Source organism: Hyperoodon ampullatus (assembly GCF_949752795.1).
Source record: "Hyperoodon ampullatus genome assembly, chromosome: 9".
Lineage (NCBI taxonomy): Eukaryota > Metazoa > Chordata > Mammalia > Artiodactyla > Ziphiidae > Hyperoodon > Hyperoodon ampullatus.
Window position 1 is genome coordinate 94076326 of NC_136922.1, and position 287348 is coordinate 94363673.

A 287348-nucleotide genomic window follows, 5' to 3' on the forward strand; every position below is an offset into this window, starting at 1 on the left:
TCCCCTGGCTGTCCTACCCATTCTCCCTGCTGGCACCCTAGTTCTAGCCTTCACTACACCGTCTGACCATCATGTCAGGAATATTTCATTTCATTCTCTCTGCCTTCAGGATCTGCACCCCCAGCTTGTCACGCCCTTCATCCCAATGTCTTCCACTTCTCTGCTGTCATTCCCTCTTCTAGGGTGGCTACTTCCACCTCCACCTCCAGAATGAAGGCCATTCCTCCAAGTCCAGCTCTAATGCTTGCTCTGCCTGCAGCCTTCTCTGCTCGTCTTTGGGAGACCAGAAGCTGGTGGTCTTAGGGCATTTCTGTGCTGCCCTGAGCACAGCCATTGTGAATAGGCCTCTTCACACTCTGGGGCATAATGTTTTCCAGTGAACGGATGAATAAGCCAATGAATAAGTTCTTGCCCTAGATGAATTTATGATCATCACTCTGCATTCAGAACCACTGTTTTTCTATAGATGGTTGACACAACTGACCTCTGGAGGAGCTACTTGGTTCCTGCTCGCTCAGGGAATCCCTCAGGACCTGGGTGTCCCCCATCACTGTGTGCTCTTCCAGTGGGGGTCAGGAGGAAAGGAGGGTGGGTTCATGAGAAGGAAGAAAGGACAGTGACTCTTTCTTTATGAAAACATGTCTGCCCTTTGAGAGCAAATATGTGTTTTGAATGGATAAACTCTAAATAATCATAATACAGAAAAAAAAAAAAAAAGTCAGAGGCCTCTGAAATAGGAAGAAATATTTTCTAGAGGTGGCAAATGACCCAAAGCCGACCGATTGCTCTTTCAGGAAGTCTGAATAAATTTCCCTGACAATGGGAACTAAAGAATTGCCTGGCACATTTTGCTATCTTCTGAAGAGCCAGATGGTTTCAGAATCTCAGTTGTTTAATCAGTGAAACGGGATGGATTTATTGTTCCTAAGGGTTAATCATGTGGATACAAGTGTCTATGTAAGCCCCGAGCGATGTCATGGACACACACGTGGATGTGTGTTCCACTTTTTTAGAAATTGAAGGAAAGCGTTTCCACAATATGTGAATGGTTTAATTCCTTCGAGATGAAAAGATTCAGCGTGGAGCTCACTTGAATTTAATATCTGTGAACATTTTTGAAATAAATCAGTGTGCAATAGTGATAAGAGCACGGGCTCACAAAAGCAAAAAAAAAAAAAGAAGGGAAATTAAGATTTATTTCTAATGAATGTGAATAGAATTGACTCATGTTGCCTTGCTGAGCTTCAATTTTCTAAGTGGAAAATGTAAGAACTGGACCGAATACATGGTTGCAAACTAGGTTCCAAAAGCTCAGGGACCTATTCAAGGGGCTTCATGAAAGCGGGTGTGCATGAGGCCCTTCCTTGCAACCAGAGCAGCAGGGCTCTAACCTGTTTTACACGTTTATGGACCTCTGTGGCAAGATTGCATTTGCTGCCTTAAAGAACGGACAGTCAGAGCACCAGTTGGCGCCTGGGACAACGTGTAGATTCTTTGACTACACTGAAATGAATTGTGTGTAGTTGCTGCCACTGTCACAATAAAATTTAGGCATTTTGTGAATTGCGTTTCTTTCACAATAGGAAGGATAGATCAAATCCAAACAATCACTTTTTTCTTTGAGACTGGAAAGAAAGATGGTGATATAATTTGATGGTTATGCTACCCAGATGCTGTCTCTCGGATCCACCCTCAACATGGAATCTCTTTATTCTAGCAAAGCAAAGGTTTGTCAGGAAATTAAAAAGGAAAACCTGAGGGGGAAAACTGAGGATCAACATCCATCTAAGAGCTTCCTGGGATAAGGCAGCAGGACCTGCCTAACAGTAGATGTACTTTTCATTTAAAAACTTTGCCCTCAGTAACCAACGCTGTCCTCAGCACCATTACAGACTGTGTGACACAGGGCACATCGAGTTTGGGGCATTTCTAAATATCTCAAAATGCCCTACACAGAAATAGAATATTTAAACATTAAGGTGTGACACAATTATCTGGCTTTTTAAGTCATCTTCTTTAAATCTATTCATTTTCAGATGCATGATACCCAAGGACAAATAAACCAAATATATACTTTTCTTTTATGTATAGAAACGTTATGCCATGTAAAATTAATTAAAAACAAGTCTTAGGGTAACTTGGGCCTCTTTTCCACAAAAATATATATAGGCATATATTTAAACTTAGAGAAAGAACAATCTAGAAACTTTTTTGATGAAGAACATTTCTTTCTGTTGGAGGCCTGGCTTCTATTTTGAAGTCACATATACAGACAGTGACATTCCACGGGTCTTCATCGGTGTGTGGTAGGAGTGCCTTGTAGACAACCTCTACCCGACGTCTACAACCAGCCTTACCTGGCTCAGCCCATCCTCCACACTTCCTTCCAGAGTGATCTTTCTAATCCATAAATAAGGGATCGAATCACTCTCCCCTGCCTAAAATCCCCCAGTGACTCCTCACATCTGACAGAGGAACCTCCATACTCTTACCTGACCCATAAGACCCTCTCTAGCTTTACCTGTTCTATATTCTTCACACACACCCAGTTCTGAATTGTTTCAGCTCTCTCACTATCCTCCAAGCCTTCATTCTTGCTGTTCACACAGCCTGGAACATATGCTCCCCAAGAGGCAGATTTGCCATGAACCAAGAGAAGCTAAAATTTCTGGTCCCCTTTCTTGCATGCCCCCCAACCCAAGGTCCTCTACCTAACTTTGTATTCTAAATCTTGTATGTTTTCATTTTTTTTAAAGCGGGAACTCTAATTGCATACGTTTTAGGTCGTAAAACCGGACCTGCCCTTGCTCTTCCCTCCCCTCTCCCTCTCCTGACTGGATTCATTTGGTTTACTGGGATTGGTCCTCCAAGTCAAGTTATCCCTCCTCCCTGGATGGACACACACACACACACACACGTGCAAGCACGCACGCATGCACACCCTACCTCAATGGCCTGTGCTCACCTCCAGGGCAGCACTGTGAAAAAGACTCTCTCCTTAAGGGAGTGGAGAAAAAAGAAACCCTCCTACACTGCTGGTGGGAATGTAAATTGGTGCAGTCACTATGGAGAACAGTATGGAGGTTCCTTAAAAAATTAAAAATAGAGCTGCCATATGATCCTGCAATCCCACTCCTAGGCATATATCTGCAGAAAACCATACTGTGAAAAGATACTTGCACCCCAATGTTCATAGCACCACTATTTACAATAGCCAAGACATGGATTCAACCTAAATGTCCATCAACAGATGACTGGATAAAGAAGATGTGGTACATGTATACAATGGAATACTACTCAGCCATAAAAAAGAATGAAATAATGCCACTGCAGCAACATAGATGGACATAGAGATTATCATACTAAGTGAAATAAGTCAGAAAGAGAAAGACAAATATCATATGATATTGCTTATATATAGACTCTAAAAAATAATACAAATGAACTTATTTACAAAACAGAAACAGACTCACATAGAAAACAAACTTATGATTATCAAAGGGGGAAGGGGGAGGAGGGATAAATTAGGAGTTTGGGATGAACAGATACACACTACTGTATATAAAATAGATAAACAAGGACCTACTGTATAGCACAGGGAATTATATTCAGTATCTTATAAGAGCATATACTGGAAAAGAATTTTTAAAAAGAATATATATATATATATATGTATATGAATCACTTTGCTGTATGTCTTTAACACAATATTGTAAATCAACTACACTTCAATCTTTAAAAAAAAACACACAAAGACTCTCTCCTTGACCAAACTCCTTTGTGCCTTCTTGTCAACTAGACCTCATCCTAGCCTATAAAAACCACAGACTCTCAACACAAATGATTTCATCCCCCCACATTAAAGGCTTGAACAAACACTAACATATTTTCTAACAGCTCAAGGCTGCATCCCTAGGATGACCCTAGCCTCTCTTTTCTCAAGGCTGCCAAAAGAATTTGCTGTTTGTTCTAACCAATGCCTGACAATAGGTCCCTGAGCATATTTTCTTAGAACATTTACTAAAAAGGGCTTAGTTGTGAGTCCTTCCACTGTCCCTTCGGGATATCTCTCTCTCCATCTATCTACCTATCCATCCATCCATCCATATCTCCTACAACTCAGGACCTGAAACCTGTTCCTTTAAAATTTATTCATCAAGGATAGGTCCTTGGGCTTCCCTGGTGGCGCAGTGGTGGAGAGTCCGCCTGGCAATGCAGGGGACACAGGTTCGTGCCCCGGTTCGGGAAGATCCCACATGCCGCGGAGCGGTTGGGCCCGTGAGCCATGGCCGCTGACCCTGCGCGTCCGGAGCCTGTGCTCCGCAACGGGAGAGGTCACAGCAGTGAGAGGCCTGCGTACCACAAAAAAATTTAAAAAAAAAGAAGGGTAGGCCCTCTGTCCTCCGGTCTCTGTGGGAGGAAAGAATCCTAGCTTCAGTGTCTTCCAGGTAGCAGGTAGAGCTGGCCTGATCAGCATTTACTCTGACCAACTCTGTAATTTCCCAATTCCCTGACTCTCCTGAGCCCCACTCACCTCTCCCTTCTCCCTCATCCTCCCTGTAAAATGCCCAGCCACCTCTGTACAGTTGAGTTCAGTTCGTCGTGGCCTCTCTTATCTATGGCAATAGTTATAGTTCTTATTCAGATCCGTCCTCACCACCTTAGTGTCCAGCTTTGTTTATCTTTGACGACTGAGCACTTTGGACTATAGTATCTACATGCTTGCCTTTCCCACTGGTCCCTCTGAAGGCAGAGACTGTGTCTTTCACCTCTGATTCCTTCCGCCTAACCGGTGTGCAGCAAAAACTCAATAAACATCTGATGAGTTAGTGAATCAGAGGAGACCCACGAATGTGGCCTCTGCAAACCACAGTGAAGCAGAAGAGCTGTGAGGACAAAGAAAGAGGCTCTTGGGAAAAGTTGAGGTTTCAAGGTTGGGAAACATTTAAATTATTGTGTTCATAAGTTCATAAGTAGACATAATTAAGTCACTTGTGGAAACAAGTATCTGGCAGACCTCCGCAGAAAGTTGATTCCATGATAAGAGACTAAATATACAAATGGACAAGGGCCAGACCATATATAAGAATAGAACTTTAACCCAGAGTCTGCAGCAACCAGTCCAGGAAGCCAACCCACTACCCTCAGCAACTAGTCCAGGAAGTCAAACAACCTCCATAGCGATCGGCCCAGACAGCCGATTTGGTTAATAATGGACAGCTTCAGACAGTTTAATTAATCAATTCTTGCCCCAACTTCCAACTTGGGACCAACCACAGAAAGCCAAATAAGTACCCCTGACCAATCACATAGGATGCTCTGCTCCTACTTAGCCCATCTACAGCCATCCCATGCCAACAGCCTCTGATGGGGCACACCTGAAGACCTGAAGTCTTCCCCCTTTCACCATCAAGCTCTCCCACCCCACTGCCTGCCTTCGAGTCTCTGCCAAAGGTAAATGATGGTGGCTGACTCCCCGAATGAATAAATAGCATTTGCTTGTTTTCAGTTGGGTGGTCTTTTTTATTTCCACAGTGACTATTTGTTGAACTCTTTGTTGAAACATTTGTCCTGTTCTTTGTACCCTGCAGGAGATCCTTTTACCTCAGAGATTCCTGTTACCAGGTCAAAATGTGAGAAGCTATTGAGAGGGAGTGTTAGGCTGAGTTGCGTGACCCCCAAAATTCATATGTTGGAATCCTAACCCCCTGTACCTCGGAATGTGACCTTATTTGGAAATAGGGTCATCGCAATTATAATTAATTAAGATGAGGTTACCCTGGAACAGACCTCTATTGGGGCTTTAATCTGATCTGTCCTTATATAAAAAAGTTTTTTTGACACAGACACAGACACACACACACACACACACACAGGGAGGACAACGTGTGATGAAGGCAGAGATCAGGATGATGCATCCACAAGCCAAGGAATCCCAAAGGTCGTCAGCAACCACCAGAAGTTGGGGGGACGGAGCTAGGCCTGGAACAGATGCTCCCCACGGCCCTCAGAGGGAACCAACCCTGCCGACACCTTGATCTCAGGCTTCCAGCCTCCAGAACAGTGAGACAGTACATTTCTATTGGTCTTAGCCACCCAGTTTGTGGTATTTTATCAGAGCAACCATAGCAAACTAATACAAGGAGTATGGTTTTTTTTAAAAAAGAGCAGTTTCAACTTGAAACCAAGGGGAGTCTTGTGCCCAGGGTTTGCAATGCCTGGACCACAGACATGAAGTGATTGAACGTGAACAGATAGGCAGGATGGTTTCCCATGGAGCTTCAAGCTGTGGTCATGTGGAGTGAGTGAGTGAGTCACACTTGGGGACCAGAGACCCAGGCTGTCTTCCCGCACCTCCCCATGGCCCAGGATGGCTCTCCTCTCCCACACCACACACTACCTATTCAAGAACAGGTCAGGAGGGTGGAGATGCTGCCTTGGAAGACGGGACGACTAGAGGTGGCAGATGCCAGCCCCAGGGTCACACACATCCTGTGCATGGCACAAAAGCGCCATTCCATCCAGACTTACCTGCGTGAGGGCTGGGAGTGGCCAGGGGTGGAGAATGCAGGACTTGAGGGCTCTCATGTAAGTCCTGGGGTAGCAGGAAGCCCCCTTCTAGAAAACCCTATAATAAACCCACACTGCACCCATGGCTATGCACACTGTCGCCTTGTTCTGGCCACACCTGGGACCCCTGAGCTCGCTTCCCTCACCGGCCCACTCCCTACTTACCACCTGACACTGCCACGCTTCGTCCCCTCCTGCCCCACTGCCCCCGTCTGACTCTGAATGGTCCTGGGCAGAGGAACACGGAGTGTTTGAGAAGCCAACGCAGGGCGCCTTGGGAGCACATGAGCGGGAGAGCGAGTATGGGGCTGAGGCTGCTGCCAGCTGGGATCTGGAAAGCTCTTCTAGAGTAGCTCCGGTTGATCATACACACTTACTCAGGTTTCCTTGAGGAATGGGCACCTTTTAAAAGTTGCATAGAGGTGGCCTAAGGGCTGCCAAAACCTAAGAAAAAAGAAATGACACATAAGATGTAACATTTGGCTTCAATTACAGGCTTGTCTGGTACAAAACACACTTGCTATATAGCATATTTGTAAATGCATTGTTTAAACTGTACTGAAATGGGAATTCCCTGGCAGTCTAGTGGTTGGGACTCTGCACTTCCACTGCAGGGGGCATGGGTTCAATCCCTGGTTGGGGAACTAAGATCCCACATGCCGCATGGCACGGCCAAAAACAACAACAAAAACAAAAACAAACTGTACTGAAAAGGCTAAAGTTAAAAAAAAAAAAAAAACTTGATCACAAACAATACTCCATAATGGCCAGGCTGATAAAGCACCATTGATAAAAAAGGCCACAACACAGATGCGACACTGTTGGTAGACTACAAACGTGCAGTTATGCAATTTCCACGGGCAAAGAAGCCATTCCTATTCCTCACTAAAGCAGCCAGGCCCACAAATGCAATTATATTTCTTCTGTGACATGTTCGTTTCTCTCGAGAAGGAATAAGAGCTAAACTGATTCTATAAAGGTAAGCAACTATTTCTCTGTTTTCACTGGTTGAGCAAGTAGCTTATTTCTCAAATTTTGTATTGTTATAAGCAGTATATGAAATACAGAGAAAAATTATACTTTGAAGATGCTGAGATCAAATATTCTTTTTAAAAACTGAATTATAAGTTATCAAGCTATGCAAAGACATAGAGGAACCTTAAATGTATATTACCAAGTGAAGGAATCCAATCTGAAATGGCTGCTTATTAAATGATTCCAGCTATATGACATTCTGGAAAAGGCAAAACTATGGAGACAGTAAAAAAGATCAGTGATTGGGGGTGAGAAGGGATGAATAGGCTGGCTGGTCACAGAGGATTTTTAGGGCAGTAAAACTATTCTGCATGATGCAATAATGTAGGATACATGTCATTACACATTTGTCCAAAACCATAGAATGTACGCCAAGAGTGAAGAATTATGTAAACCATGGACTTCGGGTAATAATGATGTGTCAGTGTAGGTTCATCCATCGTAACAAATGTACTGCTCTGGTGGGAGATGCTGAGGGCCGGGGAGGCTATGCATGTGTGGGCAGGGGGTATGTGGGAAATCTCTGCATCTTCTGCTCAATTTTGCTGTGAACCTAAAGACCTAACCTAAAGAATAAAGTCTCTTTTTAAAAGTGGATTTACAAGTATCTGGGAGAATCTTAGTACTCACTCCAGAGAAGGGTGGTTATTTTATGCATCAAATTAAATATCCTTGAGTTTAAAATCTTGAACAAAGGACTACTTATACAAGGATAACTTCCGTACCATATGCACTAGCACCAAACTTTAATGCCTAACTTATTTTATCAAGTCCATTCTTAGGATCACTGAATAAATCAAAATTGTAAGTACTTGTTTACTCTTAAGATAACTGTACTCATTTATTTACTTATTTATTTGGGGGAAAATGTCTGATAGCCAATGGTCAACCCAGCTTTTCTTCATTTTACTCTTTATTCACTTTTACCCCCATTTCTCTCTCTCTCATTCTCCTGCGCCCACCCTCTAAGGCAACCATATTGGTCCCTATATGGACTCCTATAAAATATGAAGTATTATTATAAGTTTAGGTACTTTGAATTCACATAAGCTAGATTTCATCCTGCCTCTTACTTTGTTCACTTGCTAGTAATGTTTTGAAGATCTGTTTCTACTTCTATGTCCATAAGTCCAGAGCTTCTAGCTGCTACACAGGATTCTACTATGTGAGCAACCACGGCTCACATCACCATTTCCGGGGAGATGGACACCCAGGTTGGCTCCAAGCCCACCTCCACATCATACTGCCACGAAAATCCTCAGAGGCTCCCATTATGGGCTTGGGAATGTATTCCCCAGGGCAATACTGCCAGCTGCAGTAACACACGGTCACAGGAGAAACACATTCTTAATTAAACTAAGTGTTACAGGATAACTTGCTTTTTAAATCAACATACAGATATTTCATTTTGTCCCAGAAACTGAAACTGACTTTTCATTGATTCTTTCTATCTCCCTGTTCCAGGATAGACATCAATCGTATCCACGCCTCATCCAAGAATAATACACATAACATTCCCACTGTTAGATATTGAATTTGACTTATTGAATTCAATTTTATCTTGAATATGAAGACAGCACTGCTAATCGATTTGTACCAGAGTTAGCATTTTCTTTTAAATGTGATTTTTTAAAAGGTTAGCTATAACAGAAATTCTATGCAAGTGTGCATTTTAGCTGAATTGAAAAATAAAATTTACTGCCCTGTTACTCTATTCCTGGCTCTGGAGCAGATTTCTCACCTTCAGATATACCAGGCTTGTGCCAGGATTGGGGAAATGTGGAGAAGCTGTTTTGTTCAAGAAAGCAATTCTGATGGACCTTTTTAGAACTATGATGAGACCTCAGTGTGTTTTTCCCAGAAATGAACCAAAACGTAGCTTCGACTGGTCAGTTCTGAAAGTCTGTCCCAGAAGTGAGAACAAACAGCAGAGTGGGCTATGAATCTGGATGACACCTGTGTTCCATACTAAGATGGTGAGGAAACCTCAGACATCGTGACTTACAAGGCTTATACTGAGGGTATTTCAGATTCTATAAAACACTAGAATGTAAATGTCAGAGAGGCAGGGGTTTTAATAATTTTAAATCATTTTTTAAAACATCTTTATTGGAATATAATTGCTTTACAATGTTGTGTTAGTTTCTGCTGTATAACAAAATGAATCAGCATATGCATACGCATATCCCCATATCCCCTCCCTCTTGCATCTCCTTCCCACCCTCCTTATCCCACCCCTCTAGGTGGTCACAAAGCACCGAGCTGATCTCCCTGTGCTATGCGGTGGCTTCCCACTAGCTATCTATTTTACATTTGGTAGTGTATATATGTCAATGTTACTCTCTCACTTTGTCCCAGCTTACCCTTCCCCCTTCCCGTGTCCTAAAGTCCATTCTCTACGTCTGTGTCTTTATTCCTGTCCTGCCCCTAGGTTCATCAGAACCACAGTTTTTTTTAGATTCCATATATATGTGTTAGCATACAGTATTTGTTTTTCTCTTTCTGACTTACTTCACTCTGTATGACAGACTCTAGGTCCATCCACCTCACAAATAGTTCAATTTCGTTTCGTTTTATGGCTAATACTCCATTGTATATATGTGCCACATTTTCTTTATCCATTCATCTGTTGATGGACACTTAGGTTGCTTCCATGTCCTGGCTATTGTAAATAGAGCTGCAATGAACATTGTGGTACATGTCTCTTTTTGAATTATAGTTTTCTCAGGGTATATGCCCAGCAGTGGGACTGCTGGGTCATATGGTAGTCCTATTTTTAGTTTTTTAAGGAACCTCCATACTGTTCTCCATAGTGGCTGTATCAATTTACATTCCCACCAACAGTGCAAGAGGGTTCCCTTTTCTCCACACCCTCTCCAGCATTTATTGTTTTTAGATTTTTTAATGATGGCCATTCTGACTGGTGTGATAACTCATTGTAGTTTTGATTTGCATTTCTCTAATGATTACGGATGTTGAGCATCCTTTCATGTGTTTGTTGGCAATCTGTGTATCTTCTTTGGAGAAATGTTGATTTAGGTCTTCTGCCCATTTTTGGGTTGGGTTGTTTGTTTTTTTGATATTGAGCTTCATGAGCTGCTTGTATATTTTGGAGATTAATCCTTTGATTGTTGTTTCATTTGCAAATATCTTCTCCATTCTGAGGACTGTCTTTTCATCTTGTTTATGGTTTCCTTTGCTGTGCAAAAGCTTTTAAGTTTCATTAGATCTCATTTGTTTATTTTTATTTTTATTTCCATTTCTCTAGGAGGAGGGTCAAAAAGGATCTTGCTGTGATTTATGGCATAGAGTGTTCTGCCTATGTTTTCCCCTAAGAGTTTTATAAGCTGGTTTGGTGGTGCTGAATTCTCTTACCTTTCACTTGTCTGTAAAGGTTTTAATTTCTCCATTGAATCTGAGTGAGATCCTTGCTGGGTAGAATAATCTTTGTTGTAGGTTTTTCCATTTCATCACTTTAAATATGTCCTGCCACTCCCTTCTGGCTTGCAGAGTTTCTGCTGAAAGATCAGCTGTTAACCTTATGGGGATTCCCTTGTATGTTATTTGTTGCTTTTCCCTTGCTGCTTTTAATATTTTTTCTTTGTATTTAATTTTTGATAGTTTGATTACTATGTGTCTCGGTGTATTTCTCTTTGGGTTTATCCTGTATGGGACTCTCTGTGCTTCCTGGACTTAATTGACTATTTCCTTTCCCGTATTAGGGCAGTTTTCGATTATAATCTCTTCAGATATTTTCTCACACCTTTTTCTCTTCTTCTTCTGGGACCCCTATAATTCGAATGTTGGTGCATTTAATGTTGTCCCAGAGGTCTCTGAGACTGTCCTCAATTCTTTTCATTCTTTTTTCTTTATTCTGCTCCCTGGCCATTACTTCCACAATTTTATTTTCCAGCTCACTTATCTGTTCTTCTGCCTCAGTTATTCTGCTATTGATTCCTTCTAGAGTAATGTTAATTTCAGTAATTGTGTTGTTCATCACTGTTTGCTCTTTAGTTCTTCTAGATCCTTGTTAAAGGTTTCTTGTATTTTCTCCATGCTGTTTCCAAGATTTTGGATCATCTTTACTATCATTACTCTGAATTCTTTTTCAGGTAGGTTGCCTATGTCGTCTTGATTTATTTGGTCTTTTTACCTTGCTACTTTGTCTGCAACATATTTTTTTGTCGTTTCTTTTTTTTTCTTTTCTTTTTTTTTTTTTTTTTGATGGGTGGTGCTGTATTCCTATCTTACTGGTTGTCTGGCCTGAGAAGTCCAGCACTGGAGTTTGCAGGCAGTTGGATAGAGCTGGGTCTTGGTGCTGAGATGAGGACCTCTGGGAGGCCTCACTCTGATTAATATTCCCTAGGATCTGAGGTTCTCTGTTAGTCCAGCAGTTTGGACTCAGAGCTCCCACCACAGGAGCTCAGGCCCGACTTCCAGGCAGGGGACCAAGATCCCACAAGCTTCGTGGCATGGAAAAAAAAAAAAAAAAGAAAGAAAGAAAGAAAAAAGGAGCAGTACAATATCAAAGAATAAGAAAGAAAATAAAATTAGAAAGATAAAAAATATATTAGGAAAATGAAACTATAGAAACAACTGCAACAAGGTAAAATAAAAACACAACAGAAAAAAGAAAAAAAAAGGTAGGGGGGAACAAGCCAAAAGGAGAGAGAACTAACAAAGTATAAAGAATAAAATAAAATTAGAAAAATAAAAGATTTATCAGGAAAAAAATATAAAAGAATCAACAACAATGAATCAACAAGTTAAAACAGAACCCCAATCTAAAAGAGGAAAAAAGAAAGAAAAAAAAAGTGCCTTGGCTATGGGGGTGGAGTTTAGGCAGGGGTGGAACTTAGGCAGGGGCAGGGTTTAGGGTGGGGTGGGACCTAGGCTCAGGACCCACGTGGCTGTAAAAGGCCCTGGGTGGGGTGACGTTCAAGCATGGGGTGGGGCCTAGGCTCAGGACCTGTGCAGAAGGGGAGAGGCAGCAGGTGGAAAGGAGGGCCTCTGCAGTGTGGAGTTATGCAGTTTGGAGGTAGGGCCCTGAGTGAGGGTGTGTGGGTGGGGTTTAGGCCCAGCAGGTTGGAGGGGGTCTCAGAGGGGGTCTCCGAGTGTAGAGGTAGTGCCCTAGGTGGGGTGTAGGGGCGGGGCTTGGGCTCTATGTGGCAGGAGGGAGCTCCGAGGGCAGAGGAGTAGGCCCCAGAGCCCAATAGGCTTCCCCAGTGCCTAAGTGGACAGGGAAAGGCTGGCCCCGTTCCCTTCTGTTCCTTTGGACCCCTCCCCCACCATCTCCCCCAGGGTCTCCCCTTAACCCTGGGTGGGTCCCGCTGGGTGTAGGAACTCCTCCCCTCCCCCAGCCGCCCCTCAGGGGTGCTGTCCTAGAGGTCCAGCCTTTACTTTTGCTCCCCCTTCCCTTTCTCCCACTCCCTCAGGACCCACACGGCTGGAGAGGGCCTTGGTGGGCAGAGGATCAGGCCCAGGATCTCAGCAGGTTCCTGGGGGCCCCAGTGGGCAGGGGAAACTTGGCTATGCTCCCTTTTGATCCTCTGCCCTCCCAGTGGTTCCCCAATTTCCTACTTTGGGATCCCTTCTCCTCCCCCAGCCACCCCTCAGGGGCGCCAGTCCCGTCCCACCTCCACTTCTCCTCCCCCTTCACTCCCCCCATACCCCACATCTTACCTGGTTGCTGGGGGTTCCTCCCATCCCCTTAGGTGTCCGTGGTCTCCCACTGGTGCCTGCTAGGTGCCCTAATTGTGAGGAGACGTGAATTCTGGGTCCTCCTAGTACACCATCTTGACTCTGCCCCTTAAGAATCATTTTTAATATATTAAAATAATTTCCACAGACTTGATATACCACTGCAAGAGTTAAATTTTCCAGGGGACAGACAGAACCTCGAGGGTACCCCAACATCTCCAATTTGCATTCAGAGTTGTCAGCCTTCCAGCCCATCTCTGGATAAAGCCATGTGGAAGGCAGCCAGCTCAATAGGAGCAAACAAACCTCTCACTTTCAGCTTCCCAAGGGCAATTCCCTTTGAAGAACCCTGGGGGTGAGAGGTTAGGGTGGGGTTGGCAGGGAGCCAGGTGGATAAGATCTGTGCGATGGGAGGAATTTGCATGTAAGGCAAATCAGACCTCCATGACGGTCTGAGGACGGTAACATTTTTTTCAGCTTCCTTGAGGTATAATTGACAAAATTTGTATATATTTAAGGTGTACAATGTGACAATATTTTAAAATTTTTTGCCCAGAGATGTTTAGCTCACCATTTAATGTTATCTACATAAATTATTTTTACGGGGATCTGTGGGTTTCGGTGAAACTCAAGGAGGTAATGTAAGCTGACCAAAGTCACATCACTCTAAGTAGCTCAGCTTGGATTAAAAATATTAATAATAATAAATCTGATCTTCTCCAGGCTTGGAATTCTCTGCTTTAAGTCCTCATCAGCAAGACTGCCTGGGATACTGGGACAATGTAATGAGTCGCAGAATCGGAGTCGGAAGGGACCTTAGAGGCCAACAGATTTTACCTCCTCTTTCTCTCTCACACACACACATGCATTTAACCATACCTCAAGAAAGATGACCTCTCTGCTTGGTGACCTCCAGGAAATGATGTTCATTGCATTATGAAAGAGCCCCTTAGGACTACCCTGGTGGCACAGTGGTTAAGAATTGCCTGCCAATGCAGGGGACACGTGTTCAATCCCTGGCCTGGGAAGATCCCACATGTCACAAAGCAACTAAGCCTGTGCGCCACAACTACTGAGCCTGTGCTCTAGAGCCCACGAGCCACAACTACTGAGCCCTGTGCTGCAACTACTGAAGCCCACGCCCCTAAAGCCCGTGCTCCCCAACAAGAGAAGGCACTATGAGAAGCCCACGCACCGAAACGAAGAGTAGCCCCTGCTTGCCACAACTAGAGAAAGCCCACAAACTGCAATACCCAACGCAGCCAAAAATAAATAAATTTTTTTAAAAAAAGAAAGAGCCCCTTAAAATCCATGTATATTGAAAACATAATAATTCAAAGGAAAAAAAAGCTTAGGAAATAATCTGGGAAAGTAGTAGTTGTGTAATGGAACCTACTGAGAAAAGAATACTAAATATCAAAGAACAAGGTCAAGGAAAGATAATATGACTATGGAATATTATATAGATGTAAAATGATAACTATGAAAAGTATGTGGAAATTTTTTATTGGTCAAATTATAAAATATTAAGTATATATAAAAATACTCTATTACTCAATGCTGGTGAGGGTACAATGAAATGTATTCTCAAAGTGGACCTTGGGGATATAAATTGGTCCAGGATTTCTGAAAAATAATTGATAATATGGAATAAGACCCTTCAAATCTGTTCAGACCATTCACCTCAGTGATTTCACCTCTAGGAATTTATTCTAAGGAAAGGATCTGAAAATTAGACAGTTTATACACAAAGATATTTAGCACACCATTATGTACAAGAGAGAAACATTAGAAATAACCAAATGTTAAACACTGGGGGAATGGTTAAATTATGGTAGATGCAAAGAGAGGAATATTATGTAAATAAATAAATACGTGTGTGTGTGTGTGTGTGTGTGTGTGTATATATATCCCTTTTTGTCATGTGAGGATACAATGAGAAATCTGCAACCGAGAAGGGGTGCCTCACCCCAGTAGGCTGACACACTGATCTCTATGAGTTCCACCTCCATAACTAATTACACTTTTCATATTTAAGCAAGAATGGTGAAGGAGCCAGGAATTCTTCTGTTGAAGAGTTAAAGGGAATGCAAGTGCCAACCACAAAACTTTACAAAGGAACAAATACAATCAAGTTGCTAAAGGAAAAAATGTTTTTAGTAAAGAAATTAACTCAGATACATGGAAGCTATAAGACAATGAATTATACAAGAATTTGGGGGAAAATGTCTACTTAGACATAAAATGATGGGTAAAAATAGGTCTTCAGTGACATGGGAAAATGTTTATGACAATGCTTAAGAAAGAAAACAGAATAAAAAATTGTATATAGAGTATATCCCTCAACTAGGTAAAATAGGAGGCATATGGAAAAGTCTGGAAGGAATCTCACCCAAACGTTGAGAGTTGCTTGAATAAGCTGCATAGTAACCTCAGGCAACAAAATACAGGGGAATATGTATGTCTGGGTAGCACGTGTATATGTGTTTAATTGTGAATTAAATACCACCATGTCTTCCAGCTTCAGTAAAACTTGTAAAGAGCTGAAACTCTGTTATAAGGTACTTGTTTCACCTGTGAAGCAGTATAGCGTCATTTACAAGTGGACTTGGATGAGTCATAAATATGTATTGCAAACTCTAAGGCAATTGCTTAAAAGAATAAAAATAGAAGAAAAATTGAAATGTTAAGAGAGGAGAGAAATGGAATGATATAAAATGTTCATAAAACTAGAGAAGGCAGAAAAAAAAAAAAAAACAGAAACAACACAATCAATGAATGAAAACAGTAACAAATATGGCAAACATGTCCACAATCACTTTAAATGTGAATGGCCTTGACATGTATATACTGATGTGTATAAAATTGATGACTAATAAGAACCTGCTGTATAAAAAAATAAATAAAATAAAATTCAAAAAAAATGTGAATGGCCTAAATAAACCAATTAAAAGAATATCAAAATAGATAGAAAAAAAACAAGACCCAACTATACATTGTCTACAAGAAACCCACTTTAAATATAAAGACATACATAGATTAATGTAAAGGGATGGAGAAAGATATACCACGCTAGCACTAATCAAAAGAAAGTTGGCATAGTTGTTTATTTTAGAGCAGAATTCAGAGAAGGAAATTTATCAGGGATAAAGAGAAGCATTATAAAATGATAAAGGGGCCAATTTTCCAAGAAGATATAACAACCCTTAATGTGTATACTCCTAACAACAGAGCAACAAAATATGTGAGGCAAAAACTGATAGAACAGCAGGGAGAAACAGATGAATCTACTATTATAGCTGGAGACTTCAACATCCCTCTATCAGTAACTGACAAACCCATCAGGCAGAAAATCAGTAAGGACATAGTTAAACAGAACAGCCCCATCAATCAACTGAATTTAATTGACATTTATAGACTACTCCATCCAACCACAGCAGATTACACATTCTTCTCAAACTCACATGGAATATTCACCAAGATAGACTATATTCTGGGCCGTAACAAAGAGAAGAAATAGCTCCATGTCGCTCAGTCATTATGTTACCCCAAAAACCAGACACTATTAATTTGAATGTATCTTTCTAGCCATGGAAAATGAAGCAGAGTTCGTCTTTTAAAAAGCACAAAATTATACAATCTACCATGAAATAATATTTTTGCTGCCTATTAAAAAAACCCCTAAGCTAATAAGTCTAAAGAAATGGTAACATATTAACTTGAAATCAATTTTTCTCAGAAAAAGAAAGGTTGTCAGTTTTCGCATCTCTACAGACTGACATGAATCTGGGCTGTGTTGTTTTCCCTCCTTGCACAATGGGAAACCTCCCTGCTCCTCCGAACACCAATTCCCCCATTATGCTCTGAATCCCAGCCCTTCTCACTCTCCTCTCTGTCTTCACTCCATGGGCCACCCCCATCAGTGCACAACATGTCTGGTATCCATGATTTTAAGGTTGCCATATTTAGCAAATAAAAATACAGACACGTAGGTAAATTTAGTAGGAATAAATGAAACTTTGTTGATGTTCTTTGCCTGTGTTTTAGCTTATCAATATCATTTGTAATTCTGACTGCCACCCATCACAATACCTTCCTTCTACATTTTGAGGCATATCAAATTCAGTAAGTCACTCTGAACTCATTGATGTGAAGAGCATACAAACCCTAACTTCTGAGGTCCAGGGGACAGTAACCTCAGAAGACAGAAACCTTAATTATCCAGAAAGGGGTTGAGACACAGAGGACTTTGTCATAGGCCAAAGCAGACTTTTGACCCTGCAGAAATACTTGAGATATTACTCCTGGTGGGGGAGAAAGAGGTAGGCAGCCTGGGCAGGAAATGCGTTATGGAAAGTTGATGTATGTGCCAGTGAAGGGAAAGACATCAAAGCAAACACTTTTCACAACGGTCCCCCCAAGGCAGTGTGCAGAAGCTTTTAAGTTACCTGCATTAAAGCCGAGGCTAGAAATGGAATATGGCTTTCTGGACCCAGCCTCCCTGTCCATGAACTCCTCTATCTCAGCTACAAGCACTGGGAAGTCCCTGCAAAATGCCATGAAATATGTCAGGAGGTCAATCAGCCAGTGCCCCCCAGTGGAGCACAGAATTAGCCACAAAGGGGTGGGGTTCTCAAGGTCATGGTGCCACTTCCCTCCAGCAGCTGAAGAACCCCAGACACATTCCCCCATCCTTCTTCCCAGATTACATCCTGCACCAGTTCTAATCCTTTTGCCCTCTTCCTGACCTAATCTATTTAATTATAAGATCAATTAGAAAGCAAATCATCATGATCAGTCCCAATCAACAAACAAGATTAAATTAGCTGTCTGGATGGGAGGGGAGTTTGAGGGAGAATGGATACCTGTATATGTATGGCTGAGTCCCTTTGCTGTGCACATGAAACTATCACAACATTGTTAATCAGCTATACTTCTATATAAAATAAAAAGTTTTTTAAAAAAAGATTAAATTGGCTGAGATTAAAATTTTTTTATTAAAATTTTGATTGCAATATCTCTGATGCTGGAGTTATAGTGGTTTTTATTTCCTTTTTTACTAATCTGAATTCTTCCAGAAAGGGTAAAATTAAATAGATTAGGTTTAGTGGGCTACCTATAGTATTGGGTTGACCAAAAGGTTCATTCGTTTTTTTCCATAAGATGGCTCTAGTAGCACTTAGTTGTCTTTTTCATTCAAAACAATTTTGTTAGAGTGTATGTGACAGCTGTCATATGAACGTGCATTTAAAAAAAGACTTATCAAAATTGGTGAATATTGAAGATGAAAGAAAAAAGCAACATTTTTGACATATTATGCTTTATCATTTCAAGAAAGGTAAAAATGCAACTGAAACACACAAAAAGATTTGTGCAGTGTATGGAGAAGGTGCTGTGACTGATCGAACATGTCAAAAGTGGTTTGCAAAGTTTCGTGCTGGAGATTTCTCACTGGACGATGTACCAAGGTCGGGCAGACCAGCTGAAGTTGAGAGCCATCAAATCAAGACATTAACTGAGAACGTTATACCACATGGGAGTTAGCCGACAGACTCAGAATATCCAAATCAAGCGTTGAAAATCATTTGCGCCAGCTTGGTTATGTTAATCACTTTGATGTTTGGGTTCCACGTAAGTTAAGCGAAAAATACCTTCTTGACTGTATTTCCACATGTGATTCTCCTTAAATGTAACGAAAACTTTCCATTTTTAAAATAAACTGTGACAGATGATGAAAAGTGGATACTGTACAACAATGTGGAATGGAAGAGATTGTGGGGCAAGTGAAATGAACTACCACCAACCACACCAAAGGCCGGTCTTCATCCAAAGAAAGTGATATTGTGTATACGGTGGGATTGGAACGGAGTCCTCTATTACGAGCTTCTTCCAGAAAACCAAATGATTAATTCCAACAAGTACTACTCCCAATCAGACCAACTGAAAGCGGCACTCGACGAAAAGCATCCAGAATTAGTCAACAGAAAACGCATAATCTTCCATCAGAATAACACAAGACTGCATGTTTCTTTGATGACCAGGCAAAAACTGTTACAGCTTGGCTGGGAAGTTCTGATTCATCTGCTGTATTCACCAGACATTTCACCTTCAGATTTCCGTTTATTTAGGTCTTTACAAAATTATCTTAATGGAAAAAATTTCAATTCCCTGGAAGACTGTAAAGGCACCTGGAACAGTTCTCTGCTCAAAAAGATAAAAAGTTTTGAGAAGATGGAATTATGAAGTTGCCTGAAAAATGGCAGAAGGTAGTGGAACAAAAGGGTGAATACGTTGTTCAATAAAATTGTTCAATAAAATACGTTGTTCAATAAAATTTTCTTGGTGAAAATGAAAAATGTGTTTTATTTTTACTTAAAAACCGAAGGCACTTTTTGGCCAACCCAAAAATATGATGTTCTGATTTAAATTTGGTTAATTACAGTTTTCAAGAACTTTACTCCTAAACTTGTCTTGCAAGGAATCCAGAAAGAACAGTAGCAGGGAAATGTAAAACAGCATTCTAAACACATACCGGTTCTTGGACCTCAAATCCAGGCAGTGATTACTCTCTCTCTCTCTCTCACTTAAGCTTTAGGAATTTCTAAAGGGAATAGCTACTTCTGAATTCTGCTACAAATAGAACATCCCGGCCTTTCTTCAAAAGCAGCCACAACGCCGAATTACTCTGGGGGAAAAAGACCAACATTCATTTGTACTAAAATGCAGCAACTCCATTTTAGCTTTTAAGCCATTATTTAAAAAACAAAAACAAAACCCCCCAACTCTTTGTACTGTTTTCTTTAGAACAATCTCAGAATTGTAAAATGATGAATGAAAGACACTACTGATTTGAGGCATATCATCACATCACAGAATCAAAGTCTAAATACTTACACTAATGCGTATTTTCAGGGTACTGATGTAACCACCTAAGAACCAGTCACTCTAACTAAAACAACTTTACAACAGCTTTCCAGATATGTTCTGTCTCATGCTTCTGTAATGCTATCCTTTGGCACAAATATGACACATAGTAGTTTAACTACACGAATATGGGCTACCTAAAATTGTGACTACAATTTTACAGTCTCCCAACACCAGAGACATCAAACACACACCATCTCTAATTGTTCCCCCAGGTGGGTGTAGCAAGGAAGGTGTGGGAGATGTTTAGAGGAAGAAAGTTACTGGATAAATAGTGCACGGTCCAACAACAATAAAAACATTTCATTAATTATCTAACCCAGGCACTGGACCAAAGGATCTCTCTTATTTGTTATTGTTTCTTGTTTGCTTTTTACCTTAAACCGTGCTTGGCAGGTGCAATGTGGAAGAGGAGAAAGAGGGACAAGAAATGCCAACTATGGTTTAGTTCACATTCACGTCAACCCAGTGGTCAGGCTCTGGGTGTGGGACCAGCCTGACCTTCCTCCTAAGCCTTAGCTGCTCCTCCTAACTTCTTGTTCTTCCACCATTCTGAACCTTTTTACATTCTGAGCATGTAAAATCTGTTAGGGAAACGAGGTGTACCAAGTAGCCCACACTGTGTTTTTGTTTTAATCTGAAGTAAAGTTATTAAAACATAATATAAAGATATATTAAAACTATATTTCTTCAGCTATGTCTAAAATATTGGAGTATCTGACACCATTGTGTGAATATATGTATGTTTTTAAATCCCTTTTTCTTTCAAGGATTAATTTTTGGTTTTCTCAAATGTGCTTAAACTTTCCTGATATCCTGTCCTTCTGTTTTGTTAGTTGTTTTTTTTTTAACCTCTGTAAACAGCTGAAACACACATTAGTTTCTTCATAGTGGTGGGAAGTTCTGATTCATCTGTTGTATTCACCAGACATTTCACCTTCAGATTCCATTTAGGTCTTCACAAAATTCTCTTGATGGAAAAAGTTTCAATTCCCTGGAAGACTATAAAGGCACCTGGAACAGTTCTCTGCTCAAAAAGATAAAAAGTGGAATTTTTAGGTTCAAATTCTCCTTTTGGTTGATCCTGTGAACTCTCCTTCATGAAGGCTTATTTTCTGCCAAGACTTGCAACTGTTAACTGTGGTTTCCACTTCAGCAGGAGCTGACTGCCTTGAGAAGCAAGGCAAGTTCTGGGTCATGGATGCCTACAGCAGGCTCTTATTAGCCTCTGCAGGGGCCTATGGGCTTTATCTGTACCAGATTAGTTTTTAAATTTTCAATTAATTTTAGATTTAGAGAAAAATTGCAAAAACAGTGTTTCTGTATACCTTTTACATAGCTTCCCCTAATATTAAAGTTAGCAGAATCAATAAATGAACCTCTGTACAATACTGCTAACTACACTATAGACTGTATTCGGATTTCACCATTTCTTCCACTGATAACTTTTGTTGTTCTAGAATCCTATCCAGGTTTCCACATTTCACTCCTTTGTTGTGTTCCACTGTGTTTTGTAGTTCCTCTTGTTCTCAGTTTCAAGGGGTTTTTATTTTCTTTTCGTAAACAACTCCAGGTTTACCCTATTACGTTTCAAGATTATACAAACTTCGATCTTCTCAGTTATCTTTCTAGACTGTAGTCCTAATCTTTTAATTCCAAAATGAATCTGCTCTTAATGGAAGCATCAATTTGATTAGCGGGGAGCCGTAAAGCAAAACAGTTGAGTAGAAAGGAGAGGCACTGACCAATGTGACAATTCTGCAAATTCCACACACTGAATAGACTGCTTTCAACTTAATTCTTTGGAAAATGAAAGTACTAGGTGTTCTCATGAGGGACACGAAAATTAGAGAAAAACATCTCACGCAACTTTCACACTTTGCAAATGAATTATCATGTTGCAAAGGAAATAAACAGAAAATATCACTTGACACCAATTCATAGCATTTATTGACATTTCCATTTAAAATGCTAGGAAAGCTGTATAAATTGTAAACATGGAAACCAAACACTTGCATAAATTATCTCAAAAACTCTACAGCACATTAGAAAACAGTGCAGCTAATTGAAGGGTAGAAACATAACCAGCAAAGGGAGGGTTCGATGACTAAATCATATACCCATACTGAAATTTAAGGGCCCGTTTGAGACCAGCAAACCATGATTGTCAAGTTCAAACTGCAGTATTGAGCCCACGAGTGTCCTCAACTTACTCTGCATATTTTCGTACATTAATATTCATAATCTAGGAATGAGGGTGCAGGAAAAGTCATAAGAACATGGACCTTGACAACGTCGGAGGAGACAAGTAGGCATCTCAGAGAGGCTCGGCTAAGCAGCCCTTCCCCTAAGGGCGAGGCTCGCCTGATCCCCAGACTGTGCCCCGGAGGAGGGCAAAGTGGAGAGTTTCTACTCCCCTTTTCTGAAATTAACCCTCTGTTGCTTAGAGCAACCGAGCCCATTGGTGGAGCCTCTGTTCCCCCTAGTGCCCCCTCCTCCTTCCCCACATCTGCAGGAGGAACAGTACAGGGAGCCTGGCTAGAAGCTGGCCCTGTACTATTCCAACCTTGCACACTTAGGGAGTCAAGCTATGGATGCTGGAAATCTGCTGGACATGAGAAGGGGCTATTCATGATGTTCCAAATTGTCCAGAAAGATTCCGTGGAATCACGGACCTCGAGACCCAAATCACTTCAATTTTCGCTGTCCCTTCTACTTAATCCACTCTTTCTTTAAATGTGAAGTGGCCCCAGAGCAGAAAAACAGAGGAAGAAGGAAAAGCAAAGAGCCTGCATGATTATCTACCCTGTGGGAAAGGAATTTGGACAGAGTGCCTCAGAGGGAGACATTCCTTCCTTCTTTCACTTGCTCACTGGTTCCCAACTTTGTTTCATGTTTCCAAGGCATCTGATATTCTTTTCCTAAATGTCGATGCTGCTGCGTGTTAAGATAAATTGTCAAGTGTTCTGTTACACACACAGCGTGGAATGAGGATCGTACCGTGAGGTTTCGGTTTTCAAGTCTTTTTCTTAAAATTAGAGAAAGGAGTCCTAGTTTAAACACTGAACATCACCAAGGATATCAAAAGAAACCTGAAATGCACACACTCCTTGTACACTAGGTAACAAGTGTAAGCCTAATACAGTTTATGAGTGTGCTATAGCAGTTGCTCAGAGAAACCCCTCTCACCTGTTACGAGAATATCCATGACGGTGCTGGATGAAACGTAAAAATGAAGTTCAAGTTACCATCCCATAAAAACGTGCTTTGAAAAAAAAAACCCCAAAAACGTGGTTTGTGTTCAAATGGTCTACATGCAGGTGCAGAAGTATACTTCTTCACGCTCCTGCCTGAAACAAAGGTGGGTAAGTGGGCTCTGGAGACTGGCTTTGGGGACTTGCTCTGGAGGTAGAAATGAAATGGCTAAAACATCTACAGTGAAAGCGGGCATGGTACTTAACACTGGAGCCCCCCTGCCCACCCACCCAGAACCTTAACCAGCTCTCCTTCCAACAGATTCATTCATGTCTAGGAATCTCGTATGAAGGGGATAGAGAAGTGTATTTAATGATTAACTCCTGAAGTACTGCAAATGCAAATCAGTGTCCAAGTGACTGGTTTGGTCACTGGAGCACTAAGTTGTGCAAACACAGTAAACACTGACCCTGTACACAGTTCAACAGGAGGCTCATAAAGCACAGAATTACCTGTTTCAGCCCGAAGCCTCCAGGTGTCCCTTCACCTGTGCCCTGCATCACAGGCCTCATGCCCTGAAAAATCTGGTTGGCAAAAAAACAGCTTAGTCTGCTGCTCAAAAGCCACGTACCACCAAAATGAAAACACACTCTGAAATTAAGTATAATCTGGAGGAAAATATGTAGGCAGCTGTAAAGAAGTCAAATATATTTATTTATAACCCACTATGCTCCACAAAGGATTAAATGTGGCCGAATGGCTGACCCTTGAGATCTGCTCTAAGCAGTAGACCTCGGTGGAAGTCTATTTTCACACTTGACATTGGTCATCCAGCAGTTCCTGGGACTCTCCCCTCCCCTTCAGAACGGATCTCTTCCTCCGCCGACCTTCTTCCCAAGCCTGGTCATTTTCTCGCTGTATTCCTGCAAGTGTATCCTCATAGCATCACTTCCTCCTCTTATAAAACTCCCTCGACCGTGCAGTTAGGGAGTTTGTCCCCATATTGGAGCAGATCAGGATCAAGGTTATTTTCAGTGGCAGCTTCACCCACTTTGTCCATCCGGCTCTTCCCACACCACCTCACCATGTGCCTGGGAAGCTCCTGTCTTCCTTAAAGTAGCTTCTGACACTGAGTTCTCCCCAAGATCCCACTGTTTCCCTATGTGCAACTTCCATTCCTCCTTCTGAGTGCCTAATGCACTTGTGTACTTTCAGTGAATCTTACTGATGTTTAAACCACGTTATTTTTCCTTTTCTTCCATCTTTTATAGCCATGGGTATTGTTTGATTCAGATTCTAACATCTCAGAAGGCAGGGCTCCTATTGACTTATTTGGTGCCAGCAACAGCAGAAAATAAGGAGCAGAAAGATGCATGATAATTGAAAGTTAACGGTGAAGGAAGTGAATTTAAAGCAAAGCAGGAGAGAGGAAGCGGAGTCACACGGGGCCTCTAGTTTTGCTTTGGTTCCCTCCACGGGAACTCGCTCGCTGGGAGGCCACAGCAGATCAGATCACCCATCCCACCGCAATCACACAGATAGTCTACATTCTCAGTGCTTTGTGCTCCCTCCTCAAGGGACGTTTGCACATGTGACCACATCTGATTCTCTCAATGAGAAATTTCCTGGGAGGAGGGCAGGGGAGGCCTGTTCTCGTTTGGCTGATGGGGAAAATGAGGCTCAGAGACCTGACACAGCCAGTTAGTGACTGTGTAGATTCTGAAAATGACCATTTCTCCAAACAATCTTCTCTAAAATTCTGACTCACAATTTATAACTCTTGTTATTACCACTAGAACTTTTCAAAGAGGAAAAAAGAACAGACGTAAAGTTTAACTTTTCATTTTGTGGTGTTTCAATAAATGGAACTCCAGAGCCACGCATGACTGCCACGAGGACCTTTCGTTACGTAGATCCCATTCACTGAGCGGTGCTCCCCACGACGGCTAGTCTGTTCTGAGTCTCACGATGGTAAAACTGAGTGCAAACTGAGTATGCCTTACGGCCAACACAAAAGTGCCAGGGATCCCACCGGCCTGCGCACACCCACCACACATCACCGGTTGTTTATTCCACGTCATCTTTGGTCTTGACGTCGGTTTAAAAGTGTATCGGTTCTAAGAAGAAAAATATAGGTAGAATCCCCTTATGCTAGTTTGAAAGGCATCAAAACTGCTACTGCAGCCCCGTTTAAAAGAGGCCCATTCCTGCCATGTTCTAAGGAGGTAATCATGTTCGTACAATCTGCGTGTGAACACTTAGGACGATGAGCAGAATGGGAGGAGAGGGGCCAGCACTTACCCCATCAGCTGGCACTCAATCTGAATTCACCGTAAGGTGTCCGTAATAAAATGTTTCTTGGATCTCTGAAATTCTTAATTACACATTCAAGAAACCTGATATTTTTGAATGACATGCAAGGAGAATCTCCGCTCTGGGCAAGTCTGGTATTAAACCAAGACCAAGAGGTAAGAAATCAAGCCCAGATCAGGGTCTTCTCTCCCCGGCTCTTTGGAGCCTGTGGGGGTCGCCTAAAAAGGAGTTCCCATTCCTTTATTTAGCATCCTCAAGAGACTTGTCCTCCTGTACTCCCCCTTTTTCAGAGGTGCAAAGATGAAAATGGCTACATTTTAATTTCCCAGAACCAACTTTCCCTGGATTGTGAGACTCTGAGTCTATACAACAGGCTTAATTAAGGAAGGGCTGAAACATGACTCTGAAACCCAATGATTACACTTTAGGAACCTATTTTAGCTGCTTCAGGGTTCTTAAAACTTGACACAGATACACAGATATTGACCAGTCAGAACCCCGTGTTCTGCCCGTTTATCTGTTATTTAATTATAGATATTAGTTGATCTACTAAAAAAGGATTCATGGAAATTTGTCATCTTTCTTCTTCATTTCACTCAGGTCCCAGAAAACAGAACAGCCCCTGTTACTTTATTCCTTACTCCACTTTGGGAAGGGGAGAAATGTTTCCTTCAGGGGTCAATCTCAAGTGGGAGGACCCCTCTGTTGGGCCCAAAGACGGTTTTAACAGTCACTAGACGGAGTCAGGGACAATAAAATCAGAAATTAGAAGCAACATTTTTTCTCCCTCGTGGTCTCAAAGCTCTTCTTTCCTTTCTTGACTCATTACGAAGAGGCTGAACAAAACTCAGTTTCATTTCCAGGTCTTGAACACAGGAAATGTGATTACCATGAATGCATCCATGGATAACCAACCATTCAGTGGTCCTAGGAATTTTGACAGATCATTTTTGCTTATGTAAGATTTCTCATTCAAACATAATTTGGGAGCAACTCATCAGCAAAGTGCAAGGATTCATGAGGACCTCCTGAAAGCCTCATTCTTTAGGCTTGGCCTGGATGAAGACATGTACTCAAATGAGATGCAATGGGCAGTTACATGTGTCCGATTCACAAACCACAAATACAATTAAGAATGTAAATCTAAACTTTGATATGTATTTTGAATAACCAAATAAATATTAAGCTTCTTCCATTTTGGGAGGCTTTTTTTCTTCCCCTTTCTAGAACAAAATGAAACCTTCCACATGTCCTTCCACTGAGAAAGCCAAAGTTGCATTTCACAGACGAGGTGAAGGGCTCTTGGAGCTGTAGCACCAGAAGTAGAAGGAAAATGCAGTTGATGGCTTCGTTTGGAATCATGAGGCTCTACAATCTATCATTTGGTTTCTCACTAGTAGCTTTTTAAATTCCCAAACAGTCTTAGTATTCATGTTGTTAATATTACTATTAAAATAAGTTCCTATGGAGGAAAAGAGGGAAATTAAGTTGTTAATGTCTTCAAATCTCTGTTCTCAGAAAACAAAGCAGCAGGTTCATTGTACAAACCAGTCTGAATCACATCTTCCCACGGAAATACTAGATTCCTTTAATCCCTACACCATCTACACGTTTTCATCTTTCACCTTTAAAAAAGAGACTTAGTCATTTCATTAGCTTAGAATTGTGGTTTGTCTTTCGCGAAGTGCTGCTGGCTTTTGGCCAAAAGTACATAAATTTCAACTGAACCTAGGTGGTCACAAAATTGCCAACGTATTAAAAGCATCATGAGCTGTCACGCGACTTATGGCATCTTTTACGATTGCAACTTGTTCCCTTACTTGGGCCTTTAGCCCAGGAGATGCTTGTCCTCTTCCAAACACCTGCTCAGTTGATCTCCTTTTAGTCTTGCTTCCATGGGAAGCGGATACTTGGCAAATCTGCAAGGTGAGGCCAATCAGCTGTGGAAGTTCTGCACGGTGGTCTGCTTCTGGGAGAGCCGGAGCAGTTCCTCGCGGATAGCTTTGATGAGAGAGGCTGAGGAGTGGCTGGGCTGGAGGTCTTCCGTGGAGCTGGCAGGGTAGGCCAGCCCAGCGCCCGGCAGCCCCCTGTGTGGGAGGTTCCCAGGAGGAGCCGAGGGCTCCCGACCTGAAGTCCTTGGCACCTGGAACAGCGGTGACGAATACTCCTGATGTCCGAGCACGTGTGTCTGAAAAACATGGCAAACGTTACTATACTTCCCACGTGAAAACAGGAGGGAAGATCAGATGCAAACTGGCACTGGACATGCTCCCACCATCTCCCACCCGACAACTCAGCCTCCCAGGACAGGAATGGAGAGAAGTAACTGCAGACAAATTGCTCGAGGGAGAGCAGTACAATAAAGAAGCCCATGAACTTAACAAGGGCCTAGGGATTTCCTTGGTGGTCCAGTGGGTAAGACTCCGTGCTCCCAATGCAGGGGGCCCTGGTTCGATCCCTGGCTGGGGAACAAGATCCCACATGCATGCTGCAACTAAGAGTTCACATGCCACAACTAAGAAGTCCACATGCCACAACTAAGAGTCTGCATGCCGCAACTAAGACCCGGCCCAGCCTAAATAAATAAATAATTTTTTTAAAAATAAAAGAAAACAAGGGCCTATAAGCACTTGCTTAAAGACAGACAGAAAGAATGAATGTGCAGTTGGCCCCACTGGCTAATCCCTACGCTGCCGTGTGTGGAAGTGAGTGGGCTGCTGGGGAAACAGGAAGGGCCCTAAAGAGCTGGAAAGAGAGGGAGGCCAGAGCAGCCCATGGATGGGAAGGTCGGATGAAGATGTCTGCTCAAAGCGATAAGCACATACTGGCAGACAGACCGACGGGAACAGCAACTGCCTTTGCTCAGAGTCCAGAGCCCAAGGAAGGTATGATGAGAACACAGATTGGGCCCATGGGACAGCAACGAGATCACAAAGTCATCTTCCATCCTATCTGTCCATGTGTCTGTATATCAGTGCTCCATAGAGCCTTTTCTTTAAAAAGCTATCTGTGCTAATACATACAATAGTTTTGCTGACGTTGGCAAAATTTAGACTGAGCATTCCTTTGACAAGAATTATACTTTTCAGTGATTTTTTTCCGTATTTTTTCAGTGAAAAATCTGTTTACATACACACACACACACACACACATACTACATCTGTGGTTTCACTTGTGCAAAGAGCAACCTGATAGCCTGGTAAACATGACAGTCAAGCCCTAGGAAAACTTCTACATTTCCCTTCTCCAAATCATGACCAAGAGGCTCTCTAAAAGTGCCTGTCAGATTTGACGGGAAAACCCAGAACACCTCATGAAACTAAGCTGGGCACAGAAAGAGCAAAATGTCAGCAAATGTAAAGCAGAGACCTGAGGCTATAAGGATAGCCATGTATCTTTCAGGGGAACATTATATTCTAAAGTTAATTTCTTTCCACTGAGTAAAAGCATCCAGTCACAAAGGGAATTTAGTGTATCTGCTGGAAAAGCATGTGAGTGCAACGAAAGTTGAGGCAGAGTGATAAGGATCAAACAAAAAATATTATTTTGGTGTTTTCAAATTCATTAATTTAATCCCCTTCAGTATAAAATTCTTGAGAAAAATGAAAGCATTTGTAGAAATTACCGGTGCCCATATTGATTCCACTCCTATCAAGGAGTGACCACAGTGATAAGAAGCCTCCAAAAGATGACTTATGTATTGCGATGTCCCATACAGTTTGCTTATGGCAAAGGCACCTACTCACGGTGGTTATAATGGAAATGACATTAACAAACCCACAATAAAGCTCAAATGGAGAGCAAGGAGGTATGTGAGATCATGAATATTTATATAGTGATCACACCAAAGATCAAGTCCAGATTTTATAGGTTCAAACACACTCCTTAAAGGTCAAAATTATAGAGACAGAAAGTAGGATGGTGGTTGCCTGGAGTTGGGGGGAGCGGCGAATGGGGAGTTTGGGTTTAATGGGTATAGAGTTTGTTTTTCAGATGAAATGAGCTATGGAGATGGATGGTGGGATTGTTGCATAATATTACGAACGTATTTAAAACCACTGAGGTGTACACTTAAAAATGGTTCAAACGGTAAATTTTATGTTCTGTGTATTTTACCATAATTGAAGAAAATGGTAGGAAAAGTAACTGTTTCTTAGGCCTCTTGCAGATTTTCCATAATGAATATTGCTTTTATTATTTTTAAGTTTTTTTAATGGATCTTTATTGGAATATAATTGCTTCACAACACAGTTTCTGTTGTACAACAAAGTGAATCAGCCATACACATACATATATCCCCATATCCCCTCTCTCTTGAGCCTCCCTTCCATCCTACCTCTCTCACCCCTCTAGGTCATCGCAAAGCACCGAGCTGATCTCCCTGTGCTATGCTGCTGCTTCTCACTAGCTAACTATTTTACATTCGGTAGTGTATATATGTCAATGCCACTCTCACTTTGCCCCAGCTTTGCCCTCCCACCCCGTGTCCTCAAGTCCATCCTCGATGTCTACATCTTCATTCCTGCCCTGCGACTAGGTTCATCAGCTTCATTTTTTTTTGATTCTATATATGTGCGTTAGCATACAGTATTTGTTTTTCTCTTTTTGACATGCTTCACTCTGTATGACAGACTCTAGGGCCATCCACCTCACTACAAATAACTCAATTTCGTTTCTTTTTATGGCTGAGTAATATCCCATTGTATATATGTGCCACATCTTCTTTATCCATTCATCTGTTGATGGACACTTAGGTTGCTTCCATGTCCTGGCTATTGTAAATAGTGTCGCAATAAACACTGTGGTACATGTCTCTTTTTGAATTATGGTTTTCTCAGGGTATATGCCTAGTAGTGGGATTGCTGGGTCATATAGTAGTTCTATTTTTAGTTTTTTAAGGAACCTCCATACTGTTCTCCATAGTGGCTGTATCAATTTACATTCCCACCAACAATGCAAGTGGGTTCCCTTTTCTCCATACCCTCTCCAGCATTTATCGTTGGTAGATTTTTTGATGATGGCCATTCTGACTGGTGTGAAGTGATACTTCATTGCAGTTTTTTTTTTTTTTTTTTTTTTTTGTGGTACGCGGGCCTCTCACTGCTGCGGCCTCTCCCGTTGCGGAGCACAGGCTCCGGATGCGCAGGCTCAGCAGCCATGGCTCACGGGCCCAGCCGCTCCGCGGCATATGGGATCCTCCCAGACCGGGGCACGAACCCGTATCCCCTGCATCGGCAGGCGGACTCTCAACCACTGCGCCACCAGGGAGGCCCTCATTGCAGTTTTGATTTGCATTTCTCTAATGATTAGTGATGTTGAGCATCTTTTCACATGCCTCTTGGCCATCTGTATGTCTTCCTTGGTGAAATGTCTATTTAGGTCTTCCACCCATTTTTTAAATTGGATTGTTTGTATTTTGATATTGAGCTCCATGAACTATTTGTATATTTTGGAAATTAATCCTTGGTCTGTTGTTTCATTTGCAAATATTTTCTCCCATTCTGAGGGTTGTCTTTTCATCTTGTTTATGGTTTCCTTTGCTGTGCAAAAGTTTTTACGTTTAATTAAGTCTCATTTGTTTATTTCTGGGGTATTTTTTTGCGGTACACGGGCCTCTCACTGTTGTGGCCTCTCCCGTTGCGGAGCACAGGCTCCAGACGCGCAGGCTCAGCAGCCATGGCTCACGGGACCAGCCGCTCCACGGCATGTGGGATCTTCCCGGACCGGGGCACGAACCTGTGTCCCCTGCATCGGCAGGCAGACTCTCAACCACTGTGCCACCACGGAAGCCCCATTTCTGTTTTTATTTCCATTTCTCTAAGAGGTGGGTCAAAAAAGATCTTGCTGTGGTTTATGTCAAAGAGTGTTTTTACTATGTTTTCTTCTAAGAGTTTTATAGTGTCTGGTCTTACATTTAGGTCTTTAATCCATTTGGAGTTTATTTTTGTGTATGGTGTCAGGTGATGTTCTAATTTCATTCTTTTACATGTAGCTGTCCAGTTTTCCCAGCACCACTTATTGAAGAGGCTGTACTTTCTCCACTGTTATGTTCTTGCCTCCCTTGTCATAAATTAGGTGGCCATATGTGCATGGGTTTAACTCTGGGCATTCTATCCTGTACCGTTGATCTATATTTCTGTTTTTGTGCGAGTACCACACTGTCTTGATTACTGTATCTTTGTGGTATTGTTTGAAGTCAAGGAGCCTGATTTCTCCAACTCCATTTTTCTTTCTCAAGATTGCTTTGGCTACTCGGGGTCTTTTATGTTTCCATACAAATTGTCACATTTTTTGTTCTAATTCTGTGAAGAATGCCATTGGTAGTTTGATAGGGACTGAACTGAACCTGTAGATTGGTTTGGGTAGTATAGTCGTTTTCACAATATTAATTCTTCCAATGCAAGAACATGGTATATTTCTCCATCTGTTTATGTCGTTTTTGATTTCTTTCATCAGTGTTTTATAGTTTTATGAGTACAAGTCTTTCACCTCCTTAGGGAGGTTTATTCCTAGGTATTTTTTTTGTTGCGATGGTAAATGGGATTGTTTCCTTAATTTCTCTTTAGGATTTTTCATTGTTGGTGTATAGGAATGCCAGAGATTTCTATGCATTAATTTTGTATCCTGCAACCTTACCAAATTCATTGATTAGTTCTAGTAGTCTTCTGGTGGCATCTTTAGGATTTTCTATGTATAGTATCATGTCATCGGCAAATAGTGACAGTTTTACTTCTTCTTTTCCAATTTGTATTCCTTTTTCCTTCTCTGATGGCTGTGGCTAGGACTTCCAAAACTATGTTGAATAAGAGTGGCGAGAGTGGTCATCCTTATCTTGTTCCAGATCTTAGTGGAAATGCTTTCAGTTTTTCACCACTGAGTATGATGCTTGTTGTGGGTTTGTCGTATATGGCCTTTATTATGTTGAGGTAGGTTCCCTCTACACCCATTTTCTGGAGAGTTTTTTTTATCATAAATGAATTTTGAACTGAATTTTGTCAAAAGCTTTTTCTGCATCTATTGAGAGGATCATATGGTTTTTATTCCTTAATTTGTTAATGTGGTGTATCACATTGATTGATCTGCATATACTGAAGAATCCTTGCATCCCTGGGATAAATCCTACTTGATCATGGTGCAAGATCCTTTTAATGTGTTGTTGCATTCTGTTTGCTAGTATTTTGTTCAGGATTTTTGCATCTGTGTTCATCACTGATACTGGTCTATAATTTTTTTGTGTGATATCTTTTTCTGGTTTTGGTATCAGGGTGATGGTGGCTTCATAGGATGAATTTGGGAGTGTTTCTCCCTCTGCAATTTTTTGGAAGAGTTTGAGAAGGATCAGTGTTAGCTCTTCTCTAAACGTTTGATAGCATTTGCCTGTGAAGCCATCTGGTCCTGGACCTTTGTTTGTTGGAAGATTTTTAATTAGTTTCAATTTCATTATTTGTGATAGGTCTGTTTATATTTTCTAATTCTTCCTGGTTCAGTCTTGGAAAATTGTATCTTTCCAAGAATTTGTCCATTTCCTCATGGTTGTCCATTTTACTGGCTTATAGTTGTTTGTAGTAGTCTCTTATAATCCTTTGTATTTCTACAGTGTCAGTTGTGATTTCTCCTTTTTTGTTTCTAAGTTTATTGATTTGCGTCCTCTCCCTTTTTTCTTGATAAGTATCTTCTCAAAGAACCAGATTTTAGTTTTATTGATCTTTGCTGCTATTTTCTTTGTTTCTATTTATTTCTGCTCTGATTTTTATGATTCCTTTCCTTCTACTGACTTTGGGTTTTCTTTGTTCTTTCTCTAGTTGTTTTAAGTGTAGGGGTGGATTGTTTGAGATTTTTCTTGTTTCTTGAGGTGAGACTGAATTGCTATAAACTTCCCTCTTAGAACTGCTTTTGCTACATCCCATAGGTTTTAGGTCATCATGTTTTTGTTGTCATTTGTTTCTATGTATTTTTTTATTTCTTCTTTGATTTCTTCAGTGATCTCTTGGTTACTTAGTAGAGCACTGTTTAGCCTCCATGTATTTTGTGCTTTTTACAGATTTTTCCCTGTAATTGATTTCCAATCCCATAGCATTGTGGTCAGACAAGATGCCTGATATGATTTCAGTTTTCTTAAATTTTCCGATGCTTGATTTGTGACCCAAGGTGTGATCTATCCTGAGAATGTTCCATGTGCACTTGAGAAGAAAGTGTATTCTGCCACTCTGGGGTGGAATGTTCTATAAATATCAATTAAATCTATCTGGTCTATTGTGTCATTTAAAGCTTGTGTTTCCTTATTTTCTGTTTGGATGATCTGTCCATTGGTGTTAAGTGGAATGTTAAAGTCCCCTACTATTATTGTGCTACTGTTGGTTTCTCCTTTCATGGTTGTTAGCATTTGCCTTATGTATTGAGGTGCTCCTATATTGGGTGCATAAACATTTATAATTGTTATATCTTCTTCTTGGATTGATCCTACGATCATTATGTAGTGTCCTTCTCTGTCTTGTAATAGTCTTTATTTTAAAGTCTATTTTATCAGATACGAGTATTGTTACTCTAGCTTTCTTTTGATTTCCATTTGCATGGAATATCTTTTTCCATCCCTTCACCTTCAGTCTGTATGTGTCCCGAAGTCTGAAGTGGATGTCTTGTAGACAGCAAATATATAGGTCTTCTTTTTGTATCCATTCAGACCCACTTTATATGGGTCTTATTTTTGTATCTGTGTCTTTTGGTTGGGGCATTTAATCCATTTACTTTCAAGGTTATTATTGATATGTATATTCTTATTACCATTTTCTTGTTTTGGGTTTGGTTTTGTAGGTCCTTTTCTTGTGTTTCCCACCTAGAGAAGTTTCTTTAGCATCTGTTGTAAAGCTGGTTTGGTGGTGCTGAATTCTCTTAGCTTTTGCTTGTCTGAAAAGCTTTTGCTTCATCGAATCTGAATGAGATCCTTGCTGGGTAGAGTAATCTTGATTGTAGGTTTTTCTCTTTCATCACTTTAAGTATATCCTGCCACTCCCTTCTGGCCTGCATAGTTTCTGCTGAAAAATCAGCTGATAACCTTATGGGGGTTCCTTCATATGTTATTTTTTGTTTTTCCCTTGCTGCTTTTAATATTTTTTCTTTGAATTTAATTTTTGTTACTTTGATTAATATGTGTCTTGGTACGTTTTCCCTAGGGTTTATCCTGTATGGGACTCTGTGCTTCCTGGACTTGGGTGACTGACTGTTTCCTTCCCCATGTTAGGGAAGTTTTCGACCATAATCTCTTCAAATATTTTCTGGTGACCCTTTCTTTTTCTCTTCTTCTTCTGGGACCCCTATAATTCAAATCTTGGTGCATTTAGTGTTGTTCCAGAGGTCTCTGAGAATGTCTTCTTTCCATTCTTTTTTCCTTATTCTGCTCCTCAGCAGTTATTTCCACCATTTTGTCTTCCAGCTCACTTACCGTTCTTCTGCCTCAGTTATTCTGTTATGGATTCCTTCTAATGTATTTTTCATTTCAGTTATTGTGTTGCTCATCTGTTTGTTCGTTCTTTAGTTCTTCCAGATCTTTAACATTTCTTCTATTTTCTCAATCCGTGCCTCCATTCTATTTCCGAGATTCTGGATCATCTTTACTATCATTACTGTGAATTCTTTTTCAGGTAGATTGTCTATTTCCTCTTCATTTATTTGGTCTTGTAGGTTTTTACGTTGCTCCTTCATCTGTGACATATTTTTTTGCTGTCTTTTTTTTTTTTTTTTAATGAGTGGGATTGTGATCCTGTCTTACTGGTTGTTTAGCCTGAGCCTTCCAACACTGGAGTTTGTAGGCTATTGGGTAGAGCTGGGTCTTGGTGCTGAGATGAGGAACTCTGTGAGACCTCACTCCAATGAATATTCCCTGGGGTCTGAGGTTATTTGTTAGTCCAGTGGTTCTGACATGGAGCGCCCACCGCAGGAGCTTCGGCCCAGTCCCTGGCTCATAAACCAAGATCCCGCAAGCCACGTGGGGTGGCAAAAAAAAAAAAAAAGAGAGAGAGAACAATAACAAAGTAAAAATAAAATTAGACTAGGAAACTAACAGATATGTTAGAAAGAATATAAAAATAAAAATAGATGAATCATCAACCAGAAGGTACAATGGAACCACAATAGTAAAAAAGAGGAGGAGAGAGAAGAGAAAAAAAAAAAAGAAAGAAAAAATGGGGAAAAGGCCTTGGCTGTGGAGGGCAGGGCCTAAGCAAGGGCTTGGTTTGGGCAGTGGGCAGGGCCTATGCTGAGGACCCACAGGGCTGGAAAAGGCCCTGGGGGTTGTGGGGGGCAGGGCTTAGGCTCAAGGAACAAAAGGGGCCCAGGCGTGCCCCCCAACCCTGTTCTCAGAGGGCAGGGGACCTCACCTGGGATCCCAGCAGGCTCCCCATGCCCGAGTGGGCGGGGCAATCATCCTCCGCTCCTCTCCCGCACCTCCTAGAGGGCCCCTCCCGCCTGCCCCTCCTGATCTCCCCAGCCTCAGGGGCACCAATCCTGCCTGGCCTCCACTTCTCCTCCCCTCTCTGTCCCTCCACATCCTACCGGTTCACTTGGGGGTTCCTCCCGTCTCCTTGGACGTCAGGGTCCCCACCAGCAGCCAGCAGGTGCCCTAGTTGTGGGGAGATGCTAACTTGGTGTCTTCCCACACCACCATGTTGACTCCGCCCTCTTAAGTTATTTTTTAAAACTCACTACTTCAAGCCTAAAAGCTACCTCAAGAAAAATTATATAATTTCCCAAATTTCAATGCCAATACTCTCCCACTCTGGTCAGAGGGAATTTACCATCTAAAAACTGCAAGAAAAAAACACATTCAAGGGGGAAAAAAGTGAGGGGAGTTAAAACTTTATGTAGGTTTTAAAAAGAGATCCCCCGAGCAGAAGCAGCAGCAGGTACACTAAGTGATCATGTCTGAATTCTCAACAATGATCCCAACACAAGGTACTCACAGCCTCTCTCCGGCCGGCTTCATCCTCCCCGTACGAAGGCCAGCCTGGTCCCCCATACTGGCTGCCTCTGCCTGGTTGGATTTCCACTGGCTGAGCTCCAATTCTGCTGGCAATTCCCACCTGTGTCAGGTGCTGGATCTGGGAGCCTGGAGGAACACAATGAGTGGCCCAGTGAACACTGGTAGGGGGGTGAGGCTGCCCAGTAAGACACTTCGGTTCTGACCACAGCACGCCCTGGGGATATGAGCATTGCTCAAACGTGGCACCAATTCTACCTCCAGAGAAGACATTTCCTAAGAAAAACAGACCATGAGTTTCTGGGTTTGCAGGCTTTTACTTCCTTTCAATACACTGGCTAATAGTGATGTTCATATTTTCTCGGACAGACATCAAAGGACTGGGAATAAAGGGCATAACAGAGGGCCCTTCCATTCATTTCTGTAGCGGCTACAAATAAGGATGACCTTATCTATTAGGAGTGAAAGGTTTTGGAGCCACAAAGAAGCTGAAACCTGGTTCTTGCTTATGGCTTTGAGACTCACAAGGAGCTGAAAACACAATATGCTTTTGTTTCCTTAACAGGCAGAGTGTGAATTCAGAATGTTAAAGTACATTTTTGTTATACTCACATTGTTTTCATAACTTAGTCATATCATAATTAAAAATTTAACGCCACCCACACAGCCTTCTCATTGAGGTATACTGATAGCAAAGACAGATGACCTCTAGCACTCATTCTACACTCAGACTCGCTATGGCCTTGTGTGGCTGTGAAAACCAGGCTTTCAACAACATATTTTTCTCCCCCATCAACTTCGGCATACGGAAATATCTCTTTTCAACAGATGGAGGGAGGAAAAACAGATCTTTAAACACTGTGAAATAAAATACCAATTTCCAAATGCTCCTAGGATCATCTAATTCATCTGTGATGCTCAGACTGGTCCCACAAAGGTTGAGGGTTTTCACAGAGATAAGGGAGGCGGCCCCCTCTGTCTTCAAGTCTACTCCTACTCTAGTTGCCTAATTAACAGCCTCCGTTAATCAAATACATTTTTAAAAACGTACTCTGCAGGAGTGCTTGTCAGTTACTGAAGATTCATAACAGTATTAAAATTATTAGAACTATCAGTACTGTTTGCCCAACAGACATTGTTTGAGCAAATCTTGCAAAGAACAGAAATGCAGCACAGTGTTCCCCACCACTTATAAAGGTTCAGACAGCTGCACAGGGAGAAAAGCATACCTTTGTGTTGAAATTGTAACAGTAGTTGAGGTCATAGTTCAGACAGGATTCTGTATCTTGCTTTGTTCACTTAACGAGACAGCACAAGCTCCCCCATGATTCAAGTGGCCCATCACCCCGAGCAAGCCTGGGTTTGCATTGCCGCTCAGCCACTGACAAGTCCCATGACCTTGGACACCCAGTAATCACTCCAACTGAGCCTCAATGCCTCACTTTTCAAATGAAGTTAAAAAGTCTACCTCACAGTGTTATTTCAAGGATTAAAAGAGATAAAATAGGTCAAGTACCAAATGCATAGGAGGCAACCAGGAAATCTTAAATTCCCTTCTTCTGGCTCTATCTGAGCTCTTCATTTTAAATAGCTGTACAGTTTACAACTGATGCCCTTATAACTGGGTATTGAGGGAGCTCACAGTTGTTTGCTATTCTGAATAATGCTCCAATAAACATCTTTGTACATGTAGTTTTTCTCCAGTATTTTGCATTTCTTCAGTGAGGGGAGCCTATATTCCCAAATTTACCAAATCAAAGGCTCATGAAGTTACATTGCCAAGCTGCTTTCCAAAAGTTTAACGATTTACACCATCACCGGAAATAATAGTAATAATAATGGCAGCTAATATTTATTAAAATTTGTTATATGCCACGCACTATTTTAAGCACTTTACATTTGTTATCTTCTTCAATCATCAAATAACCATAAGAGGTAAGTACTAATGTTATCCCCATTGTACAGATAAAGAAACTGAATGCTAATTTTACCACATCATATTATTATAAAAACAATTTCATGATTGAAATGGTGGCTCATCATGGTTTTAATTTGCATTTCTTTAATCATTTTCAAAACTGGACATTTTTCATGTTTACTTTCATATGATATATACCCATTTCTTTTGTGCATTCCTTCTTTCTGTCCTTTGCCTGTTTATCTTTTGCAGTTTGCTCATTTATCAATTTATGAGCCATTCTCTATAATAAGACTACCTCTTGGTCATATCTGCTGTAAATCTTCCTAGGTACTACTTTCCTTTTGCTTTTGGTAATTTTTAGACATATACATATTTGATAATTTTACATAGTCAGAAAAGTAACTTTTCTAGTATATCTTAGTATTTTTTCCATTTCAAATTTTTACACAATTTAATCTCTTATGGCAAATTATTAGAAAATAACTTCTTCAAATATTTCATACATATAATTTCTATATTCCTCCAGATTAAAAATGAATATGTCTGAATATTCTGTTTGGTATGAGTGCTATACAACAAGGTTCAAATACAAAACAATTAATAAGGGAAACAAGACCCACTGCAAAGCACAGCACCTGCAAGGTATGGGAAATCATATAGGCTATCAGGATACATTCTTTGTTTTGCTGATTGACTGACAGACAATGCAAAATACAAGGAAAGACCACACTGGATAATTATCCATCAATTATCACAAATATGGAATTGGCCTAAACTAGTTACTTGATGACATTATAAAACTGTATATTCTCCAGAAAATGAGAAAATAAATTATTTAACATGTAATGGCTCCTCTTATTAAAGCATCAGCCTCCAAAAGGAAGGAAATGAACTAGGAAAATAAAAGATGGGCTCTGAGCCCTGGTAAGAAAATGCAGTACGACAGAATAATAATGAACTTTGAGGACTTTTTAGAGTAGCTGTACAAGAAACAGAAAGAAAAAAAAAAAAAAGAAAGAAATGGAAAGAGTTCGGGGAACACTGAGTGATATGCACAAATCAGTGTTCATAGTATCAACTATTCATGAGATGAAGTTGCATGACATGCAACAGTGATTTGTAATCTGGGGCACAAGACTGGGTCTCAGGCAACCTGGTGGAGGCTAACCAGCCAACTGCCTTGTCAGGATATCAGCTCAGCCATGCTCGGTGCTGTGTGTCAACGACCAGCAGTGTCTCTCATTATGGGTCTGGAAAGGGTCTCTTAGCTGGTCCACTTACGGTTCTGTTGGACTGATTAGGGAAATCAACTATGAGGTCTAGCAGTGTTTGAAAATTTGGGGATTTACAAAGATCTCAGAATGAATCCCTCATAAACGTCAAGCATCTACTGAACTTGATGAGGATTTGTTGTGGGTTCAACTATTATCACAAAATTCCCAGGAGACTCTGAGACAAATGTATTTTTTTCTTTTCTTCTCATTTTCTGAAAATAAATTTATTCCTAATCTGGATATAATTATTGAGGATACTCAATTCAGAAACCATTATACCTTTTCTGCTTTACCAAAATTCTAAGGGCTCTTCCTTTCCTCAAATCTCTACATGCATCTCAAAAACTGTCAAAAAAGACTGTTAAAATACTGGTATTTATAGCTTTTTTTCTAAAAAAGCAAAACTGAATATATGAAAAAATTTTAATCCCTAAATTTTAATTTTGGTCTGAAAAAAAATTCCCTGTATCTTTACACTGAATATACTAAATATTGTAGTTTTACAAGTAAACCACATTATGTGTAATATTTCTCAAACAACTAATTAAAATATATTTTAGAATCCTTTAAAAATAAAACATGTTTTCTCTCCGGCTTCAAGAGCTCCAGAAATTGGGCACTTTATGTTCTTTCAAGAACATAAACTGAGAACTTTTATTTCCTATGTGGAGATAATCTGGTATAGATTTTTATTTGAATTCCAACAGATAATTAAAGCAAACCCAAATACTATGAAAAGCACTGTGCAAAGACTTAAAAGTTTAGTAATGAATTAGAAGACAACTTCAGAAAATGTGACCTCTCACTGTTGAATTCCCAAGTAAAGGACTGCACTGGTTACTCACAAATGACACTAAGATTGTTCTTTTAATGATGACTTGAAAGAGGAGGTGGAAAAAAACCTAGAACAGTTCCATGTGGCCACCAGCTTCCCCAGGCCCTCCACTGCCGACTCTGCTCATGTGTGACAGCAGGGAAGGGACAGGCATAGAGGAATGGGAAAATGACAAGGACGTTTTAGAACGAGAAAAAGATGATTATTAATAAAGGTAGAAGGGAAAAAATGAGGGAGGTAAGGCTCAAGGAGAAAACAGTGGTTATACCCTCCCAGAAATGACCAAATAAAACACAAATCTCCCTCTGGTCACTTTCCATCAACTTTTAGGGTGCTTATTACAAACTGCAAAAGTGCCTTCTTTAAAATAAACGCTTGTTTTCGTGACATTGCAAGCACTCAGAAATACGTCTTTCAGTTCACTGTAAGACTTCAGAAATGTTTTCCCTGGAAGAGGTGTGGGTGTGAATTCCATGTGAAGGGACTGTTTTCGAGACACTTACTCAGGAATAAATCAGAGGCCATCAGTCCTGGGATCTCAGCCACTCTCTCCTTTCCTACCTCCCCAACCCTACATCTTTACCGGGATCCGAGAGCATGCGGCTCTTACTGGCGGAAGAGGCCAGTAACGGGATGCTGATACTCTGGGAAGTCGAAAATGATCTCTGCAGAAGTTAGCTAAAAAGAAATGCAAGTTAAATAGCCACATGTACCTGTGGTGCCCCCGACAGGCCGAGGCCGGGCCACCGATGGCACCTCCTCAGAGTAGATCCCTCGGGCAGCACACGAGGTGGCTTCAGACGAGGCCTGGGCCTGCTGGGGCTCAGCAGGCAGCAGCTCCGCAGACTGCAGCAAACTGGGGCCAAAACCTGGTCTGAAAACGAAGCGCACCCAAGCGTCAGAACCACACTTGCCTGACTCTGGCACTTTATTAGGTCCACCCTCAGCCCTTAAGGAAAAATAAGATCTATTTGTCTGTTGGCTTATTATCCATCTCCTCTCCCAGAACACAGGCTCCCTGAGGGCAGGGACTCTATTTGCTCACTGACAAATCTCCAGTGCTATGAAAAGTATATATACCATCCAGTATACATGCTGGAACACAGCTGATGCTTGTCCAATCTGCTGGATGACTGAAGAAGAAATGCTCTAGTTTACAGACCCAAAGAGGGTGTGGCTCAAGCTCCAGGGCCCGTTCACCTCCAGCGCCCAACTAAAGGGGTGGTTCTCAACCTTGGCTGCATGGTAGCGTTAACTGGGAAGCCCATGCTGCCCCCGAGACCTATGAAAACAGACTCTTTAGACGTGAGACCCAGACACTGGTAGTTTTTAAAGCTCCATTGATGATCCTGAGCTTCATCAAGGCTAAAAACCAGTGCTCTAAAGCAGTGGTTCTCAAACTATTTACTTCTAGGACCCGTTTGCACTCAAAAATGAGGACTCCCAAGAGCTTTTGTTTATGTGGATTGTATCTATAGATAGTTTTCATGTTCAAAATTAAAACTGAAAAAATTAAAAATTCATTTAAAAATAACAATACTAAACCTATTACATGTCAACGTTTTTCATAAAATTAACTATATTTTCCACTCCCCCCCAAAAAAATTAAATGAGAAGAATTCTACATTTAAAAAAAATGTCCTTGGGCTTCCCTGGTGGCGCAGTGGTTGAGAGTCCGCCTGCCGATGCAGGGGACACGGGTTCATGCCCCGGTCCGGGAAGATCCCACGTGCCGCGGAGCAGCTAGGCCCGTGAGCCATGGCCAATGAGCCTGTGCGTCCAGAGCCTGTGCTCTGCAACGGGAGAGGCCACAACAGTGAGAGACCCACATACCGCCAAAAAAAAAAAAAAAAAAAAAAAAAAAAAATGTCCTTGGGCTTCCCTGGTGGCGCAATGGTTGGGAGTCTGCCTACCGATGCAGGGGACACGGGTTCATGCCCCAGGCCGGGAGGATCCCACATGCCGTGGAGCAGCTGGGCCCATGAGCCATGGCCGCTAAGCCTGCGCGTCCGGAGCCTGTGCTCCGCAGTGGGAGAGGCCGCAGCAGTGAGAGGCCCGTGTACCACACACACACACACCAAAAAAAGTCCTTAAGAGAAGACATCTGGATTCTCATAAACTTTGTATTCAATCAGTTGCCATCAGTTATTTTAAGAAGAAAAGTTCATCTCACATAAATATGTAGTTGGGAAAAGGAGGAAGATTTTAACAGCCTTTCCAGATAATATTCAAATAGTATTTTGGTTAAATATTCTTCTTTGAAACCACATCAGAACTCAACAATATTTCCTTAAGGGTGAGTGGCAATACAGACCCTGAAACAGTATCAATGAACTTTTCATCTCTGTTACATTAAAACCACTGGTCTTTCTTGCACTTTGAATAGAACTATGCATGGTTTTATGACATTGGTCATTTGGAAAATATTGGTTCAATGAGTTATGCAGACTTTTATTTTATTGACACATTTTATTTTACAGTAACCCCAAATCACATTCATTAATATCACCACTGAGCTCATCAGAGAAGGCTTTAAGTACTAGAAAGCTGTCAATTGCACGGTGGCAGACAAGTTTCCAAAATTCTAATTTTCACCTGAAAGCTCAATTTTATTATTGGCAACAAATGCTGTCAGTTGTTTTCCTTGAAGTAACAGGTTCATTTTCGAGGTCAAACACCCAAGTCCGCTGGCTGTTTGTTCAAGCAAAAACATGGCACCAGTTAGTTCAATTCTCAACTCAAACAACTGAACAAGTGCTTTTCTTCAAAAGGCCATATTCAGCAGAAGTGCTTTACATGCATCTCTTCTTTTGTCACCCAGACTGTTAGAGACTCAAGGGTCTAGGTTTAATAAAATTAATTTTTACTACTTCATCAATGATATACTAACATAAAACTGGCATTTAAATAAAGCTGTGGGGCTTCCCTGGTGGCGCAGTGGTTGAGAGTCCGCCTGCCAATGCAGGGGACACGGGTTCGTGCCCCAGTCCGGGAAGATCCCACATGCCACGGAGCGGCTGGGCCCGTGAGCCATGGCCGCTGAGCCTGCGTGTCCGGAGCCTGTGCTCCGCAACAGAAGAGACCACAGCAGTGAGAGGCCCGCGTACCGCAAAAAAAAAAAAAAAAAAAAAAAAAAGCTGTGATTGCCCAGCAGTGAAGAACACTGGAGCGAGTCCTTCAACAGCTGGGTGCCACCGTCTGGATTCATGCTAAGGCACCACAGTTTCACCCACCATTGCTTTCGCACCTTGGTGCAAGGGTCAACAGAATGAGAGAAGTCAGATAACAATATTATTATAAAAATAGTTTTGACCTGACAGACCTCCCTGAAGGGTTCTCAAGGACCTTCTAGGGATCTAAGAATCTCACCCTGAGAACCACTCTTCTAAAGAAATTTAAGAATAAAAAAAAGATGATAATTTAATTACAGTTTCTTGCAAATGACAGTTAACTAGTAATTAATAGATTATACCTGTTCGATGAGAAAGTACACTAACTTGCCCTTATTCTATACTGTGATTTCTGGAGTACAGCTCATAAACTGAAACTCAGGCTACCTATATTAATCTCTTTTTTTTTTTTTTTGCGGTACGTGGGCCTCTCACTGTTGTGGCCTCTCCCATTGCGGAGCACAGGCTCCGGACGCGCAGGCTCAGCGGCCATGACTCACGGGCCTAGCTGCTCCGCGGCATGTGGGATCTTCCCGGACCGGGGCACAAACCCGTGTTCCCTGCATCGGCAGGCGGACTCTCAACCACTGCGCCACCAGGGAAGCCCTAATCTCTTTAAATAACTGCTGCTGTTTTAGATTGACCTCAGAAACAGATGTCTGACCTCTCTGGCCTTACATATCTAAGAGCTTAGCCAATGCACAATGCACACTCCTTCTTCCAGATCTGTAAACTGGAGCTCACCTAACCTAATCATAATCTCTGTACCATCCACCCAGGAACTAACTATCTCTTGTCCTTTACTTATTTCTGCTTTACCCAGTCAATTAGCACCCTCCTGCCTACATTTGCATCCTTTTAATCCTAAATTGTGTGCTCAGATAGTTCAGTGCACTCCAAATACTCTAGTATCTTTTATCTTGGGTGACCATAAAATTTATCATCCAAACCAGAACACTTTTGAGAGTGAAATTTATTAATAATTATGCTGAACAACAGCTGTAAATTAGGACTGAACTGGGCAAATCAGATCACCTGGTCCCCCTATCATTAGCTTCTGCCCAGGATCACCTAATCTCCACCTGTTCCCTTTACTTTGTTGCCTTTGGACCACAAAGCACTGCCTTGGTGGGGGAGGAGAGTTGGGGAAAAATAAGAGAAACCCTGCTGAAAATGAGGGCAAATAAAGAAAAAGTGGGTTTCCCTGGTGGCGCAGTGGTTAAGAACCCGCCTGCCAATGCAGGGGATACAGGTTTGAGCCCTGGTCCGGGAAGATCCCACATGCCACGGAGCAGCTAAGCCCGTGCGCCACAACTACTGAGCCTGTGCTCTAGAGTCCGCGAGCCACAACTACAGAGCCCGCGTGCCACAACTACTGAAGCCCGGGCACCTAGAGCTTGTGCTCCCCAACAAGAGAAGCCACCGCAGTGAGAAGCCGCACACCGCAACGAAGAGTAGCCCCCGCTCGCCACAACTAGAGAGAGCCCGCACACAGCAACAAAGACCCAATGCAACCAAAAATAAATAAATAATAAATAAATTTTTTAAAAAAGAAAAAGTAAGGAGGAAGCAGATAACATTCCTACTTCTGTGTGACTTCCGATCATTAAAGGGATAGTTGAATATGATTTCTGAGACTAACTGTTTATCTACAATTCCTTCATTGAAATAAATCAACTGTCTATTCACATGTGGGTCTGAATTACTAACCCTCTCTTCTGTTCTAATGGTCTATTTGTCTTGCTTTATAACAATACCACACTCTTAATTCCTTGACAGTAATTTATAACATTTAGAACAATCCTAGCATCTTATTCTTCTTTCTCAAAGTGTCTTGGCTGTTCTTGGCCCTTTGCATTTCCACATACATTTCAGAGTGAGTTTGTCAATTTCCATGTATTAAAAAACTCAACAAACTACTGGGATTGTGAATGGGACTGCAATAAATCTATAGATCACTTGGGGAGAATTGACATTTAAAAAATACTGAGCTGCACAATCCATGAATATCTTTCTTTAGAAGGCTTGAATATCTTCAGTTAGATTTATCCTGAGGTATTTTATATTTTTGAACGCTATTTTATATAGTATCTTTAAAATTTTTTATTTTCTGTAACTGCTCATAAACAGAACAGATTTTTGTATACCGGTCTTATAATGCTGTATACTGATCTTTGTAATCTTCGTATCCAGCTACCTTGTAATTTAACTATCTTGCTATTTAGCCATCTTGCTAAAGTCGCTTACTTCTAACAATTCATGTGTTGACATTTTAGTTTTTTCTGCTACAAAATTATATCATCTGTGAATAATAACAGTATTATTTCTCTCTTTGAATTCCTTAATCCTTTTGTTTGTTTTTCTTGCCTTATTATACTGGCTAGGACCCCACAGGGCAATGCCGAATAGAAGTAATGCAAGCAGGCATCTTTGTCTTGCTCTTGCTCTCAAGAGGAAAGCTTTTAACATTTCACCATTAAGCAATATTTGCCAAGATACCTTTTTATCAGATTACTATCAGTCTGCTTCTATCCTGAGTTTGCTAAGATTTTTACCATGTATGGATGTTGAACTTTATCAAATGTTGTATCTATTGAAATGAGAACATTTTCCTCCTTTATTCACTGCAAACTGGAGAATTACAATGATTTTTTAAAATTTTAAATTACTCTTGCACTGCTGGAAAAAAATCCAATTTGATTATGATATGATAGATATCCTATTGATTATATTGCTGGATATACTTGCTAATATATAGTTTCAAATTTTTGGCATCTATGTTCAGGAGTGTAACTGGCCCTTAATGTTTCCTTTCTTGAAATGTCCTTGTCCTTCCTGTCTTTGCTATGCTGGTCTCATAAAACGAGTTGAGGAGTGTTTTCTCTTTTTTCTGTTCTTTAGAAGAGTTTGTATGACATTGGTATCTTTTATTCCTTCAGTGTTTGGTAGAATTCCCTGTTGAAGCCACCTGGCCCTGAAGTTTCCTTTGTGGGAAGAATTTTAATAATGACTTCAATCTCAATAGTTATAGGACTATTCGGCTTTTCTCTTTCTAGGAATTTTTCAAAGAACTAACTTTCAGCTTTGTTGGTCTCTAGTATGGTATTTGTTTTCTACTTCCCTAGGTTTATTAGGTCTTTTTTAAACATTGAGACAGACACTTAGATTATTGATTTTCAGCCATTTTTCTTTTCAAATATATTTTGAGTCTTTCAAGGCATCAAAGTGCCCCAATAGGGCTTCCCTGGTGGCGCAGTGGCTGAGAGTCCGCCTGCCGATGCAGGGGACGTGGGTTCGTGCCCCGGTCTGGGAGGATCCCACATGCTGCGGAGCGGCTGGGCCCGTGAACCATGGCCGCTGAGCCTGCACGTCCGGAGCCTGTGCTCCGCAACGGGAGAGGCCACAACAGTGAGAGGCCCACATACTGCAAAAAAAAAAAAAAAAAAAAAAAAAAAGTGCCCCAATAACATGGCTTTAGATGTAACACACAACTTTTGATACGGTGCATTTTCAAGACTCCAAGCCTCATGAGTCTGTCAAAAGTTTTGCTCAGCTTCTCAGTCACCTCCTCTGGAATCAGCAGGTATCCATGGGAGAAAGGCAGGGCTCATCTCTCTGAATTTGCTGGATCTTGGCCCCATACTGCTTCACCGCCCTGTTAGCCACCTGGTTTTTTGTTTTTATTTTTAAAACTTGTCTAGCTTTTCCAGTTATCATCAGCAAATTATCTAGTCTGTCACTATTGGAAGCAGGACTTAAAGTCCAACTTTTTTCCTCCTCTTCTGGTTAGATCAAGATAACACACAACTCAAGAGTTTTTCATCTGCTCACATTAGCTAAGAGAAACAAATTTGCAAAATTTAAGAAACAGCATATGTGAGAAAGTTCTGATACATTTTCTCCTAAAAACCTTACCTTGGTAATGGGCCTGATGGGGGAGCCATTCCATAGTCTTCATATCTCTGGAAGAAATTCAAAAGAAGATGAAGATTAACATTCAATACTTATTATAAAGTGACAACAGCAAACTTACAAACTTAGATTTGCAGGATCAACTTCCAAGAGAATTATTTTCTCATAAAAAGTTAGCATGCTATCAGGGCATTCTGCCATCAAGTAATGCTAGAAGTTTCAGTTTGGGGAACTGGGCTAATAAACACACAACTAGTTTCTAGACCTTTCTTTCTTTTGTGAAAATATTAATAACAGACAGGGTTTCTGCACCTGCTCTTCTCTGTAGGCTTATCCTCTACAAACCTGTATCTTCTGCTAAAAAGGTGGGGCTTAAATGGCCACATTTAGTACAAATGACTCTATCAACATGGGCCACAATGGTCACCAGATCTAGTGGGTGCCCAATGCAATTCAAATACACTCAAGAAACTAAACAATGCAAATGCTGTACCATGTTGTAGAATGCTATAAAAAGAGAAAGAATATAAAGAGAACCATAAATTAGACCCTAAAAGGTGAAGTGAACACCTTCAGTTTCTGACAGTTTTCTAGTACCAAGGAGGCCCAGCCAATACTCCCTGCTCTTAAATTCCATAAGGTGTCCATGTATCCTTCAATCAACTATTTTTACTTGAACTAACTTGCACTAACCAAGTGCTCTTTGACTGAAACAAGATGGCACCAGAATTTTTGTTTGATTTTTTTGGCTGTGTTGGGTCTTCGTTGTTGTGCGCAGGCTTTCTCTAGTTGGGGCGAGCGGGGGCTACTCTTCGTTGTGGTGCTCGGACTTCTCATTGTGGTGGCTTCTCTTGCTGCAGAGCACAGGCTCTAGGCATGCAGGCTTCAGTAGTTGTAGCAAATGGGCTCAGTAGTTGCGGCACGTGGGCCCTAGGGCACACAGGCTTCAGCAGTTGTGGCGTGTGGGCTCAGTAGTTGTGGCTCTTGGGCTCTAGAGAGCAGGCTCAGTAGTTGCAGCGCCCGGGCTTAGTTGCTCCGTGGCATGTGGGATCTTCCCCAACCAGGGATCGAACCCCTGTCCCCTGCATCGACAGGCAGATTCTTAACCACTGTGCCACCAAGGAAGTCTCCCAGATTTAAAGAAACCTAGACCTATGTTGCAATCCTCATGAAATCAACATATCTTAACCCTAGCATACATGGGACTCGGATTTTAACACTTCTTTTCAACAACTATGAATCATTATTTTGGAATCAGGTATTTTAGCAGGACAGTAACTCTGGACAGCATCCATCCAACTCCAGTCAGTTTAAACCAACAGGTTGTCCAGGATCAGGAGCTCCAAGTTAAGTTAGTAAGTCAGCCTTGCTTCTGGACCTGCTCTAATATTAGATCTTTATTTTTCTAAGCTGCCATTTACTGAATTATTATTTTGTTATACACTGTATGAACACTAACTGAGGCCCATAGCAACCCAAAAAAGTGCTCACTATCTCTGTTTACAGATGAAACCAACACACAAGGAAGTTAAACAATTTCCTAACTTATCTTTCTGACATGCGTTTAACCACTGGGCTGCACCACCCATAATTCCTAAAACCAGACTTTCCCTCTTGAATAAATCACTACTTTGCGGGGTCTGGGGGGGAGTAGGAGTTTTGGAGTCAGACACACTGACCAAACTACTCCACTTCCCTTGGTATATTTCCTTAGGCCAAGAAGTACAGAACAATCTCTGTACCTCACAGAGTTCTGAAGGGATTATTAGACATGAAACTGCGCTCAAATTACTTCACCTCTGGCCCTCACTGCTTCCCTTCCCTTGGCAAAGGGAGAGAGATTAGAACCCTGTAGAGTTCCTCAACTGAGGTAAAAAAACCAAAGGGGATTATGGAAGAAGAGAGAAATAGGACGAAAAGGAGTGTCAATTTCTTTTCCAAATAATTAAACAGAAATCTGAGACTGGATAAAGATTATTTACACAGTGGCCCTTGTGCTTTCAGCACAGTTTGGACTTTTTAAACATAGTCACATGCAAAATAAAACCAAAAACAAGAATCAAGGCTTAATAGTTTACCTATCAGGATTTCAAAAGATCTAATAAGTGATAAACTAAAAGAAAAACAATGCAAAGTAGCTATCTACTCTTTAACTGTTTTATTATTATAGTGCTAGGCATTTCCAATCTATTGTAGTCAGAAAAAGGATACTATTTTTCTAGAGACTACATGCCCCCAGTGGAAAGGTTTTAAAAAAAAATCACAGACAGATGGCAGGCATTTCCTTTAAGTGGGACGTGTAAAAAAGTTTGGAGGACAAAAGAGAACTTTAAGGTTTCAATCAGCTAGGCGAATAAAAATCCCATTTTAATGCATCCTTTCTTTCTGTACAGTATAAAACAAGCCAACAGAGCAAGAAAGGCAAGTGGTGAGTGGAGTCTGGAGGGGCTGAGGTAAAGCAACCAGACAGTAAGGTCTGCTCGTAAAATATCTTAGCTCAGGTATTCACACCTGCTACTTAGAGGACAACTCCACGGAGGTTAACTTTACTCAGGAAAGCAGAAATACCTATTAAGTGGCCTGACTCACCAACGTATAACTAATATCTTTATGCTGGCAAAAAAGAAATAAAAATGTCATCAGATGGTAAATAAAGGTTCATGGGGTAACTGAAGGCACCGTGAAATCCACATTCCTGTGGTTTTTCACCGTAGTCAGCAGGAGCAAATAAAAGGTGATCAGGTTCCTCCTGCCAACAAACGGTAACTTTACAACCAATTTATAAACACGTTGAAGTTACATTAGATATGCCCAAATACAACCAATGATTCTGATTTTCCACTAGATTAAGTTGCTACCACTCCCATCAAAATATGAAGGGTAACACCAAAAGTTCACATCAAAACCACTCAATAAGAGTATTTATAAAAATCTTGCCATGGGTCTGCGTTCTTGGTTAAGATGGAGGAGTAAGGCATTATCACTGAATCGTTAATCTGCAACACGCATGAACAATGAGGAAAGAATTAAAATAGTAATACAAATCTGTCAAAAATTACTATTCCACTTGATCAGCAGAAACCAAACAAGTAAATAAATGGGTAAAATATGCCACAAACTGAGAAAAGCAGTGGCCAAGGGGGGAAAGAAAGATTCTGGCAGCACAATGTGGCCCCTAACTTAATAAGAATAGCCATTCCTCTTTTTAACTTCAAAGATGTGGTAATAAAACAACAAAATGGGAGACCACAGAACTATGGAAATAATGTGAGGACCAAAATAATGCCAGTATGAATTTAAGAAATCAACTAATGGGGACAGATACGGTTTAAAAGCAAATCAATGCCACAGAGAAAAGGCCCAAGATAACCATAATTGAAGGCAGAGAAAAAAGAACAAAGTAGCTAAAGCAACTAGAGATAAATGATAGATACAGAAAGGAGACAAAGATGAGCCAACATAAAATAATTGGTAACTTCAGCTCCAATAAATAGAACACAGTAAGACAATTATTTCAGAAATAAAAGAAAGTTTCCCTGAGGTGAACGAAAGAATTGAATCCAAAGATAAAATGGACGTTGGTTATTAAGGGCGGAAAATGATTCAGAAAAACTGGTTGAATGCCAAGAACTATTTACGCTTCCTAGCGGATATGACATATACATCTTCTATCAGAAAGGGAGAAATTAAGATGGCCACAAATTTCTGCGCTGAACAATTCAAGGAGCAAAGAGAAGCAACACGTAGATGCCAGTAGCGAACAAGTTCAGGTCGGGAAGTGAGATGAGAGCTCTCCTTTTGGAAAAACGCGACTAATCAAAAAGCTCCTGGAAGGTCTCCCTCTTCACTCCAAGTCCTCCTGTCACCCATAGGATGCATCTACTGTGTTAGCCTCTCAGCTTCTTGGTCTGCTCAACACCAATAAACGGCATTTTACTTGTCAGCCACCACTCTGACATCCTACTATCAAGACCACAGGCAGGGAGATGATTAGGACATCTTCCAATAATCTTGGTGAGAGATGATGATGGCTCCAACCAGTGTAATGCAGTGGGTAGATTTGAGAGGAAGAATCTACAAAGCTCCAGCATGTTTAATTGCCCACTACTTTCCCTTTCAGTGTATCGTCTGTCATCACTTCAAATGCACCCTCTGATCTGCACATCTCTTCCCAATTGTCCTTTCATCACATATGCCTGATAAAGCCCCAGCTCCAGATCAGTCCAACTGCCTGTTTTCTCCTTGTCTACACCTGGGTATCTGAATGCTGATAAACAAAACTACAGAACTTTAATTTATGCCACTATAATTTCACGATCGTCAGTCTGAATAGCGGCCTCAATGCTAAGTAATTACTCCCACGTCCCTAATCTGTTTTCTCTCATTCTCCACAATAAGTGTTTCAAGTTTCTACTCTCCCTCAACCCTGCCTTGCCACACTTGTCTCATTCTCAACAGATGACTCTGCTTTCTCTACTATGAGAATAGAAACCATGAGATGGGTGGTCCTGCAATGTACTGCCACCCAACTACAAACCTGATTGTACCTGCACCCAATTCTTTCTCCCTCCCATCAAACTGGAAGAAATATATCCCTTCATTTCTAAAGATAATTCCTCCACCAGTACTCTGGATCCCCTTTCCTGTATCAGCAAGCTCTCCTCCTACACTGGCTCAGTGCCATCAGCAATTAAACATGCTGAAGCCATGTTGACTCTTCCTCTCTTGCACTGTGACAAACCACTCTCCAGTGTAAAATGAGAGCAATCTTTCCAAAAGGCACACCTAATGATGTCTCTAGCCTGCTCAAAACCCTTCAGTATCCAGGCACTACCCTCAGGATGAGGTCTAGGCTCCTAACCTCTCCGCTTCTTCCTTTCCCTCTCCTCCCTCACATCTCACCACTTTTACTTCCCACTTCCTATTAGTTCCCCAGAACTAATTTCAAGGGTTGACTGCAACCCTGCTACCAATTACTGAAAGAGGAGTGTTGAAATCTCTGACCAGAGTTGTAGATTTGCTTATACATGCATGCAGTTCTGTCAGTTTTTGCTTCACATATTTTGAAGCTCTATTACTAGGTACATAAACATTTAAGATTTTTATGACTTCTTTTTTGTTTTGTTTTAAAAGATCCATTTATTCTAAAATTCTTTTTATTTATACTTTTTATTTATTTATTTATTTTTTGCGGTATGCGGGCCTCTCACTGTTGTGGCCTCTCCCGTTGCGGAGCATAGGCTCTGGACGCGCAGGCTCAGCAGCCATGGCTCACGGGCCCAGCCGCTCCGCGGCATGTGGGATCTTCCCAGACCGGGGCACGAACCCGTGTCCCCTGCATCGGCAGGCGGACTCTCAACCACTGCACCACCAGGGAAGCCCTATTTATACTTTTTAAAAAACATCTTTATTGGAGTATAATTACTTTACAATGTTGTGTTAGTTTCTGCTGTATAACAAAGTGAATCAGCTATATGTATACATATATCCCCATATCCCCTCCCTCTTGCATCTCCCTCCCACCCTCCCTATCCCACCCCTCTAGGTGGTCACAAAGCACCGAGCTGATCTCCCTGTGCTATGCGGCTGCTTCCCACTAGCTATCACTTTTACGTTTGGTAGTGTATATATGTCCATGTTACTCTCTCACTTCGTCCCAGCTTACCCTTCCCCCTCCCCGTGTCCTCAAGTCCATTCTCTATGTCTGCATGTTTATTCCTGTCCTGCCCCTAGGTTCATCACAACCTTTTTTTTTTTTAATTCTATATATATATGTGTGTTAGCATACAGTATTTGGTTTTCTCTTTCTGACTTACTTCACTCTGTATGACAGGCTCTAGGTCCATCCACCTCACTACAAATAACTCAATTTTGTTTCTTTTTATGGCTGAGTAATATTCCATTATATATGTGCCACATCTTCTTTATCCATTCATCTGTCGATGGACACTTAGGTTGCTTCCATGTCCTGGCTATTGTAAATAGTGCTGCAATGAACATTGTGGTACATGTCTCTTTTTGAATTATGGTTTTCTCAGGGTATATGCCCAGTAGTGGGATTGCTGGGTCATATGGTAGTTCTCTTTTTAGTTTTTTAAGGAACCTCCATACTGTTCTCCATGGTGGCTGTATCAATTTACATTCCCACCAACAGTGCAAGAGGGGTCCCCTTTTCTCCACACCCTCTCCAGCATTTACTGTTTGTAGATTTTTTGATGATGGCCATTCTGACCGGTGTGAGGTGATACCTCATTGTAGTTTTGATTTGCATTTCTCTAATAATTAGTGATGTTGAGCATCCTTTCATGTGTTTGTTGGCAATCTGTATGTCTTCTTTGGAGAAATGTCTATTTAGGTCTTCCACCCATTTTTGGATTGGGTTTATTTTTTTGATAATGAGCTGCTTGTATATTTTGGAGAGTAATCCTTTGTCAGTTGCAAATATTTTCTCCCATTCTGAGGGTTGTCTTTTCGAAGATTTTTATGATTTCTTGATGAATTGGTCACTTTATTATTATGAAATAATCCTCTTTATCCTTGTTAATATTCTTTACTATGAGAACTATTTTGGCTAATATTAGTATAGCCACTCCAGGTTTTGTGATTAGCGTTAGCAATGGTATATCCTTCTTCATACTTTTAACCTACTTGTGCCTTTATATTTAATGTGGGTGTCTTGTAAGCAGCGGATAAGTGGATCTTGCTTTTTATCCAGTCTGACAATCTCTGCCCTTTAATAGGGATATTAAACTATTCACATTTAATATGATTACCGACAGGTCTGGATTTAAATCTACCATCTTGGTATCTGCTTTCTATTTGTCCCATCTGTTCCTTGTTCCCCTTTTCCTCTTTTTCCACCTTCTTTTGGACTACCTTTTTATTATTTCATTTTTACTCCTTTGTTGGCTTATTAGCTACAATTATTATTATTATTTTTTTAGTGGTTGCTTTAGGGTATATGTTATATATTTTTCACTTATCACAGTCTACGTTCAAGTGCTATTATTCCACTTTGTGCATGGTATAAGAACATTAAAACAGTCCCCTTCTACTTCTCCCCATTTGGTCTGGGTGCTATAGTTTTCATACATTTTACTTCTACCCCACAATACTTTGTTACTACTTTGCTTTAAACAGTCAATTACCTTTTTAAAAGATTTAAATAATGAAGAAAAAAGTTTCCTATAATTATCCACATATTTACATTTCTAGTGCTTTTCATTCATTTATGAAGGTCCAGATCTTTATCTGGTATCATTTTACTTCTGCCTAAAGGACTTTCTGTAACATTTCTTGTAAAGCAGGTCTGCCAGTGATGCATTCTTTCAGCTTTTTTGTGTCTGAAAAAGTTTTTATTTCACCTTAGTTTTTGAAAGAGGTCTTCACTGGATATAGAATTCTAGGTTGACAGTTTTTGCTTTCAGTTCTTTAAATATTTGTTCCACTGTTTTCTGGACAATGAGAATTCTGCTGTCATCCTTACTTTTGTTCCACTGTATGTTATCTGCCCTTTTTCTCTGGATAATTTAAAGATCTTTATCACTTATTTTAAGCAATTTCTTATTTTTGGTATAGTTTTCCTCATATTTCTTGTGCATATGGTTCATCAAATTTTGTGGATCTGCAGATTTACAGTTTCAATCAAATTCAGAAAAAATTATTCCTTTATTTTTTTCTGACACCCTCTCTGCTCCTTCAAGAACTCCAATTACATGTATATTAGTCTACTTAAAGTTGTCCCACAGCTCATTAATGAGCTATTCATCTTTTAGTCTAATATTTACTCTCTTTGTTTCATGTTGGATAGTTTTTATTACTATGCATTCAAGCTTACTCATCTTTTGTTCTGCAAATCTAATCTGCCATTTATCCCATCCAGTACATATTTTTCATCTCAGACATTATAGTTTTCATTTCAAAATTTGATTTGTATCCTTTAATATTTTCAATGCTTCTAATTAATATGTTTACTCTTTCCTCTAGTTTCTTGAACATACAGAGCTCCATTATAATTCTTTTAATATCTTTGTCTACTAATGCTACCATCTATGCCATTTTCTTGCTTCTCTGCTTGTCTGGTTAGTTTGACTGGATGCCAGACTTTGATTATTAAGTTGACCTTGTTGGATACTGTATATTTTTGGTTTTCTTTATAAATATTCTTGAGCTTTGTTCAGGTTCAGGTCTTACTTTTTTCTGTGTTAGGTAGAATGAGAGCAGCTCTGAGTACTCTAATCGATGCTCCATGAATTATGAGGTCTTTCACACTCGTACAAAAGAAACTGTATTAGTCATCTCAGGCTGCCATAACAAAATATCACAGATTGGGTGGCTTAAACAACAGAAATTTACTTTTTCACAGTTCTGGAGGCTGGAAAATCCACAATCAAGTTTCCAGCAGGGTTCAGTTGTTGGTGAGAGTTCTCTTCCTGGTTTGTGGACAGCTGCCTTCTTGTGTCCTCACATGGTGGAGAGAGAGCTCTGGCGTCTCTTGCTCTTCTTCTAAGGGCATCAGTTCTATCAGATCAGGGTTCCAACCTTATGACCTCATTTAACCTTAATTTCCTCCTTCAGGACTCTATCTCCAATATATTCGCATGGGGGTTTAGGCTTCAACATACAAATTTGGGGGGAATACAATTCAGTCCACAGCAGGAACATATTCCCACGCTTATGTGAGCTCTGAGGATTGTTCCCGCTAATCTTCTGGGGTAGCTCTGTACTTAAAACTGGTCAGTACTCAAATGAAGATTCCATGCAGCTCTCTGGAATTATCTCTCTGTGCATCTCTCTGCTTTCCTGCACTGTCTACTGTGAACTCTAGCTGCCTTTTCCTCCCCAGACTCTCAACTCTGTTTTCTCAACTCAGGGAGACCACTGAGCTCTGCCTGGGGTCTTCCGCCCTGCACCATAGCTAGAAGCTCTCTCAAGACTAGAAACTCTCTCAAGATAGTTGGTGTGACTGTAGGGTTCTACTCATCTCTAACATCCAATGTTGTGAAAACCCATATATTTTGTTCCGTTATTTTAGTTGTTTCTGGAGAGAAGGTAAATCTAGATCCTTTCCTCCATCTTGTCCAGAAGAGGGAGTTTGTACCAGTCACTTTCACTTCTGTGTCTCTGATAGCTTCCCCACTACCTGAAATATTCTTTAATTGATAACCACTAATTACCCTCAGACTTCCACTTAGATTTCATTTTGTCTATAAAATCCTTCCCAAGCACTTTTAGTCAAGTGCTCCCCCCACGTACTTCCCTCTTGCCATGACACCTGCCACACTGTGCTGTACTAAGTTACTGCTTCAATTGTCCACATACCCGCACTGGGTCTAAGAGCTGGAGTTGTGCATCATGCACCTCTGTATCCCGAGCACCCAGAACATGGCAGGTGCTCCATAAATATATTTGAATGAATAAACAAATGAGAGAAGCTTAAACAGATAGCAGCTATAGCCAAATTCATTTTATCACCGAGTTTTGTTCTGTATCATCCATATCCTTAAAGATTATAAACTACCAGTTACAATTATATACAGACTGTAATTATGAAGTAGTTTAATATTTACTGTTGAAACAATCTATATTTTTATATTTAAAACAACAATGACTAGATTGAATATTTGTCCCCTGTATGGTAGCCATTATCTATACCTCAGGCCCACCACGCCTTGAAGGAAACAATCTATTGAGAAGAGCATACTTTCAAAATTCATACCAATTTCAGAGATGAAAATTCTTTTAACATATATTTATTATCACCCAATTTAACCTTAATATGGTTAACAAAATTAGAGGAACCCTGTATAAACACTCCTTGAAGAAGAAATTTAAATTGTAATCTATTAACATCTTTCCAGAGTCAAATGTTTCAGTCTGATCGTTTAATCTGAAATTAGCAAAAAATAATATTTAATGCTACATTTGAGTTCTACTTCTTCTCCGTGACTTGAGAAGGTACATTTGAAAGGTCTGACTGAATATGAAAAAAATAAAGGATCACAAAGACAGATGAAACACTGAAATGTCAACTCCCAAGATGGAAATCTGGTATTTGAAAATGATTGTGCTCGGCTACTTGTGGACTAGCTGCCTACACTCCCAGACCCTCACCTCTTCAGTCCCAGGTGGCCTACACAAAAAAACTTAATGATTCTAGTACATTCTTAACTGTACCTCTTATGGAGACATCAATGAGAATATATTTTGACACATACTCCACCTATATTTCATGATAATGAAGGGAACTCAGGAAGATACCTCCACAAAACAACTGAGTTGCACAAAAGAATGCTTTCAACACTGAGAATTAACCTAGAAGATAATAAAAACTAAGACTCATCATCCAAGCTTTAATTCTAATCAAATCCAACAAGAGTATTGCAGGGATCCTGCAAATGAGACAGTCAGGCAACAAAGCTCCGACATCTTGCCCATAAGAGAATTCTAGAAGGTCCACACTTACACTGCATGGGTTGTTGGCTGTCTGAGCTGGGCTGTAGAAGGACCCCCACTGGGTGGCTCGTCTCTCTTCCCAGGAAGGGGTGCTGTTCACAGGCAGGCCGGCTGGGACCCCAGGGCCCGCAGCCACAGTGTTAGGGGGCTGGCTGCTGGGGGCCACGAGGGCAAAAGCATCATCCAGGAGGGAGTGCATGGTCTGCCGCGCCTCCTCGATGGACGGCTGGGGCGGGATGTACTGGGAGGCCGGGAAGGGCAGGCCTGGATACCTCCCCAACTCAGCTGAAGACGGCGTCTGCACATCTGCTGGGAGGTCGGGATCAGACTACAGCGGGGGAAACAGCAAAGTGAAGAATCAGACACGAGCTTCTGTGGAGACCCAAAAACAAAACTCTAGGACTAAAAAAGAATTTAACAATTTTCACTGACATTGAGGAATGGGTTTACCATAAGAATTTTTCAAATCACAGCTGAGGAATGTGCATTACCTTTCATGGGAGCAAAAAGTTTGAATCAGAAGAAAGAAAAAAGTAAAATTATTCAACAGTCATTTGTCCAGCAAAACTCAATCAACTCCCTGAAATGTATCTCAGTACCTGGAAGTGCACGTTTTCCTGAAAGCCCCTAGCAACCAAAAATGATGTGACAGAGTCTATATACTAAAATACCTAGTTGACTTTCCCTAGATACAGAAACCCAAAACTAAAGCAGTCTATTGACTATTAACAATAGGAAGAATAGCCCTATACACCCGCAAAAGAGTTCAAAGGCACCACGATATTACAACTATGTGTGTATAAACCATTTTAATACCTATTACGACTCTTTACAAAGAGTAAATAGTGTCAATTATTTGTTCAGAAACTAACTTCTTTTAAATGGTGGTATCCCTGGATAACATGAGTCAACAAGTTTAAATTATATTCTAGGGGCTTCCCTGGTGGCACAGTGGTTGAGAGTCTGCCTGCCGATGCAGGGGACAGAGGTTCGTGCCCCGGTCCGGGAGGATCCCACATGTCGCGGAGCGGCTGGGCCCGTGAGCCATGGCCGCTGAGCCTGCGCGTCCAGAGCCTGTGCTCCGCAACGGGAGAGGCCACAACACTTAGAGGCCCGTGTACCGCAAAAAAAAAAAAAAAAAAAAATTATATTCTATACCACTGTCAAAGAGGCAGGGACATAAGCAACAATTAAGATTTTTTTTAAATCTTATTTCCTGATACTACCTTCTGAGCCAAATGTTGTCATAATATACACTCGGTAAACTGTAAGAGACAAAACAAGGAACCAATGGAAGAAGAGGCCTTCCTGGTCTCAGTGGCCCCAGAAGCCCAAACATCACAATGACTACAACTGACACACTGAAAAGAGAAGAGGTTCTGCTCAAGGGGCTGGTGACTCCATGCCCTCCATGAAGAAGGGTAAGTGTCTTTTTCTGGAATGCTCTGCTTGCCCTACTGGTCCACGGTTTAGCTTTGCTCATTGGATCACTCTACATGAGGGCCAAAGGAAGGCATTCCCATATCTCTTTGGATCAGTGAGTCTCTTACAAAGAAAATCTCTATTGCAGAGACACATCCTTCCTCTTAGCCAACTGTCTAAAATGCTTCGTAATGACTATGATCTGTCCAGCAATGATCCGTTACTATTCACACCAGCGTCAAACACTTAACAGCAGCAGTTGCTTAACTCCAAACAGAGAGAAAACCAGATAACGGACTGGCAAACCCACCAACAGCTCACAGACCTGTTTTGCGTAGCTCGCACCAGTCTTTAAAAAATAGACAGGCAATATTTTTAAAATCTGAAACTTTCCTACTAAAACTCAGAGTTCTGGATTCTCTTGGCAGACCTGGAAGCCCCAGCACCACTGGGCCCTCACCCTCTACAGAAACAAGTGCCATTGGGTAGAGACTGCGCCCCTGAGACGGGCAGGTGCTCTGCCCTTCCCAACAGCGAGTGGATGGTCTCACTCCAAGGTACAATACACACTTAGCCCCGTGAGGCTGTTTCTCCGAAACACAATATCCCAGTAAAGTTCTACTAAATGACTTAGTCATCAAGGTAAGGAGTTGGGGCCCCTAAGGTCTCTGGTTTATGACGTAGCACTGGAAAGACTCTGTGTTCCTCTCCTTACAAGGTGCAAAAAAAGGCCCACACTCGTGCCTTTCTTCCGTTCTTGGTTTTATCGAGGAGCAGACGGGGAAGAACGTAGTCAGCAGAGAGCCCCCAACCTAACACTTCATGGAGAAGAGAAGCATGTCTGTAAAAACATCCTACTGGTAAGTAATAGGGTCTCTCCAAAGCCAGAAGCGATGTTCCTGACGGTGGTTCCAGTAGCTGACTGGGTAACCGCACTGCAAGAGAGCGAGCGGTGTGGTCACAGCCTAAACCGAGATTCCAAGGTGGGGGACAAACCCTACATACACTTGAAGAGAGTCCCTAAGAGCTATAGCCACTGCCAGTCTCACTCTCAGTAGTCATAACTTTAAAGAAGGTTTAACTTTTACAGCAAGAGAGACATGTTGTGAAGGTGTGAAGAGAGGTCCCCTTGGAGTCTCACTGATCCCATGAATCCTGCCAAGAAGGCAAAGAACTATAGAGCCGTGATGTCAGAGCTTCCTGTTCTCTGGTCTTCTTGCTGCCTCCACACTTCGCAGGCTAGACTATTAGCAACCTGCAGGCCAATAAGAGGTCTTGTTCATTTTCCTATGTCCCAACATCCAGCACAGTGTTTCACATGTAGACGGTACTGAATAAGAAATGAGTAACTGTGATCTTCAGAAGCTGAGATTGACCCAAGATCCCTGAGTTGGAATTTGAATTCCATTCTCTTGAATCCAAGTATGACAACTTTGTTTTAATTTATTTAATTAATTTATTTTTGGCTGCGTCGGGTCTTTGTTGCTGCGCACAGGCTTTCTCTAGTTGCGGCGAGTGGGGGCTACTCTTCCTTGTGGTGCGCAGGCTTCTCATTGCTGTGGCTTCTCTTGTTGCGGAGCATGGGCTCTAGGCGCGCAGGCTTCAGTAGCTGTGGCTCGCGGGCTCTAGAGCGCAAGTTCAGAAGTTGTGGCGCACGGGCTTAGCTGCTCCATGGCACGTGGCATCTTCCCGGACCAGGGCTCAAACCCGTGTCCCCTGCGTTGGCAGGCGGATTCTTAACCACTGTGCCACCAGGGAAGCCCCCAAGTTTGACGACTTTGATATTCAACTTGTTTCCTTTGCACAGATACATGTTCACCTATCACTCCACAGAAATACATGAGAACTTTTTTACCTTTAGTCATCAGAGATGATGTATTCTGGTGCCTCTTTGCAATCCTTCGTATTATAAAAGAGTGATCATGCACCATGGTTGGCCCAGGACAAGTTCAGTTCATGCTTGTTGTCCCAGGATAATTAACAGCATCTCCTTTCACCCTCACAAGTGTCTGGCTTGGATAATAAATTATATCGGCATTGACAAACTTCCATAAAGGGCCAGAGAGTAAATAGTTTAGGCTTTGTGAGCCATACAGCTACTCAACTCTGCCACTGTAGCAAGAGCAGCCACAGATAACACAAAAATGATGGGTGTGGCTGTGTTCTTTATTTACAAAAGCAGACAGCAGGCTGGATTTGCCTGAGGGTCAAAGTTTGCTGAGGCTTGAATTATAGTGGTAGCCCTAGTTACAAGAAGTCCAGAAATATTTCTTTCACCTCAGGAGAAGAGAGCTCAAAGAAGAAGATATTTTGAGGCGAAAGCATAAAATTCAAAATAGTTCAAAAACATGTATATCTAGGGCTTCCCTGGTGGCGCAGTGGTTGAGAGTCTGCCTGCCGATGCAGGGGACACGGGTTCGTGCCCTGGTCCGGGAAGATCCCACAAGCCGCGGAGCGGCTGGGCCCGTGAGCCATGGCCGCTGAGCCTGCGCGTCCGGAGCCTGTGCTCTGCAACGGGAGAGGCCACAACAGTGAGAGGCCCGCGTACCGCAAAAAAAAAAAAAAAAGTATGTTTAGTATAACCTTCAAGATGAAATACTACCTAAGAAAAGGTGAGTTCCCCAAAAGGCATTATCTGTGAAGGTATATGTTTCATCAGACTCACAGACTTAGAAAACAAATTTATGGTTACCAAAGGGGAAAGGTGGGGGGAGGGATAAATTAGGAGGTTGGGATTAACATATACAACAAGGACCTACTGTACAGCACAGGGAACCCTACTCCATCTTCTGTAATAACCTATATGGGAAAAAAATCTGAAAAAGAATAGATATATGTATATGTATAACTGAATCACTTTGCTGTACACCTGAAACTAACACAATATTGTAAATCAACTATACTCCAATATAAAATAAAAAATAAACAAAAATCGTACAATATAAGCATTAAAAAAAATATATGTTTCAGAATTTTTAGGGAGAAAAAGTAAAACGTCCACCTGAGGAAGAATTTCTTATTAGGGAATCTTTGAAAAATGGAGCCATGTGGGATGAAGCAGCTGACTGAGTTAGTATTCTCCAGGGAAGGGCTTCTTCCCACCAGCTGAGGGAGGAACCTCTGTGCTTTCTACTAAGAAAAAAAAGCAAGGAGAAAAAGGACAGTCTGGGCCACCATGAAAGAGGCCTGATTTATGGTCACTGAGCGGGCAAGGGGAGGACAGGTTATTCCCTCACAAAACTCAGTGGCATTGGGTGATGGAACTCAGGGCTACTGAGAAAATAATGTGCGGGACTGCAAAGGCTCTCCTACAGATCTGTCTCAGAGAAGGAGCCCTGGGGCTCTGGAAGCTAAGAGGGAAGAAGAAATGCTCCCCCTTCTTCTGCTCATTGGTTTCACACAACAGGATCTCTGAGATCCCCTATGAGACAAAAACGAAAGCTCCAGGGGACCATCCTGGGGAGCCAAGGGAACAGCCCTCCCCAGATCAAGCCAAACACCACAGACGCCCAAACACCTGTCCAAAAACATGGCAGCGGCTCAGGAGCGCCATCTACTGTGAGAACTGCCTGAGGTTCCCCCACCTCAGGCATTCATTCTGTTGTGGAGCAAAGCAGCCTAATTTGTAGACCTTCCAACCCGCGGGAATCACACCAATCCTCATGAGCCAGTTACGAAGGGATGGTCAGTCTCAGGACACCAGAAACACAGTAAGTTCCAAAGGAAAAGCCTGGTTCTTTCGGATGATCATGACTCAATTATACTTAGCCCCAATGTCAGTATGGTATTTGGCACATATGTGTAATTATGTTTAGTGTCTCTCAGTGTTAGTTATTTGTGTAATTTGAGAGATAAAATATAAAACTCAAATAAGGAATCACTGGTTACATAAGCTCTAACTGAAGTGATCATGTACATCACAAACTCCTTCTCCAAGGATGTGTTTTTGCTAATTTCTCTCTAAAAAGGATGGGTCTGTAACTTTGCCTCCAGAAGGAGAAAGGTGGTCTTGTGCAACGAGAAAGGGCTTCACCCTGGCACAGGGCTACAGACGTGCACTGTGTGTCCCGGTGCTGCTAGACACACTGGGAACGTGGGGCTCCTGCTCTGTCTTGGGGTGTCTTTGTGTCTGTATTTCTCACGGCCCCTTGGGGAGGCTGGCCCTTTCTTCCCTGCTCAGTGGGGTCTGTATGTGTCTTAATGCTGTCAACGTCTGCTTTAACAATACAAGCAACTCTGTGCCCCTTTCCTTTAGAAAAAATTGTTTAACTCCCTATTCCTTAATTTCCATTAAGCTCTTTCTTCCATTAAAACTAGATACATATATTAGCAAATGTAATATCCTCTTAGCACTCCAAGAACAGAAGATGGGACAAAACCCTAAATGTCCCTCCTACCACCATGAAACCCAAACAACTCTCTGATGAAGGGAAGAAAAAAGAAACTTTCTGGACACTTCTGTTTTCCAATTAACCTCGAGAAGTTGCCATTCTGAAGCCTGAGAGGACAGGGTTTGCTTATAGGAAGTAAAAACAGAGTGTGTTTCCAGAGGGCTCCCCCAGCAGCCCCTTGGTCTCTATGACTCAAGTCTTTCTTCAAAGGAAGTGCCCACCCCTTCCCCACCCTACATGCCTCACAACCTAGCTGGCCCTGGAGCATCACCTACTGGGCATCAACATCACCCAGGGCAGCAGCCATCATTGCTCATTCTCCTCTCCCTAAGAGCGACCAGAAGCAAGGCTCAGCATTACACACCGGGCAACCAATATAGGCAGAGTTGTGGACACCAGGGGGCCGTTTGTAAGTTCCGTCGCTGTCTGTGGTGATAAGTCTGTCCTTCTCAGCATCTCCGGGGCAGCCATTGACCTGATGTTTCCGGCGTGGTTTAGGAGAACGTTTTATCCTGGAGCTGCCAGGAGAAAAGAGAGGTTATCTTCATAGGAAATAACCTTCCGGCCATGGGCTCATCAACTAAACACCATGTATTTTCTGAGCACCTAGGACCTGCTAGCCACTGTAGTAAACACCCCACAGGATATAAACAATGTGTAAGACACAGACTCTGCTCTAAGAAAGCTCACAGTCCACCTGGGCAGACTATACTAAACACATGGAACAACAGAGAATAATATCACCGCTGGCCACCTGTGGCCTGATCTAGGTCTTGAAAAATGAGTAGGATCTGCGGACGGGGAGGGAAGTGGGGAGAGTGTGAGGTGCAGGCAGGACCGTGTGGAGGGCCAGAAACAGGAATGCAGATGAATGTTTGGGGGGTAATGAGGCCACCGCCTAGGGGGCGGCAGTTCCTCTGTGCTGCTGGGAGGGGGGGAGCAGCTGGGTGAAAGGCAGTGCCCCGCTAGGTACAGGAGCCCAGGGTCCACCCGGCAGGCAGCCCAAGCCAGCACAGGGGTGAGCAGAGCAAGACACAAATGAGAGCTGATCTTACAGAAAATGCCTCTGCATTAGGGGGCAAGGGCCTGGGAGACCAAGAGACCGAGACTCTGAGAGCGGCTGTGCGCCCGGCCGAACTGGTGACCAAGCACGGGAGGTGGAGATGCTGCGGGTGGGAGCTGAAGAAGAGAGGCAGGGAGAGGCAGCCCTGGAGCCCTCTGAGAAGGACGGCGCCACCTTTTCAGAAGTCTGAATTCCAGAAGAAACAAAACCCAGGGAGATGCTCCGGGGCCACTGGGGCGGAATGAATGCAGCCTTCACCACAGGTGACCTCCAGGCGGGATGGCAGCCTCCCAGCCAACCCAGCCTGGAGTCGCTTCCAGAGACTTCTCCCCGCCCCCTCCACGGCCGAGCCCTTGTAGCCCTGCAGCAGGGGCCTCCGGCCCAGCTCGGGGCCCACCTCTTCCTGGGCTCTATGAACACAGAGGGCACGCTGGCCGTGGGGTCCAGGATCTTGTCGATCTGCATCTGCGCCCTGCGGTACACGCGGTGCCGCTCCCGCGTGTCTCCCGACGACAGCTCGTCCAGCACCGGGAACTCGTAGTGCCCGCGGCGCTTGGCGCGGAGCCGGATCTTGTTCCGATGGTGCTCGATCTCCGACTTGTGCCGCAGCGCTGTCTGGATCTGGGAAACGAGACAGACGGAACGTTCTGACGGTCTCTGGCACCACGCAGAGAAAGCAGCTGGGAGGCCTTCCTGCCACTCTCCTCCCCCCGCCCCCGGCTGTCCTAGGCTCCCACGAGGCCCCGAAGGGGTAACAGGGACAGGCACACCCACAAGGGGCGCGGGGAACGTCCATCATCCGGAGCTGTATCCCCACACTCCACGTGGTGGGTGGGACGCGGGAAGCCATGGTATCTGCCCCCAAACAGGGCAAAAGAACTCAAACCCAGGAAACAGGCCAGTGGCAACTTTGAAGATACTGAGGGACAGTGACAACTATATGTCATACTCCCCAAGAGTAAATATTTTCCATACCCAATAATATCACTACTTTAGAGATTTTTAAATTAAGACAGGGTGAAAGAAGATATTTGCGTTATATAATACCCACTTACTAATGATGTTTAGTGTTACCAAAACAAGCCCCCTGCCATGAGACACCCCTCCTCAAAGAGGAAAATCGACACGTGTGGAAACACATCCTCGCTGGCTACAAGGGGCCTGAACTAGGTCTCCAAGAGCTGGCTGGTTCTGAAGCAGGGCAGGGAGGGAAGTGGGCAGAGGGTGTGCAGGGCAGGCACCAAGGTGCTGAGGGCCAGAAGCAGGAATGCAGATGCAGGTCTGGGGGAACGAGGCCGCAGCTCCGGGAGCGGCAGGTTGGCTGAGCTGTCGGGGAGAGCAGACGGGGAATGCTTTCCTTCATGGAGGTGCATCCCCTTGTTTTCTAAGCCCTTAGCCCTGCTTCAGAGGACTTAACAGCAAGCGAGATGGAGACAGAGGGAAAAAGGGAAACCAAACTAGGCATCCGACTGGGAGAAGAAAGCAGGAGCAACGTCTAAGACAAGGTGGGACGCTCCTGGCCAGGGCACGGTGGACGAGGAGCCACACGCTCCTTGCGACTGCTTGAGGGAGGGTCAGGTGGATGAGATTCTTGACAACTTCCCAGCAGGAGGATTCAGGAAGCCCCTCTTACTCTATCAGGATCTAACTGTTCTTTAAAATATAAGAGGTCCCCACAGGAGGACCAAGACATGCTAGGAATCTGCACCAGAACCTCCTAATAAGAAAACATTTCCACTGAGATGTATGGAGCCTATAGGTAGGTGCACCAGTACTGATAATGCTCTTGTTCTTAAGTTGGGTTTTCAATTTATACTTTATAATCAATATATATGTTTCCTATACCATATGCATGCATCAAATACATTTTAAAGACAGTAAAAGAAAAAAGTGGCGATGAGTGCTATCCAGTTGTGAGGCCTGGTGAGCTCTTTCTCTTCTTTTTTTGGCCACACGGAGAACGCCCTCCAGGGTGCTTACTCATGGCCGTGTGAGGCACATGCAACACAGGACTGATGGGGTCATGGGTCTAGGCTAGGACCGGGGTCATGCAGGTTCAGGGCTCCTGAGCATCAGTGAGAAGGGACAGCATGTGTCACCTTGAATCCATGACGCACGTTCTTCTGGTCATGTCCTTGGCAAGGAGCCAATGAGGTGTGGAGAGGAGAATGTGTAAGAACTCTTGCTAAGACTTCTGTAAGATGATCCACTTTAAGGATTGAATTGCATCAATTATTAGTTCACCTGGCAGAACTCACAACAGCAGCAGGTACTTCTTACAGGCAAGAAACTGACAGTCATGATGCTACCATGTGTGCAACCCTAAATAGCATTCATTCCACTCATGGTCCAGCCCAGGTCAAACTCCTCAAGTTCAAGTTAACAGTGACCTGACCTGGCCTTCCTGTTCCCCAAATCTTAGGAGGAAAGCAGATCTAACTCACTGTTTCAGGAGTCACTGGAAATACATTTTCTTCCCAAGACTTACCTAGATGTTTGGGGCCAGAGCAGATCTATCAGGGATCACAGAGTCTACTGTGGTCCCAAGATTACCCCACATTCAACGATTCACTAGGAGAACTCTCAGGACTCAGAATGTAAGTGCAATTTATTACAACAAAAGGATACAAAGCAAAATCAGCATAGAGGAATGGCACACAGGGTGAGGTCTGGAGGAAACCAGGCACAGTTTCCAAGAATCCTTTCCCAGAAAAGTCACACAGGTTGTGAATTCCTCCAGCAACGAGTTGTGACAACACATGTGAAACGTCTACCAGGCAAGCTCATTAGAGACTCAATGCCCAGGATGTTTACTGGAGGCCGGTCACATAGGAACCCTCTGCCTAGCATGTACCAAAATCCCAGACTCCCAGAAGCAAGAGTTGTTCAGCAAAAATCATGTTGTTTGTACAAACAGTGCAGGCACAGCGAGCCACTCCATTCTGGGAATGGTGGGAATCTTTCCAAGATCCAAATCCCCAAACCCCAGCCATGGGCTAAGGCGGACTTTCTAAGGATAGCCGCCCCTGGTCTTTAATCTGCACATCCACCAGTGTGCCTACTAGTGTCCTTAAATGGTATCTGATCTAAAAACACTGAGTACCAGATTTAAAATTAAGAACATCTGTGAGCAGCTCATATTTTTGACACTAACTTCATTTTTAAGCAGTGACCAAATCAGAATCTAAGGGTTTTTTTGTTGTTGTTGTTGTTGTTGTTTTTTTGCGGTACGCGGGCCTCTCACTGTTGTGGCCTCTTCCGCTGCGGAGCACAGGCTCCAGACGCAGGCCTAGCCACTCCGCGGCATGTGGGATCCTCCCAGACCGGGGCACGAACCCGTGTCCCCTGCATCGGCAGGCGGACTCTCAACCACTGCGCCACCAGGGAAGCCCTTTTTTTTAAATTAATGTATTTTTTCATAAAACCAAATACCTCTTTGTTAATTTTGTTGGTTTCGGCCACTCGGTCGGCCAGTATGGGGTGCGGAACTGGAGGTGCTGGGATGGGCTGCATGGCAATCAGCTGAATCTTATTGGGGACCCGCCGACTGGCCTCCGAGGAGCGGGAGATCCTGTCCACATGCTCAAAGATGGAGGCTGACGAATGCTGCTCATTCCCCGAGCTGGGTGCTGCCCCTGGAACAGAAGGAAAAGCAAAATTAAGAAATAAAGTCACTGTAAAGAAAGCAAATCATCACAATTAGGGATTTCTTAAAGAATCATCAGATGGGCCCCTGACCAAAAACACATCCCCAACTCCATGGCAGAGTACTTGAAATGTCACTATTCGAGCTTAAATTGTCTGGGTTAAGTAGTATCTCCTTCAGCCTCATTAAAAATGACAAATATCCATAGGCAAGATATGAAAATCACTATGACACTTTGTGCCCCAAATGGCCCTGTTTTGTCTAAAGGTGTTTCAAAGTCTTCAGTAAGACAGGGTAAAGGACAGGAGAAGCCTGACGTGGGTAGGCCGGTAGCAATTTACAGAACTTGGAGGACAACACTTATGGCAACTCTGAATGTCCATGCTCATTTGAAGTGATATAAATTTAGTTGCAAGGCAATTACACTGTTGAGATAACAAAAGACCAGGGGACTGTGGACCTGCTGGCAAGTACCGGTGAATGATTAAGGCTTCTGGCTTTCCAGTTCTGATGAAGAAAGAAAATGAAGAGTCAGGAGAAGAAAAAGCTGCTGCCTTCACGGAATTAGTTCCCACTTTAAAAACAGATGAAGAGGGGCTTCCCTGGTGGTGCAGTGGTTGACAGTCCACCTGCCGATGCAGGGGACACGGGTTCGTGCCCTGGTCCGGGAAGATCCCACATGCTGCAGAGAGGCTAGGCCCATGAGCCATGGCCACTGAGCCTGTGCGTCCGGAGCCTGTGCTCCGCAACGGGAGAGGCCACAATAGTGAGAGGCCCGCGTACCGCAAAAAAAAAAAAAAAAAAAAAACAGATGAAGAGAAGACTGAAAAATGGTTAAAAGGGTAAATTGTATGGTATGTATATTTTACCACAATGAATTATTTTAAGTAACCAGAACAGCAAAGAAGAAAAATATTTAAATGTATAGAGAAAAAGATAAAAAAAAACTTTAACAGAGACTGGATCTTGGTATAATGAGTAATGTTCTCCAATTTCTTGTATTTTCTGTAACGTGGATTTTTCTCTAGTCAGTATTACTTTTATAATGGAAATAATCCTAATAAACTTCAATTTTAAAAAGGCAAAGAGGGTCTTCCCTGGTGGTGCAGTGGTTAGGATTCCGCCTGCCAGTGCAGGGGACATGGGTTCGAGCCCTAGTCAGGGAAGATCCCACATGCCACGGAGCAACTAGTCCTGTGCGCCACAACTACTGAGCCCACATGCCACAACTACTGCAGCCCACATGCCTAGAGCCCATGCTCCGCAACGAGAAGCCACCGCAATGAGAAGCCCGCGCACCACAACGAAGAGTAGCCTCCACCCACTGCAACTAAAGAAAGCCCGCATGCAGCAACGAAGACCTAATGCAGCCAAAAATAAGTTTAAAAAAAAATTTTTTTTAAGGCAAAGAAAGAGATGAAGAGGGGCTGAATGGATGGGAAGAACTCTCCAGTTAGACACACTAAGATCCCTCATGCCCTCCCTCTAAGCCACAGGTCACCTCTAGACACTCTGGACACTGCTTGAAAATAAATGGCCAACAGGCCAAGAGAAGCAGTGAAGGCATGCTAAAACTATTTTTAAACAAAAGCATAAGTTTTGAAACCTCGAGCATAAGTGAAAAATATACAGGTTTCCCCTCAGTGTAAAAAAAGTGTTGAACAAGAGGGCAGACAGCAGAAGCAAGAAGAACTACAGTCCTGCAGCCTGTGGAACACAAACCACATTCACAGAAAGACAGACAAGATGAAAAGGCAGAGGGCTATGTACCAGATGAAGGAACAAGATAAAACCCCAGAAAAACAACTAAATGAAGTGGAGATAGGCGACCTTCCAGAAAAAGAATTCAGAATAATGGTAGTGAAGATGATCCAGGACCTCGGAAAAAGAATGGAGGCAAAGATCAAAAAGATGCAAGAAATGTTTAACCAAGACCCAGAAGAATTAAACAACAAACAGAGATGAACAATACAATAACTGAAATGAAAACTACACTAGAAGGAATCAATAGCAGAATAACTGAGGCAGAGGAACAGATAATTGACCTGGAAGACAAAATGGTGGAATTCACTGCTGCAGAACAGAGTAAAGAAAAAAGAATGAAAAGAAATGAAGACAGCCTAAGAAACCTCTGGGACAACATTAAACACAACATTAGCATTATACGGGTCCCAGAAGGAGAAGAGAGAGAAAAAGGATCAGAGAAAATATGTGAAGAGATTATAGTCGAAAACCTCCCTAACACGGGAAAGGAAATAGTCACCCAAGTCCAGGAAGTGCAGAGAGTCCCATACAGGATAAACCCAAGGAGAAACACGCCAAGACACATAGTAATCAAATTGGCAAAAATTTAAGACAAAGAAAAATTATTAAAAGCAGCAAGGGAAGAACAACAAGTAACACACAAGGGAACTCCCATAAGGTTAACAGCTGATTTCTCAGCAGAAACTCTACAAGCCAGAAATGAGTGGCATGATATACTTAAAGTGATGAACGGGAAGAACTTACAACCAAGATTACTCTACCCTGCAAGGATCTCATTTAGATTCAATGGAGAAATCAAAAGCTTTACAGACAAGCAAAAGCTAAGAGAATTCAGCACCACCAAACCAGCTCTACAACAAATGCTAAAGGAACTTCTCTAAGTGGGAAACACAAGAGAAGAAAAGGACCTACAAAAACAAACCCAAAACGATTAAGAAAATGGTAACAGGAATATACATATCGATAATTACCTTAAACTTGAATGGATTAAATGCTCGAACCAAAAGACACAGGCTTGCTGAATGAATACCCATATATAGGCTGTCTACAAGAGACCCACTTCAGACCTAGGGACACACACAGACTGAAAGTGAGGGGATGGAAAAAGATATTCCATGCAAATGGAAATCAAAAGGAAGCTACAGTAGCAATACTCATATCAGATAAAATAGACTTTAAAGTAAAGAATGTTACAAGAGACAAGGAAGGACACTACGTAATGATCAAGGGATCAATCCAAGAAGAAGATATAACAATTATAAATATATATGCACCCAACATAGGAGCACCTCAATACATATGGCAAATGCTAACAGCTATAAAAGAGGAAATCGACAGTAACACAATAATAGTGGTGGACTTTAACACCTCCCTTACACCAAGGGACAGATCATCCAAAATGAAAATAAATAAGGAAACAGAAGTTTTAAATGACACAATAGACCAGATAGATTTAACTGATATTTATAGGACATTCCATCCAAAAACAGCAGATTACACTTTTTTCTCAAGTGCACATGGAACATTCTCCAGGATAGATCACATCTTGGGTCAAAAATCAAGCCTCAGTAAATTTAAGAAAATTTAAATCATATCAAGCATCTTTTCTGAACACAACGCTATGAGATTAGAAAGCAATTACAGGGAAAAAAACGGAAAAACACTAGCATATGGAGGCTACACCATATGTTACTAAATAACCAAGAGATCACTGAAGAAATCAAAGAGGAAATCAGAAAATACCTAGAGACAAATAACAACGAAAACATGACAATGCAAAACTTATGGGATGCAGCAAAAGCAGTTCTAAGAGGGAAGTTTATAGAAATACAATCCTACCTCAAGAAACAAGAAAAATCTCCAATAAACAATCTAACCGTACACCTAAAGGAACTAGAGAAAGAAGAACAAACAAAACTCAAAACTAGTAGAAGGAAAGAAATCATAAAGATCAGAGCAGAAATAAATGAAATAGAAACAAAGAAAACAATAGCAAAGATCAATAAAACTAAAAGCTGGTTCTTTGAGAAGATAAAGAAAATTGATAAACCATTAGCCAGACTCATCAAGAAAAAGAGAGAGAGGACTCAAATCAATAAAATTAGAAATGAAAAAGGAGAAGTTACAACAGACACCGCAGAAATACAAAGCATCCTAAGAGACTACTACAAGCAACTCTATGCCAATAAAATGGACAACCTGGAAGAAATGGACAAATTCTTAGAAAGGTATAATAAACTTCCAAGACTGAACCAGGAAGAAACAAAATACACACCAATCACAAGTAATGAAATTTAAACTGTCATTGAAAATCTTCCAACAAACAAAAGTCCAGGACCAGATGGCTTCACAGGTGAATTCTATCAAACATTTAGAGAAGAGCTAACATCCATCCTTCTCAAACTCTTCCAAAATATTGCAGAGGAAGGAACACTCCCAAACTCATTCTATGAGGCCACCATCACCCTGATACCAAAACCAGACAAAGATACTACAAAAAAGAAAATTACAGACCAATATCACTGATGAATATAGATGCAAAAATCCTCAACAAAATACTAGCAAACAGAATCCAACAGCACATTAAAAGGATCATACACCATGATCAAGTGGGATTTATCCCAGGGATGCAAGGATTGTTCAATATACACAAATCAATCAATGTGATACACCATATTAACAAATTGAGGAATAAAAACCATATGATCATCTCAATAGATGCAGAAAAAGCTTTTGACAAAATTCAACACCAATTTATGATAAAAACTCTCCAGAAAGTGGGTATAGAGGGAACCTACTACAACATAATAAAGGCCATATACAACAAACCCACAGCAAACATCATTCTCAATGGTGAAAAACTGAAAGCATTTCCTCTAAGATCAGGAACAAAGCAAGGATGTCCACTCTCACCACTATTATTCAACATAGTTTTGGAACTCCTAGCCATGGCAATCAGAGAAGAAAAAGAAATAAAAGGAATACAAATTGGAAAGAAGAAGTAAAACTGTCACTGTTTGCAGATGACATGATACTATACATACAGAATCCTAAAGATGCCACCAGAAAACTACTAGAGCTAATCGATGAATCTGGTAAAGTTGCAGGATACAAAATTAATGCACAGAAATCTCTTGCATTCCTATACTCTAATGATGAAAAATCTGAAAGAGAAATTAAGGAAACAATCCCATTTACCATTGCAACAAAAAAAATAAAATACCTAGGAATAAAGCTACCTAGGGAGAAAAAAGACCTGTATGCAGAAAACTATAAGACACTGATGAAAGAAATTAAAGATGATACCAACAGATGGAGATATATACCATGCTGCTGGATTGGAAGAATCAATATTGTTAAAATAACTATACTACCCAAAGCAATCTACAGGTTCAATGCAATCCCTATCAAATTACCAATGGTATTTTTTATGGAACTAGAACAAAAAATCTTAAAATTTGTATGGAAACACAAAAGACCCCGAATAGCCAAAGCAGTCTTGAGGGAAAGAAACGGAGCTGGAAGAATCAGACTCCCTGACTTCAGACTATACTATAAAGCTACAGTAATCAAGACAACATGGTACTGGCACAAAAACAGAAACATAGATCAATGGGACAAGATACAAAGCCCAGAGATAAACCCACGCACCTATGGTCAACTAATCTATGACAAAGGAGGCAAGGATATACAATGGAAGAAAGACAGCCTCTTCAGTAAGTGGTGCTGGGAAAACTCGACAGCTACATGTGAAAGAATGAAATTAGAACACTCCCTAACACCATACACAAAAATAAACTCAAAATGGATTCGAGAGCTAAATGTAAGACTGGACACTATAAAACTCTTAGAGGAAAACTTTGGAAGAACACTCTTTGACATAAATCACAGCAAGAGATTTTTTGATACACCTCCTAGAGTAATGGAAATAAAAACAAAAATAAACAAATGGGACCTAATGAAACTTCAAAGCTTTTGCACAGCAAAGGAAACCATAAACAAGACCAAAAGACAACCCTCAGAATGGGAGAAAATATCTGCAAATGAATCAACGGACAAAGGATTAATCTCCAAAGTATATAAACAACTCATGCAGCTCAATATTAAAATACAACCCAATCCAAAAATGGGTAGAAGACCTAAATAGACATTTCTCCAAAGAAGACATACAGATGGCCAAGAGGCACATGAAAAGCTGCTCAACATCACTAATTATTAGAGAAATGCAAATCAAAACTACAATGAGGTGTCACCTCACACCAGTTAGAATGGGCATCATCAGAAAATCTACAAACAACAAATGCTGGAGAGGGTGTGGAGAAAAGGGAACCCTCCTGCACTGTTGGTGGGAATGTAAATTGATACAGCCACTATGGAGAACAGTATGGAGGTTCCTTAAAAAACTAAAAATAGAATTACCATATGATCCAGCAATCCCATTACTGGGCATATACCCAGAGAAAACCATAATTCAAAAAGACACATGCACCCCAATGTTCATGGCAGCACTATTTACAATAGCCAGGTCATGGAAGCAACCTAAATGCCCATCGACAGAAAAATGGATAATGAAGATGTAGTACATATATACAATGGAATATTACTCAGCCATAAAAAGGAACAAAATTGGGTCATTTGTTGAGACGTGGATGGATCTAGAGACTGTCACACACAGTGCAGCAAGTCAGAAAGAGAAAAACAAATATCATATATTAACACATATATGTGGAACCTAGAAAAATGGTACAGATGAACCAGTTTGCAGGGCAGAAATTGAGACACAGATGTAGAGAACAAACATATGGACACCAAGGGGAGAAAGTGGTGGTGGGTGGGTGGTGGTGGGATGAATTGGGAGATTGGGATTGACATGTATACAGTGATGTGTATAAAATTGATCACTAGTAAGAACCTGCTGTATAAAAAATTTTAATTAAATTAAAAAATTAAAAAAAGAAGTGTTGAGCAAAGCAGTAAGGACTAGTAGTTGATATTGTACAGAAGGAATGCACATCAGTGGTACATAAATCTTTGTACTTCCTCTCAATTTGAATTATATCCATTTGCTATCCCAAGTGATTAGAAAGTATGTGCATAGCTCTGTGAATGAAGACATCTCTCTTGTTGAGGAGGCAAACTTGTCTGGATTCAGGCTATTCTCCAGCTTTCTTTCCCAGCCTGGAGGGAGCCTGATCATTTGCACAATACAAGCACAGCCAGACACCGCCATTCATCCCTTCAGCTACTCAAATTACAGGCAAGAAGCCTAGAAGGAGATAATTAGCTTCACCAGATAAGGCTAGCCTTGCTAACCCAAACTTTTAAAGTGACAGCAAATGTCACAAGGGTGTCCCATTAAGCTACTGATACCTAAGGCTGAGACTGCTTTCCTCCAGGATGGTAACAAGATCAGGGTGCAAAGGTGACCAGGAAGAAAGGCCCCTCCCCCCTGTGCTGTCTGCCTGCCTGGGTCCAGGGAGCTGCAGGCCTCTGTCTGATTCCTGTCCATGCCCCATCCCACTCCCCAACTGGATCCTCGCTCTATAATGCACCAACTGCAACAGGAGAAGCAGGGGACACGCAGAAAACCCTCAATTTCTATACTGCCTGGAACCCAGCCCTTCCAAAAGGCTGAGAAGAGCAGTTTGTTATTTGTCACATTCATATATTATATATACAAACATACATATATCTCCATACATATATATAAACAAACTGGGTTATTATACATAGAAATATATATATAATACATATTATAAACACAGTTATTTTTATTGTTTGCTATGCATTGCACAATTTTTTTTTAAAAAAACTACCTGGATAATAACGACCAATGGGAAGTACAAGGGCTACGTAGAGATCAATACTGTGTGACTCCTGCCTTAAGGCAAGTAGGGACTTTGGATTAAAGTCCTTTCTCTTCAAATATTATAAAACAAACAAAATATATATATATATATATATATAATGATAGAAATTACAGTATAGGATAATGCCCACAAAGCAGAATGACACAGGAAAAGGCAATCTGAATTACTGAAATACCGAAGCAATAGAACATTTTTAAAGAAATAATAATTTCATTATCTACAGGTAAATACATCACACTGCATTAATACTAAGGCCTGTGACCCACACTAATATCCTGTGAGGCAGGGATCACATCTGTCTCTTCGTCTTCATCCTATCCCAGCACCTAACCCATCACAGGCCCTTAATAAACATTTGCTAACTGGATGAGTAAATGACTAGCCATCTCAACTAAGTTTATAAAATTCTACCTCGAAGAGGCCTCTGGGAATTCACTATAATGAAAAGAGGAGAGTTATAATTTATGGTCTCAATCATTTTATAAATGTGTCCTCCACAATTACTTGAGAAACTCTGATGTTAGATGTAGTCAAAATAGTCACTCTACAATGTTGTTAAAAATTTAATTTGCTTTGCAAACTCTTTAGCATGTGCAAAAGTAAATGTCAGCTTAGTTCCTATGTGAGATTCCAGAATCTGGACTTGCTGAATTCAAATTAATGAAGTTCTAAATACTTAAAAATCACAGCCTTGCATACATGCAACCTACGGAGAGCATAAAGAAAATACTCAGCATTTAGCCATCCTTACCTACATGGTTTATTCCTGATGATAAAGAAGAGACAGAGAAAACTAGAATTATGCCTGGACACAGCACTGGTAGCCTGAACGTAGCTGCCTTCACTTAAGGAACGTGTGTTACTCCAAACCTCAGCCGTCTTCACAACTTTGCTAAGGGGAAGCAGTGGTAATGATGTGACTTATTCTAAAACTGCAATAACTGTGAACGCAGGGACACTGAACACAGAGTGAATAATCTCATAAGGGTCTCGAAGGTTGTAAAGGTATGCATCATGGTCTAGCCACCTTCCAAAAACGGTTAGCTGGGAAGGAATAAAGTACAACCTTGAATTGATGCAAAACCAAAACAATGGTCTTTTCTCAGCTTCCATTGCAAGGTGGGTCCTGAAAATGCTGGATGACTTGTGACAGCCATCGAAAGCCTTGCCAAGGAGTCTAAAGAGACCCAGCAGCTATGCCACCAGCTGTAGTGAGTGGCAACACTGGTCCCAGGGCAGCATGGAGGAGGGACCCAGAATGGTTCTCAAGCAATCTTCCGCCTCCATTAATTTGTATTTCATTAGGATTTGCAACACAAGATGGATTTTTATGTGAATTACAAAATAACTTAAAAGCTATGAATAAAAATTCAGAATATTTTTATAGGGTATTTAATTAACTAAGTTCTAGGCAAGCAATAAAACACCTTTATGGCAGCATTAAAATTTTTAAGAAGTAAATAAATTTTTACAGGTGAATTGATATTTGTAGTGAGAAAACCATCTTTCTAAAGTATGAAAATAATGTACAAATTCTGGTGCATTTTCAAATCAAAATAGCGGCATCTGAGCTTCTAGGACCCAGGAGAACATCTAGCCCTCTTGTCTCCTTCCATGGTCAACTCTGAGTCGAGTCCCAACACTGACATGCTTACTACTTGGATTTTAAATATATGTTGAGAGTGATATTTGATTTTTGTTAGCCATGTAGAATATACTGGTTCTAATACTATCAGTAAGGACTTAAAAACAGGAAATAAAAGCAAGATTTTCTCAGATATGCAATTAACAGAAATTAAGAAACTCCAGAGCTGATTTTTTCCCCCAAATATTTCTTTCCCAGAATCAAAATTAGATTTTAATCCTATCTATCTGAAACAGTATACCTGTTACCATAATGCTAAATAATTTTTAAGATTCTATGAAATTAGAGCTAAATAAAAAATTCTTTATTCTTCCCTTATTCTAAGGGGTATTTTTTTAACATTAAAAAAGAAACAACAGGGCTTCCCTGGTGGCACAGTGGCTGAGAGTCCGCCTGCCGATGCAGGGGACACGGGTTCATGCCCCGGTCCGGGAGGATCCCACATGCCGCGGAGCGGCTGGGCCCGTGAGCCATGGCCGCTGAGCCTGTGCGTCCAGAGCCTGTGCTCCGCAATGGGAGAGGCCACAACAGTGAGAGGCCCGCATACCGCAAAAAGAAAAAAAGAAAAAAAAAAAAGAAACAACTGGAAGGAATTTCAAAAACCAGCTAGTTTAGTCCCACAGGAGGCCCAAAGACTAAGGGACACACAAAGTCACAAACATGACAGTGATAGAACAGCCCCTCCAGCTTCCAACCGGAATCTATTCATTAATAGAATACGGTTCACTCTGTACTGCATCTTTACACAAAGAAATTTGTGATGAAAATGTAAGTATAAAAATTACTATTAAAAATGATATCCTGGGAACTCCCTGGCGGTCCAGTGGTTAGGACTCCACACTTTCACTGCCAAGGGCCTGGGTTCAATGCCTGGTAGGGGAGCTAAGATCCCTCAAGTGGCGCAGCCAAATAAATAAATTAAAAAAAATAAAAATGATATCCTGAGGCACCCCAATTTTCTTTGCATTACTAAAACACAACCCTGAAGCATAAATAAAGCTCCAGCAAGTATAAGAGCTGTACTAGCACATTTAACAGAATCAATTCAACTAAAACCAAGCTACCTTGTCATCAGGCCAAAAAATGCTCCAAGTCTACTAAGACCTATGGGCTTAGTTCTACTGCAGGGCGTAAGTTTTATGACAATACTCTTTAGAAGGGGAGTGAAGTACATTTCATACCTGGCCTAAGGAGTTACAGCATCTGACAACACATGTAAATATTCGCTAAACCATCTAATCACACTCAACTATTTCTGGAAGACAGATCTAGGACCAGGACCAGATATAATGCACTTGGACCTATGAGAAATAATCAACTTTCTAACAGTGACAACTGTGAAATACTTGAACAGGCTCCCAAAAAGGTCACTGAATCCTGGATGCAGTTTTTGAGACTCTTTAGTTTGGTTCCTCCTTGTCCTTCGGAGAGGAAAATCGTTACGAGCTGCCACTAGAGTAGAAGGTGACTGTTAACCTCAAAATATATCGGTGAATCTCTAACTTCTAGCATGGCCCCATCCCAATGCAGACACAAGAACAGTGTTAGATGGTGACAGTCAATCTGAGAAATTCACTAAATGAACGATGAATATTCTACTGCACAGGTTTTGTGTTTTTTTTAATGTTCTGCATTTGAAGTAGTATAAAACCCTAGTCTATTGGAACCTCATAATTACTTTTTTTTTTTTTTGGCCAGACCACACAGCTTGTGGGATCTTAGTTCCCTGACCAGGGATCAAACCTGCAGCCCTCAGCAGTGAAAGCACGGAGTCCTAACCACTGGACCACCAGGGAATTCCCTCATAATTACTACTTTTAAAGTGGAGAACAAGAAGGGTCACAGACCACTCTGTAGGGCTCTGTGGGACTTGCCATCGGTCACCGCTCCTGGAGTCTTGTCCCCTGCTTCCCTCTCACTGGACTCTTCACTTACTGTAGAGTCAGCATCTGAGGGAGAAACTCTGCAGACACAAAACAAATACAAACATTAGGAAAAAGAAAGAAAGGGGGGGAAAGGTCACATTCATCTGGATGTGGAAGTCAGGCTTCCAGGCAAAACTGGGAGAAATCAAACAGTCCAAAACATTGTTTCGTGGCATGGCATCTTCAAGGACCACATTAATAGCACACAGTCACCTTGTGAAGACAGCTTGACACAGCTGACTAAATGGCTCAGTGGGCTCATTTCAACAAATGGTAGGAAACCAGGTACCCAGTGGAGGATGGTCCCCCAGCTCCCTGGGCTTGGACTGGCAGTCTGGGGCTGGCGTGGGTTGGATCAGAGGATCTGGAGTTCAAGCCTGGTTAGGCGTTAGCTGGGTCTGCAGACTTCCTAGGAAGCCGGGGTAGTTCTGCAGTCACCCCATATAACTCCAAATCTTTGGAAGAAGCCTACACTTATAACACAAAGGCAATGATTATCGCTGAGATTTGATTCTATATATAAAAAGCAAGGGTGTCACAGAACCCAGGTTGCACCAGGCTAGTGAAAATCCTTAATCAGTTAACACCCCTTCTCTTTGGGCTTCCTGAAATGCCGAGACATTCTGGTGCCTGAGACATGCTAAAATATGATATTAACCATGCAGAACATTAAGATGTTGTGCTAAATGTTTAGCATGAAGCTACCAGAGGAGAAAAAAAGACTTTGCTATATTGTACTAGCATATTCAATAATCTTTAATGATTTGATTTACTCTCACTCTGCAAAGTAATTAAGCAAATGATATCTCTCTACATTATTCACCTTCTTTTGTAAAGAGTGTGTTCTAACATTCATTAAATTCTTAAAACTAGGCCAGAAACCCTGGAGTAGGTTTTTTGTTAAGTCAGAAATTATAAGATCATTTTGAATGTTGGTATGATCACACACTTTCCCCTTCTCAGCAGAAAATCAGGATTTGGAGTTCCTAAGCTCAAAGGAAAGCTGATAATCTGAGGCTTCAATACCAAAGCCTGAACATGCTTTGATCTAAAGTCAAGTTAATAAAACCTGATTCTGAACCGTGTCTTCACACAGCTCTAGCCCGTCTCACAGGGTCACAGGGTGATGGTAGGTAGTCTGTTAGCAAGCAGTTCTCTGTGCACTTAATTTTGATAAGTGGAATGGGAATTAACAGGGAATGGGGAGCTGGCAGGGGGAGGCGATGCAGAATCCACGCACACATGCTAACATGGGGGACAAGAGGAGCACATGAAGAAAAGCCAAGCAAGGAAAGAAGGATATGATGAAGGTCACCTGCAGACCGAGCAAGGAAGCCACAGCTCCAGTGGCTGGCATAACGGGCAAGGGCAAAGCTGATACTGGCTGAGTGTGTATCATATGCCATGCATTTTTTTATACATTATTCCTAATATCACCTCCAGAGGGCCTGGCATGGTCACCCCACAATATGTACCCTAGAGCTGGTCAATCCCTAATGAAGTTCCAGGCGGACCACCAAACCATGATGGACAGTGATTTATAATCTTAAACACTTTGGGGAAGGAAAGCACACAGGCCTCCTCTGAGAGTCCATTAGAGTGGATCAAGAGCCATCAGGTTCGTTGACTTTGGGCAAACGTTGTCAGTCTTCCAGGCTGCAGACCCGGACAACACTCACCATAAGCCTTTCTGCTACTGGAAACTGACAAATGGAAAACAGAAACGCATGCCACGATAGAGAACAATACAGAAAGCCCAGTAAGAACCTTCCTCTGTGACGGACATTCTTGGAAGGGACCTTCGCCTTAGGGCTCGGCACATCTCCATTCTCAGAGGGCGTGGTGTGGTCCTTCACAGGTCCTGGCAGCGGTGCTGGCTCGTGAATGATCAGTATATCATCTTTATTGTGCTGACCCAGATGCTGCTTAGCAAAGTCGAAGCCCTTCACACTAGGGATCTGCAACTGAAACAGACATACACAAACACACACACACACAGGAAATCAATCTGAATCTGAGGAATATAAGATGAGATTGTGAGGGCTGGCAAGATTGTGAGTGCCAGCTTCTGATCCAGGAGTGTGCTTGCAATTCTACCCATCCAGCTCAACATGCATCTCTAAAGCACTGACCTGTGTAAGGTTTATACCTAGAGTTTGCAGAAAAGACAGATACTTGCTACAGATTCAAGTACAAGGATTAAATATTTAGACCATAATACAAAAGACATCACAAGACAATCCCTGACTGCTGTCAGATCAGCTACACAATTCCAGAGGGTGACGTGGGTGAGATATTCTTCCTAGAGACTGGGGACTTGTGCCAGACCTCAGACAGGCCGAACTTGGAAATAAAAAGAGGTGGCTACACAGAGATTGTTCTAAGTTGTGTCAAGGACCAGAGAAGACTTGAGGTTTGGGAAAAGATTACATTAGCTGCACTAGAACGGTCAGGATGTAGGGGAATGAGAGAAGGCCAGCCTGTATGTAGATGACTCCACATGCCAGCTTCTAGAGCAGAAAACCACTAAATGTTTCTAAAGAGGCAGATTTCTAAAATGCAAGCATTTAGGACGAAAGGAGACTAGTCAGAGGGCCCAATAGTACTACGTGCACAAAATGACGAAAGCCTGGGCCCAAACCTCAGCAATGAAAATGGGAAGAAATAAAAAGCTCTGGAAAATGGGGAGGAATGAACAGCTCTAGAGACCAGGCAGAAGGACATGGAAGCTGAAGACAGACCCGAGAGGCAAAGGGGAGAAAGACTCCAGTGCTGACATGAAGCTACATTCAGGGTATCCCGAACAGTAGACGTGACATTAAGAGAAAAAGGTGAGTTGTGAAGGAATGATGACAAAGAGGTAAAAAGACAGGTTTCGCTCCACACATGCTTAGTTTGAGATGGCAGGAAAAGCTCCAAAGAAAAGTAGCTCAGGGCTTCCCTGGTGGCGCAGTGGTTGAGAATCCGCCTGCCAATGCAGGGGACATGGGTTCGATCCCTGGTCCAGGAAGATCCCACATGCCGCGGAGCAACTAAGCCCGTGCGCCACAGCTACTGAGCTTGTGCTCTAGAGCCCGTGAGCCACAACTACTGAGCCTGTGTGCCAAAACTACTGAAGCCCGTGTGCCTAGAGCCTGTGTTCTGCAACAAGAGAAGCCTCCGCAATGAGAAGCCCGCACACCACAACGAAGAGTAGCCCCCTCTCGCCACAACTAGAGAAAGCCCGCGCGCAGCAACAAAGACCCAATGCAGCCAAAAATAAACAAATAAATAAATTTATAAAAAACAAAAAAAAAAACTTGACCTTTACAAAAAAAAAGAGAAAAGTAGCTCAGCGTAGCTGGAAACAGAGGACAAGCTTGGGGGAACTCTCAGGCTGGAGGTGTGACCTTGAGAGCATCTGTATAGAAGGTGACACGTAGGGGAGTTGAGATTTTTCCAAGATGAAAACAGAGCCTATGGATAAAATGTTGGAGAACATCTAACAGTTTGCGGCTAAGAGGAGGAAAAGGAAGCCAGGAACAAAATAGGCGACTTCAAAGAAACAGAAGAATTTAGAAACTTCAATGTAACAGAAGCCAAGGGAATAAAGAATTTCTAGAAAGCAGTGGCCAATGGAAGTAATGGGGGCACAAAGATGAAGGAGAGAGGAGTCTTCTCAAGTGCACCCCTCACACTGGTGGATGCAGAAGCCCTACCAGGGGATACCCAGTACCAAAAGCAAACCCACAACAAAAACCCTGTGAGCCCTGTGACCACAGAGTCCAGGGTCAGCTTCTAGGCCTGTGCTAAGACAGAAAGAGGTCTGAAGAGGAACAGAAATGTGGGCAATAAAGGTGAGGCACTATTTTGGTGACACTGAAAGTACCAGAGGTGGGTGTTAACCGTTTCCTTTATTCGAGCTTACAAAGTAGAGGAAAACAAACCACATATTAGTAGTTGTCCCAAGGGTCTCCTTGGGAGGAGCCCCACATGCAATTCAGCCCCATCGGGCTGAATTCCACACCCACAGAGAGTCCTATCATTCAGAAGACAAAGGCTAACCCATCTAAGGAGCTGTTCTAGACAATATACTGCATGTAGAAGTGAAAGGTTTTGGCGTATTTGTGCTAATTTTATGCACAGATGAGTGACAACATCAGTGGCTTCGATTTGTGATCTCTTAAGGTCTTTTAGCACTAAAAATCTAGGCTGGATGGGTAGAAGGAAAGTAGCCTGCAATAATGGCTTATGCCAGCAGAGGGGGACAGAACTTACTATAAATAGAGTTCACAAAGATACTGCTCAGAAACAAAAGGCAAGGACTGGCGTGCCTATATTTTCTAAGTTAATGATATCGTGTTACCAGCAGTCTACTTCACCCCACACGGGCAGATTGTGAGTGGCACACAGCCCTCGGCTCACAAACGCTGTTTCCCAAACAATGAGCCCAAACCTGCAGCTCCATGACTCCCCCCGACCTACCAGCCATCTTCAGCTGGGCTCCCCAAACCTCTGAGGGTGTATACCTTCCTAGGGGCATGCGGCCCTTTTAAAGAAATCAAATTCCAAACAGACAACTTCTGTATATAAACTTTTGGTTTCTCCTTTCTGAAGAATCCTTCTCCTACTTCACAGAAGTAGCACACCCGTCATCCATGTGTCTGCTTCTACCCCAGCTGCACCTCATTTTAGCTCCATAAGGTGCCTCTAAATGAAACAATAGAGACGTCCTTGGTGGTCCAGTAGTTAAGACTCCGCCTTCCAATGCAGGGGGGTGCAGGTTCGATTCCTGGTCGGGGAACTAAGATACCACATGCCACGGGGCAAGTAAGCCCAAGCGCTGCAACTAAGACCAGACACAGCCAAAAATACATAAATAAATATTTAAATAAATAAATGAAAGAATAACAGATATAATCAACAGTCATTTAATCATCCACATCACCTCTTTTGCAACTTAGATGATTTATCAAAATTGAAGGAGGAGCCCCAGATTGCCTCCTCTAAACAAAGGTCTCCAAAGTGATAAGGGAAAAATATGGACAGCACTGCTTCCTTGGTGCAGTCTGTACCCAAGTCCAGGAACTAAATGCCTTCCCTGACACGATCTCAGGTTCATGGAAGAAACATATTGTACATATGTATATGTCACAGGGAAACAGAATTTGCTACCCCCAAATGTCTCTCTGGCATGCGGATTATTTCAAGCTGAAAACAATCAAGGCCCAAAAGACTCAGGAAGAAAGTTTGATATTCCCTTCCCCCACCAACTGCCTAACAGAATACAGACAGAGGACCTATTCCAGAAAGAGAGCTATCACCACTCCTCTCTGCGTCCCCTGTCTCTGACTGGCCCAGCAGGCATTCATTTAGCAAACATTTGCTTTTCCATCTCCATGTGAACTGCCTTCCTCCCCTCTGAAGTCCCAAACCACCACCAACATCCTCTTTTGTCTTTAGCTGAAGGTGATATTTAAGGTGAGGGTTTTGGTCATTTTGGTGAGTTACTCAGTTCTATACATGGGTCTCTCCCATGTATACATGTTATTAAACCTTTCTGTGATTTCCTCCTGTTAACCTGTCTCAGGTCAATTTAATTTGTAGATCAGCCAGGAAAACCTAGAACATTTCTTCCTCCCTGACAATGTCAAAATGCTTCATAAATGCCAAGGCACCATGCAAATGAGATTGACAGCAATGTTATTGCTGTTGGTCAATGAAACGTCAAGCAGTTAATATAGTCAGCTGAGAGTTCTCAGAGACCAGATAAAGCTATAGATATAAATTTAGATACAAAATTTTGTAATTCAGCAACAGGACGTGACATGTGGTAAACCCTCAATAAATATCTGATGACTGAATGAGTTTCAAAAAGGTCAGCTGAAGCACCAAACTTACTGGATTTTGTGGGGAACCAAGAAAAGGGTAGATGTCATATGAAATATACATCCGTTATAGCCTTAAAGTCCTGCTGGCTTTTGTTAATTCTGACTAGTATCTTTTTAAATTTTGGGGTTTTTTTTTTTTGCTTGTCTTTATGGAAATGCGGTTAGTTTTCTTTTTATGTTTATTTATTTATTATATTTTATTTATTTATTTTTGGCTGCATTGCTGTGCACGGGCTTTCTTCTAGTCGCGGCGAGCGGGGGGCTACTCTTCATTGCAGCGCGCGGGCTTCTCATTGCAGTGGCTTCTCTTGTTGCGGAGCACGGGCTCTAGGCGCACGGGCTTCAGTAGTTGTGGCACGTGGGCTCAGTAGTTGTGGCTCACAGGCTCTAGAACATAGGCTCAGCAGTTGTGGCACCCGGGCTCAGTAGCTGTGGTGTGCTGCCTTCGGTAGTTGTGGCTCGCGGGCTCGAGAGCGCAGGCTCAGTAGTTATGGCACACGGGCTTAATTGCTCCGCAGCATGTGGGATCCTCCCAGACCAGGGCTCAAACCCGTGTCCCTTGCCTTGGCAGGCGGATTCTTAACCACTGCGCCACCAGGGGAAGCCCCCCGACTAATATCTTTAAATACGTTCATTAGATCCCTGACTTGTCTCAGGATGGGTGAGTCACCTCCTTCTATAACAATAGAAATTTTTTTGCTTACACACAAAACAAAAGCCGTCTACAGAGAAGGAAAAAATTAGAGAAAACACTGTCCTCCTCACTTATGGAATTGGCTCCTTTTGTTTCATCCTTATTTTCTGGAACACTTTTTCTAGTTTTTCCAAGTCTTAAAAAAAATCTAGAGTTAAGTTTGGCTGTATTGTGCCTCCAGCCTCCACATGCAAAATAAGCGTCAATCAGCATTTTATAAAAGAGTCACAATTCATTAGTGCCTTCAATATTCCCATTAGGACCCAGGTTTTCTGAGGAAAGACGGCTCTTTTGTTCCTTCTTTCTTTAACATATCACAAAAGGGACAGACCCCGTTGTCTGTATCTCATCGGAATATGTCGCTGACAAGTCAGGGTGGGCTGGTAGAGCAGGTCAGCCAAGTAACAGGAGAGATGCCTGATGAATTTTAAAACATGTAAGCCATAAATATAATGCAACCCAGATGGAACACGACAGAGTGAAGTCCCCAGTACTCGGGTTAGCCTGAACCCCTGGGAAGGAGCAGTTAAGATGACAAGAGAAACCACAGAGCAAATCCCCAAAGTGGCTGAATAAAAATGTGCAGCCTTGAAGAGAGAGCCATTATTTAAGCATTTGCTATTTGATGGGTGTGGTGTGTGAAAAGTCACTACAGCCACCATGCTGCTTCCATTCAGGAGGTGAAGACAAGGCGAACCTATTGCCATCTGCGGGTCTCCACTGCAGCCCAGCATGGGGCCACTGGTCACCCTGAGGTCTAGGAGGTGGCAAGCAGTCCTCCAAGATTCTCCCGCCCCCAGGCCGCAGCAAATCACGTGGGTACACTGAAACCACCAACACTTTCGGTGTTACCAGGATCCTTGCAGAACGGGAGGAGATGAACTCGGCTCAGATGGAAGAAACGCTCTCGGAGCTTCGCTTCAAGCCGCTGAGCCCCTTCAGTGGCGGTTCCAAACACAGATGTGTCCAAGCCCCCCCGAACCCGAGACCCCCCCCAGTGGCTCCCAGGGCCTACAGCATCCCCTCCGCCCCGTGACAGGTCCCATAAACCCCTCCAAGAATGGCTCTTGCCTACTTCCGTGGCCTCGGTTTGGGCTCTGCCCCTCCTTCCACTCACCTCTGCTCCATCCTTCCTGCCTGGGCCCACTTCACCTCCGCAACCTCCAGACGCAGGGGTGGCTGCCCCTTGCCCGTACTCCCTCAGCGCCCTGGACAGACTTACGCTGCTGCGTGTCAGCTTTTAGCTGCTTGTCCTTCTCCCTTATGAAAGCCCTCGAAGGCAGGGATCGCATGTTGTCTGTGCTTGTCACCCAGCCCAGCCCTGCTTGTCTGAGAGCAAATGCTCAGTGTTTGGTGAATGAACAGGCAGTGGCTGAGGCAGCTCCATCTGGCTGCCCACAGTGCCAGCCGGCTAGGAACCAGGGTCCTAGGCCAACCAGGGGGTGTGGACTGTCCCCCGCAGAAGGAACAAGTTTCCACAGGGCCGGCAGCATCTAGCCAACGCCATTCATGTCTTTAAATAGAACCTCAAAAGGGCGAGGCGGGTCCAAGCTGCAATTTTACTGGGAGCAGTAAAAAAGGGATGCCTTTGGGCTACAGATTAAAGGGAATACAGATAAAAGAAAGACATGGGTTAGGGGTTTTTTTCTTTCTCACTAGAAATTTTAAAAGACCCTGCTTCAGAATAAGACAGAATGGCCTCTCTCATCATATTTCAAAACTAATCTACTCCCAGACAATATGAAGAGGTTTCCTTCTGGTTACAAGAAGAAGGGGGTGTGGATTTTGGGTCAGCAGATTTATCGTTTCCAGATGTTTGCAGCTCTGGGATTTGCTAAAAGATTTCAGAGAGTAGTGGTGAAGCGCCGTCAGGGGGCAGGGTGAGCAGAGCGTAGAGAGAAAACACAGAGCCGCACAAGAAGGAAAAAGAGCTCTTGCAGTCATAGGGAAGACAGTATCTTTGCAAACTGCTCCAAGGAATAGGCTGGAGGCCCTTCACTATTGCCAGATAATCTTAGAAGAAACGCTTATGAAGTAGAGATATTTATTTTTAAACTAAATAGAAATCATCATTTTCTCACTATAAAGACATGACAAGGGGCTTCCCTGGTCGCAGTGGTTGAGAGTCCACCTGCCGATGCAGGGGACACGGGTTCGTGCCCCAGTCCGGGAAGATCCCACATGCCGCGAAGCGGCTGGGCCTGTGAGCCATGGCCGCTGAGCCTGTGCGTCCGGAACCTGTGCTCCACAACGGGAGAGGCCACAACAGTGAGAGGCCCGCGTACCGCAAAAAAAAAAAAAAACATGACAAGATCTATATGGTGAGCGCCTTTGCCAGCAAAACAAAGACCCTGCTACGCTCCTAACAGGGTCAGAAAACACCTGTTCTCTCAGGGAGTCCTCCATGCAGAAGGCCTTTCCTGCAAAGATGCTGTAAAAGGGAATGCACAAATCCAGGCAGCACTTGCAGAAGAGAGACTCCAAAGGCTTGAAGTTCTATTGGAAACTGTCCATTTTGATGTACAGCAACATCTGGGACGTGAGACTCTTTCAGAAGTAAAAGTGGGAGAAGGCGAAAGCTTGCGGAATAGTCTGCTGTGAACTCAAGGGATGCTGTCCTCTGATAGTTTACTGAAGTAACAGACAATGGATGGGCTTCCACAGGAGTGTTTATGTTAGGAAGCACGGCACATTACTGACCTAAATATATAACCATCTACACTGGTTAAATCTCTCTGTAACAACACTCTTTTCACCAGAACAAAAGCATTTCCAAACCTACTGTTGATCTCATTACGATGAAATTCACACTGTGAATCACTTGGTATAGTAAGGACTTTTTTCCAGGTTTTTTCCGTGCTATTCACCAGTCTAACAACAAAACGACCTTAGCAGACTATGTAAATAATAAATGAAGACAGGTAATAAATATAACCTTAGTAGAAACTGCTTCCAAAATACTGGGTAACCATAAGCTTGCAATTTAATCAAGAGTTTGCATTTCTTACTTAATTTGTAAGAAAAAGAATGCTCTTCATTTACTTTTACAAACAAAATCAATTTTAAAATAATACTTATTTTTTTCATCCATCAGGTCTAGGTTGATAATGTGCAGAATTTTTTTATACCCAGAAAATCAGAGTAAAATTAAAAGGTTAATAGGGCGATCCTTTATTTCTTGTTCTTCTGCCTCGGGCTTGCTTTTTCTTAGCAAACTTTTAGAGTCTAGTGAGTCCTCTAAATGTGTGAGACCCATAGTGGGTACATGTTAATAAACAGAGTCCACAACCACCACTTCCCACGCCCTGCGTGTGGCTGACCTGCGTGCTGAGCTCAATGTTTGCACCTAATGAGCTCTTCTCTTACTTGGCATGTTCTTGCTCACCAGGGGAGCTGGATACTGACCAAGAGGCTATGTCTTCGCTCTGAAATTGGTATGTGACAAATACTGCAGAAACTATCAAAACCTAAGTGTGACAAGGGAACTGCTACTACCATAAAAACTAAATTGAATGCCTTGGAAAGACATAGAAAAGGAGCTGCTGGAAAAAAAAAAAAGAAAGAAAAAAGAAACTGCTGTCAAATTAGGTGCAGGAGAATTAACTCTAAAAGACTGCAGAGTAGGGTAGGAGGGGGGGGATATTGAAAAAAATCTAGAAAATTTTGTACTCAGGTTGCTTTGCTCTTCCCTAAAGAAACCCAAACAGGAAACTGCAGCTGATGCCTTATGTGCGTTGTTTCTTCACAAGCAAGACCACACAGAATTCCTTTTGGTAGACTAATACTCCAAATTTTTTTTAAAGATTATCAAATAAAGACTAATTATATATATATGTGTGTGTGTGTGTATAAAGTTAAAATGTTTAAGGCATGTATTACCATTTTTTAATGATTATGTGGTCTTGATCAAGGTGGACAAGTAGGCTTGCAATATGGTGGACGGAAAATAAAGAAGCCGGCCAGCAGAGTTGCGTATGAAAGTAATAGATACATAGATCAAAGAAAATCTTCCCTGGCTCTTGTTCTCTGAAAATATCCAGGGTTAAAATAGATCAGAATTCATACACAGAATGGATGTGATCTTCTAACTGAACATCTCAAAAATAAAATCACAGTGGAACTCAGAGCCCACAGCATTGCTAAGCCTTTACACGGCTTCATTTTCTGGGCATGTATTTAATACTACAGAAGACCTGGGTTTCTAAGCAAACATGGAGGCAAAGGGACACCACCACTAAAGCCAAAAGATTTCCTGACCAGCTCTCTCCCCTGTCCTTCAGGACCAGGAGCCTGACCTGCCCTACCCCAGTCCACAAGACGCTCATGTGAACACGGGGGCAGGGGTCTGTCCCTTACCTTCTGACGCTGCTGAATGTTGGCCACGGTGTCAGGCTGAAAGTCCAATTTGTCCGTGCGGCAGAGTTTCCAGTAGAGGATGATGACGATCACCATCACCACCAGCACTGGCACGACCACGCCCACAATGACCCAGAGGTTGCTGCTCTGGGACTCAGGGGACGGCCTCTTCACCCTGTCCACAGCTGCAGATGAGGAAGGAAGGTCTCTCGGTGAGTCCTCTGCATTCCTTTACTGGACAGCCCTTCTGGGCAGTAAATGTGCCCTCTTCCATGAGAAACCCCGAAAGCCCCCGTCATTTCAGCTCAAGACAACTGGGGAGAGACTATGGTCTCCTGATGACAGGGAATGGGACGCAGTAAACAAACACAACACATTCCACCTACAATACAGTAGGGATCACAGTAACATATACGACGTGTCTAAAGGAACATGGCTAAGTCAATGGTAAAGTGAGGTTTATTCCACGTCTCCTGATGTCCAGTTGATTCTACCAGGTCCCTCCCTAAATTCTCACTGCAGGAATGTTGCCATACCCAAAACCAGAAGTCCCAGTAAGCTGTCTATGAGCACTGCCTTCATTTCCTTACCCAGATCTCTCCCTCAACCCTTCAATTAAAACATGACTTTTAACTGAAACTGCTATACCAGCTGTCAATTTTTAAATTACATTAAATCAACTTACTTATTTTGAATCCTCCACTCCCCAACCTCCCCACCCCCTCCCCTGCCTCAGCCCCCCATCTTTCATGGCCTTGGACGATCATGCTTCAATTACTGTGTCCTCCTTAATTTCCTTCACCAGCTCCTCTCCCTAACCCGGCCTCCCAGTCCTGGGCCCTCATCCTCTTCATTCCGTACTCAACCTCTCGCAAGATTCAGCTCTTCTTAAAACTGCTTCCCAGGTCCTCTTAAAGCTCAGGATCCAATCACCAGGCTCTGAAAACCAAAATGCCCCCCTTCCCTGCCCAACTCTCTCATCCGTTAGGGCCACTTCACAATGACCTCTCCATGACCACACTAGATTCCCCTTGTCTAAGTTCTTTTGTCCTTGGTTGTCTTGGTCTTGTAAATGGCACCTCGTTATTCTTTTACAATGCATTTTATTACATAAATGTATCATCCTGATATACTATACCACTTTGCTCATTAATATGGTCATGACTCTAAGCCTTGTCTCTTCAAATATGTATCAGTCTTGCTGGGCAGGGACTAACTTTTACGCTCTTTTCATATCCTCTAATGGTTAACACGTGCTACGGGATCAGAAAGTTTTTACTCAAAGATGTAACAATAAAAAGATGCTTAGTGCATCTTTAAGTTTGGGTTTAGGCCCCTTAGACAGTGACCAGGGAGGGGAGCAAGCCCTCTCAAGCACAAGCACTACGAAAGAAGCACAAATCACAAAGCAAAGACTATGCGGGAAATGGAGAAAGTGGCAAAGGGTTAAAATTTTGCATTTTTTAATTTGACCTGAATATAGTTTGTATATGTAGTTCATTTTGCATGAAAACAGCTGACAATATAGGAGTGACACAACCAAACCGAGGAGCTGAGACAACTGGATCGTCTTCTTAGTTCTAACCTAGTAAAACCCTGTGACTTGTCAAAACGAGGGCCTGACATCAAGTCCGCAGCTCTTTTGGGGCTGGCCCTGGTGTTGGCTTAGGCTCCCAATCCCAGGACTGTTGGTTTTCAGCCTGAAACTGAGGCAAGAGGAGTGCAAGAACAGATGCAAGGAGTCTTGAAAAGGTGCCCAGAGCCTACTGCAAGGAATCTTTTCTAAAAAGTGAAGTGCTTAGCTGGAGTGGGGCACTTCTCCAACAATCAGAAATGTCATATATGAAGAAATACAAGTAAATGCTTCATTATTTTTTTTCTCACTGCTTTGAAACAGAACACACTAATATACAATCATATCTCAAACACACAAACACCAAGCACCAATGGTTATTTGCTTCAACTCTCCCATCATCACCTATAAAATGGAGAAAGTGTGCCCATAGCCCTCATCCTGGTTAGTTTCCAGGGTCAAGTATAGCTCTTACAAAGGACATTCCATCATGGAGGATAATTTCAAAGCTGTCATTTGTTAAAAACTGCCTTCATTGCTGAAGTTTCTCGGGATTTTTTCAACACTCTCTGATGCTAAATTCCTTCTAAACATTTAGTTATCCCTTTACTGTTGGGAGCAAGTTTCTCTGAGCTCTTACAAGGATTGCTCCCAGGATTATAAAGGAAAAACACCCACATTAAAATAGTAGTCTGATTCATAAAGGAATATTTAGAGAAATATACTCTTCCATGCCTCTCCTTTTCTTAATTTTAAATACCCAAAATCTGTGAGTTGGGGAAAAACGGCACTGAGAGTAGCCATTGCCAGGGGAGCAGGAGCCTAGACTCTTCCAACAATAATAAAGAAATACCAAAATACCTCTTTCTAAATTATGAGTGATGTGAGGACAGGGTGGGAGAGAAACAGGATTGAAAAGGGTAAGAATCAAGGACTTCTTTGTGTTAAAAGACCCAGAAGGAAGCCAATAAATGCAGAGGGCACCTCCCAGCTTCCTGCGTGACTCACTGTCCCCATCAACATTCAAAATATGACATGTAAGATTTTGGAATATATACAGAGAAAACACATTATTTTACCTAAGACAAAAATTTTTTTAAATAGTACAGGAGGAGAGGAAAATTATTAAAGTTAACTCAAGCTACTAAAACTCACTATAACACTATGAATATAAAATGCTGGGTAGGAAAAAGAACAGCGAATGATACAACTGCATGCAATCAAAATAAAGAAGGTCTTGGCAAATTAATTTTAATGACTGACCTCTTATATCTACTACGCACACAAAAGAATGTTTTAAATTCAGAGTTTATTGTCCGAAAAAGACTGGCTTTTGACCCCAGCACAGCACAGATGACTGTGAGGGGCCACACCTCACCCACTTACGTTGGGCAACAGCTCCTTGAATTCGGTAACCCAAGATGATGGCTGCTCTCTGGATATCTATCTTGTTAATCAGATCTGAAGACTTGACTGCACTGAGTCTTTCTCCATCTTGATCCTCCACAAAGTAGATGAGCTGCACGGGATTATCATCTCCCTCGAGCCTTGACACATTTACCACCTGAAAGATAACAGAAACTGTTAGCACTTTAGAAGCTCACGTTTCCAGACACCCTTTCTTAGGGCACTCAATCTTGACTGTGTTAGTCAGGGTTTATTCCTATCCCTAATAAGGTCATTACACCATTCCAGATCCCAGAATGCCCAAGACGCTCTCTTGATGGAAAGAAGAACAGTCAAAATGAAAGTTCCGGGCTTCCCTGGTGGCGCAGTGGTTGAGAGTCCGCCTGCTGATGCAGGAGACACGGGTTCGTGCCCCGGTCTGGGAAGATCCCACATGCCGCGGAGCGGCTGGGCCCGTGAGCCATGGCCGCTGAGCCTGCGCGTCTGGAGCCTGTGCTCCACAACGGGAGAGGCCACGACAGTGAGAGGCCCGCATACCACAAAAAAAAAAAAAAAAAAAAAATGAAAGTTCCTCTGTGCAGAATAACAAATGTGCTTTGTCTTGCTCGAAGTCTTCTCTGAGACTAAGGGGCAAGCAGGGTACACAGAACATACCAAGTCCAGCCTAGAATAGCCATCAACCAGCTCCAACAGGTCATGGGAGGGCACTGTTGTCCTCCCAACACCAACCATAATGGTTAGGTACATTCCTGGTTCTCTGAAACTAGTGATGGTTCTAGCCAATCCTTTCTCAAATCTATTAGCATCTTCTCCCTGTTCTTCCAGGGCAGGGTTTCTCAACCTTAGTACTATTGCCATTTTTGATCCAGATAATTCTTTGATGTGGGGGACTATCCCAAGTATAGTAGAATGTTTAGCAGCATCTCTGCCCTCTACTCCCTCAAGGCCAGTAGCAACAGCCATGCCCTTCCTCACCAGTTGTGACAACCAAAAATGTCTCCACACATTGCCAAATGTACCCTGGGGGGCAAAGTCATCCCCAGTTGAGAACCACTGCTCTTGAAATAATAAATACCATAAATTCTTTAATATCCCACTCTCAAAAAGGGATAGATCATCTAGACAGGAATCAATAAGCAAACAGCAGATTCGAACAATGCTATAGACCAAATGAACCTAACAAACATATAGAACATTCTATCCAGTAGCAACACAATACACATTCTTCTCACATGCACATGGAACATTTTCTAGGACAGATCATATGTTAGGCCACAAAACAAGTCTCAACAATTCCAAAAAGACAGAAATTATATCAAGTATCTTTTCTGACCACAACAGTATGAAACTAGAATCAATAATAGGAGGAAAGCTTGAAAATTCACCAATACTTGGAAATTAAACAACACACTCCTGAACAACCAGTGAACCAAAAAAAAAAAAAAAAAAAAAAAAAAATCAAAGGGAAATTTTAAAAATATCTTGAGACAAATTTAACTGGAAACACAATATATCAAAACTTACAGGATGCAGCAAAAGCACTTACAAAAGGAAAGTTTACAGCTATAAATGAAATCAAGAAAAAAGAAAGATCTCAAATAAATAACCTAACATTACACCTCAAGAAACTAGAAAAAGAAGAACAAACTTAGCCCAAAGTTAGCAGAAGAGAGGAAATAATAAAGACTAGCATGGAAATAAATGAAATAGAGAATAGGAAAACAATATAAGAGATTAACAAAACTAAGAATTGGTTCTTTGAAAAGATAAACAAAATTGACAATTTAGCTAGACTAACCAATAAAAAGAGATAGGACTCAAAAACTATAAATAAAAGAGATGACATTACATCAGATATCACAGAAATACAAAGGATTAAAAGAGACTACTATGAACATTACATGCCAACAAATTTGACAACCTAGAAGAAATGGATAAATTCCTAGCCATATACACCCTACCAAGACTGGATCATGATGAAATAGGAAATCTGAACAGACCAATAATGAGTAAGGAAATTAAATCAGTAATCACAAACTTCCCAGCAAAGAAAAGCCCAGGACCAGATGGTTTCACTGATGAATTCTACCAAACATTTAAAGAAGAATTAATGCCAATCCTCAAAATTTTCCTAAAAATTGAAGAGGCGGAAACACTCTCAAATTCATTTTGCAACACTAACATTACCTTAATACCAAAGCCAGGTAAAGACACTATAAAAAAAGAAAACTACAGGCCAATATCTCTAAGGAATACAGATGCAAAAATTCTCAACAAAACATTATCAAATCAAATTCAACAGCATATTATAAGGATCACGTACCATGATCAAGTGAGATTCAACAACATATGCAAATCAATAAATATGATACATCACATTAATAAATGAAAGATAAAAACCACATGATCATATCAATAGATGCAAAAAAAGCATTTGACAAAATTCAACATACATTCATGATAAAAACTCTCAACAAACTGAGTATAAAAGGAACATACCTCTACATAGAAAAGGCCATATGTGACAAACCCACAGCTAACGTTGTACTCAATGGTGAAAGGTTGAAAGCTTTTCCTTTATGATCAGGAATAAGATGAGACTGTCCACTCTCACTATTCCTATTCAACACATTACTAGAAATCCTAGCCAGAGCAATCAGGCAAGAAAAAGAAATAAAAGGCATCCAAATTGAAAAGGAAGAAGTAAAACCAACTCTGTTTGCAGATGACATGATCTTATATATAGAAAACCCTAAAGACTCCACCAAAAAACTATCAGAATGAGTAAGTGAATTCAGTAAAGTTGCAGGATATAAAATAAACATACAGAAATCAGTTGTATTTCTATACACTAATAACAAAGTATCTGAAAAAGAAACAAACAGTCCCACTCACAATAGCCTCAAAAAAAATAAACTATTTAGAAATAAATTTAACCAAGGAGGTAAAGATCTGTATACTGAAATCTGTAAGACATGATGAAAGAAACTGAAGAACACACAAATAAATGAAAATACATCCCATGTTCATGGATCAAAAGAATTAATACTGTTAAAATGTCCATACTATCCAAAGCTATCTATAGATTCAATGCAATCCCTATCAAAATTCCAATGGCATTTTTTTTTTACAGAAATAAACAATCCTAAAATTCATATGGAACCACAAAAGACCCTGGTGACTAAGGAGCCAAGAATACTCAATGGGGAAAAGATAGTCTCTTCAATAAATGTTGTTGGGAAAACTAGATATTCAGATCCAAAAGAATGAAACTGGACACCATCTTACTCATAAAAATTAACTCCAAATGGAAACACCTAAAACCATAAAACTCCTACAAGAAAACATACGGCAAAAGCTCCTTGACATTCGTCTTGGCAATGATTTTTCGGATAAGACACCCAAAGAACAAGCAACAAAGCAAAAATAAACAAATGGGACTACATCAAACTAAAAAGCTTCTGTACAGCAAAAGTAACAGTCAACAAAATGACGAGGCAACCTATGAAATGGGAGAAAGTATTTATAAATCATTATTTGATGAGGGGTTAATATCCAAAATATATTAAGGAACTCATATAACTCAATAGCAAAAAAAAAAAAATCTGAGTAACATATGGGCATAGGATCTGAATAGACATTTTTCCAAAGACATAGAAATGGCCAACAAGTACATGAAAAGGTGCTCAACATCACTAATCATCAGGGAAATGCAAATCAAAACCACAGTGAGGGGCTTCCCTGGTGGCACAGTGGTTGAGAGTCCGCCTGCCGGTGCAGGGGATACGGGTTTGTGCCCCAGTCCGGGAAGATCCCACATGCCGCCGAGCGGCTGGGTCCGTGAGCCATGGCCGCTGAGCCTGCACGTCCGGAGCCTATGCTCCGCAACGGGAGAGGCCACAACAGTGAGAGGCCCGCGTACCGAAAAAAAAAAAAAAAACCCACAGTGAGATATCACCTCACACCTGTTAGAATGGCTATTATCAAAAGGACAGGAGATAAGTGGTGGTGAGGATGTAGAGAAAAGGGAACCCTCATGCGCTGTTGGTGGAAATGTAAACTGGTACAACCTCTATGGAAAACAGTATGGAGGTTCCTCAAAAATTTAAAACTAGAACTAGCATATGGACCAACAATTCCACTTCTGGGATTTCCAAAGGAAATGAAATCACTATCTTGAAAAGATACCTGCACCCCATGTTCACTGTAGCATTATTTACAACAGGCAGGACATGGAAAAAACCTAGCTGTCCATCTATGAACAAATGGATAAAGAAAATGTGATATGATACATGATACATACCCACACGTACACACACAGTGGAATATTATTCATCCATAAAAAAGAAGAAAATCCTGTCATTCTCAACTACATAGGATGAACCTTGAAGGCATTATGCTAAGTGAAATAAGTCCAACAGAAAAAGACAAATACTGTATGATCTCACACATATGTGGAATCTAAAAAAGCCAAACTCACAGAAAGAGTGTACTGGTGGTTGCCAGGGGTGGAGAGTAAGGGAAATGGATGATGGTGGTCAAAGGGGGTACACTTCCAGCCATAAAGTTCTGGGGATCTAAAGTACAGCACGGTGACTATAGTTAACAATACTGTATTGCATACTTCAAATCTGCTAAGAGAGTAGATCTTAAAAGTTCTCACCACACACACACACACAAAAGATAACTATGTGAGCGATGGATATGTTATCTTATTGTGGTAATCATTTCACAATATATACATATATCAAATCATCACACTGTACACTTTAAACTTACACAATGTTATATGTCAATTATATCATAATCAAGCTGGAAAAAAATTCATAAATTCATAATCTGCTGGGTCAAACAGTACTCTGATTTGTCCCAAAATTTATATCCCTCTGGTGTTAACAGTGAAGTACTCTTACATTAGTACTTTAGAATCTAGTACACTCGATATATCACTGTTTTGCATAAATATAGCTTTCTATTTTGTTGCTATTTCTCTTAGTAATATGCAACAAATTTATGGCCCCTTTTAGACTGCAGCAAAATGGTGGACTGACGTTCTGAGAGAAAGATCAACGATAACTCCAAGCCCTCTATTTTGTACACGTAATTTGAATGTTTGGTCTCTACATTTGCCATTGGCAAAATGCAGCTGCTACTTTTCTAGCCACATGTACAGAACTGTAATAGTGCCCTGTGCTCTGGACACAGCTGCTGGCCTCCTTCTTCACCACTGGAAACTTCTGTCAAATCAACTATTTCATGATTTCATTGTGAACGCCTACTTCCAGATCATGTATAAAGATCCTTAACACAGGTCCAAACTCTCATCCCTGGAGAACCTGTTCTTTACAACTCTGTATCTTGATAACGGCTCACCTGTTCAGCCCTCTGTTTGCTGTTTCTAGTCCAGTTCCTTGACCACTTCTGCTCCCTAACCACCTACTTCTTTCCCTGGAACTGTGCTGCAGTGGTTCATTTTTATTAGCCTTCAGAATGGAATACTATAAAGGGCTACTGAAAAGCAATAGATTATATCCACCTGTCCCTCTACCTACATGCCTATTTATTCCATTTTAAAGTTCTGATAAGTTTTAGAAATGCTTCTTCTTGCAGAAACCATATACCCAAATATCCAGTGATAGCCACCTTGAGTAAAGATTCTAGGGACTTCCCTGGTGGTTCAGTGGCTAAGACTCCACGCTCCCAAAGCAGGGGGCCCGGGTTAGATCCCTGGTCAGGGAACTAGATCCCACATGCTGCAACTAAGACTCAACACAGCCAAATAAATCTATTTTTAAAAAAATTCTATAAGCTTCTCCGATCTGAAAGTAACAGTCAGTAAAATCTAATCCCAGCATCCTTTCTAGATGACTTCTTATCAGATTCATATCTAGAATCCATAAAACCATGGTATAATGGAGTCATCATTTGGGGCAACATTTTCAATTTCATTTTTTAAAATATTTTCTGATTAAAATCACGTGTTCACTATACGAACTATATGCTCGTTGGAGAAACTTTGAAAAACATGAAAAATAACTATAAAGAATAAAACAAAAATCACCTGAAATTCAATCAAAGAAAATCATTGTAAGCATTTTGGCATATTTCCTCCTGTTATTTTTTTCATGATTTGTGTATTAATATTTGGATATACTGCACACATTCTTTTTTTTTTTTTTTTTTTTTTTTTTTTTTTTGCTATATGCGGGCCTCTCAGTGTTGTGGCCTCTCCTGTTGTGGAGCACGGGCTCTGGACGCGCAGGCTCAGCGGCCATGGCTCACGGGCCCAGCCGCTCCACGGCATGTGGGATCCTCCCAGACCAGGGCACGAACCCGTGTCCCCTGCATCGGCAGGCGGACTCCCAACCACTGCGCCACCAGGGAAGCCCTGCACACATTCTTTTGTAGCCTCTCTTCACTTGAGCTTTTTTCTATACTCACTCACTAATTTAAAAAAAAAAGATAATGGGATTTTCCAACATAAAAAGATTTCACTGCAATTTTTTTGCCCATTCTCCAATTGCTCGACATTTAGGTTGTTCCAGTACTTTCACTTTTACACATTTTGTTTTGATGAAGAGGCCTGTACTGTTGTACATAAATTCTTATCTACATCTTCATGCTTGGTCATTCTAAAGGGGAAGAGACGTAGGGAACGGTTTCTAAGCAATCCATCAGATGGCACCGTTAGTCTGGAATGGTTTGGTCAACTTCCATGAATCCCGCATTTCTATCTCAGGGAACTTGCAGAACTAAACAAGCATCTCATTCTGTAGTTTTATGGTACTCTGTAACTGTTTTATGTGCATAAATTAACCTCCACCCAGACCTTGAGCTCTGTGAAGCCAGAGCCGCTAAATAAAGCAAGGCTTTTATAATTCATTTTCATTTTTATTCTTAGTTTTATGGTTATTTAATATTGCTCTCAATTTTTAAATGAGTTTTTAAATTTCCCTATATTCTACTGCATCCGGCAAGGGAACTATTTTAGAAACCTAACAACCACCTTTCTGGGAGGGAAAATAAAGAGCAACACTTACAGGGGAAAACTTGGTAAAAGGGTTGAGGGATGATGATGATATCAGCTCTCCACAAACTGCCCAGCTCCCCTACCCAGTGTCAGCTTCACATCTCTCTCTCTAAAGCCTCTAAACCACCAACCTCCCCACCCCTGCACACCAGGGTTTCACCCTGGCTTCCTGTCTCTGAAACGCCATAGCTCTAAATATCCCTTTTTCCTAGCTCTACAAGTCAGCATTTGGTAAAGAAAAAAATCCAAGATAACGTAATTCACATGGAGATGGGAAGAAATTACAGCCCAACCTCCAGCTCTCTCTGAGTGTGTGCATTTTTAAAGGGGTCACTTTGGGATTCAAATGAATCTGTCATTTGTAACTTTGTGCCAGTTTACGTAGTGAAGGCCATTTGGGTAACGTGAGACAAAGCAGGGCTGGCAGGAGGCAGAGAGGACAGCGTGCCAGAATGGAGGGCGGAACATTTTCCTCCTTCCGGCCTCTCAAGGTCTCTTCCAGCTGCACGATTTGTCTCTATGACGCTATCAACAATGCTTACCATTCCATAAAACTGACTACATTTTTGGTAATTAAAAAACTACTCTTTGAGGGCTTCCCTGGTGGCGCAGTGGTTGAGAGTCCGCCTGTCGATGTGGGGGACACGGGTTCGTGCCCCGGTCCGGGAGGATCCCACATGCCGCGGAGCAGCTGGGCCCGTGAGCCATGGCCGCTGAGCCTGCGCGTCCGGAGCCTGTGCTCCGCAACGGGAGAGGCCACAGCAGTGAGAGGCCCGCGAACCGGAAAAAAAAAATAAATAAATAAATAAAAAACTACTCTTTGAAAAATCAGGTCATCCAATGGTACGGCAACCCACTTATATATTCTTTTGCTGTGGTCCCCACAAGGCCATTTGCTGTACGGACCCTTACTAAGGACTCGGGAAACATCTGTCTAGACTCCAGTGGAACTGAAATGCTGACACATTCAGTGGCTGCCTATGATAGCAATCAGTCTATTTAGCAGCATTTTCTCCTGGCATTTTCCATTTGCATGAAAATACAGCCCATTTTTAGATGGTTCTCTCTCCTTCCCCTCCCCACTCCTTTGGCCTTCTTCTTACCTGTACCATGCTGTTCCCGGCAGCGATGGTAGCCCTTCTCCACATCCGCCTTCTGGTGGAAACTTCACTGAGCAGCTGGGCCAGTTTGCGCTCCATCTCAGCTTGAAACACCTCATTCTGGAGCTGCTTCTCAACAACACCCAGGAGGACTACATTTAAGGTGAAACACACACAGGCCCCAAAACGAGTTGGCAGTGCAGAGAAAAGGATGTGTGCATAAGAGAAATTAACACAGGATTACTATAAAATGCCAGTTTCCATAGAGGAGACATTAAAAGGGGAAAGAGGCAAGCTGAACGGGGTGCGGGAGAGTCCAGGAAGGGTAGCCCACAGGTCTTATCTCTAAAGTTTACAAAGACCGGTGGCCAGAAGTCCCAGAAGCTCAGCAGTGCAGGAGCTTTGGAGCTCAGAGCTCCTACACAAGATCAAACGTTTTGTCTGCACTTATTTCAAAATTTCTGGAAGTGGTTTTGAGTTCATATCTTATCCTGACTCAAAATTTAGACTCATTAACTGACTCGAGATAAGGAGGCCTGTCTTCAGACATCTAGATTATCTAAACAGACAACATCTTGTCAGCCTTTACAGGAGAAAAAAGCTTGTGCTTTCCAGCCAGAACTGGCTCAAATCCCCTTTGAGATAGGACCACGGGCAAGTCACTTAACCACTATGAAAATTATCTGGAAAATAAGGCCACTGTACCATGCATGAGGTGGAGCCTTTATATGCGATGTTGTATGTGAAGCAACAAAAGCTGGCAGGGTCTGGGAACCTGTCAGTGGTGACAATCCCCATTCTACAAGTTTCCTCCCCATGACCAGTTGCTTACTCACTGTGCTGCTTACATGCTGGGTACCCGCTGAGCATCCAACTATCTTTTACACTTCTGCATACCAAGTTAGAAAGCCTTTATTTGCAACGCCATAGCTGTAAGTATCTGACCCAGGCCCACAAGACTTTAAAACATGCTTCTTATTGGCTCACCAAGTTACCTTATTTGTCCTTATAAAACCAGACATATGAGGCTTTTAGGGAAAAAAAGAGATCCTTGCTTCAGAACCTTGTCCTATTCTGGTCAGAAGATTGTCAATTCCTGTTAGACTTTGCCCTGAACTTGATGTATGAATTTTAAAGAAAGCCAATCCTTTTTGTGCCATAACTCAGTGGGACACATTCCCACAGCCAAATTTGAATCCCTTTCTCATTCATTCTTTGCAAGAATCTAAGGTACATTTTGCCCTGAATTTAGGAGTCAGAAAAAGGAAAGGCAGTATCCTTCTCAATACCCCCCCACAGACTTCTCACTCTTACAGTTCCCAAAAACATCACGTAAGTTAAACATACCTGTTCTTACCCAAGAGGACTTCAACAACTGCGATAAGTTAAGCTGTGGGTACTGGAAGGCTACAGAAAGGAAAGGGTGAGAAAGGGAGAAAGATACATAAAAAACCTGTTTGCAACAGTCAGAAAGGTGAGTGTTCTAGGGAGCACTGGGTAAGTCACAGCACACTGCCTCTCCTATACTAATTAGCTCTGCCTATGGAAGAACAAAGTGCCAGGCTCAGGGGAAGGCAGGGTCAGTGGGAGGGTCCTGAGCACCTTAGTCTCCGGGAGAAAGAGGGAGAAAAAGAAAGAAAGGGCTTACTCAAGTAACACGATGGGACACTACTTCACAGAGAGCTCACCCGTAAGTTCCCCTTGAAATGTCATTGTTCCAGAGCAATGAATTTTTCACACCGTGCACCTCAGAGCCCTGGAATTTCCCAGCAATGACTCAGGCAGGGTAAAGTGACAATCTTCTATCTATCACTGAAAGTTGCTATTTGTAAATAGCCATTTTACCCCTATCTACTTTTGCATTTTACAAGTTATTCCTTTCCATTTAATTAACAGTACACGAAAATACGACAAAAACCATTAAACCTTCTGGCTGCTCCATTCTGAAAAAGAATTTGATATCTTTTTTGCCTGACTTCAACTCTGGAATCTACTGTATTTGGGGTGGAATCTACTGTATTTTAAACATTTTGAAGTAAACGTTTCCTCTACCTCCACTCCATTTGTACTGTGAATTAAATCTCTTCCACCAGGAAAGAAGGTTTTGTTTGTTTTCATTTGTTTCTTTTTTCTTTTTAAGTATACACACAGTGAGCCCCACTCCTTCTGGTGTACAGTTTTATGCGTTTTGACAAATGCATGGACGTGTGGAACCACCACCACAATAAAAATACAAGACATTCTCATCACCGCTCCCCCCCCCCGAAAATTGCTTTCCTCGCATCCTTCACCCCTGGAAACCACAAATCTGTTCTCAGTCTCTCTGGTTTCACCTTTTCCAGAACCGGTATAATCTTTGATAGTGTCCTTGGCTCTCTAAAGAGAATAATAAAGCAAGCCCAGTGGGAGAGGAGGGTTCTGGAGGCCCACCCTGGCATGATCTGAGAAGCTCCAATTTATATTCCAGATTTCTGTTAGCTATTTTATTTGAAAAGAAGAGGTCCACCAACACAAGCACTTGCAGCCACGTCCCCGGGAGAGCAGCACTCACGTTCGGCAATCTGCAGCACTGGGTATCCCAGGTAGAAACTGAACTCCACCACGCTCAAGTTCCTCAGCATTTCACTCACTTCAGACCCGTTCAGAAACCCCTGCGAGCCTCTGACAGCGAAGATGATGTTCACTGGGCCCCGGCGAGGAGCAGGCCTTGAAGACCCCACGGTGATGTTCAAGATCTGAAAGGAAGAGATCAGAACAGGCTTCTCAACTAAATTAAAATGTCTAGCCAAAAGCCTGACTATGATTTTGCTCTCACAATTTCCCTCACCAAGTTTTTTTTTTTTTCTTTTGATTTTTTTTTTATTAGTTTCTGCTTTATAACAAAGTGAATCAGTCATACATATACATCTGTTCCCACATCCCTTCCCTCATGCATCTCCCTCCCTCCCACCCTCCCCATCCCACCCCTCCAGGCAGTCACAAAGCACCCAGCTGATCTCCTTGTGCTCTGCGGCTGCTTCCCACTATCTATCTACCTTACGTTTGGTAGTGTATATATGTCCATGCCTCTCTTTTGCTTTGTCACAGCTTACCCTTCCCCCTCCCCATATCCTCAAGTCCATTCTCAAGTAGGTCTGTGTCTTTATTTCTGTCTTACCCCTATGTTCTTCATGACATTTTTTTTTCTTAAATTCCATATGTATGTGTCAGCATACAGTATTTGTCTTTCTCTTTCTGACTTACTTCACTCTGTATGACAGACTCTAGGTCCATCCACCTCATTACAAATAGCTCAATTTCATTTCTTTTTATGGCTGAGTAATATTCCATTGTATATATGTGCCACATCTTCTTTACCCATTCATCCGATGATGGACACTTAGGTTGTTTCCATCTCCGGGCTATTGTAAATAGGGCTGCTATGAACATTTTGGTACATGTCTCTTTTTGAATTATGGTTTTCTCAGGGTATATGCCCAGTAGTGGGATTGCTGGGTCATATGGTAGTTCTATTTGTAGTTATTTAAGGAACCTCCATACCGTTCTCCATAGTGGCTATACCAATTCACATTCCCACCAGCAGTGCAAGAGGGTTCCCTTTATTCCACACCCTCTTCAGCATTTATTGTTTCTAGATTTTTTGATGATGGCCATTCTGACTGGTGTGAGATGATATCTCATTGTAGTTTTGATTTGCATTTCTCTAATGAGTAAAGATGTTGAGCATCCTTTCATGTGTTTGTTGGCAGTCTGTATACCTTGTGTGGAGAAATGTCTATTTAGGTCTTCTGCCCATTTTTGGATTGGGTTGTTTGTTTTTTTGTTATTGAGCTGCATGAGCTGCTTATAAATTTTGGAGATTAATCCTTTGTCAGTTGCTTCATTTGCAAATATTTTCTCCCATTCTGAGGGTTGTCTTTTGGTCTTGTTTATGGTTTCCTTTGCTGTGCAAAAGCTTTGAAGTTTCATTAGGTCCCATGTGTTTATTTTTGTCTTTATTTCCATTTCTCTAGGAGGTGGGTCAAAAAGGATCTTGCTGTGATTTATGTCATAGAGTGTTCTGCCTATGTTTTCCTCTAAGAGTTTGATAGTGTCTGGCCTTACATTTAGGTCTTTAATCCATTTTGAGCTTATTTTTGTGTATGGTGTTAGGGAGTGATCTAATCTCATACTTTTACATGTCCCTGTCCAGTTTTCCCAGCACCACTTATTGAAGAGACTGTCCTTTCTCCACTGTACATTCCTGCCTCCTTTATCAAAGATAAGGTGACCATATGTCCGTGGGTTTGTCTCTGGGATTTCTATCCTGTTCCATTGATCTATCTTTCTGTTTTTGTGCCAGTACCATACTGTCTTGATTACTGTAGCTTTGTAGTATAGTCTGAAGTCAGGGAGCCTGATTCCTCCAGCTCCATTTTTCGTTCTCAAGATTGCTTTGGCTATTCGGGGTCTTTTGTGTTTCCATACAAATTGTGCAATTTTTTGTTCTAGTTTTGTGAAAAATGCCAGTGGTAGTTTGATAGGGATTGCATTGAATCTGTAGATTGCTTTGGGTAGTAGAGTCATTTTCACAATGTTGATTCTTCCAATCCAAGAACATGGTACATCTCTCCATCTATTTGTATCATCTTTAATTTCTTTCATCAGTGTCTTATAATTTTCTGCATACAGGTCTTTTGTCTCCTTAGGTAGGTTTATTCCTAGATATTTTATTCTTTTTGTTGCAATGGTAAATGGGAGTGTTTCCTTGATTTCACTTTCAGATTTTTCATCATTAGTATATAGGAATGCCAGAGATTTCTGTGCATTAATTTTGTATCCTGCAACTTTACCAAATTCATTGATTAGCTCTAGTAGTTTTCTGGTAGCATCTTTAGGTTTCTCTATGTATAGTATCATGTCATCTGCAAACAGTGACAGCTTTACTTCTTCTTTTCCAATTTGGATTCCTTTTATTTCCTTTTCTTCTCTGATTGCTGTGGCTAAAACTTCCAAAACTATGTTGAATAAGAGTGGTGAGAGTGGGCAACCTTGTCTTGTTCCTGATCTCAGTGGAAATGGTTTCAGTTTTTCACCATTGAGGACGATGCTGGCTGTGGGTTTGTCATATATGGCCTTTATTATGTTGAGGAAAGTTCCCTCTATGCCTACTTTTTGCAGGGTTTTTATCATAAATGGGTGTTGAATTTTGTCGAAAGCTTTCTCTGCATCTATTGAGATGATCATATGGTTTTTCTCCTTCAATTTGTTAATATGGTGTATCATGTTGATTGATTTGCGTATATTGAAGAATCCTTGCATTCCTGGAATAAACCCCGGTTGATCATGGTGTATGATCCTTTTAATGTGCTGTTGGATTCTGTTTGCTAGTATTTTGTTGAGGATTTTTGCATCTATGTTCATCAGTGATATTGGCCTGTAGTTTTCTTTCTTTGTGACATCCTTGTCTGGTTTTGGTATCAGGGTGATGGTGGCCTCGTAGAATGAGTTTGGGAGTGTTCCTCCCTCTGCTATATTTTGGAAGAGTTTGAGAAGGATAGGTGTTAGCTCTTCTCTAAATGCTTGATAGAATTCGCCTGTGAAGCCATCTGGTCCTGGGCTTTTGTTTGTTGGAAGATTTTTTTATCACAGTTTCAATTTCAGTGCTTGTGATTGGTCTGTTCATATTTTCTATTTCTTCCTGATTCAGTCTTGGCAGGTTGTGCATTTCTAAGAATTTGTCCATTTCTTCCAGGTTGTCCATTTTATTGGCATAGAGTTGCTTGTAATAATCTCTCATGATCTTTTGTATTTCTGCAGTGTCAGTTGTTACTTCTCCTTTTTCATTTCTAATTCTATTGATTTGAGTCTTCTCCCTTTTTTTCTTGATGAGTCTGGCTAATGGTTTATCAATTTTGTTTATCTTCTCAAAGAACCAGCTTTTAGTTTTATTGATCTTTGCTATCGTTTCCTTCATTTCTTTTTCATTTATTTCTGATCTGATTTTTATGATTTCTTTCCTTCTGCTAACTTAGGGATGTTTTTGTTCTTCTTTCTCTAATTGCTTTAGGTGCAAGGTTAGGTTGTTTATTCGAGATGTTTCCTGTTTCTTAAGGTGGGATTGTATTGCTATAAACTTCCCTCTTAGAACTGCTTTTGCTGCATCCCATAGGTTTTGGGTCGTCGTGTCTCCATTGTCATTTGTTTCTAGGTATTTTTTAATTTCCTCTTTGATTTCTTCAATGATCACTTCGTTATTAAGTAGTGTATTGTTTAGCCTCCATGTGTTTGTATTTTTTACAGCTCTTTTCCTGTAATTGATATCTAGTCTCATAGCATTGTGGTCAGAAAAGATACTTGATACAATTTCAATTTTCTTAAATTTACAAAGGCTTGATTTGTGACCCAAGATATGATCTATCCTGGAGAATGTTCCATGAGCACTTGAGAAAAATGTGTATTCTGTTGTTTTTGGATGGAATGTCCTATAAATATCAAGTAAGTCCATCTTGTTTAATGTATCATTTAAAGCTTGTGTTTCCTTATTTTTTTCATTTTGGATGATCTGTCCATTGGTGAAAGTGGGGTGTTAAAGTCCCCTACTATGATTGTGTTACTGTCGATTTCTCCTTTTATGGCTGTTAGTATTTGCCTTATGTATTGAGGTGCTCCTACGTTTGGTGCATAAATATTTACAATTGTTATATCTTCTTCTTGGATCGACCCCTTGATCATTATGTACTGTCCTTCTTTGTCTCTTCTAATAGTCTTTATTTTAAAGTCTATTTTGTCTGATATGAGAATTGCTACTCCAGCTTTATTTTGGTTTCCATTTGCATGGAATATCTTTTTCCATCCCCTTACTTTCAGTCTGTATGTGTCTCTAGGTCTGAAGTGGGTCTCTTGTAGACAGCATATATATGGGTCTTGTTTTTGTATCCATTCAGCCAATCTGTGTCTTTTGGTGGGAGCATTTAGTCCATTTACATTTAAGGTAATTATCGATATGTATGTTCCTATTCCCATTTTCTTAATTGTTTTGGGTTCGTTATTGTAGGTCTTTTCCTTCTGTTGTGTTTCTTGCCTAGAGAAGTTCCTTTAGCATTTGTTGTAAAGCTGGTTTGGTGGTGCTGAACTCTCTCAGCTTTTGCTTGTCTGTAAACGTTTTAATTTCTCCATCAAATCTGAATGAGATCCTTGCTGGGTAGAGTAATCTTGGTTGCAGGTTTCTCTCCTTCATCACTTTAATTATGTCCTGCCACTCCCTTCTGGCTTGTAGAGTTTCTGCTGAGAGATCAGCTGTTAACCTGATGGGGATTCCCTTGTGTGTTATTTGTTGTTTTTGCCTTGCTGCTTTTAATATGATTTGTGTTTAATTTTTGACAGTTTGATTAATATGTGTCTTGGCGTATTTCTCCTTGGATTTATTCTGTATGGGACTCTCTGTGCCTCCTGGACTTGATTAACTATTTCCTTTCCCATATTAGGGAAGTTTTCAACTATAATCTCTTCAAATATTTTCTCAGTCCCTTTCTTTTTCTCTTCTTCTTCTGGAACCCCTATAATTCGAATGTTGGTGCGTTTAATGTTGTCCCAGAGGTCTCTGAGACTGTCCTCTGTTCTTTTCATTCTTTTTTCTTTATTTTGCTCTGCAGCAGTTATTTCCACTATTTTATCTTCCACCTCACTTATCCGTTCTTCTGCCTCAGTTATTCTGCTATTGATCCCATCTAGAGTATTTTTTATTTCATTTATTGTGTTTTTAATCGATGCTTGATTCATCTTTAGTTCTTCTAGGTCCTTGTTAACTGTTTCTTGCATTTTGTCTATTCTATTTCCAAGATTTTGGATCTGGGAAATAGAATCTTGGATCATCTTTACCATCATTATTCTGAATTCTTTTTCAGGTAGACTGCCTATTACCTCTTCATTTGTTAGGTCTGGTGGGTTTTTATCTTGCTCCTTCTCCTGCTGTGTGTTTTTCTGTCTTCTCATTTTGCTTATGTTACTGTGTTTGGGGTCTCCTTTTAGCAGGCTGCAGGTTCGTAGTTCCCGTTGTTTTTGGTGTCTGTCCCCAGTGGCTAAGGTTGGTTTAGTGGGTTGTGTAGGCTTCCTGGTGGTGGGGACTAGTGCCTGTGTTCTGGTGGATGAGGCTTCACCAAGTTTTTTTTAAAGGAGCATTTTTAAAGGAAGAGTAATTGGCTTCACAACCTGGTTCCCTTTTGTAATACTCTTAAACCCTTAGTTTATTGAAAATGTTTTTTACATTAAGTGGGGAACTGAGCACATGTATTTACAGTCCCTCCCCTTTTCTTTCCCACCCCAAATCCCACTGAAATAACAACGAGATGAACAAAGGGGAATAAATCCACGACAGCACTGAGAACGGAAGAAAACCAGAGATTCTGTCAAATTACTGAAAGATGGAGAGAGGGTGGGATCATGTTGATACAAACCAGAACGGAGGGAACTGAGACCCCAAACACACACAGGCACAGACCACAGTAGACTGAGAGTGGTCTCCCTCAGGGGCCCCAGGAGGCCTCCAGGGCAGAGATCTGCAGGAGCTGAGACCGCGATCCGGGTCACTAATTAAACACTGAGTGCCAACAGCTGAGTCGGTTGTCTCCCTCCCTTCCAACTTCACACCCAGGCCAACTCAGAAGTGCTAGCAGCTCCACCTTCACCCCAGGAGCCCGAAGAACTGCTGCCTGAAGAAGATGAGCTCCCTGACTGAGAGGACTGAAGACCCACTGTGGCATGGCCTCCTAGGCAGGAAGGTGGGTGGAGTTAACCGCAGTGCACACAAGAGACAAAGAAAGAAAGAGAGTGAAAGAAAGAGCAGCTCTGCCATGAAAAACACACTAACTCCATCCCCAGGGTACAGCCTCCTCATCTCACACGGCGGGCAGGGGTGCCCACGCTGCCTGTCCATGACCACACATTGCCTGGTACCCAGGGCTCCAATGAATCCTCCCATCAGGAGACAAGGCTTATGTAGACACAGACTCTACAGCTGAAGTGGAAAGATGAACAAGGTGCCAAAACTAACCACCTGCTTCCTCATTCCTAGAGACAGCCACCAATGGTCTACAGGTGATTACAGAAACCTAGCAGCACCAAAGTCAAGGACCAAGGTCAACACAGAACAGTGGCAAAGAATGCAGAGAAAACAGAGACAACTTAGCACATGGAAGACAACATATTAAAAATACTAATTAATGTCTCCAGAAACTTTCAAGGAAATATTGTATCATCATTCAAGATAAGCCTGCATCATAACAGGAAAGGCTGCAATGAAAAAAGAGCAAATAAAAATGAAAAAACAATGATGGCTAAAAGAAAATTCAATAGAGGGATTGGATAACATAATGAACACATCTGAAGACTAAATTAATAACTTAGAGGACAAGGTTTAGAAATCTGTAAAAATAGGGAATTTAAAAAAGAAATGGAAAAAATAAGAAATATGGAGGGTGAATCCAGGATCACCAAAATCTACTTAAAATGAATTTGAGAGAGAACAAAGAATATGGAGGGATAAATATCAAAGAAACGTAAAAATATCAGCAGTTTCCACATAATACATACAAAACCTATCTTTTGATTAGTAGCTATATTCTGTTTTTAGAGTGAAGAACTGCATTTCATGGTATTCCATGAAGTGAAATTCCATAATATGAAACACTAGTGTATTTAGGCATTTCCCTCATTGGATATTTAAGTTGATTAACTTAAAGTTGATATTTAAGTTCTTTTCTGGAACATTCTTGCATTTCCTGCATAGGCTCATCTCTTTTCAGCTCACCATATCTGAACTCCCTGGTTATTGGGCTCCTCTACAATGTTCAAATATACTTAGCCTATTCATGCTCTGTGGACTCGATACCATGGAAAGAGATGATTTCTAATCCATGTGAACTAAATCTCCTCTGCTGGAGGGAATTAGTAAGAGTTAAGTGTGTCTTAAACAACACATTATGAAACTAGCTCCTCTTTAAAAGATAAAGCATCTTGTTCTGCATTCAATGCTATTCTTACCTGCACCGTGAGGTTATACGTCCCCTGGTGGTGTTTTCTCACTTCAGAGAGAGCTATCATCAGGCCTTTCTCAATGCGCTGGGTGAAGTTGCAGAAGCCCGTATCCACACTCTGAGGCACAAACTGCAGTACTGAAAAGAAGGACAGTATCACAGTCCCATGAACAAGGTGTTTCTTTAGTATTAAGTAACGAGGAGAGGGACAAAATAGTGTGTAAATCAATCAACTCTGATCCATAGTACAGGATTGAGTACTATGATGTGTTATTATTTTTTAATTGAGATATAGTTGATGTACATTATTATATAAGTTTCAGGTATATAACACAGTGATTCACAATTTTTAAAGGTTATACTCCATCCATAGTTATTATAAAATATTGGCTATATTCCCTGTATGGTACAATATATCCTTGAAGCTTATTTATTTTATACATAGTAGTTTGTACCTCTTAATCCCCTACCCCTATATTTCCCCTCCCCCCTTGCCTCTCTCCACTGGTAACCACTAGTTTGTTCTCTATATCTATGAATCTGTTTCTTTTTTGTTATATTCACTAGCTTGTTTTATTTTTTAGATTCCACATATAAGTGATATCATACAGTATTTGTCTTTGTCTGACGTATTTCAGTTAGTATAATATACTCTAAGTCCACCCATGTTGCTACAAATGGCAAAATTTTCATTCTTTTTTTATGGCTGAGTAGTATCCCATTGTGTGTGTGTGTGTGTGTGTACACATGTGTGTGTGTACATCTTCTTTATCCATTCATCTGTTGAGGGGCACTTGGGTTGTTCCCATGTCTTGCCAACTATAAATAATGCTGCTATGAACACTGGGGTGCATGTATCTTTTCAAATTAGTGGGGGTTTTTTTGGATACATACCCAAGAGTGGAACTGCTGGGTCATATGGTAGTTCTATTTTTAGTTTCTTGAGAAACCTTCATTCTGTTTTCCATAGTGGCTGCACCAATTTACATTCCTACCAACAGTGTACGAGGGTCTATGATGTGTTATTTGTATGTATCATATCATGGAAATGTAGAAAGCCAACTGTACCAAATGACTACACACAAGATGAAGGTGACTTGTATCATTTTAAAATGGAAAAATATCTAAGATAATAATTGGAGCATCAAAAGATGCAACGCTGAAACATTTCAAATAGAAATAAATTCATTAGAGATGAATTCTTAAGTATTTATGGGTGAAACAACATGATACCTGGTATTGTTTTAAAACACTCTAGCTTCCTCAAAAGAAGTTTGTGTGAGATAGATGAAACAAAATTGGGAAAATGTTGATAATTTTTAAAGTTTGTACGGGCATGGGTGGGCTAAATATGTTATTCTCTCTACTTTTGTATATGTTTAAAAAAGTCCATAATAAAAAGTTAAATGAGGGGACTTCCCTGGCGGTCCAGTGATTAAGACTCCATGCTTCCACTGCAGGGGGCGTGGGTTCGATCCCTGGCCGGGGAACTAAGATGCCGCATGCTGTGCAGCATGGCCAAAAAAAAAGTTAAATGACATTGAGGAATCACTGTTAATTTTAGGGGGTGTGATAATGATACTGTGGACAGATGTATGTGTATGTATGCATGTATATGTATGTATGTGCATATGTTATGTGTATGTGTATATATGTTTAATAGTCTTATCTTTTAGAGGCATAGGCTGAAATATTTATGAATGAGACGACATGATGCTGTATCAAAATAACATGAGAGGAGGGAGTGTCAATGGGGGTGTAGATATAACAGAAGTGGCTAGGAGTTGAAAAATTTTGAAGCCATACAATGAGTACCTGGGGGTGCATTAAACTATTCTGTGTACTTTTGTATATGCTGGAAATTCTCCATAATTATGAAGTTTTTTGAAATTTAAATAACAAATTTTAACATAATCCTCCCCAAATTATTTTGAAACACAAAAAATAAAGTGAAATTCTATTTACAAATCAAAATAACTATGCTCAATTTGCTTACCCGTTTGAACTTGGAACCTGGACTCTGGCATAAGGAAGGAGGGTTTCACAGCCAAGATTAAAGGAGTCTGGTCACGAACAAGTTTACTATTTATAAGTACATTTATGACTGATATCGCTGTGTAAACGAAGGGACCAGATGTTACCAGAAAAGTGAAGTCAGCGAACAGTTCATAAACCTATGAAAATAAAAAATGCAAAAGATGATAATTATTAAATTTGAGGGTACCATAATTCAAACTTAAAGGAAATCATACTGAGTAGAAAAATCATCAAGTTAAAAAATAAATAGTTTTAAATGAAGGGGTATTGCTTCAGAGATAATTAAAATTTTATTTTAGTTATGCCTCTTACATACATGTCAACTTTCTCAAAAACAGCACAAAGTTACAAAAGCAAGGACAGTGAAAAAGAAGAAGAGTCAATAATACGAACTGAATAAAGAACTAAGGAGAATTCAAGGTGTTTTACTGTACTTCCCCCCATAAAAAGGAGCACTTACTCTACTAAGTAGAGCTGTCCAAAAGAAACATGTGAGCCACATATGCAATTTTTAAATTTCTAGTGGCCACATTAAGAAAAAAATGAAAAGAAACAGGTGAAATTAATTTAAAAAACATTTTACTTAACCCAATATATCTGACATGTCATTTCAATTGTAGGCAATGCAAAAAATTATTGAGCTATTTTACATTCCTTTTTGCACTAAGTCTTTGAAATCTGGTGTGTATTTTGCACTGACAGCACATCTCACTTGGAACAAGCCCCACTGTACATGCTCAACAGCCACACGTGGCTTGTGGCTCTGTTCGGGATGGTGCAGGCCTAGAGCGGGGCTTTCTGAGCTTATCAGGAGAGAGAAGGCACCGGCAGACGTCCAGCAAAAAACATCTAGAAATCTATCTCTATCTCACTCGACGTACAGAAACATACATATGCACTCACTCTAAACTCTAATCCAAGCCCTTCCATGTAAATTAAGGGAAGCGAGATCATTAGGTCATCACCCCAAACTCTGGTCTTAGAGCCCTTTGTTCCAGCTCTGCCAGCACATCCCCGTGATGGACTAAACCTGGTCTCATCTGGGGTCAGAAGGGGCTTCCCTGGAGAAGCAATGTTTGAGCAGAGATCCAAAGGATGAGTAGGTGTCCACCAGGAGAAGGGAGGGGAGAGAGGAAAGCGAATGTCCCACTCCCATTATGATGTGCATTCGACTCGGACTCCCCCACCAGACTTCCATGCCGCAGGCACCCACCTTGAGCTCCACCACACGGTTGAAGTGGCTCCTCAACACCTCTTTGATGGACATAATGATGTACTCCTGCACAGCTCTGCGCGCCAGCACTGCAAATCAGTTCAGTGTCATTATGAAAAGGTAGAGGACCCACGGCCCTCCCTGGTCTCAGCATGGAGAAGAAAGACGCAGCGCATTCTCCTCCCTCCTCCCCTCCACCTTCCCTGTCCGTCCGTTGCATTCCTGCTCCACCTCTCCTGCCACCTTCTCCTCCTCCTTCCTTTCTGTCCCCCATCCCCATCGACACCAATACACAGAGCCAGGTTACTGATCAACCACATGCTGTACTTAAGTACATATTAACAGGGCACCGACTTTATGCGCAACTTGGCACTTCTCAGGAGGAACGAGTGGGAGAGTCTGATCAAGGGACCACAGTCACCAGCCTTGTTCAGACATGACATCAAAGGTATTCCAGTTTCATGTGACTAAAGCAGCCGGCAGCTGCAAGGGAAGCTGCTGCCTGTCGGCTGGTGACTCGGACTGCAGGCTGGGGAGAAGGTCGAAGTCTGTGACCCAATTCAGAGGATACTGAGCCACTCCATGTCCCTCTGCTCCAAGTGACATTTACAGGACTGTATAAGAACAAAGCGCCCCCTCTCTTCCAGGAAAAGTCAGAACAGTAAATTAGTAAGAAATTGCAACGGTGGCCCTTACACATTTGCCCAACTAACTGCTTGAACGAAACGTGAAGGCGTTTTGCTTTAACCGTGTCATCTACGCATCCAATGGGTCATGAGCTCCAAAGACAAACAGCCTAGCAAACATTTCTAAGGCTCATTTAAATCTCTCCTTTGCTTTCACTGCTACTAATTTGTAATATTTTGTGGGCGCATCTTATACGCTGGGCACTGGGTTAATATTTTATATGCATTAATGCATTTAAATCTTTATAATAACCCAAAGAAGTAGGTGCCACCATCATCCCTGCTTAATAGTTGAGGAAACTGAGGCTTAGAGAAGCCTAACTGTCTAACTGTCTGGAGAACTCATGGGAGCTGGCAAAGCAGTGAGGACTACAACCCAGGAGTTGTCTGGGTCCAAAGCCTACACTCTTTGCCACGATGCTATATATCACATAAGCATTTCGTATAAACACTTTTGGAAGATCACCCTAACCAAGAGAAGTGATGTGAAGCAGGGCCTTACCAGTTGTGATCAAATAGGCATCAGGAACCGTAATATCACACACATACGGCGACTTGGTGGTGACCAGCGCTGGAGTATGAACCGTCGCTTCGGGAGCGGGGGTGGTCACGGGATGAAGGGATGACGGGGGGAGAACCGTGCTGCCCTCATGGCGATTCTGACTCACAGTTCTGCTGTTCAGGGTGGTGGGAACAGAATTCTCAGGGGCAGCACTGGTATCAGATGTGCTCAGTTCAGTGGAGATGTTCCTCGGTAAATCTGTGGGTGTGGATGATGGGCCACGCGTACCGTCTGGCTCTGTAGGCAGAGGTGAGCGGATCACCTCAGGAAGAAACAATGATGCTGATGGCAGGTACCCAGTGCTGACCAGCACTGTGGTGACAGGGTTGACTTCAGAGAAAGAGGGTAAGACGGACGTGGGACTGTTCATGGCACTGATACCATCATCAGAAGGTGTCAGGGTTGAAAAGACAGCAGATTCAGTTAAAACGGGTGTAGTAGGAACAGCAGTCCAAATGGGCTCAGAACTGGAGGGCGCCAGTGTGGTGGCTGCAGATTCACGGGACACGAGTGAAAACTCAAAATAGGAGGTAGCTGCAGTGAAAGCTGAGGTAAAATGAGCTTCGGCATCTGTGGGTGACACTGTGGGTGCTTCAGAAAACTCTGGAGAACTGGAGGGAAAGCTGGAGAGTAGTGACATTTCAGAGTAACTAGGGAGAAAAGTGAAGGTGCTTAAAGGAAGGTCTGAGCTTGGCCAGAGCTGAGAAAATTCAAGGTTTGTGGAATTGGGAACAGAAAGCTGAGGTGACTGAGAATTGATAGAGTTGGTCAACGAAAGTGTCTCAACCAAGGTAGAAAATGCCTGAGAAATGAAGGTGGACAGATCACTTGACCTCGGAGACGGAGAAGCAAGCACTTCTGAAGATGGAGAGACCCAGCTGCTGAATTCCAGCGGTGGAGTGGAGAAAAAGCTGGATGTAAAATCCCAAATACTTGCACTTTCACGTTGGGAAAAACTGGCAGGTTCTCGGTCAGGAAAAAGCGAAGGCTGTGCCGACAGGTCCAAACTGTAAGACGTAAGAAGACCTGGGCCTCTGACAGCAAGCGATGGGGTGTTTTTGTTTGCTGTGATGGGGAAAGAAGAGTCAAGGAGAGCACCTGGCGTGACCGAGGAAAGCACGGCTGTCACACTGGATGGCATTACTTGAGTTTCGGTGACAGAGGAGGAGGCAAAAGCAGCAGCGTCAGGTGACACGGGCACAGAGAGGTGGCCCTGGGGAGGGTACATCTGTGTGGTCATCACACTACTCATTTCCCCCTCAGCTGAAATACCGACGCTCGCTGCTGAGATTTCCACAGATGGAGAAGAGAGGGGAACCATCAGTCTTGAGGGGAAAAGTGTATGAAATTCTTGCGGGCCTTCGTCAAATTCAGAGAAGTCCACCGTGACGCTGCTCGGTGGAGAGATGCTGCTCACTTCTGAGAGGGTCAGGGAAAGGGTCTCAGCACCATCCCCCGACCCCAAGTCCTTCTCCGAGAGGCTCGCTGACAGCACGTGCCGAGGCGACACCGCAGTGCAGGACACGCACCACGTGTACGGTCTGAACGAAGACACTGGGCTCCAGACGTGAGTGTCACCCGCACGACTTGGGACCACTGAATGGCCAGGCAGTTCTGATGCCTCACTGGAGCTGGCGGGAAGACAGGGGTTATATAAAACAGCAGCTGATTGAGTAGAGAACAATCCAGACACAAGAGGAGTTGAAAACAAAGCCAAACGTGCACTGCTGCTGCCAAAGGCAAGGGCCGTCTGGGACACAGCCGCAGAACGGTGTGTGCCTGGAGAGACGGTTTCATCCAGACTTCGACCCAAAGCAGTAGTCACATCAGAGTATCTGTCTGTACCTGCAGCCAGAGCATCCTCTGGAGGCGGCGAGACCTGCCCTGACGGGGGAGGAGGCTGCCGAGTGACACCATCACGTGGTGGTCGAGGCTCGGAATACTGCGAGCTGAGAAGGAGGGTTTCTGTGCCCTCTGCTCCTGAAGCCATGATCTCCGGCAAAGTCCTACTTGAAACGTGCCCGTAAGTGTCAGTAGGATAAAACACCAAGTTCCTACTAGGAGTTAGAATTATGCCCTTGGAAGTGGGAAAAGCTGACCGAAAAGCACTGAAATGATTGGGGGATTCAGCAGACATTGCTGGTTGTTGCACTGTGTTTTGCCAGACTGATGTCACTTCTTCATCTTGTAAAGAAATGATGGGTAGCGATGGAGTCGGCAGGGAGTCTAACGTTTCTTTGTGCAGCCCTGGCAGACCGAGTGTGACGAATCGTATGGGAGAAACCACGCGGGAAGTGGTCCAGGAAGTCTCTGGCAAAAAGTTATCCATTTCATCATCATCTATGACCTCGTTGCTTGTCACTGACACATAATTTGCCACAAAGATGCTGTGATCTGCTGTACTTTGGGTCCATTTTCCTTGGTTAAAAAAGTTTGTATCAAAAGTACTGGCAGATGGAGATGATCTCACGTGGAGAGAACTGCTTTGCTGGGACCCTGGAGCGGTTTCTGTTAAGGCCACGTGTGCAGTGCCGTGCACGGTGCTTTCCCTTGGCATGAACTCCAAGGAGGATAAAGAAAGGTTGTGCTGTTCCAGAGGGAGCTCATCTACAAAGAAAACAACAGCTGAGTTTAGCTGCAAGGCAATGAAAGTCATACTGCTAACATTTTGTTTCAGATATAAAAATATCCTCAATCAACAGATATCCACTCGCTGTGAACAGCCACGATTCACGGTTAGAAGTTAAACAACCAACTGGAAGTCAGAAATTGCCACAGTTACTGTCAGCGTAATACCTGTGAATAGTCGTAAATTTGAGCACCACTTTTACTTAAGCGCGTGTGTGTGTGTGTGTGTGCACGTGTACACACTGACACGTTTCTCTTACTTTCTAGCAACACCACAGAACACTATAAATGGAAGAGGCCTTACGGGCCTGTCTTGCCTGTTCTCTCTCATTTATCACATGAGAAAGAGAGGCTCAGAGAAGGTAACTAAATCAATTACATGATCACCCGGACAGAGGTGGAGCTGGAATCTGTGCATAAGCCTGCCTTGACTCCCAAGCCCATGTCCTTTTTCTTCCATAAGAGTTGGCTCTTACGAGAAATGATCGTGACCACTCTGACAGCATCACTCACTACCCAGGGAAGAAGGTTCAGTAGTTTCCTAGTTATAGGACCTTCCACATCCAGACCTCAGACTACCTCCAGGCTCTCCTCTCATCATTCCCTGCTCCACTCTCACGCCTTCCCAACTATGCTCTGGCCGAATGAGCTACCCAGATTCTCTGTGGCTTGGTGTTTGGCACATTCTTCTCTCTCTGCCTGGGATGCCCTTCCCAGGCTCTCCACCTGGATTACTCCTACCGGCCCTGCAGATGCAGCACAGATACCACCTCCCTCCTCAATACTCCAAAGCTGGGTTAGTGCCTCTCCCTAGGTTCTACCTGTCCCATCCCTGATCGTGCCCCACTGAAATGAACTGTCTGCTCATTATACTCTGAGATTCTTGAGGACAGAAACTGTTGATCTGTTTCCCCAGTGCCTAGCACAGTGAGTGACATATACTAAGAGCTCGATAAACATCTGTTAAGTGAATGAATACATCAATGAATGAATGAATGGTGTCTGAGGACCAAGTTCTGATACGTGCCAAAAGCATCCCATCATCCTCTCAAACTTTCATATTCTTCATCCTTGTGACAGCTGTCACTATCATTTAAGTGGCTTAGGTATCTCCATCTGTAATTCAGATACACTGTATAGAGAGGCAGGAAATGTGATGGCCCAGACCCCTGATGAAGGCCCAGGGCACAGGTCCTAGAGGAACACTGAAACAGAGAGCTTAGAGGGACACCGCACCAGACAGCCTGGTGCTCAAGCATGACTGCAAAGTTAAAAATTACAAAACACCTAAGAAATAAGGTATTATGAAAAAGAGTCAAGAGAAACCTCCCCCAGAAGTAAAAAAGAAGAAACCCACACAAACAGTATCAGATCTGTAAAGACTTCAGATATTGGAATTATAGGATACATTTTTGAAAGTGTGTTTAATTCATTTAAAATAATAAAGAAGGGACTGAAAACATGAGTAAGGAGCAAGAGGCTATGAAAAATGGTCAGAAAGATTTGAAAAACCAAAAGAATATTTAGAAATGAACAATATAATAATTAAAATTTTTAAACTCAATATACAATATGTAATAAAAAATAAATAGCAATTTAGACACAGCTGAAGAGAGATTTAGTGGACTGGGGGACAGACCTGGAAATTACTCATAATGTAGCACAGAGAAACAAAAAGAGGAGAAATGTAAAAAAGAGAAGAGATATGAACACAGAATGAGTCCAACACATATTTGATCAAAGTTTTAAAAAACAGTAATGGAGGGAATTGAGCAGAGACAATATTCAAAGAGACAGTGCTAAGAACTGTCCAAAACAGTAGGAGACATGAATCCTTGAATTCAGGAAGACAAAGAATCCCAAACCAGGTGAATTTTTTTTTAAAAACCCATACCTACACACATGATGATACCACAGAACACCAAAGGCAAAGAGAGATTGTACAGGCAGTCAGAGAAAAGGAATGGCAATTACACCATGAGATAACTACTTCACAGAACTAGGGGCCAACTGACAATGAAATAACATCTTCAAAGTGCCGAGAGAAGACACTGACACCTAGATTTGAATAAACAGCAATACTCTCCATTTGTTAAAATAAGGACATTTTCAGATTTTAAAAAAGTGGTTATACCAACAGAAAAAGTCTTTCTAAACAAGGATACATTTACACTTCAAAAGAAAAGGTCTCAGAGGGAAGATCCGAGACGAAACAGAGAATAAACAAATGATAAAAATATGGTTAAATCTAAACAAACATTGATGGTATAAATGAACAATTATACTACGTAATTTGTAAGGTTACAAAAGACATAATATAGAGTTAAAATAGCTTGTTACATTGCACAGAAGCTGAAACGGGGGCATCCAGAGGAATTTGTGACTCATTAGCAGAGATGAAAATCAAGAGTTAAGACAAAATTCTATGAATAGATTTTGTGTGTATACACCACAATCTGTTAAGTGATATTTAGTCATATATTTATATAGATGAAATATTTCTAGCTGGTTCCATTAGCATCTGAAAGTTAAAAACTTGCAGCAGATAGAAGCTGCTTACTTTATTTTTTATTGGCGTATAGTTGATTTACAATGTTGTGTTAGTTTCAGGTGTACAGCAAAGTGAATCATAGATATAGATATAGATATATATATCCTCTCTTTTTTGGATTCTTTTCCCATATAGGTCTTTACAGAGTACTGAGTAGAGTTCCCTGTGCTATACAGTAGGTCCTTATTACCTATTTTATATATAGTACTGTACATGTGTCAATCCCAATCTCCCAATTTATCCCTCTCCCCCCTGGTAACCATAAGTTTGTTTTTTACATGTGTAACTCTATTTCTGTTCCGTAGATAAGTTCATTTGTATGCTTTTTTTAGATTCCACATATAAGTGATATCATATAATATTTGTCCTTCTCTGTCTGACTTACTTCACTCAGTATGACAATCTCTAGGTCCATCCATGTTGATGCAAATGGCATTATTTTATTCTCTTTTATGGCCGAGTAATATTCCATTGCATATATGTACCACATCTTCTTTATCCATTCCTCTGTTGACAAGATATTTAGGTTGCTTCCATGTCCTGGCTATTGTAAATAGTGCTGCAGTGAACACTGGGGTGCATGTATCTTTTCAAATTATGGTTTTCTCTGGATATATGCCCAGGAGTGAGATTGCTGGATCATACGGTGCCCTATTTTTTTTTTAAGGAACCTCCATACTGTTCTCCATAGTGGCTGTACCAATTTACATCCCCACCAACAGTGTAGGAGGGTTCCCTTTTCTCCACATCCTCTTCAGCATTTATTGTTTGTAAATTTTTTTGATGATGGCCATTCCAACTGGTGTGAGGTAATAATACCTCATTGTAGTTTTGATTTGCATTTCTCTAATAATTAGTGATGTTGAGCATCTTTTCATGTGCTTTTGAGCTGCCAGTATGTCTTCTTTGGAGAAACGTCTATTTAGATCTTCTGCCCATTTTTTTGATTGGGTTGTTTTTTTGATATGGAGCTGCATGAGCAGTTTGTATATTTTGGAGATTAATCTCCTGTTGGTTGCTTCATTTGCAAATGTTTTCTCCCATTTGAGGGTTGTTTTTTCATTTTGTTTATAGTTTTCTTTGCTGTGCAAAAGCTTTTAAGTTTCATTAGGTCCCATTTGTTTATTTTTGTGTTTATTTCATTATCCTAGGAGGTGGATCTAAAAAGATCTTGCTGCGATTTATGTCAGAGTGTTCTGCCTATGTTTTCCCCTAAGAGTTTTATAGTATCTGGCCTTTCATTTAGGTCTTTAATCCATTTTGAGTTTATTTTTGAGTATGGTTTTAGGGAATGTTCTAATTTCATTCATTTACATGTAGCTGTCCAGTTTTCCCAGCACCACTTACTGAAGAGGCTGTCTTTTCTCCATTGTATATTCTTGCCTCCTTTGTCATAGATTAGGTGACCATAGGTGTGTGGGTTTATCTTTGGGCTTTCTATCCTGTTCCATTGATTTATATTTCTGTTTTTGTGCCAGTACCATACTGTCTTGATTAATGTAGCTTTGTAGTATAGTCTAAAGTCGGGGAGCCTGATTCTTCCAGCTCCATTTTTCTTCCTCAAGACTGCTTTGGCTATGCAGGGTGTTTTGTGTCTCCATACAAATTTTAAGATTTGTTTGTTCTAGTTCTGTGAAAAATGCCATTGGTAATTTGATAGGGATTGCATTGAATCTGTAGATTGCTTTGGGTAGTACAGTCATTTTTACAATATTGATTCTTCCAGTCCAAGAACATGGTATATCTCTGCATCTTTTTGTGTCATCTTCTGTTTCTTTCATCAGTATCTTGTACTTTTCTGAGTACAGGTCATCTGCCTCCTTAGGTAGGTTCATTCCTAGGTATTTTACTCTTTTTGATGTGATGGTAAATGGGATTGTGTCCTTGATTTCTCTTTCTGATCTTTCATTGTTAGTGTATAGGGATGCAAGAGATTTCTGTGCATTAATTTTGTATCCTACAACTTTACCAAATTCATTGATGAGCTTTAGTAGTTTTCTGGTAGCATCTTTAGCATTTTCTATGTATAGTATCACGTCATCTGCCAACAGTGACAGTTTTACTTCTTTTTCAATTTGGATTCCTTTTATTTCTTCTTCTTCTCTGATTGCCGTGGCTACGACTTCCAAAATTATGTTGAATAATAGTGACAAGCGGGGACATCCCTGTCTTGTTCCTGATCTTAGAGGAAATGCTTTCAGTTTTTCACCACTGAAAATGATGTTTGCTGTGGGTTTGTCATATACGGCCTTTATTATGTTGAGGTAGGTTCCCTCTATGCCCGCTTTCTGGAGTTTTTTATCATAAATGGGTGTTGAATTTTGTCAAACATTTTCTGCATCTATTGAGATGACCATATTCCTTTTAGTCTTCAATTTGTTGATGTGGTGTATCACACTGATTGATTTGCAGATATTGAAAAATCCTTGCATCCCTGGGATAAATCCCACTTGATCATAGTGTATGATCTTTTTAATGTGTTGTTGGATTCAGTTTGCTAGTATTTTGTTGAGGATTTTTGCATCTATGTTCATCAGTGATACTGGCCTGTAGTTTTCTTTTTCTGTGACATTTTTATCTGGTTTTGGTATCAGGGTGATGTTGGCCTCAGAAAATGAGCTTGGGAGTGTTCCTTCCTCTGCAATTTTTTGGAAGAGTTTCAGAAGGGTAGATGTTAGAAGCTGCTTACTTTAAAGGGTCACGCTCCTTCATATGGAATATGACTTAAAAATGAATAGACAATAAAAGAAGAAAACCATTTCTCAGAGATTTTAGGTTATTTCATAGCAATATTATTAGGCATTTGTTGTCTTCCATACAACCTGGCTCTAGGATTTCTTGTCTATGTGCTTTTACTATTTACCTGACACATTCCAAGCATGGGTAAAAGTAAAAATGATACTTATTATAACAACAGTAAAGTAGCAGCTGTCTACAGTAAAGGTTAAAAAGTTACAAATTTGAGAATAAAATGACAATATGTACAACTATGTAGCATAAAGATTTTAAAGTTTTCCTAAGAATAAATTATTTTATGTGTCTGTTTTAAAACTCTGCTATGATATGATTTATTTTGAAATACAAGACCTGAACAGAGAGCAAGATCCCTTTTAAAATGAATCAGAAACATATTCGTAAGTGCACTGGAAAACTGCAAGAGATAAAATAGCAAAGAAAGGAGCGTTTAATGGCTAATTTACGAGCCCAAGTATCTGATGCAAATTAGAATTCAATCAATTCTGCCTACAAAGGACAAGGAACAGGAAAGGCAAAGTGATCAAAAGAATGAAAAATTCTCCTAGCTAGTAAAACTGAGAAACAAAATCTTCTATTAAGAACTGTGAGGTGAGCCAAGCTGTGAAGGTTTTCTTCCCCCTCCTTTTGGCCAAGCCCCAGGAGACAGAAATCAACTCTAAAGAGACAGCTGCTGAAATGCCATGGGAATCACTTCTGTAGTTAATTCAGGAAGAGGTTAGAAAACCCAGGTGAGTCTCTCCCGGCAGAAAAGGCTTTGGAGACTCTAATTTCAAGCTCTGCAGATCCATTTTCAAGCTCTCAAGCATTAGGTCAGACAAGAGTGAAAGGTTCTCTCTGTGACGACAGAGAGAAAGGAATGGGGATGATACACGCGTGATGGGGTATCTCGTTAAGATGCAGGCACTGTCCAGCAGGGTTGGGGGGGCCTCCGCTGAGCTTCTGCATGGTTCCCGGGGGGGCCAGGCCTAACCACACTCTGAGTAGCAAGCACTAAGCCAGTACAGACGGTACAACATATACGTATCCAGTGCCGACCTTGTACCTCCTCCTTTGCTAGGTCCCTGCCATGCTATATGTAACAGAGCAGGAACTGCCCTGGTGCCATGCAGATTCACGGTGATTAAAAATTCACGAGAGGGCTTCCCTGGTGGCGCAGTGGTTGGGAGTCCGCCTGCCGATGCAGGGGACACGGGTTCGTGCCCTGGTTCGGGGGGATCCCACATGCTGCGGAGCGGCTGGGCCCGTGGGCCATGGCCGCTGGGCCTGCGCCTCTGGAGCCCGTGCTCCGCGACGGGAGAGGCCACGGCAGTGAGAAGCCCACGTACCGCAAAAAAAAAAAAGAAAAATTCACGAGACAAAACCGCAGACAGCACAACACCAAAGGTGAACCCCCAAAGTGATCTACAAACTGTGGGTGACAATGCTGTGTCAGCACAGGTTCATTCGTTCTAACAAATGTACTGCTCTAGTGGGGATGTTAACAATGGGTGAGGCTAAGCATGGGTGGTGGCAGGGAGTATGTGCGAAATCGCTGTACCTTCCTCTCACTTTTGCTGTGAACCTAAAACTGCTCTTTTAAAAAAAATGAAATCTTAAACAAACAAACAAACAAAAAACTTTTTAAAAAAACTCATCAGGATCGAGATGTCTGTCTCTAGGAATTTTTTGGTCTCACTCCCAATGCAGAATTCGGTGTTTTACTGATATTTACCCTCTTTGAAAGTCATATTTTTCCATCTGGAAATCTTCCCTAAATATAGTAGTCGATCATGGAATCATGAACTTTTCAAGCTGAATGGATCCTTTAAGACCTCGGCAATCCCCTCGCAATGCAAACAAGGCTCAGAGTGTAAGCTGACTTGCTCAAAATAGCATCAAGGCAGAGCCAGGCTAGAAAGGCAGGTTCATAAGTCCTCAGTGGTTGAATATTCTTCACACCACACCATGTTTAGTCACATCAGCCCATTTCATTAAGACTGCTAGTGAATAAATTACATTGAAAAACATGCTAAGTTATGTTATAAATGAGTTGAAAGCATATGCTAAATTCTGTGCTACCAAAACCTATGCAAGGCACGCTTTTTGAACTATGAGGGCCCACCGTCCACATGGGACAGCTCACAGTTGCAGGCATGGGCACTCAGAAAACAAAACATCCTCTGAGGGCTGGGCTGGAAAAGCCAAGGGACAGCAGCATCAAAAATCTCTAAAGGGCTTCCCTGGTGGCGCAGTGGTTGAGAGTCCGCCTGCCGATGCAGGGGACACGGGTTCGTGCCCCGGTCTGGGAAGATCCCACATGCCGCGGAGCGGTTGGGCCCGTGAGCCATGGCCGTTGAGCCTGGCGTCCGGAGCCTGTGCTCCGCAATGGGAGAGGCCACAACAGTGAGAGGCCCACGTACAGCAAAAAAAAAAAAAAAAAATCTCTAAAGAGGGACTTCTCTGGTGGTCCAGTGGGTAAGACACCACGCTCCCAATACAGGGGGCCCAGGTTCGATCCCTGGTCAGGGAACTAGATCCCACATGCATGCTGCAACTAAGGAGCCCAAGTGCCAAAACTAAGGAGCCAGTAAGCCACAACTAAGACCCAGAGCAACCAAATAAATAAATAAAATATATATATAAAAAAATCTCTAAAGAGCTTTAATCCAAATAGAACCATTACTTTTGCTTCTCTGCTAAACTGTGGCGTTTTCAAAACATGATGAGTCATCTCAGCTCTTTGGATATTAAGTCTACCACAAAACAAGAGCCCACCTGAATTTCCAGGTGTTTAAAAACAAAAGTAGGGCTTCCCTGGTGGCGCAGTGGTTGAGAGTCCGCCTGCCGATGCAGGGGAAACGGGTTCGTGCCCCGGTCTGGGAAGATCCCACATGCCGCGGAGCGGCTGGGCCCGTGAGCCATGGCCGCTGGGCCTGTGCGTCCGGAGCCTGTGCTCCGCAACGGGAGAGGCCACAACAGTGAGAGGCCCACATACCGAAAAAAAAAAAAAAAACAAAAGAAGTCAGGGACTTCCCTGGTGGTCCAGTGGGTAAGACTCCACGCTCCCAATGCAGGGGGTCTGGGTTTGATCCCTGGTTGGGGAACAAGATCTTGCATGCATGCTGCAACTAAGACTCAGCATGCTGCAACTAAGAAAGTCTGCATGCCGCAACGAAAGATCCTGCACACCACAGCGAAGATCCCGTATGAGGCAACTAAGACCCAGGGCAGCCAAAATAAGTAAATAAATACCAAAACAAACAAAAAAAAGTAATCAGATAATTAAACCAATACCCAATTAGGCAAATCTTCAGCAACTTTTATCCTTCTAGTTCTCAGGTTGTCTGAAGTAGGATTTTAGTGCCATTATTAAAACCATCCTTCTCCTTTTCCTACTTTTCATTTTTATCTCCCTGGTTTAGAAAAGAGGGTCTCTCTTCTCATTCCTTCTCCAACCCCAACTGTATACTAAATACCTTCTACCAGGAAGGTTACTCTCTCCTCCTACTGGTACTGTTTTTATTATCAAATATCAAGTAGATAGGAACTACTATTTATAAAGATATATTTATCAGGCAGTATATATAGTAATATAAAGAACACCTGAGTTCCCATCACTCAGTTTAAGAAAATCAGTATTACCCTTACTTCTGGCATCCCCCATGTACCCCTTCCCATCTCTTCCCTTCCCACTAAGGGAACCACCATTTGGAACTATGCATCTCTCACATCCTTTTCTTTATAGTCTTACCATATGTATGCATCCCTAAAGAGTATATTCTTCAGCTTTGTACGTTTTCAAACTTTATCAAGATGGAATTATACTGCATATATTCTACTGCAACTTATTTTTTTCACTCCATATTGTTTTTCACCCGTGAGTGGGTTTTTTTGGCATGAAGCTATAATTCATTCATTTTCACTTCAACATGAATTCCATCATATGAATATACCAAAATTTATTTATCTATCTATTGTTGATGGACAGCTGGACTATTGCCAATTTTCATTATTCCAGACCTTTTTTTTTTTTTTTTTTGCGGTAGGCGGGCCTCTCACTGTTGTGGCCTCTCCCCTTGCGGAGCACAGGCTCTGGAGCACAGGCTCAGTGGCCATGGCTCACGGGCCCAGCCGCTCTGCGGCATGTGGGATCTTCCCAGACCGGGGCACGAACCCGTGTCCCCTGCATCGGCAGGCGGACTCTCAACCACTGCGCCACCAGGGAAGCCCCCAGACATTTTTTATATGACCTTTCTCACCCATCTCCTGGTACACATATGTATATATAAAGTATTATGTATGTTCATGTGTATATATGTGCATTTATGTGTGTGTTTCTGTTGGTATATATATGTGTGTACATGCATGTGTGTAGTGCAAGTACATACATGTATGTGTGTTTTTGTGTATATGTGTAAGCATGAGGAGTGTAGGTGTATGTGTATGAGTGTGTATTAATGTGTGTGCATATATGTACATGTGTATGCACCCATGAGAACTGCCAGGTCAGAGGATATGGTCATCTGAAGCTTTTCTAAATAATACCAAATAATCTTTCAAAGTAGTTGAACAAATTTATCCTCCCATTTGACTGCTGCAAATCCTCACCAATACTTAATACTCCTAGATGTTCACATTTTTACTAATCTGGCCCGTATGAAACCTTATGGTTGTAACTTGCATATCCCTAATTACAATAGACTGATCACCTTGTCCTATCTGCTGGCCACTCACGTTGTCTCTTCTAGTGTCTTTTCAATTCTACTGCCCATTTTGTTATGGGGTTGTCTATCTTTTTCTTTCTGATCCAAAGGCATTCTTCATAGGTTTTAGGTACTAATCCTATGTCAGTTATAGCTTCTCCCAGTTTGTGGCTTGATTCTCTTTATGTGGTCTTTTGATGAACAGAAGTTCTCAGTTTTAATATGGTCAAATTTATCAATCTTTTCTATTATTGTTTGAGCTTTATGTGTGTATTAAGATGGAAAGTTTAAGTAATTCTTCCCTACACTAAAAGCCAGAATGATATTCCTCTATATTGTCTCCTAAAAGTTTTAAGGTTTTGCCTCTCTCATTTAAAGTCAAATATGCCTGGAGTTAAAGGTGCATGCATGCACGCACACACACGTGTGTGTGTGTGTGCGTGCGTGGGTGCACTGCTCCTTCAGAGAGTAGGTCGTGCTACAAAAATATGCCAGCTGAATCAGGCAGCATGTTCCATGAGGGGTCGATTCATGCTCTGGTCTAAGCTCCTTATCTTGACTTGGATGGAAACAAGGGTTTGCAGGCCAGCTCGCTGTGCAGTACTTCCTGGGCAGAGGATGTGGGATTTGCATGAGGCACAGGTTGGGTGGGGTGCATGAGGGCAGTACTGGCCACTGAAGAACAGAGAAGAGCAGGAATTTGGGAGGGAAGGGAAGGAAAGATAAAGAGCTCCAAGATGGGGTCAGAGGGAGGTGGGGGATCAGAACATGTAAGGCTTGGAAACCACGATGCTGAAGACAATGAACAATAACATAAATGCAACAGGAAGCCATCAAACCCATTTAAAAGCATGAGAATGGCCGAGACCTTCAAGATGGCGGAAGAGTAAGACACGGAGATCACCTTCCTCCCCACAAATACATCAGAAATACATCTACATGGGGAACAACTCCTACAGAACAGCTACTGAACGCTGGCAGAAGACCTCAGACCTCCCAAAAGGCAATAAACTCCCCCACGTACATGGGTAGGGCAAAAGAAAAAAGGAAAAACAGAGACAAAAGAATAGGACGGGACCTGCAACTCTAGAAGGTAATATGAAGGAGGAAAAGCTTCCACACACTAGGAAGCCCCTTCACTGGCAGAGACGGGTTGGGGGGAAGCTTCGGAGCCACGGAGAAGAGCGCAGCAACAGGGGTGCAGAGAGCAAAGCAGACAGATTCCCGCACAGATGACCGGTGCCGACCTGCACTCACCAGCCCGAGAGGCTTGTCTGCTCACCCTACGGGGCGGGCGGGGTTTGGGAGCTGAGGCTCGGGCTTCCATCGGATAGCAGGGAGAGCACTGGGGATGGCAGCGTAAACACAGCCTGAAGGGGTTAGTGCGCCACAGCTAGCCGGGAAGGAGTCCGGGAAAAAGTCTGGAGCTGCCGAAGAGGCAAGAGACTTTTTCTTCCCTCTTTGATTCCTGGTGCGTGAGGAGAGGGGATTCAGAGCGCTGCTTAAAGGAGGTCCAGAGACGGGCGCGAGCCGCGGCTATGAGCGCAGACCCCAGAGACGGGCATGAGACGCTAAGGCGGCTGCTGCCGCCACCAAGAAGCCTGTGTGCGAGCACAGGTCACTCTCCACACCTCCCCTCCCGGGAGCCTGTGCAGCCCGCCACTGCCAGGGTCCCGTGATCCAGGGACAACTTCCCCAGGAGAACACACGGCGCGCCTCAGGCTGGTGCAACGTCACGCCGGCCTCTGCCGCCGCAGGCTCGCCCCACATCCGGACCCCTCCCTCCCCCGGGCCTGAGTGAGCCAGAGCCCCCGAATCAGAGGCTCCTTTAACCCCGTCCTGTCTGAGCGAAGAACAGACGCCCTCAGGCGACCTACAGGCAGAGGCGGGGCCAAATCCAAAGCTGAACCCCGGGAGCTGTGCGAACACAGAAGAGAAAGGGAAATCTCTCCCAGCAGCCTCAGGAGCAGCGGATTAAATCTCCACAATCAACTTGATGTACCCTACATTTGTGGAATACCTGAATAGACAACGAATCATCCCAAAATTGAGGCAGTGGACTTTGAGAGCAACAATGTATTTTTTTCTTCCTTTTTTTCTTTTTCTGAGTGTGTATGTGTATGCTTCTTTGTGTGATTTTGTCTGTATGGCTTTCCTTTTACCATTTGTCCTAGGGGTCTGTCTGTCCGTTTTTGTTTTGTTTCATTTTTTTTAGTATACTTTTTAGCACTTGTCATCATTGGAGGATTTGTTCTTTGGTTTGGTTGTTCTTTCTTTCATTACACTTTAATTTTTTAATTTTTAATAATTACTTTTTATTTTAATTGCTTTATTTTATTTTTTTGTTTCTTTTTTTCTCCCTTTTCTTCTGAGCCATGTAGCTGACAGGGTCTTGGTGCTCAAGCCGGGTGTCAGGCCTGTGCCTCTGAGGTGGGAGAGCCGAGTTCAGGACATTGGTCCACCAGAGACCTCCCAGCTCCATGTAATATCAAACGGCAAAAGCACTTACAGAGATCTCCATCTCAACTCTAAGACCCAGCTCAACTCAACGACCAGCAAGCTGCAGTGCTGGACACCCTATGCCAAACAACTAGCAAGACAGATACACAACCCCACCCACTGGCAGAGAGGCTGCCTAAAATCATAATAAGGTAACAGACACCCCAAAACACACACCTGGACGCGGTCCTGCCCACCAGAAAGACAAGATCCAGCCTCATCCTCCACAACACAGACACCAGTCCCCTCCACCAGGAAACCTAAAAAAGCCACTGAACCAACCTTAGCCACTGGGGGCAGACACCAAAAACAACTGGAACTACGAACCTGCAGCCTGCGAAAAGGAGACCCCAAACACAGTAGTTAAGCAAAATGAGAAGACAGAGAAATACACAGCAGATGACGGAGCAAGGTAAATACCCACCAGACCAAACAAATGAAGAGGAAACAGGCAGTCTACCTGAAAAAGAATTCAGAGTAATGATACTAAAGATGATCCAAAATCTTGGAAATAGAATGGAGAAAATACAAAAAACATTTAACATGGACCTAGAAGAACTAAAGAGCAAACAAACAATGAACAACACAATAAATGAAATTTAAAATTCTCTAGAAGGAATCAATAACAGAATAACTGAGGCAAGAACGATTAAGTGACCTGGAAGATAAAATAGTGGCAATAACTACTGCAGAGCAGAATAAAGAAAAAAGAATGAAAAGAATTGAGGACAGTCTCAGAGACCTCTGGAACAATATTAAACGCACCAACATTTGAATTATAGGGGTCCCAGAAGAAGAAGAGAAAAAGAAAGGGACTGAGAAAATATTTGAAGAGATTAGAGTTGAAAACATCCCTAATATGGGAAAGGAAATAGTTAATCAAGTTCAGGAAGCATAGAGAGTCTCATACAGGATAAATCCAAGGAGAAACACGCCAAGATACATATTAATCAAACTATCAAAGATTAAATACAAAGAAAAAATATTAAAAGCAGCAAGGGAAAAACAACAAATAACACACAAGGGAATCCTCATAAGGTTAACAGCTGATCTTTCAGCAGAAACTCTGCAAGCCAGAAGGGACTGGCAGGACATGTTTAAAGTGATGAAAGGGAAAAACCTACAACCAAGATTACTCTACCCAGCAAGGATCTCATTCAGATTTGATGGAGAAATTAAAACCTTTACAGACAAGCGAAGGCTAAGAGAATTCAGCACCACCAAACCAGCTTTGCAACAAATGCTAAAGGAATTTCTCTAGGCAGGAAACACAAGAGAAGGAAAAGACCTACAAAAACAAACCCAAAACAATTAAGGAAATGGTAATAGGAATATACATATAGATAATTACCTTAAAAGTAAATGGATTAAATGCTCCAATCAAAAGACATAGGGCTTCCCTGGTGGGGCAGTGGTTGAGAGTCCGCCTGCCGATGCAGGGGACATGAGTTAGTGCCCCAGTCTGGGACGATCCCACATGCCGCGGAGCGGCAGGGCCCATGAGCCATGGCCACTGAGCCTGCGCGTCCAGAGCCTGTGCTCCGCAACGGGAGAGGCCACAATAGTGAGAGGCCCGCGTACAGCAAAAAAAAAAAAAAGACATAGACTGGCTGAATGGATACAAAAACAAGACCCGTATATATACTGTCTACAAGAGACTCACTTCAGACCTAGGGACACATTCAGACTGAAAGTAAGGGGATGGAAAAAGATATTCCATACAAATGGAAACCAAAAGAAAGCTGGAGTAGCAATTCTCATATCAGACAAAGCAGACTTTAAAATAAAGACTATTACAAGAGACAAAGAAGGACACTACATAATGATCAAGGGATCAGTCCAAGAATATATAACAATTGTAATTATTTATGCACCCAACATAAGAGCACCTCAATACATAAGGCAAATACTAACAGCCATAAAAGGGGAAATCGACAGTAACACAATCATAGTAGGGGACTTTAACACCCCACTTTCACCAATGATCATCCAAAATGAAAATAAAAAAGGAAACACAAGCTTTAAATGACATACTAAACAAGATGGACTTAACTGATATTTATAGGACATTCCATCCAAAAAAAACAGAATACACTTTCTTCTCAAGTGCTCATGGAACATTCTCCAGGACAGATCATATCTTGGGGGTCACAAATCAAGCTTTGGTAAATTTAAGAAAATTGAAATCATATCAAGTATCTTTTCTGACCACAACACTATGAGACTAGGTATCAATTACAGGCAAAATCTGTAAAAAATACAAACACATGGAGGCTAAACAATACACTACTTAATAACCAAGAGATCACTGAAGAAATCAAAGAAGAAATAAAAAAATACCTAGAGACAAATGACAATGAAAACACAATGACCCAAAACCTATGGGATGCAGCAAAAGCAGTTCTAAGAGGGAAGTTTATAGCAATACAATCCTACCTCAAGTATCAAGAAACATCTCAAATAAACAACCTAACCTTATACCTAAAGCAATTAGAGAAAGAAGAAAAACAAACAAAAAAAAAACAAACCCAAAGTTAGCAGAAGGAAAAAAAAACAAAGATCAGAAATAAATGAAAAAGAAATGAAGGAAACAACAGCAAAGCTCAGTAAAACCAAAAGCTGGCTCTTTGAGAAGATAAACAAAATTGATAAACCATTAGCCAGACTCATCAAGAAAAAAAAGGAGAAGACTCAAATCAATAGAATTAGAAATGAAAAAGGAGAAGTAACAACTGACACTGCAGAAATACAAAGGACCATGAGAGATTACTACAAGCAACTCTATGCCAATAAAATGGACAACCTGGAAGAAATGGACAAATTCTTAGAAAAGCACAACCTTCTGAGACTGAACCAGGAAGAAATAGAAAATATAAACAGACCAATCACAAGCACTGAAATTGAGACTGGGATTAAAAACCTTCCAACAAACAAAAGCCCAGGACCAGATGGCTTCACAGGCGAATTCTATCAAACATTTAGAGAAGAGCTAACACCTATCCTTCTCAAACTCTTCCAAAATACAGCAGAGGGAGGAACACTCCCAAACTCATTCTGCGAGGCCACCATCACCCTGATACCAAAACAAGACAAAGATGTCACAAAGAAAGAAAACTACAGGCCAATATCACTGATGAACATAAATGAAAACATCCTCAACAAAATACTAGGAAACAGAATCCAACAGCACATTAAAAAGATCATACACCATGATCAAGTGGGGTTTATCCCAGAAATGCTAAGGTTCCTCAATATATGTAAATCAATCAATGTAATACACCATATTAACAAATTGAAGGAGAAAACTATATGATAATCTTAATAGATGCAGAAAAAGCTTTCGACAAAATTCAACATGCATTTATGATAAAAACCCTCCAGAAAGTAGGCATAGAGGGAACTTACCTCAACATAATAAAGGCCATATATGACAAACCCACAGCCAACATGGTTCTCAATGGTGAAAAACTGAAACCATTTCCACTAAGATCAGGAACAAGACAAGGCTGCCCACTCTCACCACTATTATTCAACATAGTTTTGGAAGTCCTAGCCATGGCAATCAGAGAAGAAAAAGAAATAAAAGGAATACAAATCGGAAAAGAAGAAGTAAAGTTGTCACTGTTTGCAGATGACATGATACTATACATAGAGAATCCTAAAGACGCTACCGGAAACGGACTAGAGCTAATCAATGAATTTAGTAAAGTAGAAGGATACAAAATTAATGCACAGAAATCTCTTGCATTCCCATACACACAGATGATGAAAAATCTGAAAGAGAAATAAAGGAAACACTCCCATTTACCATTACAACAAAAAGAATAAAGTACCTAGGAATAAACCTACCTAAGGAGACAAAAGACCTGTATACAGAAAACTATCAGACACTGATGAAAGAAATTAAAGATGATACAAACAGATGGAGAGTTACACCATCTTCTAGGATTGGAAGAATCAACATTGTGAAAATGACTATACTACTCAAAGCAATCTACAGATTCAATGCAATCCCTATGAAATTACCAATGGCATTTTTCATAAAACTAGAACAAAAAATTTCACAATTTATATGGAAACACAAAAGACCCCGAATAGCCAAAGCAATCTTGAGAAAGAAAAACAGAGCTGGAGGAATCAGGCTCCCTGACTTCAGACTATACTACAAAGCTACAGTAATCAAAACACTAAGGTACTGGCACAAAAACAGAAATATACATCAATGGAACAGGATAGAAAGCCCAGAGATAAACCCACGCACATATGGTCACCTTATTTTTGATAAAGGAGGCAAGAATATACAATAGAGAAAAGACAGCCTCTTCAATAAGTGGTGCTGGGAGAACTGGACAGCTACATGTAAAAGAATGAAACTAGAATACTCCCTAACACCATACACAAAAATAAGCTCAAAATGGATTAAAGACCTAAATGTAAGACCAGACACTATAAAACTCTTAGAGGAACACATAGGCAGAACACTCTATGACATAAATCACAGCAAGATTCTTTTTGACCCACCTCCTAGAGAAATGGAAATAAAAACAAAAATAAACAAATGGGACCTAATGAAACTTAAAAGCTTTTGCACAGCAAAGGAAACCATAAACAAGACCAAAAGACAACCCTCAGAATGAGAGAAAATATTTGCAAATGAAGCAACTGACAGAGGATTAATCTCCAAAATATACAAGCAGCTCATGCAGCTCAATATCAAAAAAACAAACAACCCAATCCAAAAATGGGCAGAAGGACTTCCCTGGTGGCGCAGTGGTTGAGAATCTGCCTGCCAATGCAGGGGACACGGGTTCGAGCCCTGGTCTGGGAAGATCCCACATGCCACGGAGCAGCTAGGCCCGTGAGCCACAACTACTGAGCCTGTGTGTCTGGAGCCTGTGCTCCGCAACAAGAGAAGCCGTGATAGTGAGAGGCCCGCGCACCACGATGAAGAGTGGCTCCCGCTTGCCACAACTGGAGAAAGCCCTCGCACAGAAACGAAGACCCAACAAAGCCAAAAATAAATAAATAAAAATAAAGAATTATTCTGAAAAAAAAAAAAAGCTGAAAAAATGGGCAGCAAAAAAAAAAGCTGAAAAAATAGACATTTCTCCAAAGATGATATACAGATTGCCAACAAACACATGAAAGGATGCTCAACATCACTAATTATTAGAGAAATGCAAATCAAAGCTACAATGAGGTATCACCTCACACCCGTCAGAATGGCCATCATCAAGAAATCTACAAACAATAAGTGCTGGAGAGGGTGTAGAGAAAAAGGAACCCTTTTGCACTGTTGGTGGGAATGTAAACTGATACAGCCACTATGGAGAACAGTATGGAGGGTCCTTAAAAAATTAAAAATAGAACTACCATACGACCCATCAATCCCACTCCTGGGCATATACCCTGAGAAAACCATAATTCAAAAAGAGTCATGTACCACAATGTTCATTGCAGCTCTATTTACAGTAGCCACGACATGGAAGCCACCTAAGTGTCCATCGACAGATGAATGGATAAAAAAGATGTGGCACATATATACAGTGGAATATTACTCAGTCATAAAAAGAAATGAAATTGAGTTATTTGTAGTGAGGTGGATGGACTTAGAGTTTGTCATACAGAGTGAAGTAAGTCAGAAAGAGAAAAACAAATACCATACGCTAACACATATACATGGAATCTGAAAAAAAAAAAGGTTCTGAAGAACCTAGGGCAGGACAGGAATAAAGACAGAGACTTAGAGAATGGACTTGAGGACACGGGGAGGGGGAAGGGTAAGCTGGGATGAAGTGAGAGAGTGGCATGGACATATATACACTACCAAACGTAAAATAGATAGCTAGTGGGAAGCAGCCACATAGCACAGGGAGATCAGCTCGGTGCTCTGTGACCACCTAGAGGGGTGGGATAGGGAGGGTGGGAGGGAGAGGCAAGAGGAAGGAGATATGGGGATGTATGTATATGTATAGCTGATTCATTTTGTTATAAAGCAGAAACTAACACACCATTGTAAAGCAATTATACCCCAATAAAGATGTTAAATAAATAAATGCATGAGAACGACACGATCAGAATAATGGTCTACAAGTCCCTCCTGCTGCAGCGTGAAGAACAGGTTAACCAGGGCCAAAAGGAGATGCGGAGCGATCAGTTATGCGATCACAGCAGTTGAAGCTTGAGATGATGGTGCCTTAGGTTATGGTGGGGTTTTTTGAGAGTTTTATTACTCAGACTGTGGCCTGTAGACCATCAGCATCACCTGGAGTGTTGAGACATGCAGCATCTTAGGCCCATCGAGACCCCACTGAGTCAAAAATGCTTTTAACAAGAGCTCCAGGTGATTTGTGCGCCCATTACAGTGGGAGGCACTAGCCTAAGATTTATTTTAGAGAAATCCATGTGGAAGTATCAAGTTTGCAAGCGAATATCTGCACCTAGAGATAAACCTGCAAAAAAAGTAAGAAGGGGAAGTCCGAAAGGTGGGGGAACCAGGAACGTGCGAGGACAAGAAAAGAGCAAAGGTGTTCAGGAGCAAGGCGGAGTCACCTGTGTGGAATGGCCCTGAGAGGTCAAGAAAAGGAAGCACCCCCTACATATGACAGCAGGGTTCTTTGGCCTTGTGGTGGCAGAAGCCAGGTTGCCACAGGTTGAAGAGTGAATGACAGGTGAGGAAACGGGATTATGTGCAGACAACTTTTTGAGTGGTTTAGCTGTGTAGGACAAGGGAGGGAAGAGATGGCAAGTGGAGAGTCCAGGGAAGGTTGTTTGGTTCTCAGACAATAGATAAGAATCACCAAGGAGCTCATGAAAGGTGCTTCTAAAAATGCAAAATGTCAACCTCAACAAGTGAAAACATCAGACAAACCCAGAGACGTTGTATAAAAGACCTGACTCTTGGACTTCCCTGGTTAAGAATCTGCCTGCCAATGTAGGGGACACGGGTTCGAGCCGTGGTCCAGGAAGATCCCACATGCCGCGGAACAAGTGAGCCCATGCGCCACACCACTGAGCCTGTGCTCTAGAGCCCGTGAGCCACAAGTGCTGAGCCCGCACACCACAACTACTGAAGCCCGCACACTTAGAGCCCATGGTCCGCAACAAGAGAAGCCACGGCAAGGAAGAGTAGCCCCCGCTGGCCACAACTAGAGAAAGCCCGCGCGCAGCAGTGAAGACCCAACGCACCCAAAAATAAATAAATTAAAAGAAAAAAAAAAAGGTGTGACTCTTCAAAGATCTCAAGCTCATAAAAGACAAGGAAAGACTGAGAAACTGTCACAGTCTAGAGAAGACTAATGAGATGGGACACCCAAATGCAATGGGGCTCTGGACTGGATTCCAGCACAGAAAAAGTGGAGGAAAAAGGGCTGAAATCCTGTACAGTCTGTAATCTAGTTAACAATATTGTACCAATGTTAATTTCTTAGTTTTTATAACTCTAGTATGATTTTATAAGATGTTAATATTAGAGGAAGCTGAGTAACCAGCTTATGAGAACTCTGTTAATTTTGCAACTTTGCTAGATGTCTAAAACGCTTTCCAAATAAAAACTAAAATAACTCAGGTTCTCATTCAGCAGCTTGGGCCTGGGGCTCAGGACTCGGTGTGGGTATTTGTGTTTGCTGCTGTTCCTACTGTCACGGAATCTGTGTTTTAAACCACGCCACGGGTAATTCTAACCCGAGTACAAGGACTTTTCTTTGTAAAGGGTTGGATTAGGAGCAATGCTGATGGAACAATCCAGGAGAGAGGAAGAAGTGGAAGAGACAAAGGATGAGTGATGAGTCCAGGCGGCAGGGAAGGAAGAAGGAAATGGGATCCAGAGGGGAAGTGGCCTTTGATCCTCACCTGGAGGAGAGGGTGAGGGCAGAGAGGACACACCGCACAGAGTTGCTGAGGAGAACTTAAGGGAATTCTGGTCCAGGGTGGGGACGGCAGAGTGACCAGGACAGTGGAGAATGTGTGAAACAAACAGGGGGGGCTGCCTCCACACATGAAATGAGATGGGCAGGCTCTACAGTGGGAGCTACAGTCTGAAACCAGAGAGCAGGCTTCCCAGGTCCCATGCGAGGAAAACTGTTGTTCCCAAATCAGTGTTTTAAAGCTGGAGTTGGGTACAGGGACTCAGCCAAAGAACAATCACTAAAGAGCTCTCTGCACAGAAAAGAATCAACCCCACGGCAAAAGAAGAGTAACTGACGGCCTATCCTCAGTATTTTAAGACCGCAGGACTATGTAAAAACTTCTTTTAGAAATCTTCCTTTGGGGACTTCCCTGGCAGTCCAGTGGTTAAAACTCCACGCTTCAACTGCAGGGGGCACAGGTTCAATCCCTGGTCAGGGAACTAAGATCCTGCATGCCACGCAGCCAAAAAAAAAGAATCTTCCTTTGACATCCTTTGTTTCTCAACTTTTATTAAGTCACAGACAACATTAAACTGTCTGGATCGCCACAGTTCACATCTGTCATGAACTGAACTGTGTCTCCCAGAAATCTATGTTGAAGCTCTAGCCCGCACTGTGACTGTGTTTGGAGATGGGGCCTTTACGGAGGTAATGAAGGTTAAATGTGGTCGTGAGGGTGGGGCCCTGATCCGACAGGACCTGCCCCCTCATAAGAAGAGGGACACCAGAGCTCGCTGGCCCTGGGTGCACTTGCACGGGGAAAAGGCCACGTAAGAACACAGCGAGAAGACACGATCCCTAAGCACAGGAGGGGAGCCTCACCAGAAACCAACCCTGCTGGCACCCTGATCTTAGACCTCCAGCCTCCAGAATGAAGAAAATTAATTTCTGCTTAAGTCACACAGTCTGGCGTTTTGCTATGGCAGCTCGAGTGACCAAGACAACATCTTTCATTCCTGGTTCAAGCAAGAAGCTCTGTGATGGCTTAGAGATTACAGGAAACAAGAGCCTGCGGGCCTCGGGTCCAGCCAGCCCTGCTCTCCCACAAGTTCATTAACTGCCGACCCTGAGTAACTCACTGCCTGATCCTGGGTCTCAGGTCCCTCTTCTGCTCATAAGATACGGCGTTACTGAAAATTACTACCTGAAAAATGGGTGTTAAAGTGTGGACTTTCCATGCACAGGCCTGACATGCGACCCTGTGCTTACTTATTCTGTAAGGGCTTCTCCGTCAGGATTCTCTGCTGCAGTATAAACAACTCTGGCTACATAAGCAGGAGGGGATTCAACGGGAGGACACCAGAGGGGCCACACAACGGACAAGGTGGTTCAGGGTCAGAACAGAGTCGAGAACCAAGTGAGGCTGGGCAGCAGAGGGGCTCACCAGGGTCTCTGCAGGGAGCATCTGCCGATCACACTGAGCTGGGACCGCTGCGGGGCACAGCTGCCAACAGACCTTCCAGGCCTCTGCTTCACAGCATCACTCCCACGAAGTTCAAAGTCCAGCTGGGAGTGCCCCACTAGCCACGCCTAGGTCACATGCCACACTGCCTGTCAACCCTGCAGCCTTATGACCCTCACACGATAGGGATTCCCCAGAAAGGGAAAGAGTGATCCCCAAAATGACAAACAGGTACTACATCAGTAGCGGGGGCGGGGGGGGCTTCAGGTTTAGCTGGAAAAATCCAAGCTAATAAAAAGCGTAGCACTGGTATAATACAATCCCAGTCAGAGAGAGAGACAACAGCTCCAGAACCTTCCACAGGTAACAGAACTGCGTCCTGTTCTATATCAAAGTTGCTCGGTTCCCCTGAAGAAATCTTGCAGTTAGTCACCCCTTCCATTTCCTCCTCTAGAGATGGCGACACAGATAACGATTAGAGACTTCACTGAACCATGAAGAGAACTAAATGAGCAACTTCAGAAAACAAAACTGCAACCAAACAATACTGAAATAATGGTACCATGAAGCTTTTTAACAACTCATACTATTATAGTTAAAAACACCAGGATAGCTTCCTGCTGGGATTTGGGACACTATCTCTGCATGATTTTCTCATTTGAGGACGTAAGGATATTAAAATGTTGGTTTAATTCAAAGCATGTTCCAGAGTATTTATTGGAAGATGTTCTGTTGTGCTTTGCTTTGTTTTATTCTTTTCTAAATAAAGTGCAATCCTCTTTTACCAACCTGGAAAGCAAGGCTGTCAGCACTTTAAGCAACCAAAACAAACTAAACTAAATACTCAATTCAGTAAGAACAAAGGTGAAAAAAGCTCCCAGTCAGCCATCTGTTTCTAAAATAATTTAATTCAAAACACAGTCCCGTAACAACAGGGAAAAGGACACCACCAGCTTCAAGATAATCTTCCGTCTCCAATTACACTCGGAGCTGGAATGGCACATGATGTCCCATGACTAAGCATGAGAAGGCACTTCGCCCCCAGACACAGGAGCCCGAGGCCAGTAGTTTCCACACAAACACACAAGCCCAAAACCAAGTGACCAGGAGACATCACTGCCTCCTGGGTGGTTCTCCTCCCACTAAACAGTCAGGAGCTTATGCTACAGGCTCAATTCCTTAATTCAGCTCTAAATTAAGCTTTTATTTTATATCAAAGGGAGCAGGAGGCTTAAAAGAGAGAGGGGGCCATGCCGGCTGGAAGCAGCAGCGTGGACAAAGGCTCCACGTCTGGACAATGTGGAGTGTGTTTGCATAACAAACAGTAGTGGCTCCATTTGGTTGGAGAGAATATTAGAAAAGTTGGCTGAGGAGCGTGAGAATGTTGGTGGACAATGGGGAGCCACTGGATATTTGGGGCAAAGTGGCCTTCTTATCAAAGTTACGCTGCAGAAAAATTAACCTGGCAGAGTGGAGAGAAGCACAAAACATTGATCTACCGCACACACAGGTACACGGTCGACGGGGCAAGGAATGAGGAGGGTATGACCAGATGGGCATGGAAAAGATGTTACAAGAGAGACTGCACAGCAGGCCGGTGATAAAATTAGCTACTGATGAGATGGATGGGGCAAGAAAAGAAGAAAAAGTCCAAGGAGATTCTGAGTCACAGATTCAACTGCCCACTACAGACAATTCCATTTGAGTATCTAACAGGCCCCTAAAAAACCCTGATCCTCCCTTTCTGTGCCAGTTAATAAGTCCTTCTCACAGTCAGCTTCTTGTAGTTAACTCTCAAATCCTTTCATCCCCACCACTACTAAAGTCTGGGCCCCTACCACTCTTGCTCACAGCCTCTGTGAGGAGATGGGCTTTCCAAGGTACTGCAGAGCACAGGACGTAGAGACGTTCTGACACCCTGGACACCAACCCTGCTTCCTTGCTCACCCTGAGTCTGGTTCAAGAACCAGGAGAAGGGCTTCCCTGGTGGCGCAGTGGTTGAGAGTCCGCCTGCCGATGCAGGGGACGCAGGTTCGTGCCCCGGTCTGGGAAGATCCCACATGCCGCGGAGCGGCTGGGCCCGTAAGCCATGGCCGCTGAGCCTGCGCGTCCGGAGCCTGTGCTCCGCAGCGGGAGAGGCCACAACAGTGAGAGGCCCGCATACCGCAAAAAAAAAAAAAAAAAAAAAAAAAGAACCAGGAGAACCCAGAGCATCTGTAAACAGTCCTCCCAATGACAGAGAAGAGACTGCTTTGATAAGTGCTTCTTGAGTGGCGTGGTACACCCCAGTGCAAAGGGTGGTGGCCCAGTAAGGGCTGGGCACCTCCAATATGACAATTTTCTATTAGTGCACAGCGTCCCTAGAGCTGTGTGACTACCCCCTCCCATGCGCCCCAGCCCCTAGGGCTCGAGGGCCAAGGGAAATTGTGCTAGGAAATTCTGTAATTGTAGGAAATTCTGCCTGATCAGAAGTGTGCTCCTGGCCACGGAAATCAGTCGAGGCTGTGGTCTCTCCCTACCAGCCATAACCTACCCTAAATGCCTAAGCCTCTTCTAGCGCCTCCAACCCAACCAGAGTTTTCTGGCATGCAGAAACGATCAATCCATTTCTGTATATCTGAGGTTTATCTAAAGGAAGAAAAGAAATAATCCTTCAATGACATTCCAGTCTTAAGATCCTCCATGGGTTCCTAAGAGCCTTCAGAAATCCAAAGTCCTCAGCTGTGACACAAGAGCCCTCATCTTCCGGTCACTGCCTGTCCTGCTGGTGTCACCTGCCCAAAATCAGCCCACACTCCCACCATTCAGCATTTTCTCTGACCACCACGCTTTTGGAAAGGCTGTTCCGTCTCCTGGAAACACCCATCCCTCCTTTCCCTAACTCCTATCACGCTCCCAGACTTCTTTTTTCCATCATCCCCAGAACCCTGTGTGTGCTTTTCTCATAAAACTTAAATGGCAACACTTGGCTTGTTCATCTCCCTCCCCTAGTAGACTATAAGCTTCTTGGAGGAAAAAACTGTATCTTTCACCAGTCTGCCTCCCAGGTCTAGCCCAAAGCCTGACGTGTCCATTCATTCATCAATCATTCATTCATAAATCCAACAAATGTCTATTGGTCATGTAAGCTAAGTGCTGGGTGTGAAGTGTCAACCAAGACAAAAAGGTGTTCTGCTCATGGACCTCACAGTGGAGAAAGGAGACAATAATTATAAACTGAGAAGATGGCTAAGGAAACAAGCAAGGTGCTATGGCTGAGGATGACGGGCAAAGAAGGTCAAGAAAGATGACTTTGAGGAGGTCATGTGTGAGCCAAGACCTAAAGAACAAGAAGGCAGGAGAAGAAGAGTGGGAGACTGCTCCAGGCTGAGGGGATGGCATGTACAAAAGGCCTGACGCGGGAAAGATCTGGAGAGATGTGAAAAGAGCTGCTGCAAATGGTGCACAGCCAGCAAGGGGGGCCTGGCTCAGGCGAGGCTGGTGTGGAAGGCAGGGAACCAAGTCCAGGGGGGTGGAAATGTGATTCTGGTGCCCAACAGTAATGGGGGCCAAGGATACAGATTTGGTGATTACCTGCAGAAAGATGATAAGTGAAATCAAACGACTCCATCGAGGCAGAGAGAGACAGAAAAGCTTGATCGCCACTCTCTACAGTGCTACGTTCATCTAAGGGGTGGCAGGAGAACCCCATATTCTACAGCAGCCTGAAGGGGCCCCCTTTAGCAATCATACCAAATAGAGCGCTGTTTACACACACTTCTACAAGCTAACTCAGTCAAGCACACAAATTATTCTCATCTTTACTTAATTTATTTCCATTCACTGACAGTCTTCCCCAAACCCCCTTTTCTGCCTGTTTATTGGTATGAAGAGTCTACTGATTAGCAATTATCCACAGTGTTAACTCTCTAAGTTTCTGTAATTATGACCTCTCTCGGTTTATTTGAGGGCTCCTTGGGACTTCAGGATGAGGAATAACATGAAGTTAACGTAAATACTGATTTGCCAAGAAACTAACCAGACCAAATATGCAGATAAGCCAAAAGGCAATTTTCCAAAACTGAGGTTTCTACCAGCCTGGAGAGTTCTATATTTGTTTTTGCTATTTAAAGTGAAGTGTTTAAATGCCACCAATAAACCAATTTTGGCATTTTTAACTTTTTATTATGAAATTTTCAGACATACACAAAAGCTGAAAGACTGGAGCCCATTACCCAGCGTGAACACCAGTTTTCTGCTATGCTCACTTCATCTACACCACCCCCCAGCTTTTTTTTTTAAATGAAAGTAAAGCAAATCCCAGACACCATTTATTTCTCTAGTAAATACTTCAGTATCACTTACAGGACTTTTAAAAATCATAACTACAGGGCTTCCCTGGTGGCGCAGTGGTTGGGAGTCCGCCTGCCGATGCAGGGGACGTGGGTTCATGCCCCGGTCTGGGAAGATCCCACGAGCCCCGGAGCGTCTGGGCCCGTGAGCCATGGCCGCTGGGCCTGCGCGTCCGGAGCCTGTGCTCTGCGGCGGAAGAGGCCACAGCAGTGGGAGGCCCACATACCATACACACACACACAAAAAATCATAACTACAATCATTATCACAGCCAACAAAATTAAAAGTAATTCCTAAGATCATCTAATTATCCATTCCACACTTAGTTGTCCTTGATGGCCTCATAATATTTCTGTACAATTGCTTTTTGCAAATTAGGATCCAAAACAGGCACACACATTTCTTTGGTAGATGTATCTCCCAAGTCTCTTTTACTCGATAACAGTTTTCCCCTCCTTTTTTTCTTTTTTTACGCTCTCACTGTTTACTTGCAAGAGAAGAAGGCTGTTTGTCCCTGTCGATAGCCCACATTCTATATTTGGCTGACTGTATTCTCATGGTGTCATTTAACATGTTCTTCCAAACCTCGGATTTTCTATAAACTGGGTGTTACATCAAGAGGCTTCATTAGATTCAGGATCAATGTTTTTGGCAAGAATACTTTCCAGGTGGTCCTCTGTACCTGTCACTGCATCACCACAGGAGGTGCCTAATACCTGGCTGTCCCACTTTGAGTGATACTAACGTTTATCTAGCTAGGGCTTGAGGTGGTGACAGCCTGCTCTAGTCATTATAAAGCTCCCATCATCTTCTCACCTAATGATGAAGCAGTCAAGATGATCACTGCTTAAATCCATTATTTCATTAGGGAGGTTGGGATTTTTAACCCTGCCTTAATTAAAGATATTCCTAATGCTCAGACATACGATTACAGAAAGAATAATTATCATTTGGTATCTGAAACAATAACATATTTGTGTGTGTTTGAGAACATTTCTTAAGTCACCTAATTAGGAATTCAATACAAAGATGCTGACTTCTAGACTGTCTAGAAGTCTAGACTTCTAGGATTACTTATAAATCACTGACTTTGCACAGACTAAAGCTCTATGTCTGTCTGTCTGTCTCTCTTTCTCTAGAGTTCAAAGTTCCAAAAAGATAGTGAATAAGGAGTAAAGGAAATCTTGGCAATTACGCCAATTATGAAGGAGCAGGGGAAGAGGAAATAGAAATGGCAGAATACTTCCCAAAGCAGTACATTTATTTCAGTCCCTTTCCAAAGGAGAGATTCATGAAGTACTAAAATAACCTGAAGACATGATGGTTGGGCTTCCCCAGTGGCACAGTGGTTAAGAATCCACCTGCCAATGCAGGGGACACGGGTTCGAGCCCTGGTCCGGGAAGATCCCACATGCCGCGGAGCAACTAAGCCCGTGTGCCACAACTACTGAGCCTGCGCTCTAGAGCCCGCGTGCCACAACTAGTGAGCCCACATGCCACAACGACTGAAGCCCGCGTGCCACAGCTACTGAAGCCCACGCACCTAGAGCCCATGCTCTGCAACAAGAGAAGCCGCTGCAATGAGAAGCCTGCGCAACGCAGTGAAGAGTGGCCACCGCTCGCCACAACTACAGAAAGCCCGCGTGCAGCAACGAAGACCCAACACAGCCAAAAATAAATTAATTTAAAAAAAAATAAAAGACACGATGGTTAAACAGTTTCAATTTCTACTTCTTCCCAAAGCTCTTAACTAGAGTTTCTAGAAAACAGCCAAAAAGAATCTGAATCTTTTTCTTCCCTATTCCATACTCATAGAGGTGTTAATAAACAGTATAACACCTGTGTGGACAGAAGCAGGAACCCTCCCCACCTCCAAACCCGGCAATGAGAGTTAATACCGTCTGAAGAATCATTTAGTGCCCCTGAGAAAGCCTCTATTAACAGCCAAGCCTCCCAGGGTGCCTGCATTTCCCTCCACTATGGAACGTGCAGTTCACTGAACTTCACCAGCCTGGGGCGATCGGGAGGGGAGAGGACACGGCACCCTGTCCCCAGGTGTGACCTCCAGGGAGGATGATGAGACAGCCTTATCTCCGCAAAGAGAAGAAATAAGGCAACGTTAAAAAAAACGTGGCAATGACTGCCACTGAGCTGTATACTTTAAAACTATTAAAATGGTAACTGTTGGGCTTCCCTGGTGGCGCAGTGATTGGGGGTCCGCCTGCCGATGCGGGGTACGCGGGTTCGTGCCCCGGTCCGGGAGGGTCCCGCACGCCGCGGAGCGGCTGGGCCCGTGAGCCATGGCCGCTGAGCCTGCGCGTCCGGAGCCTGTGCCCCGCGGTGGGAGAGGCCATGGCGGTGAGAGGCCCGCGTACCGCAAAAAAAAAAAAAAAAAAAAAAAAAAACCCAATAAAATGGTAACTGTTATGTTACGTATACTTTACCACAATAAAACAAAATGTTGCAATGGTCAACTGAGAGGTTTACAGGCTTTTGTCAACAATAACCACCACTGTGCGACAGCCGCTAGGATCTTATCCTTCTCACTTTATTGGTGAAGAAACCGAGGCTCCAGAAGATGAACTAACTTGTTCAAGGCCCACAATTAGTACGCGGTTCGGATCTCAACCTGAATCCGAAAGCCGCCTATGCCCCTTGCTGTCTCACAACACCACGCTGCCTCTCTGGGGAGGTCTGTTGAATTGCACCCAAGAGTTTTCAGGGGGCATTTCTAATCATCATTCTTGAATAGCTATACACAAAAATCTTCATAATTACACAGCAAACAAGAATTCTATATATTAAAAATGGCTTCCTGGGCTTCCCTGGTGGCGCAGTGGTTGAGAGTCCGCCTGCCGATGCAGGGGACACAGGTTTGTGCCCCAGTCTGGGAAGATCCCACATGCCGCGGAGCGGCTGGGCCCGTAAGCCATGGCCACAGAGCCTGCGCGTCCGGAGCCTGTGCTCCACAACGGGAGAGGCCACAACAGTGAGAGGCCCGCGTACCGCAAAAAAAAAAAAAAAATGGCTTCCCAATGTGAAAAGAAAACTATGCTCACTGCAACCCAATACAGCCCTATCAACTTGGAGGGCATTCAACCATTTTTAAAAGAACCACACAGGAAAAATAACATCTTGACACAAAATCCACAGGGGCATGAAGCTAGCTCCTGGGTCAGCTCTGCATCAGGACTGTATGAAGGTGCTGCCACGGAAGGACCTGTAACTGATTAAGGTTGCTCAGGTCCACGGCAACTTTCCCGCTGACAGGCTTTCCTAGGCTTTGGGCTGGTAACACATTCACTCCCCTACCTGTCAGGGTAAGTTGGAGGTTGGGCTGGAAGCAGGAAAACTCAAGCAATGAATACAGAGGACCGCTACCTCCCCGGGGCCTCATACAGCAGATGGGCAACTACAGTGTGTCCCTCCAGGCTGCCTATCCTCAAAGTTGAGGAAGCTAAAGCAGCTTGCTAGACCCGCAAGAAAGAAGCAGGGATATAATGACAGATCTTCCCACTTGTGACAACGATGAGGACAACAGCTCCAGAGTGCTCAATGTGTGCCCGGATGCTTTAATGGGTCCTTCCTGATGCTCACAAAGACCTAGGCGGGGAAGGTACTGTTAACACTGCCGTTTCACCAAAGGCAGGCATGGAGAGTTCTAGTTTGCCCAAAGCCTGGCAAGAGTCGGGACTAGGACCCTCCAGCACGAGCGACACACAAAACTGTGACCCTGAATTAAGAAAACGACACCCATCTGAACACATTTTAACTTAAAAGCAATAGAGCTGCCAAAAAGCACAGGAAAAGATGGTCAATGTCATTAGTCATTAGGAAAATGCAAATCAAAAGCACAGTGAGATACCAATTCATACCCACTAGGATGGCCAGGATTTAAATTAAAAAAAAAAAAGAAAGAGAGAAAGAAAGAAAAGGCAAAACAAGTGCTGGGGAGGATGTGGAATAACTGGACTCCTCATACACTGCTGGTGCATCCACTGTGGTAAAGAGTTTCACACTTACACACAGAATTACCATAGGACCCAGTAATTCCACTCCAAGGTATATACTTAAAAGCACTGGAAACAGGTGTTCAAACATGAACCTGTACAGGAATGTTCACAGCAGCACTACTGACAATAGCCAACAGGTGGAAACGACCCAAATATCCATCAACAGATAAAGTGTGGTATATCCATATGATGCAATATTATTCAGCCATAAAAAAGAATGAAGTACTCATACATGCTTCAACGCAGACGAACCTTGAAAACGTTATGCTAAGTGAAAGGCAGCCAGACACACCCACAAAAACACATATTGTTATGATTCCATTTACATGAAATATCCAGAATCGGCAAACCAACAGACATAAAAGCAGATCAGCGGTTGCCAGGGCTGGAGAGAGAGCAACAGAAGTAGACAGTGAAGATGGTCGCACACAATACTGCAAATGTACTTAATGACACTGCACTGCAGACTTGAAAATGGTTAAAATGGCAATTTTAGGTAATGTGTATTTTACTACAATTTTTTTAAAAGGCAACTATTCCAGGGCTCAAATACAAAAACATATGTATTTGGTGCAAAGTAAACATTCTTATCCCAACTTACCTTTGGTAAGTTCTCATTATCCTCAAGCTGTCTTTCCTTTCTACCAGCGCAATGTTTCTCAGAGTGGTCCTGTTCTCAGAATCACCTGAAGATCTTTTTAAAATATGGATTTCCAGGCCTCTCCAAGGGGGCGGGACTCAGAAATGCACAGTTTAACACATGCCCCAGTGCCTTAGCACCACCTCTAAGACTCCCATCCCTGTCCCTCCAGCCAGTAAGCCAGTTGCTGAAGCTTCTCAAAAGGAAAGCGTTAATCACCCCCTTCCCACCTGCTGGCAGCTGCTGTCTGGGTACCACCTCTGAGCCATTAGCATCTGCTGTGTTTAGCACTCAGCTGCACTTTCCAAGTCAAGACACCCCTCCCCCGGCAGAAGCTGACCTTGGCCCCCACTATTTGAAGTTCTTTTTCTGTTCCACTTCTGGTCCACAGAGGTGGCTATCCTGTTTTTGAGGCTGATGAGCCTCATGGCTGATGGGTTTTCTGTGTTTGTACTTCATCTACCAATGTTATGTATGTAAAGTACTGTCCATATTTAAAGCATGAACTCACACATGCCATCTTACCCAAAGACTATGTTTGATTTCTGACTATCCCCGCTTTAAAACCAGATTGCTAACATGTTTTCTTCTAGGCGTACTAAAATCCTTCAAAACACACCAATCTTAACATAAAATTATAAAGGGTTTCTTTTAATATATGTAAGTGGCAGTTTTAAAATATATCCACAGTCTAGTTCAACAGCAAACGTGGCAAAGAACACATTTAAGCAGGTCCCCCCATATCTGAGCTCACTAACCCACCACACTCCGCCCCTCCCCCAGTCTCTCTCCATCCTTTGCCAGCCTCTCCCCAGTCCTGTGTTCTTATCTGCCTCTCATCTTCTCCCTTTCCTCAACTGGTTTCACATAAGAATTTGAAACCAAATAATAAAGTATATTCATTGTTACATTTACAGAGGGAGGTTTCTATTCTCTGCTTTTAAACACTGGTTACAATTTGTTCTTTTAAAAAAAAAAACAACTTTACTTTGCTTGTATGTAAGCCTTGGATGACTTCTCTAGAGGAATCAGTGGCCTCTAAAAAGAAAAAGCCTCTTGATTACTGATGCTATTTAAATAAGGAACACAGGGCATCCTCAGTGAGAATTTTAAACCACTCTACTGTCATGATACAATCACTCCTTCTTTTGCTTGGCTATAGGGACAAAAAGTCTCTCATAGACCAAAGATACCCTAAGACACAATTTTAACTTTAAAAAAATGAAAATAAAGGCTTTATAGCAGTCCTGTTAGAGGCACCTGGAGGTCCCCAGTTCTTTGGAATCCCTGACCCCACCAATTGTCTGTAATCTTCACCCCACTCTGACAATGACAACAAATGCCCCTGCAGTGACCCTGGCCCAGCTAAAAACCACTGCCATGTGCTGCATCTTCACTGGGGAGGCCTGGGGAGGGTGGTAAACCCCCAAGTCATCCACGGCGGTACCCCCATTGCCAACCAGTGTAAGAAAACCACAGCACTGCATTCACTTGGAGAATCAATGAGAGCTAATATCTGTTGACTGCCTGCTATGTGCCAAGCTCTGTGCCTTGCAGGTATCATATCACTTAATCTCCCCAACACCACGTTTTATAAACGAGGAAACTGAAGCTAGAGACGTCAGGGAACCTGCGAAGGCCAGCTGTTCGGTAAGCCGTGGAACTGGGATTTGCATGTGGGCCTCCAGCCCTGTGCCTCTGATCCCTCTGGTCAGACAGTCCAGGCAGTGGTCTCCAAACTGATGGGGTGACACACTCCATTAGTAAATGTTGAACCATGTGAACATATGACATAATAAGAGCTAGATTAATTTTTTAAATTTTTAAACAAAACACAATAGCATGCCTGCTGATTCTGGCTGGAAGCTTGGGATCCATGCTTTAGATAATATACCTACTGGAAAATAGTTAAGTCACTGGTACTAAGAAAACCCACAGTCAAAGATACAAAGACTTTCCTGGTGGTGCAGTGGTTAAGAATCCGCCTGCCAATGCAGGGGACATGGGTTCGAGCCCTGGGCCAGGAAGATCCCACATGCCGCGGAGCAACGAAGCTCATGCGCCACAACTACTGAGCCTGCGCTCTAGAGCCCACGAGCCACAACTACTGAGCCCATGTGCTACAACTACTGAAGCCCACGCGCCCAGAGCCCGTGCTCCGCAACAAAAGAAGCCACCGCAATGAGAAGCCCGCGCACCGCAACAAAGAGCAGCCCCCCGCTCGCTGCAACTAGAAAAAGCCCGCGCACAGCAACAAAGACCCAACACAGCCAAAAATAAATAAATTTATTTTTTTAAAGTTGCAGAGATTCTGAAAGCTCTCCATTTGCAATCTTAGGAGACTCTTAAACACAAATGCCTAGAGAAGCAAGGGACAGAAGAGGTCCAGGAGTGAACCTCACAAAATAAAGGGCACAGGGTCAAGGAAAGGGGGCCACAGAGATTCATCCTGGGCCCAGGGCCGCAATTCAGGAAAGCAGCCTTGGTGAGGCCAGGTATTCAGTCATTCCAAGAGAAGACAAATCTACATTTTGATGTGAAATCTCCCGATTTTTAAATGTTGGCAATTCTTTCAACATTTAGAAAAAATAAATAAATCTTCAAGGCAATGAAACCACTTTGCCAGGCTCCAGCTCGAAGGCAGAGTACGAAGAGATGTTTGCATCAAGTTAAGAGTTCCTAAAGTTACCTAAGAATCGCCTGTGTTCCCTGCGATGAAGGCAGAGGCCCAGGGGCGCCCAGGACCTGAGACAGATCCCAGAACCGCCTGCAACACACCAGGCTCCTAGAGACCCATGGGTATGTAGCACACATCAAGCTAACACAGCTAAGCAAGCCCCCGGCGGGGCGTGGGGACAGCCTGTACAAGTTCACAAGTGCAAGGAACAGATCTGAAGTCAAGGGCCTGTGTCCAGCCATAAGCCTCCTGACTGACGCTACATTTGCAGGAAGACAGCTGAGGCTGTCTTATTTCAAGATCTGCACAAAACTAGTTACCCTGGCAAAACACGCTGTAACCAAATTTGTGTATGACATGAGTGCACATGCTAATTTACTGTTTCAGCTCTTAGACCAGGATAGCGATTACCCTGGGGGAAGGGGACACATGGGGAGCTTCTGAAAGGCAGATGATGCTCTGTTGCTTGAGCTCAGTGTTGTTATATGCCTGTACTGTTTGTGCAAATTCGTCGGGCTCTACACTTAAGAGCACTTTTTTGTGTATGTTATACTTTTAGTTACAAGTAAAGGTGTAGATAGATAAGTAGAGATAGAAATACAAACAATTTCAAAAGCTAAATTTCTACCAAATTTGTAAAATCCTTAAAACACTTCTAACAGATCCAAACACTCACACTAAGCCGCTCACTTAGTTAAAGCCACTCAACTAAACTGTTAGAAAAAGGAAAGGCTGCCTACAGTCTTCCCTCTGTCTAGCTTTACTAGTCTTCAAGAAAAGAGAATAATACACTTTGTGAGCTTAAATTTGGGTCATGAGATGAATTCTCAAAAAGCTGTATGAAAACTACCTCTGGGATCGGAATTATATTTGAACGCCGTAGGGGACTCGTCATTTAAAGACTATGAAAGAATAATCGCTTCCAGTTTATCTTCCTGTGCAGCATCCCCCATCCCTGGTTGCACTGAGAAGACCTCGGCCCCCCAGCTCAGGCCCAATACTGTGCTGATGTCACTGCTGGGCAATCTGGTCCCCAACACAGCTGCTGGGCTCCTGCCCTCCCCTGGGGCTGAAACCTCACACCCCCATCAGATAATCTCTCCTACTTTGCTGAAACTATCAGCAGCATACCACACGAGGTCCCTGCCACCTTCAACCTCACCTCGGCCCACTCCGTCGCCAGTTACCTCCCTATCACTCCTTCATCCCCGAGGTCAGGTGTGCCTCCCCCCTCCCCCACCTACACATCTTCTCCTCCGAATAACCTGAACCCCAAACATGGCATCACAGAACGCAGGCTCCGAAGGACATTCCCTCCACCGGCTTCTTCATCTCTCCCCTTTCCTCAGATCTTCTCTCTCTCCTTCTAACATCACAGGCCTTCTCTCCCTGGAACACTGTCCCCTTAACCCTGTTGCTGCTCCGGGCACCAGTTCTCTTTTTCCCTTCCCTTCCCTGGGCATTTCCTGGAATGCACAGTTGGCCTCCTCTCCCCGCACTTCCTCTTTGTTAGCTCTGCACTCACGAGGCTGGCCCAGGGGACAGTTTACGTCCATCTCCGCAGTTTCTCAAGCAGCTCCCAAATGAGCAACTGCACGGGCTGAAGCTATAAACCCACTCGTTAGATGATAACACCTGCTCTCTCCACAGAACAAATGATTCCAAATAAGTACACCTTTTAACAAAGTACCAAAAACTGAACAAATCATCCCTCTGGGATCATTCAGGGACTGAGTTAATCAAATGCTAATCGGAAAACACTCCTGAACCAACAGAAATTCTATATGTCCTGATGAGCAAACTACAGGAAAAAGGAACACAATATAGATGCCTGAACAATAGCCAGGAATTTAAAAGTACTGATGAACTGATGTTACAGAGTTACCTCTGTCAATATTGCAGGATGCCACTGCATTTTTTTTTCATTTATTTTATTTATTTTTGGCTGTGTTGGGTCTTCGTTGCTGTGCGCGGGCTTTTCTCTAGTTGCCGCGAGCAGGGGCTACTCTTCGTTAAGGTGCACAGCCTTCTCATTGCCATGGCTTCTCTTGTTGGGGAGCACGGGTTCTAGGCACACGGGCTTCAGTAGTTGTGGCACACAGGCTCAGTAGTTGTGGCTCGCGGGCTCTAGGGGCAGGCTCAGTAGTTGTGGCGCACGGGCTTAGTTGCTCCACAGCATGTGGGATCTTCCCGGACAAGGGCTCAAACCCATGTCCCCTGCACTGGCAGGCGGATTCTTAACCACTGCGCCACCAGGGAAGCCCCACTGCTTTGTTTTAATCAAACAGTCTGGCTCCAAAGCATAACTAATATGTATTGAAAGAACAGTTTCTGGAATCAGACAAACTGGGTTTGAATCTCCACTAATGCTGGGTTGATCAATCCTGTCTTCAGCATTTCCATCCATAAAATGCGGAAAGGAAGACACGCTCCAGAGTGTCATTAGATAGACTAAAACAATGCAGGGGACCCTTAGCTGCATATCAATATCGTCTGCGGCTCTGAACACAATACTAATGCCTGTGTCCCAATCCCAGAGGTTCTGACTGAACTTTCTGGGTACACACTGGAATTTTGAAACTTTGCAGATGATTCTAATGTGCACAAGGTCAAGAACCAATGAACAAATATGTGGCAAGCCAACCCGCCAAAATGCCAGGTATCAGTATGATCATTCATAATATGGCTTGGGAAAAGAAGAATTCGGGGCTCTAGGTCTAAACAAGATAAGGCGCATAGGGACTTCCCTGGTGGCGCAGTGGTTAAAAATCCGCCTGCCAATGCAGGCGACACGGGTTCGATCTCCGGTCTGGAAACATCCCACATGCCACGGAACAACTAACCCTGTGCACCACAACTACTAAGCCTGCGCTCTAGAAGCCTACGAGCCACAACGACTGAAGGCCACGCACCTAGAGTCCGTGCTCCGCAACAAGAGAAGCCACCGCAATGAGAGGCCCGCACACTGCAGTGAAGAGTAGCCCCCACTTGCCGCAACTAGAGAAAGCCCGCGCGCAGCAACGAAAACCCAAGGCAGCCAAAAATTAATTAATTAATTAATTAATTAATTTTTAAAAAAAGATGAAGTACATAAAAGAATCGGGCTAAGGCAAGTGAGCATTTTAATCATCAGGAACCTGAAAGGGAAGATAGGTTTGTTCTGCTCTTCTCAGCTAGTAAAATCAGAAAAATGTTCTTAGGAATAAGTTAAGGACTCTATATATCAAGTGATGTTCATGAAGCTCACTCACGGTAAAGGAGGAAGAACTGTAAGTTGTTGGTGTGAACTCCCAGGGCCTGAAGCTCTAACCAGCCAGTAATATAATAATCACCTAATGGGCCACTTTAGCAAAATATTTATACTCTAGTCTAGAAATGTATGTTTCACCCACTGAAACTTGCACTTGGCATTAGAGACACTTTTTTTTTTTTGGTAATTTATTTTTTTATTTTCTTAACATTTTCATTGGAGTATAATTGCTTTACAATGGTGTGTTAGTTTCTGATTTATAACAAAGTGAATCAGCTATACATATACATATATCCCCATATCTCCTCCCTCTTGCTTCTCCCTCCCTCCCACCCTCCCTATCCCACCCCCCCTATCCCACCCCTCTAGCTGGTCACAAAGCTCCGAGCTGATCTCCCTGTGGTATGCGGCTGCTTCCCACTAGCTATCTATTTTACATTTGGGAGTGTATATATGTCCACATATACACTACCACTCTCTCACTTTGAGAGACACTAACTCTTATCACTTCTGTCACTTTGTGATAATCTTGAGAAGATTCTTGGTTCCTTGAAGAAGAGTTCTAAAAGGTCCTATAAGGCTTTAAAAAAAAAAGTCACCTTTCCTACGTGAAGCACTGCCCACCCCACCCCCCCAAAAATAACCTCACAACAAACAAGCTGAAAAATCCATAGTGAAAAACAAAAAAAATGAAAGAAAACATGAGTGAAATAAAATGAGGAAAGCCACCTTAGGAAAGAATGTAGTGCTACATTCAAAAGGGGAGGTTAGGGCTTCCCTGGTGGCGCCGTGGTTGAGAGTCCGCCTGCCGATGCAGCAGACATGGGTTCGTGCCCCGGTCCGGGAAGATCTCACATGCCACGGAGCGGCTAGGCCCGTGAGCCATGGCCGCTGAGCCTGCGCGTCCGGAGCCTGTGCTCCGCAACAGGAGAGGCCACAACAGTGAGAGGCCCGCGTACTGCAAAAAAAAAAAAAAAAAAAGGGAGGTTACGTGATTCACATTCCCAAAAAGAGAATCTATGGGACTTTAAAATTTTCAAGAAATAAAATTTCAAGACCTTTTCCTGTAATTTCATCTATCTTCCACACAACACAAATACACACACATGAAACAAAATAAACAAACACTTATTTCACATCTATTATGACTCATCCATTCAAAGGAGCATTTTTTTCACATTCTAAGACATCTGAAATTAGGATGCATTTGCAACCAAGGGTGTGCCATCATTTAAGTGGCAATGTTTTTTCTTCATGATTTTTCTTCCTCAGAGGTACAGAAAATAACTGGTCCATCGCACTCCTGATGGCATCCTAGCTTCAATGAAATATTATACTAGTAATCAGAAATAATATTACTATGTGCAAGGCAAGGGGCCGATAATCTAATCACAGAGATAGGATGTATGCAGAGAAAATTAGATTAATAATAATTAAAATTAGCTCTTAACAGGGGCTGTATGTGATATGGATGTAATAAACAGAAACTGCTAAAAGAATATGAAGCTGAAGACATCTGTGCAATTGAACTCTGTCAGTAAAAAATAAGCACTGAACTTTGCTCTGAAGATAGTCAGAATTTAGCAAACTGGGGAAGCCTGGGCAGGTGTTGCCTCTGGGGGAAACAGCATGAGTAAGATGTTAAACGCAGAACGCAGAGGGCCCATCTGGGGCATAATTAACCTGGGTCAGGTGGGCAGTTCAGGCGTTCATGTAATGGGAGACAGGGTGGAAGAGGGGGGTGAGACTCTTGAGGACCTGAACTGCCAGACTAAGCAGTTTGGAACTGATCCAACAAGCTGGCCTGGCATCCTTAACATCCACCCCCTGCCAAGACGCAGGCAACAGCCGAAAGAAATTCCCCAGGCGCCTGCCCTCTGGCCAAAAATGGTCTGCTTCCTCCCCTATGTCTTTCAGGGAATTTCTCTGCCTCTGGGCCCCTCTATTCCCAAAGGATGCCAGAGTGGGTTTTCCACTTCCGCTTCCCCTCCAGATGTGGTCTTGGATCACCCTTCCTGGCTCACTGAAGCTTCTGCCTCTCTAGGAAGGGATCTGGACCATGCAGAGCTCCTCAATTTTCGGGAAAAGATGGCCTTAAGCAAGAACCAGGGACTTCCCTGGTAGCCCAGTGGGTAAGACTCGGCACTCCCAATGCAGGGGGCCCGGGTTCGATGCCCGGTCAGAGAACTAGATCCCGTGTGCCACAACTAAAACCTGGCACAACCAAAATAAATAAACAATAATAAGTAATAAATAAATAAATCATAAACAAACTTTCAAGTTCCAGCAGAGGAACTTTGGCGGAAAAGAAAAGCAAGAACTACAGAAAGATCTGTGTAGTGCAGAAAAAACTGAGCAGTGTTAGGATCAGGAGATGGGGACTAAGGTGGGGAAAAGGAGAAGCCGCAGATGGAAGGCAGATCCAGCAACCCAGGGTGAGAACAGGGAGACAACAAAGCCATGGAGCATTCGAGCTGCGATGCCCGAGAGGCTGATGACGCCACAGCAAAGACCCCCAAACAGATCAGCCAGGACTCATTAAGTCACCACCCACGCTGCGCTCCTCTGAAGTGCCCTCAGGTGGCTCCTCCATCCCTTCATACAAACGCTGACAGGCCCCCACCATGTGCCAGAGACAGCACCAGACTTCTGGAATCTGGAGACACTGTCCCTGTCCCCGAGTTGCTCCTAGTCTGAGAGTAAAAACAAAATTAAAAATAAGTCGCTGTAAGAGTTTCAGTGTGAGAGGATGAGAAGTTCTGGAGCTAGACAGTGGCGATGGCTGCACAACAATGGGAGTACTTACTACCCTGAAAAACTGTACCCTTAACCATGGTTAAAGGGTAAATCTTAGGTATTCTTACCATGATAACCAATCCATCACTGTAATACACCGTGGGAACGGTCAAATAGAGACACTGAACACAGCTGAAGACAAAGTAGGGTCAGCAAAGAGGTGCTTATCAAAGGAAAGACAGCTGGGGCTGGACCCTGAAGGCTGAGCAGAGGGGACGTTCCAGAAAAGAGGCTGTGTCCCTCCAGCTCCCATCCTCCCACCCCCAGGTCATACCCTCAGTCCCCCAGGATCACAGCCCTGGTGTGACCAAGATTCCCACCGCCAAACACCCTCTGACTCCTGGGCTCTGGATCTTGAAAGGTATGCACAGGGTAGTGACCCCTTTATGGGTGAACACCTGTTCATGATGAGATGAAATAGAAGATAACCAGACAACACGGCTGGGAAGAAATAATAGTCCTGGCCAGGTATTCTCCTTCTGGAAAATTGCTGAACTACACAAACTATAAATCTGTTTCTAAAATCCCCAAACAGAGGGCATATTTTGGAATAGTTATTCTGGAAAGCATTCTGGTTTACACACACACACACACACACACACACACACACACACACACACACACACACACACACACACACACACACACACACACACACACACACACACACACACACACACACACACACACACACACACACACACACACACACACACACACACACACACACACACACACACACACACCTTTTCCTTTTTGACCCAGTTATTCTCCTTCTATAAACCCATCCTAAAGGAAATAACCAGAAGCTCAAAGGTCTATGTACAAAGAGGTTCATCAGAGCATTGTATAAAATGGCAAAGAATGAGTTAGCAATATAGACACCAAACCAAGAATGGCTTGAAAAATTCTGCTCTGCAAAGGACTACTATGCATCCATCAAGAAATATTTTAAGGAGTATGTAATAGCATAGAAAATGTTTATAAGGAAATGAAAATTGCAATATGGAAAATTATACAGATAGTATGATCCCATTTTATGAAAAAGTCTATTATATATACCTGTATGTACATTTTTTAAAAGATGAGAAAGACGCATATCAAACTGTTCATGAAATACTATAGATATTGTTAGATGGTAGAAATAAAGGTGCTTATTTTCTTCTAAATACATTTCCATATTTTCCAAAGAAAATATAAATGAGTATTATTTATAATCAGAGATAAATAAACTTTTCTTACCCCAAGACAGAAGGAGTCAACGATATGCAGAAAACTTGGACACTGACAGTATTAAATTTAAAATGACATTTGGGCTTCCCTGGTGGTGCAGTGGTTGAGAGTCCGCCTGCCGATGCAGGGGACACGGGTTCGTGCCCTGGTCCGGGAGGATCCCACATGCCGTAGAGCGGCTGGGCCCGTGAGCCATGGCCACTGAGCCTGCGCGTCCGGAGCCTGTGCTCCGCAACGGGAGAGGCCACAGCAGTGAGAGGCCCACGTACCGCAAAAAAAAATAATAATTAAAAAATAATAATTAAAAAAAATAAAATGACATTTAACATCCACAGGGGTTTCAAGTTCAAGGACTAGGTCTGGGACAAAGACGCAGTTTTGAGGCTCAAATGTATAGAGGTGACTCCTAGGGCCAAGATACTGATTAAAATCTTTAAGAAAGAAAAGAGGGTGTGAAAAGAGTTCTGAGTTAGGATTCAGGAGGAGGGAGCAGCAGTGAAAGATAAAAGAAAGTCTAGGGCTTCCCTGGTGGCACCATGGTTAAGAGTCCGCCTGCCAATGCAGGGTACACGAGTTCGTGCCCTGGTCCGGTAAGATCCCACATACCGCGGAGCAGCTGGTCCCATGAGTCATGGCCGCTGAGCCTGCGCATCCGGAGCCTGTGCTCCGCAACGGGACAGGCCACAACAGTGAGAGGCCCGCGTACCGCCAAAAAAAAAAAACAAAGCCTAGCTTTAAGGAGCGGCTGATGAGTCCAGGGTACTGCATTCACTGAGTCATTATTCTGGTTCACTCAATCACTCATACAATCACGTATCCATTCAATCATTCATTGACAGGATCATTCTTTTCTTCAATCACCCATTTAAGTAGTCAACAAACATTCACTGAGGGCCAGGCATGGTGCTAGGCAGTGAGGACACAAAGACAAAAACTGCACCATTTTTCTACCCTCAGGAAGCTTCCAATCTAATTAGAAACAAATACTGCTCAGAGTGGTCAGTGCCATCAGAGGGGTGCATGTGGACCGATGGCGTCTAAACCATTCTGGGATTCCTGGAAGGCTTCCTGAAGGAGGTGATATCTGGGCTGAGATTTTTGAGGAGGGAGAAAAATCAGGCAAATGAGGAAGAGAAAAAGCATTCTAGCAGAAGGAACAGCATAGGAACAGCATGTGCAAAGGCACTGAGACATAAAGAACTCAGTGTAGTTCCGCTTAGGGGAATGACCATATGGCCAGAGCAGTGTGGTGCAGAGGCAGGAAAGGGGGGAAACGCTGCTCCACTATTATAGGCAGATCGAGAAAAATGAAGATTGAACAAACCAAGGACACTGCCATCTGCGGCATCACACTGCCCTTCTGATCAAATGAACTTAGTGAAAACGCTGACTAGGAACAGAGCCAAGAGGCCCATGAACGAAAACACAAGCAGAAACCCAAAGTCAACTGATAAATCTCAGCCAACTACGTTGTTAACGCATGTAACTCTGGACCCCATTCACATCCCATATCACTTGCTGCCCTGACCTTATCTCTGCTGTCCCTCTATTTTCTCTCCCTCTCCCACCCTCTAGTATTCACCCTTCCTTCCCCAGCGCATTTTACCTCCAAGCACCCAGGCACTCTGCTAAAGGCATGGACTCCTGGGTTTGTCTATAAAATTAAACATTTATTTCCATGTATCTATCTATAGGTGTATCGGTATATGTACTGCTATTAACCTGTATACTTGTACACATGAGGCTTCTTTATGTACTCACATGTCTGTGAATGTTGTATTTGTGAAAATGTCTGTTAATACATATTTCTGTCTTTCCTCATCTTTGCCTGAATGTCTTCCTCTGGGTGTATGTACACGCATGTTTCCCTGTGAGTACGTGTGTGTATACAGGTGAAAAGACGTGCCGAGCGTGAGTGGGCATGTGACGCACACGCAGGCCACAGGAGCGGGCATCTGCAGCTTCAGCCTGCGTGGCACCCACTCCCCCAGTCTTGCTTTGGGGAACACTCCCTCCACCATGATCGAGGTACCACTGTCACCCAAGATGCCCATTCCCTCATGGTCAAGGGATGGGCACCTAACCCAAGCCCCAGGCTCTCCCCCCAGAATTGGAATCTTGAACAGAATAATAATAAAGGCTGAAATTCATCCTGTTGGCTGTGCCCTAAAGGAACAGTCTCCGACTTCTACAGCCTGGATCGTGAAGGTGTGAGTCCTGGGGCATCTTGTCAGGGCCACAGAAGTAGAAATTGAAACACATATGAACATTTACATAACTTCCCAGCTGTAAAGTTCTGTGATTCAGGAACTATTTTACAACCTGTCACACACTTCCCATGACAACAGCTTTGCCCGGGATTATTTTTAAAACTGTGTTTCTCCCTCCCCCGTTCAGTTTCTTGCTGCCTCACTCTCCCACCAGCTATTCTTCCTCTCCCAGCTCCAGAGAGGACCGGCTTCTGCCTAGTCACCCTTAACTAATGTGGCCGGCAGACACTTCTGGATCACTCAGCAACAATCCAATATGACCTAAACAATGTGGCAGAGCTCAGAAACTGTTCCTGTTCAGGTAGGCACATAAGTTACACTATAAGAGAAGTATACATTTGTTTTTGCACTGTGGCCAAAAGTTCATAATTTTTTAACCAAACAACCTTATTAGTATTATAAAAACCTGATGTATATTAATGTATTCCCTCTTGGCAATTAGCCAACAATCAAAACTAAAAGACTACCAGAAATCATGACCATAAACAACTAGAAAAAGTACCATTGATCCATCCATTCACTCACTCATTTACTAGTGCTGGGCACTGTGGAATACAGGTGACCCTAACAGGGACCCCACCATAGGAAAAGGGAATGAAGGCGTGTGGCCGAGAGGCCCAAACTGCACAGGGCAAAGAGTCTTTGGATTTATTTCCCATAAAAAGCCTGCAATTAGAACCCAGATTTTATAAACGCAGAAAATGTAATCATTGTTATGATCATTTTTAACGTTGACATTGGTTATCGATTATTTCAGCATGAAATATGTCTTGAATGTTTGGTTACAAAATAAGATTTAAATTTATGTTAAATTAGAAACATTTTTTTCTTGATTAGATGATCCATTAACAAATATCTTTATAAAGTCATGTAGATGTTACTGTCAGAGTTATAAGTTAGTAAATTCCAAAGAGCTAAACTGCAGGGTCAAAGTGTATATGATGATCACAGAGCAACTGTGTAGGGAACTGTTGTCTCTGAGCTAGACATGATCCCTCTTTAAACACTCAAGGACTAATAATTTTCAGCTCCAAATGTCATGGCTGTGTTGTATCAGGTCAGTGCTCAGGACTAGAGGACAAAGATAGAAAAGAATGCCAGTTTCCTGACATGGATAAAATCTGGTCTGGTCAGAAGCTTCAAAAGTTAATCCAAGATAGGGTGAATCAAAGCAGGAATTAGAGTGATGTCCCAGGCTCAATTGCTCAAAGGCTGACCAATTGAGGGGGGCTACCAGGGTCCAAGAGAAACAGAATTAACCCCTGGAACTCTGTGGCATGGGAGATAGTACAGATGATGTGTCAGAAAATACACACTAAAATGTTTCCAATCCCAGCAGAAGGCTGAACCTCCCAGACACCCAGGCTGGAGCCCAGGCAGCAGTGGCAGGCACCTCACGGGAGTTTATCTAGAGCCCTCCTGGAGGTAGAGCTGTTTCTTCCGTATGGAATGTGCTTTTCTCAAGAAATGCTTTCTAAGGCACGCAGAACTAAGAAGACAGGTGGAGGTGCCTTCCGGACTTTCCAAAGCCATCAAACTATTATAAAGATATACTCCTATGAATCAGTCAAAGCCTCCAAGAACGTAATTGGTCGGAGTGCTGGGAAACTGCAAGAGCACTACAGACCCCACACAACAAGGGCAATTAAAGGGAATGGATGGACACAAAATGCAGCCTCTCCCCCTCAGTGCCTTCATAACCAGAGGGGCCCCATGCAGGCCATCAGCACGACCTGAAGAGCGGAAGCCATCTCCCCCTCCCTGTGACCTGGGTGACAGCCAATGCCCACACCCCCCAGCCCACCAAAAAGAGCAGAGTCTCTTCTGGGGGCACAGCAGGTGGCTGAAATCCAATTCTAAGTTGTCCTAAAAGGTGTCTCAAGACTTGAAGTTTGGCACTTGAAGGGTACTTTAAATAGGCACCCAGTTAAAGGGCAAGAAACATCTATAGGGTCAATGCAGGGGGATTTTTTTCAAATCACTGATGGAAATGCTGCTTTTTGAGAGCCACCAGGGAAATCTTGTAAGACTGAAGCAATCATAGCAGCAGCTGGATAGAAAATAGATCTATTAAATCAACTAGACATCAACATAAAATTTAAAAAAAAAAAGATCTATTATACTCTTATGGGCTGAAAGAGCCACTATGGAACCAGTCCTGAGATGTAGCTTCTCTACCTGACAACCCTGCTGCAGAAATCCCCACGGGACTGAGGGAGGATGCTGCTGTACACAAAGGACCCTCGCCTCCGCGGGCCCTCGACCATCACCATCACCTGACAGCTTCCTGCTCTATTCCTTCTGCTATGGTCCACTGACCCATAAGCCACTCCTTGCACAAAGCTCAACCTGCTCCTGCCCCATCGCACCGAAGTGATGACCACCCTACTGTCAAAAAGAAATGAGGCGGGCTTCCCTGGTGGCGCAGTGGTTGGGAGTCCACCTGCCGATGCAGGGGACACAGGTTCGTGTCCCGGTCCGGGAAGATCCCACATGCCGCGGGGCGGCTGGACCCGTGAGCCATGGCCGCTGAGCCTGCGCATCCGGAGCCTGTGCTCTGCAACGGGAGAGGCCACAACACTGAGAGGCCCACATACCGCAAAAAAAAAAAAAAAAAGAAATGAGGCGACCAGACATTAAGTTCCTCAACGGCATCATCGCCCCACCCCTCACCTGCACTCACCCACACCTGCACCCATCACTCCCTCTGTCCCATCTGTCTCAGTGGAAGAGGCACCATTCTTCCTGTCCAAGAACGCTCCGGAGTTCCCTCCTGTCCTAGTTACTAGCTGTGTGACCTAAGGCGAGCTACTTCACCTCCTTGTGTATCAGTTTCCTCATCTGTAAAATGGAGTTAATAATTGTAGCTGATAGGGTTGTTGCCAAGACGAAATAAGTTAATACAATTAATACACGTCGAGTGACTAGAAGAATGCCTGGCATATGTAAGTGCACATTAAATGTTGGTTAGCTGTCATAATTCCTATTGCTTTTATCATTTATTTCTGTCTCTTCTGAGAGCTTGCCCTGGTAATTGTACCTTTTTCCCCATTATCTTCAACCAATTTGTGCTTGTGGTAGATCATCTCCAAAGATGACCACCATCAATTCATAAGCACATGCTATTCCATCCACCAATGGGTAGATCCTATTCCCTCCCGTCTCTTGAATCTGGGCTGGCCTGTGACTTGCTCTGACCAAGAGAATGCAGCAGGGGAACTTTCAAGCCCCAGATCTTAAATGAACTGGCAGCTTCTGCTTCGTCCCTCTTGGAAGTCAAATATGACAGCCTACTACCGTGTGACCACTTCTCTTTGAGAAAGCCCAAGACAGTCACATGGGAAGAGAGAGGGAGGGTATGTGGAAGAGCACGAAGATACTAGACATGTGCAGGAAACCCTCGTGGACCTTCCAGCCCAGTCCCAGTACCAACCACACTCAGCCAAGTCAGGGACCTCAGGCCAGGCTACATGGAGCAGAAGAATCACCCATCTGAGCCCTGTCCCAATTCCTGACCCACAGAACCACTAGAAATAAAATACCATTATTGTTTTAAGCCATTCAATCTTGATGTGACTTGTTATGCAGTAACAGATAACTGAAACAATGTTTCCCTTCAGCACTAAAAGAATGCTCCATCATACATCCCATCTTAAAACAAAATATCCCACACAGTTCTTCCATCCTACATTTACTACCAGTTACTGACTTCTTTATATCACCACTGCAGTCCTCTATTATAACACTTAGCATACTGCTGGATAGTTATTTATGTATAGGACTATCTCTCCTACTGGACTGAGTTCCTTCAGGGCCATGACTGACTGCCATGTTTATCTTAGTATCCCCACATCCAGCATCGCACTCAGCAAGTGGTGGTGAGTGCTCAAAAAGTGTTAGCTGAATAATGCATGCATGTGTGAATGAATGGGACCTCCATACATCTGGTCTACCTGCAGACATGCATTCTGGCACTGGAAACCCAAGACAAATATGGAAGAAAACATAGGATCCAAGAAAGCAAAATTTCAAGAACCGAATTCAAAAGGTGCAGGAAAGAGATAAAGGGAAAGATCAGCATGGTGAAGCCATAAGCCACAAACTGAAAGCCACTGAGATTTGAGGGTTGTTTCTGCAGCACAACTAGTCTATCCTAAGTGACAGAATACATATTCTACAATTATATGTTGTTTTGTTCTCATGAGGAGCTGAACCCTAAATTGGAAGAGGGAGAAGAGGAAGTTGAAGGATGCCAATGGTCAAAGTCTATATACATGGATTAAAAAAAACAACAACGGGGGGGGGGCTTCCCTGGTGGCACAGTGGTTGAGAGTCCACCTGCCGATGCAGGGGACACGGGTTCATGTCCCGGTCCGGGAAGATCCCACATGCCGCGGAACGGCTGGGCCCGTGAGCCGTGGCCGCTGAGCCTGCGCGTCCGGAGCCTGTGCTCCGCAACAGGAGAGACCACAGCAGTGAGAGGCCCGCGTACTGCAAAAAAAAAAAAAAAAAAAGAGCAGTTTCATGCCTAAGATTTCTGGAAATTATTTAGAAGGTTAAACTTTAACACCAGATCCAGGCAAGAATTCAAGGTGTTAAGACACTGTGTTTTATGAAGAACTAAAAAGGCTCAAGGGGCATATAAAACAATGGAAGTAGGACAGCTTGGTGCACTGGTTGGGATTCAAACAATGTGTTTATTTTAAGGTATCAACTTCCTCCCACCAAAATTTCAAAGTTAATGAAAAATTGATTTTCAAACCAGTGGTATACACCAGTTTATTAATAAAGAGGATGTATCACAACCACATACTCTGCTGTCAGAAACAAGCTACAGAAAAATAGTACAGTTGAAACAAAGTAGAAATATTATCAAAACCACAAGGATATTATCCATGACATGATAAGAGAGAGGAAATGCAGGGCTTCCCTGGTGGCGCAGTGGTTGAGAGTCCGCTTGCCGATGCAGGGGACACGGGGATCCCACATGCCGCGGAGCGGCTGGGCCAGTGAGCCATGGCCAATGGGCCTGCGATCCGGAGCCTGTCCACAACGGGAGAGGCCACAACAGTGAGAGGCACGCGTACAGCGAAAAAAAAAAAAAACAAGAGAGAGAGAGAGGAAATGCAGTAAGATAATGTCACTTGGTATTAGGAAAACAATTACCCTCTGTGCTGCAGGATATGGAATATGGGCTCATAATATGAATTTTAACTTTCTGAAATTTTCTATTTTTGAAATTTAAAATTTTTAATCTGAAGTAAAACAAAATGACACCTTCACATAATACCCTTTCAAAAGCCTGCTTCCTTCATTTCTCTTAACCAATATTTGGTGGGCACCTTCTTCTACGTGCCCGGCCTTGGGTGTGCCTTCACAGCCAGGACTTCTGACACAGGCAGGGGGCTGGCAAGGGGCCACAGGTGGCTCTGACAGCAGCTCTGGATCCAGAGCTCACTCTACCAAGCAAGCAAAGCCTGTGAGTGGGCATTTCAATGGCAGAGATCATGGAGTCATTCTCTAACATGGACCCAGAGCGAAGGAAACTCCCAGGGTGAGGACTCCTCCCACTAATTGTGTGACCTTAAGCAAGTCTGTGAACCTCTCTAACCTCTATTTTCCTCATCTGTAAAATGGGGATAACAATAGTGCCTACCTCATGGAGTTGCTGTATGGATTAAACACGATACATTGGGCCTAGCACAATGTTTGCCACACGGCTAGCGCTCTGTAATTGTTGGGTACTATTATTCCCAGGTCAGCCCTGAGATTTCTGCAAGGGAAACCAGAGAAAGGAACGCAAAGGGGACCTCAATCAAAGGCCTGAGTGCCTACTAACAAGCAAGGAAATGCAAAAGAAATATTTTAAAGTAGATATTTTTTACCTATGAGTTTGGCAAAGATAATACAGATTGGTAACAGCCTATATTATGGAAAGGTAGAAGCAAAACTGGCACTCAGATTCATTGCTAGAGAGAATGTTGATTGCCTCAATCTTTCTAGAGAGCAATTTGGCAATATATACCAAGATTTAATACATGAATACTGCCTAATCCAACAGTTCTATTTCCAGGAATTTATGCTAAGGAAATAATTGGAAAAGCGTGCCAAGATAAATGTACAAAGATGCCCATAGCAGTGGAGTTTTTTGGTTTGGTTTTTTTAATTTTATTTATTTATTTATTTTTGGCTGCGCTGGGTCTTCGTTGCTGCACGTGGGCTTCTCATTGCGGTGGCTTCTCTTATTGCAGAGCACGGGCTCTAGGTGTGCGGGCTTCAGTAGTTGTGGCTCGCAGGCTCTACCGCGCAGGCTCAGTAGTTGTGGAGCACAAGCTTAGTTGCTCCGCAGCACGTGGGATCTTCCCAGACCAGGGCTCGAACCTGTGTCCCCTGCACTGGCAGGCGGATTCTTAACCACCACGCCACCAGGGAAGCCCAGCGGTGTTTTCTTATCACAACAAAAGTTGAAAGCAATATAATTATCCATCAACAGAGAACCGGGTAAATAAAGTATAGAACATCCACAACACTGAGTAAAATCATGATGTGGATCTATATTTCCTGACAAAGGAAAGGCTCTATGATAAAGTGTGAAGTGACAAAAAGCGAGTCAGCAAACAACACGTACGTAGAAGACAGCACTGTTCCTTCACGTGTATGTGTGTGTGCTTATATGTGTGAAAAAAAAGTCTGAAAGGAGAAACACCAAAACGTCATAGTGGTTATCTCTGAGTGGAGGGACCTGGGGTGATTTTCACTTTCTAACTCACATCTTTTTGTACCATCGGAATTCATTAAATGTGCAACAAATCCGATGTGTTAAGCCTCGTCACGTCACTCCTCTCATTCTAATTCCCACCTTACCTGGGGTGATGACCAGTCCCGTGACACCTATGACACTCCCACCCAGCACCCACTTCCTCCCACTCCCCTCCCCGACCGTCTCTGCTTTGGGTGCACTGGCCTCCTTCCCATCCCCCCACACGGGCACACTCCCACCTTTGCGCTGGCTGCTTCATCTGCAGGGAACACCGCCCCCCAGAGGCCTGCCTGGCTCACCCTCTGGCCTCCTTCAAATCTCAGAGTAAATGTCACCGTTATGGCTTGAACCATGTTCCCCCCTCCACCAAATTCATAGGTTGACGTCCTAACCCCAAATACCCCAGAATGTGACCTTATTTGGAAATAAGGTCACCGCAGATGTAGGTAGCTAAGATGAGGTCATACCGCTGAGGGTGGGCCTCTAATCCAATGACTGTCCTTGTAAAAAGGGGAAATTTGAACACCGACACGCACACAGAGAGAACCCCACAGGAAGACTGGAGTTTTGCTGCCACAAGCCAAGGCCTGCCAGAATCCAGGAGAGAGGCCTGGACAGATCCTCCCCACCACGGCCCTTCAGAGGGAGCACGACCCTGCAGACCTTGGTTGACGTCTAGCGACCAGAACGCTGCCGCGATAAACTTCTGGTGTTTAAGTCGCCGGGTTTGTGGCCCTTCGTTACGGAGGCCCCAGCAGCTAATACAGTCACCCTCTCCACGCGGCCTCCCCCACCACCCAGATTCACACTTCAGCCCCTCACTGCTCCATTTCTTCACGGCATTTATCACCTTGTCACACATCATGTAATTACCTTTGTTCACTGATGCATCCCCAGGGCCCAGCACAGTGTCGGCCCAGAGTAGGCGCTCCAGAAAGATGTGCTGCACAGGTAAACAAACAACTCAGAGCCAAACAGATCAAGTCTGGCCTGGCGGAGCTGACTGTCTAGTGGAGGGAGACGGAGAATAAACAGACCCGTGTAAGATGGTGATAAGCACCGTGGAGACAAATCAGGGTCAGGTGCAAGGAATTATGGAGGAGCTGCTGTTTCTTGAGAAGAGCGTTAGAGAAGGCCTCTCTGATGACGTGAGACTTGAGCAGAGACCTGAAGGAAGGGGCGCAGTAAACCATGGAGATCATACCTGAGATAAGAATGTTCTAGGCAGAGGGAACAGTAAGTACACATTAGTGGAATGAACACATACCATTTTTACAATCAGAAAAAAAAAAAAACTATTGTAAGTCTGAAAATGCATCCAAATATTTAAAAGCCCAATTCCAACGGCAAGGAAGAAGAATCTGGTTTTATAAATTCTTAAGACTCTATTCAGGCCCAGGATGAAAACTCCGACCCCTTCCTAGAGTCCCCTTCCCCGGCCCCATCCGCATCTCATCCTCCATCAAATGGCTTTCTCAGCAATACAGGCGAGGTGAGGTGAGAGGTGAGGTAAGAAGCTATGTATGAGGGATAGGTAAGGTGAGGTGAGAGATAAAGTGTAAGGTGAAAGGTGAGGTGAGAGATAAAGTGTAAGGTGAAAGGTGAGGTTAGAAGTGAGGGATGAGGGATGAGGTGACGTGAGGTGAAGTGGCCCTGAGGCTGAGAGGCCTGGAGATCCCTGACGGTGCCACAGAGCCAAGTGCAGGAAATGTGACTGCTGTCCTAGCCACCAGCTGCCGACTCGCCCCCATCAGATCTGGCCTCTGATGGTCTGCAGAGGCCTTTCCACCCCAGCCTGTCAGCTGCCTCCGCCGGCATGTTCCCACAGGAGCACCTGTCCTGTGTTCCTGCCCTGCCCCCGGGCCACCGCGGCTCCCAGCGCTGACCAATGTTCATTCCTGCTACCGACCAGCTAGTTCCTACTCTGCCTCACTTTGGTTTTTTAATAACTGTAGTTTTTAAAAACCCACATAAGGGACCTCCCTGGTGGCACAGTGGTTGGGAGTCCGCCTGCCTATGCAGAGGACACGGGTTCGAGCCCTGGTCCGGGAAGATCCCACATGCCGCGGAGCAACTAAGCCCATATGCCACAACTCCTGAGCCTGTGCTCTAGAGCCCACGAGCCACAACTACTGAAGCCCGCACGCCTAGAGCCCGTGCTCCGCAACAAGAGAAGCCACTGCAATGAGAAGCCCGCGCACCGCAACGAAGAGTAGCCCCCGCTAGCCGCAACTAGAGAAAGCCCGCACGCAGCAACGAAGACCCAACGCAGACAATAAATAAGTGCTTTTTAAAAATAAAATTAAAACCCCCATAGCATAAAATTTACTGTCTTAACCATTTTTAAGTGTTCAGTGGCGTTAAGCCCATTTACATTGTCGTGCCACCAATCTCCAGAACGCTTTCCATCTTGCAAAACTGAAACTCCGCTCCCACTGAACACTAACTCCTCCCCTCAGCCTCTGGCAGGCACCACTCTACTTTCTGTCTCTGTGATTCTGACAACTCTAGATACCACATAACTGGAGTCATACAGTTTTTGTCTTTTTGTGACTGTCTTACTTCACCTAGCATTAATGTCAAGGCTCATCCATGTTGCAGCCTATATGAGAACTTCCTTCTTTTGTAAGAAGGAATAATAACTCCCTTGTACGGACGGACCACATTTTGTTCATGTCTGTTGATAGGCACTTGAATTGCTTCCACGTTCACCTCACTTTTGACACCTGTTTGCTTCAGCTGCCTCCAGGTGCTTTTGTAATCCTCAGCTGTCACCACCAAGATCACTGCAGGGCAATGCAGGGCTGGCTGAAAGGCCTCCCAACACGCCCAGGCCGAGGGGAAACAGCAGCAGGAGCAGTTCTCTGAGCGATGTGTCCCACCAGACGCCAGCCCAGTTCTGAACCCGCGGCTGCCCCTTCCCTCAGTTTTCCCAACCAACTTGAAACCTGAATGTTTACGAACTAAAGACTCCCCACTAACAGGCAACAACCAAGTCTTGGAAATGCACCCAACCTCAAGGAGACACTGCCTAGGCCAGAGCTTTTCAAACCTTAGTGCGCAGACAAATCACCAAGGCAGGTCCTTAAAAACTAGATTCAATAGATCCGGGCGGAACCTGGGTGCGTGCCTTCCTACTGTGCTCCTGAGGCTGCAGCACGCAGCACGCAGCACGCAGCACGCAGCACGCAGCACGCAGCACGCAGCACGCAGCACGCAGCACGCAGCACGCAGCACGCAGCACGCAGCACGCAGCACGCAGCACGCAGCACGCAGCACGCAGCACGCAGCACGCAGCACGCAGCACGCAGCACGCAGCACGCAGCACGCAGCACGCAGCACGCAGCACGCAGCACGCAGCACGCAGCACGCAGCACGCAGCACGCGAGCAAAGGCCTAGCCACCTCCCCTCCCCTCCCCCACCCCGTCCACACCTGTCTGCTGGGCTCAGTGCAAGTTCTCCTAGAAGCTGGCTGTGGAAGTCTGTGTGTGTTTGTGTGTCTGTGTGTGTGTCTTCCCCCTTTGAAGGCTCCCCAGAAGGATTTACCCAGCGTTTACAGCAGCCCTTCAGGCTGTCTGGCTCCAAAGTTTTGTGTGTGTCTGTGTGTGTCTTCCCCCTTCGAAGGCTCCGCAGCAGGATTTCCCAGCGTTTACAGCAGCCCTTCAGGCTGTCTGGTTCCAAAGTTAATCCCAGCACCCAAAACCACGGTAATGAAGGGTTCCTTCCACAGGCCCCAACACGAGAACAAAGAAAGGAGCGGGGAGAGTTTCCCAGTGGCTCCACAGGGCCGCGAACACCTGTCCGTCACCACGAGCAGGAGGCCCCCGAGCCCCGACCTCCCGCCAAGACGTGCCACCCACCGCCCAGGACGGCTGTCACCCCCTCACGTTGTGCCCAGGCTCTGGGCCACCAGGGCCGCAGGAAAGGCAAGCAGAGCGCGCCTGCCGGGCCTGCTGCCGAGACAGGCCTCCCAACTGCAGCCGGGCCGGGCGCCGCCCGGCGATTCGTCCACTCACCTCCTCTCCATCTCCTCCGGAGACCAGTGGTATCTCCTCACGCTCCCGAGCCCCTCTCACACCTGCCTTCTTCTCAGAAGAGGGCATCATCCACCATCCCCACGAACGGGGGGGGGGGTCAGTCACCAGCCCATCTCTGCCCCCAGGTCTAGCCTCCTCCTGCTCTCCTCCAGCCTAAAGTGAATCCCTCCACGGCTTCACTGGTGGCGCAGTGGTTAAGAATCCAACTGCCAATGCAGGGGACACGGATTCGAGCCCTGGTCCGGGAAGATCCCACATGCCGCGGAGCAACTAAGCCCGTGCGCCACAATTACTGAGCCTGCAAGCCACAACTACTGAGCCTGCGCTCCGCAACGAGAAGCCACCGCAATGAGAAGCCTACGCACCACAACGAAGAGTAGCCCCCGCTCGCCACAACTAGAGAAAGCCCACGCGCAGCAACGAAGACCCAATGCAGCCAAAAATAAATAAAATAAATGAATTTATTTAAAAAATAAATAAAGTGAATCCCTCCACTCTTCCCTGGGTCTCATCCCCTCCAAACCCCCGGGAGCCTTCGCTCCGGCGCTCACTGCCGCCCCTTCCAGCCACATCTGTCTCCTCCTCCAGCCCACCCCGTACTGGCCGATTCCTCCCCTTCCTCATCGGCCCCAGGGACTCCTACTTGCGGCTCCCCCTTCACCCTCCCTTAACGTCCTGCCTTATTTCACCCCCGTGAACAGACACAGCACCCCCCAAAGCAGGACTCGGCCCTCCGGCAGTTGCCGGCCGGTTACCACGAAGCACAAACTGGAGTTGAAAAGCAGCCTCTCTGCGGCTGAGCCTCGATCTGAGGAGGGCAAGTCTCAGGCTTCAAATCCTTTCACTTCCCCCTCTCATTGGCCCTTTTCAGCACCAACGTTCTGAATACTCAGCACCCGCCGCGTCCTAGTCCCCGCTCCCGCCCGCATGTCCTACATCCCCGCTCCCCACTGCTCCATCCACTGCTTCCCCCTCCATCCTTATCCGGCCCAGACTCCACAGGGCGGCATCCCCACCACAGATCCTCCACTGCCCTCGGCCCTTCACCGCGTCTGCCCAAGATTCCCAACCCTGACTCAAGCCAACCGCCCACCTTCCCTGGCCACACATGGCCAGTCAGATGCTACAGGACAAACGGCATCACATGTGCACTGGCGACGCTACAGATTTCTCCCATCACCTTAGGCTTCACTCCCAACCTTCCACCAGTCAGTCTCCTCCGATTCCTTCCCGCATTATTATTTCTCCCCCACTCGCTATGGTGCGCCAGCCTCTGCCCACAGGAGCTTCTTCACTTTGCAGGAATTACCCTTCAGTTACTTCTACTCTTTCTTAAATCTTCAACCACTGTATCTTTACTGATTCTTCCTTGAAGCCTATAAACATGACCAAGTCTATACATGTTTTCAAAATTTCCATCAACCCCACGCCACCATGAAGTGACAGGTGGCAAATCTGGTCACGTCACTTCCTTCTTGCTTAACCACCTGCAGGGGCTCCCGTGGTTCTCATGACCCTCCAAGTCTGACTCCACAGCCTGTACTCTCGGTACTAGGTTTATGAGGTGGGGTGGGAGTGGGGATCTAGGATGCAAGGGATCAGGAGAAAATGGACATGGTGGGTGTCCTGGGGGCGGGGATGCAGGAGGGAAGAGTGGAGGGGGATTTTTTTAAAAAAGAAGTATTGAATACAATGGCCTTCAGTAGGTCACTGGGCTAGAACATCTACAGGACAGTGAGACAGTGACACTCACAAACATTCGGTAGAAGCAGGACAGCTGCTATAACAAGTACATTCCAAGGTATCCAACCTGTGGACCTGAAATATAAGAGCTAAAAGGAACTTAGAGATCATCTCAGCGACCCCTTATTACACTGATGAAATAACCCAGGACATGGTGACCTATCCACAGTCACACAGCAAATCACTGGCTGAGAAGAGCACGTTCTGGTTTGTTAACTCGCAGTTCAATGTGCTTTCCAACAAATCATGCTGCCTAAGCACATAAGAGAGAAATCATGTCACAGTGAGCTGCAGATGAAAGGTGGGTGATCACAACTTGGAAACAAATTAGATCAGTGAGAACAGCATCTTCCTATCTGGGACAATCAACCTAGTGTAATTATAATTACAGTAATTAGCTGCCTCTAGCACCCAAGGCACTGAGAGAAAACCTGTGGCTCCCAGGTCCCCGGTGACTTTTACACAACCCCTGCTGGGTTCTGTTTTCAGGATTAAATGAGGCATTTCCTGACAAAGACTGCAGCAGCTGTTCCCAAGGGGCCAGGAGGTGAGGCTTTAAAATGACGTCCTCTATGCCCTTTGATTCTCAACCAAAAGACAACCAAGCAAACAAGATATAACCAAAAACAGTTTCAATGTCACAATTTTAAATCAACTGTTCTAACAGTTAAAAGACAATTGCAAGATATTAAGTGAAATGCCATTAACTTTCAATTAGGGGTTTATGGTATCTGGATCATTGGTTCCAAGGTGAAAGTGCCTAAAAATCAGCTGTGAACTTGTTAAAAAGGAAGATTCCCAGTTACTACCACCGAAGATTCTAATGTAGGCCAAGGGTGAGCCACAGAAATCAAGCACCTACACGTCCCCAAGAGGCTCGAGGGATCACACCTTGGAAACATTTATCTAAGTCTTTGTTTATAGGTACTAAACCACTCAAAAAGTATAACAATATTCACCTCAAAAAGCTAATAATAAAATAGTGCATTAAGATAAAAATTTAACATGCCATGAAGCATAAATGCAATGAAAAAAAATGGCAGATTTTGCTAATCAAAATAATCAAATTTCAAGATTATATAAAATTTAAAAGAAAATCCATTTGGAGGGGGAGAACACAACAAAAAGGAGAAAAAAATGTTGCTATCTTTAATATATAAAGAGAAATTTTAAATATATATGTGTGTGTGTGTATATATATCACAGGTAAATAAGCAAAAACAGAAAATTCGCAGAATACAAGTACAAAATAAGCAGAAAATATTCAACTCAAGGGACTTCCCTCGTGGCGCAGTGGTTAAAAATCTGCCTGGCAATGCAGGGGACACAGGTTCGAGCCCTGATCCAGGAAGATCCCACATGCCGCGGAGCAGCTAAGCCTGTGCACCACAACTACTGAGCCTGCACTCTAGAGTCCGCGTGCCACAACTAGTGAGCTCACGTGCCACAGCTACTGAAGCCTGTACACCGAAAGCCCAGAAAGCCCGTGCTCCACAACAAGAGAAGCCACCACAATGAAAAGCCCGCACACCGCAACAAAGGGAAGCCCCTGCTCGCCACAACTAGAGAAAGCCCGCGTGCAGCAACAAAGACCCAACACAGCCAAAAATAATAAAATAAATAAATTTATATTAAAAAATTCAACTCAAAAGTAATAAAAAATTAAAGCAACACGAGTTTTAAAAATAATATTCCATGCTGGTTATGATGAAGTGAAACAGTGAACTGCATAAACTGCTTGGGTTAATTTCAGCATTACAGCTTTACATAAAAAGTTGATTCATTCAACAACCACCTACTGAGACACGTATTAGGCACCCAGCAGAGCCCACGCACAAAGAAATATAGACAAAGCCTTACCTACATAGCTATTCATCCTAGCATTATTTATAACAGCAGAAAAAGCTGGAAATAATAAAAGAATAATTAAGTAAATTATTAAGATGGAAACTGTTTTTGAACAATATTTAAAGAATATGGAAATGCTTAAGTTAAATATTGAGTGAGAAAAGTAACTACATATAATTCAGTTTTCTTTTTTTTAACGTTAACAAAGGAAAGACAAAATTATTTACAGTGTTAGCTATAGGTTATGGGATTATGGATACCTGTTTTCTGTACCTTCCAATAATTTCCGAAGTTATCAATTTCATAACTATTATTTTAAGAAAGACACATCCCTGAATAAGATGAAGAAATGGGCACAACCCTTTCTTTTAATATTGTGGATGTAGGATCTCCTAAAAGGACTCCATTCAAAAACAAGTCCAAAATATTACAATTTGTTTCCACAAGACCAAACTTATAAATGTTTAAACAAGCAAACAAAAAAGGGCACAATCAAAATGCTCAATGAAATAGAAATAGACAAGAAATCAATAAAACATAGAAATTTAAATAAAGACTGAAATAAGGGGACCAACTGGAGGGTGGACTCCATTTAACAAAAGTTAACAAGGAAAGACAAACCTGCGGAAGGAGGCGAGAGTCTGCAGGCAGCCACAGAAGGGACTACAGCCTCCCCTAGGAGACCCAAGGCAGGAGTAAGACATGCCACTTTCTGACTAATACCACTTACTCTTCAGAAAGAGAACTACCAAGGCAGGTTCGGCAAAGCCTCCCCCAGCCCCACTCCAGTGATGAAAATACAACACTCAGGAAGAGGAGCCAGAGGGTCCTGGTGGCACAGAGACAAGACGTAGACTGAAATGCAGCATCTCCTCAGGATCACCTGCCACTCACCATGCCCAGCTGTCCTACATCAGGAAGCCACCCTCCACCAATATCACTCCTCTCAGCCTTCAAGTGGATGGGGCCACCTTTAAGAGGTCTTCTTTAAGGAGCCCTTTCACTCACTGCCTTTGCTGCCCTGGGACAGTCCGTGCAGGGGTCTGCACCTGCTTATGCGCTGCTCTGGGTCTCCACCTGGATCCTTGAGGACAGGTGCTGTGTCCCTCCCCTTCTCAGTTCCTATCCTATGACCCAGCCTAGAAGCAGCTTTATTATTATTATTTTCTGTGTGCCTCAACCAGGGGAGCCCAATACACCAACCCATGAAATGATGAGGTCTCCGTGCTGAAGACAGCTTCCGTGCTGTCAGCTCTAGAGCGGAAATATAATTTCAAGTCACCAGGTTGCATATTTGTATTGGGGGTTAAGGGGGAACAGGAACAGACTTGTACCGACGAGAAAGTTATGGAGGGACAGTACAAACAGCTCCATTTATTCTAAATTTCTCAAGAGAATTACTTATATTATCCACAACATCTGCAGCACATCCAGATGGCCATGTTCACATGGGGAAGCTGAAGAGAGGTTACAAGAGTAGAGTCTGGAGTCAAACTAACCTAAACTCCTGAAGCCTTAGTTTTCTCATCTGTAAAATGAGTGTGATTGGATCATGTAAGTAAAATGCAGCACCTGGCGCACAGCAAGCACTCAGTAAATGGGAACCATTAGCTTGCCGTGTCCCCCAGCAGATGAATCCATGAGTATCAGATGGGCTTGCTTTGTTGACTAACGCCAAGAGCCCTCTTCATGATTACCTCTTCTCATGGAAAACCCTGGGTCTCCGCTCCTCTGGACACACAGGCTAGAACACTCAGAGGCAGGGCTGAGAGCTCAGGGGCTAGGTCAGACAAAGCTGTTTACACTCTCTGTGTACTGCCTGAAAGAGACCCATTTTGTCCCCCCAGCTCTGGTGTGACTCCCTGAGCAGGGTTCTACCCAGCTATGGGAAATCTATGAGGAGGTCTCAGGTGTGCTTAAGTCCACGGGTTAAGAGCCATAAGGAGAATGGAAAAGAGATGAGTCTGCACCAACTAGCCTGTGACCTTGAGCAAGTCACTTCTCTGTCAGTTTCCTCTTCAGTCAGAGGAGCAGTTCCATTCTATGATCCCTTAAGTCCCTTCCTATGCCTTTTTGTCCCATCCTCTATCTGGCACTGGTTAGAATTCCGACAGTGAGGTCCAGGGACACCTTCAATGTGTTCCATTTCCTTCCAAAGCCACTTGCCAGTCCTCTGGCACTGCTCCCATGAGAAGGGAGGATTTGGAGTGGCTTCCACGGCTTTCTGGGTTTGTTCAGTGTGCAGCAGCTCTGCGCACTCCTCACTCCACCTTTCCTGCCCCCAAAGTGGTCAAGTGTGTGTGTGCTGGGGCAATCACTGGCTTGCAGCATGTCATCTCAGAGATGGTTTCCAGACCATCCTGTGTGTAGGCTCGGGGTGGACAAATAAACATTTCAGAGAAGCAATATGAATTAAATCATTTCCTCAACAACAAAACCCGCCCACAGGCTTCTTCATAAATCATGCCTCCTAATTCCACGCTAACATTCACTAAACTGCATCTATTATAAAAACAACCCTTACTCCTTTCATGCCCTGACACTTAAGAATCACAATATTTTCACACTCTGTTGTATTAATGCCTTTGCAGAAGTAACAGCAATAGCTATCTCCCTGGAAAGATCCATGGCCAGGGCGCTTTCCAAGAGATACTCTTTGAATGTTCTTTGTGTCCTGGTGCACTGGGGGACACCGCCAGCTGCCTGCATCGGGGGGACGCAGGGCCACCCAGAGTAATGCAATACTGTTTTCAAGCAAACACGCCGAATGTACCCCTTCGCCCCGACGATAAAGTATTTCCAAAAATTTGATGTAACCACATTCATATAGCCATGTACAATACAATTCCAGTGCCTGCGTTTTGCAGGGAAAATAAAGGCACATTCTGAGATGAAGCCACCAGACCCGCCACAGGCTCCCTGGATAACAGAATAGCTTTGCAGACCTTCATTAAGATTGGCCGAACCCGCTTGCTTTTTCGTATTATTTTCTGCGTGTCTTTATTTGCTGGGCCCAGCAAGAATGGAAAAGCATCTCAAGAAAGGAGGGCGAGGGAGCGGTGGAGAATAAAAGAGGATGGGCGGGGAAAGCCGGATTTTGAAAATAGCAGCAATGAAGGAAGGCAGGGTCGCGCCGGAGGGTCTCCGCGGTGCTTACCTGGGGCGCACGAGGCCGGCCGGGCCAGCAGCAGCAGCCAGAGGCCGGGGAGCAGCAGCCCCGAGCGGCGGCGGCGGCGGCGGCGGGCGCGGCGGGCGGAAGGCCCGCGGCCGCTCGGCCCCGGGACCAGCGCGACCCCGGCGCGGGTCTTCCCCTCCATGGCCGCGCCTCGGCGTCGGCGCCGCGCCTCCGGCTGTCCCGGTCGGCGCCCCGGCCCGGCCTCACGACTCAGCGCTCTCAGGCCCGGGAGGGGCGGCCGCTGCGGCGGCGACTGCTGGGACGGGGCGCCGCGCACCGGCGCGGAGAGAGGCCGGCGAGGCGGGGGCTGGCCGGGGGCCGGAACCGCGGACGGACGGGGGCCGCCAGCCGCACGCCGGCCTCGCCGCTCCGCCCCCTTCGGAGCCTCCAAGCCGCTGCCCGGCAACGCGCGGGCCCGGGCGCGGGTAGGCGAGCACCACCTCCCGGCCGACCGGGCTCCTGCCTGCGGGGCTGCCGGCGGCAGGCGCTGGGCGCGGGCGCACGGGGGCTACGCGGCGCGGGGGTCGGAGCCCGGCCCGCCCCCAGGATCCGCCTCCTGGGTGGGGACGCGCGGGACGCTGGAGGCCTGGGCCCGGCCGGCGGCCGGCGCCGCCCCGACCCGCACGGAACACCCGGTCAGCGCCCTGATGGCCCGGCGCGTCCCGCCCCCGGGGGCGCCCGCCGGGAGGGAGGCCCACGAGGAGGGGTCAGAGCCGGAAAACCTGGCCGGCGCGAACGTGACGGGCTTCTCGCTCCTCCTCTGGCTCGAGTCTGTTCGGGGCAGCAGGTGTGAGTGGGGCGCCTGCGTTGGTAGGACAACCTTCAGGGACAAAGCGAGGGAAAGGTCGGGCTCCCTTCCCAGGAGCTCGACGTGCAGTAGAGGAGGCGAGAAAAGGCGCACACAGCTCTACCCATCCTGTCTCCCGTCTAGAGGTCTTGCCTCCTGTCCAGGTCATTGGGAAAGAAACATGCAGGATGCTCTGAGTTTGGGAAACCCGCAAACCGCGCGCGTAGTATGCCTGCAGAAGGCGCCTGCAGAATCCAATTGAAGCAGAGCTGGAGAGAACCACACACGTTTAGGCCCTTTTAGGGAAAGCAACGCTCTTGGGAGGTGAAGAGAGTGTCAAAGGATCAGCATTTGGCGGGGTAGAGTTCGGGGTGGGTGGCTGGGATCAGGAAAGCGATGGAGGGAGTTAACATTTGTCGAGTACCTGCTATGCGCCGGGCATGGAGCTCCGAGGACGCCCGGGGGATTAAAGGCCTTGGAACATGGAATTGGCAGTTTTGGATCTTGCCATCCCATTGGAATGCTTGCACCAGTCAGGTTATGAAAGGTGTGAATTGGGAACACTATGGTATTGCCAGGAAGCTATAGTGGACAGTGGAAAATGTGAATCATCCACATTAACAAAAGGATGCACGTTGCTCTCCAGTCCGCTTTCCCTGCTGGGCCCAGCCTTGCAGCATCAGCCCAACTAGGCTTCTTGCCTGGCGGTAAGATTGTTGGAGAATCAGAAATAGCCCTCCCTCAGAATATGGCTGACGGGCTTCCCTGGTGGCTCAGTGGTTAAGAATCCGCCTGCCAATGCAAGGGACACGTGTTCGAGCCCTGGTCCGGGAAGATCCCATATGCCGCAGAGCAACTAAGTCCGTGCGCCACAACTCTTTGGTGAATATCCAATATTGTGAAGAGATATCTGTACTCCCACGCTCAGTGTAGCATTCCTCACAATAGCCAAAACCGGGAAACTACCTAAGCACTCAGCAACAGGCGAATGGATAAATGTACACAAACACACACACATACACACACACAGAGGAATATTATTCAGCTATGGAAAAGAAGGAAATCCTGTCATTTGCAGCAACGTGGATGGACCTTAGGGGCATTATGTTAAGTGAAATATGTCAGAGGAAGACAAATACTGTATGATCTCACTTATTTATGAAATCTAAAATATGGAGCTCAGGGGACTTCCCCAGTAGTCCAGTGGTAAAGACTCTGCCTTCCAATGCAGGGGTCACAGGTACAATCCCTGGTCAGGTAACTAAGATCCTGATCTAGAAAAATGATAAGACAGACACTTAGGTGAAGTAAAGAAGAGAGGAAAGGGAAGCTGGGATAAAATAAGAACTCAGACATCTGGCTGAAGGATGTAGATTTAACTTTGTAGGCAATGGGGTATCATTAATGATTTTTGGAGATATTAGAACTAAGCACAAGAAGGATTACTCTATTAACAATATATAAGATGATTTGGAGAGAGAAAAGACTACAAGTGGAGAGACCAATTAGGATAAGATCTTAGCAGTGCATGACTGAAGTATCAAGAATCATAAGGTTTTTCACCATCAAATAGACAGACATTTTAAAAAATTGATTATATCCATTTGTGTCAGAGTATGGGGAAATAGGCCCTCTCAGATTCTAGTGGTGGAGGTGTAAATTGGTATAGCCATTTGGGAGGATGATTTAGCCTTATCTATCAGAATTTAAAATCAGCTCACCATCTGGTGCAGAAAATTCCACTTCAAAAAAAAAAAATATATATATATATATATATATATTTTTTTTTTTGCTTCTGCTTTTGCTTTTCTTTCCCTTCCTTCTTTTCTTTTCTTTTTAGCCAGGCTTAATTCAGACAGGTAAATTCAACCAAATAATAATTCAATCAGATAAAATTCACCTTTTTTTAAAGTGTACATACAGCTCAATGAGTTTTTTTGTTTTTGTTTTTTTGCGGTACACGGGCCTCTCCCTGTTGTGGCCTCTCCCGTTGCGGAGCACAGGCTCCGGACACGCAGGCTCAGCGTCCATGGCTCACAGGCCCAGCCGCTCTGCGGCATGTGGGATCTTCCCGGACCGGGGCACGAACCCGTGTCCCCTGCATCGGCAGGCGGACTCTCAACCACTGTGCCACCAGGGAAGCCCCTCAATGAGTTTTGACATGAGTAACTGCCACCACATTCAAGATATGGAACTTTTCTATTGCCCTAAAAAGTTCCCTTGTGCCAGCCTACAGTCTATCCCCTGCCCCTACCCCAATCCCTGGCAACCACCAATCTGATTTCTGTTTCTATAGCTTTGCCTTTCCCAGAATTTCATATAAATGGGATAACACAGTATGTAGCCTTTTGTGTCTAGTTTCCTTTACTTAGCATAATGTCTTGTGATTCACCCAAGTTGTTGCATACATCTGTAATTTGTCCCTTTCTATTGCTAACTAGTATCCCATTGAACGGCTATACCACCATTTGTTTATCCACTCACCAACTGATGGACATTTGGGTTGTCTTCAATTCTGTTTTGTTTTGGCTGTTATGAATACAGCTGCTATAAACATTTGCTTCCAGGTCTTTGTGTGGCACATTTTCATTTCTCTTAAGTAAAAACCTAGGATTCGAATTGCTACGTCATGTGGCAAATGTATGTTTAACTTTATATGAAACTGCCAAACTGTCTTCCGAAGTGGATATAATATTTTACATTCTCACCAGCAACGTATGAGAGTTCTGGTTGTTCCACGTCTTTGTTAGCTCTTGGTTTTATCAGTCATTTTAATTCAAATCATTCTAGTAGCCATGTAGTGATATCTTGTTGTGGTCTGTAATTTGCATTTTCCTGATGACTAATGATGTTGAGCAATATTTTACGTGCTTATTTTCCATTAATATTTCTTTTTTGAAGTGCCTGTTTGAATCTTATACTAATTTTATAATTGCATTGTTTTCTTATTATCAAGTTGTAAGTATCTTTACATATCCTGGATATAAACTCTTTTTCAGATAAGTATTTTTGCAAATATTTTCTCCTAGTCCATAGCTTGTCTTTTTTTTTTTTTGGCCACACCATGTCGCAGGTAGTATCTTATTTCCCCAACCAGGGATCGAACCTGTGTCCCCTGCAGTGGAAGCGCACAGTCTTAACCACTGGACTGCTAGGGAAGTCCCCATAGCTTGTCTTTTTATTCTCTTTTTTTTTAAAAGATTTTTTAAAAATTATTATTTTATTTATTTATTTTTGGCTGTGTTGTGTCTTCGCTGCTGCGTGTGGGCTTTCTCTAGTTGTAGCGAGCGGGGGTTACTTTCCGTTGTGAAGCGCGGGCTTCTCACTGCGATGGCTTCTCTTGTTGCAGAGCACGGGCTCTAGGCGCGTGGGCTTCAGTAGTTGCAGCATGCGGGCCCAGTAGTTGTGGCTCACGGGCACTCGCAGGCTCAGTAGTTGTGGTGCATGGGCTTACTTGCTTCGCGGCATGTGGGATCTTCCCAGACCAGGGCTCCAGCCCGTGTCCCCTGCATTGGCAGGCAGATTCTCAACCACTGAGCCACCAGGGAGGCCCGTCTTTTTATTCTCTTAACAGTATCTTTTGAAAAGCAGACGTTTTTAACTTTGATGGAGTCCAATTTGTAATTTTTATTTTGGCTTATACTTTTTATGTCCTATTTAAGAAAATTTTTATCTAACCCAAGGTCACAAATATTTTCTCTTATGTTTCCTTCTAGAAATGTAATGTTTTAGCTCTACAACTCATCTGAGTCAATTTTTATGTATTTTGCTAGATAAAGTTTGAAGTTAACTTTTTGCATAAGGTGTCCAGTTATTATAGCACTATTTGTTGAAAAGACTACCATTTCTCCATTGAATCAATTTTATACTTTTTCAAAATTTATTACAATGTACATGTGGGTCTATTTTTGGACTTTCTATTCTGTTCCCTGTAAAATCTATCTATCATATGAGGGAGGGGAGAAAGCAAGATTACAGTATAGTGTAATTCCACTAATGAAAAAAGAAATATTGATTGGAAATCCACTTTCCCACCGGGAAAAGAAATAGAATTCGGAGAGGGGTTGAGGAGTAAATATTTGAAGAGAAATGTTCACTTTCATGAAGAGGAACATTCATTTGTTACTCTATATCTGAATACATCTGACTCTAATAATATTACATCATTTGCATTTTTAACACAAGCATACTGCTTTTGTATTTAAACTTTTTTTAACTAAACACTTTGTGAGTTTGAGGGGAAATCAGAAAATGGATGAGATACATTCTGGATGTTAAATCAGCTGATGAAATATGAGGAGAGAAAAGAATAAAAGATGATTCAGAGGTTTTGAGGCCATATGTGCAAGGGTAGATCAAAGGAAGCCAGTGGAGAGGCTGGGGTGGAGGATGAAAAAGGTTGGGTGTTGAATGCGCTGCGGGGAGCTGGGCCAGCACCCAGGGAGTGACGTTAGCACGAGTGGTGGGTGGTGGAGGTGAGCCTCAGGCTTGGGAGATAAGGCAGGTAGGGCTAAAAGTACAGATATGGAAATCATTTGCACAGAATTATTAGCTAAAGATGTGACAGTGAATGACTATGCCTGGGAAGAGAGGAAAGCAGAGAAGAGGGCTGAAGACAGGCCCTTGAGAAAGATCTTCATGTTGGAAAAATGGAAGAGGAGGCAATGAAAAAGGCAGGGAAAGACTCTGAGAGAAAGTTGAGGAGAATGACTGAAATGTGATGTCACCAAGGGCCTAGAGGGCCGTTTCAGAAGGCCATGGTCAATGTCAGGGACAATAGGACTGAGAAGATCTCTTTGGACTCGATGACGTGGTCATTAAAAAGAAATTTTCTGTTGAAATGGGGATGGAGAAGGGTAATAACAAGAGTAAAAGAATGAGCTGGTTGGGAAATAATGGAGGCTACAGAGAAAGGTATCTGGCAGGGTTGAGATATGTTTTAGGATAGATAAGCCTGAACATCCCTGTAGATAGAACAGAAGGTGTCTGAAGACAGCGAGAGAATAAAATGCAAGGGAGGGGCTTCCCTGGTGGTGCGGTGGTTAAAAATCCGCCTGCCAATGCAGTGGACACGGGTTCGAGCCCTGGTCCGGGAAGATCCCACATGCCGCGGAGCAACTAAGCCCATGCGCCACAACTACTGAGCCTGCGCTCTAGAGCCCACGAGCCACAACTACTGAAGCCCATGCACCTAGAGCCCGTGCTCCGCAACAAGAGAAGCCACCGCAGGGAGAAGCCCGTGCACCGCAGCGAAGAGTAGCCCCCGCTCGCCGCACCTAGAGAAAGCCCACCCGCAGCAACGAAGACCCAACACAGCCAAAAATAGATAAATAAATAAACTCTATTTTAAAAAATGCAAGGGAAAGATAATTGACAGAGTAAATTCTCAGAGCTCAGAGGAGATGGAATTAAGAGAAACATGTAATTCTTTTGAAAAGGCAGAGCCAGCAACCCGCGGTCTAGTATCAGGAGAGTGGCTTGATACAATTAATTACATTACAGTAACAAGAGGCAATGTTATGCTTCTGTTACAATAACTGTGAGGAAACATAAGATGTGTTTGGGTTATAATGTTAAATGGATAAAAACTAAATATAAAATGGTTTATGAATTGACATAAAGTGATGAGTATGACTTGAAAGGAATTGTATAAAACTTAAAATTGCTGTATTAAGATGATGAGATTATGAGCGTTCTGTCCTTTGATGTTGTTATATTTGTGCTTTCAGTAAAAAAGTCTTCCTCCAAGAGAAGACAGGAAAGGACAGATGATGATGGGGCAAGATGAAGGGCTTCGGTGGTCTTTAAAGTGATTTCTCCCTCTTCAGCACCCTAAGTCTCAGTGTTACCTGGCAGGATTTGGACCATAAATTTAGGATTTTTTTTTGGGAAAATTGAAAAAAAAAAAAAAGGAAAAGATCAGCGTGGCCTACAGTAGGTAGGGAAGTTTTCATGGACTACATGGGGCTTAAGCTGGGTCTTGAACAATGAGAACAATGGTAAAGTTTGTGAAAGGAAAGAGGAAGAAAAGGAGAGAGGGTATTGCAGAGAAAAGAAAGGTGGGGAGACAAGGCAAAGAAAGGCAAGGTAGAAACTGCAAAGGCAAGAAGGTAGAAATGAACAGAATGTGGGCACAGGGTGGGGCCACTTGCTTAACTGAAGAAAGCGCTATTTAGAGATATTTGGGAAAAGAGCAAGTATGGTCAGATTGTAGCAAGCAAAGAGTTTAAACCTGCCATGATCCAAACCAAATAACTACCTCGATTTACCTCAATCCCTAGGAAAGACCTCCTGCCTATCAAAAGGGAAGCCATGGGGCTTCCCTGGTGGCGCAGTGGTTGGGAGTCTGCCTGCCGATGCAGGGGACACGGGTTCATGACCCGGTCCGGGAAGATCCCACATGCCACGGAGCAGCTGGGCCTGTGAGCCATGGCTGCTGAGCCTGCGCGTCTGGAGCCTGTGCTCCACAACAGGAGAGGCCACAACAGTGAGAGGCCCGCGTACCGCAAAAAAAAAAAAAAAGGGAAGCCAATGGAAAAAGAGAGATCCACAAAGTGCCCATGACCAAAGATACAAGGTTTAAAACCAAGATCCTTGTCTTGGATGGATTGGACTGGAGACGTCTGTCCGTCTTGCACAGTCTGGTGGCCATAATGGCAAGTAAGAATGTCCCTGAAGCAGGTTTCCAGGCCTCACCTCTCTGTTGCATTTTCCCTTACCTCCTTCCCCCAATCCCCTCCCCGCCACACACACAAACTGTCACAGATCAACTGGCTCAATCCTCTGCCCACACCCTCCATGGCCGTTTCCTAATATAGCCCCAAACCCATGGGCAGCTCTCCTAAGACGTGCCAAAACTCCATAGGAGAATCGTGGCAGCAGTTGGTGAAAGAATCACCCTCCTTCTCTGGCATTTTACTAACTGCAACTCACATCTGACTGCGTTCTAAAACTCATCGACTCTGGCTCAAGTTCAGAAGGAGAATAATGATGATACCCTAGCTCAGTTCCTTGGCCTTCCCTCTGGTCATGAGTGCGGATCAAGTACATGCATAAGGAAAGCCAAACCCACTCTATGGATCTGTCTTAATCTCCCCGCTTTTCTGGAAAACTCTTTCTTCACTCAAATCCCTAGAGGGATACCCTTCCTAGGAGAGATCTCTGCTCTTGAGCCTCCTGTAGTTGTGTCCATCACTTCTCCACTCATCTGCCCCTGATCTCCCCAACCCGGGTGTGTTGCCCTTCCTCTGTGCACAGCCCCTTGGGATACCTCGGTCACGGCACTGTCCATGTGGAGTAAATCTTCATATGTTTGTAAGTTCTTCAAGGGCAGAGACCTTCTTGTTTTCACCTCTTTATTCCTGGGTGTCTAGTGCAATGCTTGGCAGGTTGTAGGGCTCAATTAATACTTGGAGGTACAAGAACCAAGTTCAAAGCCAGTCTCTTCCCTCACCTCACCCCTCCCTGCCCCCATTAACAATTAAGCTAATTAATTAATTAGGGGAGCATGAATTTGTCCATAGTCCTTTGGTACCAGAGCCAGAAGAATGTACCACAGCATCTACTTATCCATCCTTACACTGACAGAGTAACTTCTCAGACTTCAAAGTATGTCAAGAAATGCTGATTCCTGTGCTACACAGTATGAACGAGCAACAGGAGATTGCTTAAAGGGACTTCCCTTGTGGTCCAGTGGTTAAGAATCCACCTTCCAATGCTGGTCAGGGAACTAGGATCCCACATGCTGTGGGGCAACTAAGCCTGCAACGCAACTACTGAGCCCGCGCACTCTGGAGACCGCATGCCACACTAGAGAGAAATCTGCGTGCTGTAGCGAAGAGCCCAAGAGCCACAGCGAAAGATCCCGCGTGCTGCAACTAAAACCTGACACAGCCAAAAATAAATAAATAAAAGAGATTGTTCAAAAAACATAAAAGGGGGCTTCCCTGGTGGCGCAGTGGTTAAGAATCCGCCTGCCAATGCAGGGGACACGGGTTTGAGCCTCAGTCTGGGAAGATCCCACGTGCCACAGAGCAACTAAGCACACGCACCACAACTACTGAGCCCTGTGAGCCACAACTACTGAAGGCTGTGCACCTAGAGCCCATGCTCCGCAACAAGAGAAGCCTGCGCACCTCAATGAAGACCCAACGCAGCCAAAAATAAAATAAATAAATTTATTTTAGAAAAAAACATAAAAGGTCACTTCACACATGACATTAGCTCAGCCTCGTGCAGAGTTTAAGCTATAGTAATTGGCATCAGCAAAAGTTTATTAAATTTAGTGAATAAACTTAAAGGCTCTTCATGGAAAAAGAGAAAGAACACAATATCTGCCCTTTAGGAAATGACAATCACCAAAGAATAAAATATGCTTACAAAATTTGAATTTTATAGGCTCTGGATGAAAATTGTGAGAAGCTGGATGATAAAATTACCTGCCCACAAACAGCTCTGTGTGGAGCTCATTCACCATTTAAAAGAGGAAATTAAGAAATTTCTAGATCAGCGCTGTCCAGAAGAACTTTATGCAATGATGGAACTGTTCTGTAAATCTGTGCTGTCCAGTGAAGTAGCTGCTAGACACAAATAGCTATGAGCACTCGAAGTGTGGCCAGTGTGACTGAGGAGCTGAATTTTTTAATGTTGTTTAAGTTTAATGAATTTAAGGTTGAATATCCACATGTGGCTAGTGGCCACCATATTGGACCGCACAGCTTGACCATGAAATAAAAGTACAATGACTACCATGTGGTAAACTAAGTATACAGAAACTGCCAATGTAGAACTCGCTATTCAGATTCAATAATAAATCCTGGACTTGGTCTATGATGGCCATTTGATATCGATGGCAAACACCACTTTCTGTACCTGAGTTTCCTCATCTGCAAAACGGGAATAATTATAATAGTAACTATGTAATACCACCCTCAGTACTGTGTCCCTCTAAACTTCTGAGAATCAACTTCAAATCCAGGTTTGGGTGTGAGGGGCTGTCTGTCTGAGACTCAGGCCAGAGCGGAACTCAGGCACCATCACCCATGACCACAGAAGATGCTGGAGTGAGTCCCATGTGCAGGATGGATTAGCCATCAGGTGAATAAAAAATAAAAGACATCTGCAGATGAAACATCTGTAGTGAAAACAAACACTTCATTAATATAAAAACAAAACTTCAAAAGCTCCCCATCACTCTTCAAATAAAACCAGTTGCTCAGCATGACCTGCAAATGTTCACAGACTCCTGCAGGGACATCCAGTCGCTGGGACCATCCTTCCAGGCACCGTCCCAGGGCCTCTTAACGGGCTCTCCCACTGGCCCTGGCCTTTCACCCACCCTTCATCTGATGGGCTCCTCCTCAGCCCAGCCTTCCCTGACTGCCCTGCCCCCATCTAAGTAAGCGATTCCTGTTAGTCTCTTCTTCCTTAGCATTTACTATTTGAAACTGTGTATTTAATTTTGTGTTTGGTTTCATGTCTTTGCCATTAAATCATAAATCTCCCTGAGGACAGAGACCATTACTTCTTGTTTAGAGAGGGGTATTTACACAATGGTTAATTGCTTAGACTCTTAGGCTAGGACTATCTGTATTTTGTGTCACAGCCCCATCACTTATTAGCTATGATGCATTAGCCCCTCTGTGCCTTAGTGTCCTCATCCATGAAATGGAACAATTGTAATAGTAACTGCCTCATGGGGTTGTATAAGGATTAAACAAGTTGGTATATCTAAAGTGCTTGGAAAAAAAGCTGGCATATAGCAAGCTCTACTTTAATGTTAGCTATTATTATCCTTTGCCACTAATTGGTCAATGCCTGGTCCAGTGCCTGACACATACTATGTTCCCAGTAAATATTTACTGAATTAATGACTGAATTTCCATCAGGCTACTAGACAAATGTTCTGATCTTTTTTTTTTTCTTAACCACTTTTGCCACCTTAAAGCAATGACAGTAATCCCTAAAAGTATTCTAAATAATTATGACAGCGACCAGTTAATTTATAGTTAGTGTGATGTTGACCTTTTTTTAAATTAAAGTATAGTTGATGTACACGTTAACTTGTTTTTAAAGATATAGATGCCAATTAATAAAGTATCTACCTGCTTCTAGCTTCTGAGAGTCTGTTAAATATTATACAATGCCTGTGCAGTGTCTATAATCTTCTGATGTTCACTATTCATTCTGTTGTTGACATGAAGTAATATATTCAGAGTTTTCTTTGTGATCTGCTCATCTTGTAAGCTTGGAGATAAGTTCGGCTTAGTCACAGTATGGCTGACAACACAGGGTTTAGGTAAAGACAGGGTTTATGACTTTGAATACTGTTTTATCATTTAATAGCCATGTAACTTTGGTCATGACTTTCCTGAGCCTTGGTTTTCCCGCCTAAAAATGGAAATGTTAATACCTACTTCATAGTGTTGTATGAAAAAGATAACCAGGTAAGTCACTCAGTATTATAATTGGCATCTAATTATATACAATAATTATTATTGCTCAATTCTTTGTTGGAATTTCATTTAAGAATTTTGTAACTATGTTCAAAAATGAAATTGGCTTCTAATAGAATTTTTAAGGATTTTTCCTTGTCAGTGTTAAGGACAGCACCTATTTAACTCACAGAATTAATTTGGGATTATGCCGTATTTCTCATTTTTCTAAAAAGGAACTTTAATTTTTTTATTACACACTGTAGAAAAAGCAGAGTATACCAAGAATCAAAGTTATGAATATTAAAATTATCTGTAATCTCACCACTCCAAAAGCAGCACTGTTAACATTAGACCATACGCTCTTCCAGACACTTCAAATGCATAAATGCGCGCGCACACACACACACACACAGAATACTGATATAAAATTGGGATCAGATTGTACATAAAATTGTTTCATTCAACAATATATTATGAGCATCTTTTCACCTTAGCAAATACTTCCAGGACATCTTTTTTTTTTTTTTTTTTTGCGGTACGCGGGCCTCTCACTGTTGTGGCCTCTCCCGTTGCGGAGCACAGGCTCCGGACGCGCAGGCTCAGCGGCCATGGCTCACGGGCCCAGCCGCTCCGCGGCATGTGGGATCTTCCCAGACCAGGACACGAACCCGTGTCCCCTGCATCGGCAGGCGGACTCTCAACCACTGTGCCACCAGGGAAGCCCCAGGACATCATTTTTAATGGTGGCGTTGTATTCCCATATATGAACCTATCCTAAGTTGTTCAGCAAATTCCCTAATGCTGGACACATAGGTGGTTTCCAATATTTTACCACCATAAGCAGTGCTGCATCAGACATTGTGTTAGATATTTTATTAGCCCATGTCCATCCTCTACCCGTCTCCACCATGCTATTTGCTTCAGGAAGCTGACCTTTGCAAGACTGCATCGTTGACCTTCCTCCCTCTCCTGTGGGTTTGATCAATGGGAGGCACCAGCAAGAAATTAGACAGCAGAAAAAGAGGGACAAAAGCTTATTTATTTCCCCAGGTCCTCCCTGAAGGGTTACTAGTTGGTGGTGTCCATCAACAAAAGAACTTGAATTCATGTGGTGGGAGGTTCTGTCCTATGGCTACTCTCCCTGGGCTCCTGTAACAGTCCCTCCCTTTGCACCTTCATGCGTAGGGTGGCGTCCCCATCACTGCTAGCCCAAGTACTCCACCGACCCTTGTAGGCGTCCCTGAATCTGACTCATGTCTTTGTAAATAGTCCTTCGTTACATTCTCCCCACTTATCCAGTTTCAGTGTGCCATCTGTTTCTTGCTAGGACCCTAAGAAATATAAACAATTTTGTAAGTAAATCCTTCTACATATTTTTATTATCATCACATGATAAATTTCTGAAACTGGAATTACTTGATCAAAGAGATGTATATTTTTAAGATCTTTTACGATCTTGCCAACTTGTCTTCAATAGACTCTTCCTCCAGCAGTGTATGAGAACGTCAGCCTTCAGACCCCTTGTCCAACTGGGTATTATAATTTCTTTTCATCTTTTGTTGTGTTCATAAACACTGCTATAATATGGAGTCATATCTTCAAAAGTGTGTGTTAGGGGGAGATTACTTATTAATCATTTTAGTCTTTATTTTGGCTGTTCTTGAATAATTTTTGTGTTTTCCTCTGCTATACCTATTATAAATTGACATGCTAGCCCACATTTGGTCTTTAAGAATTCATTAAAATTTACCTGATTTCATCTTACCCATTTGCGTAAGGGCCACCTCTACCCCTATGCTCTGTCAAAGGTGAAATCGTTTTGGGGTCACATCTCTCTTTGCAGAATCTTGCCACTCTTTGGACTTCAGTGAAGTTGGTTGACTTGTGACCACAGTTCTCCTGGGCTCAAGAAAAGTTATGATTTTGTAGGTTACCTAGCTTTTTCTTGGGACTTGCTACATCATGAGGCAAAGTACAGCTCCCCGTTTAATTTTTTGAAACTTTAATGAAATCTTAAGGATATTTTTATAAAAGCAAAACATCAAACTATCCAATACCCACATTCAATATGCTAATAGAAAGAATCGATATCCTGCTTCTCACGTGCTAAATGGAAAACTACTTATATAAATGTTGAAGAGGAGTATGAATTGCTTAATAACGAAAAATGTTCCCTAGCTGCCATGTGCACTTGCAGCAAACACTATACAATTTGTGAGTATCTCCAGAACTACTGATTAGAACACAAAGAGGAGGGAAAATGGACACTGGAAACTATTGGGAAAAAGCTATTTCGTTTTGTAAGATTCTATTGCATCCACGCTATCTGAAAGGCAGGACTTGATAAGTTCATTTGTTTTTGTTTACCTGCATTTTTACATCAGTGAAATCCTCTGCAAAGTCTAAAACCACGTTTCCAATGTTGGCAGGGGTACAACCCAAAGACCTGCACAGCTTTCAGAAGCAATCACCTTTTGTGTTGAGGACATAGTATAAGAGATGTGGAAAAACATTTCCCTGGTGCCTAAATGGTGTAAATCATGAGCAGAGAGAAGCTTCTAAAGTAGAGGCCCAGGCAGAGCCCTCTTGCCCAGGTCTCAGGGCAGTATTGATCTAACTCATCTATGTTTTGATAATTAAATGAGTAAAAGGACTTAGAACTGTACTTGTCACACAGGTAAGGTACAATGAACGGAAGCTGTTATAATTATCACTATTTCTCAACATTGATGAGACATATTAGCTTTATGTATCTTAAGGATACTGATTTAAGTCCCTGTGGCCTTTTATTTATTTATTTTTAATTAATTAATTTATTTTTATTTTTGGCTGCGCTGGGTCTTTGTTGCTGCACGCAGGCTTTCCTCTAGTTGCGGCGAGCGGGGGCTACTCTTCCTTGCGGTGTGCGGGCTTCTCATTGGGTGGCTTCTCTTGTTGCAGAGCATGGGCTATAGGTGCGTGGGCTTCAGTTTTTGTGGCCCTTGGGCTCAGTAGTTGTGGCTCACGGGATCTAGAGTGCAGGCTCAGTAGTTGTGGCACACAGGCTTAGTTGCTCTGCAGCATGTGGGATCTTCCTGGACCAGGGCTCGAACCCGTTTCCCCTGCATTGGCAGGCAGATTCTTAACCACTATGCCACCGGGGAAGCCCTATGGCCTTTTATTTAGATTCCAAGTTCCAAAATAATTTTATTTGTTATTTCTTTAAATGTTATCTATACCGTCTTGGTTGCCAAAAACATTCTTTATTATTAAAGTTCAACAATTTAAAATACTTATTCAGATTTCTTGTTTTAAACGATAATATGTGACAGGACACTGGGAACACTTTTGAACTTCAGGCTCAGCTTATTTTTGTTTCCAATTCTAGGAAATGCTCCTCATTACAACCCTGATTAAGCTGCTAGTCTAGTACTTCCTCAGAAATTCTTTTTAACCTACAGTTGTTGGCACATACATACAATGGAATATTACTCAGCCATAAAAAGGAACGAAATTGAGTTATCTGTAGTGAGATGGATGGACCTAGAGTCTGTCATACAGAGTGAAGTAAGTCAGAAAGAGAAAAACAAATACTGTATGCTAACACACATATATGGAATCTAAAAAAAAAAAAGGTCATGAAGAACCTAGGGGCAAGACGGGAATAAAGACGCAGACCTACTAGAAAATGGACTTGAGGACATGGGGAGGGGGAAGGGTAAGCTAGGACAAAGAGAGAGGGGTACTGTATATATGGACATATATACACTACCAAATGTAAAATAGATAGCTAGTGGGAAGCAGTAGCATAGCACAGGGAGATCAGCTCAGTGCTTTGTGACCAGCTAGAAGGGTGGGATAGGGAGGGTGGGAGGGAGGGGATGCAAGAGGGAAGAGATATGGGGATATATGTATATGTATAACTGATTCACTTCGTTATAAAGCAGAAACTAACACACCATTGTAAAGCAATTATACTCCAATAAAAAAGTGAAAAAAAAATCTACAATTGTATTGCTGTGTCCTAATGCTTAGGTCAATAATTGTGCTGGTAATACTATAACTCCCTTACTCAGTCCTTCGGTGTCTTGAATTTGATTTTTCAATTAATCTTTGGCATTACTGATTGGCTATAGTATAGACTTAATTATATAGTTATATACTTTTACTAAGCATAAAACATTTAAGTATTATCTTAATTTTTATAGCACTTACAAATACATTAAAGTAGTTTTATCCTAATCTGTTTTTCCTCTAGTATTTTCATGAGATCCCAAGCAGATCTAACGTTCTGCTTGAAATTTGTATTTCTACAGTTGGTTTTGGCTTTGCTCTTTTTGTACTATTACATTTTTTTTTTTATTGGTCTCAGGCTATTTTCTCCCTTTCCTCTTTCTTTGAGTGTTTTCCTACTGATTTTTGATGTTGAAGCTTTTGTTTCGGATGCTTTCATTTGTATTTTAGAGGATTTTGTCAGTTCCACTAGATACTACAAAAAAGTGTGTTTGTACTTTATAGGTCATCCTTTATACCTTAGAAACAAGCTCAAAAAATGTGAATTTACATTTAGGGCATCAACCATGTTAGAAACCTTCAATTCACATAAATAACCTTTGATATTAAAAAAACAAATATAGAATCATTAATGTATTGTTCTTCTTAATGACATAATTATATCAGTATCTTTATCTATAAAATATTTTAATTAATGAAATATGAACCAAGAAGCAAAGTTCAGCAGTTAGCCTCATTTTAATGAGGCAAATGTTATGGAAAATGTTTTCAGCTCTTTTCCATTTAAGCACAGTCTTAGTTTCCTCAATAAGGAAAACTGGCTCCTTGTGCCACCTACTTACTCAGGTTTCTTTCCCTGAGAACTTCTACCAGTAATTGGTCAATATCAGATTGATCTTTATTGAACTGTGCAAGGAAAATCACTGGGATAAATCTCCATGTCTTACTTGTGAACATCTAGTTCATCATGCTCAGTAGACAGTGACTGCCAGCATTGTTAGAAATTTGTTGGTTTTTTAAAATTTCACATTATTAAAAAATTTTATTGTTTATCAAAGCAATACTTGTAATTAATTTTTTAAATCATATAGATCATAAAGAAATTGAATCCATAATAATAACCTTCCAAAACAGAAAGCAACAGGCTGAGATGGGTTCATGGGTGATTTCTACAAAACATTTAAGAACGAAATTATACCAATTCTCTACAATCTCTTTCAGAGAACAGTAGCAGAGGGAATAATCCCTAACTCATTCTATGAGGCTGACATTACCCTAATAGCAAAACCAGATAAAGACATAATAAGAAAAGAAAACTACAGACCAATATCTCTCATGAACATATGTACAAAAATCCTTGATAAAATATTAACAAATAGAATCCAAAAAAGTCTGAAAAGAATTATACACCATGACCAAGTAGGATTTATCACAGATATGCAAGGTTGGGTCAACATTTGAAAATCAATCAGCATAATCCATCACACTGACCAACTGAAAAAGAAAAATCACATGATTATATCAATAGATTCAGAAGAAGCATTTGACAAAATCCAGCACTCATTAGTGATAAAAACTCTCAGTAAACTAGAAGTAGAGGGGAACTTTGTCAACTTGATAAGGACTATCTACAAGAAAACTACAACTAATATTATATTTAATGGTGAGAAACTCAAAGCTTTAAGACAAGGATGTTGTCCCCTCTCAGCCCTTCTTTTCAACATGGAACCGAAGTCCTTGCTAATGCAGTAAGACAAGAAAAGGGTGGTACAGCCACTTTGGAAGACAGTTTGGTGGTTTCTTATAAAACTAAACATTCTCTTACCATTTGATCTAGCAATCATACTCCTTGGTATTTACCCAAAGAACTTGAAAACTTATGTCCACACAAAAACCTCCACATGGATATTTATAGCAGTTTCATTCATAATTGCCAAAACTTGGAAGCAACAAAGACGTCCTTCAGTAGGTGGATGGATAAACTGTGGTACATCCAATGAAATATCATTCAGCACCAAAAAGAAATGAGCCCCCAAAGACATGGAGGAACCTAAATGCATATTACTAAGTGAAAGAAGCCAATCTAAAAAGACTACATACTGTGTAATTCCAACTATATGACATTCTGGAAAAGGCAAAACTATGGAGACAATAAAAAGATCAGTGTTTGCTGGGCGGGGGAGGGGAGATGATAGGCAGAGCACAGAGACTTTTTAAGGCAGTAAAAATACTCTGTATGATATTATAATAATGGATATATGTCATTATATTTTTATCTAAACCCATAGTATACACAACACTAACAGTGAACCCTAAGGTAAACTATGGACTTTGGGTGATCATGATGTGTAAAAGTAGGTACATCCTGGGACTTTCCTGGTGGTGCAGTGGTTAAGAATCTGCCTGCCAATTCAGGGGACACGGGTTTGAGCCCTGCTCCAGGAAGATCCCACATGCCGCAGAGCAACTAAGCCCATGTGCCACAACTACTGAGCCTGCGCTCTAGAGCCCATGCGTTGCAACTGCTGAGCCCGTGTGCTGCAACTACTGAAGCCTGTGTGCCTAGAGCCTGTGCTCCACAACAAGAGAAGCCACCACAATAAGAAGCCTGTGCACCACAACGAAGAGTAACCCCCACTCACCACAACTAGAGAAAGTCTGTGTGCAGCAACAAAGATCCAATGCAGCCAAAAATAATGAATAAATGGATTTGCCTTAAAAAATAAAATAAATAAATAATAATTTTTTTAATTTTTAAAAATAAACATCTAAAAAAAAAAACAAAATAGGTGCATCCTTGCTAAAAAATACACCATTCTGGTGAGTGATCTTGACAATGGGAGAGGCTATGCATGTGTGGGAGCAGAGGGTATATGAGAAACCTCTGCACCTGCCTCTTAATTTTGTTATAAACCTAAAACTACTCTAAAAAAATCAAGTGTGGGACTTCCCTGGTGGCACAGTGGTTAAGACTCCGCACTCCCAATGCAGGGGGCCCGGGTTCAATCCCTGGTCAGGGAACTAGATCCCACATGTATGCTGCAACTAAGAGTTCACATGCCACAACTAAGAAGGCTGCATGCTACAACTAAGGAGCTGGCGAGCTGCAACTAAGCAGCCCGCCTGCCAAAATTAAGATCCAGCGCAACCAAAAAAAAAAAAAAAATCGAGTGTACTAAAATGTAGCAAATAATAAATGCCCAATCATAGGACTATGATTAATAAATGATACATTAAAAAATATAATGCAGCTATCAAATATAATTGTGAATGCTTTCAATTATGTCGGTAAATGCTTACAAAACAATATCAATCCAGAAGGGCATAATATGAAATTGTATTTATAGTACACTCTCAATATTTAAGAATATGTACATGGAAAAAGACTGAAAGAAATATCCTACATTATTAACAGTGATTGTCTCTACACAGTCATATTATGGGTGATTATATGACTTCCTTCTTAATACTTAATTCCTGTATTCTCCAAAATTTCTACAATATTATAGTATTTCCCCCCCCCAAAAAAATCTTTTGGAAAAATATTCCTAAATAATAAGAGTAATTCAAGGATACATAATACGTTATTTTAAAACTAATAATGAATGTGAGGGGATGGATGTGCTAACTAACCTTACTGTGGTAAACACTTTGCAATATATATGTGTATACAGATGTATCAAATCATCACCTTGTACACCTTAAACTTACACAGTGTTATATGTCAGTTACATCTCAATAAAGCTGGAAAAAAATTTTAGTAGAAATTATAATAGGGCTTCCCTGGTGGCGCAGTGGTTGAGAGTCCGCCTGCCGATGCAGGGGACACGGGTTCGTGCCCCAGTCCAGGAGGATCCCAGGTGCCGCGGATCGGCTAGGCCCTTGAGCCATGGCCGCTGAGCCTGCATGTCCGGAGCCTGTGCTCCGCAACGGGAGAGGCCACAGTGGTGAGAGGCCCGCATACCACACAAAAAAAAAAATTATAATAACATTACAAATCAATTTACAAAAACTCAAAACAGTACCTAGAATAAAATTTATATTTTGAGAATACAGCAATAAAAAGGAAATTACTACATACACACATAACATATAAATGAAATTTATTTATGAATGTTTAGATGCATACACTTGAAAGTTACCAAATAGGATAAAAAATACATTAAAAGAATATATGGCATTATCAAGTGGAGCTTACTCAAGAATTTAAGGATGTTTTAATATGAAAACCATGAATATAATCATATTAGGTAACTTAAATGATTAACATTATATGATTATATCAAAAGATACCAATTCCTACCAAAAGCTTCTAATAAACAAGAAAAAGGACGTTATTTCCCTTATTATAATAGAGAATATTTGTTTAAAACCAATAATTAACTTCATATTAAATGAAGAAATATCCAGAAATATCTTATTACAATTTTATTTAACAAAAAGATATAATAGAAATACATAAGACAAATATTTTTGCAGCTACAATTTTATATTTTAAAAAAAAACTAAACAAGCCATCTAATACTGTTAGAACAAAGACAACTCACCTAAAGACAAATATTTTGAAAATCAATAGCATTCTGAAGATAGAGATTCCCATACTTAGTAGCAATACAGATATATTTAGCCAAGAAAGAATTTATGCAATAAGGGATATTCATGACCTAGATAAAAACACGAACAAATTATAATGAAAGAAATCAAGAAATACGTCAATAATGAAGACTTAATTCCTTGATGGAAAGGATTAGTATCATAAACATAAGTCATAAAGAGTTAATTTTAGACCTAGACAATGCAAACCGAAGCATCAAAAGGATGTTTACCTTATATAACACATTCCTTAGGGAAAAAAAGATTCTTTGAATACTAAAAATATGTGAGGAGAAAGAGAATCAATGAGAGCAATATGATACTGATTCAACAGATTCAAATGCAGAGTTTAATTCATTATATGGCAAAAAATATTTAACTACCAAGTGTTATAATTACCAAAAAGAATAAATAATGTTTTTGCTCAAAGCCGGGGAATAAAAGCATTGCAATGCAATGTACTAAGTGCTAGAGAACACTAGGAGAGCTGCCTGTCTTGGGGTCAGGAAAGGCTAACTTGATATTTTAAATAATCTAATTTTGCCAGGTTTTGAGGCAGGAGGAGGGAAGGAGTGGCACTTAGAGGGAGCATGATTTACAAATAGAGTCTCAAGATAAAATGGCACATTCCAAAAACTGCAAGTAGGTCAATACACGCAATACTGGTCTGCATTTCAAGAACTCAATTAAAAGTCAATATTTTAGGGCTTCCCTGGTGGTGCAGTGGTTGAGAGTCCGCCTGCCGATGCAGGGGACACGGGTTCATGCCCCGGTCCGGGAAGATCCCACGTGCCGCGGAGTGGCTAGGCCCGTGAACCATGGCAGCTGAGCCTGCGCGTCCGGAGCCTGTGCTCCGCAACGGGAGAGGCCACAACAGTGAGAGGCCCGCGTAATGCAAAAAAAAAAAAAAAGGCAATATTTTAAAATCAGGAAATTTCTCATAAAAATTTCTGGATTTGTGGCTGCTTTTGACAAATTGGATGATACGTCAAATTGGGCCCCACATTCCCACGTGGAAGCAAGAGGCAGCTGTCCCTTTTAGATGGGACAGTTTGACACAGCACTTCCTCTCTTCCCCCATTCTTCTCACATCCACCTCACTTTATCCATTTATCTTAACTTTCTAGTCCCTGTAGGGATTTGAGTTTTATGACTTCTATCCTCCGTGATGGGGACCAATGAAGGTTATGGCAGAAAAAAGCAATACGATTAGGTCTGCATTTCAAAAGGTCAACCAGGCAGCAGGGGGAGAGAAGGGTGGTAAGGAGATCAATGACATCCACAAAAGCCTATTATATCAAAAATTACAATGGGGGTACCATCCTTGAAGTGGAACAGAGGTCCATCTCGCACTTCCTACAAAAAACTCTCACAAGACAGACTTGAAAACCACTGAGTTAAGAATCTGTAAAATAAATCTAAGAGGTGATGAGGGTTTAGAAAAAGGCAGTGTGTTGGGGATGGAAAGAAAGGGGTAGAGAGGATAAAAATTTGCAAGATTTTTAAAGTGGAAAATTCTGCAACACAGGGTAACCAATCTGACACAGGGAATAAGAAGAAAGGAAAAGTATAGGACAATTTGCAGGTTTGGGGCTTAAGTCATTTAGTGCTGACACTCCAAAATAAAGAACAAAAGGAGGAACAAGTCTGGAGGAAAGTCAGTCATTCAATTTAGGGTATTTGGAATTTGTGAAGCCTACAGATGTGCAGCTTCATCTCATAAGCCCTGATAAATTGCCAAAGAAACTCTAATCTGATAACTCTCTAACAGGTGAATCATCAAATTAAAATAAGAGACAGGTATGATTACATAAAATGTTTTTATAGGATGAATACCAATGAAACTAAGATTAAAATGGAATATTATAGAATTGAATAAAATATTGCAACAAAGATTACAAAGAGTCAATAACTTCATATATAAAGGCATAATTATAAGATATATAAAAAGAACACAATAATGTAAAAATCTACTAAGTCTTTTAATGTAAAGAATATGCATTTATACACTATACTGTTTCCATTAAGGATTTAACATGGCTTACAAAAGAAATATAACAGTAAAAGAATAAAACGTAAATAATAATAATAAAATATAAAGATAATTTTTTAATTAGCACCGGAGAAATCGTAACTAAGAAAAAAGAAGCAAGATACGCAAAACAGGGCCTCCCTGGTGGCGCAGTGGTTGAGAGTCCGCCTGCCGATGCAGGGGATACGGGTTCGTGCCCCGGTCTGGGAGGATCCCATATGCCGCGGAGCGGCTGGGCCCGTGAGCCATGGCTGCTGAGCCTGCGCATCCGGAGCCTGTGCTCCGCAACGGGAGAGGCCACAACAGTGAGAGGCCCGCGTACCACAAAAAAAAAAAAAAAAAAAAAAAGATACGCAAAACATAAGAGCTTTCAGAAATACTGCTGTTGGCAATCAAAATGAAGAGATACACATAAGTTGCGTGACTCTTACTGTCCATTAGGAGAAAACGCAGCACCTTCTCACTTTAAAAAGGACAGTTTTGCACACCTCCCCCAATGGAAAAGAAAAGTTTCCATGATTAAACATTTTCTAAATTAAATAAATTTAGCTTGATGAAAAGCTCATTACTTTGGCCCTATTTCTCAAATGTTATGTTATTGCCAGACAGTTAAATTAAAAAAAAAAAAAACACTTTACACACCAATATTTGTGGTTATTAATACAACAAACACAGGAAAGAATTTCACAAAGCTGCTTCTCTGTGGTACCCCTTGATGAAAACAAGGAAATAAACACCAGGTACAACTCAAAAGAGACAGCTGGGTGGGCAAGGGCAGAGAGAAGTGGGGAAAGGAGAAGTCAGTATGGAATGGGCGAGGTATATAGATTTCTGATGGTCCATCCTGATCACAGAAAGAATGGGTACAACTTAGAGGAATGTATGAGCTACGCGTCCTTCATACTACAGGAATCTGAGACTTTGGTAAAAGTTTAATAAGAAATGGAGAGTACACAGAGTGAGGTAGAAATCTCTGGTGAGCACCCGTAAGTTATATACTCTGCGGTGTTGGCTGAGGATGGATCCACGAGAGTTGGATATCATATCATATACAGTCAATATGTTTTTACGAAAATTAAGGAGCCGATTAAAGGCCAAGTCACATCAGCACAGAGGAGGGCCCCAGCAATTAAAGGGCATGTACAAACTACACAAAATAAAGACATATAGAAAGAAGACATACGGAAGAATATTTACTTGCATATATATATATATATATATATATATATATATATATATATATATATATATATTTTAACCCATGCCCCCTGCAATGGAAGCGCAGAGTCCTAACCACTGGACCGCCAGGGAATTCCCGCATGTATTTTTAAAGAAATGAAAATCAAGAGTATCATTCAGCAACTATAAGTGAAGCAAAAGTAAAGAATAACGTAAAAGTTTAATATTGTGTGGATTTTAAGAAAAGAGTTATATTCAAAATTTGTTAGAATCAAAATATCCCAGAATGGGGCTCCCCTGGTGGCGCAGTGGTTGGGAGTCCGCCTGCCGATGCAGGGGACGCGGGTTCGTGCCCCGGTCCGGGAGGATCCCACATGCTGCGGAGCGGCTGGGCCTGTAAGCCATGGCCGCTGAGCCTGTGCGTCCGGAGCCTGTGCTCCACAGTGGGAGAGGCCACAGCGGTGAGAGGCCCGCGTACAAAAAAAAAAATCCCAGAATAATGGAACTAGTTAAGCAAACGATGATATATTAGTGTATCTGTGCATGAAAATGATTACGCATGATAAATGTCAACAAATATGGAGAGATGCTTATGGAATATTAAGCAAAAAAAAAAAAAAAAAGAAAGAGCATAAAGTGTATGTACTCCCTGAATACCACGATGTAAAAACTATGTGTATCGGCGTACAGAAAAGCACTTGGCTGGGTCCCAGAACAAGTCCGCAGGAGCCTGCCTCTTTAAGAGCTCTGGCCAGCCAGCCCGGGGAAAGCTCTCAGGAACCGCAGGATTTGCCCAGGACTGACCTCATCTACTCTCAGGTTTTACTCTCCCTTTGCCTGTTCAATGTCTAACCTCATCCTCAACCACGCACCCCCAATTTTATCCTCCCAATCTGGCATTTTCTCCTTTTCCATCTTCTTTAATTCTCACCACAACCTGTGAGGTAGGTATCATTATGGCTATTATTAATAAACGATTAAATGAATGAATGGTTACAAATTGAATCTCAACAGAAGCTTTGTTTTCAGACCTTCCAACTGGACAACGTTCTTCTAATTTCACTGACGTCCTCTAAGGTTTACCTGCACATGGCTTCTTGGCTGACTCAGCAGGGCCAGAGACCAGAGGACCGGCCTCTGCAGCCCTAGCTACGGGTACTCCTTGTTTCTCAAGGCTCTGGGAATGCTCAGCAGAAGAAGCTGAATTATCTAAAAAGAAGAAGAAAGAGATGAGGTTTCTTGACATACCCCTTCATCACTCTAAATTTCATCCTACGTTGGGAGCATCAGCCCAGCTAATCAGATAACCCATAAAACTCCCAACACTTTGCTTTGGAGAGTTCGTGTCTTCTGGAGTAAAATATACACATATATTGATATATCTCAACAGCAAGCAGAAAGTCACATTTCATAGCTAGGACAGACCCACTAAACAAGACCAGATGAAGAGAATAACAGGCCCTACCCACGGGGCAGAACGTCCCTGCCACCATTTAGGGACACACCTACACAGCCTCTGACACTGGTACACGCAGAGCCCTCCCTACCTTCAAACCACACTCATAGTCGGCCACTACCACCCCAACACAAGAAAATTCCATATTAAAGCTCAGGGGCTCTGACTTTGATGATCTGGTTTTCCTATCAGGAATTCTCCAAAGCCCACCACCCAATGAAACTGATTTTCAGCTATAAGCAAATCTAATGGAATAAGTACTCTCGCATTGTAATTTAAGAAGACCAAGCCACACTTTATAGACCTTAAAAAAGGACAGACTATGTGGCAACATGAGAAGATATTTATGATGTTGTAGAACGTGAAAATGAAAGGTACTAAACTAATGCAGACTTTGACCACCACTGGACTAGTATTTTCTAGTAACAGGACTGACGGGCCTGTAATTAAATAGTACCAATTATGGATTAGAGTGAGTGGAGTCATATGTGATTTTTATTTTTACTCTCTATTTTCCAAATTCTTCTGTAATGTGGTTAAAATTTCCTAAAAATTTAAGAAAAAACTTTAACTCAATTTAATAAAAGAAAGCCATCCCTACATTATCCTTACCTAGATTCTAGTCACTAGCCTACCTCCCTCCTACCAAAGTGGTTAAGACTGTTCTTCCTACTTCCTGACCCCCAACTTACCAAGGAGCTACACTGTTCAAACACTTGGGCAGAGGCTATTAGCTGGCAGCACTGAAAATAAACTCCATCCCTTACCTCCTATGGTTAGAATCACAGTTCCATATCATAGAATGTTGACTGATGAAGCTTCCCCAAGGACAGAGCAGCAATTAACCTAGGAAGTGCTTTTTCCCCAGACTCACTTTCAGCTCAGCACTACACTGTTGACAGTGTTTTGTCTACCTCTGAGAGTCTCACCTTTATTTTCAAGCATCTTGTGCAGCTTCATGTGCTTGTAGGTAGCAATTATCTGAAAATTAACGACACTTGGAATATTCAGTCCTTGGTCCTGCAGCAGCTGCAGGGATGTAGCGTGAATTAGCTGATGAGACCGCTTGCACTTCGGCAGCCTGCACTCTCCCCTGACAAAGGACTTGCACACGTGAAACTTGTTGCATTTATCCTTGAGGTTGCAGTAACCATACAGGGCTTCACCTTTGTTGTAGAGCAAACAGACCTGGTACAGAAGTGAAGCAACACTTAGGACATTCATTTTCACTGTATCTCTTAAGCCAATAAAGGACAGCTTCTCTAAATGGCACCTTCTGATCATCAGTGGCTATTAAAATCATCACGGGTGAAAGGCAGATGGGTATATAATAGTTCCTCCACCTACATCTCCCCTAGCTGTTACTAATGTTCAGCTGCCCCTCTCTGACCTTGACTCTCAGTTGGCCCGCCCTCCTATCCCAGAGCCTGTAGCCAATGAGTGACGTCTACGCAGGTATAAAAGGCTGGCTCCCTTGCCTCAAGGCTAGAACCACTCTTCAATGTGATTTTTGCTCTAGAGCCCGGGCATGAATCAAGTCAAGGCCAGACTTCACCTTGCTTGTAGCTCTCCCTTCCCTCTTTTTTTTTTTTTTTTTTTCCGGTACGCGGGCCTCTCACTGTTGTGGCCTCTCCCATTGTGGAGCACAGGCTCCAGACGCGCAGGCTCAGAGGCCATGGCTCACGGGCCCAGCCGCTCCATGGCATGTGGGATCTTCCCGGACCAGGGCACGAACCCGTGTCCCCTGCATCGGCAGGCGGACTCTCAACCACTGTGCCACCAGGGAAGCCCCCTTCCCTCTTTTTTACTTTACAGATTTTCCCCAAGCATCCCTCCTTCAATATATCACATGCACCTAAAACACTATGTCAGGCCCTGCTTCCAGGGAAACCAACCTGGAAGCGTGAACAGATAATTTATTATCCAAACTAGGGCATTTTTCAGGGAGCACTATTAATATTTGCACTGGGACCAGACATTGTGTACCTCCTGAGATGATGCAATAGGAAATACAACTTTCCAGGTATTAGCATGAAAGTCTGACATGGCTGGAAACTCCCCAGTCCCAGGCAAACAGGGACCGTTAGTCACCCTAACAGTATACCAAATATACAAAAAATTCTTGCTACAAAATCAAGCCTAAATCCAATCAAAGGTCTAGATCTATCAATTTACAGTAAATACAGGCGATAGAGGAACATGTTAAATGATATTAGAGGAACACAATTAGTCAAACCTAAAATGTGGGAAAATTCTAGTGGACACAAATGACCTGGTTTAAAACAAAATGGTATCAGAGAACAAATGGTTGCCAGAAGGGAGGTGGGTGGAGGATGGGTGAAATAATTGAAGGGAATTAAGAGGTACAAGCTTCCAGTTATAAAATAAGTCATGTGAGATTCATTGTAGTGATTTTTTTCATAATGTATGAAAATATTGAATCACTATGTTATATACCTGAAACCAATATAATATTGTAAATAATTATACTTCAATAAAAATTTTCAGAAAATAAAAAAATAATAAGTCATGGGATCAACCAACAAGGGTTTAAGCTCCAAAATATACAAATAGCTCATGCAGCTCAATATCAAAAAAACAAATCAAAAAATGGGCAGAAGATCTAAATAGACATTTCTCCAAAGAAGACATACAGATGGCCAAGAGACAGATGAAAAGATGCTCAACATCACTAATTATTAGAGAAATGCAAATGAAAACTACAATGAAGTATCACCTCATACCTGTCAGAATGGCCATCATCAAAAAATCTACAAACAATAAATGCTGGAGAGGGTGTGGAGAAAAGGGAACCCTCCTACACTGTTGGTGGGAATGTAAATTAGTACAATCATTATGGAGAACAGTATGGACACTAAAACTAGAGCTACCATATGATCCAGCAATCCCACTCCTAGGCATATATTGAGAGAAAACCGTAATTCGAAACGATACATGCACCCCAATGTTCATTGCAGCACTATTTACAATAGCCAGGACATGGAAGCAACCTAAATGTCCATCAACAGAGGAATGGATAAAGAAGATGTGGTACATACATGCAATGCAGTATTACTCAGCCATAAAAAAAAAACAATGAAATAATGCCATCTGCAGCAACACGGATGGACCCAGAGATTGTCATTCTGACTGAAGTAAGACAAAGATATCATATGATACTGCTTATACGTGGAATCTAAAAACATGATACAAATGAACTTATTTACAAAACAGAAATAGAGTCACAAATGTAAAAAAAAAAACAAACTTATGGTTACCAGAGGGGAAAGAAGGGGGAGGGATAAATTGGGAGATTGGGATTGACATATACACACTACTATATATAAAACAGATAACTAATAAGGGCCTACTGCATAGCACAGGGAACTCTACTCAATACTCCATAATGACCTACATGGGAAAAGAATCTAAAGAAGAGTGGATATATGTGTATGTAAAACTGATTCACTTTGCTGTACAGCAGAAACTAACACAACATTGTAAATCAACTATATTCCAATAAAAAAATTTTTTTAAGTCATGGGGATATAATATACAGCATAAAGAATATGGTCAATAACACTGTAATAACTTTGTATGGAGACAGATGGTTATTAGACTTACCACGGTGATCATTCCATATGTATTTAAATGTCATACATATGAAACCAACATAATATTGCACATCAATTATACTTCAATCAGTAAGCCAAAAAATGGTATGCTGCCTATGATTGCGATGCCAATTTTCTAAAATGAACCCATAATTTTAGTGCAATTCCTACCTCCCCCAAAGAATTCCTATAAAATAGTTTTAGGAATTTGAATGATTCCAAAGCTCATCTGAAAAAGGGAAGAAGTGAGAATCAATTAATGAAAAAAAGAAGAGGGTTTCCCTGGTGGCGCAGTGGTTGAGAGTCCGCCTGCCGATGCAGGGGACACAGGTTCGTGCCCTGGTCTGGGAAGATCCCACATGCCACGGAGCAGCTAGGCCCGTGAGCCATGGCTGCTGAGCCTGCGCATCCGGAGCCTGTGCTCCGCAACGGGAGAGGCCACAACAGTGAGAGGCCTGCGTAACACACACACACACACACACACACACACACACACAAAAAAAAAAAAGGAAGCCAGAACAGTTTTTTGAAAAATAAAAGCACTAAAATAAAAATGTAAAAAAAACTCACAAAATGAGTATAAGTTAAGGCTTCTACAAGACAGTATTAAGCACATATGGTCTTATTGCTCAGCTCTAGTAAATCTTGAAGCAATAGATTATTCTGACTTGGGGGCTAGGTCTAGGATCTGTTTTCTTTGATCTCCTGTACATTCTGGAACCAGTATCACACTGTTTAATGAAAGTAGTTTATATTTTAAGATATGATGGTACGAGTCTCTATGCCCAGTTTATTATAAAAGGATATATAACTCTCAGGAATAGTTGGATGGAAGAGATGCATAGGGCAAGGTATGTAGGAAAGGGTGTGGAGCTTCCATGCTTTATCTGGGCGCCACTCTCCCAGCACCTCCACATGTTCACCAACCTGGAAGCTCTCCAAAGCCATCCTTTTGGGTTTTTTATGGAGGCTTCATTACATGGGCACGATTGTTTAAATCACGGGCCATTGGTAACTGAACTCAATCTCTAGGCCCTTTTCCCTCCCAGGAGGTGGGAGTGGGACTGAAAGTTCCAACTTCTAATCACATGACTGGTTCTTAGGGGAACCAGCTCCCATCCCTAGGTTACCTAGAGGCCTTCCAAAAGTCACCACATGAACATAACAAAAGTCACTTTTTATCGCTCTCACGTTTGACATGTACACACCGCTATATTTAAAATGGATAACCAGGGACTTCCCTGGTAGTGCAGAGGTTAAGAATCTGCCTGCCAACGCAGGGGACATGGGTTCGAGCCCTGGTCCGGGAAGATCCCACATGCCACGAAGTAACTAAGCCTGTGTGCCACAACTACTGAAGCCCGCGAGCCACAAATACTGAGCCCAGGTGCTGCAACTACTGAAGCCCGCGCACCTAGAGCCTGTGCTCTGCAACAGGAGAAGCCATCGCAGTGAGAAGCCCGCACACCACAACGAAGAGTAGCCCCTGCTCACCACAACTAGAGAAAGCCCACGCGCAGCAATGAAGACCCAACACAGCCAAAAATTAATAAATAAATTAATTAATTTAAAAAAAAGTAAAATGGATAACCAACAAGGACCTACTGTATAGCACAGGAAAGTCTGCTCAATATTATGTAACAACTTAAATGGGAAAAGAATTTGAAAAAAAATAAGATACATGTATATGTATAATTGAATCACTCTGCTGTACACCTGAAACTATCACTACATTGTTAATCAACTATACTCCAATATAAAATAAAAAGTTAAAAAAAATTTAGGAAATTCCAAGGGTCTTAGGAGCTCTGTGCCAGGGGCAGAGACAAAGACCAAATATGTATTTCTTATTATAAATCACAATATCACAATACTTGCCCCTTATTGATTTTTTATGTGTACTGTACCTATATTACATACTGAATCTTTAGGAGCGTGGCAGAAAGGAATCACCAGGCATTTTCACACACGAGATGTGAGGTACACTCCTGCCTCATCCACTGTGCTTGTCCACGGTCCCTGCTGTCTAAGTGGCCGTGTTTTGTGCCACGTGCCACGCACCTCCAGTTCCAGATGATTAGACCGAAGGCAGGCCCCCGTCTTAAACGCAGCTAACCCATCAACTGCTCAGAGAACACTGACATAGTCTAACATGACAAGATGAGGTTGGACCCAGGGTACTCGGGTAGAAGCCATAAAGAAAAAAATGCAATAAGTTTAACAACAGAAAAATGTTAAGCTTCTATAAGTCAAAAAAATTCATAAACACTAAAGGTAAACAGACGTTGCACTGCCCCTTCTCTCGGAGACAAAACAGACCGCCCCCCCACCTCCCTATAGCTGCCGCATCCTCCTCTCCCTTCCTGCCAAGATCTCTCGTAATATTTTCTTTGGGGATTCCAACCCTTCTGTTTAAAAACTTCTTTGTGTATAGCTAAACAGATACAAACGTGGTAATTCTGCCATTATAGCAGTTGTAATGGGCACCTTTGGAACAACATAATGTAGTTCCAAAACAATTCAAATTAATATCTAAAGCCCCCAAAAAGTAAATGGGGGGGATATTTGTAACAAATGTGACCCAAAAAGGGATCTGTATCATTAAAGACATCTTATGAATTAACAGGAAAAGACAAACGCCTGGATAGAAAAGTCAACAAAAGTATAAACAGGTAATTCACAGAACACAGGCTTCGTAATCAGATAAAACTAAATTCAAATCTGCCATTTTCTATGTGACCTTGGGCAAGTTATTTAATCGAGCCTCAGTTGCCTCACCTGTAAAATGGGGGCAGGCATACCTCACTCATAGGCTATTAATCAGCTAAGGTATATGAATTACTCAACATTCAGTAAGAACTCGAAAAAACCAGTAGCCATTATTATTATTTCTACACCACACTTCTGTGTATCAAGGCCCAATAAAATCATAGACTGCAGAAAGGCCAGCACTGTATCATACCCACCCCCCTTCCCCTCAGGCTGTCCTCTGTAAGCAGATTGTTGATGTTCTCCCCTGACTTTTTTCAAGGTGCAGACAATATGAGGGTGACTCCTTAGTGACTCACCTCTGGTAAAAGGCAGGGGTCATTCTGTAAAAGAAGGATCCGAAGCTGGGCCTCATTGAGACCAAACAGTCCCTGGTTTTTCAGGACTTGGATGTTGACAGGTATGTGGATATCATGAGAAAGGGTGCAGGTAGACCTAGAACACAAAGGTCTGGATCAGAGGCCCAGATGAAGAAGGGGCCAGACTGTCAAATCCCTTCCCTAGGGTCACTTTCAACTTGCAGGTGAAGTTACACAATTTTCCATGAACCCATGGATACTACAGTCTAATAAGCTCTGATAATAAGAAAGCTGGGATGAAGCAACTCCCCTCCCAGAGCCATTTAATTCTGAATGAGGATGCTTTAAGGCCAAAGGGACGCCCTCCCCCAGTCACCTGCCTTGACAGAGGGTGCCCGTGGGTGGGTTCTGCAGAGGACCGCACTGGGCCTTCTTCACCCCAAGCGGCTGCGCACCCCACCATCCACCAACCTTAAACAGAATGCATGCCTCCTCGCCCCACCCCGCTTTGGGGGTGGCTAGAGGAAACCGAGGAAGACTGGAGTTAGGAGGCCGCCTCAAACGACCTCTTCCAAATCATCCAGCCCTCAGTTTTCCTGCAGGGGGGTGTCAAACTAAATCGCGCTTTCTAAACCTAGAGAGCACAGACTCGCGTCTGTAAAACTCTGTGCTCAAGTGGGAAGGGCCGATCTCTGGATAAAGGATCCATGAATCTCATGGGGTCCGCAAATGGCCCCCAAAGGGCCACTGGTGGAAATGAACGCAGAAGTCCTAACCTGATTTATCCCGGCCGTGCTGTGGAGGATCTCGGGGGGGCGGGGGAGAGGAGAGCAGAAGCTGTAATCTGGGGCGGGGGGAGGCTGTTGAGAAGTCCAAGTCTGGACGATCTTCCGCCTCATTCCTAAGCTGGGAGCGCGAAGGACCCGGAGGGGCCCCTTCCCGGGGCTTTCCTTCAGCCCTTACGTGGGGGGGGGGGGGGGGGGGGGCGGGCGTCCGGCCCGGACCAACGACCCCTTTTCTTACTTCTTAGCTGGGTCCCGCTTCCGGCTGGCCAGGCCAGGCCCGCGGCCCGTGCGTCCTGACCGCCGCGTCCCGCCCGCCGCCCCGACCCGCCCGCAGTCTCACCAGCAGTCGCGGTTCGGGCACTTGCCCATCATGTGGCGGCGGCAGAGGTGCAGCTGGTCGCAGGCCTGGCACTCGCCGCGCTGGTAGCGAGCGCAGAGGCGCGCGGAGGACACAGCCACAACCCGCCAGGCCGAGGGGCCGCCGCCGCTCCCCGCGCCGCCCTCGCCGGCCGCCACCTCGGCCTCGGCGTCCCACGGGTCTTCCCGCACCTCCACCTCCTGCAGCAGGAAGCGGTCGGGCCCGGCCTGGCGCAGCACGTCCCGCAGCCGGGCCTCCGAGAGTTCCACGTGGCCGCGCAGATCCTGCAGGAACATGCGGCCGCCGTGGGCGCACAGCACCTTGGTAAGGAACGAGCACACGGTGGGCTCCGCCATGGTCGCGGCCCGGCTCCCTGTGCGGAAATCCGAGGCGGGCAGACTCCTCCCAGTCACGTCCACGACTACAAACCCCGTTCCCGGGGCGGGCTGGGGGGAGGGCGGGCGAGGGGCGGCCGCCCGTGGGCCGCGGCGCAGAGAGGCGGGTCCCGGGGCCTGGGTCCACCCTGGGCGCGGATCGGGCGGGGACAGACTTGATTGAGCGCCTGCTCTGCGCCAGGCACCCTTCAAGGTTAAGTCCTCGCCTGGAGGGGTTCGTATAGTCGGGGGGAATTTGAGATACTGGTAAGGGCTACAAAGAAGATGAAACAGGGAATGTGGTAGAAGGTGCCTAGCTGGACGGCGTTAGGTAGCTGGGAGAGGAAGACTTCAGGATGTAGCCACTAGCCACAGTTGAGCATTTGGAATGTGACCAGTTCGAGTTGGAATGTGCTTCAAGTGTGAAATACACATACACCGGATTTGGAAGCTTTAGAATGCAGAGTGTAAACTTCATATTCATGATGTTAAACTCATAATATTTAAATAAAACGTTATTATAATTTCATGTTTCTTTTACTTCTAATGTAGCTATGAGAAAATGTAAAATGGCTCACTTTATATTTCTGTTGGACAGCACCTGTTTAGACCTGTACATTTATTAAGGAGCTATCTTTTTGCCCAACACCATGCTGATTTAATGACTATTTTTTGAGCCAACCGCTAATGCAGCAACAGAGTATAAAGATGAATAAAACATAATTGAGGGGCTTCCCTGGTGGCGCAGTGGTTGGGAGTCCGCCTGCCAATGCAGGGGACGCGGGTTCGTGCCCCGGTCTGGGAGGATCCCACGTGCCGCGGAGCGGCTGGGCCTGTGAGCCGTGGCCGCTGGGCCTGCGCGTCCGGAGCCTGTGCTCCGCAACGGGAGGGGCCGGGGCCGGGGCCGGGGCCGGGGCCGGGGCCGGGGCCGGGGCCGCGGCGGTGAGAGGCCCGCGTACCGCGAAAAAGGAAAAAAAAAAAAACATAATTGAGGAACTCAACTAGCCGAGTTGCCGTCTTAACAGGGCGGTTGTGAGGATTAAATGAATTAATGTCACATAAAGAAGCCAAAGAGGAAGCCCACTTTAGCTTCCAGATGCCAGAAGACCTTCTCTGCCGTGTTAAAAAATTTGGACTTACGGAAGACTTTGGGAAGCTACTGAAGGAATTTCCGCTGGCGAGTGACGGTGGTCCCTCTGCCTAGAATGCTCCCCCGCACCCCTTTCTAGATGTCTCCTTTTTGTCATTCAACTCTGAGCTTAAATGTCTTCTCTTTAGCAAGGCCTTTCCTAAAGTCGCACCCAGGTCTCTGCCTGCAACTTATCACTCATGTTTTTCTTCTTACTTATTTATATATTTGTAGAATTCAAACGTGTGAAAGAAGGAATTTTGTGTGTCTTATTCCTTGCTGTATCCCCAACACTTAAAAACAGTGCCTGGCTATATTGTAGGATAGGTGTTTTTTATTTTTATTTATTTTTTTAAATTTTGTAGTAGACAATTTTTCAAGCAGGAAATTAGAAGACAGTGAAATAAGCACCCATATATATCTATTTCCTCGTGTTACAGAATCTTAACACTTTGTCCTATTTTATTTGCCCGATTGTTTTGGCTGAGAATTTGTAAGTTTCAATTTCAATTTCTAGATAATTCAATCCTAAATACTTCAGTAGGCATGATTTTTAAAAATGGTAAATTTTCCTACATAATCCTAACATCATTTTCATAATTAACAAAAGTAACTGTAACTTTCCTTAACACTTCTAATGTAGGATCAGTGTTTTAGAAAGATCCCTGGCAGTAATAAGAATGGATTTCTAGAAAAGCAAGACAGGATAAGGAATAACAGAAGAGAAACAGGAGTTGAGGGATTATCATCTCAATTTTTATTGTGTTGTTTGCAGTGGACAATCCAAGAGAAGATACTCAGTGGGCAGTTGTATTTACAAGTCAAAAGCTTAAGAAAGATTGAAGAGACTATCTATTTGAGTGGCATCACAGTACTAGTAATTGGAGCTGTGAGAGTTGATAAGGTCACTCAGCACAAATAAAGTGAAGAACAGAGATGGGAGGATAGAACCTTGGGGAGTAGCAACAACAAACATTTCTGAAAAATTGAGAGCCTGCTATGGCAAAGTAAATAAACAAATGGAACAAATAACTAAGTGGAAAAACTCAAACATCTGCTCATGCTTGGTTTGATGCCACTTTGTATATTTGAATGTAGGTGTTTTTTTTTGTTTGTTTGTTTTGTTTTGCGGTAGGCGGGCCTCTCACTGTTGTGGCCTCTCCCGTTGCGGAGCACAGGCTCCGGACGCGCAGGCTCAGTGCCATGGCTCACGGGCCTAGCCGCTCTGCAGCATGTGGGATCTTCCCAGACCGGGGCACGAACCCGTGTTCCCTGCATCGGCAGGCGGACTCTTAACCACTGCGCCACCAGGGAAGCCCTGAATGTAGGTGTTTTTGACAGCAATGGGTTGGCTATACATTGTTTTATTTACATTGAAGTCCATATCAAATGGCAAATTTTACCTTCACTTTAATCATATCTATGTTGCCATATAAAGGTTATCTCTCTCCATCCAAAGCTTTATGATTAAAAACGAATAAGTGGGGACTTTCCTGGTGGCGCAGTGGTTAAGAATCCACCTGCCAATGCAGGGGACATGGGTTTGAGCCCTGGTCTGGGAGGATCCCACATGCCGCAGAGCAACTAAGCCCGTGCGCCACAACTACTGAGCCTGCACTCCAAAGCCCGCGAGCCACAACCACTGAAGCCCGCGTGCCACAACTACTGAAGCCCATGCACCTAGAGCCTGTGCTCCGCAACAAGAGAAGCCACCGCAATGAGAAGCCCGTGCACCGCAACGAAGAGTAGCCCCCACTCGCTGCAACTAGAGAAAGCCTGCGCACAGCAACGAAGACCCAACGCAGCCAAAAATAAATATAAATAAATAAATAAATTTATTTTTAAAAAAAGAGTGGAGAAGGGCTTTTGAAGGAGTGACTGATAGGACAATTCTGCTGAAGATCATTTACATTTTTTTAACTTTTGTGCCTCAGCCTGGCCCTGTTCCCACCCCTAAGGTGCGTCAGCAGTTTCCAGCGTCTCCCTGTCTCAGCCCCTAGACAAAAGATGTGCCAACCAACTGCAGGCTTCGGCATCACAGCCACCCCACCTTCCCCTGGCAGTGTGCTAAAGGCTCCTTGGTCACTGAGTCCTGGAATGATGAAGCTGAAAGGGGCAACACACATCCTCTATCCCCCACTGAATAAACTGGTGTCTGCAGTTGATTATCTTTTTGGAGATACCTGGAAATAGAGCAAATAAAAGCAGCAGAGCCAAAATTAATATTTATTGCCTTTTATTAGATAATCTCAAATGGAGCTTGGAGAAGAACAAGAAGGAATACAACTACTGAATTATAAGAAGTTGAGCTTACTTTATTCAACAAAATTTATCCAATGTATCAGCATATCAAGCAGTCAGCTAGGTATCTGGGGTGGCACAGTGAACAAGACAGGTTGACTCAGCTCTCATGGAGCTCACATTCTAATACGGAAAGCAGACAACTCCAGGTTGGATAGATGCTTAAAATGAACAAAGCAAGGTGCAAAGTGTTTTAAAAACCAGAGATCCGGGAGGCAAGCATCCAATTTAATCTATAGAAGGACTCCTTATGGAGGTTAGTAAGCTAATCTAAAGATGCTAGGTGTTAACTAAGTGAGTGGTTCTCACTGTGGTATTTTAGAAATTGATGGATTGTTGACTTCACAATAATTGCAGACTTTTACTGGCATTGAGTGGATGGAGCTAGGGAAAACAGATGCCCTGCAGTGTATGGGTTAGTCCCACACAAAGAATTATTCGGTACCCTATACGACTTTCTAATGTCCTGTTGGACATGTATGTAGGACTTACAGCTCGCCTGAGAAAATATAATTCCTTTTTTCCTCTTCGACAATCTGTAATTTGTCTTGTCCTATTATCCTTATTTCAATTAACGTAATTCCACTCTTTCCCTTACCACATACGGAGAAGGTATATGGTCCGTTATGACTTACCCTAATACTGGTTTTCATGCTGGTGTCACCCATACTAATAAGCTTTCCTTCTCCTGTACTTCTTTACAGGAAATAGCCCCTGATCGACTCTTAAGTCCAAACCTATTCACTGTAAGTAGAAGTAGATATCTATTTCATGATGTCATATAGCGTGGTCATGCTGGAGCATTTACACATTGATATTCATTTTATCTTTATTACAAACTTCTTTCCTTCTGTTTCTCCATTATAATAGCTGGGGCAGTAAATTGATTTCTTAAGAAATTCATGTAGATTGTAGTATCTGAATCATCTCAGGACAGCAAAGGGGATGTTACAATTGCTCTGAAAAAGGTGAACAGATCTGATAGGGTTTGTGGTTGCCACCATAATGGCAGTGGGGGAGAGGGCGCTACTGGCATTTAGTATGTGAGAGCCAAGTATGCTGAATATATTGCAATACGTTGGACAGCTCCTCACAATAGGTAATTACTCTGCATGCTATACGAATTTTGAACGTCTCACTAGACATTCGTGTATGACCTACAGCTCGCCTGCAAGAATATAGTTATTTCCTCATTTTCTCCATTTCGACAATCTGTAGATTTTCTCTTTTTTTAAGTTTATTTTATTTTATTATTTTTTTTTTATTTTTAATTTTTTCATTTTTTTGGCTGCACCACACAGCATGTGGGATCTTAGTTCCCCAACCAGAGATCGAACTACTGCTCCCTGCATTGGAAGCACGGAGTCCTAACCACTGGACCACCAGGGAAGTCCCTAGATTTTCTTGCATAGTATCTTCATTTCAGTTAAGGTGGTTTCGTTCGATGACAGGCCCCTAGCAGGTGCGAGGCTTGTTTGGGGCATTGTTCTCTTATAGAAATAAGTATTATCATATGCAGAAAAGTTACTGTATCACTAGTTTTTATTCCAATGTCCACTCGTATCCCTGCTTTTTTATTTTCCCATACTTCTTTAGGCAGAATAGCTTCTGATCTCCTACCTTCTGTTAAGTTCAAATTTATTCTTTATAAGTAGATGTAAACGTCTGACTACTTAATGAGGTCTTGTAGTGTAGTCGTGATGTACCTTTCATTCCCTTTTATGTTGATATTAATTTTATTTAATTTTTAATTTCCTTCTAAAATTGTTTATAGGTAGAGTATATTACCGCTGAATTGCATTTTGAGGATACTGAAGAGGATGTTACAAAGTATTTGTCATTAAAAAAAAAAAAAAAAAAAAGGCAGGAGTGCTGGGTGAGAACCACCGAGCTAGGTTAAAAGGGGCACCGAAGAACTGAAAGAAAGCCAGGGTGACTGTGAAAGAAAATAAATGAGAGGACAGGGAAGGGAGAGAGCCTGTGGAGCCATGATGATGATTTTGAACTTTATTCTAAAGGCATGATCAGATTTGTGTTTCGAAAGTAAAAAGTTTTAAATTCTTGCTGCTAAGCAAAGAACAACTTAAAAGGCAACAAAGAGATATTTAAAGAGGAAAACATGGGAACTGCTTAGATGTGCAGGGGGAGGGAAAGAAAGGATGACTTCTGGATTTCTGCTTGAGCAGATGTTTTTCTGGGGGAGAAACTGATTTGTTGGAGATAGGCAGATGCAGAGCTCAATTGTGGACATGCTGAATTAGAGATGGCTGTGAAAGGTTCAACTAGAGATGTCCAATGGGCAGTCGGATAGAGTTGGATAAATAGCATCTCTCAATGTGAGGGTCAAGATCAGGACGTGAAAACTCCAAAACAGAAGCTACCATGAAAAAAATAAGTGAATGAAAATATTTTTGGCAAGCCTCTCAAAAAATAACCCTACCCTAAAACGTCTTATACATTTGTTACTGTTGGAGCCCTTGAAAGCCAAGGAGCTGTAGAGATCTCTGCACTGCTCTAAAATCTAGTATAAAATCAACTCTAATGCTGATTAATTTTTATAACATACCTGCTGGAAGGAACTATAACAGGAAATGTTGGCGACTCGTATGCAATGTTGAAAACGAAAATTGGAAGGAAAACCCTGATTCATAATAAGAAAGGAACTCTTGGTCCAGGCACCTCAGCTGCTCTAAAAACTGATTGTGCTGCAATTCCACACAATCCGTCATATTTAGAAAAAGAAGCCCCTAGCAGGTGCGAGGCTTGTTTGGGGCACTGTTCTCTTCGTTCTGATTCTGTCTCACTAGGACACTCATCTCACCTCCTTAGGGGCTCATCCTTCAGCAGATGGCCCTGCTCCTAATTTCTTGATGAGCCTCAACTACCACAGCGAACAACTACAACAGCACTCAGATTCCTCAGTCGTGCTTGTGTGAATCTGGTTACTGCAACTCAGGCCCCCAAAATACCAACCAACACTTCATGAAAGTCTGACCTGAAAAAAGCCTTCTCTGTAATCATATTAGTTAGAATATAAACGTCTACTTTGCCATAATTTCATAGAGCCCAAATGGGCAGTTAACTCCAGTTGGTTGCTTCTCTCTGAGCCCCACTTAGCAGATTTTTTTATTGAATTTCAGAAAGAGTCAACCTGGATGGAGTGTCCTAAATAAACGTAGAGATAAAGAAATGCATGCCCCCAAATCAGTTTCACCACAAAGAAAAAGTAGAGTACTGCAGTTATGTCCGTGCTAGCATTTAAATTGCCCTTACATTTTTTTCCCCTAGTGTATCCCTAAGAATTTTCCACCAACTTTTCACAATCTTCCATCCAAGATTTGCTTGTACTGTCTTATGTCCTTATTTCAATAGGCATTTTTAGATTTCTCTCAAATTTCCCAAATTAATTTTCTTTCAGTTTAACCAAAACAAAACCATGTCATGCAATAAACTAAACTAGTTGGGAGAGAAAGTTTGCTGCAATTACAGAAGTTTTAGAAGTGAGTCTTTACCAGTTACATCTAAGGCAGTGATTTGAAAACTTTATGACACGTTTCAATCCTCTTCCTGGCTCTCATCCCCAGAAAAAAGTGATTTAGTTGGAATGGGGTGAAATCTGGACAGTGGAATTTTTTAGAGCTTCCCAGATGATTCAAATGTGCAGCAAAGTTTGGGAACCACTGATCAAAGGCATTTATAGGAGAGGAAATGTAAGTTTATATCTGGGGCAGTCTGATTCTATAAGTGAACAGAATGGTTATGGCACCCTTTATGACGCTGTAGCCACCATTTCTAACTAATCACGCAGGCTTTGTCTGTTTCCGTATATTCAATCACATATTCTGGGTAAATCTGCTCTTTCTGAAAGATGACAAAAACAGAGGGATTCAACCTTGTATCCACACAGCTGTCATACCGCAGAGGAGGGCTCATGTAAGCCTTACGTCCTTCAATAAAATCTCCAACCAGGACTCGGGCTACAAACATAACGATGTTTTTGGGATCACACAGGCAATTTTTATGGGAATTAATGGCATCTTTTGTGAAGTAATTTCCTAGAAATAATCAGAAAAAGAAAAAGGTTAAGAATTATTATAAAAGAAGGTATATAGTTTATAAGATCATTTACACATAATCACATGATAGGCATTGACCAAGTATATATGTCAGCAATACCTTACTGATACTTATAACTTTCCATTGTACTTAAAAAAATGTTCATTACGCAAGTAAACTTGAATACAGTGTATAACCCTACTGAAATAACAGAAACATTTGCTACTCTGCAGGATCCACAGGTATGGTGTTAAGCCACCGGATACAATGAGCAACTGCTGATATCACAGTGGCCCAATTCATGCAAGGCAAGTTGAATTGTAACTGATAAACCCAAGATACTCTAACAGAGTATTATATTGTGTACATTCTAAGGAGGAAAAGTCATTTACTACTGTGGGAAGGTTCTGGAAAAAGAGAAAGGGAGACGAGATGTAGCACGAGCAAACAACTGACCCTGGCAGAGCTCTTCAGACAGTTGATCCATCGTCCTCAATTCTAAAACAACCTCTGATAATCACTGATGTTTCCAAACTCAGCAGATCAACAACCATTTCTTGACAAATTAAAATTTCCTGTTTTTATTTTTATTATTGCCCAATGTTTTTCTGCTCTTTAAAGGAAAGGAGTATATATTGCAAATTCTGATTTTCTATGCAAAAATTAATAAGTAAAATGAATTTGCTGTATTTACGATGACACGTTTAATACATTTTTCTTTTTTTTGTGATACGCGGGCCTCTCACTGTTGTGGCCCCTCCTGTTGCAGAGCACAGGCTCCGGACGCGCAGGCCCAGCAGCCATGGCTCACAGGCCCAGCCGCTCTGCGGCATGTGGGATCTTCCCAGACCACGGCACGAACCCGCGTCCCCTGCCTCGGCAGGCGAACTCTCAACCACTGCGCCACCAGGGAAGCCCCATTTTTCTTTTATTTTGCTTGGTGTTATTATTGATTTTTTTTTCATAATTAAGATGTTTGAATTCCAGAAATATTGCTTATCCTGAATAAGTCAGATACAGGCCATTCTGGGTAAATGATGTTCAGCTATATTTAGAATTAAAAACTAAAAGTCTGGCTATACTGACCTACCATTTACACTCCCACTCTCCTTCCCAAACACAGTTAATGGCCTGGTGGGAATACTCTCACACTTGTTTCTATGTATTTACATACACATATGTACATAAACTCTGATAAGTTTTATGTTTATTTGTTCCTAAATGGGATCATGCTATATGAACTGTTCTACAACTTTTTTTCCCACTTTAGTCCAAGAAATCTTGCTATGTCAGTACATCTAACCCCAACTCATTCTTTTTAATGGCTGTATAGGATTCCACTGTAAGAATGCATCATAATTTAATTTAATTACTCATGAAATTGACTGATGAAAATGTAGGTTGGTTTCACTTTTTTTTGTCTATTACCAGTAACACTTCTAAATAAATGCTAAAATATCCTAGTAAATATACCTTTGAGAACCCATATAAATATTTCTGTAGAACAGACTGCAAAATTATAGTGGCTGAGTCATAGGATACGAGCATATTAAGTTTGATATCACAAATTGCCCTCTAAAAGTGATCTAAAAATGTTACCACCAATAATAAAATCATGTTTCTCCACATTCTTGCCAACATTGGATATTATCTATCCTTTTAATTTTTGTCAATATACTGGGCAAAAAGATCTGATTTTAATATGCATTTTCTGAATACTAGTATACTGAGCATCTTTTCATATGCTTATTGGCATATTTCATATATGCCAATATATGAACTGCTTTTTCATCTTTTTTTTCTCTGAACTGCTTTTTCATCTTTTTTTTTTTCTGTTGTATTGTCTTTTTCTTACCGATGTGTGACCAAAACAAGCTTAAATTCAAGAACTAGTAGGTCCAACAAGATCTTTTTACAGTCTTATGCAGTGAGCCAATAGGTACTTGGAAAATGACCAGGGATACAAACAAAAGTCAACCCACCACATTTCTATTGTGCCACCCGAGACGCTCCTTCAGCTGCATTCTGTGCTGCTCTGTTATAGCCTCCGCAAGCAAACTAGGACTGGAGGCTGTGCCCTCTTTATTTGTATTATTTCTCACTGTGATGGACCCCCACTACATATTCTGTATGCACTGCCCACCTCTTTGCATCACAGGACAGTCACACTTCATTTCTTAAATGTCTACAAAGAGCAATTCCTCGTATGTCAATTTCTAGAACTTCTAAACAATTCAAGCTGTTTTGGAATGAAATCTTTCTAAAGCATACACACCTCTCTGCTTTTAAAAAAACAGAACTCATTTTACCCTTTATTTTACTAATACCTCAGATGCAGATATTAATTCTGACATATGGTGTTATAACAGAGGGATGCCCTGTTGAGTTACTAAGGTGGATAGAGCGGTTTTCTCCTATACTAATGACTCCAGCATGAGAAAAAAAAATTGTGTTTGTGCCTTGCAGATCATTTTTCCTCCTTCTCCACTTAAAAGCTATTAACTTTCTTCTTGCTGCCTGCCTCTAGTATCTCTTTATTCCCACTCCGCACACGTGCTGGGCTGAGAAAAAAACACTGTTATTGGCATAAGACTAAATGGATTCTGGGGAGCTCCCAAGGATAAACATACATGATCTTTGGCACAGGAATTTTATGACAACATGGGCTACTTATACACAGTTGTTCACTCTTTCAGACCCTGAGAGACATTCCAGAATGCTAACATTTACAGATAAGTGAATTCCAGTTATGCATGTAAAAGGTGTAAATAGTATGGAATTACTGGTAAAAACAGATTTGACTTAAAGCAATTGGAATTAACCATAAAACCTATTTTCGACATTCAGGGATAGCTGTACATATGTCTTAATGGCACTGAGTTTTTTTTACAGTTGTTCAATTAAATTTTTTCTATCTTCTAAGAAAGTCTGTGTGCTAATATGATTATTTTTGTTTATCAATGATAACTGAATGAAGAATGCCTCTTTATACAGGCATTATAGATCTTTGGAGGATATTTTTATCATTCTCCATTGAGAAAAGAGTAACCATCACCCTAAAAAACTGATTTTTAAAAGAAAGCATCCGGGTTTTTTTCTCCTTTTTTTTCTTTCCTTTTCTTTTTTTATGGAACGCTTCACGAATTTGCATGTCATCCTTGAGCAGGCGCCATGCTCATCTTCTCTGTATCATTCCAATTTTACTATATGTGCTGCTGAAGCGAGCACAGCATCAGTTGTTTTTAAATCATGCTTATATAATCTAGAGTCTACATAAGCTTAAATGATCCAAACCAAAGACCCAACCTTTTAGCCCACTCTCCTAAGACCTGACTCTGTCTTGTTGCAAATACCCCTTTCAAGGAACAGATCCTTTGAAATCCAACATCCTCTTCCCCCCTTCTGCCACTGCGTGGTTGTAGGCCACCCTCATTTCTGGCCAGGACTCCTGAAACAACCTCCTAATTGTTCTCTCCACCTGCAATCCTGGTCCTGCCCATCCTCTCTTCACACTGTAGCCAGAGACATGTCATTTCTTTCCTAAAGCCACTGGTGGTTTGCAAGTGTCCTCAGGATAAAATCCATCATCCCTTTAGCATGGCTTGCAAGGTCTTTCAGGATCTGACCCCAACCTACGGCTACAACCTCATCTTTCGTCACTCTCACCACACCTTAAGTGTGCTGTGCTGTGCTGTCCACAGCCTCCCTGGCCTTTGTCAATCTCTCGTCTTCATAAACACTCTTCTCTCAACTTTTTTTTTTTTTTTTTTTTGCCTAGCTAGCTTTTGTTTGTCCTAGAGATCACACTTAGACTTCACAATGTGCTGATTTTCTAGAGTCTACTGTGATTCATTTTTTCATTCATTCAGTATAACTGATGTAATGGGATAATACCGTCAAAATATTATGCTTTTTTCCCTCCAATTCTTTATACACAACTATCCTTCATTTAGCCAGACACATACTTTGCCTCAAAGAGAATTAGAATCTTGGAAGGAATATATAAGGAGAAAGAATTATGGTCAGCTTTTGATAACCGAAATAGGATCTAGAAATACATTGCAAAAAATGGCAGACTTTGTTAACTAGAAAGAACTCTGAATAAGACCAGGAGAAGGAACCCTCTCCCAGTTGAGTGTCAAAAAGGGCCAACTTGGCTCTGACTCAGTCTTTCAGGGACCTTGGGTCTGGGCCCAGAGGGTGATCAGTGGCTAAAAGTCAGAGATGACAGGGGAGTCCAGGAGCAGAGGAATGCGTGTGTCGCACTCCCTGGTAGAACACCAACATTCCAATGCCCTGGAGACTCTTTGGAGTTTTCTACATAGACACTCAGATTATCTTGACATTTTTGTTTCCTTCTTTCTAACCATTTGGCATCCTGAGGTACCTGGGTTGCAGAATCTTGCACCCTGGATCCTAAACATGTTCCCTGACCTTATACATGTCCCGTCTAGGGTCTTGAATCCAGTTGGTACCAGGACAGGTCCTTCCTTGCTTAGCGGCCCCCCCAAACAAGTGCTTCTTTTTCTAATTTCACTTTGCTTCTGCTTTTTATCCAAATCTGAGTTTTTATAATCTCCTCTGCTGTTAAGGTGGGTGGCTTTCACCTAACTGCTGTAGTTCTTCTCCTCAATCCAGTCTGATCAGTTCTGGGCCACCTTCCAGCCTGTAGGAACTTGCTTACTCACCTGCCTTCCACTCTTCTCATCTACGTCCTGTTACATGCCTGGTTTCCAACTCCAGTTTATCAAGATGTAACCCAGAGCCCTTCTATCCTTCCAGGCATGTCTTACCACCTCTTACACATAGTCATGTATAAATTAGACAGACAACAGCCTATCCAGAGGGGTTTCATGCGTGCAACAGGGGTTCTTTTTTTTTTCCCTCAGAGAGTAGCCATCTCTTTGAGATCTGCCCCTTGGCCTCTTTTAAGATAACTGCCTGATCTTTTTAAGATTATGGGCCCAGTGGTTCATACCAGTCTATCTAGACCGTATTAACAGCATCATGGGAGACAGGACTGGAAAGCCAACATTAAAAATAAACACAAACAGGGGCTTCCCTGGTGGCGCAGTGGTTGAGGGTCCGCCTGCCGATGCAGGGGATGCGGGTTCGTGCCCCGGTCCGGGAAGATCCCACATGCCACGGAGCGGCTGGGCCTGTAAGCCATGGCCGCTGAGCCTGCGCGTCCAGAGCCTGTGCTCCGCAACGGGAGAGGCCACAGCGGTGAGAGGCCCGTGTACCGCAAAAACAAACAAAACACAAACAGAACAAAAACACCCCCTAATTCCATGTAACAGGAGACAGGCCAAGGAGCAGGACCCCTCCCTGACCTTCACAAGGGAGGGTGGCATGGGGAAAGGTTCCTTGAGGAACACCCTGCACATCTGGAGAACAAGGGGCGCCCTCCTGGCCTCTTGCATCCATGCTACACAAAGGCGTATACTTGGCCATGAACAACTCTCCCCTTTCACCAAATTAAAGGAAGAATGACAGCCAGTGAGTAACACTGTCAAGCCATCCAAATACATTTCAGAGCGTTTCAGCACTCTTCTGTTCATAAAAGAGGAAAAACAGACTAAGCATCCAAGAATGTCACTATCAGAGCCAGTTATGGCCAAGACCTGGGAACATGTATATATATATATATATATACTGTATTTCCATTTTCTAGGAGAAATATTTGTTTGACTTCTGACATAAGAGACTCATGAGAAACTGATGGGTTTAAATGTCACACATGTTATATTTCACTCAAGATGGTTACTCCGCTTTCTCCAAACATTTCTCAGTAGGTTTTAGTGATGTGTTTAAACTTAAGAAACTTAAGAAATGCTCATCTAGTCATTCCCCAGCTTAAAACCCTTCATTAGCTTCCCATGCCCTGGGGTCAAGTCTATTGCGTGGCCATGTCTTGGACCAATTATTCCTGACTCTTTGAGGATGGTGAACACCACCTGTTCTTAGGAATACCTCTCCAACCTGTTCAGGTGTCCACAGGGCCTGTTCTTTTCATCTACAGCAGGTGAACATTTGCAATCATTAAATTATGTGAAGTAATGGTGGGGGGGAGCATGTCTAACTTGTTCGCCACTGTGTCCCCAGCATGTAGCACATAGAAGGCACTCAAAAATATTTGTTCACCGACTGATTGGCTTCTTGCTTTTGGGCGGGGGCGTTGAATTTAATCTTAGTTATATGAGTTGAGCCCCCTTTGAAAATGTGATAAACTATTACTTGTTCCCTTAAGATGAGTGATTCTTGGACTTGCCTGGTGGCGCAATGGTTAAGAATCCACCTGCCAGTGCAGGCGACACGGGTTCGATCCCTGGTCCAGGAAGGTCCCACATGCCAAGGAGCAACTAAGCCTGTGAGCCACAACTACTGAGCCCACATGCTGCCACCGTTGAAGCCCACACGCTTAGAGGCCGTGCTCCGCAACAAGAGAAGCCACCACAATGAGAAGCCCGCGCACCACAACAAAGAGTAGCCCCCGCTCGCTGCAACTAGAGAAAGCCCGCACGCAGCAACAAAGACCCAACACAGCCAAAAAAAATTTTATATATTTATTTTTTTGCGGTACGCGGGCCTCTCACTGCTGTGGCCTCTCCCGCTGCGGAGCACAGGCTCCGTTCGCGCAGGCTCGGCGGCCATGGCTCACGGGCCCAGCCGCTCCGCGGCATGTGGGATCTTCCCGGACCAGGGCACGCACCAGTGTCCCCTGCATCAGCAGGCAGACTCTCAACCACTGCGCCACCAGGGAAGCCCCCAAAAAATTTTTTTTAAAGAAAGAAAAAAAGATGAGTGATTCTTTGGTTTTTGTTTGGTTGGGTTTTGGGTTTTTGGTTTTTGAGTTGCATGAAGGAATTTAGGAACAAAAAGAAAGAGCTGAAAAGATTTTGTGTGACCACCGGTGTGGCCTGAGTTGGGAGAGGCCTCATTTCCCATCTTTGATTAGAACATAGCAGTGGCAGTAGGATGGGCTTAGGTCAGGAAGAGCCATGGCCGGAACTGAGTAGCAATGGTAGACAAAGTCATCAACAAGGGTGCAAGATGCATCAACAATTGCAAGATGTATGACATGCCTTGGTTTCCCCGCCCTGCCCTTCCCGCAAAACACAGAAGACAGACGGGAAGCAGGGCTAAGGTGCAGTAATCAAGTCCCACGGCAATTTCCCACTCTACTTTGGACATTTCAGGTTAACATGAGCTTATTTTGTCTCCATGACTGTAAAAGCCTGGATGTGCTGGTTAATACAAAATAATTACATATACCTCATAATAGGAGCATGTGTAGAGCCTGAGCGATGGTTCTACTAGTTCGGCTTCTCTATCCCATACAAACCTTTTCCATATTTGGTGTCACAAATTCCATGTAAGACCCGGTCAAAATTATTCGCACAGATAGACTCTACATGGGCGCGTCTCACTGCACAAAATAGGATTTGCTCGTCTCTCTTCATCTCCTTTTTCTTCCTAATATAGGAAATGTGAGACTTAGTATCGGGAACGTTCCTCATCCACTCCAGTTAATAACATTAATCCCAAGTAAAGTCTAATCATCTTAAAATTTTATTCTGCTAGCTTTCAGAATGGAGCTACTAACATTAAGGCAACAGCTGTAAAAAGTAAATATATGAAAACTTTTAAATGACAGACACATGAAAGCATTTAATTGTAAAGCTAAAGCTGAAAGAGAGAAGCTTGAGTGGACACAATGAAAACACAACTAGAGATGGAAGAAACTGTTGACTACTAAAATGAACCAGTGAATATAAATCTTAAAAGATAGATCTTCACTAATCCTCTCAAACTTTATGTGAAGACACCTGATAATGTGGCCACCAACCTTTCAAAAGCCTTCAAGAGCTTTGCGTTCTGGATCTTCCTTATCTTTTCAATCTTGACATTTTTCATGGAAGCTTTAAAACGCTCACTCACTTTGGCATATTCCAGAGAGCCATTATTGATCTCAAACAACTAAAAAAAAATTTAAAATATATGAGTGTGAAACAGGAAACATTTAAGGCATGATATGTCCAAATGTATGGCTGCCTGTGCCATGGAGTATCCTTGCCAGGCCTGACAGCAGATGGAAGAAGCTGGCTTAGGCTTTCCACATCTGGCAGTCCATTCCAGTGATGAACGACATGGCATGGAGCCCGTCTGTTCAGGCTGACTTCAGGCTAACAGAGCATTATGCCTGAAGGCAAACAGAGCGGCCCCACCCCATTCCCAGGTGTGTGACTTAGTTAGTCCAATGACCTGGTGAGTTCTCTGCCTAAAGCCAGTGCAGGGGCAGAGGCATTGGAGGTACCCAAGGAGCCCAAGCAGAGCTGCCTGCACCCAAAGCTGGAGTCTGATGTGGAGGCTAAATGGTCCAGGAAGAGTCTCGCCCCAACCAGGCGAGGTGATGAGGTAAGGCACACTTCAACTCCCATAGAAACTTGTTTGTTAACTCCAACTAACGACAAGTCGCTTTTACTGTAAGTTCCAGTTTTCTCATCTGTAAGGTAGGGAATCGAATATCTATTTTACAGGTTTGTTGTGAGGATCTATCCCAAGGAGATCGTGTATGCCTGGACTCTAGAAACAATGACATGCTCTGGAGAAGACTTGTTCTCTGGGAAAGTGGCACATGACACAATCACCATTTAGATGTCAGCCTTTGAATCTTGATTCAAGGGTTTTGCAGAAGCGATTCACTCACTCCTTCACTCATTCATTCATTCAAATACACACATTTGTAGCAACGTACTTTGTCCCATCTTTAAACAATTCACCTACTAAAAAGTAAAAACCAAGTACCTCATAGCCCTTCGAGGATGAGACGCACATGTCCTGTTGAGGAAGAAATACTGAGTTGAAAGGCTCTGGTTGGGTCCTCACCTGCTGATGGCTGCAAACAAGACAGAGAAAGAAATTCACCTGGCTCCCTGTTTCATGTGCCCAAATCACTTTCTGTGCTTAACTTCAACTAAGGTGAGGTTCCTCAGAAAACTTCCCCTTTGTATCTTCTTTGGACTACATCCCTGCATATTCCTGGTACACACATATCAGTAATCATGCTTTTAAAAAAGGTGGTAATCATTCATAATTTGGTAAATTGTTATTTTCCCATTGATTTAAAATGTAAAAGCCTTGACTCTTTTTTACATTTCTACTTAACCTTCAAAGGTCCTAATGTGTTAGCATTAAGTAAGTTTGTCTTACAGCTTCTTTGTCAAGTGATAAACACTAAAACAGGGGTACAGGGGAAAGAATCCTGCCTTTCCTGGATGAACTGTATTTCAGAGAAACCATACACGTGGGCGTTCTCTACTAACATGTACAATACATAGGGATTTATTGTACAATTTTAAGTTTGAAATTTTCCATAATGAGAAAATTAAAATTTTAAAAATGCTTTAAGGAAAAAAACTCTTTAAAGACCCCCTTCTGGGGCTTCCCTAGTGGCGCAGTGGTTGAGAGTCCGCCTGCCGATGCAGGGGATACGGGTTCGTGCCCCGGTCCGGGAAGATCCCACGTGCCGCAGAGTGGCTGGGCCCGTGAGCAATGGCCGCTGAGCCTGCACGTCCGGAGCCTGTGCTCCGCAGCGGGAGAGGCCACAACAGTGAGAGGCCCGCGTACCGCAAAATAAAAAAAAAATAAATAAAAATAAAAAATAAAATAAAGATCCCCTTCTGTAAAATGAAGATTCTTTTGGAATGAAAGAAATTGGCCCCAATTTATATCTTAAGCTCTGATTTCCATACTATGACAGTACAGTGCAGAACAAATTCAATTAATACGTTGTAAGGTGCTCATCAACAACGCTATAGTTCATTTCTCTTCGGGCTGTTCAGAATAATACTCACAGCCCTTAGTCTGTCCTAAAGCAGTGTGTCCCCTCTGGGCTCATGACAGCAGGATTCAAGCTGGTTCTCTCCACAGCCACCCACGAACAGTTTTCTCAATTCATTTTATTCACTCACTCACTTAGCTGACTATTTAGTATTACTATGTACCATTCATCATACAGAGTGTTTCAAGAGCTTTGAGGAGCTGATATTTGTGGAGGGGAGGGAAGAGGTGGAGGATTATGCTAGGGGAGACAGGTGGGAGTGTACTTGACGCCTCTCAACCCTGCGATATTTTTACTTTATTCATTTGAATGTTAAAAGAACTGGAGGGAACCTTAGCTGGCTAGGCTGATCCGATTCTAATTCTTGGGAGTTGGAATTAAGAAATTCAGAGAAAATTGGGTAGTAGCGGCAGAAGGTACAGCTGAAGGGATATAAAGATTGGAATAGAGTCCGCCTGCCGATGCAGGGGACACGGGTTCGTGCCCGGGTCCGGGAGGATCCCACATGCCGCGGAGCGGCTGGGCCCGTGAGCCATGGCCGCTGAGCCTGCGCGTCCGGAGCCTGTGCTCCACAACGGGAGAGGCCACAGCAGTGAGAGGCCCGCGTACCGCAAAAAAAAAAAAAAAAAAAAAAAAAAGATTGGAATAATGAGGTTAAAATTGTCAAGCATTAGCCAGAGAAAAGTCTTAGGAGATATAAAGACAGATATGCACATATAGATAAAGTTGCTGAGTCTCTTAGCAGGGGAATAAGAATAAGAAGAAAAGCAGCTAAGATTTACTTGACAAATGTACTAGGATCAAGCCCATGTTACAGATGGGGGGATGCAGAGTGATTAGTTTGTCCAAATCTAATTGTCCACAATTAGTTTGTCCAACCCTAATTGTCCACAACTAATAAGCAGCAGGCAGAATCTGAGCCTAGACATGTAGCTCCAGAGTCCGGCTGTTAACCTGGTCACAGGCAAAGATCTGTGACCCCAGGCTGCTCAGGCCCTAAAGCAGCACTGGACCCAACTCCCGGTCCTAAGGCCCTCAGAGAGCTCAGCTCCCCAGCCTTGGCTTCTTGTAAGACGTTGTTTTCCCTACTACACCACGTTTATCCCTTTAGTAACTTCCCGTTTCCATGCAATACCTTAATTCTTACAACCAAAAGGACCTAATTAGAACACCGACTTCACACCTGCATTGACGTCTGTTTTACATAATCACTCATGACCCAGGAAAAAAAAATCCAGCTCCAAAAATGTTCATGAGCAATGTAGGTTTGACTGAGTTTCATGAGCTGACAGAGGAGTCACACTGAATCCCCACAGCAAAACTTCCTTTACAAATCCCCTTTCATCAACTTTATCTTTCCCCAAAGCCTTTACTCAGGCAGCTACCACATCCCTTTTTCTCTCCATTTCTTTCTCAGCCTCCCACCCCCTATAAATCCACTCAACAAAACTAAAGATCCCCAGAAGAACCCACAGCAAAACAAAAACCCAGTAATTGTGCATTTGATCCTTTCCTAGGAACAACCAGCCGTTCACAGCTGAAGAAGCTGAGCCCAGAGTAAGAGATCTGCCCAAAGTCCCCCGGGAATTGGAGGGAAAGACAGACTTCCTGCTCTAGAATTCTTTCAGTCGCGCTGTACGGCTTAGCAAGTACCTCACTCGTTAAAGCAAAAGGAAATTGCAGTGTTATGTGAGCAGGAACATTTCAGAAAACAGGGTTCAGATTCATGAGCGACTCAATGAGATCAGCGTGTTAACATCTCAAACGTGTGCCAGCAAGCGGCGTTCCAGACACTCACACTTGTCCACGTTTCACCTGCTCCATATTCCAGTAAGACACAAATGTCGGCCTTCTGACGATATCCTTTTGGGTCTTGGAAGCTATGTTTGTCTGAATCATCCCTTTAGACAGAAAAAAGAAAACACAAATCAAGAATCAGTCCTAGGAAATGATTTATCAGAGGCTAGTAACACAGCAAATATTCATGACTCAACTGGACATGTATGAATCGAGAAAATCCTTTTGGATGGAAATTACTCATGATAAAAACTTGTATTCTTCACTGCCCTTAGTATAAGACCCAGAAAACAAAGGGGTGAATGAGCATTCCTGAATTAATCTAATCTTTAAATCAAAGTCAGGTGGTAAAGAGAGCTAGGGCGGCCAGATTACAAGACATCACCCATGACAGGCATCAACGATTATGGGTTGGAATGTGGTAGCTGTATCTTAGAAGTTTTTTCCTACCTCAAATGTGAAATGTCATTTTCAATTCACACATGTTGTACACCTAAGTCTAAGCTGCAGCCAGCATGAGCTCTTTAAAAAGTAAATCATCGTACATTGCTAGTGAAAGTATAAAACGGTGCAACCACTTTAGAAAACAATTTGGTAGTTTCTTATAAAGTTAAACACACACTGCCTATGCAATCCAACAATCCCACTCCTAAGTATTTATCCAAGAGAAATGAAAAGCTACATCCACACAAGAACTTGCGTTTGAATGTTCCTAGTAGCGTTATTACAAGAATCAAAAAGTGAAAACAACCCAAATACCCATCAACAGGTTAATGGCTAAACAAACCATGGTATATCCTTTTTAAAAAAAATTTATTTCATTTATTTATCTTTGGCTGTGTTGGGTCTTTGTTGCTGAGTGAGGGCTTTCGCTAGTTGTGGCGAGCAGGGGCTACTCTTGGTTGCGGTGCGCGGACTTCTCATTGCGGTGGCTTCTCTTGTTGCGGAGCACGGGCTGTAGGCGTGCGGGCTCAATAGTTGTAGCTCATGGGCTCTAGAGCACAGGCTCAGTAGTTGTGGCGCAGGGGTTTAGGTGCTCCACAGCATGTGGGATCTTCCCAGACCAGGGCTCGAACCTGTGTCCCATGCATTGGCAGGCGGATTCTTAACCACTGCGCCACCAGGGAAGCCCCATGGTATATCCTTACAATGGAATGTTACTCAGCAATGAAAAGGGAAGGGCTACTCTACATGCAACAACATAGATGAGTGAAAAACAGTATTCTGAGTGAGAGAAGTGAGCCATATGCAGAGTACACACTACAGGGTTCTATGTATATGGAATTCTAGAACAGACAAAACTAATGTATAGTGACAAAGTAAACTGGTTGCAGAGGAGAGACCGATTGCAAAGGGGCATGAGGAAACTTTTTGGATTGATGGGAGCGTTCTAGATCTTGATTAGAATAGTATTTGCACGCACTTGTCAGCACTCATCCAACTGCACACTTAAAATGGATGCATCTTATTGCAGCAATTATGCCTTAGTATAGTTTTACATCAACATCAACAAAACAAACAAACAATGACAGAAAGAGCAAATCAGATCATGCCACAGCTCTGCTCAAAACCTTCTCAAGGTTTCCAGCTCATAAAATATTTAAGTTTCAACGTCTGCTCTCACCTCTTACACACCTCCTTCCCATGTGCATGGGCTGCCCCCTCCCTTGCAAAGTATCCTCCTCAGATAAAAGCAGGCTCCCTCCCATGATTCCTCCATTCTCTTTCTGCTTCATCACATTGCTTCATTTTCCCCGTAGCTGTAATTATTTTCTGAAGTTGCCTGGTTTGCCAGCATCCAGAACAGGGCCTAACACACAACTGACACTCTAATACTAGTTTAATGAATAAGAGCAAATAAGAAATAGAAAGAAAGTAGTCTGGAACACTGCAAACTTCTCTGAACTGGTTTCTATGAACCAAGTGAACAAAATTATGGGGCTAAAATTGCTCCAGATTCAGGAACAAGGTATATTGGTTCTCATCTCTCCACCACCTTTCACCACAGAGAATACCACCAAAAAAAAATTTTTTTTAATTTAAGCGCATTTTTAATTTGACCACCCAACAGAAGAGATTTTTATTTTTCTCTATTGCCTTCTAGTCTTGGTCCACATGCATACATTGCTGCACTTATCATACACATTAAATTTTTAAAAAATTCATTTCTATTTTAAATATAACATAAAACCCAGAAAGTACAGAAATACAAACTTGGGGTTCTGTTTTCTTCATTTAACAATATCAAATTTTGCTTTTACTGCACAGTTTTCATAATTTTTAACAACCACCCAATACTCCACTGAAATTTAATACCTTAATGTGTTCAGTCACTACCTTACTGGTACACGAGCTATTCCTCTACTTTAGTACTATAAGTAAGTCTTTAACAGAGACCTTTATGCCTATAGCTTATTTTTTTCTTGTGAATTACTTCCTTAGAAAGATTCCTGAGAAAATAAAAAAGCAACATATTTTAATATCTCTTGATATGTATTGCCAGGTTGCTTTCCACAAAAGTTGGTATAATGGCCCTTCTAAGTTATATGACTTAACACACCATAATTGGTACAGGACCCAAATCTCAGGTACCACCTGGGAATGTCAAGGACCTGACAAAATCTCCTTTACCTCTTTCAAAGCACCTACAGGGCTGGGTCCTAAAAAGGCAAGTATCTGACCACACGCAGGGGGCGTCCCATGGATGCAGCCGATGGGACCATACATTCAGAGGGAGAGCAGTTTCTGCCCTGGTTTCTTACTAAACACAACAGACAGATGGGTAGAAGGTAACCAGAAAATCTTCCTATGGAGGCTCAAATAAACATGGCGGAAGGCAAAGTCTTTAGAAAAGGTGATGGATAAAACCACTGACCTAGATGATGAAGCCTAAAAGGAAGAGCAAGGTTCTAAAATTCAGAAGGGGGACTTCCCTGGTGGCGCAGTGGTTAAGAATCCACCTGCCAGTGCAGAGGACACGGGTTCGAGCCCTGGTCCGCGAAGATCCCACAGTGAGTCCGCATGCCACAAACTGAAGCCCGCGCGCCTAGAGCCCGTGCACCGCAACGAAGAGTAGCCCCTGCTCGCCGCAACTAGAGAAAGCCTGCGCGCAGCAACGGAGACCCAACGCATCCAAAAATAAATACAATAAAATAAATAAATTTTAAAATAAATAAATGAATGAATGAATAAAATAAAATAAAACTCAGAAGGCACCCACAGGCCCAAGGTCTCTACTGCAGTCATCAGCACCTGAAAATTCTGCCTCAGTCTGGGAAGCAGCCCACCTAGAGTCAGAAATTAAGAATGGCAGAGCTGGAAGTACCCCCAGAGACCACGTAATCCAATGCCCCCATTTTACAGGGTGCTCGGTGCTGTCCCCAGCTACTCTGTGTCAGAGCCGAGACTCCAGAGGACGGGTCTTCTGACTGCCACTGGCTCCCACCCACTGAACTGCCTGCCTTGCTAAAAAGAACCCGGGTCCTGAGCACAGCACGCCAGGCTACTCCATTCCCACTCCCACGTGGATGCCACAGGCCGGATTCCAGCAACAGGCACCACTGCCAAACACAAAGACTTACCTTGGAAACTCAGCTCGTAGTTTTGTGAACCCGCCTGAAATGGCACAATTGCCCCGGGACAGGATACAAAAAGAGACTCCAGGTATGAAGAGTCGATGTTTGAAATTTGCTCATTGTCTTTCTAATTAAAAAAAAAAAAAAAAGGTAAAGACTTCAGGGTAGGCTTTTAAGAAATGTCTACTATGATATCTTATATCACGTTATTTTAGCCGTGGGATTTGAACAGGAATGCACACTGCCTCTCAAATCAGACTGCCAAGTTTCCTGGGTGGGACCACGTCACACCCTTCTGTAGTCTCCACCGCGGGGCTGAGAGCACGCTCTACACTGCAGAAACTGACCATACCCTTGGTGGAGGCCTGAAAAGCAGAGCTCTTTGCAAGTCTTTTACACCTTCCATAAAATGTCACAGCTATCAGCCCATCACACGATGAGAAAGCACGTTTAAAGCTGGTATGAAGGCATGTAAAACTCCAACAGGTGTACTGCTGTCCAAATGAGAGTGACGTAGCCCTTCTCCTCTGGCTATAATGAAAGGGGCACCCCCAAAATGGAATGATATAATCTCCAGCCTCAAGGCACATATGATGGGTCTCAACACCAGAAAGACTGCGTAAAGGGAAGTGTGTTATCCTAGGAAGGGGGCAGACTAGGCCACCATTCCACTGTCCCCACCCTATCAGGGATGACAGACCAGATATAAGCCCCCAAGAGCAGGGGTTCCCGATATCTAATGGTAAGGAGTTCTTGTTCCCCGTGATCTAGAATGGAGGATGACAGCAAGATCCTGTTGGCAGCCAGTGGTGGGCAGGGGCTCCGGGTCCCTTTAATGACAGGCCAGACTCTGCAGGCTTCAGCTACATCCACCGCATTCCCCTTCCCTAATGGAAATGCCTGCAGGATGTAAGGGGGGAGAACCAGAACGAAAGCTTCCAAGGAAGGCGTCCCAGATAGAGAGGTCTCTTAGCCTGGGGAGGAACATGGTGGCACAGGAAAACTGGGTTCAAGTATTTGCACACAGTGCAAAGCAGGAATAAACTTGATGTGTTTCTGGAGGTAGAACCAGGACAAATGGGAGGAAGGGACAAGAAGGCTAACTTCAGCAGAACTTTCTGAACTACAGTCGTGAACAGTTACGTCATACCACACGATGTTTGTTGCAACGGCTGCTGGGACATGTATCGGGATGACTGTAAGAGAGACTGCCATCCAGGGTGGGCAGTAGGAAACTAAGTTTCCATGATTAGATGATTCGCTGGGAAACCATATGCCTTCCTCAGACCCCAAAGAATGGCTGAAGTGGGCAAACACCTGCGAGCAAGGGTGGGGGAAGGCAGCCATCACTTCTGGGCACCCTGGATTTTTTTGGGTTTTCTTTGTTTGGGTTTTTTTTTCTTTTTTTTGGCTGCACCACGCAGCTTGCAGCATCTTAGTTCCCTGACCAAGGATTGAACCCATGTCCTCAGCAGTGAAAGTGCAGCATCCTCCACTGGACCACTGGGGAATTCCCTGGGTACCCTGGTTTGATGACTTGAATCTCTGCCTTAATTTTCCATCCCCACAGTCCTGTACCCCTCAACTGCCTGCTCAGCTCTGCAGAACCCTGTTCCTGGCTGGAAGGAATCTGCAAACTCTAGGTCAAAGCCTTTCAAACTTGAATGTAAATGCGAATCACCCAGATCTTGTTAAAATTTGGATTATGATTCAGGGTAAGTGGGGGAAGAGTTTTGGAGCCTGCATTTTTTTAAAGTTAATTAATTAATTTTATTTTTGGCTGCATTGGGTCTTCACTGCTGCACGCGGGCTTTCTCTAGTTGTGGCAAGCAGGGGCTACACTCTTCCTTGCGGTGCGTGGGCTTCTCATTGCCGTGGCTTCTCTTGTTGCGGAGCACGGGCTCCAGGCATGCGGGCTCAGTAGTTGTGGCTCGCAGGCTTAGTTGCTCTAGAGCACAGGCTCAGTAGTTGTGGCGCACGGGCTTAGTTGCTCCGCAGCACATGGGATCTTCCCGGATCAGGGATCAAACCCGTGCCCCCTGAACTGGCAGGTGGGTTCTTAACCACTGTGCCACCAGGGAAGTCCCAGAGCCTGCATTTTGAACATCTCCCAGATGACACTGACATTGCTGGTCTGCGGACCTGACTTTGACCAGCAAGGCTTTAGGGTCTATATCAGCCATATTCACTAGAACTTTCTTTGACAATGGAAATTTCTCTGTGTTGTTCTATACGGTAGCCACGAGCCACATGTGGCTCTAGAGCACTTAAAGTGTGACTAGTGTGACAACAACTGATTCTTAATTTTATTTAAGTTTAATTAATTTAAGTTTAAAATTAAATAGCCCCAGAGACATTGCTTTGGGAAAGATCCCCAGTGTTCTTCTTCCTTGCTGCAAGAAATAAATCCTTCCTTCTCTGGGAAAAAAAAAAAAAAATCAAATAGCCACATATGGCTAGTGGTTGTCATACCGGAGAGAACGAGGCCATTAAGTCAGTGTCTGAGCATCTGCACAGCCTCTCATGGTTCACGGGGACATTCCTCTGGCTCTGCCCTCACTGTACTCCAGTTCTGAATGGGTGAGTGAATGAATGAATGGTAGAGCCTTCAATTATGCACTCTCCCAGAAGACTTGAATTTATACCTCAGTTTCAGTTACCATGTCTTGGCTTTTGTCTTGTGCCTACATGTTTGCCTTGATCTTGGCTTTCTAGAGCTATGGCTTGCCCTTGCCCTGGGCAATTCCCTCAGGTCATGGACTCCTGCCCCAAAAGGCCAGCTTTCACAGCTACTAAGCTTGGCTATCTGCTGGTAAACATCTTGAGGGTCTGGATCTGCACCCCCTGACGGATGCAAAGCCCGTGACTGCTACCTCGCTCTGCCCTCCCGTCACTCCTGCTGTAACTCCATCTTGCACCATGGCTGCCCACCATCCTCTCCTGGTCCACCATCCATGTAGGTGCAAGTCCTGGTTAAGCACCTGAACTGCCATATATCAATTCTACCTTCCAGAGGGTTCACTGTCAAACATATGCATCTACCCTTTGTTGGCAAAAGTTTCTATTTCTCCCAGTTCCTACCAGAGAGGTTCCTAACCCGGAAATCTCAGTTGCCCAACTCTTTTTTTTTTTTTTTTTAACATCTTCATTGGAGTATAATTGCTTTACAATGGTGTGTTAGTTTCTGCTTTATAACAAAGTGAATCAGCTATACATATATGCCCAACTCTTATTAAACATTCAGTTGCAAGAAATAAAACCTGTAGGGCTCTGTCTGAAAGCTATTCAGTCCACTCTTTTCTCTAAATATTCTAACCTGTACACTGGATCAAACCAGGTCATCAAACAGCTGTAAACTTGGACCATAATACATTGAACTATGAAAGAAACCAGGCTGCAACGTATGTTTGTGTTTCTGATCTCCCAGTACCACCATTTTTATTTTACTTGGATGACCAGCAAGGAAAACACCAAAACCAGGGCCTCTTTTTCCTTCCTTCCTTCCTTTCTTTTTTTTTTTTTTCCTTTTATAACAGAAGTGCCCACTCAATTTATATAATGATGGGTCGAACTAATATGAGACCGTAAGAGTTTATTCACATCCTCAGAGAACACATTCCATTTCTTACAACAGACAAGTGCCACAGATTCAATGGCTATAACATTTTTTGTGTTCGTAGGTAGAACGTTACATTCTAGAACTGTGCATTTAACACAGACTGAATATCCCAGGGAGAACTTCATATTAAAGAAGTTTTATCAGGAAGTTTCTTGATGTTTTACTAGGGGACATGAGGGACAGAACTTGTGTAAATTTAAATATGACCTTTTACCCCTTAAAGTTCCTTTTGGGATCATGATGTCACTAGAATACAAATATTTTCTAACCCTTCTCCCCTATCTTACTGAAAATTGCAAGTATTTGACATAAGAACCACTGAGACCTATAGTTTACTATTTTAATTTCATTTCGTTTCGTTTTATTTAATTATTTTATTTAATAACCAAGGCTAAAGAATTTGAGTTTATAATTTCTATTTCCACAGGCACCTCACAGAATCACTTATGGAACTGCGCTTTGACATCATCCTCGGCTTAAATATAAGAAGAGCCCGTACAAAGCTAAATATCACAGGGGTTTTCATGCCGAGGTGCTTGATAGGTCACCGCAGGAGGGGAAAGAAAAGAGCTCTGAGCCCCGTCCTCTTTGCACAGGGCAGCTCTGCTTCACCCTAGTTCGCTCATTTAGGTTCTGTGAAAGATTGTTTGATAGCATGTATCTGCCGCTAAGACCGCTGGGAAACCGCCATGTACTGCACGGATGGTGGGACCAAGGTTGAGGACCTCACTCACCACAGCACACAAGGTCCCCTCTGTGTGGCCCCATAGGAGACCTTTTTCTCAGGCCTCACTAACAGAAAAAAAGCCGTGCTTCTCCTGAGTAACTGGAATGGTCTTTTCATGGAGGCACAGGGGACCATATAACAGATAGTGTTCCTTTGCTTGCTTTGGCAGCTGGGGAGCACAGAGCCAAATGTATAGCCCATCCACTTCTAACCCTAGAGAATCTGACGCTGGCCTTTCCTCATCCCTACTTTGTCTTTGGCTTCATTTTCATCTCTTGCTTTTCTTTTCTCTTTCTCATCACTCTGATTTCATTGCCTACTTAAGCTCACTCCCTCCCTCTCTCCCTCTCTCTCTAATCCTATGAATCAAAGGAAAGAAAGGATACTAGACAGAAGCTCTGCTTATCTAAACTTCTCTCCCGAGTGGCTTGGACTTATATACACTACCAAACGTAAAATAGATAGCTAGTGGGAAGCAGCTGCATAGCACAGGGAGATCAGCTCGGTGCTGTGTGACCACCTAGAGGGGTAGGATAGGGAGGGTGGGAGGGAGACGCAAGAGGGAGGAGATATGGGGATGTATGTATATGTATAACTGATTCACTGTTATAAAGCAGAAACTAACACACCACTGTAAAGCAATTATACTCCAATAAAGATACTTTTAAAAATTAAATTAAATAAAAAAAATAAACTTCTCTCCCTTTACTATGTCCCTGTGTGGGTACATCTAGAATCTTCTAGTCCATCTGAATCCAGACTCTGACTGCATCCTAGTAAACATCTGTATCAGTCTTCTGATTTCTCAGTCTTGCCTCCTCTTCTGGCTGAAAGCAGTAGTCTCTGTACATTTATGTACTAATACATAGAAAGCTATCTCAAGGTTCCAACCCAGTCCCCGATAGCGAGGAAAGAAGGATATTTGGCTGGCTCATGGATCAAGGAGTTCCTTAAAAATAATTATATTTTTTTATGATGCAATTGGAGTCCATGCTTGCTGGGTATTAATGTAAAAAAGCACCACTTCCTCTACCATGTCCTTGCTCCACGGGTAACCACATAGGTGTCAGACACTGTACTATTAGTTTCTTCTGAAGTTGGCAAGTTTATACAAGAGCGTCCACAAGGAGGAATGGTACTCACCTTCTCTCCATATTGAACCCATTTGTCATTTCCATTTCTCCAGTACCAAATCCATTTTGTGGTGAAGAGAGAACTGGCCGGCATTGTGACAGATGAAGGCGTGGACAGACGTCGGATGGGATTACAATTACAAGTCATCTTCTGGAAACTGATTTTATAATTTCCACTAGAAAGGCTGAGAGGGAAAAGTTTAGTGTTAACAAAATGCTTCACTGAAACAAAATGCTTCTGTTTTCTACACTCTGGTCTTCCCTAATAAGAGGATAGAATTAAACCTTGAGAGCTGAAAGGGATCTTTGAATTTCCCTTATACAGCTTTCGGTCTTACACATAAAAGAAAAAACTGAACTACAGGGAGGTAATGTAACCTGCCTACCCCACATATTCAACGGTGTCACAAAATGTGTTTTTCCCTCAAAAAATATCCCCCATGATGCAGGGGACACGGGTTCGTGCCCCGGTCTGGGAAGATCCCACATGCTGCAGAGCGGCTGGGCCCGTGAGCCATGGCTGCTGGGCCTGCGCATCCGGAGCCTGTGCTCCGCAACAGGAGAGGCCACAACAGTGAGAGGCCCGCGTACTGCAAAAAAAATAAATAAATAATAATCCCCCATAGACAACTGTGCCCACACAAAACAATGGATTGGCTCAATGTTTGTTAGAAAGTCAGTTCGAAACTCACAGTAGGTCAGTTTCTTTCAATTATTATTAAAATAGTTATCAAAGTGTGGTTCAAGACCTTTTCAGGGAGCCAGCAAGGTCAAAGTTATTTTCATAATAATATTAAGACATCACCTGTCTTTTTCACCTTCATACCCTCACAGGTGCACAATGGAGTTTTCCAGAGGCTACATGATGTTTGATTTCACAATAAAGAGATTTTCAAAAATATATAACTATTTCAGTCTTCTCAGTGAATTTGGTTTTGTTTTGTTTTGGAAAAGTTATTTTTATAGTTTTACTTACATAGTTATATGTGCATATAACTATATATAATTTAGATATATAATTATCTTAAAATGTTATGTTAACATAAATGAGTTTATTATTGTTATTTTTAATGTATCAGTAAATATTTAATTTTTCTCAGTTGTGATTTTTAATATGGTAAATATCAGTAGCTATAATCCACATAAACAGAAGTTCTTTGGGATCCTCAATACATTTTAAGACTATACAGGGCTCCTGAGACCAAAACGTTTAAGAGTTACTGCTCTATTAAACACCTCCTAGATCAGTGATGTTCAACCAGGAGTGATTTTGTGACCCAGGGAACATTTGACAATGTCGAAAAACATTTTTGTTTATCACAACTGGCATGCAGTGGGTGGAAGCCAGTAATGATGCTAAACTGCCCCCCCCAAACAAATAATTATTTGGTCCCCAAAGTCAATAGCGATAAGGTTGAAAAACACTGCTTCAGATTTACCTGGGGGGAGAAATACACCTAGAAGCAAAACAGCTGACGCCACCCTCTAGTGGCAAAATGCAGCAACACAGAATCTCCACCAAAAATTCACTAAACTTGCAGACGACGACACATCCATATTTTCCCCCCAAAGAATTTCCTTGTAAAACAGGATGCAGCTTATAAATATGGTCATGGGTGGTATCACCCATATAAGCCCTAATAGAAGCAGAAATATAAGGTAGCCTCTTAGAAACCTCCAGGGTAGAGAAAATAGCGAACATAGAGGAAGGTATAAAATGCTAAAGTATACAACAAAATCCTGCCCTAGAACTATATGAAATGACTCAAATCATTTTCTCAAACTATGAAATTAAGTCAAAGCTCTTCTGAGCTCATCGTTTAGTACTTGTAATAGTCCTACGATGAGCTGATAGGAATACAAACCAACCTACACATTGTGCTGTTCTGCAGGACACACTGACAAATATAACTAAACACATATTTGTGTCCCTGTTTATTTCACCTGAGTTAGCAAATACTCCCAGAGTCCCTTGTATTAGCCAGGCTCTGAGTGACTTCAAACCTGCCCCACTTACGTATTTTTCCTCATTAACTCAGCAGGCATTTGCCATTTTTATCTCAAGAGTTAACCTGAATGGGATTCTGAAGGAAAACTGCTTTTTCTTCTTCCCATAAGCATAGCACTGGGCTTTCTTTTGATGATGTTGTGCATCTCACAAGCCAGACCAGCCACCAACTTACGTGCAGACTTTGGGGTCACAAAAGGCCTTCTCAATATCCTCCATGAGCGGGAGGTCCATCCAGGTGTTTGCAACTAACATCTGCCACCGATAGGGCAGGTGGAAGTGAACTTTGTTGCACCTCTCTAAAAAGACAGAAAAGAAGTCTGAGCAATTCGGCCAAGTTCACTGCTGACTCTCCCCATCCTTTCACGGCCTGCCTTTCCCATCCTGCCTGCCCTGCGGGCACATTTCCCAGCTACACCTGTGCTCAAGCTGGCCCCTACCTGCATTGCCCCAGTCTCCATTATTACCCATGGAGACTCATCAGAAAACAAAATTCTCTGCTCCCCAAAAAGCCATGTTACCCACATGGAAATCTGAGATTATAAATTTACAGTTACCCTTTCTGCACCCCACACGTGGATTTACTGAGACAAACTGCTCTCCAGCATAGGCAACTGCTTTTGTGTTTCCTTGAAGCCCTGACCTAAAATTCATCTCTCCCAGAAGAATTCCCTCACTAATCTCGCGCTCTTCTGAACTGAAAAGTCCTTAAGTAAGTTACTCACTAAGTTGACAACCCTTATACAGATGGTCAAGACAAATTTCGTCTGAGCCACGTTCATCCCTCGTAGAACATATGGTACTCGCAACATCAGACACGGAATCTACAAAACAAAAGAGGATGCATGTATGCTGATCCTAATATTTAAACCGAAAATCAAGATATCTGGTCTTACAGTGGGGAAGAATATCTGAAATGGGGGCCACGTTCGAGAAAATTCTTATGATTCATGTACTGCTCATGAGAGCCTAGACATGAAAACAAACATGAACATCTGGGTCACCTGAGAGTTATGTTTATTTCTTAAACCATAGTTGAACTATTCCTGTTCTCAATAAATGTAGCATTTATTCTATACAGTTCTAGGGTCGGTCCTTCCACCTTCATATGTCAATCTCCTCATCAGTAGAGCTCCTTAACCAAAACCCCTTTGCCCTTTAATACTGCTAAGGGACATCCAAAGGGAAACCACTAGCCCTAGCTGCTCTGCTGCAGACATGAGACATGGGGCCCCTCTCCGTCCCTCAGTGACTCACACAGAGCCCAGCCTGAGCCCTTGTTGTAATCTCGCTGGCAGGGGGAAGAGAGATTTGAGCAGAGTTCCGACCATGGGCCCCCTAGGCTGCAGCTCTGTTGCTTAAGGAAGGTGTACAATGAGGGACCCTGGGCAGAGTCAGTGCTGCTTTGTGTCGGGGCAGTGGTCTCCCCATGTGTGGGCAGGACCTGGCTTGTCAGCCTCTGACTTTCAGAGCGTAACACGTCTTTCTCCCTACTGACTGCCGATGTGAAGCCAAAGCTAGTGGCACCAGTTTTACCTACACGGGTAGTTTCATCTGTCACTTTACTAGAGCCATTTGGTGGCACTGTGGCCAGACTAGCCCCGAATGTCTTCTCTGTGTGTTTACCATTAACAAAGGCCACGGCCCCATCGTCGGCAGCTGTCATTTGGCCAGCGGCCTGCAGATGACTGCGAGTCACTCCGGTGTCCTGACCCCTAGGTAACGATTTTTCTCTCTGCCTACTGGCTGTGGTTTTGTAATTTAACGATCTCACGGAAGTGGCATCTGTGGCCATGCCATCGACGTTATTATGAAAAAGCGGGAAGTGCTGGCCGTCTTGATTCCCACGTCTGCCCTCCGTGTTCACGCAGTCGGAGGAAAGGATGGCCGTGCTCTTTCTGGTGGTGATGGTTTCAGGTGTTTGTGTTGAACCAAGAGGAGAGAAGGAGACAGCCTGACTGGGAGAAAACAAACTCTCTCTACCAGTGTCTTGGTCATTCTGCCAGGATGCGGGGCCCTTCCACTTGGGAGCTGATGTCGAATCAAAAGTGAAGTAAGCATTGCTGTGATTCCCATAGAAGAGATCCTCCGGACCGCCATTCTCTGCAAACCTCTGGCTTGCTCCCCCTTGACCGGTTCCTCCAAGACTGGCCGCCGCGGACGAGCCTGAGGAAGGCGGAGGGCACTCCTGACTCCCCAAATGCGTGAACTTGTGGGCGAGATCCTTGACAGGCCCATCGTCCACGGGAGACCCACGGCCGGTGGGATCTGGACTGGGGGGGCGGGACCTCTGGGCAGAAGCCGCAGCAGATGGAAGAGAGTCCCCGCTGCCCCGGTCTCTGCTCTTGCTTCGGCCTCTGTATGCCGCGTCTCTGCGATGTGAAGGAGGACCTGGGAAAGAAAAACCAGACGATGGAAGTTGGTGTTAACGTGACTAACTTCCCTGCCCTGTTCCGCCTCAGCTCTTTCAGGTTTGCTACCGAACTTCTATCAAATTACTTCTGTGTGAAAATCTCGAGAAGGTGCTTATGACAGTGCAGGAATCTGTCATCCTGCCAGCCCTGCAGAAAACACCACCTATGACCTAGGATAAAGGTCCAACTGACACTGGCTCTGCTTGGCTTCTCTCATGGGACTTAGATGTAGCCCCCAAGTGCCCACACTCTTAGGTGGGGCTGTCCACAATTCTCTAGTTCAAGTCACTCACCGCTAGGGTAAATGGAGAGACAGACTGGTGCAAATCAGGGAGGAGTTCCCCAAAATCATTTAGAGTTTGCCCATATTGTGATACAGGTGTACCTAAGTTACAGATTCACGATACTTAAAACAACAACAACAAAAGAAACTATAATAAAGGTCTGATTTCACTGAAGCTTGAGAATTTTCCAGAGTTGTTCACCCAGTCCCCCAAATGCCCAAGCTTAAATGAGCAATATCCAAAAAAGAAAAATTGGCCTCTCTCTAGAAACGTGGTAAGTCACACCCCCGGGAAGCAGAGAGGAGGGAGGGAGTGAGCATGTGTGTTCGTGAGTACGTACAAAGTGCGGTGTGCATGTGTGTGATGTTTATATGTGGGGTGTGCTGTGCTGGGTGTGTGTGCATGCATGAGGTGTGTGTGTGACACGCATGTGTGGTATACCCGTGAGGGGTGTATGTGTGTGTGTGGTTGCATGCATGGTGTGTGACGTGTGTCGGTTGGTGAGATATGCATGTATGGTGTATGCAGCATGCACAAGTGTGAAGTCTGTCTGTGTGCTGTGATTGCATGTGTGTTTGTGTGGCATGTGTGAAGTGTGTCCTGTGCATGTGTTACACGTGTTGTGCGTGCATGAAGTTTGTGTATGTGTGGGGAATGTATGTATGCAAGTGGTTGTTTTTATGTGCATGTGGCTGGAGCCTGTGTGTGTGTGTGTGTGTGTGTGTGTGTGTGTGGTGTGTGAGTTGTGCTACTGTGTGTGGGAAAGAGGAGGAAGAGAGGTCCTTTCTCTTCCAAACCCAGGGGGCAGCAGGAATATAGTACAAGCAAGCATCCTCCTCCTATCAACTAAGTAGATTAACTAGAAGTGACAACAAAAGAAAATTCCCTCTCGCATACAATAAATTTATATTGAGAAACTACACCAAAACCCGTCCATCCAGATGTTCCCCTGTCGAGAGGGCCTTGTCGTGCAGGAGAAAAACCACGAGATGTGGAATCAGAACACGTGAGCTCTTCTCCTCTCGAGTCCTGTGAGGCCCTGAAAACATTACTTTTTTGATTCATAGCATTACCCTTCACTCTTCTAAAAATGATTTAAGGCTGCTCACAATAGAAGTCACTTAAGGGACTTCCCTGGTAGCACAGTGGTTAAGAATCCACCTGCCAAAGCAGGGGACACGGGTTCGAGCCCTGGTCCAGGAGGATCCCACGTGCCGTGGAGCAACTAAGCCCATGCGCCACCACTACTGAGCCTGCGCTCTAGAGCCCGTGAGCCACAACTACTGAGCCCACATGCCTAGAGCCCGTGCTCTGCAACAAGAGAAGCCACCGCAATAAGAAGCCCGTGCGCTGCAACGAAGAGTAGCCCCCACTCGCCGCAATTAGAGAAAGCCCACGTGCAGCAGTGAAGATCCAACGCAGCCAAATAAATTAATTTTAAAAAAAAGTCACTTAAAATATCCAAGCCTCAGTTTCCTTATCCATTAAGTGAGGCCAATAATACACCTGCCCTGCTTCACAGTTTTGCTGTGAGGAACAATGATGAGATATTTTAGGTGAAAGTCCCTTGTAAATGATAAAGCATTTCTCAAATATAAAAAGATTCTCTCACAGAATCTTAGTTATATATTCTACTTGCTTCATAAAATTCATCTCCTCTATATCCGCTTCATAAAGACATTAAAAAGTGCAAGTGTTAATTCCATTAAACAACATCAAAATGCTTAAGAAATTGTACTGATCACTTCACTGATCATAATAGGATGGCTATGATCCAGAAAAAACAAAATAACAAGTGCTGGTGAGGAGGTGGAGAAATTGACACCCTAGTGCTTTGCTGGTGGGAATGTAAAATGGTGCAGCCACTGTGGAAAACAGTACGGCAGTTCCTCAAATATTTAACACAGAATTACCATGTGATCCAGCAATTCCACTTCAGGGTATATACTCAAAAAAAACTGAAAGCAGGGTTTCAAAGAGATATTTGTACACCCACGTTCATAGCAGCATAATTCACAACAGCCAAAAGGTAGAAGCAACCCAAGTGTCCATCAGCAGATGAATGGATGAACAAAATGTGGTATATCCATACAGTGAAATAGTATTCAGCCTTAAAAAGGAAGGAAATTTTCAAACAGGCTACAACATGAATGAATTTTAAGGACATTATGCCAAGTGAGGTCCCCGGTGGTCCAGTGGTTAGGACTCTGTGCCCTCACTGCCAAGGGTGTAGGTTCAATCCCTGGTCGGGGAACTAAGAACCCACAAGCCATGCGGTGGAGTGCCCCCCACTCAAAAAGAAGGACATTATGCCAAGTGAAATATGCCAGTCACAAAAAGACAAACACTGTGTGATTCCACTTCTAGGAGTTCCCTAGGGTCATCAGATACATAGAGACAGAAACTAGAATGGTGGCTGGCACAGGGCTCTAGGGGAGGAGAGAATGAGAAGCTGTTTAATGGGAGCAGAGTTTCAGTTCTGCAAGATGAAGAAAGTTCTGGAGATTGGTGGCACAACAGTGTAAATGGACTTAACGCTACTGAGCACTTAAAAATGGTTAAAATAGTAAATTTTATGTTCTGTGTATTTCTACCACAATTGAAAAAAATTATATGTATGTATTCTTTTTTTTAAAAGGCAGGAAATTCTAGCATGCTACAACATGGATTGCATGAACCTTGCAGACATTATGGTAAGGGAAACAGTCACTCACAAAAAGACAAACACTGTATGATTCCACTTGTATGAAGGGGCTAGAGTAGTCAAATTCATAGAGACAGAAAGTAGTATGGTAGTTGTCAGGGGCTGGAAGGAGGAGAAAACAGGGTTATTGTTTGATGGGTGCAGAGTTTGAGTTTGGGAAGATGAGATGATGAAGTTCTGGAGGTGGATGATGGTGATGCTTGCACGACAACAGCAACATAATGCCATCGAACTGTACACTTTAAAAAGATTAAAATGGCCACTTTTATATTTTAGCATATTTAAAAAATAAAAATAAACAAATCTCAAAAGAATAGTACTGAAGACTGTAAATTAAATTGTATACAGTGTTGCATTAATACTAAATGTCCTGTGTTAGTTGTAGCGTGGTTATGTAAGAGAACAGCCTTGTTTAGAGGAGGCCGATGCTGATACATTTAGGTGTGAAGTCTCCCGATGACCGCATACCTCAAATGCTTTAACCACAAAGATGTGATGTGTGTGTGAGTATCTAGATGTCCACATATATGGAGAGAAAATGATAAAACAACCATGTCAAAATATTAACACCTAGTCCATCTGTTAAATTTTTATTATTTTCCTCTTTTAAAAAGTTTTATCAATTAGCTTTTAGAAAAATGGTAAACATTTTAAAAAATCTGATGGTGGGGGGAGATAGTGCTTAGCATGAAAATCGAGTTGCAAAATCACACATATACTATGATCATAATTACGTAAAAATTGTGTATGCATATGGACAACGTATGAAAGTGAAAACAGAGTTTTATGTGATGAGGTAGAGTGAGTATAGGTAGAGTTTCTCTCTCCTTGCAATTTCTGTTTATTTGTTTGTTCTAGTAATTAAAAAGTAGGGCTTCCCTGGTGGCGCAGTGGCTGAGAGTCCGCCTGCCGATGCAGGAGACACGGGTTCGTGCCCCGGTCCGGGAAGATCCCACATGCTGCGGAGCGGCTGGGCCCGTGAGCCATGGCCGCTGAGCCTGCGCGTCCGGAGCCTGTGCTCCACAACGGGAGAGGCCACAACAGTGAGAGGCCCGCGTACCGCAAAAAAAAAAAAAAAAAAGTAGACCGCATTTACCTCTCCACCCAGAGGGTTTCTTCTGGCGGTGCCTGCTGTTGCAGATGTCCTGGATGTTCTGGACCACACTTGAGCTCAGCCCGTGCTCCCTCATGATGGCCAGCACCTTTCTGTCCATCAGGTTATGGGACCGGAAGCAGTTGCTATAACCACAATTCCCTCGGGTGAAGTGTTCACAGACGTGGAGCCTTTCACACGGTGGCTGCTGGTTACAAGTCTGTCTTCCACCCTCTCCCTTATAATTTTTGCATATCTACAGAATGAAGAAACAATAGCCAGAGATAAAACATAAAACAGAGATAAAATAGCCAGAGAAGAAACAATAGCCAGAGTTTCTCTATGTGCCACACGTTAAGGAAAGTTTATATAAAAATTTCGGCTGGGCTTCCCTGGTGGCGCAGTGGTTGAGAGTCCGCCTGCCGATGCAGGGGACACGGGTTCGTGCCCCGGTCTAGGAAGATCCCACATGCCGCGGAGCGGCTGGGCCCGTGAGCCATGGCCGTTGAGCCTGCACATCCGGAGCCTGTGCTCCGCAACGGGAGAGGCCACAACGGTGAGAGGCCCACATACCGAAAAAAAAAAAAAAATTTCGGCTGTAATGACCTATATGGGAACAGAATCTGAAGAAGAGTGGATATATGTATATGTATAACTGATTCACTTTGCTGTACAGCAGAAACTAACACAACAGTGTAAATCAACTACACTCCGATAAAAAATAAATAAATAATAAAAATGCAGCTTTTCTTACTTCCTGATAAGAAAAAAAAATCAGAAGCAAGCAGACATATATCAAAGGAAAAAAATGCATGTGTATTCCACAATCTTTGATGAGTTCCATTCAATCGATGACTTATTTGCAGCAGAAGAGGCCTACAAACTAACTGAAAGAAACTTGAATTTGATTAACCTCCTTTGGAAGAATCAACATAAGATGGCTAGCTACAGATAGAACCAAACAGGATCCAAAGGGAGCCCTACGTTATAAAGGAACCCCAAAGAGGAAGGCCTGTCTTTGGATATCAATTCATTGTTCTATTAAAAGGACATGTGGAGGAACTTCCATGGCGGTCCAGCGTTTAAGACTCCACGCGGTTCGGTCCCTGGTTGGGGAACTAAGATCCCGCATACCGTGCAGTGCAGCCCAAAAAAAAGGACATGTGGGGACTTCCCAGGTGGCACAGTGGTTAAGACTCCGTGCTCCCAATGCAGGGGCCCCAGGTTCAATCCCTGGTCAGGGAACTAGATCCCGCACGTGTGCCACAACTAAGAGTTAGCATGCCACAACTAGGGAGCCAGTGTGCCGCAACTAAGGAGCCTGTGAGCCACAACTGAGGAGCCCACATGCTGCAACTAAGGAGCCCACCTGCTGCAACTAAGACCCAGTACAACCAAACTAATTAATTAATTTTTCAAAAGAGGACATGTGGGTCTTATCTACAACTGCTGGGAGTCTAGAATCTAGTCTCAGCTAGGCAGAATGTCAGTTTCTCAAAAGATCAACTGAAGCAGATAATTTGTATATTCCTATGTAAATAGGTATGTCTACATATCTAGCTCTACAGAGATACAGTTTGTTTGGTTTTTTTTTTTTTGCGGTACACAGGCCTCTCACTGTTGTGGCCTCTCCCGTTGCGGAGCACAGGCTGCGGACGTGCAGGCTCAGCGGCCATGGCTCACGGGCCCAGCCGCTCCGCAGCATGTGGGATCTTCCCGGACCGGGGCACGAACCTCTGTCCCCTGCATCGGCAGGCGGACTCTCAACAACTGCGCCACCAGGGAAGCCCAAGATGTAGTTCTTACTGAAAGGAGAGCAGAAGAAACACTGTCACTGAGGCCAGACCAGGTGATGCAGGACTAGAAGATGCTGGTTGAAGTCTGCAGCCCTGGAAGCAGCTACATGTGACCTCACATCTGAATTACTTACTTGCTCCCAGCCTCTCTTTCCTTTGCTGTAAAGAAGGAAAATATTTGCTCTCCTCACCTAACCAAGTTGTTGAGCAGATTAAATAATAAAATACATAAATGTGTTGTGCAAAATATGAAATGTGATGCAAATGTTTGAATCATTACATGAAGAAGCTTAAAGATGAAAACGTTTATAAGTTGTTTCAATAGACTCTGAGCAAACTAGGTCAACATGGGCCACTATGATGTATCCAAGTGGCAAAGACATGGATTCAGACTCTAACAACCAGGACTTAAGCCATATAAACAACTTCTAAACCTGATGCAAATAGATATCATTGCGATAGAGCCTATGATCCAGATTCAAGACTCTAGACCAACAGTTCTCAAAGTGTGGTCCCTGGACAAGCAGCATCAGCTCCAACTGGAAACTTGTTAGAAATACAAGTCCTTGGGCCCTTCCCCATATCTACAGAGTCAGAACGGCCAGAGGTAGGGCCCAGCAATCTGGGTTTGACAAACCCTCCAGGTGATTCTGACACACATTTAAAGCTTGAGAACCAGTGTTCTAGAGGCTTGAGTGAAACAAGAATAATTAGTAACTTCACAAATGATACTAGGAATGGTTAACATTCCTACTTCTATGCTGATGTTTAAGTAAGAATGCTCCTGCCAAAACAAATGAAATCATTTCTTCCTTTTAATAAATACATCTCAGTTACACAAGTTTCTATACGAGGAAGTCAGATTTGCCTGATGCTTTTATGTTCTCACGGGTCAAGGCAAAGTGAAAGAGTGTGAACATTTTAAGTTTTTGAGGGCAGGCAGTGTGTCTTGTCCACTGCTGCCTTCAGAAGCCTGCCCTTGTAGGAACTCCTGAGTGTTAGTTGAATGAATGCAAAACAAACAATAAGTAAAGTGAGATGCAGAAGGATGAAATGCCTTGTCCAAGACCACAGAGGTGGTTAGTGGCAGAGTCAGGACTTTGAGAGACATGGAAGGACCATCGTTGACCAACTATCCTTGGAACTAGCTGAACTCTGGCTGACCCCCCTCCTGCTAAAACCTTGAAAATATTCTGCCCTACTCACCCAAGTTAAAACACTCCTTGAGAGACTACTCTTACCCCAAATTGTCAAATAGAGACTTATGTCATTGATGCTCTGGTCGATTTTCCACTACAGGAACCAGCGCCTCAGACCTCTGGTTCAGGAAACAGTGCAGTCTGCCAGTCTGTGATCCTACCCCTGACAAGTGGTAAATGGCAATTAAGTTATTGGCTAAAAATAAACTTCAAGCACAAGCCTTCCCACCTCACCCACTAAGCATGGGTACTGAATTCTTAAAAGGGAAAGGGAACCTCAGATGACACTTCAGACTCTGTGTGATAAAGGATGACAACAGCATTTTCCTACGAGGACCCTCCCAGCTCTTTTGTCAATGGGCTTTTCTGGGATCCATCAGCAATACCACCTTCTAGTAGGTTCCTCCCTAGAGAAAGGAAGAGCTGTCACTCCCCTTATTCTCCAGGGACGTGATACAGAAAGTCCTTGGTGATTTTGGAGAACAGAAGCAGACAGCAAACCTGATGAGTGACCTTTCCAAACTTCCAAGCTTGACACTAGACTAAGGTTGGACCCCAGGGACACTCCTCTCAAGGGTCATAACAAGACTTCACCTGTCGTCATCCCTTCACATGAAAGGAAGAGGAGAGGGTGGGTCTGTTAGTCAACGGGACCTTTAACGAGTTGGTGTGTAAGGCGTCTCCCCATGCTGGTAGCCAGGAGGGACTGAGCTGGCACACAGGCCAAGGGCCATAGGGATCCCAAGACAAGACCTCTAAACCTAGGCTCCTGGAAACGGAGAGAGAGAGAGAGAGAGAAATCCAAGTACCTAAATGAAAGAATGCCTGCGGAAATGGCATATATAGTCCTCCTCCACTCTCTCCGTCTCTGAAGACATTTTTACAGACTGCCTTGCATTCCTATCTCTCTTGAGCTCAGTGGTCAACTCAAAATCACCCCTCATGTCCTAAGGTTTCTAAGTCCTCAAGGGAAACACACTGAGCTTAGAGTCAAAAGATGTTTAACTTCCCAGATATCCCTGATAGCTATCTTGTCATATATAAAAGCACATCTGAATTTCAACCTTGCTTATCTTTTAAAAAAATATATATATATATTTATTTCCTTATCTATTTTTGGCTGCGTCAGGTCTTAGTTGCGGCATGCGGGCTTCTCTCTAGTTGTGGCATGTGTGGGCTCAGTTGCCCCACAGCATGTGGGATCTTAGTTCCCCGACCAGGGATCAAACCTGAGTCCCCTGCATTGGAAGGTGGATTCTTAACCACTGGACCACCAGGGAAGTCCCCACCTTTGCTTATCTTAATCTCAGTCCCTTCCACCCATTCCACTTGAGTCTTCCATTATGTTTCTGTGCCTCTCTTTCAGTGTGAAGCTAACTTCTCTACACAAGCATTTTTCTCAGGTCAGATAGCATTCTTTAAACAGCATCCTCTGATTTTCAAGTCAATAGTCCTGTGTGGATGAGACTGTTATTATCTGCCATTGTCCTTACCTTTCTTCTAATGATAGAAGCTTCCAAGTTTTAGCTGGACACCAAGTTACCCAGCCAGAAACTACATTTCCCAGCCTCCCTTCTACCTAAGTGTGATCATGTGATAAGTTCTGGCGAATGAGATGGAGCAGATGCACTTTTTACAATGTCCAAGTCGCATCTTTTAAAAAAGAAAGCTGCTTGCCTTTCACTTACTCCCTCTCTACATTCCTGTTGGTTAGAAAATGATGACAGTGAGAAGAGTCTCCTTGTACCTGGAGGAGGAAGCCACATGTTAAAAGAGAACAGAGATTATCTACTGGTCCAATAATAGAATGGATATATTATATATAAGATAATAAGGCTGACCTACTGGCCTGAGTCCCTGCATGACATAGTGGAATCCAGCTGCCTGACCATCGGATACCTACCTGCCTACATCTGGGCAAGACCAAAAGTCAGTAAACTATTTCTGTAAAGGATCAAATGGTAAATATTTTAGGCTTTGCACACCATTCAGTCTCTGTTGCAAATACTCAACTCACTCTTGCATGAGAAAGTGGCAATAGACAATATATAAATGAATGAGGGTGGCTGTGTTCCAATTAAACTACAAAAACAGGTGGCAGGGGCTTCCCTGGTGGCGCAGTGGTTGAGAGTCCGCCTGCCGATGCAGGGGACGCGGGTTCGTGTCCCGGTCCGGGAAGATCCCACATGCCGCAGAGCAGCTGGGCCCGTGAGCCATGGCCGCTGAGCCTGTGCGTCCGGAGCCTGTGCTCCGCAACAGGAGAGGCCACAACAGTGAGAGGCCCGCGTACCGCAAAAAAAAAAAAAAAAAAAAAACAGGTGGCAGGTGGGATTTGGCCCATGGACCATGGTTTAATGACCCCCGATCCAGACTGTCAAGTGATAGAGAAAAAAAGTAATATTTTATTTGAATCACTGCACTTTGAGGTCCCTTTGTTCCAATAACTTAGCCTCAACCAATACACCCTGTCATCTTCCAAAACCTTGCCTCAAAGCCCACCTCTTCCAGGAGGTCACTCGGATGCAAGGCACCAATTAGTCCTACTGCTATTTCTTCAGATCACACTGGCTCACACAGGGTTCTCTAGCAGCCTGGCAGGGAAAGCATTCCAGACTCCAATTCTTGTAAAACTTCAAATAGGAAGGAAATTGTTGGAATCTCTCAGATAACTCAGCAACAATCATCTGTTGACTGCCACCTGCAGGCCCTGGTGCTCAGTTTTCTCTGCTCCCATTCCAACACACCCACGATGCCACGCTGCCAACAGCACTCTCCCTGCTTTTCAAACTAAGGAATTAGAACTTACCTCTGGCATAAAAAAAGGGTCATTTTGGAGAAGGAGCACTGCTAATTCCTCTTTGTTCAGTCCAGAGAGTGCATGATTTTTCAGGACCTTGAAGTTATCTTCTGAGAGAACATCGTGAGAATATTTGCATAAATTCCTGGAAATAAATGACAATGGTCAGTGTTTCCACTTCACAGAAAAAAAAGAAAAAGCAATCATCCAGGGAACTTTCAATGAAAATCAATGCCCACATCCTTTGGTGACTAATACAGGTTGGTCCTGCTTCAAGAGTACACTTTAAAAATATAAATTGATGAAACACCTAGATGGGAAAAGGGAATATGAGGATTTTTTTCAGAAATCATACACTTATATACTTTATTTATTTATGTATTCATTTTTGGCTGCATTGGGTCTTCGTTGCTGCCCGCAGGCTCTCTCTAGTTGCGGTGAGCAGGGGCTACTCTTTGTTGCGGTGCGCAGGCTTCTAATTGCAGTGGCTTCTCTTGTTGCGGAGCACAGGCTCTAGGCGCACAGGTTTCAATAGTTGTGGTGCGTGGGCTTCAGTGGTTGTGGCACGTGGGCTCTAGAGCGTGGGCTCTAGAGCGCAGGCTCAGTAATGTGGCACATGGGCTTAGTTGCTCCGCGGCATGTGGGATCTTCCCCAGCCAGGGCTTGAACCTGTGTCCCCTGCATTGGCAGATGGATTCCCAACCACTGTGCCACCAGGGAAGCCCCACACATGTATACTTTAAATTATTGCAATACTTCTTCAAACAATGTCTCCTCTAGTATACGTTAATAATGTAGGACGAGGAAAAAATGGCAAAGAAACTGATACAAATTTAGTGGAAATGACTGCCCATTGAGAGACAAAGAATAATTAGGATAACACATCTATGGATTGACAATAAAATCAATGCGAAAAGAGAATTCCATTGATCAAACTAAATTAGATGAAATTGTTCCTTGCTTTCTCTCTTCTATGCCTTACATACCAATGTATACCGATATGATTTGTGACTACAAAGGAATGGAACAAGCTCAGAATTGTACACTTCAAACAATTCTACAAAGAAAGAGATAAAAATCCTCTTCACTTTAAGACTGATGATTTAGGTCTGATAGTACTTTCTATGATGATGGAATTGTTCTATAATCTGAGCTTCCTAAAATGTAAGCCATACATGACTAATAAACACTTGAAATATAGGTAATAAGACTTAAGAAACTAAATTTTCTATTTTACTTTACCTTAATTAATTTAAATTTGAATAGCCACACATGACTAGTGGCTACCATACTGCATGGCAGAGATTTAAATCTTTGCTATTCAAAATGTGGTGGGAGGGGCTTCCCTGGTGGCGCAGTGGTTGAGAGTCCGCCTGCCGATGCAGGGGACGCGGGTTCGTGCCCCGGTCCGGGAAGATCCCACATGCCGCGGAGCAGCTGGGCCCGTGAGCCATGGCCACTGAGCCTGCGCGTCCGGAGCCTGTGCTCCGCAACGGGAGAGGCCACAGCAGTGAGAGGCCCACGTAATGCAAAACAAAAAACAAACAAACAAACAAAAAATGTGGTGGGAGAACCAGCAGCTTCACCATTATCTGGGAGCTTGTCACAAATTTAGAATGTCAGGCCCCACCCAAGTGCTACTGAATCAAAATCCGTCTTTCAACAAGATCCCCAAATGATTTAATCACACTGAAGTCCCACAAGCACTGACTTAGACCATTGAGAAACCCAGACAGTACCGATGTTTTCATTAGACAAAATATAATGAGACAGTTATCAGTGTTCAGCTAACAAACTCGTTCAACTTCTTAACTTACATACACTCCCTATAATATCGCCAATGTCCTCAGATTTATGGTTTTAACAGTTGCTAATATGATGGGATCTTAATATTTTCTGGTTTGCTCAACCATTATCAAATCGTCAGGAGGTTAGGTAATAGCCAGATTTTCACTACATTACAACCTTTGTACAAACAACCTTTCTTCTTTTACATTATTTCTGGAGATTTATTCCTTTGAGAGTATTGCCACAAAGGACACAATCAGTTTCCCTGCAGCTTCTGTTTCATTTTGATCTCCTGCTCTCCAGAAAACATAACAGCAATCTGAGAGCATGTCTATTTCCCCGCCAGTACATTAACATAGAGTTTTATCACTTTTGTTCCTTCAGTAAGTAGGAAATAGACTTATGGGGGACTTCCCTGGTGGTCACGCAGTTAAGACTCCGTGCTCCCAATGCAGGGGCCCTAGGTTCGATCCCTGGTCAGGGAACTAGATCCCGCATGACACATGGTGCAGCCAAAAAAAAAAAAAGAAAATTAAAGAAATAGACTTATGCTTTTAATTTGCACTTTAATTATTAGCAAGACTGAAACATTCCCAAATGTAGGCTTGATGCTTGCATTTCCTCTTACTTATAGTATTTGTTCATATCTTTTAACTGTTTATCTAGTGGAGAATGGGTACTAAACTACTGTTCTTTATATATATATATATATATATATATATATTTGTTGTTGTTGTTGTTGTTGTTGTTGTTGTTGCGGTACGTGGGTACGAGAGGCCACTGTTGTGGCCTCTCCCGTTGCGGAGCACAGGCTCCGGACGCGCAGGCTCAGCGGCCATGGCTCACGGGCCCAGCCACTCCTGCATTGGCAGGCGGACTCTCAACCACAGCGCCACCAGGGAAGCCCTGTTCTTTATATTTTTTAATACTAATCTTTACCAGCCTTGTGTATTTCAAATAGTTTTGCATTTTTCCCTTTTGATCAAGAACTTATTAAGGTTGTTGTTGTTCAACAATCTGATTGCTGTTCTATACAATCATATCCTTCCAATTCGCCGTTCGTAATTTAGCCCACTGTTTTAATACTTGAGAAATTAATTCCTCCACCACAGCTAGATAACTATACCATTTTGTTTCACCTTTAAAAGAGATATTTTCAACTTTAATTCTTTAAAATATCTGGAGCTTATTTTGACAACCAGCATCAGAGGAGGACAGAAGTGCTTTATATCAACTTTTCTCAATAATGTCTATTTTTTTTTTTTTAAAGAAGATGTTGGGGGTAGGAGTTTATTAATTAATTTATTTATTCTTGCTATGTTGCGTCTTCATTTCTGTGCAAGGGCCCTCTCCAGTTGTGGCAACCGGGGCCCACTCTTCATCACAGTGCGCGGGCCTCTCACCATCACGGCCTCTCTTGCTGTGGAGCACAGGCTCCAGACGCGCAGGCTCAGTAGCCGTGGCTCAAGGGCCCAGTTGCTCCGCGGCATGTGGGATCCTCCCAGACCAGGGCTCGAACCCGTGTCCCCTGCATTAGCAGGCAGACTCTCAACCACTGCGCCACCAGGGAAGCCCAATAACGTCTATTAAATTGGACTCCTTTCTTACTATTTTGTTATAGAGGACTATTGTTTGTTAACTTTTTAGCAAATTTAGAACTATTGGAATCCTTACTATGTTTTTATCAATCTACGGTTCTACTTTGAATCCAATACCATACAACTGAAATGTCCTTTGCACTGTATTTTAAATATTAACAGAATAATTTATCCTATTATTGGCTTATTCCTTTTCAAAAATCTCTTTAGTGTGCTTAACTATTATTTCCTCTATAGAAATTTTATTCTGGCTTTGTCACTTTCTACAAAAGATCATGTTGTGAATCTAATTTGTGTTAACGCCATGCATTAGATTGGATATTATGTCATCTTAACTACATTCAATCTTCTGATTCTGGAACAGAAAATATCTCTCCATTTATTCAAGTCTTATTCTATTTTTCTTACTGAGAATTAAAATCTTTCTTTTAATAGTTCTCTCATTTCCCAAATATTAAACATGAATCAGTTGACACTATTATGTTTTAGTTGTTTGTCACTAGTAAACAGAAATGCGAATGACTGCAAAATTATCTTATTGAAATTGACAATGATTTTTTAAATGTAAACATCTACATAAAAGTTATTCTCTAAGAATTAATCTTTAAAAGCCACTATTCAAATAGTGACTTTTAATAGTCCCACACTGTTCACGCTGTCTTCATGTAAGGCATTTCTGAAGCCCTCTAGAATTGCCTTCTTATCTAGCCGTGGAACCTCATGAGAAAAATCAGAATCAACAACCATGGCAGCCACTGCCCAAGTCCTTAAAACCCAGCCAGCCCTCCCCACACACCCTGCTTCATGCACAACTCAAGGGCAGTTGGTCAGGCTCTGGCAACAGCCTGTATCCTAGCCGTTTTCTCAGGCGTGCTCTCTCCTGGCTTTCTCTACCAGGAGTTCTGGCTTCTACTGTGTGTCTGGCACTCCTTGATAAAGCTGACCTCAGCTCTCCACTTGCTCTTGGGGTCTGTGCTTTCAGATAACTGCTCCCCAGCAGCCACCACGATCCAGAGCCCTCAGCAGCTGGGCTGGGACTCCACCTTATCACTCCTCCAACCACCACGGGAGGGGCGATCTGTGAAGAGACTCTACAGCAGGAAGGGGACCAGCCTCCTGCCCAAAGCAGGAAATCCCTCTATTAGAGCTTTACCAGATACGTGCGAGCTTCATTACCTCACGAGGCATCTCACTCCACTGGGTACTGCCTTTAACGATCCTCTTGATATGGAACAGAAAGTGACCTTGTTGAAACACCCTGCTGCTAGGCAGGTTCTACCCTCTGGCTCGGGGATATCTGACAACTGGGAGGAATTAAGAACCTTTCTTCCCTTTGAGCTCCAGCCCAGACACTGTGATCACAGAGCCAAGACTATGGTACCTCTCCTGTGGCCAGATTAGGGTCACAGATGAGGACCCAGTCCCTCTCCAGGTCCCAGCAAGATACAGCATCGGTCATATCTGTCCTGTGCCTGCTCTGTCCTAGCCAAGGAGCAGTGGGGCACTTCCAAGGTCCTGGAAGTCAACATTTCCTCTAAATAACTGAAGGCAGCCAGACAAGTCTAATAAGAACCCCTCTGCCTGGAGCCCTGAGTGTCCAGGCTTTGCCAGCCTCACCCAAGACACTCATGCCTGTAGGAAGAGCCCGCCCAGCACACGCTGCGCTGGCTGGGTTCTTGACGTTGCCCGTCTGAGAGCCCAGATCACTTTTTATTTCTCATCTCCATCCTCAGGCAAACTGCTCGTTCCTCTAGATTCCATAATACTCACCTTGAACTCAGCTTCAGACAGCAGCATGTCATATCTAGCCTTGAGTTCTGACCTGCAGCCCTGTCCCTGGGAGGCCCTGCTCAATTTTCCCACATTCCCTAGACTTTTCCAAACTTGTTAGAGGCTTTATCTCCACCCTAATTTCAACATATTGTTCAGGGCGGGGCAGTTTGTGCTCACCTATTTGGGGAGTAAGACCAGAAGTACAGACACTAACATTTATCACATATTTACTAAGTGACAGGAACTTGCATCTGTTATTTATAACCTACGAGGAAACAGTTTACTTTTTACTTTGGGAAACTGAGGCTGGGTAAAATGAGAAATCAAAGGTGACTCAAATAAGAGGAAGAGCTGATAACTGAACCCAGATCTCAAAAAGCAAATAAAAACATAATCTGGAAAAATGAACAAAAACAGACATGTCTGAAATTTTTCCAAACCAGAAAGAAAAAAAAAATGCCATTCTGGATTATTCCAACTACTGTTCCCTAGCACTAAGTAGACAATTGAGAGTAGGGTATGAGGAGAGAGAATGCATATAAATCACATATGCGGGCTTCCCTGGTGGCACAGTGGTTGAGAATCTGCCTGCCAATGCAGGGGACACGGATTTGAGCCCTGGTCTGGGAAGATCCCACATGCCGCGGAGCAACTAGGCCCGTGTGCCACAACTACTGAGCCTGCACGTCTGGAGCTTGTGCTCCGCAACAAGAGAGGCCGCGACAGTGAGAGGCCCGCGCACCACGATGAAGAATGGCCCCCGCTCGCCACAACTAAAGGAAGCCCACGCACAGAAACGAAGACCCAACACAGCCATAAATAAATAAATAAATAAATAAAATTTTTTTAAAAATCACATATGCGGTGTAGAAGGGACACAATAGATGATAGAAACGGTTGCTTAGGGACTTCCCTGGTGGTTCAAGGGTTAAGACTCCATGCTTCCACTGCAAGGGGGCGGGTTTGATCCCTGATTGGGGAACTAAGGTCCTACATGCCTCATGGCGAGGCCAAAAAAAGAAAAGAAACTGTTTCTTATGATTGGCATTGCGGACACAAGCTCGGCAGCAGCACTCATCACGGTCAGGGCTTGATGGAGACCATGTTCAGGTTTAAGATGCAGAAGCTTCCTTCTCACTTTCTTCTGATCACCCTGTCCCAGCTCCAGGTCCCTAATATTCGCTAGGAGGATTTAGCCAGGAAATAGTGTGAAAGTCTCCCAAGGCCTCTTGGGAGTTCTCAAAGCCAGTGGTTCTCAAAGTGAGGTTCACTGATCAGCATCACCTAGGAGGTTGTCAGAAATGCAAATTCTCAGGCCCCATCCCAGACCTGCTGGATGAGTCTCAACCTTCTAGTTCACATCAGAATCATCTAGAGCGGGCTTCCCTGGTGGCGCAGTGGTTGAGAGTCCGCCTGCCGATGCAGGGGATGTGAGTTCGTGCCCCGGTCCGGGAAGATCCCACATGCCGCGGAGCAGCTGGGCCCGTGAGCCCTGGCCTCTGAGCCTGCGCCTCCGGAGCCTGTGCTCCGCAACGGGAGAGGCCACAGCAGTGAGAAGCCCGCGTACCGCAAAATAAACGGCAGAAGGTTGACTCACAGCCACAGAGACTCCCCACTTCCCGGCACGGAAAAGAGCTTGCCCACAAACCATTATGAACTGCCCAGGGGAAAACAAGTGTTTGCAGAATGCTGCCTGCACTTGGAGCAGATAAACTTAAAACAGCATGAGCTGGGAGAAGAGGTGATAACTTTTGAAAACAAGAGCGAAAATGGCCTTGGAAGAGGCAGGAATGTCTCTCAGGAATCTCAAGCCAAAAGCCTAAAAACAAATGACTTTTTCACTCTTCTCTTCCAGTCACAGAACAAAATGTTACTTTAACCCTGGCAATAAATGCTCCCCCAATCACAGATGAAGTCTAGCTTGCAGAGTGGTTCTCAGCCCTGGTTACACATAATAATCAACCGGGGAGTGCTCAGAAATACCTAAGCCTGGGCCACACCCTCAGAGATTGATTTAATTTGACAGGACGTGAGACCCCAGATGATTCCAATGTGCAGTCCAGGCTGGGATTGCTGGCTGGGCCTGTCAGATGCAATTCTAAGCTAGGTTCCTGAACTAGATACTCACACGTGTGAACTCTAGCACTTCACAAGTCAGCAAACATAGCGCCAACCCTGGGCTCCACAATCAGACCAGTGGGAAAAAGATAACCTTAAGCAAAGTCTTGTTTTTTGACAGCCATTTGTATCAAAATACCCCTTCTCTTCTCCTATTCACCTGCTCTGTTCCCCAACACCTCATGTGGGAGGTGGACAAAATCAAAGAGCTAGTCAATTTGTATAGAAGACAGGAAATAGCTCATCATGATTCAAGCCAGGCAAAAAAAAGGAACCAGGATGTGTGAAAGATAAAATCTAGAGAACACTCATCTAAAGAATAAAACGTCACCAATCAAAACCAACCCTGAGGGCTTCCCTGGTGACGCAGTGGTTAAGAATCCGCCTGCCAATGCAGGGGACACGGGTTCGATCTCTGGTCCGGGAAGATCCCACATGCCGCGGTGCAACTAAGCCCGTGCACCACAACTACTGAGCCCGCGTGCCTGCCTAGAGCCTGTGCTCCGCAACAAGAGAAGCTACGACAACGAGAAGCCTGTGCACCGCAATGAAGAGTAGCCCCCGCTCGCCGCAACTAGAGAAAGCCCGCGCACAGCAACAAAGACCCAACACAGCCAAAAATAAAAACAAATAAATAAATTTTTTAAAAAAACCTGCAAAGTATTAAAGTCATGAGACGCCTATCCTCTATATGTTTGTACTTCTGACGTTTGAGATTAAATTGCCAGTTACTAGAGGCAGGGATGGTTCACTGAATCTGGAACCCCTAGTCAGATGGGGGAGAACCAGAGTAGACCAGCAGAGAGCACAGGAACAGGGTAAGGAACAATGTCAGGGAAGAGAAAGGGTGGAGCCGAAGAAATCAACCTGCTTGAACCACAACTGTATTACCCACAACACATTACGTGGGAAAAAGAGGTCGCCCTCTGACTGCTGATCGTGATTAGCCCTAGGTGCAGACGGCCGAGGACCCCGGCCAGGCGAGGGCAATGCAGCTTGTAGGCTGCAAGACTCTGGGCTGCAGGGGGCAACAAGAAGGGACCAGGCCCACCGAGGATGGGAGAGGTGGGGGGCCGAGGAACTGATTGTAACCTATAACTGTACCAAGAGTAAGGCAAACGATGCAGGTGCCACAATATTGTAGACAATCTCCCCAGTTTGACTTATTTCTCTGGTCCTTTTAATCAGTGGTTCTCAAACTCTGCTGCCCATTAGAACTACCCGGGGACTTTTTAAAAACCCTGATGCCCAATTAAATCAGAATGTCCAGGGGTAGGAGTTGGGCATCAGTATTTTTTAAAGATTTCTCAAGTGATTCCAGTGTGCGGCAAAAGTTTGGGACCATGGCCCTAAGTCCACATCAGGACTGAGAAAAAGCACAGGAAGTGAAGAGAGAGTGAAGGGTAGGAGATGCCGCAGGGTATGCGGGATCTTAGTTCCCCGAATAGGGATCGAACCCCTGCCTCCGGTGTTGGAAGCATGGAGTCCTAACCACTGGACCGCCAGGGAATTCCCACCAAAATCTTGATTAGAGACAGTAGGTCACCAAGGCTCCTCTCCTTGAACACGCTTCTTCTCCTTCTGCCACACTTCCCAACATAAATCCCTTTGGAAGTTAAGAAGAATATTAAACTAGGGAGAAAGATGAATTAACTGGTTAATGGTGTTTGAGGATTGTTTCAGTGAGAAAGGGGCAGAAGCTTCTAGAATAGCCTACTTTTGGTGACACAATAAATATTTGTTGGGGCTTCCCTGGTGGCACAGTGGTTGAGAGTCCGCCTGCCGATGCAGGGGACACGGGTTCGTGCCCCGGTCTGGGAAGATCCCACTTGCCGCGGAGCGGCTGGGCCTGTGAGCCACGGTCGCTGAGCCTGCGCGTCCGGAGCCTGTGCTCTGCAATGGGAGAGGCCACAACAGTGACAGGCCCACGTACGGCAAAAAAAAAAAAAAAAAAATTTGTTGACGTAGTGGGTAGAATGTCTGATGTTTCCTGTATGTCTTGTGGTTCTATCATACAAGAGTAAGAGACATGTCACCCTAACCTTGGAGGAATGCAACACTTTTTTCATCATTTGCTCACTCAGCACTAAAGAATGCATTTCACTTTGACTCCCTCAAACTCTAAAGCCACATAAAACTTGCATTTGCAATCTGCCAGGAAGCACATCTGCAGATACCGTTTCTGAAAGTGTGGTTCCTGAACCCCTGCAAGAGAATCCTTAGGGTGATGGTTAAACACAAATTCCAAGGCCCCCATTCACCCCTTCTGAACCAGAATTTCTGTTGTGTGATTAGGAATCCACATTTTAATAAGCTCTACCCAAGTGATTCAGATATACTTCAAAGCCTGAGAAGTACTGCTCCAAAGCTGGGTACCTACTACACCACAGGGGCAACCCAAAATCGACCCATCAAGGTGTGGGGAAAAAATGTTACAACTGTTTATATTTATTTTGTATCTAAGAAAGTAAAAAATTATTGCCTGGGCTGAAAGAGGTGAAGGATTAGGGAGGATTAATTGGTTAATTTAGAAGGGGCATAAGAGAACCTTTAGGATTGATGAAAATTTTCTGTATCTTGATCATGATGATGGTTACATGGGTATATCCATTTGTTACGACTCTTCAAAGACTCTTCAAACTGTATGCTTTAAATGGGTATATTTTATTGTATGTAAATCATACCTCAAAAGTTGATTTTAAAGTTCTTTTAAAAGGTAACAAATTAATAAATATTTACTACACAAAGTAAAAGTTATACATCATACGGTTTTTAAATAAATAGATACATAATAGGAGTACATGCTGAAAATGGTCTCTAATGACAGGGGTGAGGAATCAAAATGTTTGGAAACTACTTCCCCAGATGACCTCTCTTAACCTGAAGCTCTGAATTGGTCTAAAACATTCTTTTTTTTTTTTTTTTTTCTGGCCACAAGGCATGCGGAATGGAACCCATGCCCCCTGCAGTGGAAGCGTGGAGTCTTAAGCACTGGACTGCCAGGGAACTGTCTGAAACATCTTAAAATCTCTTCTTAGTGGGGAAGCATTTAAAGATCATGAATTAGGTCTCCACTTTCTTCTCTCAAACTGAGTCTAACTCTCGTGCCCCAATTTGGTTAAATTGATTTCTCAATGGACTTGAAATCCTAGGTTCTTCTAGATTCTTTTACTCCTTTTCCACCACCATCTTGGGGCCTTTGTCAATTCCAAAGTAGCCTGTAGGTAAAGATCACAGACACCAGTTTGGAAATAAATGTGATCAGGAGCAGTAATCAAATCAGAAACTTTTTATGGACGGAAAACGAATCTATACTTATTTTAAATCATTAATTCTGGCATCTCCACATTATGTAAAAAGTAGAAAATATTTTGTTATCAGATGCTTACTTGTCACTTATTTAAGATTGTTTATCATGAGTCACAGTATCACTTATTAAGTTTCTTAGTTTAATTTTTGCAGAAGGCTGCAGAAATTGAAAGTCAAATTTGATCAAATTCAAATAAATATGAAGCAAATCTGAAAGGAGAGCAAAAATTCCCAAATGATTCTTATGGGGCACACACCACTCCGTGCTGTGACATCACAGAAAGCAGCATGTCTCTAAGGGCATCAGCCTGACAAGGAGACTCCATGGACACAGCACAATCAGGAACAAAGGAGACATCCAAGAAGACTCCTCCTGGGTAAATACACCCCCTCAAATGACACGCAACATGCAAGAGTAAAAGGCAAACCTTGAACACATATGCTAAGTGAAAGAAGCCAAACACAATGGGACAAATACTGGATGATTCCATTTAGAGGGAACATCCAGAATAGGCAAATCCATGCAGACAGAAAGAAGACTAGAGGTTGCCAGGGGCTGGGAAGAAGAAATAATGAGGAGTGCCTGTGGATGGGTGTGGGGCCTCTTTGGGGGATGATGAAAATGTTCTGGAACAAGATAGTGGTGATGGTTGCACAGCATCATGAATGTACTTATTGCCATTGAACTGTATAATTTATGATAAAAAATTAAATATAGTAAAGGCAATTATAGACAAAAATAGAGTGCTAAGAGGACAGAAAAAGAAAAATGCAAACAGAAGCAACAAGTAAGAATTAGACACCACATAAGACAAACTTGAAAAACAAGCACTGGGAATTCCCTGATGGTCCAGTGGTTAGGACTCTGCACTTTCACTGCCAAGGGCCTGGGTTCGATCCCTGGTTGGGGAAATAAGATTCCACAAGCTGCCTGGCACAGCCAAAAATAAATAAATAAATAAAACAAGCATTATGCTGCAGCAATTTTTTTTGGATCTGTCTCCTAAAGTAAAGGAAATAAAAGCAAAAATAAACAAATGGGACCTAATTAAACTTAAAAGCTTTTGAACAGCAAAGGAAACCATCAACAAAATGAAAAGACACCTACTGAATGGGAGAAAATATTTGCAAATGATATGACCAATAAGGGATTAATATCCAACATATATAAACAGCTTATACAACTCAACATCAAAAAAAAAACACAACCAAACAACTCAATTAAAAAATGGGCAGAACTGAATAGACATTTTTCCAAAGAGGAAATGCAGATGGCCAATAGGCACATGAAAAGATGTTGAACATCGCTAATCATCAGGGAAATGCAAATCAAAACCACAATGAGATATCACCTCACACCTGTCAGAATGGTTTTCAAAAAGAACACAAATAACAAATGTTGGTGTCAAAGTGGAGAAAATGGAACCCTCATACACTGTTAGTGAGAATGTACATTGGTACAGCCACTGTGGAAAACAGTATGGAGGTCTCTCAAAATACTAAAAATAAAACTACCACATGATCCAACAATTCCACTACTGGGTATATATCTGACAAAAACAAAAACACTAATTTGAAAAGATAAATGCACCCCAATGTTCACAGCGGCATTATTTACAATTGCCAAGATATGGAAGCAACCTAAGTGTCCATCAACAGATAAATGGGTAAAGAAGATGTAGAATATATACACAATAGAATACAACTCAGCAATAAAAAAAAATGAAATTTTGCCATTTGCAGCAACATAGATGGGCTTGGAGGGCATTATGCTAAGTGAAATAAGTCAGACGGAAAAGACAAATACTCTATTATATCACTTATATGTGGAGTCTAAAAAATATAACAAACTAGTGAATATAACAAAAAAAGAAGCAAACTCACAGATACAGAGAACAAACCAATGGTTGCCATTGGTCGGGGGGAGAATATAGAGGTGGGAGAGTGGGAGGTACAAACTATTGGGTGTAAGACAGGCTCAAGGATGTATTGTACAACACAGGGAATACAGCCAATATTTTGTAGTAACTATAAATGGAAAATGAAAATAACTGTAAAAATTGTATATAAAAATATTTTTTAAACTTTAAACAAGTGTCACGACTTAAAAGGGCCAGAGACCGAGAATATATAAAGAATTGAAACCACAGTGAGGGAATTCCCTGGTGGTCCAGTGGTTAAGACTCTGTGCTTCCACTGCAGGGAGCGTGGGTTCGATCCCTGGTCTGGGAATTAAGATCCCACATGCCTCACAGCATGGCCAAAATAAATAAATAAATAAAAACACAATGAGGCACAATTTCACATTCCTTATATTGGCACAATTTGAAAAAGGCTGATGACATCAATTGGCAAGGATATGAAACACGGGAATACTCATATTTTTCTGGTGGGAGTAAAACTTGGTATACAAACCTGGAAAACAATTTGGTACTGTCTCCTAAAGCTTAAATATGGGAATTCTGGTACTAGATACCTAGGTAACTTTTGCACGTTTACACAAGGAAAGATGTACCAAAATACTACAGTTTGTAATAGCAAAAAAACTGAAAACAATCTATATTTTAATAACAAGGAAATTGACACATAAATTGCATACGTTTGTACAAAACAAGGCTATTGTTCATAAAAGAAAGAACTAGAACAGTCTCTCTCCTAAAATTTGTGGGGTTTGAGGCATGATAAAATGGAGGCCCATGGGCTTCCCTGGTGGCGCAGTGGTTGAGAGTCCGCCTGCCGATGCAGGGGACACGGGTTCGTGCCCCGGTCCAGGAAGATCCCACATGCTGCGAAGTGGCTGGGCCCATGAGCCATGGCCGCTGAGCCTGCGCGTCTGGAGCCTGTGCTCCGCAACGGGAGAGGCCACAACAGTGAGAGGCCCGCGTACCGCAAAAAAAAAAAAAAAAAAAAAAAAAAAAAGGAGGCCCATGCACCAAATATCTAAACACTTCAAAGTAATTAATCAAGCTAAGAAATGGTTCAATAAAATATGTTCTAATATATATATATACATATATATATATATGTATATATATATATGTATTCTCTCTTCCTATCTTGACAAACATACTTTCATAATGACCCGGAAGGCCAAGTTAGAATTTAGAATGCTCAGACTCCTTTGAGCTCTATGAATAGGATGTAGTAAAATGAAGAAAGAAAGCCCCCGGGACTTCCCTGGTGGTCCAGTGGTTAAGACTCCGTGCTCCCAATGCAGGGGGTCCGGGTTGAATCCCTGATCAGGGAACTAGATCCTGCATGTCACAACTAAAAGAGGCTGCATGCTGCAACTAAAGAGCCTACATGCCACAACTAAAAGATCCTGCATGCCGCAGCTAAATATCCCACATGCTACAATTAAAGATCCTGCATGCTGCGACCAAAAAAAAGATCCCACGTGCCACAACGAAAATTCCGCATGCAGCAACAAAGATCCTGTGTGCCGCAGCTAAGACCCAGCACAGCCAAATAAATAAATAGTTTTTCAAATAAAATTTAAATTAAAAAAGAAATAAACACATGTAGAAAAATAATAAATGTGTGGGAAAAATAAATATCAAATGCAGAACAGTGTTGTGGGATTGTAAATTGGTATGCCCATTATGGAAAACAGTATGGAGTTCCTCAAAAAATTAAAAATAGAACACTATATGATCCAGCAATCCCACTTCTGGGTATATATCCAAAGGAAATGAAATCAGTATCTCAAAGAAATATTTGCACTCCCAAGTTCAATGTAGCATTATTCACAATAGCCAAGATATGGAAACAACCTAAGTGTCCATCCACAGATGAATGGATAAAGAAAATGTGGTTTATATGTATAAGATGAAATATTCAACCATGAAAAGAAGGAAATTCTGCCATTTGTGACATGCTTGAACCTAAAAGACATGAAGCTAAGTGAAATAAGACAGACACAGAAAGATAAAACAAAACAAAAACCTGCATAATCTCACTTATACATGGAATCTAAGAAAGTCAAACATGTAGAAAAGGAGAATAGAATGGTAGTTGCCAGGGATCTGGGTGGGGGAGAGGGGATGTTGGTCAAAGGGTACAAACTTTCAGTTATAAGATGAGTAAGTTCTGGAGATCTAAGGTACAGCATGGTGACCATAGTTGATAATAAATATTGTATACTTAAAGTTTGCTAAGAGCATTGATATTAAGTGTCCTAACCATCAGGGACTTCCCTGGTGGTGCAGTAGTTAAGAATCCACCCGCCAATGCAGCGGACGTGAGTTCGATCCCTGGCCCAGGAAGATCCCAAATGCCGCCGAGCAACTAAGCCCATGCACTACAACTACTGAGCCTGCACTCTAGAGCCTACGAGCCACAACTACTGAGCCCATGTGCCACAACTACTGAAGCCCGTGCACCTAGAGCCCATGCTCTGCAACAAGAGAAGCCACCGCACTGAGAAGCCCGTGCACCACAACGAAGAATAGCCCCCGCTTGCCACAACTAGAGAAAGCCCGCACGCAGCAACAAAGACCCAACGCATCCAAAAATAAATAAATAAATTTATTTATTTATTTTTTTAAAAGTGTTCTCACCATCAAAAAAATGGGAGTAAATAGATGAGGTGATAAATAGGTTAACTGAGGGAATCACTTCACAATGTATACATATAACAAACTATCTTGATTGAGGGAATCACTTCACAATGTATACATATAACAAACTATCACATAGTACACCTTAAATATAAACAATGTTTATTAGTCAATCGTACCTAAAGCTGGTATGTTTATCTCTAGTTATCACCTCTAAAATGGGGGAGATGATCAAAGGTGAGAATTCAGGGGGTTTTAACTGTGTAATATTTTATTTCTGAAGCTGATTTGTGGGTACACAGATATTCACGGTATGCTTTATACATTCTCGTAAGACTTAAATATCACATAATAAAAACTTTAATGAGAAAATTCTTTTAAAATTAAAAAATAAGATACCATTGTATACCCTTCAGATTGGCATAAATCAAAAAAATTTGATAATACTAAGTGCTAGTTGGCTATAAAATGGGGAAACTGAGACATCAAACATGAAAATGTAAATTGGTACAACCTTTGGAGAAATGCCTATTTAAGTCTTCTGCCCATTTTTGGATTGGGTTGTTTGTTTTTTTGCTATTGAGCTCCATGAGCTGTTTATAAATTTTGGAGATTAATCCTTTGTCAGTTGCTTCATTTGCAAATATTTTCTCCCATTCTGAGGGATGTCTTTTGGTCTTGTTTATGGTTTCCTTTGCTGTGCAAAAGCTTTGAAGTTTCATTAGGTCCCATTTGTTTATCTTTGTTTTTATTTCCATTTCTCTAGGAGGTGGGTCAAAAAGGATCTTGCTGTGATTTATGTCATAGAGTGTTCTGCCTATGTTTTCCTCTAAGAGTTTGATAGTTTCTGGCCTTACATTTAGGTCTTTAATCCATTTTGAGCTTACTTTTGTGTATGGTGTTAGGGAATAATCTAATCTCATACTTTTACATGTCCCTGTCCAGTTTTCCCAGCACCACTTATTGAAGAGGCTGTCCTTTCTCCACTGTACATTCCTGCCTCCTTTATCGAAGATAAGTTGACCATATGTGCGTGGGTTTATCTCTGGGCTTTCTATCCTGTTCCATTGATCGATCTTTCTGGTTTTGTGCCAGTACCACACTGTCTTGATTACTGTAGCTTTGTAGTATAGTCTGAAGTCAGGGAGCCTGATTCCTCCAGCTCCGTTTTTCGTTCTCAAGATTGCTTTGGCTATTCAGGGTCTTTTGTTTTTCAAAACAAATTTTGAAATTTTTTGTTATAGTTCTGTGAAAAATGCCAGTGGTAGTTTGATAGGGATTGCATTGAATCTGTAGATTGTTTTGGGTAGTAGAGTCATTTTCACAATGTTGATTCTTCCAATCCAAGAACATGGTATATCTCTCCATCTATTTGTATCATCTTTAATTTCTTTCATCAGTATCTTATAATTTTCTGCATACAGGTCTTTTGTCTCCTTAGGTAGGTTTAGTCCTAGATATTTTATTCTTTTTGTTGCAATGGTAAATGGGAGTGTTTTCTTGATTTCATTTTCAGATTTTTCATCATTAGTGTACAGGAATGCCAGAGATTTCTGTGCATTAATTTTGTATCCTGCTACTTTACCAAATTCATTGATTAGCTCTAGTAGTTTTCTGGTAGCATCTTTAGGTTTCTCTATGTATAGTATCATGTCATCTGCAAACAGTGACAGCTTTACTTCTTCTTTTCCAATTTGGATTCCTTTTATTTCCTTTTCTTCTCTGATTGCTGTGGCTAAAACTTCCAAAACTAAGTTGAATAAGAGTGGTGAGAGTGGGCAGCCTTTTCTTGTTCCTGATCTTAGTGGAAATGGTTTCAGTTTTTCACCATTGAAGACGATGTTGGCTGTGGGTTTGTCATATATGGCCTTTTTTTTTTTTTTTTTTTGTGATACGCGGGTCTCTCTCTGCTGTGGCCTCTCCCATTGCGGAGCACAGGCTCCGGACGCGCAGGCTCAGCGGCCATGGCTCACGGGCACAGCCGCTCCGCGGCATGTGTGATCCTCCCAGACCGGGGTACGAACCTGTGTCCCCTGCATTGACAGGCGGACTCTCAACCACTGCGCCACCAGGGAAGCCCCAGTATGGCCTTTATTATGTTGAGGAAAGTTCCCTCTATGCCTACTTTCTGCAGGGTTTTTATCATAAATAGGTGTTGAATTTTGTCGAAAGCTTTCTCTGCATCTATTGAGATGATCATACGGTTTTTCTCCTTCAATTTGTTAATATGGTGTATCACATTGATTGCTTTGCGTATATTGAAGAATCCTTGCATTCCTGGAATAAACCCCACTTGATCATGGTGTATGATCCTTTTAATAGGCATTTCTCCAAAGAAGATATACAGACTGCCAACAAACACATGAAAGAATGCTCAACATCATTAATCATTAGAGAAATGCAAATCAAAACTACAATGAGATATCATCTCACACCAGTCAGAATGGCCATCATCAAGAAATCTAGAAACAATAAATGCTGGAGAGGGTGTGGAGAAAAAGGAACACTCTTGCACTGCTGGTGGGAATGTGAATTGGTACAGCCACTATGGAGAACAGTATGGAGGTTCCTTAAAAAACTACAAATAGAACTACCATATGACCCAGCAATCCCACTACTAGGCATATACCCTGAGAAAACCATAATTCAAAAAGAGACATGTACCAAAATGTTCATTGCAGCTCTATTCACAATAGCCCGGAGCTGGAAACAACCTAAGTGTCCATCATCGGATGAATGGATAAAGAAGATGTGGCACATATATACAATGGAATATTACTCAGCCATAAAAAGAAACGAAACTGAGCTATTTGTAATGAGGTGGATAGACCTAGAGTCTGTCATACAGAGTGAAGTAAGTCAGAAAGAGAAAGACAAATACCGTATGCTAACACATATATATGGAATTAAAAAAAATGTCATGAAGAACCTAGGGGTAAAACAGGAATAAAGACACAGACCTACTTGAGAATGGACTTGAGGATATGGGGAGGGGGAAGGGTAAGCTGTGACAAAGCGAAAGAGAGGCATGGACATATATACACTACCAAACATAAGGTAGATAGATAGTGGGAAGCAGCCGCAGAGCACAGGGAGATCAGCTCGGTGCTTTGTGACCGCCTGGAGGGGTGGGATGGGGAGGGTGGGAGGGAGGGAGACCCAGGAGGGAAGGGATGTGGGAACAGATGTATATGTATGACTGATTCACTTTGTTATAAAGCAGAAACTAATTAAAAAATTTAAAAAAAATAAATAAATTGGTACAACCACTTTTACTACACTGATTTGTCAGAATCCCGAAAAGTTGAAGCTGTGCAAGAACTGAACCCAGCAATTCCATTTCCTAATGATCTACCTTGGAGAAGCTCTTGCCATGAGCACCAAGAGAATGTATAGTCTTGGCAGCATGCTTTTTTGTAGCAAAAAATTAGAAATATTCTAAATGCCCATTATTGCAGGAATAGGTGCTGAACTGTGGTGTAAATCATATGGCGAAATACTATTGAACTGTGGTATAAATCATATGATGAAATACTATATGACTATTAAGATGAATAAACTAGATCCTTATAACAACATGAATAGATCTTCAAAACATAACACTGGGTAAAAATCCTAAAACACATAAAACAATACTACACTTTGTATATGAATACAAATATATATGAGGGGAAATTTTTAAATCATGGAAGGGCAGGACACACCCCAAAATCATGATTGAAGTTGCTTCTGGGGAAAGAGGGAAATGAGACTAGGGAAGAGAAAAAAACAATAACCTTAGGCCTGTTATGGTATTTATTTTATTTTAAAATAAAAAAAGCAAAAATGGAAATGTAAATATTTATTCTGGGAGGTGAATTATAAGCTTATTATACTATATATTCTTTCATATAGCATAGCTTTCATTATATACTCAGAATATATATACTCTGATGCTTGTTGTACTACTCTTTGCATTTTTTTGGTTGGTTTTTTTTTTTTTCAATTTGTGAAATTCTCAATTAGTTTTCTTCCTATCTACCCACCCCCACCCAAAGTTTCAGTTATGCAAATGGGAAAGGCATACAAACAGGAAAGAGTCCAGAGGAAACACCCACATTAGCAGAAACCACAAAGCTAGTTGAAGACAGACAGCCTGCTTTAAACAGTTAAACAGAAATCATGCTTGCAAAACAATATCTTGACCTTGAATTAATGAAAGATCACAATTCATACAGCTACTTGAGGACACCAGTAGCTAAGTTAAGAAGTCATGCAGATCTGGGCTCAACACTAACTTTGCCAGCTATCAGCTACGTGACCTTTGGTAAAATTCTAAACAGCTCTAGGCCTGAGTTACCTTACATTAACATGGGACTTAGGGACTTCCCTGGTGGTCCAGTGGTTAAGAATCCGCCTTCCAATGCAGGGGACATGGGTTAGATCTCTGATCAGGGAACTAAGATCCCACATGCCGCAGGGCAACTAAGCCCGTGAGGTGCAACTACTGAGCCCGCACATGCTCTAGAGCCCGCACGCCACAACTAGAGAGAAGCCCACGAGCTGCAACGAAGAGCCCACATGCCACAATTGAGACCCAATGCAGCCAAATAAATTAATTAAATTAATAAATATTTTTTAAAAAGAGATGGGACTTACAACACCTACCTCAGGAATCATAGTAGAGATGAACTTGGATACCATCTCTAAAGTGCTTATCATAGTACTTGGTAGACAGTTATTTGTTCAACAAATGGTAGTTATTATTTGTGCCAGAACTGGGATTAGAACTCCATGTGTGGGCGTATGTTTCAGCAAAGCAAATAGAAATACCCAAAATGATGGACCAAAACTAATTATCCAATAGTGAAGCAAGCCCTGTTGTCAACTAAAATGTATAGTTAAAAGCAACATCACAGAGACTTCCCTGGTGGCACAGTGGTTAAGAATCCGCCTGCCAATGCAGGGGACACGGGTTCAAGCCCTGGTCCGGGAAGATCCCACATGTCAGGGAGCAACTAAGCCCGTGCACTACTGAGCCTGCACTCTAGAGCCTGCGAGCCACAACTACTGAGCCCGTGTGTCACAACTACTGAAGACCGTGCGCCTAGAGCCCAAGCTCCACAATAAGAGAAGCCAGCACAACAAGAAGCCCACACACTGCAATTAAGAGTAGCCCCCACTCGCCACAACTAGAGAAGGCCCACGCGCAGCAACAAAGTCCCAACACAGCCAAAAATTTTTTAAATTTAAAAAATAAAAGCAACATAAGAGAAAAGACCAGAACAGCAGAACTGATAGGAGAAAGCCCATCTATAAGTAATAGTACTACAGAGGAAAATGTAGAAGTCCAGCAAAAGGCAAACTATCCTCATGCAAACAGAGAACAGTTACCAAACTGACTGGTAACCTCAACATGGGTATCAACTGGTCAACAGCGCCCACCAACCTATAATACACAAAGAAAGCCCTTAGACTCCCACGTGTCAAGTATTAGAAGATGAGGATTTATAAGTTGCTAAGAAAGGGAAAATATTTTAAAACATACTTGGGAAAAAAATATATTTCCTAGGCTTTTAGGCAAAAGAAAAAGAATTCTCCCAAGGGTCCTTATTATGAGGACACAATGTACATTAATGGATTAAAAATTTGTAATTCCCAAACTCAAAAGTGATATAAAAAGATTTTAAAAAATAAGACTGGACCCATACATTTAAGAAATAAGAATTTATCACTCAACTAAAAAAAAAAAAAAGGACTTTAATGAATTCTCCAGAGAATCCACCCAAACTTGCATAGACCAAATTATTCCTACAGACCATATTATTCATATAGAACATACTATTCCTCTTTTAAAATATAAAAAAGTGCAGGTTAACTACCGAGCTTAAAATGGTTTTGAGTTGCAAACAACAACAACAAAATAATAACAACAATAATAAAACAAAAAACTAAAGTTTCTAAACCTACTGCGTGTAACAAATTAAAAGTTTCTAAATATATTAAATATATAACATATTGAAACAATTATGAATTATGACTGTGTAGGTTTTTTTCCCTGAAAATGAAAGTCCAAGTATAGCGCAATCAGAGAAATTTGAACATTAACTGGATATTATATGATATTAAAATTATAATCGTAGGGACTTCCCTGGTGGCGCAGTGGTTAAGAATCTGCCTGCCAATGCAGGGGACACGGGTTCGAGCCCTGGTCTAGGAAGATCCCACATGCCGCAGAGCAACTAAGCCTGTATGCCACAACTACTGAGCCTGTGCTCTAGAGCCTGTGAACCACAACTACTGAGCCCTTTCGCTACAACTACTGAAGCCCACGCACCTAGAGCCGGTGCTCCGCAACTAGAGACGCCACTGCAATGAGAAGCCCGCGCACCGCAACAAAGACCCAACGCAGCCAAAAATAAATAAATGAATGAGTAAATAAATTTATAAAAAGAAAATATAATCATAAAAAAAGTGATCATGGTACTGTGGTTATACTAATAAAATAGAGTGTTTAATCTTTGGAGATACTAAAGTATTTACAAAGCAAATAATCTCTGGCATTTGGTTTAAAATAACACGTTTGAGTTGAGGACAGGGATGGGGAGGGGAGAATAAATGAACCAAGACTGGCCTTACTGTACTTTGAAAACTGTTGAACCGATGGGCACATAGAGGTTCATCATTCTCTTTTCTTTACTTTAGTGTATATTGAAAATATTCATAGTAAAAAATTAAAAGATAAGAAGCCTATGTATTTAAAACTAACAGTCAACACTAACTGGTGAAGAATTTTTCACAACAGAAATGACAACAAAGCCTTCCATCTCCATTGTTATTCGGTAGAGTGCTAGAATGTTCCTTTCTTTTTTCTATTCTCTACCCTCTTTTCCTCCTTCCTGATTTTATTTGCCGACTTAGATGACTCCTTCCATACACGTAACTTCCTGAAACCCAGAAATAGACTTTCAAATTGTTGCCTCACGACATAATAAATATTTCTTTTTAATAACAATGGAGCATATTTTTAAAATCTTAGTTTTGCTCTAAACAATTTTTTTTTAATTATCTCATCTACCACATCCATTTAAAACATCTGTCTTTTGTATGTTTTATCATACAAGTATTGTGAGTGAGTAATCTAAAGTTTTTCGCTAATAAGCGCATGCTGGAAAGTTTGATGACCACCATTTTGGACACGAAGACACCACTTAAAGTCTTTAAGGATGGAGGAAGTGTGACAAGTACTATATCAAGAAAAATAATTTAGCAGAAGTATATACGGATAGGAAAGATGGGGAGAAAGGCTATGGTCAGAGAAAATCATTCATTAATTCAACAAGGCATTCACTTAGAAGTGAGATGCGAAGTAGGAACCAGACAGGGAAGGGATGGGATTGGTCAATAAAAGAACTTGGTGCTTAAGCTATTATGAAGGAGGAAGAAGAGTTTGGGGGGTGGGGGGGAATGTCACAGACCCTGCTCTGGGGGAAAGAAGATGAGTTCGACACAGCCTGGCAGGATATTCAGGGCAGATGCTCCTCAGACCCCTGGAGATGAAGAACCTAGAGTCGGTAGGAAGGCCGGGGCAACGGATGTACACAAGGAAGCCATCTTTATAGATGTGACGACTAAACCCGAGGAAGTGAGGGCTCTTGGGGAGAGGCCTGGAACACAGGTACATCAAAAGGCTTCACTGAAACCTTGGGGGCACACCTATATTCAGGAGGCAAAAAGGAACAAGTGGGAACACAGAAGCAGCTGCCTGGGAGATACGGCACACTGTTTCAAAGTGGTCCCAAGGGTAGGCGGTCAGCGGTGCAGGCCACCGCGGGGCCCACGGGAAAGGAGCTCTGGAAGAGGGCCCATCATTTGGTTACCTTGAATAGAACCATTCTGGTCTTGGTGGTGCGGGCTAGAGTCAGATATCAGAAAAGTGATAATGAGGGGAAAGGAGGCGCTTGGAAAGGAAGGCCAAGCAGAGACCCGCAGCTCGCAGCGATGGAGACAGATCCCGGGATCGAGCCGGCTGGGGGGCTGGGAAGACCACACAATACCTAGGGGGTAAGGTAGCAGAGAGGGAAAGCCTCAAGATTCCAGGCATTTTCTTTCGTTCCCAAACCTGCATCCAAATTGTCTAGGCCCTGGCTTGCCCAAAAGTACTTTATCCTTATGGACGTGGGGAGTTAATCGTAGTCTTCACCGGGGCAGTAGCGCGCTAGCCATATTCGAAGGAAGGTCTGAAGGCGCTGGAGGGAAGGGAACCTTCGAGAGCAGAAGCGCGGGCCCAGCAAGAAGGGAAGCAGAGGAGTGAGCAGCTGGAGGAAGAGGCATCGGGTGCGAGGTCCCCGCGAGGGCGCGCCCCTCACGGAGCAGCAGCCGCGACAGTCCTCCCAGACGGGGACCCGGGGAGACGCCCCTCCCTCCCAAGGCACTCACCGCTCCGACTGCGAATAGTGGCACCGGCCCAGCAGGTTGAGCTTGCAGAGGTGCAGGTTTCCGCAGGGTTTGTTGCAGAACTTGCGACGGCAGACCCGGGCTCGAGTGGTGGCCACCACGGACCGGATGACCCCTTCCTTGCCGCCAGTCTCCAACACCACGAAGCGGTCGGGCCCGGCCTCTTCCAGCACCTCGCAGAGCTGCGCCTCGGAGAGCTGCATCTCGTTGAGCAGCGCTTCCAAGGCCATGCGGCCCCCCTGGGCGCACAGGATTTTGGTGATGAAGGAGCATACCCCCGGGTCAGCCATGGCGCGCTGTGCTGGCCTGGCCGCGGCGCGGGACTCTGCTCCAGGGAGAATCGAAACTTACTTAGAGTCCCGGGGGCGGGGGCGGGCGCGGGCGGCGCGCGGGCTGGGCGCGCCCCGGGCGAGGGAGCGTGCGCTCTCCGCCGCCGCTGGTAGCCGAGACCAGCGGTTTCGGTTTCCCAGTAAGCTTGGGTCGAGAGGCCAAATCTCACCGTCCTGTGTCAGATTTAAAGTCAATCGCGACGGTAACCTAAGGGCGAACAAGCGCGGGCTAATCTGCCGGCGACCGCGGCGACCACCGGACGGCTCCTCGAGGGTCAGGTTCCCCAGCTGGGCACCGAGAGGCTTCTTCGGAAAGAAGAGAAACTAAAAACTGATCTCGGGGCTCTGGTGGAGTTTTTATAAGCCAGCCGAAGTGACGAATGACGCGAGTCTTGGGAGCTTTCTTGAGGAGTCCTAGGTTCTCTACCCCACCCATTCCCGGAAAGAACAGACCCAACTGAGCGCTTGCTCCGAGCCCGTCGCCCTGCCTCCGGTATTAGTGAATCTTTACAACTCCACGAGTTAAATATTGGCATCCTCACTCTACTTGAGGAAGTAATCTGAGTAAACACAGCCTACAAGCTGGAGCCTGGGAACCTGAGGTTCCCCAAATCTGGCCCCCAGATCGTGGTCCTCCTGGCCAGGACCGATGTGAACTTTCTCTCACACCACCCTTCCTTCTCAAAGGACAACGATGATTGCTCTCCCTCTTTTTTGCCTCCTTATGAGCTCTTTGAAGAACCACTTCTTGACACATTCTTGCCTGTCTATAGTCGCTAACGGAGGTGCCCCAGACACCGCTTAATCCCTGATAGCAATCAGTCACAGTCGGGCAGGCGTGCTTAGACATATCCCAAGGCTTCAGATAGGTTTCTCTCTTTGAATATTTGGACAAGACCTTTTCCCCCAGTGGGGACTCACTTGGACCCCCAGAGTTGGTATAAAGTGAGGACATTTGAACTACAGAAGATACAGAAAGAAATTTTATCTGAGTTTCTCTTAATCCGACTAAAGCAAAGCCTCCTGAAAACACAGCTACCTTTAAACCCCTTCCAAGGGAGTTTCCTGCTAATTCAGTTGCCCTGGAGGCAGAATGTCCATTGCAATTAGCATCAAAAAGCCCAGTAGAACCTTCCATACTCTCCCACTGAAGTCCTAAAAACCCCCCTTTTGTTAAATTGAGATATATAAAGTTACTTCGGGCTATTCCAGGAGGTTTCCATTATTGGAAACTACCCCCCCCATGCTAAATGAATCTTTTCTTTTCTTTTTTTAATCTGTCTATTGTCAGTTAATTTGCAGGACCCAATCACTGGACTCAAATTGGAAGAGGCAAAAGGTTTTCCTCCCAACACTCCCAGGTGAAATGGGTCATTGATGGGATAAGTAATAAACCTTTTTTTTTTTTTTTTTTTTTGCGGGCCTCTCACTGTTGTGGCCTCTCCCATTGCGGAGCACAGGCTCTAGACGCGCAGGCTCAGCGGCCATGGCTCACGGGCCCAGCCGCTCCGCGGCATGTGGGATCCTCCCGGGCCGGGGCACGAACCCGTGTCCCCTGCATCAGCAGGAGGACTCTCAACCACTGAGCCACCAGGGAAGCCCCATAATAAACCTTTTTTTAAATGATAGAATTCAGTTGTCAAACTAGAAATTCTTCAAAATGATTAATGGGCATTCTCCGATTGGTAATTCATGGTTGATGATCAGAGTCTCTTAGGAATACAGTACTTTGGTATGAAACCCAGCAAAAGCTAGGTTCTCTCTAGCTATTACTTTATAGTTTCCTTTAATCCACTTGGCCTGATTTGTGGTCTGACAGGTTCCCAGGGACTGGGCTTTCAATATCAAATCGATTAAATTCACCGCAGTATCTTCTGTGTGGCCCTTACTTTAGCTAGTCACTCTGAACATACAGAAGTTTAAGAAATAGTCCCTGCACTCAAGGAGCTTATGTTTGGGAAGACATGAAAAAACATTAAAACATAAAGGAGGGCCTCCCTGGTGGCGCAGTGGTTGAGAGTCCGCCTGCCGATGCAGGGGATACGGGTTCGTGCCCCGGTCTGGGAGGATCCCATATGCCGCGGAGCGGCTGGGCCCGTGAGCCATGGCTGCTGAGCCTGCGCATCCGGAGCCTGTGCTCCGCAACGGGAGAGGCCACAACAGTGAGAGGCCCGCGTACCACAAAAAAAAAAAAAAAAAAAAAAAAAAACATAAAGGAATCTGTGGTTAAGTGCTGCAACGGGGTATAAAGGAGGTTGGAGAAGAGTACAGTTTGGCTAGAGCGGTTGGGATTAGAGATATAAAATCCCCCTCAATTTGAGGCCCTGAGAAACAATTTAAGGGGTTGTGGAGAGGAAAAAAGCAGAGATTTAGGAAATTTGTGTTGTCACAGGTTGGGTTCTCCAGGGAGCAGACACTGATATGGAGTTGAGAGTACAGATTTCCTGGAGTGTAACACCAGAGAAAGTCAAGGGAAGAAGCAGGATTGTTCTGTGAGGGCTGTCAGACCACAATGCAGACCTCACAAGGTCTCTGCCAGCCCAAGGGGAGCAGGAGACTAGCCTCGGGCAGAAAAGCCTAGGCCCTTGTACCACTGCCTTGGAATCCTGAAGGAGCTAAAGCTGGAGGCGCTCAGCTAAACACACTCCTTGCAGCTGGAGAGCAAGCCCTGCCTTGAAGGGAAATCTGAGTGACGCCCTGTGTCCGCTCTAGTCCACCTTTTGTGCCACGTGGATCTCTTTCAACATCTGTACTTGGGAAATAGCTTTTTCAGCACTCTGATGGGCCGCTATTCCTGAAAAATAACTTAGAAGAGGGAAGTTAATGGAATGAACTATAGCTTCTGTCACTGCACCTGGTTGTAGGACCACAACTGGTCCTCATCATTTCCCTCCACCACCATCCATTTCTTTTTCTTTTTTCTTTTTTTATTGAAGTATATTTGATTTCCAATATTGTATTAATTTCAGGTGTACAGAAAAGTGATTCAGTTATACATATGTATATATCTATATTCTTTTTTTTGATTCTTCTCCATTGTTGTTTATTACAAGGTACTGAATATAGTTCCCTGTGCTATGCAGTAAACCCTTGTTGCTTATCTATTTTATATATATATCTGTTAATCTCATACTTCCGATTTATCCCTCCCTTCCCTTCCCCTTGGGTAACCATAAGTTTATTTTCTGTGTCTGTGAGTCTATTTCCGTTTTGTAAAAAAGTTCATTTGTACTATTTTATAGATTCCACATATAAGTGATATCATATAGTATTTGTCTTTCTCTGACTTATTTTACTTAGTATGATAATGTCTGGGTCCATCCATGTTGCTACAAATGGCATTATTTCATTCTTTTTTATGGCTAATATTCTATTGTATATACTACATCTTCTTTATCCATTTGCTGATGGACACTTAGGTTGCTTCCATGTCTTGGCTGTTGTAAATAGTGCTCCTAAGAACATTGGGGTGCATGTATCTTTTCAAATTAGAACTTTCATCTTTTCCAGGTATATACCCAGGAGCGTGATTGCTGGAGCATATGGTAGCTCTATTTTTAGTTTTCTAAGGAAACTCCATACTGTGTTCCATAGTGGCTACACCAATTTACATTCCCACCAACCGTGCGGGAGGGTTCCCTTTTCTTCACACCCTCTCCAGCATGTATTATGTGTAGACTTTTTGATGACGGCACCACTATCCATTTCTAATTCCCCTCACCCTAAGGTGGTCTCAGTAGATCACCTGGGTGGGTACCCCAAACCCTCATTCCTAAGAGGTCCAAGCACCTTCTCAGACCACCGTTGCTGCTCTTGTCTTGTCCATTCACAGTCACAGTTGGGCAAAAGAGTACCAGCTGACACACAATAGGTCCCTGGCGTACACACACATTCCTCCCTTTCCCCTCTAACAGCAGCCCTACCTCTTCCTGCTGACCAGGTCAATTACCTCTGATAAGACAGTGATTCCTTCCTTGTCTTACTGCCGGTCTCTCACCATTAGGAGGGCAAAGTGCCTGGTGGCAGCCATAACGTGTAATCCAATGGGATCTTTGCTGTATCCCCAGGCAAGAATGTGCCCCTTTTGGGGACCAAGACCTCTAATTTTGCAGAGCCCGGACTTGTGGGGACAGGGAAGCTCGGTGGATTTGTAGGAGAGCAAAACTTGCTGCCTCAAAATATCACTTTAGCATGTGGATTATTTCCAGCTGAAAATAATCAAGGCCCAAAAGATTCAGGAAGAAACTCTGACCTTCCCACAGCTGCCTAAAAAACTTTTAGATAGAGGGTCTGTTCCCAAATAGAGCTATCACCAGAGATACCTGCAAAGAATATGGGCTAGGGGTGGTAGGGGAAACACTAAACAGGGCCTAGAGATCAGAGTCCACTCTGTGTCCCGTTGTTTCTGCGTGACCCGGCAAACATTTATTTACCAAACATTTGCTTTTCCATCTCCGTGTGAATGGCCTTCTTCCCCTTTGAAGTCCCAAACCACCACCCCCAACATCCTCTTTTGTCTTTAGCTGAAGATGGTATTTAAGGTGAGGGTTTCAGCTATTTGGGGGACTTAGTTTTCCTGGGTCTCTCCCATGTATACGTGATATTAAACTTTGATTTTCTTCTGTTGATCTGTCTCATGTCTATTTAATTCTTTGACCAGCCAGAAGAAACTGGAAGGGTAGAGGAAAATTTCTTCCTCCCCAGTGGGTCATTGGAATGATGCTAACTGGGGCCACTCATGCTTCCACCCATTGTGGAAGACACACCTATTCTTTCTACTGGGGACAAAGCACCATACTACGTTATCTGACTGAAGGAGTATACTACGATGTCCTGGAGGAAATGTAATCACTGCAGTATATTGCCTCCATGCTGGAGCTTCGGCTGCACCTCTAACTGACCATTCCAATATTTTATCTATCCAGCAGCTTTGGTATTACACTGTGTGTGATATGACCCGTAGATCCCATGTTCATGGGCCCATTCCTCTATTTCGTGTAATGGAAAGAATCTTCTGGTCAGATACTGTGTTATGTGGGATCCCATGTCTGTGGATCAGGCAATCTTTAAGCCTCCAGAGTGGTGCTACTGAGGTTCTGCAGGCAGGAAAGGCAACCCCATGCCTGGAATCTGTTTATTCCTGAGACAGTAAACCTCTGGCCCTTCCAGGAAAAAAGATGTCACAATGTCACAACTGGTCACCAAGTATCCTATCGGTCTCCTTAAGGAATTAGTGCTTAGCCTTGGTCTTAATGGCTGGCACATTGGATGTTTAGAGGTGGCAGTATCTATATTTGTTTTGGTAAATGACAGTCCACGCTGTAGGTTTTTGTATTGCCTCCATATCTTTTGCCACTGTAGGCTCTTTGTTTGGTACCCACGTAGCAGGGGTGGGACAGCTGCTCCAACAAAGGCTGGCTACATTAACTGGCCAAATTACTTTGTCTGGTTGGTACATCTTTTGTAATGGATATTTACTAGTGGGCTTAACATATTATACAAACAACTTCCCACTTTGCGTCCACTCCTATAGTTCATCCATGTGCCTCAATTCCAGCTCTTCTTGTGTCTGATTTTACAATCTTTTCCTTTCAGGTCCTCCACCCACCAGCCAGGCCACACATCACTGTCCATGAGTCCACATTTGTTCTAACCTTGGGCCATTCTCCTTCCACACAATGCAGATGACCTGGTGCACATCTCAAAGCTCCTCCATTGGGGAGATTTTCCTTCACCACCATTTTTCAAGGCCTCCCCTAAGTATGACTGTAATGTAGCTGCCTTCCATTTTCAGCTTGTACCCACATACTGAGGGGACTCATCCATACTCCCAACTTGGTCTTTTTCTTCTTCCTTTACTGGTTACATGGGACCCCCCTCATATGGCCATAGCTATAAGCTGGTGGAGGGGTGCTGGTGCAAGTGTAATGAGTGACATGGAGATCTGGGCTACTTGTTCATACAGTTTCCTTGTACCCGCTTAATCCTGTATCCTGAGAGAGTACTCTTTTGTCAATAAATTCTGTGTACAATCTTATATTCCAACTTACTCGACAGAGAGTTCTCAGAAGGGTCAGGTTGGAAATCAAAATACAGCACTCATTTTAGAGGACTGACAAGGAAAGGAGAAGACAGGAGAGGAATTACTTGGGTAGCTGGAGAGATTTTTTGTTTGTTTGCTTATTTATTGCTGTTATTTTACTGGAAGGTCTGGGCATATTTGAAAATTTCAAAGAAATATATCTGGGGAGAGTGCAAAGATGCAGTTGCTCGGACACATTAGCGTGATATCAGGCTATGTGAATCAGTTGAACCACCAATCAGGGAGGGAAGCAAAACATACACAAGGCAGTGATGAGTTAGCTATGCCAAGTCATAGAAATTTAAAGTACATAAACCTTGGAGGGTTGAGTCAGATGGAATGTCCAAAGTCCATGGCAAACAGATGCTCTCCAGGAGATACGGGAGTCAGAGGGGGCATGAGTCAGCCAGACAGGGGAGGGCAGAGATGGGGAGCAGGCAGACAGGATTTTCCTGCATTGAACTTGGCAGCAGCAAGGCTCCCTGGGAGGAAGAGAACTGGGACGGGATGAAGCTGGAGTATACAGGTGGAAGGGTTGACTTCAGAGTGAGAAGGGTCATTTCCCTCTTTGAGGATGAATTTATAGACTTTGCTTTGGTGGTGTTAAAATGAGGAACTTCAGGCTGCAAACCTTTCGATAACGCTGGTCTGAAGGCACAGGCCACAGGCTTGCAGACAATGGCTTGATGTGGCAGCCAGCTAGTCCGCAGCAAGTCTCACCTCCTGATATTTATACCCTTGTATAGTCCCCTCCCACAATGCATATGACTGATCTCTGTGATCAGTGGGATATGACAGCAATGACAGCGTGAGTTTCAAAGCTACGTCATAAAAAACATTGTGACTTCCTTGTTCACTCTTTTTTTTTTTTTTAAGGAATTTTTCCTTTTTTTTTTTTATGGCTGTGTTGGGTCTTCGTTTCTGTGTGAGGGCTTTCTCTAGCTGCAGCAAGCAGGGGCCACTTATCGCGATGCGCAGGCCTCTCACTATCGCGGCCTCTCTTGTTGCGGAGCACAGGCTCCAGACGCGCCGGCTCAGTAATTGTGGCTCATGGGGCTAGTTGCTCCACGGCATGTGGGATCCTCCCAGCCCAGGGCTCGAACCCGTGTCCCCTGCATTGGCAGGCAGATTCTCAACCACTGCGCCACCAGGGAAGCCTCTTTGTTCACTCTTTTATCACTCACTGTAGGGAAGCCAGTTGATACGTTGTGTGGACCCTCAAGAGGACCTATGGAAAGGCCCATATGACAGGTAACAAACGCCTCCTGTCCACAACTAGCACTACCTTGCCAGGCATGTGGATGAGCCCCTTGGAATGGGCTCCTTCAGCTCCAGCCAAGAGGTCCAATGACTAGATCCCCACAGCTGACAGCTCATCTTGAACCTTGGGAGAGACTCTGAGCCAGAGCCACCCAGCTAAGCTACTCAGCAGTATGAGAGCTACTCAGTAACCATGGGAGATAAGAATATTGATTGCTTGGGCTTCCCTGGTGGCGCAGTGGTTGAGAGTCCGCCTGCCGATGCAGGGGATACGGGTTCGTGCCCCGGTCTGGGAAGATCCCACATGCCGCGGAGCGGCTGGGCCCGTGAGCCATGGCCGCTGGGCCTGCGCGTCCGGAGCCTGTGCTCTGCAGCGGGAGTGGCCACAACAGTGAGAGGCCCGCGTACTGCAAAAAAAAAAAAAAAAAAAAAAAAAAAAAAAAAAAAAAAAAAGAATATTGATTGCTTTAAGCTATTAAGCTTGGGGGTAAATTGTTATGCAGCAATGGATAATTAATACAACATCCCCAAATACACAATGTAACCAAGGTCCCAAACACAGAGTAATGTGGACTGTGTAAGGAAACTGGGGAGGTAATCAGGACCAGAGGAGGAAAAAAGAACAGATTAAGTGAAATGAGCAGATGAGAGGGAGTGGGAATTACAACAGGTTATCAGGTTGTGTGTGACTGGGAGAGACAACGGGGAACTCATGATTTCTGAGACCATTTTATGGAAGGTCAAGACATGGCTGGGCATGGCAGACAGAGAGAGGCCCATAGCAGGCTGCATCAGGGTGGCCTTTCATGGCTTGGGCTTCTTCCTTGAGTACTATTCCCCTTGGGATAGAATAGGACTGGGGCTGTGCCCTGAACCCTATGGCACCGGGTGGGATGCTGACAAGACCACCAGGCCCCAAGCATTTACTATGTGTTAAGTGCTTTAAATAATATGAAGACTTAAACAAATGTGGCATTCATACCATGGAACATTATTCAGCCATCAAAAGGAATTAACTACTAGTATATCCTATAATGTGAATGAGCCTGGAAAATGTTATGCTAAGTGCACGAAGGCAAAGATAAAGGGTCATATACTGTATGATTCCATTTACATGAAATGTCCAGAATAGGCAAATCCAAAGAGACAGAAAATAGACTGATGGTTGTCAGGAGGCCAGGAAAAGAGTGAATAGGGAGTG

At 43.1% G+C, this 287348-nt stretch overlaps 3 protein-coding genes across 4 annotated transcripts; all 3 read right to left on the reverse strand.

Annotated features, from left to right (window-relative positions):
- Nucleotides 1–27673: 27673 nt before the first annotated feature.
- Nucleotides 27674–179907, reverse strand: KIAA1549 (the record flags this gene model as incomplete). Of its 2 annotated transcripts, none has more annotated exons than XM_079710863.1 (21): nucleotides 179727–179907; nucleotides 116484–119150; nucleotides 115296–115384; nucleotides 114042–114219; nucleotides 112053–112183; nucleotides 104584–104767; nucleotides 103380–103439; nucleotides 102036–102184; nucleotides 93882–94059; nucleotides 90923–91107; nucleotides 81770–81966; nucleotides 79921–80040; nucleotides 76407–76411; nucleotides 68585–68781; nucleotides 65550–65773; nucleotides 64454–64607; nucleotides 58287–58604; nucleotides 47825–47871; nucleotides 41453–41613; nucleotides 36693–36838; nucleotides 27674–27880 (listed from the first exon to the last, which is right to left on the reverse strand). In XM_079710863.1, exons 1-21 carry the CDS (start codon nucleotides 179884–179886, stop codon nucleotides 27674–27676), a joined length of 5757 nt encoding a protein of 1918 aa, XP_079566989.1. In that variant the 5' UTR covers nucleotides 179887–179907. The 2 variants fall into 2 exon arrangements, with proteins under 2 accessions (XP_079566989.1, XP_079566988.1); XM_079710862.1 differs by having other exon boundaries at nucleotides 27674–27925.
- A 23929-nt stretch (nucleotides 179908–203836) lies between these two features.
- On the reverse strand, nucleotides 203837–212401 carry ZC3HAV1L (ZC3HAV1 like; the record flags this gene model as incomplete). The annotated part of the gene is made up of 4 exons (XM_079711308.1): nucleotides 203837–203973; nucleotides 205150–205408; nucleotides 210903–211038; nucleotides 212028–212401. 4 exons carry the CDS (start codon nucleotides 212399–212401, stop codon nucleotides 203837–203839), a joined length of 906 nt encoding a protein of 301 aa, XP_079567434.1.
- A 7240-nt stretch (nucleotides 212402–219641) lies between these two features.
- ZC3HAV1 (zinc finger CCCH-type containing, antiviral 1) lies at nucleotides 219642–278766 on the reverse strand (the record flags this gene model as incomplete). Its single annotated transcript, XM_079711860.1, has 13 exons — nucleotides 219642–219904; nucleotides 227251–227381; nucleotides 227755–227885; nucleotides 228714–228804; nucleotides 231548–231650; nucleotides 235128–235248; nucleotides 240611–240785; nucleotides 242784–242907; nucleotides 243334–243432; nucleotides 244235–244999; nucleotides 249107–249359; nucleotides 254905–255040; nucleotides 278459–278766. 13 exons carry the CDS (start codon nucleotides 278764–278766, stop codon nucleotides 219642–219644), a joined length of 2700 nt encoding a protein of 899 aa, XP_079567986.1.
- Between the last annotated feature and the right edge of the window lie 8582 nt (nucleotides 278767–287348).